Source organism: Mixophyes fleayi, chromosome 7 (assembly GCF_038048845.1).
Source record: "Mixophyes fleayi isolate aMixFle1 chromosome 7, aMixFle1.hap1, whole genome shotgun sequence".
NCBI lineage: Eukaryota > Metazoa > Chordata > Amphibia > Anura > Limnodynastidae > Mixophyes > Mixophyes fleayi.
The window spans coordinates 153,799,528-154,087,885 of record NC_134408.1 but is presented as its reverse complement, the minus strand read 5'-3'; the positions used below and the strand labels follow the sequence as shown (position 1 = coordinate 154,087,885).

Sequence of the window (288,358 nt, the reverse complement as noted above, 5' to 3'; positions counted from 1 at the left end):
AAAATACACTCATTTGTGCATATTCACATTGAGATTCAATCTCTCTGCCTCGTGCCTCGTGCCTCCTGACTTTCCATCTGTATCTTCACATGGAGTGTTGATTCCTGCTGTAAGATCCACCCTAATTGAACAATCAAATGTCTGACTTTCATTACTGTATTTATTAGGGATGAGCGCGCTCGGATTTCTGAAATCCGAGCCCACCCGAACGTTGCGGATCCGAGTCGGATCCGAGACAGATCCGGGTATTGGCGCCAAATTCAAAAGTGAAACTGAGGCTCTGACTCATAATCCCGTTGTCGGATCTCGCGATACTCGGATCCTATAAATTCCCCGCTAGTCGCCGCCATCTTCACTCGGGCATTGATCAGGGTAGAGGGAGGGTGTGTTAGGTGGTCCTCTGTGCTGTTTAGTTCTGTGCTGTTTAGTTCTGTGCTGTTTAGTTCTGTGCTGTTTAGTTCTGTGCTGTTTAGTGCTGTGCTGTGCTGTGCTGTGCTGTGCTGTGCTGTGCTGTGCTGTGTTCTGCAGTATCAGTCCAGTGGTGCTGTGTGCTGTGCTCTGTCCTTCTGAGGTCAGTGGTGCTGCTGGGTCCTGTGCTGTGTCCTGTTCAGTCCAGTGGTGCTGTGTCCTGTGCTCTGTGCTTCTAAGGGCATAGTTATTTCCCCAATATTCCCCTGTGTTTAAAAAAATAAAAAAAAGTTTTTTTTATAAAATACCAAAAACTACTTTAATATTTTTTAATTACCACAAAATTTTCACAACCAATCCTGCAGTATAAGCCCATTGGTACTGCAATATTACCAAGTTCACACATTCAGCAGTAAAAGTCCAGTGGTACTGCAATATTACAAAGTTTACACATTCTGCAGTATCAGTCCAGTGGTGCTGTGTCCTGTGCTCTGTCCTGCTGAGTTCCGTAGTGCTGCTGGGTCCTGTGCCGTGTCCTGTTCAGTCCAGTGGTGCTGTGTCCTGTGCTCTGTGCTTCTAAGGGCATAGTTATTTCCCCATTATTCCCAAGTTTGTAAAAAATAAAAAAAAAGTAAAAAAAAAAAAAAAATTAAAAAAAAAAAAAATATATAATAATTATAACCAAATTTGCAAAACCAATCCAGCATTATAAGTCCATTGGTACTGCAATATTACCAAGTTCACACATTCAGCAGTAAAAGTCCAGTGGTACTGCAATATTACAAAGTTTACACATTCTGCAGTATCAGTCCAGTGGTGCTGTGTCCTGTGCTCTGTCCTGCTGAGTTCCGTAGTGCTGCTGGGTCCTGTGCCGTGTCCTGTTCAGTCCAGTGGTGCTGTGTCCTGTGCTCTGTGCTTCTAAGGGCATAGTTATTTCCCCATTATTCCCAAGTTTGTAAAAAATAAAAAAAAAGTAAAAAAAAATAAAAAATTAAAAAAAAAAAAAAATATATAATAATTATAACCAAATTTGCAAAACCAATCCAGCATTATAAGTCCATTGGTACTGCAATATTACCAAGTTCACACATTCTGCAGTATCTTGTGCTACATATAATGGAGAGCAAAAATTTGGAGGATAAAGTAGGGAAAGATCAAGACCCACTTCCTCCTAATGCTGAAGCTGCTGCCACTAGTCATGACATAGACGATGAAATGCCATCAACGTCGTCTGGCAAGCACGATGCCCAATCTCCTAGTACAGGGCATGTAAAATCCAAAAAGCCCAAGTTCTCAAAAAACAGCAAAAAAAGAAACTTAAAATCATCTGAGGAGAAACATAAAGTTGGCAATATGCCAATTACGACAAGTAGTGGCAAGGAACGGCTTAGGCCCTGTCCCGTGTTCATGACTAGTGGTCCAACTTCACCCAAGGATCAAAGCCCTCCTCCCCCCCCCTACAAAAAATTTAAGAGAGTTATGCTGTCAGCAACAACAACAAAACAGCAAAGAACTCTGCCTTCTAAACAGATGACATCACAAATCCCCAAGGCGAGTCCAAGGGTGTTGTTGGTTGTGAACCCTGACCTTCCCATCACTGTACGGGAAGAGGTGACTCCATCCAGCATTTGCAGCACGCCCTCTGCATATGCTGGAAGGATCACCCACAGTCCAGTTACAGATTTGGCTAATGAAGGTGTGAATGTTGTGCACTGGGAGGAGGATATTGATGTAGCTGGCGCTGAGGAGGATGTTGATGATTATGATGCAGACAGATACCAAATTGCATTTCTCAATTTCTATTTATATTCTAGATTATATAACGGCTGAAAAGTTTTCTGTTTTACTCCTAGTGGAGAGGGGATCTGATGCAGACAGATACCAAACTGCCTTTGTCCATTTCTTTGTATATTTGAATTGCTAGTTCTACAGTCTATGCAGGCTGCTTTATTTATATTCAACTACAAGTGTAGGGCGGGGGGGGGGGGGGGCATAGATAGCCACCAAAGTAACGTGGTCCATTTAATTTCACTTTCTAGCTCCACAGTCTGTGCAGCCTGCTTTTTTTTATCTTCAAAGTATTTATATTTACAAGCCTTGCAATCTAAATTAACTAGAGGTAGTGACGTGGTAGAACTCCAAAAGGCAGTTTGGAAGCCCCTGTACAAACTGGCTCTATTTTTTAACTGAGTTGTCCCCCCTCCAGTGTGTACTCGGAAAGAGTTTTTAGTGCAGCGGGGAACCTGGTCAGTGAGCGGCGAAGGAGGTTGCTTCCTCACAACGTTGAAAAAATGATGTTTATAAAAATGAATAATCAATTCCTCAATGAAGTACAGCACTGCCCTCCAGACAGTACAGAGGGACTGTGGTTGTGGAGTCCAGCGGGGACGAATTGATAATGTGTGAGGAGGAGGAAGTACACACTGTAGGGGGAGAGGAATCAGAGGTTGAGGATAAGGACGACATCTTTCCTCAGTAGAGCCTGTTTAGTTTGTACAGGGAGAGATGAATTGTTTTATTGGTGTGGGGGCCCAAACAAACCAATCATTTCAGCCACAGTTGTTTGGTAGGCCCTGTCGCTGAAATGATTGGTTTGTTAAAGTGTGCATGTCCTATTTCAACAACATAAGGGTGGGTGGGAGGGCCCAAGGACAATTCCATCTTGCACCTTTTTTTTTGGCATTATGTGACCATTCAACAGTCGTTTGCCATGTTCAAAAAGTAAAAGAAAATGCCAACAAATTCAATAAATTAAATCAAAAGTTAAATGCCCTGTCATTATTTAAAACAAGAGGTTTTGACGTGCTAGAATTAGTGTAGTGTTAAGATGTTATAAACACTACACTTGGAAATTGGAGGAGGTAATGTGGCCCCGGTATCAAATTGGGTACCGGGGCCACCCCACTATGCAGTCCAGATACTTGTTTGGTGGAATTCCGACACGTGGAGGGTTTTTAAATTATATTGTGGCCTCGGTACCAAATTGTGTACCGGGGCCACCACACTACGCAGTCAAGATACTTGTTTGGTGGAATTCAGACCAGTTGAGGGTTTTATTATTATTAGAGATGGTCACTGACCCCCGTGTTTTGGTTTTGGATTCGGTTTTGGATCTGGATTACCGTCGTGTTTTGGTTTTGGTTTTGGTTTTGCAAAACCGCCATTGCGTGTTTTGGTTTTGGTTTTGGTTTTGTTTGGTTTTGTTTTGCTATTTTTTGGGAAAATCCATGTTTTTGGGCCTAAATTAACCCAATTTAGTGCTCCAACTGTTTTAGAGACAAGTAATCTAATTGTTGAGGTAATAAATCATCCAAAAAAACAGTTTAATTCTTCGTTGGTAGGCCTATTCTACACACAAAACAGATTGTCTTCCTCTCCATCTATGCATATTGGCAATGCAGCCATCGTCTTTGAATGTATATTACACCCTACACTTATAGTTAAATATGTAAAGAAATGGAAAAAGCCAGTTTGGTTTCTGTCTCTCAAGGCCCCCCTCCACTTGTATAAAATACCAAAATATTCAGCCATTATAGACTGTACAATATTAATTGACATGGAGAAAGCCAGTTTGGTTTCTGTCTCTCTAGGCCCCCCTCCACTTGTATAAAATACTAAAAAATTCAGCCATTATAGACTGTACAATATTAATTGACATGGAGAAAGACAGTTTGGGGTCACTCTGTCTCTCTAGGCCCCCCTCCACTTGTATAAAATACCAAAAAATTCAGCCATTATAGACTGTACAATATTAATTGACATGGAGAAAGCCAGTTTGGTTTCTGTCTCTCTAGGCCCCCCTCCACTTGTATAAAATACTAAAAAATTCAGCCATTATAGACTGTACAATATTAATTGACATGGAGAAAGACAGTTTGGGGTCACTCTGTCTCTCTAGGCCCCCCTCCACTTGTATAAAATACCAAAAAATTCAGCCATTATAGACTGTACAATATTAATTGACATGGAGAAAGCCAGTTTGGTTTCTGTCTCTCTAGGCCCCCCTCCACTTGTATAAAATACTAAAAAATTCAGCCATTATAGACTGTACAATATTAATTGACATGGAGAAAGACAGTTTGGGGTCACTCTGTCTCTCTAGGCCCCCCTCCACTTGTATAAAATACCAAAAAATTCAGCCATTATAGACTGTACAATATTAATTGACATGGAGAAAGCCAGTTTGGTTTCTGTCTCTCTAGGCCCCCCTCCACTTGTATAAAATACTAAAAAATTCAGCCATTATAGACTGTACAATATTATGAAAAATGGACAAAGCCAGTTTAGGGTCACTCTGTCTATGACACCCTACCCTTAAGGATAAATTGCCCTAACAGCAGCCTTTCAAGATGGTATGTGATATGGAAATGCCACAAGTCCCTTTCCTCTTTGGGGGTAGATTGCACCCTACACTTACATAGAAAGTTTTAAAAAGATGTTATCGGCATCATCTTCAGCTTCATCCTCACCCTCATCAGTGTGTACGTCATCATCACAGACTATCAATTCATCGCCGCTTGAATCCGCCATTAGAGAACAGTCAGTGCTTGGATGTCTTGGATGGTGAAGGCCTTCCTCGTGGAAGATGTAGTTCATTTTTATAAACATCATTTTCTCCACATTTTTGGGAAGTAACCTTCTACGGCGATCACTGACTAAGTTCCCTGCTGTGCTGAACACTCGTTCAGAGTACACACTGGAGGGTGGGCAGCTTAGGTATTGCAAAGCAAGTTTGTACATGGGTTTCCAAATGGCCTGCTTTTCTTCCCAGTAAGGAAAGGGACTGTCTGACATTTCCATATCAACTACCTCTTGAAAGTAATCCTCCACCATCCTTTGCATGTTTATACTCATATTGGATGGAGTTATGGGCAAAGTGACACATTTTTTTGAAAAATCCTTCAAACCAGCCCAGATGTTAAATTGTTCTCGTCTGCCCCCTGTGTCTTCCCTGCTTCTTTTTTGGAAATTTAATTTTTTACGAGCAACAGCTTGAGAAAGTGAAGGAGGACACGTCGTCAAGCCGAGGCCCAGTTCAGCGGCCAACTTGCTGAGCAATAGCTCCTTGCAAAAGTTCACATCTCGCTCATTTACAAGTAAAGACTCAATGTAGGTTTTAAACCTTGGATCAAGCACAGTGGCCAAAACGTACTGATCCGAGTTCAAGATCTTAATAACTCGAGGATCATTGTGAAGCGAATTAAGTACTTGATCGACAAGGCCAACATACTTTGCTGAATTGCTTGCTTTCAGCTCCTCCTTCATTTTCTCAAGCTGCTTTTCCAATAGTCTAATTAAAGGAATGACTTGGCTCAAACTAGCAGAGTCTGCACTGACCTCACATGTCACAACTTCAAATGGTTTCAGCACCTTGCACAGCACTGAAAGGATTCCCCACTGTGCAAGAGTGAAATACATCCCCCCTCCTTTCCCAATGTCATGACTTGTGCAATATGCTTGGATGGCTTTGCGCTGTTCCTCCATCCTCTGAAGCATGTACAGGGTGGAATTCCACCGAGTTACCACCTCTTGCTTAAGTTGGTGGCAGGGCAAGTTAAACTGCTCTTGGAGCTGCTGTAATCTCCTACATGCTGTGGCTGAATGCCTGAAATGGCCTGAAATTTTACGGGCCACCGAAAGCATCTCCTGCACCTCACGGTTATTTCGTAGGAAGCTCTGCACCACCAAGTTGATGGTGTGAGCAAAACAGGGAATATGTTGGAAATCACCCAGCTGTAATGCTCGCACTATATTGTTGGCGTTATCTGAAATGACATACCCTGGGGAGAGTCCGAGTGGTATAAGCCATGCATCAATCACATCTCTCAGTTTGCGTAACAAATTGTCAGCCGTATGCCTGTTAGTGAAGCCGGTGATACAAAGAGTGGCCTGCCTGTGACAAATGTTACGTAGTGGTGTACATGCTGCTGCTGTTCCTGCTGGTGAAGGTGAATGACCAACCCAGTGGGCTGTCACAGTCATATAGTCTTTGGTTTGGCCACTTCCACTTGTCCACATATCTGTGGTTAAGTGAACAGTGGGCAGAATGGCATTTTTCAGCGCAATCTCTACATTTTTACACACTTTTTGGTATAGTTGTGGAATAGCTTTACGGGAGAAATGGTGTCGCGATGGAATTCTGTAACGCGGACACAAAACCTCAATTAACTGTGAAAAACCAGCTGCGTTTATTGTAGAGATTGGACGCAGATCTAACACTAACATTGCAGCCATGGCGTCTGTGATTCGCTTGGCGACTGGGTGACTGCTGTCATATTTGCTTCCCCTCGCAAATGATTGTTTCACAGTTAATTGCTGAAATGTAGGACTGCTCATTTTATTCACCTGCCTCTGGGATGACGATTCACCCCCAGCAGCAGCAACAGCAGCAGCAGGACTAACGCTTTCTTCAGAGGAATCAATAATAGTGCCGGAGTCATCCAGCCTTAAGTGGGATGCCGGGCTAACTCCGAGCGCTACTGAGGATATTGATGAGGATGGTGTGGTGGGTGTATTTTGTAGCCGTCGGTATGTCGGTGAGCGGAGGGTCTTAGCTGATGAGGGAGTGCTTGTATTCTTTTGGGAAGAACTTTCAGCTTTTCCCAACACTTTGCCATGAACTCTCGTTAAATGGCGTAACATAGACGAGGTTCCAAGATGGTTAAGGTCCCTCCCTCGACTGACTGTGGCTTCACATACACTACAAATGGCTATACAATTGTTGTCTGGATTTGGGTAGAAATAATTCCACACATAAGAAGTGGATTTTTTTGTTTTATGCCCAGGCATGACAATGGCCTTTTTCTTGTCACGTGCCAGAACTGCTGCCACTGGTGCAGGACTTACACAAACAACCTCATCCTCATCAACATCCTCATTAGCGCCCTCGTCGCCTACACAAATCTCCCCCTCATCCTCTTCTAATTCCAAAGTGGCATCCTCAATTTGGGTATCACCGGCTACACTCGGGCTATTAAGGCACACATCAGCAGAATGCTCACGATTAGACATCCCACTGTTGGATGGACTCTCCACAGGGATTGTTGTCATTTGTGAATCAGAGCAAATATTCTCCTGTAATGCCTCACTGGTATCTTGCAGCTCAGCTTTGACGCGTAACAGTAGTTGTGCACCAATTGTAGCCTGGGTAACTTTTTGGGATCTGCCACTAATAGCCAAAGGTGAAGGCCTCATTCTCTCTTTGCCACTGCGTGTGTAGAATGGCATGCTTGCAATTTTTTTTTTATCGTCACTTAACTTTTGCTCAGTTACACTTCTTTTTCGCTTCAATACAGTAAATTTTTTTTTGGTTTTTGTTTTTTGCACTAATTTGAAAACACTCTGTTGTTTGACATCGCCTTGGCCAGATGACGTACTGGGAACACTAACATCAGGACTGGTGACAGAACCTGGTTGCTCATTTAGATCATATGTGGACTGCTTTGAATCCATTCTGAGCGCAAACCACTGGGGAGTGCTAAAAATTATTGAGTAGATACTGCTGACAGATATGACTTTTGACAGCCAGAAATATTAATGCACAATTAGGGAGGACACCCCAAAAACACTGAGGAGTGCTAAAAATTATTGAGTAGATACTGCTGACAGATATGACTTTTGACAGCCAGAAATATTAATGCACAATTAGGGAGGACACCCCAAAAACACTGAGGAGTGCTAAAAATTATTGAGTAGATACTGCTGACAGATATGACTTTTGACAGCCAGAAATATTAATGCACAATTAGGGAGGACACCCCAAAAACACTGAGGAGTGCTAAAAATTATTGAGTAGATACTGCTGACAGATATGACTTTTGACAGCCAGAAATATTAATGCACAATTAGGGAGGACACCCCAAAAACACTGAGGAGTGCTAAAAATTATTGAGTAGATACTGCTGACAGATATGACTTTTGACAGCCAGAAATATTAATGCACAATTAGGGAGGACACCCCAAAAACACTGAGGAGTGCTAAAAATTATTGAGTAGATACTGCTGACAGATATGACTTTTGACAGCCAGAAATATTAATGCACAATTAGGGAGGACACCCCAAAAACACTGAGGAGTGCTAAAAATTATTGAGTAGATACTGCTGACAGATATGACTTTTGACAGCCAGAAATATTAATGCACAATTAGGGAGGACACCCCAAAAACACTGAGGTGTGCTACAAATTATTTAGTAGATACTGCTGACAGATATGACTTTTGACAGCCAGAAATATTAATGCACAATTATGGGGGACACCCCAAAAGCGCTGGGGAGTGCCAAATATGAAGAAAAAATAATAAACCTCTATCCTCCTCTCTGCACTAGCGATTTTGGTTAGAGCAATTGCAAGAACAATATTGTATTCTCTGTCCCTGCTCTAATTAGCCTATGACTACACCCTGCTCTCTCCCTCTGTCAAATGGCGATGGATTGCTGTGGAGGCGTGTATTTATAAAGTTGAAGTATCGCGAGAACCGAGTCCCGAGATCCGACGACGTCACAATGACGTTCGGCCTCGATTTGGATTCAGAATGGGCGGGAGAGTACCGAGCTGCTCAGCTCGGTACTCGGATACCCAAAGTTCGGGTGGGTTCGGTTCTCGGAGAACCGGACCCGCCCATCTCTAATTATTATATTGTGTGGACCACTCTATCTATACCACACTACAACTCTATACCACTCTATTTCCTACTTTAATTCTATTTAATTCTATTTCCTACTTTAATTCTATTACTAATTAATTACCATAAAGAGGAACAAAAAAAACCAATTTTACCAAAAGTATAATATGACTTAGACTTACAAACACTACACTTGAAAGATCGTGCCTTTAAATGAAAAAGTCAGTCTTCATTGCACGACTATGTGCAAGTGCAACAGGGACATTTTTTTGGGTTTACAAAGTCAAACAATAACACTACGACCCTGTCTGTCTGGGGTCTGTCAATGACGAATTGTCTGGAGCATGTTTTGAGGAGGTATTGTGGCCCCGGTATCAAATTGGGTACCGGGGCCACCCCACTATGCAGTCCAGATACTTGTTTGGTGGAATTCCGACACGTGGAGGGTTTTTTAATTATATTGTGGCCTCGGTACCAAATTGTGTACCGGGGCCACCACACTACGCAGTCAAGATACTTGTTTGGTGGAATTCTGACACGTGGAGGGTGTATTTATTTTATTGTGGCCCCGGTATCAAGTTGGGTACCGGGGCCACCCCACTACGCAGTCCAGATACTTGTTTGGTGGAATTCTGACACGTGGAGGGTGTATTTATTTTATTGTGGCCCCGGTATCAAGTTGGGTACCGGGGCCACCCCACTACGCAGTCCAGATACTTGTTTGGTGGAATTCTGACACGTGGAGGGTGTATTTATTTTATTGTGGCCCCGGTATCAAGTTGGGTACCGGGGCCACCCCACTACGCAGTCCAGATACTTGTTTGGTGGAATTCTGACACGTGGAGGGTGTATTTATTTTATTGTGGCCCCGGTATCAAGTTGGGTACCGGGGCCACCCCACTACGCAGTCCAGATACTTGTTTGGTGGAATTCTGACACGTGGAGGGTTTTTTAATTATATTGTGGCCTCGGTACCAAATTGTGTACCGGGGCCACCACACTACGCAGTCAAGATAGATAGATGCGTATCATAGATAAAGTACATTCAGTGGTGTGGGGCAAATTGAAAAATATTCAAAATGCACTGACATTATCAAAAACAAGAGGTTGTCACACGCTAAAACTCCAACATGTATATGATGGAGAGGATGGAGGAGCAGCCGTATGTGTAGTGTAATGCAGACCTGTTGAAGGTTTTTTATATATTTTATTGTGGTGCCCAGTGCCCACTCCTCTACGCAGTCCAGGTACATTTATTGGTGCGAATCAAACAAGTTGATGGTTTTCTTATTATATATATTGTGGTGACCCACTCCTCTACGCAGTCCAGGTACATTTATTGGTGCGATTCATAAAAGTTCAGGGTTTTTAATATATTGTGGTGACCCACTCCTCTACGCAGTCCAGGTACATTTATTGGTGCGATTCATAAAAGTTCAGGGTTTTTAATATATTGTGGTGACCCACTCCTCTACGCAGTCCAGGTACATTTATTGGTGCGAATCAAACAAGTTGATGGTTTTCTTATTATATATATTGTGGTGACCCACTCCTCTACGCAGTCCAGGTACATTTATTGGTGCGATTCATAAAAGTTCAGGGTTTTTAATATATTGTGGTGACCCACTCCTCTACGCAGTCCAGGTACATTTATTGGTGCGATTCATAAAAGTTCAGGGTTTTTAATATATTGTGGTGACCCACTCCTCTACGCAGTCCAGGTACATTTATTGGTGCGATTCATAAAAGTTCAGGGTTTTTAATATATTGTGGTGACCCACTCCTCTACGCAGTCCAGGTACATTTATTGGTGCGATTCATAAAAGTTCAGGGTTTTTAATATATTGTGGTGACCCACTCCTCTACGCAGTCCAGGTACAATTATTGGTGCGAATCATAAAAGTTCAGGGTTTTTAATATATATTGTGGTGACCCACTCCTCTACGCAGTCCAGAAAGATACCTTGTTGCAACGTTTTGGACTAATAACTATATTGTGAGGTGTTCAGAATACACTGTAAATTAGTGGAAATGCTTGTTATTGAATGTTATTGAGGTTAATAATAGCCTAGGAGTGAAAATAAGCCCAAAAACTTGATTTTTAAACTTTTTATGTTTTTTTCAAAAAAAATCCGAATCCAATACCTTAAATCCGAACCGAGACCTTTCGTCAAGTGTTTTGCGAGACAAATCCGAACCTCAAAAATAACGAAAATCCGGATCCAAAACACAAAACACGAGACCTCAAAAGTCGCCGGTGCACATCCCTAGTATTTATCTTGTTTATCATAGACAGAGCATAAGGAAATGTCTTATATTCCTATATACAGTGCATTGTGATTAGGTGAAACACTTAACCTCCTTCATATAGCAGCAAAGGGATTCCAAATGCATTGAAATCTATTAATAAACTTAAAATGAGGTAAATACGGAGTATACTGTAGATAGAGAGAAATCAGCAACATTTTACTAAGTAGTATGATAGCAACGTCAGGTACTACTGGCATCAGGGTGGGGACAAAAGGCAGCTGCCTTTGATGTAATGTGATATATATCCGGATATTCTGGATTAAAACGGATTTCTGATACTACATTTGCTTTGCAAATCACTGAGTGCCTCTCTGTCTGGATATATTTACTGCAGGAGTTTTTGTTTGTTTGAGGTGAATACCAGGGGCTGTTTTTTCCTATCCCAATTTGAGTGGCAGGCCATGTATGTATGTATGTATGTAATTTTGTACGCATGTATGTATGTATGTATGTATATATGTATGCATGTATGTTTATAAGTATGTACGTACGTAGTATTATTATTATTATTATTATTATTATTATTATTATTAATTTTTATTTATAGGGCGCCACAAAGTATCCGTAGCGCCGTACAAGGACAAACAATGGCACAGTATAAGGTGAAACAGCACAGTACAAGTAACAGTAAGCACTATAACTCTGGGGGCTCAGGCACAGCATGAAAGAGAGGGAGGGAGGGGAAAAGTGAGTATAGGCAGGTAACTATGGCCCAAGAGGGTGGGCACAGATGACAGGTTGAGAGTCATTGAGGGGAGCGGAGAGAAGCGAGAGGAGACAGAGGGCAGAGGGACTGAGAGGAGGTGAGCTGAGTAGCTGGAGAGTGCAGTTAAAAGTGATGGAAACAGGAGGTAGGAGAGCCCTGCTCAAAGGAGCGAACAATCTAAAGGGAGGGGAAGACAGACAGACACATGGATGAGACGGAGAGATGGGAGAAACGGAGACGGAGTCGAGGAAGGGGGAGAAGGGAAGAAGGGATGAGAAAGAGAGGTAGCCGACCGGTGGGAGTTTAGGCATGAGACTAGAAGGCTTTAAGGAAAAGGTGGGTTTTTAATGTTTGTTTGAAAGAGGACAGATTAGGGGAAGTTCTGATGGAGCGGGGGAGCTTGTTCCAATGGAGGGGAGCGGCGCGGGAGAAGTCTTGGATACGTGTGTGAGAGGAGGTAATCAGAGGGGAAGAGAGGCGACGATCGTTGGACGATCGCAGTGAGCGGGAGGGAGTGTGAATAGAGATAAGGTTAGAGATGTAGGGAGCAGTGGAGTTGGCGAGGGCCTTGTAAGTCAGAGTGAGGAGCTTGAAAAAGATTCTGTAGGGGAAGGGGAGCCAGTGAAGGGCTCGGTAGAGTGGGGATACAGAGGTGGAACGGCGAGAGAGGAAAATAAGCCTAGCAGCGGCGTTAAGTGATCGTACTTAAGCAGGGCCTGATCAACCACTAGGCTGACCAGGCTGCAGCCTGGGGCGCTGGGTCCCGGGGGGCGCTGCCCTGTGGGTATTTTTAAAAAATATTTTTTTTTTCTTCATTCATTTTTTTTTCGGGGTGGGGGAGGGGGGGGTCGCCGCGGGGGGGTGGAGGGCTCGACAATCAAAAGCAATGGTGGTCAGTGGTTAGCAACACACAGCCAATCGCCAGGCTGCCTGTTGCTGTGCAGCAGACAGGAAGCAGGACGTCTTCACTTCCTATCTGCTGATCTGAGGAGAGGAGCGACGCTGGCACAACTACAGGTAATTGAAGGGGGGAACTGCCCTGCATATCTATAGGGAGGGGGGGGGAACTGCCCTGCATATCTATAGGGAGGGGGGGGGAACTGCCCTGCATATCAATAGGGAGGGGGGGGGAACTGCCCTGCATATCTATAGGGAGGGGGGGGGGAACTGCCCTGCATATCTATAGGGAGGGGGGGGGAACTGCCCTGCATATCAATAGGGAGGGGGGGGGGAACTGCCCTGCATATCTATAGGGAGGGGGGGGAACTGCCCTGCATATCTATAGGGAGGGGGGGGGACTGCCCTGCATATCTATAGGGAGGGGGGGGACTGCCCTGCATATCTTTAGGGAGGGGGGGGGAAACTGCCCTGCATATCTATAGGGAGGGGGGGCAACTGCCCTGCATATCTATAGGGAGGGGGGGGGACTGCCCTGCATATCTATAGGGAGGGGGGGAACTACCCTGCATATCTATAGGGAGGGGGGGACTACCCTGCATATCTATAGGGAGGGAGAGGGGGGACTGTCATGCATATGTATAGGGAGGGAGAGGGGGACTGTCATACAAATCTATAGGGGGGGAGGCTCCATGAAAATCTATAGGGAGGGAAAGAGGTTGATATGTATGAAGGAGGGCAGAGGAGGGGGGCTGATATATGTGACTGGGGGAGTTTTGATGTGACGGGGGGGGATAGCTAGCTAGCAGAGTGGAGGTAAGGAAAATAGCTGCAAGGGGGATGGATGCAGGATGGGAGGTAAAGAAAATGGCTGCAGCAGGGGTTAAGGAAAATGGCTGTGCGGGGGGGTTGTGGTTAAGGAAAATTGCTGTGGGGGGGGTTGTGGTTAAGGAAAATGGCTGCAGGGGGTATTTAAAAAATATAGCAGCTTTGGGGTGCAGAATCTCATGATTGTGTGGTGGTCACATGGGTGGTCTCAGCAATCACTAGAATACTAAATATTAGTGAGATGGGGCTGGTAGAGGTTTGTATTTGATTGACAACAAATATTCAGATATTGCTTATATATGCCTGTCCAATGGGGTACTTTTAGCTGGCCATAATGGAGGGTTTTGTTTTAACTAAAGGGCCTAATCATTCAGGGTTTGCATTATAATACATTTTTGCATTTTCAAAACAGGACGCCAACTTTCCAGAAGCCAGCGAGAGGATAACAAAGTTGCAAGAGAGAAGAGCAAGGACAGGTAAGAGACAATGGCACAATCTGTCTAAATTTGAATGCTGGAGAATACACCTGAACATTCATATTCAGGAGTGTTCCTATACACCTATATATTCGGAGGAGGGGGGGGGGGGGGGCGCTGCGGCCGTATTAGCCTAGGGCGGCCAGAACCCTTAATCAGGCCCTGTACTTAAGTGTACGTACGCATGTATATATGTATGTATGTACATATATATGTATGCCTGTATGTATGCATGTATGTATGTATGTATGTATGTATGTATGTATGTACATATATATGTATGCCTGTATGTATGTATGTATGTATGTATGTATGCATGTATGTATGTATGTATGTATGTATGCATGTATGTACATATATATGTATGCCTGTATGTATGCATGTATGTATGTATGTATGTATGTATGTATGTATGTATGCATGTATGTATGTATGTATGTATGTATGTATGTATGTATGTATATATCAGTTCACAGACTGATGTGACCGAGTCTGCCCAGCCTCACTCTACTCACTACATGTGATGGCATCAGAGAGGGCAGTTTGTATTCTCACCCGGGTAACCGACGGCCCCGGGTGTGCAGATTCTGGATCCATGATCCCGCCTGTTATCTCATTTTGAACACAACTTATACAGAGTACATTGTATTATCCTAAAACTCGGCTCACCCCTCATTCATACATTATATGACTGTTGTGGGACACCTGCAGTGTCTTTATTCCTAGGTGCCGTCTGGGTAATGTAACAATATACTGTACACACAGAAATGGGGGATACCTGTAATAAAGTCCCCAAACTGTGCCCCCCTTCCCAATCCCTCAGCCCCAGCACTACTGGTGGGATACAGACTCTGTAGTGAGCAGCACATGGTGACCCCATTGTGATTGCTGATCTTGGGGCGCATCCTGGCTGTAGTGAGAGGTTTTTGCATCAGAGACAAATGCTAGAACTGAGTTTTACTTGTGTGATGAGAGATGAGATAAATGCAGATTACAGTGAGGAGAACATTATGGGAAGGTGACCAGAGAAGCATCATCAGCCCTAATGGGTCATTACAGTCTCTGACAATCTATAAATCTCCTGTGTTAAGTACGTCAGGATGACAGATTGACAGATGATCATAGCCGTCTGTGTATAATGAGTATAGAGAACTCACTGCATAGAATGAACAGGACACCAGGATCTCACCCTCTCGTCTCTCAAACAACAACATCGATCAGAAGCGAAATAAAATGTCTACATGGAATTCCAGCTGTAAAGCGCTATGGAATGTGCTGGCGCTATATAAAAAAATGTTGATGATATTGACCACAAATAGAACGTGTCCTGTATGTGCGGAACCACATTCATATCTGGCTCTATTCAACTGACGCTCAGTCACTAATTGTCACATACATTAATGGGAACTGATCACAATGAGATAAACTTCTAATCAACAGAGAAGAAGTGCAAGAAAATCAGCCTGAATACAGAGAACCGGATCTATGTAAGAAAAACATACAGAGAAAGAAATAGCAAAGGTCACACATAAAGCTGACTTATTCCTATGGCTGACAAATATACTAATCCTGTGTGTGGATGTTCAGGTGACCTGACGATATTCCAGGACGGATATGTAGAGGACTTACCTGTCCGGGGCCGTCGTCATCCCTCGGGCGGCGGTCCACTCCGTTCAGCCGGGACGGTGAGCCAATCAGGGCTCACCTCCCGGCCATTTCAAAAAGAAGCATGGCAACGGACCAATCCGGGCCCGCCATGTCATCACGTGGCGTCGCGTCGACGCTACGTGATGACGCTAGCGCGGCGCCGACTATTTAAGTCGGCGCGCGCGCGCCACCATGTTCAGTTCGACGGCGGAGAGAGTCAGAAGAGGACGTGTCGCGGAGAGCTGCGGGATCAAGACCAGAAGACAAGCCAGCGGAGACCAGCAGTGGCGGCAGAGAGCCCTTGTTAGGGCTAAGAGCGCCTCTGCTGCCTGAAGACCGGCGGGATCAAGAACCGAAGACAGCGGAGACCAGCAGTGGCGGCAGAGAGCCCTTGTTAGGGCTAAGAGCGCCTCTGCTGCCTGAAGACCGGCGGGATCAAAAGCAGAAGCCGGCGGCAGAGCAGAGAAGCAGCGGCAGGCGGGGAAGGAGTCCAGGAGAAGCTCCCCGAAGACAGCCCCAGGTAAGGCCTTGCCAGGCAACTCCTCTCCCGGGCCCACGCCCGCAGTACATACAATAAAGTCGGGCACAAGGCCCGTTGGCACTCTATAGTAGGGGCACAAGGCCCAGGGACCTGGGCACTAGGCCCCAACGTGGTAGTGGGCCAGTAGGCCATTAGTATATCTATATAAAGGGGACAAGCCCCTGTTAGTTAGAGAGGGGGACTCTGAGCCCCAGGTACAAGGGCACAAGGCCCTTAGGTAGTTAGTGGCCTAGAGGCCATAGGAAGGCCATAGGGCCTAGTCAGGGGCTGGTAGCCCATCTCCTATTAAGGGCACAAGGCCCTCAGTTAGTAAGGAAGGCCACAGGCCTCAGGCAGGGGCTAGGACCCCTAGGTAGTAGGGCACAAGGCCCTAGTGAGTGGGCTCAGAGCCCTGGGTTAGAGAGGGGGCTGAGGCCCATTAGTCAGAGCAGAAGGCTCTGTGTGTAGCTGGGCAGAGACCCATGGTGTGTAGGGCATAAGGCCCTGGTGGTGTGAGGTAGAGGCGTGGGAGCCTCGTGAGAGTAGACGCGGTCCTGTGTGAGGTGAGCACACGTGGTTAGGAGGTACGGTCGAGCGTAGGCTCCCGTGGTGCTGTAGCAACCTGCTGGTTGGCTAGCAGCGGTGTGTTCGGGTAAGTAGCGGCAAAGTACTGTAGACTGTATCTATTTATTCTGTCTGTGTGGCGAGTGTAGTTTACATTACAGTATTTTGGTGTGCTTTCTAACTGTGTCCAGGGGCAAGACGTCAGGCCCCCATTAAAGGTAGGCTCTTGTTTCCTGTGGTTTTCCTGTGCTAACCCGTGCTGTGTGGGGACAAGTGTAAGTAACAGCATACACATAGTCAGGGGAGAACACATGTAGTTTCCCTGTCCCTTAGGTCCCCGGGGTCACACTGGTACCCAGAGGGGGGGTGGCTGAGTGAGTTGGTGGCAGTACAGCACACCTTGAGGCAGTTCCAGGGGCGGCCGTGGTTCTGATCAAGGGTCCTCAAGGCCGGTTCCGTGCAGGTGGACCTGTGGTTCCGGACGAAGGGACACGTGTGAGATACCCGAGTACAGGCAGTCGGGCGGTTCAGTTCGATCGGCTGTTCCGTGCGGCAGTCGGCCCGCGGGTTAGTGTGCTGTTTTACTGAGCCTCAGCCGGGCTTAAAGAACCCGTACTTAGGGCCTGTGTGTGACTCCATAGCAAGAAGGCAGCTTCTTGGTACGACCTGGGTGAGGGGGTTAGGAACCGCCCTCCGGTTTAGGCTGTGAACACCGGCTGGTGTTCCCCGTAGCGTGTAACTATTAGTTCCGTTAGTGCACCACATTTAGTAGTCCTAGTGTTTGACGTAGTTGCGTTGCCGACCATTAGAACCTTGTTAGGGTCGGGTCGCCGTTTGTAGTTAGTCCAGTTTGTGGGTGCCATCTTAGTTCACGGAGAGCGTAGAGGGAGGCTGTGTGTCTTGTCATCCGCAGGAGTCGGGAAGGTGCAGGAGAACCGGATCGGAAGTGGGAGTGTCCCGGTGAGTATCACGCTCGATTCCTCCTTTCGGTTAGGCCCTCACCGGCAGGTGTGTGAGGCACTTGAGGCGGGACTAGTCCTCGGATTAGTCTTGGCCTTCAGTGCCTGAAGTCCCCCGCGTCTTGGCAAGAACAAAGTGAGGAGGCGGCAAGGAGCTTGGACTGACCGTGTCTTCGTCCCTTGCCGTAGTCTCGGACAGCCCTTACTTGGTAGACTCGGTTTAACTGTGTGTTTCCCTCTTAGGCGTTACTTGCGGGCGTCCGGAGAAAACCCAAACCGGGACCGAGGTGGGATCCAGTCATCCACGCGGATCGTGGTAAATTCGGAGGTATTAGGAGGTAGTCGCCCTGTGAGGCACATCTCCTTTAGGGACCTTACATTTTGGCGTAGTCGGCAGGATCCGCGTTCGTGATGACGGATTCACGACCAACCACGCCTTCCCCCGAGCGCAACCCGCCTAATGTGATGGCTGTGGGTGCCGCATTGTCCCACCTGCCGAAGTTCGATGGAAAGAATCTTGCTTTCGCCGACTGGCAGGAACGGCTGCATGGCACTGCCCGGTTGTATCATATCACCGGTGCCATGAAGGTGGAGCTGGCTCTGAACGCCCTGGAAGGGGATGCCAGGAAGACGGTTCTTCTTCGACCCAAATCAGATAGGGACACCCTGGACGCCATCTTCAAAATCTTGGGAGGATTGTACGGTGACACCTCCTCTGCGGCAGTTCTGAGGAAGAGGTTCTTCGGGCGTGTGCAGAGAGAAGACGAGAGTCTAACCCAGTTTGGCAACGCTCTCCTAGAATTGGCGGGAGAACTCTGGCAGAGAGACCCACGGGGGTCGGCCGCCATGGGAGACTCGGATGTGCTACTGCGAGACCAATTTGCCCTGGGGCTCTGGAACGTGCCACTCCGGCACATTCTACTGGACAAGGTGCGGGACCAACCTCACCTGGCGTTCCAGGAAATACAAGCGGAGGCTGTGTCCCGGGACAGAGATGATCACTACGGGCCTTATGCGGTAGCGCCCCAGCAAGTCCTGCTCACCAGTAGCCCATCCGAAGCAGAGGCCCAACCGTTGGAGAGTTGTGTGAAAGATCTAAAGGAAGCTCTCTTAGCCATAAAGGAAGAAGTCGCCCAACTGCGGCAGGAAGTCCGTCGGCCGAGGGATCGCCGAAGTGAAGGGGGACCTATGGAGGAACGGCGAAGCGCCCCCAGGTCCCAGCAGGGCCCAAGACCGGGCGTTCGCTGCTGGAGATGTCAACGCGTGGGACATTATGCCCGAAACTGTCCCGAACCTCCAAACCAGGCACCGTTAAACTAGAGTCCCTCGCGGTGAAAGGGCCACCCGCGGGGGAGATGGGGGCAAACCCCAACTTCACCAACTCTGCTGATTTGGTGGGGGAGTGCCCTACCGTAGTAGCCACGTTAGGGGGTAAACCACAACAGTGTCTGCTGGATACGGGGTCTCAGGTGACCACTATGTCGGAGCGGTGTTTCCTGGAAAACTACGCTCACCTGCAGAAGAGCCGGGCCCAAACGTGGATTAAGCTGACCGCCGCCAACAATTTGCCCATCCCTGTCGTGGGAGTAGTCTGGTTGGAAATTGAAGTATGCGGACAGACCTTGGGAAAGAAGGGCATTCTGGTGGTTGGTGGAAAAGAGCTTCGTCATGGCCCGGTGATCCTGGGGATGAACGCCCTACAAAATTTGGATCAGGCCTTATTCCACGCCAAAGGGGCTCGATACTGGAGAGAGTTGGACGTACCCCGGCCCGTGCAGCAGGTTTTCCAGAGAATGGTACGACGGTATGATGAAGAACCGACTGAGTCGGGACTGGAGCTCCTTGGCTACCTACGGACCAACTATCGACAGACGGTCGAAGTACCCCCTGGTCAGGAGGTGCTGCAATATATGGAAGTGAGGACAAACCGGAGATTAGAGGGAAGAGTGGTGTTGGTGGAACCGATCAGTCCGGAACGAACGGCGGAAGGACCTCTTGTAGCCCGTGCGTTGGCCAGGGTACATCGAGGAAGGGTACCCGTGCGGTTATGTAATGTGCAGGACCATACTCAGACGATGGGGCCTGGTACGACTGTCGCTCGAGTTATCGCCGTAGAAGCAGAACAGATTGGAGATGACCGGCAGATACGTCTCAAACCCGCGTCAGGACAACAAGGGGGCCTGGCGGTCCAGGTGGAGGGTGACGATAGCCTGTCCCGCGAGTGGAACGGCAACACCATTTTGGAACAAATGGATGTTTCCTTGGAAGGGATCGAGCCTCGAGATGTTACCCGTTTACAGCAGATATTGTGGGCCAGACAGAAAGTGTTCTCCCGAAGTGAAGAGGATTTTGGGTACACGGAGGAACTGGAACATAATATCCGTACCGGAGACAGTCTGCCCATTAGGGAGAGATATCGGCCAATCCCGCCCAAGTTGTACCAAGAGGTCAAGCTGATGATTAGGCAGATGTTGGATAGCCACGTGATTACCGAAAGTAAGAGCCCGTGGGCAGCTCCTATCGTCTTAGTACGAAAAAAAGATGGCGCTATCAGGTTCTGTGTGGACTATCGGCGGTTGAATAGTTGTACTGTCCGCGACGCGTATCCATTGCCCAGGATTGAGGAGTCGCTAGCTGCGCTAGGAAAGGCGAGATATTTCTCCACTCTGGATCTTGCCAGCGGATACTGGCAAGTACCAGTGGCGGCAGAGGACCGGCCGAAGACGGCCTTCATCACACCAATGGGTCTGTTTGAGTTCTGTAGGATGCCGTTTGGGCTCACTAATGCTCCCGCCACCTTCCAACGGTTAATGGAGAGATGTCTGGGAAACCTGAACTTCGACGCTCTCCTGATCTATTTGGATGATATCATCATCTTCGCTCCCACGGTCAAGGAACATCTGGATCGTCTCGACGTCGTCCTACAGCGCTTGGAGAAGTTCGGCCTGAAGTTGAAGCCGCGAAAGTGTCATCTTCTGAAATCTCGGTTGGAATACCTGGGACATATTGTGTCCCGGGATGGGGTGAGCCCCACTCCGGATAAGGTTTCTGCGGTGTTGGACTGGAAGATCCCTCGAACGGTGACGGAACTGAGAGCATTTCTGGGGTTAGTGGGCTACTATCGGAGATTCATCAAAGACTTCGCGAAGGTGGCTGGCCCGCTACACGAATTATTGAGGGGCGTTGCCACTACGGCTAAGAATCAAGCCATAACCTGGGGAGACGCTCAGGAAAAGGCTTTCATGACGCTCAAAGAAGACCTGACGACGGCTCCAGTGCTGGCGTACGCTGACTTCGAAAAGCCCTTCGTTCTGTATACTGATGGAAGTCTCAAGGGCCTGGGGGCCGTGCTAGCACAAGTCCAAGACGGCAAAGAACGGGTCATTGCCTACGGAAGCCGGAGCCTGCGGGATTCAGAAAGAAACCCCGATAATTACAGTGCCTTTAAGCTGGAGTTGTTAGCAGTGGTTTGGGCAGTAACCGAAAAGTTCACGGAATACTTGACCGGCGCTGAGTTCGACATAGTGACCGATCACAATCCCTTGGCCTACTTGGGCACGGCCAAGTTAGGGGCGCTGGAACAGCGCTGGATGGCTCGGTTGGCCAAGTTCGGATATAAGATCCGGTATCGACCCGGAAAGGCTAATGGAAATGCGGATGCGTTGTCCCGTTATCCCCTGCAAGGGCCGGAGGGGCCTAGTGATGAGGACAGAGAAGGGGAGGAGATCCCGGATCTGACCCAGTTGACATCTCCTGTTTGTGCTCTGAGTGTGCCCAAGACGACCGTAGATTGGGCCGAACGGCAGGCTCAGGATGCTCCATTGCGGTGTGTCCGCCGATGGAAGCAACAGGGACATTGGCCCTCTAGTGAAGAACGGCGTCGACTGTCCATAGCCGGACGACGGCTATTGCACAGATGGGATCAACTGGCAGTGAGGGAAGGGGTGCTAGTTCGCCGAGCCTACCTGGAGCAAGAGCTCCGTCCTGTATGGCAGGTGGTGGTGCCTGAGTCCATGGCGCGGGACTTGGTACTGGAAGCCCATGAAAAAGGCGCTCATCTCGGGGCGGCCAAGACCCATCAATGGCTACGCAGACAGTACTGCGTACCTGGCGCCAAGGCGTTGGCGGAAGAGGTCTGCCGAGCCTGTCCACGATGTGGGGTAAGTAAGGCTGGAGAGCAGCATGCGCCCGTGCAAACCATTCAGACGGGGCGACCATTGGAGCTGCTTATGATTGATTACGTCCTGGTTGGGGAGTCAAGTAGTGGTCATAGCTACGCGTTGGTCATGACCGACCACTTTACAAAGTTCACCGTCGTTGTGCCCACACGAAATCAGACGGCGGAAGCAGCTACGCGCGCCATTGTGGAGCACTTCATTCGGAGGTATGGGTGCCCGGAGCGAATTCACTCGGATCAGGGAGCCTGTTTTCAGGGACGCCTCATGGAGGGTCTGTGTGACACTTATGGGGTACAGAAGTCCCGGACCACTCCTTATCACCCTCAAGGTAATGGCGCCTGTGAAAGGTTCAATCGGACCTTGCTGCAAATGCTCAGGGCTCTGGAGGCTGGGCAAAAGAACCGCTGGCCGGAGTACGTGCAGGACTTGGTGTGGGTATACAATAACCGGGTACATAGTACCACCGGTTATACCCCATACTTCCTTTTGTTTGGGCGGCCTGGAAGGGAGTGGCGTGATTTGGACTTGTCCGTCCCCGAAGAAGCGGACAGATGGACTCCCAGCGGCTGGGTGACCGAGCAGAAGAGGAAGCTGAAGATTGCCGGGGACGTGGTGAGGGGGCAGCTACGGTCCAAAGTCCATCACGGGCCAACCAACAGCACGGCTTCCCCCTTCGTAGTGGGTCAGCGGGTACTGGTAAGAGTTAAGAGGTTGGGAAATAAACTCAGCGATCGGTGGGAAGTGTTGCCACATGTAGTGCAACGGCGCATGGCTCCTGACCTTCCTTTGTATGAGGTGGTTCCTGCGGAGGGGACTGGAAGACCGCGGGTGCTACATCGGAATATGTTACGTCCCTGTGGTTTTCTGGATTTGCCTTCCGACGTCCAGGAGAGAAGTGAGCCAGATCCTATACCCGCCCCGACGGGGGTGGATTGGTGGGCACCAATGACCGCCGACGACGTTGTTACTCCAGATGCTACTCCAGTGGACCTGGACCTTCCGACACCGCCGCTTCAACCCAGAAGATCGCAGCGGCCAAACTTGGGCCAGCCTGGAGGACGTTATACTGACCCGGATTTCGTGTGGACCAGGGTTTTGTCGGCAGGGACTGCCGACATTAAAAACGGGGGAAATGTAGAGGACTTACCTGTCCGGGGCCGTCGTCATCCCTCGGGCGGCGGTCCACTCCGTTCAGCCGGGACGGTGAGCCAATCAGGGCTCACCTCCCGGCCATTTCAAAAAGAAGCATGGCAACGGACCAATCCGGGCCCGCCATGTCATCACGTGGCGTCGCGTCGACGCTACGTGATGACGCTAGCGCGGCGCCGACTATTTAAGTCGGCGCGCGCGCGCCACCATGTTCAGTTCGACGGCGGAGAGAGTCAGAAGAGGACGTGTCGCGGAGAGCTGCGGGATCAAGACCAGAAGACAAGCCAGCGGAGACCAGCAGTGGCGGCAGAGAGCCCTTGTTAGGGCTAAGAGCGCCTCTGCTGCCTGAAGACCGGCGGGATCAAGAACCGAAGACAGCGGAGACCAGCAGTGGCGGCAGAGAGCCCTTGTTAGGGCTAAGAGCGCCTCTGCTGCCTGAAGACCGGCGGGATCAAAAGCAGAAGCCGGCGGCAGAGCAGAGAAGCAGCGGCAGGCGGGGAAGGAGTCCAGGAGAAGCTCCCCGAAGACAGCCCCAGGTAAGGCCTTGCCAGGCAACTCCTCTCCCGGGCCCACGCCCGCAGTACATACAATAAAGTCGGGCACAAGGCCCGTTGGCACTCTATAGTAGGGGCACAAGGCCCAGGGACCTGGGCACTAGGCCCCAACGTGGTAGTGGGCCAGTAGGCCATTAGTATATCTATATAAAGGGGACAAGCCCCTGTTAGTTAGAGAGGGGGACTCTGAGCCCCAGGTACAAGGGCACAAGGCCCTTAGGTAGTTAGTGGCCTAGAGGCCATAGGAAGGCCATAGGGCCTAGTCAGGGGCTGGTAGCCCATCTCCTATTAAGGGCACAAGGCCCTCAGTTAGTAAGGAAGGCCACAGGCCTCAGGCAGGGGCTAGGACCCCTAGGTAGTAGGGCACAAGGCCCTAGTGAGTGGGCTCAGAGCCCTGGGTTAGAGAGGGGGCTGAGGCCCATTAGTCAGAGCAGAAGGCTCTGTGTGTAGCTGGGCAGAGACCCATGGTGTGTAGGGCATAAGGCCCTGGTGGTGTGAGGTAGAGGCGTGGGAGCCTCGTGAGAGTAGACGCGGTCCTGTGTGAGGTGAGCACACGTGGTTAGGAGGTACGGTCGAGCGTAGGCTCCCGTGGTGCTGTAGCAACCTGCTGGTTGGCTAGCAGCGGTGTGTTCGGGTAAGTAGCGGCAAAGTACTGTAGACTGTATCTATTTATTCTGTCTGTGTGGCGAGTGTAGTTTACATTACAGTATTTTGGTGTGCTTTCTAACTGTGTCCAGGGGCAAGACGTCAGGCCCCCATTAAAGGTAGGCTCTTGTTTCCTGTGGTTTTCCTGTGCTAACCCGTGCTGTGTGGGGACAAGTGTAAGTAACAGCATACACATAGTCAGGGGAGAACACATGTAGTTTCCCTGTCCCTTAGGTCCCCGGGGTCACACTGGTACCCAGAGGGGGGGTGGCTGAGTGAGTTGGTGGCAGTACAGCACACCTTGAGGCAGTTCCAGGGGCGGCCGTGGTTCTGATCAAGGGTCCTCAAGGCCGGTTCCGTGCAGGTGGACCTGTGGTTCCGGACGAAGGGACACGTGTGAGATACCCGAGTACAGGCAGTCGGGCGGTTCAGTTCGATCGGCTGTTCCGTGCGGCAGTCGGCCCGCGGGTTAGTGTGCTGTTTTACTGAGCCTCAGCCGGGCTTAAAGAACCCGTACTTAGGGCCTGTGTGTGACTCCATAGCAAGAAGGCAGCTTCTTGGTACGACCTGGGTGAGGGGGTTAGGAACCGCCCTCCGGTTTAGGCTGTGAACACCGGCTGGTGTTCCCCGTAGCGTGTAACTATTAGTTCCGTTAGTGCACCACATTTAGTAGTCCTAGTGTTTGACGTAGTTGCGTTGCCGACCATTAGAACCTTGTTAGGGTCGGGTCGCCGTTTGTAGTTAGTCCAGTTTGTGGGTGCCATCTTAGTTCACGGAGAGCGTAGAGGGAGGCTGTGTGTCTTGTCATCCGCAGGAGTCGGGAAGGTGCAGGAGAACCGGATCGGAAGTGGGAGTGTCCCGGTGAGTATCACGCTCGATTCCTCCTTTCGGTTAGGCCCTCACCGGCAGGTGTGTGAGGCACTTGAGGCGGGACTAGTCCTCGGATTAGTCTTGGCCTTCAGTGCCTGAAGTCCCCCGCGTCTTGGCAAGAACAAAGTGAGGAGGCGGCAAGGAGCTTGGACTGACCGTGTCTTCGTCCCTTGCCGTAGTCTCGGACAGCCCTTACTTGGTAGACTCGGTTTAACTGTGTGTTTCCCTCTTAGGCGTTACTTGCGGGCGTCCGGAGAAAACCCAAACCGGGACCGAGGTGGGATCCAGTCATCCACGCGGATCGTGGTAAATTCGGAGGTATTAGGAGGTAGTCGCCCTGTGAGGCACATCTCCTTTAGGGACCTTACAGATACATGGATGTAGCAGGCACCAAATCCTTCTGGAACACAGAGGCCACACGAGAGAGGAATTCTAAAGGAATGAACTGAAGGAAATGATGAGATATTAATGGTGACAATTCCCAAGAGCAGAAAGATGATGACACAAAAGAAACATCTTAGGCTGAAACCTTCCCCTGTATGTTCTTCAGACTGAGCTGTCTCTGCCGAGGGCTCAGCTTCTATAAAAGTCATATTGGGAAAACGATCTACTCATCAAAACAAACCTCCTCACAACAATGTTACCTACTGTATTTATTTAAATATAGTTGTTAATCTGTTAATCACTTAATATCACAAGTCCAATGGCTGAGTCATATCATCAGCACAACCAATTAAATGCAGCTTATAAACAAATCGTTAATAAACTGACAGGTAATGCCCTTAATACACCACAAATGAATCTTATTTGCTTATAAGGCATTTGTTTGGCTTAATGATAACCTTGAATTACTGAATCCTGTTAGACAGAACCTGTGTAACTAAGGTATAAAGGTGATCGCCCACTCTCCTAATCCACCTGACATTACTGATCTTCATTTCTCGGTGCTATAAAAGTTTAGGACAGGACTAGTAATGTAACTGTGGGTAATAATATCAAGTTTAACATATGAATTCATCCAATATTTACAAACCTATGAAAAATAAAGATAAAATGAATATATATGTATAACATCCTTTCAGGCTTATTATTCACACCTCCTGGTGACCGAAAGTGTGGCCCCGGTACTAGGACCCAGAGGAGATGCACCTGGAATGGTTGCTCAGCAACATACGGCTGGTATAAGCTGTTCAGAACCTGTGTGATGAGTGAGTGACAGCCTGGGACATGTGATGGAGTGAGTGACAGCCTGGGACACGTGATGGAGTGAGTGACAGCCTGGGACATGTGATGGAGTGAGTGACAGCCTGGGACATGTGATGGAGTGAGTGACAGCCTGGGACACGTGATGGAGTGAGTGACAGCCTGGGACACGTGATGGAGTGAGTGAGTGACAGCCTGGGACACGTGATGGAGTGAGTGAGTGACAGCCTGGGACACGTGATGGAGTGAGTGAGTGACAGCCTAGGACACATGATGGAGTGAGTGAGTGACAGCCTGGGACACGTGATGGAGTGAGTGACAGCCTGGGACACGTGATGGAGTGAGTGAGTGACAGCCTGGGACACGTGATGGAGTGAGTGAGTGACAGCCTGGGACACGTGATGGATGAAGTGAGTGACAGCCTGGGACACGTGATGGAGTGAGTGAGTGAGTGACAGCCTGGGACACGTGATGGATGAAGTGAGTGACAGCCTGGGACACATGATGGAGTGAGTGACAGCCTGGGACACGTGATGGATGAAGTGAGTGACAGCCTGGGACACGTGATGGATGAAGTGAGTGACAGCCTGGGACACATGATGGAGTGGAGGAAGTTCTGGATGGTACAACAAATAGGTTGAAATGAGTTTAAAAGAAGGAGTCCAACCATCTGGTCGCTGTTCTACATCCTGCTTCGTACAGTCTGACAAGGGGATACGGCTCCTGTTGGATTGGGCCAGGAATATGCTGAAGATTGGATCTGCTCAGCTTCCACAGAATTTGCTATTTTTTGGACCTGCAAAAAGCAGTAATACATTGAGCTTGGTACCTGCCCTGCTGGCAAAGGATTGAAAAGTGTGGTCAGTGGCCGGGACAGTGCTCCAGAGGAAAGGTGACTTTAAAGCAATGGGCATGGTGTATGGAACCAATGTTACAACCACTTAATCTAATCCATACCTGAACTGCAATTGTTAGCCATGTTGTTATCAGAGGAAGTATCAGTGATGGAACTATAACATCTCCTTGGAAAAGTACTTCAGGAGTTGAGAGAATTAAGCTATCATTGTTATTTCTGTTTGCTCCCTATTGTCCACTAGTGAGCTCTACAGACAGCCAGGAGCCGGACCCAGCAGGGGTCACCTGAGGGAAGATACCTGGGGAGGTAGGGGAGGGGGCATAGTGTAAGCATCCCACCAATCGAGCCCATTGCAACTCTTCTGGGCAGACAGTTCCCAAGGTGGGATTAGGAGGTGATAAAAGAGGCTGGGAGCTGGACATATGTGACTAACTTTTGGCCAAGAGGTGATGCTCTGCCAGAGATGTGCTGTGGAACCTATCCCACTGGATTTACTTGAACTGATTTCCTCACTTGTTGGACCTGCTATCCTTACGGGGCCGTGCTGTATTTAATCCTGTTCTGCAGAATAAATCATCCTTCTATTTTTCCTCTAATACTGTGTCCGAGTGATTTGGGAACCTCGTATCTTCACAGTGACTGTAGCTATTAGCATAGGGTAGAATAGCCGGCTGTCAGTGCAGTAAAACCCCTGGCTGATGTTAACTGTACCCTTTTTTCTGTGTGATTTTGTAAATACAAATATCTATTTTGTATATAAAATAAAGCTACATTTGTAATTTTCCTTTTGTGTTGCCTAAGTGATTCCGAACTCACGGAGGTACCAGGTACCCTCAGAAACAGACACAATTTGATGGCAGATAAGAACCACTTGGCCCATCTAGTTGGCCCATTTATTAATTAACCTCTGGTAACCTCAAACTCCATTTGATACTTAGCTCTTTATAAGGATATCCTTATGTCTATCCCAAGCATGCTCTACTGTATTAGCCTCTACCACCTCTGATGGGAGACTATTCCACTTATCCACTATCCTTTCAGTTTTAGTGCATGCACCTTGTTAAAAACTTTGGTAGATTTGAAAGTTTCTATCATGTCCCCACTTTCCCTTCTCTGCTCCAGACTATGCATATTAAGATCTTTAGTCTTTCCGGGTAAGTATTGTGCTGTAGGCCATGCACCATTTTAGTTGCCCTTCTTTGTACAGTCTCTAGTGTATTTCTATCCTTCTGGAGATATGGGGGTAAATGTATGAACATGCGGGTTCTTCAACACCCGCGTGTTCGGCGATTAAATTTCAAGCGGCGCTGCATTGTAAAGGGAAACTTCCCTTTACAATGCAGCGCAGCTTGAAATTTAATCGCCGAACACGCTGAACACGCGGGTGTTAAAGAACCCGCATGTTCATACATTTACCCCATGGCCTCCAGAACTAAACATTACTTACCTGCCTTTAAATCACCCGAAATATTGACTCCTCCATCCCTTTCCTCCTCAGTAGTTGTCATTATTATGCCATTAACAATATATTTGCCTTTGGGTTCTTGAGACCCAAGTGCATGATTTTGCATTTTTTGGCTTGAACTCTTGTTGCCACTCTTGACCATTCCTCTAGTCTACCTAGATCATCAACCATTTGTTTTACCCCTGGTGTGTCTACCCTGTTGCATATCTTTGTGTCATCTGCAGTAACACATACTTTCCCTTCAATACCATTTTCAATATCACCAATAAAGATATTAAGAAGCACTGGTCCAAGTACAGATCCCTGGGGTTCTCCACTGGTGACCTTTCCCTCCAGTGAATGTCTCCATTTACTATAACTCAAGTTACTTTAACAAGTTTATATAATAGTCTGTGATGTGGGACAGTGTCAAAAACCTTACTAAAATCTTGATAAGCTACATCTACGCCCCCCTTGATCTATAACTCCAGTCACCCAGTCAAAACAATCAGTAATATTTGTATGACATGATCTCCCCCAGTAGATCCTGCTGTTTGGGATCCTGTAAGTTACTGGATTTGAGATATTCTACAACTCTTTCTTTTAAGAGTGTTTCCACCAATCTCCTACTACTGATGTAAGACTCACTGGTCTGTAGTTGCCTCTTCCTTGCTTCCACTTTTGTGCAGTGGGACTACATTCACTCTTCTCCAGTCCTCTGGAATTACTCCTGTATCTAGTGACTGACTGAATAATTCTGTTAATTCTGTTAATGGTGTTACCAGCCCCCTTTAAGCTCTTTTAGTATCCTTCCTTGGATGTATCCCATCTGGCCCCATTGATTTGTCCACTTGAGAGCTCTGTTAGGACCTTCTCCTCTGTAATGTACTTGTATCTACCTCATGTTTATCAGTATACTTGTAACTTAACTGTGGCCCCTTCCCTGCTCTTTCTGTAGTGAACACCGAGCAAAAATAATTATTAAGATGATCTGTTATTACCTTGTATCCTCAACAAGACCATCACTCTCTGTATTTAGTCTTATTATTCCTCCTTTTGTTTTTCTCCTTTCACTTATATACCTAAAAAAAAGTTTTGCCCCCTTTCCCCACTGACTGGGCCACATTCTCTTCAGCTTGTGCACTTACACATCTGATCACCTTCTTAGCGACCTAACAAGATCCACCTCTTTACCTTCATTATTCTGAGTCTGCTTATATTTCCTAAAGGCCATCTGTTTATTTTCACAATACTCGCTACTTCTTTTGCAAACCACACTGGTTCCTTTTTTTAACCCTTCTGATACAAAGATCTGTTGCTTTTAGTATTGCACTTTTTATTTTTTCCCACCTCTTCAAGTTCTTCCACTCTGCCAAAGAGTCACTTACACACTTACACACATCTCTACAACGTCAGCCTTCCTAAAATCTAACACCTTTGTTTTTGTGTTGTATGAGTCGGTCTTTATCCTAAACCATACTGCTTGATGGTTCTCACCCATATTTACATCAAATATTCTGCCATCATTTGTAAGAATTAAGTCTTATATTACATCTTTACGTGTGGGCTTCCTCACCATGTGCTTGAGGGATGGTCCCTGCAATGAATTCAGAATGTCCCTACGTCTAGTGGAACTTGCAGAAGACCCCTCTCAGTTCCCATCAGGTAGATTGATGTCTCCCATGATTATCACCTTTCCTTGATGTCCTGCAATAAGTTCCTGTGCAGTTCCTCTTCTTGACCTGGTGTCTATAGATCACCCCAGTACGAAGAATAGCCTTGTCCCATTTCTATTCTTAGCTAGAGCATAAGGCAGCCAATTGTGAATCAGCTACCCTGGGTGGGCAAAAAATCTACATATAAGTCCGACATCCTCACAGAGGACAAGTAGACAGCACAGGTAGAAAACAATGAATGCATTCTCTCATTTAAAGATGCAAACAACGTCTTCATTATGAATTGCTTTTGATTATCTCCAGCATTTATATTTTTTGCATTTGCTCTACAACTGATTTAGCATCTTATTGATAACTTTGTAGCCTGAATGTCTTCTGTTTATCCTATTTTTAAGCAATATGTTTGTTATTATCAATATTTTATAATTTATAAAATTCTATTTTTCCTAACCATAGAGGCTTGTGTCCCGCCTCACACACAGTCACAGCGATAGTCATCATCTAATATTACATAAGATGTTGTTTAACCTGCTCATTACAGTCCTCCATGTACTACAACACACAGCACGTTTATACACCACAAAGTCCATGCTCCGATCCTCCTTACGGGCAGCATTAATATACTTTTTATCACACACTCAGACACAGAGACTGAGATCTTTTCCTCTTTATAAAAGGACATTTGCATGGCCGAGCCAGAAGAGACTACACAGCACAGCTAGAGGATATGATAATTAGACAGTGCAATTAGTGGAGATCACAATTAGACAGCACAGCTAGAGAACATAGCAGCACAGCTAAATGAGGGGATTAATAGAGAACACAACTAAAGGAGAGACAGCAAAACAATTTAGGAAGGACAGTTAGACTGCAGAGATAGAATTACAGGTCTGAAAAAAAGCAGCTACAAGGAAGAGACGGTGAGAGGACAATTAGACTGCATACTCCGGAGACAATCATTTAATGATATGTGTTTATAATATATTAAATGATGTCTCCTGGTGTCTTGTCATCCACTGACACAGAACATCCCTCCGGGCTGGAGCAATCACCCATAACAATGACTACAAATCACATTTTGTTTTGTGGTGCATTTGAATTGATGTCCCATTTAGTTTCCATTGCATCAGTTACAGAAACATTATGTAGAAGAGTAAAATATAACATAGGTGTCTGAACAAACATATTTAAGAATAATATTGGAGACTGCAGGAACGAGCTTTCAGCCTTGGCGGTTCCATCAGGTCACATTACTCAATTGCTAATAATTAACCCTGAAGAGAATGTACAACTGTGTGCGGCCGGAGCCCAGACCTCGCAATGGGTTCACCTCACAGAGGGGCACATTTATCAATATTCACATAAAGTGAAAAGTAGTTTTCAATCTTTATCGCAATGATAAGGATTTAACTATTTCTCTCATTTATGTACAGCCCTGGACTGGAGCAACTGCTGTTTCTGTGATGTAAAAAATCATACTTACCCCCCTCTTCCGAAGCGCTGTCTCCGGATCTTCTCCTCCTTCTTTTCATTCTTCAATTGTGCATGTCCAGTTCCAAGAACTGGACATGCGCACAAAGATCCCCTCTCTGTCTCTGCAACTATTGTTGCAGAGAGAGAGCGGTGAGTGACAGGGAGGGATCATGTGATCCCTCCACACATGCGCTGTCCAGCTCTGCTCTTCGGAGCAGAGCTGACAGCATTGGATTTCTTCAATTCTGATAATGTACGCCGGCTTCAGCTAACACAACAAGTTCCCGAAAAAAAGATTTTTTCGGGACTTGTTAGATTGCGGCCAGGAGCAGTCACCATACTGTTGTATGGTGACTGCTCGCAAAAACGATGAGGAGTGCAAAGCAGCAGATATCCGTGATATCTGCTGCGATGCACCTTTAATAAATTTGAGTATGAGACATCCTGGACTAATTTATACGGTAAGTGCACGATAGTGCACTACCGTTATTTCTTAAATATACCCCAGAGACCTTTCTAGTTCCATTTCTTCTCCTTTCCCCAAAGCAGAATTTCTGATTAGTAATGTGGGAAACTGGCAGAGCGATGAGTGGGTGTAACCGAGCCCAGAACGGATTTAATATTTTATTTTCACTATTCTTTCCCTTCCCTTTTATAACCAAAACTCTCAATAATTCAAACCCCCAAAGTTCCACTTATCGCAGCCAAGGTGTCGACAACTATTAAAGCGTCCCTCTGCCAGAAGATGAACAAAAACCAAAAGAGTTGGTGATGCTGGCGGAGGGGACGGTAAAGGAGACACTATGACCAGTCCTGGTGGAAGGACGTGAGGCTTGGAAGAGACGATGGAGCCGGACACTTTTAGAAGCCACGGAAAGACTTTATCAACATGTAAAATATAAAACATTAGGCCATATATAAAAATCAAATACTTTATCGATGTTATGCTGTTTTCTATGCACAGACTCTACAGGCCGATGCAACGATCCAAACTAATAGAAGGCAATTAGTTAATGGCAACCACTATGTATTACGGCACACAGGCTTCCTACCCTGTCTGATTCTTTGTCTTTCCCTTTCATTGATTTCATCCCAGTGGAAAACATCCCTCATAATCCCTTCACAGAATCTTCACCTGTAGAGAAACACCGACCTCCCCCGTCTAGTGCAACCTGTTACTTTTACAGACAGGACACATAAGAATACGATAGACAGCATGAAATGATTAAAGCACTTTGACAATTGTTTCTTCAACATGATTCACAAAATGCCACATCAGGGTACCCTGATTACCCAACAGTGCAACAAGAAACATCAATACCAACATAATTACCCAACACTGCTCAACATGTATGTGACTGGATCACTAACAAGTAACTTATGGTATAAATGCATTTAAAGGACATAGTGCAGCACACTTATTTATATAATTGCAAGTGCACTTATTTTTGATATTGTGTATATTTATTTCTGAGACCAGGGGAGATAATTCATTTTTTTATGTTTTAACCTTGCTAGAGGAAATGCATTATTTCTGATGTATGTATCTGATACACTAAGAAAATGCCTTGTTTGGGATTTGCAACGTTTCTTGGGGAATTCTTTACATTGGAGGAAATGTGTATTCTGCAACTGTTGGAAGAAAGCCCCCATGCTAATCTCATAGTCTTGACCCCATTTCACTCCGTCCCATTTCTCTCATCCCCTTTGCCTCCAAAATACTTGGGAGGCTTCTCTGCAACCGTCTCACCACTTACCTTTCTGAACACTCCCTCCTTGATCCTCTCCAATCTGACTTCCACCCCCTCCATTCCACTGAAACTGCCCTGGATAAAGTCAGCAATGATCTCCTCGCAGCTAAAGCCAGGGGCCATTACTCCCTTCTAATTCTCCTTGACCTTTTAACAGCATTCAATACTGTTGACCAACCCCTCCTGCTTCACACCCTCCAGTCCAATGGTCTCTCCAGCACCGTCCTCTCCTGGTTTACCTCCTACCTTGCTATCCACTCTTTCTTTGTTTCCACCTTTGGCTCCCTCTCTCCCCTACCTCTCTTCCAGTTGTGGTCCCACAGGGCTCTGTTCTTGGCCCTTTACTCTTTGCACTATCAACTTCCTCCCTGGGTGAACTCATTAGCTCCTTCGGCCTCTGGTAGCACCTTTATGCCAACAACACCCAACTCTACGTCTCATCTCCTGACCTTTCTCCATACCTCCTCTCTAGGGTGTCCGCCTGCCTCTCTCCCATCTCCTCCTGGATGTCCTCCAGATTTCTAAAACTTAACATAGCTGTGCGCTGAGCTACCTGAGTAATAGTGCTGCTTGTTTATTGTATGGTAATATTTACCTTGTACTGTCCTAATGTTTGTTCCTGTACGGAGCTGCGGACACTTTGTGGTGCCTTACAATAAAAATTAATAATAATAATAATAATAAAAATCAAAGCCTGACACAATTACTCAAAAGTGCTAACAAGTATCATCAATGCCCAACACTAAACTATAATAATCACCAATGTCCGACAGAGAGAGACAGAGGGACAGAGTAGAGAGAGGGAGGGTGAGTGGTCGAGGATAGAGGTTGATAGGGGAGACAGAGGGAGGCGGTTAAACAGAGGAGAAAAAGGGATAGATAATGGGAGAGGAAACATAGGGGAGAAAGAGGAAAGGGAGTGGGATGGGAGACATGAGTAGGGCGATACAAAGAGCAGACAGAGGGAGGGAGGGTGGAGAGAAAATACACGAGAGACAGAGGGCGAGAGGGGAGAGGAAACACAGGGGAGAAAGACATGTGCTACTTTATAATAGCGCTTATCAAAAATAGAGCATACAGATACCTTATAATGACACAAAAAAGAAATTGATTGACTAATTAAATGTGCACACACTATTATTTGTGACAAATACAAGTCGTACATTGGTTCACTTTAACCATATCTCCTCCTTTACATGAACTGTAAATTGTGAAAAAATTGGTAGCATAATGCTTTAAGCTGTTTATTGTTAAATATGATCTGCTCTTTTAGTATGATGTCCAAAGGATCTATTTTACATATCCACACCCTCTAATATACATACCCTCCCCCCTTGTTTTTAGGGTTTTCATTTAAACTGTTGCCTCTTAACTTATGGAATAATTTGCGCAGGATATCCCTGTAGACTGGGAGGGACAGAATTGTAGTGGGAGTAAGTGCTACAGGGCCCAACAGCTGGGGAGCCCACCTCCCTAACTTCCTGTCAATACCTCAATTTTCTTTTTTATTCAAGTCAACTCCCATAGAGCACATGTGCAAGGGAGGGTTGTAGGGGGTAACGGGAAGGAGCGACAGTACAGGTAGAAACTTTAGGGGCCTTTCAAAATGTCGAAGGGTCACTTACATGGCTCTTGCTCCTTGACCTCTCTCCTGCTTTTGACACAGTTGACCATCCTCTCCTTGACACTTTTCACTCACTTGGCCTTCACGGCACTCTCCTTTCCTGGTTTACCTTCTATCTCTCTGACCGTTCTTTCAGTGTCTCTTTCTCTGGTACTTGCTCCCCTCCTGTCCTTCTATCTGTTGGAGTTCACCAAGACTCTGCTCTTGTCCCATTTTTCTCTTTCACCTCTTTTCTTGGTCAATTCATCTGCTCCTTTGACCTCCAATATCACCTCTATCCCACCCTCCTCTCCCTTGTGTCTGACTGGCTCTCTGCCATCCCCACCTGGAATTCTGGATGCTACCTCAAGCTCAGCATATTCAAAACTGAGCTTTCCACCACCTAATGTCACATCCCCGCCTCTGATGTCTCTTAAGGTTGATGGTATTGTCCTCTCCCCTGCTCCTCATGCACACTACCTGGGGGTCATCATTCAGTCCTCCCTCAATTTAACTTCTCACATCCAGTCTCTTGCCCAAACATGCCTCCTCCACCTTTGCAATATTGCCAAGATTCACTCTTTTCTCTCCCTTTGCTCTCATCATCTTCTGCCTGCCAAATGTCTGTCCTTTCTGAACTTATCTTTCTCTCCCAACATTTCTCTTTCTCTAAGCTTCTCTGGAAAACCCTCCATTGGCTCCCCATTCCCTCCAGAATACAAATCAAGTGGCTTAGCCTCACTTATGAAGCCTTCTTTAATGCCTCCCCCTCCTAACTCTGCGACCTTATCAAGAAATGCTCCCCTACACGCCCACTATGTTCTGTCATTGACCTTCGCCTTTCCTCATCACCTATCACCACCTCACACTCCCGCCTTCAGGACTTTTCCTGTGCTGCTCTACACAATGGGAACTCCCTCCCCCCCTCCCCAATCAGATTTGTCCCCGAACTCAAATCTTTCAAAGGCTCCCTCAGAACTCACCTTTTCACAGTTGCCTATCTGGCACATACTGAGATAATTCCCTCCTCACGCTCCACCTGCTTTTTTCACTCCACCCTAATCCTCTTAATGTTACTCTCACAAGTTTGGCCTCTCTACCTCCTATCTCCTCATCCTATGTGTAATATTTACTTTGCTCTAGTTGTATCTTCTTATGTAGTTGCTTTCTCTATAGTCTCTTGACGTTTACTGATTATATGGTTTCTATGGTTATCTATATTTTTTCCAGTTTGTTTTGTTGTTGATTGTGTGGCACTGCAGATTCTGTGGTGCCACAAAGTAAAATAAGATGATGATTACATGCGGAATTATCTTGAGCATGCAATGAATTGAATAGGACTTTGTGCCCTATGCTTTGTATGTTGAAATAATATGGGCCACGGAAATTCCTTGTTTAGAGTCTGTAAGAGCAAAACATTAAAGGATAATTAAAACTGTCATTCATGAAACATTATAGACCTCCATGTCTGAATGAATCTTACATTATAATAATTATATATTACAGATAATTAGTTTAGTGGACTAGTAATTACACTGATCATAGTTTATTATGTTGGCAGATATACATCAGGAAAAAATAAATGATGAAAAAAGAAGCGGCCCTTTCTCCTCTCTTTCTGCCCACCTAAACCCAGCACGATCCACCCATTCACCAAATCCAGGTCTAACAGGTCCTAAATAGGAGATCCCCTAGATCCCTTCTTCTATTTGAGGGTTACAAGACAATCATTGTCTAATAAAAATACCAAATTCAACTGTGACATGATGGACCCCCTGATGCCACCCTGTCTGTTGCTGCTGGGAACCGGCTGGGCTTACTGTGCCACCATTCAATTTAGTTATCTCCAATGCACTCTCTAACCACAGTAGGAGGGGATTACTAATGCTGCCACCACTGGACTCCTTACCGGCATCCACTACCAGGTTTCTTCTGGGGGGTAACTGACTCTGCGAGTGTACCTTGTTGCTGATGTACCTGGGCTGGTACCCCTGACCTCTTTCTATGGATCAGGGTTGCTGTAGATGGATCCCCCCTGGTCTATCACACTGGCCAGAGCTACTGGGTAGCGGGCAGAGCGGTGGTACTGGATGCTGGGTCCAAACCTCAGAAACACCTGGGAACAGATTAGATTTTGATTCTAATATGTAGGTCACAGGGATAGAGAAGTTTCTAAGCAGTTTTTTGAACCAAGTGGTTTATTTGCTCACCTGGTTGAAGGTACCAGGAGCAGGTCAGATGAAGCAAGAAAAACAATTTTCAATACAAGACCGTGTTTTTTATACAGACTTGAACACAGCCTCACAGGGTAGCCAGCCCCCTGAGGTCTGAGCTATTTTTAGAATCAGGATGCAATTTGTTTACCCAAACAAGGGTTTACATGCAATGCAAAGTTAACAATATTTACACTTATCTGTGATATCCTAAAACTTGCTGTGATCTCCTGCATCTTGTTTTAGACGCAGGAAATCTAGTAGTAAGTCTAATTAAACCTTCCCGCACCTTCATGTGCTGGACCTTCACACATCAAAAGGTCTAATTAACATGAGCTTAACATGTGTCCTTTCTTCAGAAAGCTGCAGAATACACATTCCCAAAGAAAGTCACAAACCCCCAAACAAGTCATTTCCCTACTCCAAGATACACAGAAGACTTCCTCAACAAAGGCTTATTGTATCAGATATATAAATCAGAAATAATGCATTTCATCTAGCAAAGTTAAAACATCCTAAAATTGACCCCAGTACACTGTACAATTATATTACAACCTGCCCAATTCTGATCTTCCTCTGCAAGCTCTAAGAAACCCTCAAAGAGGTAATTTTGTACAAGAGTAAACTTAAAAAGAGAAACTTTCCTCTGGGTTTTGTATAATGGGATCTCAGCCCTGTGCTTATTACTATGTTATTAAAATCCTGCTCTGGACTTGTTTTAAGAAAGAACCATTATCAAGAGAAAAATACAGTCAATATTTCCGATTCACAACAATCAGATCAGATATTTGCTTTTACCAACAATAACAACATTCATTTTGTAGATGCGATGATACATTATCATTCAAAGTGTGCTGCAACTAATTGTAAATACACTGTATGCTTTATATAGTTATCACTAAGGTAAACTGTCCTTCACTATAAATCAGGTGTATTGGGGGGACCCTCCTCTGTACATTATCAGCTTATCTTAGGTCAGCTGTTCTATTCTCCCTTGTTCCTACTATTTATATTCTGAATTTTGCTTTATGGGATAAGAATGATATTTTAGATGTATCTTATTATTTCATTAAGAGCTTCTTAGTGAGTTGCTCTAGTGTAACATAATCTGTCGCTTTATGCATATTTTTGGGAAGTTTGAATAAAGCAACATTATTATTCTTCTGTGACTGATGCTTAGCATTGTAGTCAGTGTTTATTGTAGTCTTTTTCATTAGTCATTTGCTTTTCCCAGATTAATTGAAGAAATCAATAAAGAAAGAAGTCAAATACTATATTTATTTATAACAAACCTCCAAACGTCATCATCAATTATCATCAATCATCATCATCGTCGTCTTTGTCGTCCTAAAATCATCATCGTCGTCTTTGTCGTCCTAAAATCATCATCGTCACTGTCATAATAATCATCAACATTAATCACCATCATTGTCATCATCAGTTTATTTTATTTAAGTATCAGACATTTCTTATATGTTTCAACTTTTATCTTAGTTAATGTTGGTAAATAAACAATCCCCGGTGTCCCCCATCCCCACCATGAACCTCTGTAAAGACTGGGACATGTCACGGTCACTAAATCATTACTACATTAATGTTAATCAGCTGGTGCTCATATAAAGTAAGTTGTGGACCCCTCACACTGCCTCCATCCAGCAGGACTAGCAGGATAAATGCAGAGTGATCTCTGTCACCGCTGTAGGATGAAGACGGAGGGAAGTGATGACGGGTTATTTCTGTTATCTCAGTAAAATACAATGTAAATGTTTCCTGCATCAGCTCTGTCTGATGATCTCCCACTGCCACAACTAATATAGAAAGTGAACTCACAAGGAAAAGCTACAGGGATGATTGTCACAGATCAGGCAGTAAAATCAACTGTGATTGATGTGAGTGAAAAACAGCGAGAAAGGATCCAGGTTCCCAGTTACCTCTAAGCAGAAGATCAGGGAGGGTAACAGGGAAAACCTGGAGTTAGAGGAATAGGTGTGAGCAATGGGAGGAGCTGGAGTCTGATGTGGGCAGGAGGAAGGGAAAGGAACGGTGGTCGCAGAAGGAGAGCGAGGAATAAAGTGTGTGGTAAGGGAGATGGACAGGGACAGTGGTGCAGAGATGGATTGGGAGGCCTGGGGCGTTGGCTGAGGATGGAGATTGGAGTGGCAGAAGGAGGGCAACGTGCTGATCTAATAATATGTATCACATTAAATATCACATATAAGACTACTCAAGCCTGGGGTCCTTGGGGGTCCTTGGGGATCCTTGGGGGTCCTTGGGGATCCCTGCTTTATATTAAGGCCTTCATGACCTATTTATTCATTGCACACAAGACTAAGATCAGCCTCTCTTTGCAGGGTGCCAGTGATTTTCCACTTCCCGCGTGAGTAGGCCCCGCCCAGAGCCCAAAATGCTGCAAGTCCCAGCTGTGGGTTTTGTTGATCATGAATCCGCACATGTGAAGATCTCTCCCATCTCTTAGAGCCTCGTTTCTACCATTTTCTAGACACCCACTTCTACTACTGCCACATTACGGCCTATGGAAGAGAGCCACTGGCGATATATTCAGTCCGTTGTTCCATATTTTAAGAGCCCACCTGGTTTCCAGAACTGGTCAGTGACAAATGTGAGTAACCTGCTACATGCTGCACAGTTCTATATCCTACATGTGTAGAACAATTCAATGTCTGTCAGTTCTAGGTCTGACCTACGCTGCCAAGAATAGTCCTCTCATCTTCTGCACAGATTCTTATTCAGAGGTTATTATCTACATCATTGTCTACTTTCAATCACTAAATATTATAGCTGTCTACTACCCATGTACGATACTGGAGCACCCACGGGCTGTTTATCTTTGCCAACTGGTGGATTAGTCCTAACCCTAAACCCAGTAACACCACAGAGCAGAATCATATATATATATTTATACACTATAATTCCATGAGAAGTTAGTTACACACACAGTACGTAATGACAACGCTAAAGCGGAACTCAAGGATTTTATCACCGGAACTTCGAACGTCTCCCCAACAGCCTGGAAGTCGATTTGTTCCAAATTTCAAAGCAAACAAGAAATAGATTTAAAAAAAAAATCCCAGAATTTAAACAATGGCTATTATTCATGTATGTACGTAAATGACACTCAATGGTCTTAAAGGTTTTCTTGATACAAACTTTAAAATGAACCATGTACAGTCCACGTTGTCTCACACCACTAACCACGGAGAGCAGCCCAGGCCTTGCATAGCGGGAGGGTAAACTGTAGCTCACACTGAATCTCACTGCTCCCACACAGGGGAATATTTAAGAAGGACCACATTGTATGAAAGATAGTTTTCAGTCCTCTTCGCATGGATAAGGATTGAACTCTCTTTGATCTGTGTATCTGTGTGACAGGGAGGGGTCATGTGATCACTCCGCACACGCGCTTTGAAGCTCTGATCTTCAGAGCAGCGCTGAACAGAGCTGAAAACTATCAAATACAGTAATGTACGGCAGCCTGAGCTGGCGCACATTACCATATGTGTGAAAGCACTTTCAACACTTAAATTGCAGTACACAACAGTCCCCATAGACATCTAAGAGGACTGCTATGTATTTCTACAAAAATACAAAGCAGCAGATATCTATGATATCTGCCCTATGATACCGGCTCAATGCACTGTTGATAGATTTGTTAAATACTTAAATTTGGCCGTTTTCAGGGAATTAGCTTTAATTTACAGGCCCCACATGAGCTCCCATGAGAACACAGAGCCAGAGGTTCCCGAGAGGACGGTGGAGACATCAGGTGCGGAGGACTCATCATTGTACTGTGTACTTCCCATTGGCAATAAAAGGTTCCTTTCTAAATCTGTGTGGAGAACAACTGGCAATCTCATAAATGTACGAATTTGTGCACTTATGGTATCAGACACCCTGTTGTATTACTATACAGAGACTCCGACTTCAGAGCATGAAATGTGACCTTTGTACAGGGAGAGACAATCCCATAAAGATATTGCAGAATGAATTGATAATATAAGTGCTCTGTAGGTATTGGATGCAGATGACATCTACCCAGCAGACAGGGGCGAAGTCATTAAGAAATGGAGACACGTTTAACAGAACATACAATGTCGCTTACACGAGACTCAGTGACATTGGTCGCTGTACACAAGTAATACACTTAACCAAAGTAAATGACGTTTTCATGGTATTATACAGACAGCGCCTTTGCTTATAGGGCAAACATAATTTCACTTTTATTAAAAATATAATAACAAAAATTGATCAGAAATGTCTCCGTTGGAGATCTGGGGGTTACAGGTGGTCATAGTTTCAAAGTTCACACACGGAACTATTATTAGGTGTATATTGTTCAAATAAAGACTGGTAGACCCATATGACAGAGTTTTCTAGGATCATTACTGCCGGTCAAACAGTTAAAGAGCAAACACCAGTCCCCCTTCCCAAGTACCAAAATTTTACTGTGTCTAAGTGGAGTAAGATCCCTGCGGCTGTGTGACCTATCCTGTCTACTGACACAGTGCAGGGAGGAGAGAGAACTGTACAGAGCACAAACCAGGGAGGAGAAAGAACTGTACAGAGCACAAACCAGGGAGGAGAAAGAACTGTACAGAGCACAAACCAGGGAGGAGAGAGAACTGTACAGAGCACAAACCAGGGAGGAGAGAGAACTGTACAGAGCACAAACCAGGGAGGAGAGAGAACTGTACAGAGCACAAACCAGGGAGGAGAGAGAACTGTACAGAGCACAAACCAGGGAGGAGAGAGAACTGTACAGAGCACAAACCAGGGAGGAGAGAGAACTGTACAGAGCACAAACCAGGGAGGAGAGAGACTGTACGGAGCACAAACCAGGGAGGAGAGAGAACTGTACAGAGCACAAACCAGTTTCACTGCTATAAACCCTGACATTAGTGTGTAGTAAGTCATTTGTGTTATGAGCCTTTTAAATAAAAAGGAAATATATAAATAGCTAAATATGCATCAGTCCAGGGCATTTCACGTTGCACAAATGTGACTCATTGGTCGCCTTACTTCTTACGAGATGCTGATGTTCTGTCTTTTTCCATTATGTTGGTCGAACTGCACCTATAAATATGCTTTCTTGCGTGTATTTCTTCTGAAAGGTGTGAAACGCGTCACACTGAACCTAAAGCCTGAGACCTAGTTTCCATCATTTCTGATAACATAGGGAGAAAAATATAATGAGACCAATCAGAAATCAGGGAACCGCCTACATGAATCTTATTTAAGTATCTGATACTTCCAAACTAACCCTCAGAAATCTTATTGCATGTAGGACAGAACTACAACGGGGGCCGACCATGCAGCCACTATGGGGCCCAGAGATGTGTTATCTGCAGCACTAAGAATCCACAAGGGTCGCACATTGGAGTCCATTTGTGCCGTTTTGTTCCATGCTCAGAAAGGCAGGGCCTCCAGAGCAGTGATAGATTCTCTTTACAGCCCACCCAAAAAATGTTGCTGTGAGTACCGTGACTGCAATCTTTGTGGGCCTAAAATGAAGTGAAAAAGTGTTCACACCCTCATTCATTTATCACCACCCTAATTCACTACTCCCATGAAAAGCTCAATGTTACACCCCCAGGAGCCGCTTCCCCACATACGTGCAAGACTATCGTCACCGAGCAGCATTTGTGCCGCAGGTTCACAGCGTTCTCTATCTGGTACATATTAAGTCTAACGTGGAATCCTGGAGGCGGATTTCAGCTGTTGGAATCGTGACTGAGATTCTGTTTATATGTTCTAACATCTGAGTTTTCCATATAAATTATCCATATAAGCCCCTTTTGATCTATGAGGAGACCTTATATCAGTTATATGTGATGTTGAAGAAACATTTGAATTGTTCAATTTGCCGATAACACTGCCTGTCAGAGTGATGCTCTCTAGATGGTTACTATAGCAACTGAAAGAGCAGAGTGTATGGCAGACTATGAGAAGGATTGATGATCTACAGTTCTGCAGTGTTTCCATGGTGTCATGATTACCATGGCAACCACAATCACATGACACATGATGTAGTGAGCAGAGAGGATTTGGAGCACCCCTGTGTGCTGTGACCTCCTCCGTCTCCCCCTCTGTAGTCACATGACCTGCTGAGAGCTGTGACCCTGTGTCTATGTAGCAGACTGACAGTGTCTATGTCTGGCAGCCATTTTTGTTTGTCACCCAGAGAGATTTTGAAAAGGAAATAGTGGTTTGTAGAAGGAGCATGCCTAGAGCTTACTAATTTGCTATTTATAGAAAAGGGTACTTTCCTGTCATCTGGAGCCATTTGAAAAAAAAAAAATACAACCGACATTTAAAAATGAATTTATCCATTCTGCTTTCTACCGAAAGAGAGGCTGTGGTATTTTTGCAAAAGGAATACTGCCAGCTAGGATGCTGTGTCATAGAAATCATGAAATGAAGCTCTACTTTGGTTCATGTATTTCCTGGAATTGTAGAAAATCTTCTTGTCGAATGAAGGTCAACATCCGCCAGGGAAATTGGTTCACCGAGTCGTCTACCATTCGTGACAGCCGATCGCTTCTTCTGTTGCTGAGCCAAGGAATTGACATTGATCAAGTTGTGCAAAGAGGAATTGGGTATGAACAACAATGCAACCGTCGACTGGAACAACTACATGCGAGAAATCTGCGCCGAGTACCTCAATCGACAGCTAAAACAGAAGATCGGAGGTGAAGGATTAATCGTCAAAATCGTTGAGAGGTTGTTCACTAAGTGTAAGAACAATGCTGGCCAAGTGCTTCCTCAGCAGTGGATCTTCGGAGGACTCGGTCGGGTAATGCGCAAGTACTTTTTGGTAAAAGTGGATGATCGCAGTGCGGAAAAGTTACTGATGGTGATTTTGGACAATATCAAAAAAGGCTCTATAATTTACTCGGATAGTTGGCGCACCTACAAGACAAAAGAACTGGATAGGGCGGATTTCAACATTTCAAAGTAAATCAACGCTACAATTTTGTCGATCCTGACACTGATGTCCATACTCAGAGCCTCAAATGAATGTGGGGATTCGCTATATGGCGGAATAAACGACATAGAGGAACCGCGCGGGAGCATTTGAAGTCGTATTAAGCCGAGGTCGGAGAAGACAACGTATTCGAGTTACTTTTGGACGCAATTAAAGTTTTCTGGTCTCCAGAAAATAAATAAAAAAATGGATCCAGATAACAGGAAAGTACCAAAAATATCTTCTGTGTGGGATTGCTGTATAATGTGTTGCTGGGGGTTTGCTTCTACTGGTCTCATACAGCCGTGTACTGGTTAGTACAGGTACACTGAACACTTATTATTACACCTGTATGTATACAAAGGAGAAGGTGGTGCCTGTGAGTGTGAGTGGCTGCTCAAGCTCTGCAGAGACATTGTTGTTAGGACGATACTCCAGTTAGCTGTTGATACTAAATAACCTCATAGCATTTGATTGGTATCTCTGGATGGATACACTTTCATTGACTCTCAGCAATTGGTATAAGTGGCTTCAGATATCTTACACTGTAGACATGACACTGAAGTAAGAACTGAGATCTGCATAGGACCGAAGGATAATAAAAGCCTTGCTGTATCTTTAACTGAGCTATTCTCTGGAGTGTTAACAGTTAATCTTTTGTACGCCCATCTGGTGTCATAGGGGAGGGGTTTAGGACTATAAGTTGGATGGGCGGAGTTTGCTCAGTCCTTGGCAGTTTGGAAGTTGCCCGCCCACCCTCCCTGGTTACGTTTGATGAGAAGAGGACGCGACTGGATGCTCTGTTGATGGATATCAGCGTTGGCAACAGCATATCTCTCAGTGAAGACGGATGGAGTTGTGGCCGGAAAAGCAGTACAGTCGACGGCCAGTGGTTTGGGCCACATTACGGTATTGGGCATGGTGAACCCGCCTCCCTTCGAGTGAATCGGCTATTAGTCTCGGTTTCAGGCACCGTCCTTGTGGGCTGCCCTGTGGTTGCTTCCAGTATAGCCCAGAGGAGAGGCGGGATCGGTAGATTCAGGACGTGGTGCCCCGTCCAGGTAGATATGTGCGCCCGGGGTTTGATTGGTTGGTCCCCCACTTGAACCCAGGGGTTTGGTTGTTCCCCAGTTTGTAGTCCTAAGGATATGCTAGGACAGTTGGGTTTTGCCTGGCACACGTCGGACTGACTGCTTATTTCACCTCCACCATGTTTATGAATAAATCATTTATTTGTGCCCTATTTCAGGTCTCGTGTCATTAATTCAGGTTATAAGTGCTAAGATGAAGGAGGTAAAGAGGTTAAGGTATCAGGCATAAGACTTTTATTCCTTTATTTTGATTATTGTTTAATATTATGAGTATGGATCCTTTAACCATTTACTATTAGTTTTTAGATATTAATTTACGTTCTTTGGATTAGATTTATAATGAATGTGGAATTTATTTGAATTTACTTTTATATAGATTTATCTAATGAACAGTTTTGCACATACGTTGACTAGATGCAGCACAGGATGTGGTTTTGCATATCCAGTCTAGCGATACAATGATTGTTTTCTCTTTGTGGTGTCTACTTATCTCTAATATATTATCTTTGTCTATTTGTGTATTGCCACCATATTATGCAGCATTGTAAACTGCCACTCACATCAGTCCCTGCACCATTGGAGCTTACAGTCTAAATTCCCTACCACACACACACATGCATAGACTAGGGTAGGCCTGGTCAACCTGTGGCTCTCCAACTGTTGTGAAACTACAAGTCCCAGCACACTTTGCCAGCTATTGACTAGCTATCTGCTGGCAAAGCATGTTGGGGCTTGTGGTTTCACAACACCTCCAAAGCCAAAGGTTGGCCAGGACTAGACTAGAGTCTGTTTCGCCAGCAGCCAATTAACCTATCAGAATGCGTTTGGAGTGTGGGAGGAAACCAGAGCACCTGGAGGAAACCCACCCAAACACAGGGAGAACATACAAACTACACACAGAAAGGGTCCTGCTCGGGATTGAGTTTATGGTCCCAGCGCTGTGAGGCAGCAATGCTAACCATTGTGCCCCCATTCTGCTCCTAAACAATAGGTAAAGAGGATAATAATCCAAGTCATGGTCTCTGACTGCTGTCCGTGACCCCCCCCCCCCCCCCCATACGTTGCTCTGTATAGAGGACACAGTGCTGCGGATCCTAATCCCACCATTTGTTCAGCGTTTCAGTACATACCATGAATTGTCCTCTTCCATCTGTGATGGGATTAACCTGTCCTGGTTTCCATGGAAGGCGGCAGCAGGATGTCGGGTGAAGGATAATCCTGTTATGTTCCATTAGGTTGGTTTCCAAGTCTCTGACACAAGCATTAGCTGCATTTAGAAGCACTGAACTAAATTAATAAAATGATATCAGACTGTTTGTTCCAGACCTGTGACCTCTAACTGTGGGTTCACTCGTCGTTCCTCTGTTTTATAACCACAGACTTTGTATAAAAAGGATTAAAGGGAAAGACGAATAGATTTAATTAATTCTCCTGTAAGAACTTAAAGTGACATAACCTTAGATATAATAAACCCTCCATTGTTTACGCCCCCAGTGGAAAGAGTTACTCGCTTTTACTGTGTATCCCACATAAAACAATACTATTAAACGCACACTATGAAAAAAAAAATTAATTAAAGAAGGATTTGATCACTTTATTAATCTCCTAAATCCATGATGGGGATCCACTTTCTTTCAGATTTTAATTAATAAGAAATAACAATAAAAAAAACATATATTCAAATAACAGGCTGGGTGCCCAGACTTAACAAACCAAAATAGTGCAACTGTCTCTGATTGGTCAAACGGTAAGAAAGCTGCTCTGATTGGTTCATTCGAGTATCCCAGGAGCGGGCTGGTGTAATACTTCTCTCTAGGAGTATCCTAGGAGCTGGCTGGTGTAATACTTCTCTCTATGAGTATCCTAGGAGCGGGCTGGTGTAATACTTCTCTCTAGGAGTATCCTAGGAGCGGGCTGGTGTAATACTTCTCTCTAGGAGTATCCTAGGAGCGGGCTTGTGTAATACTTCTCTCTACGAGTGTCCTAGGAGCGGGCTGGTGTAATACTTCTCTCTACGAGTATCCTAGGAGCGGGCTGGTGTAATACTTCTCTCTACGAGTGTCCTAGGAGCGGGCTGGTGTAATACTTCTCTCTAGGAGTATCCTTGGAGCGGGCTGCTGTAATACTTCTCTCTACGAGTATCCTAGGAGCGGGCTGGTGTAATACTTCTCTCCAGGAGTGTCCTAGGAGCGGGCTGGTGTAATACTTCTCTCTAGGAGTATCCTAGGAGCGGGCTGGTGTAATACCTCTCTCTAGGAGTATCCTAGGAGCTGGCTGGTGTAATACTTCTCTCTAGGAGTATCCTAGGAGCGGGCTGGTGTAATACTTCTCTCTACGAGTATCCTAGGAGCGGGCTGGTGTAATACCTCTCTCCAGGAGTATCCTAGGAGCGGGCTGGTGTAATACTTCTCTCCAGGAGTATCCTAGGAGCGGGCTGGTGTAATACTTCTCTCTAGGAGTATCCTAGGAGCTGGCTGGTGTAATACCTCTCTCCAGGAGTATCCTAGGAGCGGGCTGGTGTAATACTTCTCTCCAGGAGTATCCTAGGAGCGGGCTGGTGTAATACTTCTCTCTAGGAGTATCCTAGGAGCTGGCTGGTGTAATACCTCTCTCCAGGAGTATCCTAGGAGCGGGCTGGTGTAATACCTCTCTCCAGGAGTGTCCTAGGAGCTGGCTGGTGTAATACTTCTCTCCAGGAGTATCCTAGGAGCTGGCTGGTGTAATACTTCTCTCTAGGAGTATCCTAGGAGCGGGCTGGTGTAATACTTCTCTCTAGGAGTATCCTAGGAGCTGGCTGGTGTAATACTTCTCTCTAGGAGTATCCTAGGAGCGGGCTGGTGTAATACTTCTCTCTAGGAGTATCCTAGGAGCTGGCTGGTGTAATACCTCTCCCCAGGAGTATCCTAGGAGCGGGCTGGTGTAATACTTCTCTCCAGGAGTATCCTAGGAGCGGGCTGGTGTAATACTTCTCTCTAGGAGTATCCTAGGAGCTGGCTGGTGTAATACCTCTCTCCAGGAGTATCCTAGGAGCAGGCTGGTGTAATACCTCTCTCCAGGAGTATCCTAGGAGCTGGCTGGTGTAATACTTCTCTCTAGGAGTATCCTAGGAGCGGGCTGGTGTAATACCTCTCTCCAGGAGTATCCTAGGAGCGGGCTGGTGTAATACTTCTCTCCAGGAGTATCCTAGGAGCGGGCTGGTGTAATACTTCTCTCTAGGAGTATCCTAGGAGCTGGCTGGTGTAATACCTCTCTCCAGGAGTATCCTAGGAGCGGGCTGGTGTAATACTTCTCTCCAGGAGTATCCTAGGAGCGGGCTGGTGTAATACTTCTCTCTAGGAGTATCCTAGGAGCTGGCTGGTGTAATACCTCTCTCCAGGAGTATCCTAGGAGCGGGCTGGTGTAATACCTCTCTCCAGGAGTATCCTAGGAGCAGGCTGGTGTAATACCTCTCTCCAGGAGTATCCTAGGAGCTGGCTGGTGTAATACTTCTCTCTAGGAGTATCCTAGGAGCGGGCTGGTGTAATACTTCTCTCCAGGAGTATCCTAGGAGCTGGCTGGTGTAATACTTCTCTCTACGAGTATCCTAGGAGCGGGCTGGTGTAATACTTCTCTCTACGAGTGTCCTAGGAGCTGGCTGGTGTAATACTTCTCTCTAGGAGTATCCTTGGAGCGGGCTGGTGTAATACCTCTCTCTACCAGTGTCCTAGGAGCTGGTTGGTGTAATACTTCTCTCTAGGAGTATCCTAGGAGCTGGCTGGTGTAATACTTCTCTCTAGCAGTATCCTAGGAGCGGGCTGGTGTAATACTTCTCTCCAGGAGTATCCTAGGAGCTGGCTGGTGTAATACCTCTCCCCAGGAGTATCCTAGGAGCTGGCTGGTGTAATACCTCTCTCCAGGAGTATCCTAGGAGCGGGCTGGTGTAATACTTCTCTCTAGGAGTATCCTAGGAGCTGGCTGGTGTAATACTTCTCTCTAGGAGTATCCTAGGAGCGGGCTGGTGTAATACTTCTCTCCAGGAGTATCCTAGGAGCTGGCTGGTGTAATACTTCTCTCCAGGAGTATCCTAGGAGCGGGCTGGTGTAATACTTCTCTCTAGGAGTATCCTAGGAGCTGGCTGGTGTAATACTTCTCTCTAGGAGTATCCTAGGAGCGGGCTGGTGTAATACTTCTCTCTAGGAGTATCCTAGGAGCTGGCTGGTGTAATACCTCTCCCCAGGAGTATCCTAGGAGCTGGCTGGTGTAATACCTCTCTCCAGGAGTATCCTAGGAGCTGGCTGGTGTAATACTTCTCTCCAGGAGTATCCTAGGAGCTGGCTGGTGTAATACTTCTCTCTAGGAGTATCCTAGGAGCGGGCTGCTGTAATACCTCTCTCTAGGAGTATCCTAGGAGCTGGCTGGTGTAATACTTCTCTCTAGGAGTATCCTAGGAGCTGGCTGGTGTAATACTTCTCTCTAGGAGTATCCTAGGAGCTGGCTGGTGTAATACTTCTCTCTAGGAGTATCCTAGGAGCTGGCTGGTGTAATACTTCTCTCTAGGAGTATCCTAGGAGCGGGCTGGTGTAATACTTCTCTCCAGGAGTATCCTAGGAGCGGGCTGGTGTAATACCTCTCTCTAGGAGTATCCTAGGAGCTGGCTGGTGTAATACTTCTCTCTAGGAGTATCCTAGGAGCTGGCTGGTGTAATACTTCTCTCTAGGAGTATCCTAGGAGCGGGCTGGTGTAATACTTCTCTCTAGGAGTGTCCTAGGAGCTGGCTGGTGTAATACTTCTCTCTAGGAGTATCCTAGGAGCTGGCTGGTGTAATACTTCTCTCTAGGAGTATCCTAGGAGCTGGCTGGTGTAATACTTCTCTCTAGGAGTATCCTAGGAGCTGGCTGCTGTAATACTTCTCTCCAGGAGTATCCTAGGAGCGGGCTGGTGTAATACTTCTCTCCAGGAGTATCCTAGGAGCGGGCTGGTGTAATACTTCTCTCTAGGAGTATCCTAGGAGCGGGCTGGTGTAATACTTCTCTCTAGGAGTATCCTAGGAGCGGGCTGGTGTAATACTTCTCTCTAGGAGTATCCTAGGAGCTGGCTGCTGTAATACTTCTCTCCAGGAGTATCCTAGGAGCGGGCTGGTGTAATACTTCTCTCCAGGAGTATCCTAGGAGCGGGCTGGTGTAATACTTCTCTCTAGGAGTATCCTAGGAGCTGGCTGGTGTAATACTTCTCTCTACGAGTGTCCTAGGAGCTGGCTGGTGTAATACTTCTCTCTAGGAGTATCCTAGGAGCTGGCTGCTGTAATACTTCTCTCTAGGAGTATCCTAGGAGCTGGCTGGTGTAATACTTCTCTCCAGGAGTATCCTAGGAGCTGGCTGGTGTAATACTTCTCTCTACGAGTGTCCTAGGAGCTGGCTGGTGTAATACTTCTCTCTAGGAGTATCCTAGGAGCGGGCTGGTGTAATACTTCTCTCTAGGAGTATCCTAGGAGCGGGCTGGTGTAATACTTCTCTCTAGGAGTATCCTAGGAGCGGGCTGGTGTAATACTTCTCTCTAGGAGTATCCTAGGAGCTGGCTGCTGTAATACTTCTCTCCAGGAGTATCCTAGGAGCGGGCTGGTGTAATACTTCTCTCCAGGAGTATCCTAGGAGCGGGCTGGTGTAATACTTCTCTCTAGGAGTATCCTAGGAGCTGGCTGGTGTAATACTTCTCTCTACGAGTGTCCTAGGAGCTGGCTGGTGTAATACTTCTCTCTAGGAGTATCCTAGGAGCTGGCTGGTGTAATACTTCTCTCCAGGAGTATCCTAGGAGCTGGCTGGTGTAATACTTCTCTCTACGAGAGTCCTAGGAGCTGGCTGGTGTAATACCTCTCTCTAGGAGTATCCTAGGAGCTGGCTGGTGTAATACTTCTCTCTAGGAGTATCCTAGGAGCGGGCTGGTGTAATACTTCTCTCTAGGAGTATCCTAGGAGCGGGCTGGTGTAATACTTCTCTCTAGGAGTATCCTAGGAGCGGGCTGGTGTAATACTTCTCTCTAGGAGTATCCTAGGAGCTGGCTGCTGTAATACTTCTCTCCAGGAGTATCCTAGGAGCGGGCTGGTGTAATACTTCTCTCCAGGAGTATCCTAGGAGCGGGCTGGTGTAATACTTCTCTCTAGGAGTATCCTAGGAGCTGGCTGGTGTAATACTTCTCTCTACGAGTGTCCTAGGAGCTGGCTGGTGTAATACTTCTCTCTAGGAGTATCCTAGGAGCTGGCTGCTGTAATACTTCTCTCTAGGAGTATCCTAGGAGCTGGCTGGTGTAATACTTCTCTCCAGGAGTATCCTAGGAGCGGGCTGGTGTAATACTTCTCTCCAGGAGTATCCTAGGAGCGGGCTGGTGTAATACTTCTCTCTAGGAGTATCCTAGGAGCGGGCTGGTGTAATACTTCTCTCTAGGAGTATCCTAGGAGCGGGCTGGTGTAATACTTCTCTCTAGGAGTATCCTAGGAGCTGGCTGCTGTAATACTTCTCTCCAGGAGTATCCTAGGAGCGGGCTGGTGTAATACTTCTCTCCAGGAGTATCCTAGGAGCGGGCTGGTGTAATACTTCTCTCTAGGAGTATCCTAGGAGCTGGCTGGTGTAATACTTCTCTCTACGAGTGTCCTAGGAGCTGGCTGGTGTAATACTTCTCTCTAGGAGTATCCTAGGAGCTGGCTGCTGTAATACTTCTCTCTAGGAGTATCCTAGGAGCTGGCTGCTGTAATACTTCTCTCCAGGAGTATCCTAGGAGCGGGCTGGTGTAATACTTCTCTCCAGGAGTATCCTAGGAGCGGGCTGGTGTAATACTTCTCTCTAGGAGTATCCTAGGAGCGGGCTGGTGTAATACTTCTCTCTAGGAGTATCCTAGGAGCGGGCTGGTGTAATACTTCTCTCTAGGAGTATCCTAGGAGCTGGCTGCTGTAATACTTCTCTCCAGGAGTATCCTAGGAGCGGGCTGGTGTAATACTTCTCTCCAGGAGTATCCTAGGAGCGGGCTGGTGTAATACTTCTCTCTAGGAGTATCCTAGGAGCTGGCTGGTGTAATACTTCTCTCTACGAGTGTCCTAGGAGCTGGCTGGTGTAATACTTCTCTCTAGGAGTATCCTAGGAGCTGGCTGCTGTAATACTTCTCTCTAGGAGTATCCTAGGAGCTGGCTGGTGTAATACTTCTCTCCAGGAGTATCCTAGGAGCTGGCTGGTGTAATACTTCTCTCTACGAGTGTCCTAGGAGCTGGCTGGTGTAATACTTCTCTCTACGAGTGTCCTAGGAGCTGGCTGGTGTAATACTTCTCTCTAGGAGTATCCTAGGAGCGGGCTGGTGTAATACTTCTCTCTAGGAGTATCCTAGGAGCGGGCTGGTGTAATACTTCTCTCTAGGAGTATCCTAGGAGCGGGCTGGTGTAATACTTCTCTCTAGGAGTATCCTAGGAGCTGGCTGCTGTAATACTTCTCTCCAGGAGTATCCTAGGAGCGGGCTGGTGTAATACTTCTCTCCAGGAGTATCCTAGGAGCGGGCTGGTGTAATACTTCTCTCTAGGAGTATCCTAGGAGCTGGCTGGTGTAATACTTCTCTCTACGAGTGTCCTAGGAGCTGGCTGGTGTAATACCTCTCTCTAGGAGTATCCTAGGAGCTGGCTGGTGTAATACTTCTCTCTAGGAGTATCCTAGGAGCGGGCTGGTGTAATACTTCTCTCTAGGAGTATCCTAGGAGCGGGCTGGTGTAATACTTCTCTCTAGGAGTATCCTAGGAGCGGGCTGGTGTAATACTTCTCTCTAGGAGTATCCTAGGAGCTGGCTGCTGTAATACTTCTCTCCAGGAGTATCCTAGGAGCGGGCTGGTGTAATACTTCTCTCCAGGAGTATCCTAGGAGCGGGCTGGTGTAATACTTCTCTCTAGGAGTATCCTAGGAGCTGGCTGGTGTAATACTTCTCTCTACGAGTGTCCTAGGAGCTGGCTGGTGTAATACTTCTCTCTAGGAGTATCCTAGGAGCTGGCTGCTGTAATACTTCTCTCTAGGAGTATCCTAGGAGCTGGCTGGTGTAATACTTCTCTCTAGGAGTATCCTAGGAGCAGGCTGGTGTAATACTTCTCTCCAGGAGTATCCTAGGAGCGGGCTGGTGTAATACTTCTCTCCAGGAGTATCCTAGGAGCGGGCTGGTGTAATACTTCTCTCCAGGAGTATCCTAGGAGCGGGCTGGTGTAATACTTCTCTCTAGGAGTATCCTAGGAGCTGGCTGGTGTAATACTTCTCTCTACGAGTGTCCTAGGAGCTGGCTGGTGTAATACTTCTCTCTAGGAGTGTCCTAGGAGCGGGCTGGTGTAATACTTCTCTCTAGGAGTATCCTAGGAGCTGGCTGCTGTAATACTTCTCTCTAGGAGTATCCTAGGAGCGGGCTGGTGTAATACTTCTCTCTAGGAGTATCCTAGGAGCGGGCTGGTGTAATACTTCTCTCTAGGAGTATCCTAGGAGCTGGCTGCTGTAATACTTCTCTCTAGGAGTATCCTAGGAGCTGGCTGGTGTAATACTTCTCTCTACGAGTATCCTAGGAGCGGGCTGGTGTAATACTTCTCTCTAGGAGTATCCTAGGAGCTGGCTGGTGTAATACCTCTCTCTAGGAGTATCCTAGGAGCGGGCTGCTGTGATACCTGCTCTGAAATTAATTCTGAACTCTTGCAGTATAAGTGTTGGCTCCAGGCACACAGGGGGTTATTATATTTTCCAGCAGCCCAGAATGAAAGGCCGGATGTATGTGCGGTTCTGTTCGTGCTGACAGGAATTCAGGTCATTAAACTTTTATGCAATACCAGCAATTAATGGAGTTTGAGAAGACGCCTTTTATCCAGGCGCCTGTGGGGTCTCTGGCTGGTTTATTAGATAGTTAGAGTACAGTGGTCTTAGCATACACCTTATGTATATCCTCTGAGACCTGAGTCTATGAGGCCCCTCTGTGTACAACATACCCTCTGGCTGGGGCAGTGTTACTTCCTGACCATATTCCCTATGTCCCCCGCACAAATGTAAAAGCAGAGAGGATAAAGCTTCATGTCTTCTATTGCAGATCTCCCAGGAATTCATCTCTGAAATATTACCATGTATTATGAATGAAAGCTTCTCTCATCACCATTATCTCAGGTCAGCACTGGACCGAGACAGACCGGAACATTTAAAGTATTCAGCTTCCCAAGAAACAGAGAGAATGTTTGATGTAGGAGATATGAGCTAAATAGCATCAATATTTAGTTTTCTGTCTTAGTTCAAATCAGCCGAGAGACACAAACATGATTAAACTGACAAATCTTCTATGCTGGGAGAGGCTGAGCTGCTGCATGTTCTGTGTGTACAGTGCGTATAATGCATGTGTTGTGTATGTACAGTATGTATAGCGTGTATTGTGTATGTAAAGTGTGTATTACACATGTGTTGTGTGTATGTACAGTGTGTATAATGAGTGTGTTCTGTATGTACAGTGCGTATAATGCATGTGTTGTGTATGTACAGTGTGTATAACACGTGTGTTGTGTATGTACAGTATGTATAGCGTGTATTGTGTATGTAAAGTGTGTATTACAGATGTGTTGTGTGTATGTACAGTGTGTATAATGAGTGTGTTCTGTATGTACAGTGTGTATAACACATGTGTTGTGTATGTACAGTATGTATAGTGTGTATTGTGTATGTACAGTGTATATAATTTGTTGTTTATGTACAGTGTGTATAACACATGTGTTGTGTATGTACAGTATGTATAGTGTGTATTGTGTATGTACAGTGTGTATAACACGTGTATTGTTACCTTGATCATCATACTATTCTCAGTCTGTGGATGACACATATTACATAGCGCTATACATTGGGGGGATTGTGATACAATGACATGAATCAGAAGGTAAAGATGTCCCAGGTGAGATGAGCTGACAATCACATCATGACAACAGAGGTGAGTCAGAATATGGCAGCAGGAGGTGAGCAATGTGTGAGACGTGGGGTGACGATGTTACCACCGCCCCTTTCATGTGTCTGAGTGACGTGCAGGTGACATAGAACAAAGAGAAAGAATGAAATAACCCGTCAGGAACTGGGAACAGGGGAGAAGAATCGCAGCTACTAAAAAGATATCAGACGATAAAATACAGGAAACATCCACAAAGCATTTGGAATTGGGCAGATTATGTTCAATAATTTACAGATTGTCAATGAGAAAAAAAAATCCTCCAGGAGAACGTGGGACGCTCGGGACAACCTGCAGAAATTCTTATTAAAGGGAAAGAAAAGAGAGATATTTAGAAAGTTTTAACATGAAAGATGGAAGAGATTACACGGCCCCGAGACGCCTCCTGTAGATGTGTTTTCTATTCTCCCTTGTTTTGTGCATTTCTGACCTCGGTGCAATGTAATAAATGAAGAGATGTCCTCACTGGATGTAGCACAATCCTCCTATGACACAACGTTCTCTGATGCTGGGGAAATAAGGGGAACCACTAGTGGGACACGTGGAGTCAGAACCTCTAGGTGAATAAACCTCATCAGGGAATTAGATCTGACACTTCTAACAGTCCCAGGTTACATCAATGTCCTCTATCCATCTACGTAGACAATGTTATGTGTCCGAGTTACAGTTACATCGCTGCTGTCTCCCATGAACTTCTCAATTACACTCTAAACTCAGAAAAGACTAATCTAATTTATTTTACTTTAGTGTTTTAATAGTTACATGGCTATAGGTGGGGGGTGTGGCTGTAGGCGTATGGCTGTCAGTACGGAGGAATGGCTGTAGGTACAGGGTGTGGCTGTAGGTGTATGGCTGTCAGTACAGAGGAATAGCTGTAGGTGGGGGTGTGGCTGTAGGTGTATGGCTGTCAGTATGGGGGAATAGCTGTAGGTGGGGTGTGGCTGTAGGCGTATGGCTGTCAGTACGGAGGAATGGCTGTAGGTGGGGTGTGGCTGTAGGTGTATGGCTGTCAGTACGGAGGAATAGCTGTAGATACAGGGTGTGGCTGTAGGTGTATGGCTGTCAGTACAGAGGAATAGTTGTAGGTGGGGTGTGGCTGTAGGCGTATGGCTGTCAGTACGGAGGAATGGCTGTAGGTACAGGGTGTGGCTGTAGGTGTATGGCTGTCAGTACAGAGGAATAGCTGTAGGTGGGGGTGTGGCTGTAGGTGTATGGCTGTCAGTATGGGGGAATAGCTGTAGGTGGGGTGTGGCTGTAGGCGTATGGCTGTCAGTACGGAGGAATGGCTGTAGGTGGGGTGTGGCTGTAGGCGTATGGCTGTCAGTACGGAGGAATGGCTGTAGGTGGGGGTGTGGCTGTAGGTGTATGGCTGTCAGTACGGAGGAATAGCTGTAGATACAGGGTGTGGCTGTAGGTGTATGGCTGTCAGTACAGAGGAATAGTTGTAGGTGGGGTGTGGCTGTAGGTGTATGGCTGTCAGTACAGAGGAATAGCTGTAGGTGGGGTGTGGCTGTAGGTGTATGGCTGTCAGTACAGAGGAATAGCTGTAGGTGGGGTGTGGCTGTAGGTGTATGGCTGTCAGTACAGAGGAATAGCTGTAGGTACAGGGTGTGGCTGTAGGTGTATGGCTGTCAGTACAGAGGAATAGCTGTAGGTACAGGGTGTGTCAGTAGGTGTATGGCTGCCAGTATGGAGGAATAGCTGTAGGTGGGGTGTGGCTGTAGGTGTATGGCTGTCAGTACAGAGGAATAGCTGTAGGTGGGGTGTGGCTGTAGGTGTATGGCTGTCAGTACAGAGGAATAGCTGTAGGTACAGGGTGTGGCTGTAGGTGTATGGCTGTCAGTACAGAGGAATAGCTGTAGGTACAGGGTGTGTCAGTAGGTGTATGGCTGCCAGTATGGAGGAATAGCTGTAGGTGGGGTGTGGCTGTAGGTGTATGGCTGTCAGTACAGAGGAATGGCTGTAGGTGGGGTGTGGCTGTAGGTGTATGGCTGTCAGTACAGAGGAATGGCTGTAGGTGGGGTGTGGCTGTAGGTGTATGGCTGTCAGTATGGAGGAATGGCTGTAGGTGGGGTGTGGCTGTAGGTGTATGGCTGTCAGTATGGAGGAATGGCTGTAGGTGGGGGGTGGCTGTAGGTGTATGGCTGTCAGTACAGAGGAATAGCTGTAGGTGGGGTGTGGCTGTAGGTGTATGGCTGTCAGTACGAAGGAATAGCTGTAGGTACAGGGTGTGGCAGTAGGTGTATGGCTGTCAGTATGGAGGAATAGCTGTAGGTGGGGTGTGGCTGTAGGTGTATGGCTGTCAGTACAGAGGAATAGCTGTAGGTGGGGTGTGGCTGTAGGTGTATGGCTGTCAGTATGGAGGAATGGCTGTAGGTACAGGGTGTGGCTGTAGGTGTATGGCTGTCAGTAGGGAGGAATGGCTGTAGGTGGGGGTGTGGCTGTAGGTGTATGGCTGTCAGTATTGAGGAATGGCTGTAGGTACGGGGGGTGGCTGTAGGTGTATGGCTGTCAGTACGGAGGAATGGCTGTAGGTGGGGGTGTGGCTGTAGGTGTATGGCTGTCAGTACAGAGGAATAGCTGTAGGTGGGGTGTGGCTGTAGGTGTATGGCTGTCAGTACGAAGGAATAGCTGTAGGTGGGGGGTGGCTGTAGGTGTATGGCTGTCAGTATGGAGGAATGGCTGTAGGTACGGGGGGTGGCTGTAGGTGTATGGCTGTCAGTACGGAGGAATGGCTGTAGGTGGGGGTGTGGCTGTAGGTGTATGGCTGTCAGTACAGAGGAATAGCTGTAGGTGGGGTGTGGCTGTAGGTGTATGGCTGTCAGTACAGAGGAATAGCTGTAGGTGGAGTGTGGCTGTAGGTGTATGGCTGTCAGTACAGAGGAATAGCTGTAGGTGGGGTGTGGCTGTAGGTGTATGGCTGTCAGTACAGAGGAATAGCTGTAGGTGGGGTATGGCTGTCAGTACAGAGGAATAGCTGTAGGTGGGGTGTGGCTGTAGGTGTATGGCTGTCAGTACGAAGGAATAGCTGTAGGTGGGGGGTGGCTGTAGGTGTATGGCTGTCAGTATGGAGGAATGGCTGTAGGTGCGGGGTGTGGCTGTAGGTGTATGGCTGTCAGTATAGAGGAATGGCTGTAGGTGGGGGGTGTGGCTGAAGGTGTATGGCTGTCAGTACAGAGGAATAGCTGTAGGTGGGGTGTGGCTGTAGGTGTATGGCTGTCAGTACGAAGGAATAGCTGTAGGGGGGGTGGCTGTAGGTGTATGGCTGTCAGTATGGAGGAATGGCTGTAGGTGGGGGGTGGCTGTAGGTGTATGGCTGTCAGTATGGAGGAATGGCTGTAGGTGGGGTGTGGCTGTAGGTGTATGGCTGTCAGTACGGAGGAATAGCTGTAGGTGGGGGGTGGCTGTAGGTGTATGGCTGTCAGTATGGAGGAATGGCTGTAGGTGCGGGGTGTGGCTGTAGGTGTATGGCTGTCAGTATAGAGGAATGGCTGTAGGTGGGGGGTGTGGCTGTAGGTGTATGGCTGTCAGTACAGAGGAATAGCTGTAGGTGGGGTGTGGCTGTAGGTGTATGGCTGTCAGTACGAAGGAATAGCTGTAGGTGGGGGGTGGCTGTAGGTGTATGGCTGTCAGTATGGAGGAATGGCTGTAGGTGGGGGGTGGCTGTAGGTGTATGGCTGTCAGTATGGAGGAATGGCTGTAGGTGGGGGGTGGCTGTAGGTGTATGGCTGTCAGTACGGAGGAATGGCTGTAGGTACAGGGTGTGGCTGTAGGTGTATGGCTGTCAGTACAGAGGAATAGCTGTAGGTGGGGTGTGGCAGTAGGTGTATGGCTGTCAGTACAGAGGAATGGCTGTAGGTACGGGGTGTGGCTGTAGGTGTATGGCTGTCAGTACGGAGGAATGGCTGTAGGTGGGGTGTGGCTGTAGGTGTATGGCTGTCAGTATGGAGGATCAGCTGTAGGTACAGGGTGTGGCAGTAGGTGTATGGCTGTCTGTACGGAGGAATAGCTGTAGGTGGGGGGTGGCTGTAGGTGTATGGCTATCAGTACAGAGGATCAGCTGTAGGTACAGGGTGTGGCAGTAGGTGTATGGCTGTCAGTACGGAGGAATAGCTGTAGGTGGGGTGTGGCAGTAGGTGTATGGCTGTCAGTACGGAGGAATAGCTGTAGGTGGGGTGTGGCTGTAGGTGTATGGCTGTCAGTACGGAGGAATGGCTGTAGGTTGGGGGTGGCTGTAGGTGTATGGCTGTCAGTACGGAGGAATAGCTGTAGGTGGGGGGTGGCTGTAGGTGTATGGCTGTCAGTATGGAGGAATGGCTGTAGGTGCGGGGTGTGGCTGTAGGTGTATGGCTGTCAGTACAGAGGAATGGCTGTAGGTGGGGGGTGTGGCTGTAGGTGTATGGCTGTCAGTACGGAGGAATAGCTGTAGGTGGGGGGTGGCTGTAGGTGTATGGCTGTCAGTACAGAGGAATGGCTGTAGGTACGGGGTGTGGCTGTAGGTGTATGGCTGTCAGTACGGAGGAATGGCTGTAGGTCGGGTGTGGCTGTAGGTGTATGGCTGTCAGTACAGAGGAATAGCTGTAGGTGGGGTGTGGCTGTAGGTGTATGGCTATCAGTACAGAGGATCAGCTGTAGGTACAGGGTGTGGCAGTAGGTGTATGGCTGTCAGTACGGAGGAATAGCTGTAGGTGGGGTGTGGCTGTAGGTGTATGGCTGTCAGTACGGAGGAATGGCTGTAGGTTGGGGGTGGCTGTAGGTGTATGGCTGTCAGTACGGAGGAATAGCTGTAGGTGGGGGGTGGCTGTAGGTGTATGGCTGTCAGTATGGAGGAATGGCTGTAGGTGCGGGGTGTGGCTGTAGGTGTATGGCTGTCAGTATGGAGGAATGGCTGTAGGTGCGGGGTGTGGCTGTAGGTGTATGGCTGTCAGTACAGAGGAATGGCTGTAGGTACGGGGTGTGGCTGTAGGTGTATGGCTGTCAGTACGGAGGAATGGCTGTAGGTCGGGTGTGGCTGTAGGTGTATGGCTGTCAGTACAGAGGAATAGCTGTAGGTGGGGTGTGGCTGTAGGTGTATGGCTATCAGTACAGAGGATCAGCTGTAGGTACAGGGTGTGGCAGTAGGTGTATGGCTGTCAGTACGGAGGAATAGCTGTAGGTGGGGTGTGGCTGTAGGTGTATGGCTGTCAGTACGGAGGAATGGCTGTAGGTTGGGGGTGGCTGTAGGTGTATGGCTGTCAGTACGGAGGAATAGCTGTAGGTGGGGGGTGGCTGTAGGTGTATGGCTGTCAGTATGGAGGAATGGCTGTAGGTGCGGGGTGTGGCTGTAGGTGTATGGCTGTCAGTACGGAGGAATGGCTGTAGGTTGGGGGTGGCTGTAGGTGTATGGCTGTCAGTACGGAGGAATAGCTGTAGGTGGGGGGTGGCTGTAGGTGTATGGCTGTCAGTATGGAGGAATGGCTGTAGGTGCGGGGTGTGGCTGTAGGTGTATGGCTGTCAGTATGGAGGAATGGCTGTAGGTACGGGGTGTGGCTGTAGGTGTATGGCTGTCAGTATGGAGGAATGGCTGTAGGTGGGGTGTGGCTGTAGGTGTATGGCTGTCAGTACGGAGGAATGGCTGTAGGTCGGGTGTGGCTGTAGGTGTATGGCTGTCAGTACAGAGGAATAGCTGTAGGTGGGGTGTGGCTGTAGGTGTATGGCTATCAGTACAGAGGATCAGCTGTAGGTACAGGGTGTGGCAGTAGGTGTATGGCTGTCAGTACGGAGGAATAGCTGTAGGTGGGGTGTGGCTGTAGGTGTATGGCTGTCAGTACGGAGGAATGGCTGTAGGTTGGGGGTGGCTGTAGGTGTATGGCTGTCAGTACGGAGGAATAGCTGTAGGTGGGGGGTGGCTGTAGGTGTATGGCTGTCAGTATGGAGGAATGGCTGTAGGTGCGGGGTGTGGCTGTAGGTGTATGGCTGTCAGTACGGAGGAATGGCTGTAGGTTGGGGGTGGCTGTAGGTGTATGGCTGTCAGTACGGAGGAATAGCTGTAGGTGGGGGGTGGCTGTAGGTGTATGGCTGTCAGTATGGAGGAATGGCTGTAGGTGCGGGGTGTGGCTGTAGGTGTATGGCTGTCAGTATGGAGGAATGGCTGTAGGTACGGGGTGTGGCTGTAGGTGTATGGCTGTCAGTATGGAGGAATGGCTGTAGGTGGGGTGTGGCTGTAGGTGTATGGCTGTCAGTACGGAGGAATAGCTGTAGGTGGGGGGTGGCTGTAGGTGTATGGCTGTCAGTATGGAGGAATGGCTGTAGGTGCGGGGTGTGGCTGTAGGTGTATGGCTGTCAGTATGGAGGAATGGCTGTAGGTACGGGGTGTGGCTGTAGGTGTATGGCTGTCAGTATGGAGGAATGGCTGTAGGTACGGGGTGTGGCTGTAGGTGTATGGCTGTCAGTACGGAGGAATGGCTGTAGGTCGGGTGTGGCTGTAGGTGTATGGCTGTCAGTACAGAGGAATAGCTGTAGGTGGGGTGTGGCTGTAGGTGTATGGCTATCAGTACAGAGGATCAGCTGTAGGTACAGGGTGTGGCAGTAGGTGTATGGCTGTCAGTACGGAGGAATAGCTGTAGGTGGGGTGTGGCTGTAGGTGTATGGCTGTCAGTACGGAGGAATGGCTGTAGGTTGGGGGTGGCTGTAGGTGTATGGCTGTCAGTACGGAGGAATAGCTGTAGGTGGGGGGTGGCTGTAGGTGTATGGCTGTCAGTATGGAGGAATGGCTGTAGGTGCGGGGTGTGGCTGTAGGTGTATGGCTGTCAGTACGGAGGAATGGCTGTAGGTTGGGGGTGGCTGTAGGTGTATGGCTGTCAGTACGGAGGAATAGCTGTAGGTGGGGGGTGGCTGTAGGTGTATGGCTGTCAGTATGGAGGAATGGCTGTAGGTGCGGGGTGTGGCTGTAGGTGTATGGCTGTCAGTATGGAGGAATGGCTGTAGGTACGGGGTGTGGCTGTAGGTGTATGGCTGTCAGTATGGAGGAATGGCTGTAGGTGGGGTGTGGCTGTAGGTGTATGGCTGTCAGTATAGAGGAATGGCTGTAGGTGGGGGGTGTGGCTGTAGGTGTATGGCTGTCAGTATGGAGGAATGGCTGTAGGTCGGGTGTGGCAGTAGGTGTATGGCTGTTAGTACTGAGGAATAGCTGTAGGTGGGGTGTGGCTGTAGGTGTATGGCTGTCAGTACAGAGGAATAGCTGTAGGTGGGTGTGACTGGATCACTGTTAAATCACTTTTGGTAAAAATGTATTTAAAGCAAATAGCGCAGGGCACTTATTTATGTAATTGCATTTGCACTTATTTTTTTATATTGTTTATATTGTGGGATAGGTGATCGTTATTTCTGAGACCAGGGAAGAAATTTGTCTTTTGTCTAACTTTGCTGTAGGAATTGTCTATTTCTGATGCATATATCTGACACAATGAGCCTGTGCTTACCAAGCCTTTGGTGTATTGTGGCTTGGGAAACTAGCTTGTTGTATGTCCCTTTTGTCGTTGTGTGAATATGAATTCTGAACGATCTGATGAAAGGACATGTGTTAATTACATCTTTTGATGTGTGAGGTTTAACTTGGAGACAGGAAGGTTTTAATTTAAAACGTGCTGCATCTCAAAGGTGCAGGAAATCGCAGCAAGGTTTTTAAGAATGTAAAAGCCAAGTAAAAATACTAGTGACTTTGCAATGTATGTAAACTTATGTTTGTATGAATAGAGTATATCCTGTTTCTAAAAATAGACTATATCTGAACTGTATAAAAGATGTGCTCTGTGAGCATGTAATCATTCTTCTGACTTCATCTGACCTGACCACTGATACCTTAAATCAGTGGGACTGTCCTTGTCAGGACACTTGAGCAATAAAACATCACTCTGCTTCAAAGAACTGCTTGAAAACATCTTCAATATTGCTGTTTCCGGTGATCTACAGATTAGACCCTAAAATCTAATCCGTTCTCCGGCTGTGTCTGCGGTTTGGACCCAAGCGCTTCCAGTACCATCGCCCGCCTGCTACCTGCAGCCCTGGTTAGTGTGATAGGCCAGGGGGGATCCATCCCCAGCATCCCTGATCCATAGTAAGAGGTCAGGAGGACCAGCCCAGGTACACCAGCAAGGACACGCTAGCAGCGTCAGTGACCCAGAAGGAACGTGGTTCTGAGTGCCATAGAAGGAGCTCAGTGGTGGCAGCAGCTTAAGCCCCTCCTACTGCGGCGAGAGGGCGCTTTTTGGATAGCGAAAGGGAACGGTGGCAAAGTAAGCCCAGCCGGATCCTCGCAACAACAGACAGGGTGGCATAGGCGGTCCATCCTGTCACAGTGGGGGTGGCTGTAGGGGAGGAGTAACTGTAGGCACGGCTACGGGTGTTGGACTGTATTGTGGAGATGTGGCTGTTGCTATAGGTGTAGTGAGCAGGGCCGGATTTACCGCTAGGCAACCTAGGCACCTGCCTAGGGCCTAGCGGCTCTCGGGGGGCACAGCTGGGGGGGACAGGAGTAATTTTTTAAAAAATGAAGAAAAAAAAAATTCGGCCCCTCCCCCGACTCGCGGCACCCCCCCCCCCCCCCCCCCCCCCCGCGACTTGTGCGGGGGGGGGGGTGCCATGAGTCGGGGGAGGGGGGGGGGTGCCGCGAATCGGGGGAGGGGGGGTCGGGTGCCGCGAATCGGGTCCCGGCAGCCTCTTCTCCTCTCAGTGTCTCAGTGATAGAGAGAGGAGGAGAGGCTGCCGGGACCCGACGAGCGATCACGTGACTCTTTCTTTCTTTTTTTTTTTTTTTCTTTTTTTCTTTACATCTGGACTGACGGAGGAGGAGCAGCGCGCAATAGAAAGGTAAGTAAAACAAGGGACATAAGTGGTGATGGTGAAGGGGCACAGAGGTAGTGAAGGGGCACAGAAGTGGTGATGGTGATTGGCACAGAAGTGGTGATGGTGAAGGGCACAGAGGTGGTGATGGTAAAGGGCACAGAGATGGTGATTGGCACAGAAGTGGTGATGGTGGTTGGCACAGAAGTGGTGATGGTGATTGGCACAGAAGTGGTGATGGGCACAGAGGTGGTGATGGTGAAGAGGCACAGAGGTGGTGATGGGCACAGAGGTGGTGATGGTGAAGGGCACAGAGGTGGTGATGGTGATTGGCACAGAAGTGGTGATGGTGAAGGGCACAGAGGTGGTGATGGTGATTGGCACAGAAGTGGTGATGGTGAAGGGCACAGAGGTGGTGATGGTGATTGGCACAGAAGTGGTGATGGTGAAGAGGCACAGAGGTGGTGAAGGGGCACAGAAGTGGTGATGGTGATTGGCACAGAAGTGGTGATGGTGAAGGGCACAGAGGTGGTAATGGGCACAGAGGTGGTGATGGTGATTGGCACAGAGGTGGTGGTGGTGATTGGCACAGAAGTGGTGATGGTGAAGGGCACAGGGGTGGTGATGGTGAAGAGGCACAGAGGTGGTGATGGTGATTGGCACAGAAGTGGTGATGGTGAAGGGCACAGAGGTGGTAATGGGCACAAAGGTGGTGATGGTGATTGGCACATTGGTGGTGATGGTGATTGGCACAGAGGTGGGGATGGTGATTGGCACAGAAGTGGTGATGGTGAAGGGCACAGAGGTGGTGATGGTGATTGGCACAGAAGTGGTGATGGTGAAGGGCACAGAGGTGGTGATGGTGAAGAGGCACAGAGGTGGTGAAGGGGCACAGAAGTGGTGATGGTGATTGGCACAGAAGTGGTAATGGGCACAGAGGTGGTGATGGTGATTGGCACATTGGTGGTGATGGTGATTGGCACAGAGGTGGGGATGGTGATTGGCACAGAGGTGATGGGGAAAGGGCACATGTGATATTGTGAAGGGGCAAAAGTGACAATGAAGGGGCACAGTGTGATGATAGAGGGACAAAAGTGACAAGAGCACATACTTGGATTTATGCGTATTATTTTTGCAAACAACTTAAGTAAGTATTTCTGCCCTGACTTCAATACTTATTATGTTGTTTTGACCCAACTACTTAAAAAAACGGGACTGCTTGGTAATTATTTAGGGGTGCCTTTTTCTGCAGCAGGGTGGCCTTGCTCTTTTCACATGTTAGGTACGCCCCCAAAGATGCAAGCCACGCCCTCACCTCCTTTGGCGGCGGCACATGCTTTCATATCTACTTAACTATAGGGGTATATGGTAGGCATGCGGCGGCACATGCTTTCACTTCTACGTAACTATAGGGGTATATGGTAGGCTGCAAAAATATAGTGCTATGGATTGTTTCAGGGAGGGGGCCCAAAAACAGTATCCTGCCTAGGGCCCTATGAGGTCTAAATCCGGCTCTGGTAGTGTGTGTCATAATTGGATGTACGTCACCATTTGGAGGATGTGTATGTTTTGGGGAAGACTGTTTCCATGTTCAGGGCATGGATTATACTTTTGCTTGTATTATAATTACAGAATGTCTTTCTAACATTTACAGTGGTCTAAGTGTTGGAGGGGGGGACACGGTGGTTTGCGCCACTTCTCTGACTGCTTTAATTGTAAAGTTATCAAATTGCATTTACATTTTCCATATTGCCACTTTGAAAGTTCATCTCTGACCGCTGAGTATTTATAAGTGTATTTTTCTGGAAACTTCAGTTACTTATTTGCCTGTTACGACATTGGAGCTAAGTAAAATATATCAGTCTGCGTTTAAATGAACTATATCCCATCAACCTTTCATGTTATTTTGTAACTTTCCCTGTACTTTAGTTATCGGGTGTCAGGAAAAACGCACAAAAGTTCTGAAGCCAAATTGTTTTCTACCTTTGCGGAGACACTTCAGGAAGCAATGATTACAATCACAGTTAATTGTGATTGGAGTGTGTAATCTGTATAAGATATTGTAATTAGCTAAGGCCAGAGTGCTGAAATTTAGCATAATTATGTCTGCAGATTACGGTGTAAAGGTGAGAAATGTATTGTGCTCAGGACATGTAGCTGAATCTTAATGTCTCCTCCTCACACTTATTAATCAGACAGAAAACATTTGTATGATAAACAATGACACATAGTAACGATGCTGAACGACAGGTTGACACGTGAAGAACATTGCAACATTCATTGTTTAATATCAAATAAAAGAAACATGAAGCACCAGGGACAGTGTATTCTGTAGCCACATTCACAAACGCTGGTAAAACAAAGGGGTTTTTTATATTTTCTTGTATTGCTTTTTGTATTGAGGTAGGAAAATGTTCTGTTTACAAAGACTGAGAACAAATACAATGTGTAATATAACACTTACCAGCTTCCTAGTTTTGCCCTCCGGGAGATCCTGGAGGGAGGTGAGTAGAGAGTGTGGAAGGGGTCGGTGTACAGTAAATTGCGTCACTTGGGACTTGCGACGCAATGGTGCTAAATGATTATTTTGCGTGGTAGCCAAAGTGACGCGATTCACCAAGAATTGCATCATTGAAGCTCCCATCCTGCCCAGTTCACTAGGAAATGGTCATAATGCGGAAGAACTGCCTGCTCTCCCGGGAGTCCAGGAGACCTACCCAGAATTAGGGAGTCTCTTGGACATTCTGGGGAGTGGGCAAGTATATGTTATATATCAGGTATAATGTTTCTGGGTTCTTTAAGTACCAATTTACCACTAGGGGGGGTCTATTCGCCATGAATATGTACCGATGCAGACCGCAGCGGTACAAACTGCCGCTATTTACAATGCCAGGACTACTCTGGGTGCCCCGGTGTGGACCCAACTCCTCCACAAAGTTATTTCCTTCTTCCCAGGAAGCCTAACGCATTGCGTTCACATAGCGCTTTCCCCGATGCGAGAGACCCAGCGAAGACGAAGAGGATTCTGTTGGATCCCACTGAAATAGACCAGTGACGCCATCCTGAGATGAATAAATGGCCCTAATGCTGCTGTCCCCACGGAGGTGTCTGGGATGGCGTTAAGCCCCTATAATTAGGTTCAGGGGCGGATTGGGCATAGGATTTACTGGAAAAATTCCCGGTGGGCCGGTGGCATAACAAGCCCGCCTCGTACATCACATTTTATTTCCAGGCGCTCGTGGGGGTGGGCGTATAATAGTGGCACAGGGGTGCCGCTGGGGGGGTGCAATCAAAAACAATAGTGGGCAGCGGACAGCAACAAGTAGCCAATCACTAGGCTGCCCATTGCTCTATGGGGTCCCACAGTGCTGTGCGGCAGACAGGAAGTCTCACTTCACTTCCTGTCTGCCTGACCTGCGGAGCGGCCGGCCAGAGCAGCTAAAGGTAAGTGAGCGGGGGTGGGGCTGCCTGTATTAAACTATAGGGAGGGGCTGCCAGGGGTGTAGGAATGGAAATTTTCATGTGGGGGCAAAAGGCCAAGGACCACTATAGGGCTTGGGGCCCCTATTTGTCCCACTTGGTGTCTTGATTTACGACAGTGACTGTAGATATACAAAGGCTCCTATGTTCATTTTTATCAGGGTTTCAGTGGTTTCTTTTACTACAAAATGTATTTATACATTATTAAATAAATAAACTAATAAATGAACTGTGGTTTATTTACCTATCTGCTATTGAAGTGGGGGTTGGATTATATCTGTCCACAAGGACTGAAGAGTCGGGGACAGACGTGTGGGCAGGTAAAGGTGCACAAAGTATTTGTTTAATCAGCATTTGAGCTTATACCACAATGTGATCCCTCTGGTGTTAAAGTTGTAGAACTACAAGTCCCAGGATTAAGCAAGGATACAAGCAGAGGATTTTACAGTTGTAGCTACAGGAAGGCTTCATACTGTGACCGTTGTACCTGACTGCAAGTGACTGAAAGACCCTAAAAGCTGCAAAATGGACACATGATGCTTCCAGCTAGCAGAGCTCTGCTCCATGTGTCTGAGTGCTGCCAGTGTGTGCGCCCGGCGGTATATTGTACAGATAGAAGTATATATATATATATATATATAATATAGATAATGTTGTACTCCATTCACAATCAGTAAGTCAAACCTTGGAAGCTGTGCACAGCTCATAATACAGAGAACAAGCAGGGCCGGTGCTAGGGTCCATGGCGCCCTAGGCATTTTTACAAAATCGGCGCCCTCCCCAAAAAAAATCGGCGCCCTCCTCCCTCCTCCCCCTCACCCCGTCTTTCCTTACCTTGTCTCACCACCGCCGCCTCTCTGCTCCGTCTCCTCCCCTCCACTCACTGACACTAGTGAGTGGAGGGGAGGAGACGGAGCAGAGAGGCGGCGGTGGTGAGCAATAGCCTCTTCCCCCCCTCCCCGTGCATCTGAATGCTGTGCGGCCGCCGTGACAGGTAGGGTCAGCGGTCGCCGCACAGTTTTTAAGTCATTTACCATTCTGTGGCGCCCTCCAGAGCCCGGCGCCCTAGGCAAGTGCCTAACTTTGCCTAATGGGAGCGCCGGGCCTGAGAACAAGATCCATAGTTGTTCAACAAATGAACAGACCAGCTCCAGGGTGTCAGTTGCTTCCATCAGGGGCAATGGCTCTATATTCCTGATCCCCTTAAATATCATTCAAGGGCTTCAATACTCAGCTGATCTAATCAAACGTTAACACAGGAAGATGCAACAGTGCGGTGAGGTCTCATATGCTGCTCAGGCAGACTGATCACATACAATTGTGCCAACATTCGTAATAGTTAAACTTATTAAACAAAGTCAGATATGTTTCTATGAAGGGAATATTGGAAGGATGTGAGCACAGAGGTATAAACCAGTCGCAGATCATGTAAAAGGATTCATGTATTTTTATAACACAGGACTGGCAGCTCTTTCCCTGCATTGCTTTAGAGGTGACCCACTGTGTATTATGTTATCATATCTAGGTTTTCCTAAATGTTACTACAACCAAATTCCAGTAATTCTAAATCCCGCCTACTTTTGTGTTGACCCCACCCACAGTTGATTTGTCCCTGTCCACATGAGGCCATTTCTCTCTCTTTTACTCCATACAAGACACAAATGTCATCTGTTATTGATTAAAGACAATTAATAATGTTATTAATAAACACATTTTCCACATTGAAGGATTTAGAAAATGAATTTTGGCATCATTGGTAACATTAACATTTCTGTATCGCAAATTCAGGAAAATTCCCCAAAAACTTTACCCTTTATCCTAGTAGTGGCCAACAAGAAGTATTATACATATAATATAAGCTACAAGCCGGATCCTAGAGTGATCACATAGATCCTATCGATCCTAGAGGGATCACATAGATCCTATAGATCCTAGAGTGATCACATAGATCCTATAGATCCTAGAGGGATCACATAGATCCTATAGATCCTAGAGTGATCACATAGATCCTATAGATCCTAGAGTGATCACATAGATCCTATAGATCCTAGAGTGATCACATAGATCCTATAGATCCTAGAGTGATCACATAGATCCTATAGATCCTAGAGTGATCACAAGCTACAATCAGCTTGTGCTCTTCCTGTTGTGAATCTTTCCCAGCCGGGGACGGAGAATCATCTTTATGAATGGCGTCTCCACATTGGAATAATGTTAGGACTCAATGAAGTGTCTCTTTTTGGCCAATGACCAGCATTTAATTAGACTTTGGATGTATTCTTTTATCACGGTCTCTTGTGAAACCCATTTCCTCTTCATTGCTGTATATTTGGAATGTATTTGTTATTTCTGTGGACTCTTGATAACCATCTATAATTGGGTTTTTCTTCTAGTATATTAGTCCCCATAAATCCCAGTTATAACTGGCTCTTTAACTAGTCGGCAGCAGCGCCGGACTCTGCTCTATCTCTCTCATCGTACGTTTGTTAGATATTCTTTTTCTCAATTTTTCTTCTAACCTTTGAGCCTAGTTACAGTCATTTTACAAAGTCAACGGCTTTGGTTCAATGAAGTCAAGATTCAAAGGAATTTTCCATTAAGGCCAGATGTGAATCACTGCATTGTATGATACAGATGACGGCTACGGACAGCTATGTATCATGTATGTGTAGGTGGATTAGGAGGATGACTCCGTGTTACACACTAGGGGCTCTGTCACTGTAACTGGCATAGTGAGAAGTTCTGATAATACATGTTACATGATGGTATGTGACGTAACATGATGGTATGTGAGGTAACATGATGGTATGTGAGGTAACATGATGGTATGTGAGGTAACATGATGGTATGTGAGGTAACATGATGGTATGTGAGGTAACATGATGTTATGTGAGGTAACATGATGGTATGTGAGGTAACATGATGGTATGTGAGGTAACATGATGGTATGTGAGGTAACATGATGGTATGTGAGGTAACATGATGGTATGTGAGGTAACATGATGGTATGTGAGGTAACATGATGGTATGTGAGGTAACATGATGGTATGTGAGGTAACATGATGGTATGTGAGATAACATGATGGTATGTGACGTAACATGATGGTATGTGAGGTAACATGATGGTATGTGAGGTAACATGATGGTATGTGAGATAACATGATGGTATGTGACGTAACATGATGGTATGTGAGGTAACATGATGGTATGTGAGGTAACATGATGGTATGTGAGGTAACATGATGGTATGTGAGGTAACATGATGGTATGTGAGGTAACATGATGGTATGTGAGGTAACATGATGGTATGTGAGGTAACATGATGGTATGTGAGGTAACATGATGGTATGTGACGTAACATGATGGTATGTGAGGTAACATGATGGTATGTGAGATAACATGATGGTATGTGACGTAACATGATGGTATGTGAGGTAACATGATGGTATGTGAGATAACATGATGGTATGTGAGGTAACATGATGGTATGTGAGGTAACATGATGGTATGTGAGGTAACATGATGGTATGTGACGTAACATGATGGTATGTGAGGTAACATGATGGTATGTGACGTAACATGATGGTATGTGAGGTAACATGATGGTATGTGAGATAACATGATGGTATGTGACGTAACATGATGGTATGTGAGGTAACATGATGGTATGTGAGATAACATGATGGTATGTGAGGTAACATGATGGTATGTGAGGTAACATGATGGTATGTGAGGTAACATGATGGTATGTGAGGTAACATGATGGTATGTGAGATAACATGATGGTATGTGACGTAACATGATGGTATGTGAGGTAACATGATGGTATGTGAGGTAACATGATGGTATGTGACGTAACATGATGGTATGTGAGGTAACATGATGGTATGTGAGGTAACATGATGGTATGTGACGTAACATGATGGTATGTGAGGTAACATGATGGTATGTGAGATAACATGATGGTATGTGAGGTAACATGATGGTATGTGAGGTAACATGATGGTATGTGAGGTAACATGATGGTATGTGAGGTAACATGATGGTATGTGAGGTAACATGATGGTATGTGAGGTAACATGATGGTATGTGAGGTAACATGATGGTATGTGAGGTAACATGATGGTATGTGAGGTAACATGATGGTATGTGAGGTAACATGATGGTATGTGAGGTAACATGATGGTATGTGAGGTAACATGATGGTATGTGAGGTAACATGATGGTATGTGAAGTAACATGATGGTATGTGAGGTAACATGATGGTATGTGAGATAACATGATGGTATGTGACGTAACATGATGGTATGTGAGGTAACATGATGGTATGTGAGGTAACAGGAACCGCCACCAGAACCCTACAGAACATGGAGGAGACGTAAAGGAGACTACGAAGACGCCTTCTGTCTATTCTGAATGAGACTGATGCTCTTGTGAGCGACATTCTCCACTCATGACGGTATATTTACTGAGGTGCAATCAGCCGTAGAAATGAAGAAAACAACAATCAATGCAGGAGAAATGATAGAATTCTGTTACCATAACCCATTTAATGTTTCTTAACGCAGACCCCTTATTTCAATATGGGGACTGTGAAGTTCTTCAATTTATTAAGCAAGGTAATGCCATAGCAGGATGTTACCTGTCATTGTCAGTTGGATCCAGCTAAAGCCTCTCGGCTTCGTTGGAGCTGTCACCCGTAGGGGAGCGATGCACAGTCACCGGCAGCGGGATGGAGGACGTGCTCTGGGAGGGGGGACTCCCGGAGCAGCCCTGACATTGGGAATTACAGCGATGCGCATTGATTGTCACTGTATGTTCTCTAGTACATAGACCCCAAAGAGCTCTCTCTGCCCAGGATGGTGCCTGTAATATAGGGACACCTAGCACTTTATGCCCCAGTTCCCAGTGGTTCTTTCCTCCGCCGATCTGTGGGGAGAACATGGCAGATGTCTTGGAATCGATTGAAACCTTTTCTCTCAGACATCAGACAACTTAGATGTATGAACATTAAACACAACGGAGAGAAAAGAGGTAGATTCAGCACATTCAGGGCATCTAGGGGCACATTTATCATTCATCGGCAGAAATGAGAAATAGTTATCAATCCTTATCGCATGGATAAGGATTGAACTATTTCTCAAATTTATTAAAAATGGATCACAGAACCAGCAGTTCCGAAAAACTGCTGTTTCTGTGATAAAAAAAAATCATACTTACCCTCCGCTTCGGGACGCACTGTCTCTAGGATCTCGTCCACGTCATCTTCATTCCTCTTCTTCTTTCCATTGCGCATGTGCAGTTCCACAAAGATCCCGGTCTGTCTGCAATTCTGCGAGCGGTGAGTGACAGGGAGGGATCATGTGATCAGTGACAGGGAGGGATCATGTGATCCCTCCACACATGCGCTGTCCTCCTCTGCTCTTCGGAGCAGAACTGACAGCATTGGGTTTTTTCATTTCTGATGATGTACGCCAGCTTCAGCTGGTACATTATCAAGACAAGTTTCCGAAAAAAATGTTTTTTCGGAACTTGTTAGATTGCAGCTGGGAGCAGTCACCATACTGTTGAATGGTGACTGCTCCCAAAAAAGAAGAGGAGTGCAAAGCAGCAGATATCCATGATATATGCGGCGATGCACCCTTAATAAATTTGCGGAGGACACGGAGGCACCTTAATTACCCGGTAAAAGCACTATCGTGCTTTCTTAAATATGCCCCTTAGTCCGGTTCAGATCATGGAAGTGCGAACACATCACTCATCATCATCATCACCATTTATTTATATAGCGCCACTAATTCCGCAGCGCTGTACAGAGAACTCACTCACATCAGTCCCTGCCCCATTGGAGCTTACAGTCTAAATTCCCTAACACACACAGACACAGACAGACAGAGAGACAGACAGACAGAGAGAGAGAAAGACAGACAGAGAGAGAGACAGACAGACAGAGAGACAGACAGACAGAGAGACAGACAGACAGAGAGAGAGACAGACAGAGAGAGAGACAGACAGAGAGAGAGACAGACAGAGAGACAGACAGACAGAGAGAGAGACAGACAGACAGAGAGAGAGACAGACAGAGAGACAGACAGAGAGAGAGACAGACAGAGAGAGAGACAGACAGAGAGACAGACAGACAGAGAGAGAGACAGACAGACAGAGAGAGAGACAGACAGAGAGAAAGACAGACAGAGAGAGAGACAGACAGAGAGAGAGACAGAGAGACAGACAGACAGAGAGACAGACAGAGAGAGAGACAGACAGACAGACAGACTAGTTGACGCAGTTTCCTGGGCAGAGCAGCCATATGCCAAGTTGGATCAGAAAACTCAATACAACAGAACACCTCCTAAAACAACAGTAAACCAGGTCACATATGCGAGCTGCAAAGCCTGGCCCCAGCTAAGCGATTATAAATAGACCTATATATCATTTTATTTGCTGCAGAATTGAAAGTTCTTATCTCTGGAGTTTGGCCAATGCAGACAGACATTTAGGTTACATCAGCTGTTTGGTGACATTATTGGTGCTGCGATATAAGATTGTTATGTACGGGGCTCCCGGAGGAGTTAGGGGAGGAATGGAGTTCATTTAGGTTATTATGGGCACACTCTCTCCCTCGTTTTACCTTTTATGTTGGGGAACCAGCCCTTGTTTAGTATTTGTAGATGTTTATAACCTAGAGAGCTTCTCACACAGTCTCCTTCATACATGGCTCCCATTATGATCAGGGAAAAGTGGGGCAAACACAGGATATAATCCGGGTGACTATAATCACTGCAGTTCAGAGAGGAAAAAATAAATAAGGAAAATGAATAACTAACAAGAGGCGGCAGAAACAGCGACAGGTACTCGGGGGCAGAGAGGATGACAATAGGCTGCTTGGGGTGAACCTTGTGGATTTCCTGAAGCCAAACGATAGACACTATAATATCTGTAATTGTGCAGGACAGTTCCCTCCAGGGTGCATTTTACATGATGAGACCATTGGGTATATTTACTAAATTGCGGGTTTGAAAAAGTGTAGATGTTGCCTATAGCAACCAATCAGATTCTAGCTGTCATTGTGTAGAATGTACTAAATAAATGAGAACTAGAATCTGATTGGTTGCTATAGGCAACATCTCCAATTGTCTAACCCGCAGTTTAGTAAATCTAGCCCAATATCTGTAATCTGTGCTTCCCCAAGTCTCTGTAACATCCATACGCTGCAGACATCTCCTCTGTATAAGTCCAAGGCTGACAAGTTCACACTCCCGTGTATATGTCCTTCTTCTAGGCTGTCGTCCTGGTTAATTGTTCTGGTGCGGTTCCGCTGGACCCCTGACTACGTCTGAGCTTTCTTCATCAGCCAGTCTTGACTAACAATGGACTCTGTATATCGGCTGTAACTTACCAGCCTTTGTATGTGTATTGTCTGTCTGGTCTACCAGGGAGCTCCTAGGACTATGTGTTTAAGACCTGGGGGCTACATTTATGGCCATACTGGTCCTAAGAGAAAGATGTCTGGTTAATGATGACGACCACACTAGGCCGGGGGTGGCAGGTGTGTCAGAATAGGACATGTATGACACATGTCACATCTTGACCGATTTTGTCAGATATATGCACTGAAATTATAAACAGTATTTCATGAAGTTTACGGTTATTGATACATTTAGCATTTTTTAATCTGAGATTTATCTGAACTTTTAGGGAATTAGTACAACAAAATTCAACGGATCCCACAGCTGGATATATTCCCTGATCCATCTCCTCCATATAATAACAGTGACATCGTCTGCAAGTCTTTGCATGTGTCCCGATACCTGGACGTGACTCAGCAGGTAGAGCCCCCGCCTATCGTACATCCTGTACAGATACTTAGTGACTGGATAGTGGGATCTACAGCCAGATGTGGTGACAGCAGCGTTAATATATCAGTGGAATATTATTGAAGAATGGGCTTGATAAGCGCTAATGATCCCAGTTTCTCTATGCCTGCGATCCAGCATCCACACTGTTACTTTGTGACTATGGTTCAGGTGAGGTCATTACTCCTTGTTGCTCCTTCTGATAACTCTTTTAGCTCCTCTATAATAGCAGCAGCTCAATACAAATGTCATCAATATCTGCTGCGGGGTTTAGTGACTGAACAATAGAATTGTGACTGAGCTGAACTCTGATCTTTATTAGCCCAACGCAGACAGATCTGCCATTGTCTGAAAACACAATTATTATATTCATGTGAATAGAGACCGAAGGCTTCTAATGTGTTCTGTTGTAGCCATTGAATTTATTGTATGAAGCTAACGGAGCACTTATCTTTTATATTGACGCAGGTAATCAGGAGACCGCAGGGGGCTGATGATCAAAGGACAGAAACATTTTTAGATTTTTATTCTTTGATTGACGTTTGATGTTTTCTTGCTGGTGTCCCCAGCGTGTCGCACTCACAGAACTCACAGCTCAACAACGGCAATTTTTGTGCTGCCAAAATAGCAAACATTATAAAATGGGGGAAGAACATGGGAGGGGAATTTCTATGCAACAATATTTTGTGTTGTCACATTAGCTGGTCACTAGTTAGTACATTTATTTATCACACATTAATATGCTCTATATGGAAAATACTTGTCTGACACAGACTCACTAACAGTCCCAGGACAGAAGTTTAGAGTAGACGTCTAGGACACAGATTGTTCCAGAAATATGGACATAGGACAGATTGGTGGTCCCAGCATAGGTGCTGAATGAGTACATATTAAGTGCTCTGGTACCCCAATACCTACCATCGCCCCTATTGTGTTACCATTATTATATCCTACTAAGTGCTCTGGTACCCCAATACCTACCATCGCCCCTATTGTGTTACCATTATTATATCCTACTAAGTGCTCTGGTACCCCAATACCTACCATCGCCCCTATTGTGTTACCATTATTATATCCTACTAAGTGCTCTGGTACCCCAATACTTCCCACCATTGCAGCTTACCCACCAAGACACATAGAAGCAGAAGTAGACATGTAACCTGTCACTCACATGCAGAACCTGTATGTACATTTACAATGATAATCAGCATCTAGATGTCATTACTGGCTGCTCAGACATTATCAGCCAGAGAAGCAGTTTCCAGTTACTGTCACCAGCAATTTATGGAGAATAAATTAATAGATCCTATTTACAGCCCTGAAAATGATCTGTAATCTCTCAGATTACGGCGAATGAAGGGAAAAGCCTAAAAGACACAGGAGGAAATTGTTGTTCCTGTATTAAGTATAATGGACACTCTGTAAACCCGACAATGTGGAATAACAGGATGTGTTCATATGGAGATAGAAGAGATAATGTCAGCATGGATCTGGGAATCAGAGATACAGCGAATAATGATGGGTACAGAGGAAACTGCTGCAGAAATGTCTATATTTCTAGTACTGATCTAGGACCTTGGAGCCTACTTTACTCTGGTCCAATCTGACCTTCTCCGGTTCCGTACATCGGTTTTCATGGCTGAGCTCGGTGATCCCACCTTTACTAATTAATGCTCAGCTGCTCTGGGTTCTCTCATTGCTATCGGGGATCACGTTCAGTGCGATTTGAATCATTTTGTCACATTTTTACTTCCTAAAAACACTGCATGAATAATTACCTGCGTTGGATAGGAGCGGAACGTTCTCACATGAAACATGTAACATTTTCTTTGGAACATAAGGGGCTTGGTCCATCACGGCACACATACTAAGGGTAACCTGGGATTGGTTTATAATGTATTGCACAGGCCCAATTCATTCAAGCACAGATCTCGAAATACCTGCGCTGTTGTATTGAGGAGCAGGTTTGCTGCGATCTACTAAACAATACACTGTGTTTCACATGAAATACATTTATTAGGATGTTATGAATGTCTACTGAACAGAAAATACATTGTTTCAGCTGCCCCTGTTTGTACACACGTTATAGCTGTATACAGCCGTCATCACTGCTGATCAGCGTATGGATCAGTACTCAGACTAGACCTATGCAGCAGTAAATCCCAGACGACACCTGTTTTTAATAAATGAGTGTTGTCCATTGCTTGAGTCCTTTATGGTCTCATATCAGGTCTTGTGTGGTTCCGCATTGTTCCACAGCCCAGAACCCAGCTATCTTGTAGCTATTTAGAGATTGAGTCCTTGGTTTCCTGATCTCACCTTTAATGATTTGTCTGTCTTGCCTGTGACCCCTGACCCTGACCAGCTGCTTCCCTATGAGGACCTGATGACCTGGTTCAGGAGTCCTGCTCCAACAATCCATCCCAGCTCAATAACTCCTCTCTTGGGTCAGTCCAGTGCCTGATGTTAGTGACATCAGTAATCTGCCATGACTTTATCTATGGTAGATATTGGTTATAAGTGAGGTCTATACGAGTGCTGCGGGGGCACTCCTGGTGGATATTGGATGAGCTCTCACACTATTCAACCCTCTTCAGTTCCAGTCTCCTGCCTTCCAGGAACCCCTACGTGTACCCGGTATGAGGCTGTTTTATTACATGGACACTTGGTTACAGATGTTATATAAGTATTGAGCGCCCACCGTTATCTGATTAGTTAAGAAAATGGAAGTAGACAAAATGCAAGTTGGCTGAGGAACCATAAATTAGTATAAGGATAATGGTGGATAGAGGGCTGGAAATTAATGTCCACTAAGATATCTGTAATGATGGAAACTGGATGTAAGACTCAAGGAGTTGAGGCTGGTTTTGAGCTCTCCAGGACCATTCATGGTCACCATACGATTCACCAAGAATGAGCAGACGGTCATCTGGAATCCCTTTATATAGACAGTAATGGAGAAACAGATGGAGCTGAGTTTGGTACTGGTAGAGCAGTCATTATTGAAGCATTTAGCTCACCTGGCTCATTTACAGACAGTAAAATATAAAGGTGTACATTGCTGTATTTATCCACCTCACCCACAGCAAGGACAGAGCCCACATTGTAGGAACAGCTGCCAGAAAATCAGTTTGAGTCTATGTTTACCTCTACCTAGCCCTTCACTGGCTCCCCTTCCCCTACAGAATCCTGTTCAAGCTCCTCTCTCTCACATACAAGGCCTTCGCCAACTCCACTGCTCCCTACATCTCGAACCTCATCTCTATTCACGCTCCATCCCGCTCTCTCCGTTCTGCCTCTGATCGTCGCCTCTCCTCCCCTCTGATCACCTCCTCCCATGCGCGTGTCCAAGACTTCTCCCGCGCTGCCCCCCTCCACTGGAACAAGCTCCCTCCCTCCATCAGAACATCCCCTAATCTGTCCAGTTTCAAACGGGCTCTAAAAACCCACCTCTTTCTCAAAGCCTTCCAGTCTCCCACTTAACTTCCTACCTTTTTCTGCTCTCCCCCCTCTTCCCCCTCCCCTGACTCTGCCCCCGTTCCCCCTTCTCTCCCTCTCACCCCTGTGTCTCTCTGTCTGTCCACCCCTCCCCTTAGATTGTACGCTCCCTTGAGCAGGGCCATCTCTCCTCCTGTTTCCTACACTTCTAACTCTGCTCTCCAGCTACCTTTCCCCCCACCCCTCTGGGGGTCTCCCCGTCATCCGCGCCCTTCCTCTTGGGCTCCAGCGCTTGCTGGTCTTCCCTCCCCCTCTCTCTAGCTGTGCTTTGAGCTTACTGAGTTACTGTGCTTATTGTTTACTGTACTGTGCTGTCCCACCTTGTATTGTACTTGTTTGTCCCTGTACGGCGCTACGGACACTTTGTGGCGCCCTATAAATAAAAATTAATAATAATAATAATAATAATGTTTGTGGGTCCGGCTGGAAACATCCATGAGACAGAAGCAGAAAGAACAGGACTTACAAACGCTGCCTGTAAAACCATCATATAATACGGTGACCCTACCACACGTGGGCGGAGTCTCAGCTCAGATTCCTCTGATTCACCAGCACCCCAGCAGGATCATGGGAATTCCCACGACCCCCGTTTTACATGGTGTTGGGCCCTTTAGATAGTGCAGTAACCCTGGTATATTATACTAATAATCCTGGTAGATGTGGCCAAAGCACCAAGTTCTAGGTCCAATTCACAAAAACAGAAAGTAGAGCTTTAACCCTTACTTATCCGGTCACATATGTATTTCCACAGTTTACAGGAGAACTTCAGCTACGAATAGGACTCACAGGATGAAGATTATAATCCACATGGTTCACTGAGCCGCAGACTCCAATCTCTATCAGTCAGCCCTGAAACTGTATAGTCAGCAATATATATATATATATCAATATAGTCTGGCAGACCCCCGAGGGATCATATCAGACAAATCAGACACTTGCAGCCCACACATGACACCATTATACCCGTAACAATTGGTGCATTTGTGCAAAAACAAACACATGACGTGATAAAGTGTCCTTTGTTCTCCAGGCCTATAGGGCATTAGCACCTGACAAATGGGATTATACTACAAATTACACTTATTACACTGATACAAATTACTTTTCACGTTTCACCATCCAGAGTGACGAGTTACAAATCGCTCCTGAGCCCCCCATACGGCTCTACTGAGCGCACACAGGGGCCCCCCATACGGCTCTACTGAGCGCACACAGGGGCCCCCCATACGGCTCTACTGAGTACACACAGGGGCCCCCCATACGGCTCTACTGAGCGCACACAAAGGCCCCCCATATGGCTCTACTGAGCACACACAGGGGCCCCCCATACGGCTCTACTGAGCGCACACAGGGGCCCCCCATACGGCTCTACTGAGCGCACACAGGGGCCCCCCATACGGCTCTACTGAGCGCACACAGGGGCCCCCCATACGGCTCTACTGAGCGCACACAGGGGCCCCCCATACGGCTCTACTGAGCACACACAGGGGCCCCCCATACGGCTCTACTGAGCACACACAGGGGCCCTCCTTACAGCTCTTATGAGCACACACAGGGGCCCCCAATACGGCTCTACTGAGCACACACAGGGGCCCCTCTCGGACGTAATGCTGGAGGCCTGGACTGAGCTTACAGTTCCACGGTTAATACAAAAAAATAATAATAATAATTAAACGTTTAAAAAAAAAAAAAAAAAAGAAATAACAAACTGACATATATAACATATAGTAGTAGGTTTATCTTATATTATATAGTAGTAGGTATATCTTATATAGTAGTAGGTATATCTTATATTATATCTATCTTTTAGAATTATTTCCTGGGGTGGAGCAAAATCCCTATTTGTTTAAAACATTTCTACTAAAAAAATGATTAATTTAATCAATAAACATTTGTTGCAGTGGTTTGTTCTGTAAACAGAATGGGTGCGTCGGTACCTACAGGGTGCCCGTGCCAAAGCCTTTCTGGAGAGAGACAGCGATTCCTAGCGCCAGCTAAGTTATTACCGGTGGTAACACCTTAATACATAGCGAGAGGGAGAAGGAGAGCATCACGTCTGCTGGCATCAGGGCTTCTTGTAGTGTGATAAAAACAGCCTCAAAGACTTTGAATTATTTGATTATAGCCCCTGTTATGGTGTTGTATAGAAAGACGTTGGTCACCCAGATCCAGCAGACACAGAAGACAACCGGTAGATCTCTCTGTAAAGATACCGGGTTTACCCACTTCACACTGGCCGGCCACCCAGGGAAGTATTACTCTACCAGGGGATATACCCAGCACCGTCTAGGGATCCTATAATCTCTCAGCAAGTGCTGTTATCAAGCACACTTTTATTGTAATATTATTCAATACATGATAATATAACTACTGTTTAAACAAATGCCAGGCAGGGTAACACACACCCTGTCCCTTACCCCTCTCTAGCCCAGAGGACTGCCATCACCTTCTCTCCCGATTCCTTGTGTCCCGGCTGTTTGGCCCAATATTCTCCCTCTCTACCAGTGTGGAAGGAACCTGATACAAAGACCCCCCGGCTCCAGCAGGAACACCGAGCTACCAGACTCACTGGGGATACGCTGAGGACATGTGAGCGAGCACTAGTCCAGCAGAAGCCAAAAACTCCAACACGTGGACCCTCCAAAAAAGCACCTCTGCACCCTGTTTTTTTCTCTCCACCCCACTTCCCAGGGCTGGATCCCTCCTTGTAAATAGCTACATTTCCCACGCTCCAGGGACTAGCCCACGGGGTAGGCTTAGATATACCACCCCTCAGGAATTTGGCATAAGGGGCTATTACAGGGCTGTACATTTTCATACCAATACATACTCTGGCCCCCTGCTGGTTTGACTCCAAGGTGTCTAGCTGGCCACAACCTGAGACAATGGGGACATATTCAGGTAAATAAAGGGTCAAGGCCAAGATGATTAAGTGACACTGCTAGAATTAACCCCTTACAAGCTTTTTCAGCCAGAACTACCTGCCAGCTTATCAGGACTTTATTTAGAGACTGGAGGGGGGAAGGAATGCAGCTGCAGCCCCCTCACTTGTGTCCTGGAACTTACCCATAACCCACTTGGCCACCTTTAAGAAAACACATAAACTTTTAAACATTGTAGCAATGCTATGGCATTACCATATATATTTACAGAGCAAAGCACAGTTGTTATAAGCACTGTGTAAAGTTACCCCCAAATAACGAGACACTGCCCCCCACCCCTGCACCCTCTGGATCTGAGCAACAGTAAAGGGCCAGAAAAGAACACGTTATAGTCCACATATTGTGAGGTTCAAGCCGGTTAGGGTGAAATCAAACCCCCGATTTGTCACATTCTCACTACAACAAATCTGTGTCTTCATCGTGACTGAATATTAAGCAGCAATTTACAATATCCCTCCAGCAATTAAGCAGGAGAATCTGTTGGCACCGGGGCTGCTACAGAGAGAGGACATTTAAGAAGTAATAGAGGGTTCAAGACCCGCAATAAATCTTAACATCGAGGTCTTAGTGGATCTGTGTGCACAGCGAATTCTCAGACTCTCACAGACAAGTTTATTATGTGACTTAATTACTATCTTAAAATGATTAACAGTAAGATGAAGGGCAGGCACGTGTACGTGTGTGTGTGTGTGTGTGTGTGTGTGTGTGTATATATATATATATATAATTATATTACTCAGACCACCACATCCCCCTCACACCCACTGCCAGGAAGGAGGAAGACATGGGAGCGATCATTCATTACTGCAGACTTATCAGCTGGTTCACTTCCACCCAATTAAATAGAAAGGTGACAGGATGACAACTGCACAACACTTATTAAGCAGTTAATTAAAGCCGGATAGTGGTCATAGAGTCATACGTCTCTTTCACAAGTGGAGTTAACAGACAGATCTCTCCCGAAGGCACTTACACCTCATTATATATAAATGTTTGCCAGGCTGTCAGTCACTCTGAGTCTGCTCTGTTAGTGAAAAACCCCTCCCACCTAACATGGCCACCTGTTACAGAGGGCTGAGAAAGAAAATGTTGCTGTGGCAATCACCATACCTCCCCTATACCTCCGGGTGCTGTGGTGCTCACCGTGCCTCCCCTGTACCACTGGCTGCTGTGATGCTCACCGTGCCTCCCCTGTACCACTGGCTACTGTGGTGCTCAACGTGCCTCCCCTGTACCTCTGGCTAGTGTGGTGCTCACCGTGCCTCCCCTGTACCTCCGGCTAGTGTGGTGCTCACCGTGCCTCCCCTGTACCACTGGCTGCTGTGATGCTCACTGTATCTCCCCTGTACCTCTGGCTAGTGTGGTGCTCACCGTGCCTCCCCTGTACCTCCGGCTAGTGTGGTGCTCACCGTACCTCCCCTGTACCTCCGGCTAGTGTGGTGCTCACCGTACCTCCCCTGTACCACTGGCTACTGTGGTGCTCAACGTGCCTCCCCTGTACCTCCGGCTAGTGTGGTGCTCACCGTGCCTCCCCTGTACCTCCGGCTAGTGTGGTGCTCACCGTACCTCCCCTGTACCTCCAGCTTCTGTGCTGCTCACCGTGCCTCCCCTGTACCTCCAGCTTCTGTGCTGCTCACCGTGCCTCCCCTGTACCACTGGCTAGTGTGGTGCTCACCGTGCCTCCCCTGTACCTCCGGCTAGTGTGGTGTTCACCATGCCTCCCCTGTACCACTGGCTAGTGTGGTGTTCACCATGCCTCCCCTGTACCTCCGGCTAGTGTGGTGCTCACCGTGCCTCCCCTGTACCTCCGGCTAGTGTGGTGCTCACCGTGCCTCCCCTGTACCTCCAGCTTCTGTGCTGCTCACCGTGCCTCCCCTGTACCACTGGCTAGTGTGGTGCTCACCGTGCCTCCCCTGTACCTCCGGCTAGTGTGGTGTTCACCATGCCTCCCCTGTACCACTGGCTAGTGTGGTGTTCACCATGCCTCCCCTGTACCTCCGGCTAGTGTGGTGCTCACCATGCCTCCCCTGTACCTCCGGCTAGTGTGGTGCTCACCGTGCCTCCCCTGTACCTCCGGCTAGTGTGGTGCTCACCGTACCTCCCCTGTACCTCCAGCTTCTGTGCTGCTCACCGTGCCTCCCCTGTACCTCCAGCTTCTGTGCTGCTCACCGTGCCTCCCCTGTACCACTGGCTAGTGTGGTGCTCACCGTGCCTCCCCTGTACCTCTGGCTAGTGTGGTGCTCACCGTGCCTCCCCTGTACCTCCGGCTAGTGTGGTGCTCACCGTGCCTCCCCTGTACCTCCGGCTAGTGTGGTGCTCACCGTGCCTCCCCTGTACCTCCAGCTTCTGTGCTGCTCACCGTGCCTCCCCTGTACCTCCAGCTTCTGTGCTGCTCACCGTGTCTCCCCTGTACCTCCGGCTAGTGTGGTGCTCACCGTGCCTCCCCTGTACCTCTGGCTAGTGTGGTGCTCACCGTGCCTCCCCTGTACCTCCGGCTTCTGTGCTGCTCACCGTATCTCCCCTGTACCACTGGCTGCTGTGGTGTTCACCGTACCTCCCCTGAACCTCCGGCTTCTGTGCTGCTCACCGTGCCTCCCCTGTACCTCTGGCTAGTGTGGTGCTCACCGTGTCTCCCCTGTACCTCCGGCTAGTGTGGTGCTCACCGTGCCTCCCCTGTACCTCTGGCTAGTGTGGTGCTCACCGTGCCTCCCCTGTACCTCCGGCTAGTGTGGTGCTCACCGTGCCTCCCCTGTACCTCCGGCTAGTGTGGTGCTCACCGTACCTCCCCTGTACCTCCGGCTAGTGTGGTGCTCACCGTACCTCCCCTGTACCTCCGGCTAGTGTGGTGCTCACCGTGCCTCCCCTGTACCTCCGGCTAGTGTGGTGCTCACCGTGCCTCCCCTGTACCTCCAGCTTCTGTGCTGCTCACTGTGCCTCCCCTGTACCTCCGGCTAGTGTGGTGCTCACCATGCCTCCCCTGTACCACTGGCTGCTGTGGTGTTCACCGTACCTCCCCTGTACCTCCGGCTTCTGTGCTGCTCACTGTGTCTCCCCTGTACCTCCGGCTAGTGTGGTGCTCACCGTGCCTCCCCTGTACCTCCGGCTAGTGTGGTGCTCACCGTGCCTCCCCTGTACCTCCAGCTTCTGTGCTGCTCACTGTGCCTCCCCTGTACCTCCGGCTAGTGTGGTGCTCACCATGCCTCCCCTGTACCACTGGCTGCTGTGGTGTTCACCGTACCTCCCCTGTACCTCCGGCTTCTGTGCTGCTCACCGTGTCTCCCCTGTACCTCCGCCTAGTGTGGTGCTCACCGTGCCTCCCCTGTACCACTGGCTGCTGTGGTGTTCACCGTGCCTCCCCTGTACCTCCGGCTTCTGTGCTGCTCACTGTGTCTCCCCTGTACCTCCGGCTAGTGTGGTGCTCACCGTGCCTCCCCTGTACCTCTGGCTAGTGTGGTGCTCACCGTGCCTCCCCTGTACCTCCGGCTAGTGTGGTGCTTACCGTGCCTCCCCTGTACCTCCGGCTAGTGTGGTGCTCACCGTGCCTCCCCTGTACCTCTGGCTAGTGTGGTGCTCACCGTGCCTCCCCTGTACCTCCGGCTAGTGTGGTGCTTACCGTGCCTCCCCTGTACCTCCGCCTAGTGTGGTGCTCACCGTGCCTCCCCTGTACCACTGGCTGCTGTGGTGTTCACCGTGCCTCCCCTGTACCTCCGGCTTCTGTGCTGCTCACTGTGTCTCCCCTGTACCTCCGGCTAGTGTGGTGCTCACCGTGCCTCCCCTGTACCTCTGGCTAGTGTGGTGCTCACCGTACCTCCCCTGTACCTCCGGCTAGTGTGGTGCTCACCGTGCCTCCCCTGTACCTCCGGCTAGTGTGGTGCTCACCGTGCCTCCCCTGTACCTCCGGCTAGTGTGGTGCTCACCGTACCTCCCCTGTACCTCCGGCTTCTGTGCTGCTCACCGTGCCTCCCCTGTACCTCCGGCTAGTGTGGTGCTCACCGTGCCTCCCCTGTACCTCTGGCTAGTGTGGTGGTCACCGTACCTCCCCTGTACCACTGGCTGCCTCTAGACTGATAGCTCTCAGGAGCAGGACCCTCTGTCTCACGCCTGCGCCTCCTATGTCTACCTCGTATGTACGGTTATGTTTTATGATGCAGTTTGTGGCCCCTTAGAAATAAGTTATGGTTGTACAGTGATTATTACAATATTCTTCTAAGTGATGTCAAGTTATTTACATATAACACAGGATGAAAATATAAGTTAATATTTGTAGAGGTCGTTGTTCCTCTCTGAACCGTTGACTCAGTAACTCAGAGCGGTCCCGTCAGGAGTGGACTCTTCCAGCTTTACAATGGTGCTTTATGTCTTGGTTCTCTTCTAGTAAGCTGTATATTTACCAGTATGAATGGATGTTGCTTCCTATCACCACACAGCCCATTGATTACAGCAACGCTGCTCTGATGATCCTGGATCCTGATGACAGTATTCTCCATAGGTATCTCTCATTCTCAGCGCTGTCTGATCCTAATCCCACACTGCAGCCTGGGATACTCTGCATATACATAATAATGTCTTCTCTAGTTACTCAGATGCTTGAAGTGATCCAGAATGATGCCAAGGTCATCTTCCGGTGGCGGGGGATTATGTGATGCATTATTCATAGGGAAGACTTTACTGGTTGTACAGCTGAAGTAGTGAGGCCGCTGTGTGAGGCCCCCGCATACACTGGTACATACAGAGGAGACTAAAGGACGGGATAAAACATTCATTTATTTATGGGTTTATTTACTCTACGGGCTGAGAATTCATAGAGGTGAAGCATCGTACTTGTAGGATGTGCTCTAGATCAGCCAACCTGTGCTTCTCTCACCGCTCTCTATACTACCAGTCCCAGCATGCACTGCCACTCAGCTCTTGTCTGACATATAAGAATTTCCTGCTCTGTTAATGTACATTTCTCAGTAACTGTTGGTGGACACTGAGTTATTATAATGTTATTTGACATCTTTTATTACATATAAATTTCTCCATAAGTGCAAATAAAATTATTTATATTTCATGAGTACATTTTTCTACCTGAAATATAACCACAATTGTTGGTTTGATGAGCAATGATTGGTTAACTTCCTGAGAAGTGACCTATTGTGTATTGAACTGACCGACCGTGAACTAACGTTCCTCTGCCAACCTCTGCGCTGTCCGGCGTTGTGAGTTACTGTTCCTGGGATGTCACTGGTCTCTGTACGGTGTTCTATCTGATACGTAGCCCCCCCAAGGATCTCACAATGCAGTATAGCGGGATACGTAAGGAGGTCCTGGGCTAGAGGGACGGTCCTGTAACAATATAATTACAGAAACAGAATCCTATCTAAATCACAATAATTGAAGCAGTTTTCTGATTATGCCTATGTTATGGATTATTATTATTATTACTATTATTAACGTTAATTGTTAAAGTGCTACAGTGCTGGGTTCTGGGAATAACAGGACATATATAAAACAGGGACAAACAAGCTAGACTTGTATTCTAAGTGGAGAAGGGTGCAGCTGAACAAGAGGAGCGAGTGTGACCCAGAGTGCAGATTGGGGCAGTTGTGAGGGTGTATTAGTGTGAGAAGTACAGATGGGAGTAGTCAGGTGCACTCTTAACAAACCCCACCATCCAGGGCTCATTATCAGGCTGTTCCCTCCCACGGGATCAGCCACAGATCTACAGATCCACTCTGTATCTCCCGTACACAGCGTGTGTCCCGTCCCCTCTTTGTGGGGTGGGCAGGATGTCATAGTGCAGGAAATAAGGACATAGACGTGTGCAGTCTCATCAGAGAGGCAGACAGAAGCAGCGGCGCATGGAGGATATGCAGCAGCTCCGTTTCGCCAGCGCTGTCCTATACGGCAGCCGCGGCGCTGTCTAAGATATATTTGTGTATATAATTAGCGCTGCGGCTGCTGTATAGGACAGTGGCCACTTAGTTAGCGCAGGGGGGGTTTCTAGATACTCAAAAACCCCCCCTGCGTGCGCCACTGAGAAGAGTCTGCCCCTGGATCTACAGAGCCGGATGGTAAGAGGTAAGTGGGGGGTCAGTGTAATAGGGGCAGAGGCTGGGTATTATTTAATGCTGTGGGTGGGTTACAATCAGTTCAAAGTGGGTGGGATATATTCATTTATTAGTAGGGGCAATTTATTTGCTGATGGGGACTAGTTGATTTACTAATTGCTAGTAATTGAAGGTGGTGTTACAGCATTACAAACTATTCATTTAGTGTAGGGCTGAGCTTAGGGTTAAGGAGGGATATTTATTAATTGTCAATACCAATTATTTTATATTGAAGCAATTTGGGGCACATAGGTATATCTATTAATTCTGACAGCTATTAATTTAATGTAGGGGCTAATTGTGGGGAACTATGTCTATTTATGAATGCTATAAATGTAATGAATGCTCTTAATGTAATGTTGGGGCTGGTTTCAGGTAGAGAGGCCTAATTACTAAATGTACTATGTGCTGTTGACATAATGTTGGGGTTGTTTGAAAGGAGAGAAACCTAAATGGATTCACTCACTGCTGGACTTTCCATGTGTAATGTATCTCCCTTCTTTCCAAACAAGGCCCCAACAAGACGCCAGCGGCATCAGGTAGTGAGAGCCGAAATAACATGTAGGAGAATGCAGAGCAGTCTGCCAACTATCTGGATTCAGGTGGGGTAGTCCTAATTTTGAGTGACTGTCCCACTCAGCCAGGACTTTGTAATGGTTGTTGTGATGTATGTCCTGACTACATTGTGCTGCTCCTTAAGTGCAAGCTGCATGCACTACAGTTAGACACAAGCACAACAGTTGGATAACACTGTCCATGTCTTTAAAGGGGATAAGAAGAGTTGGAGAGCAGCCTAGCACTGTCTGAAATGATAGCCAATTGCATACACTCTTGTGAGTAGTATAGGTGGGAGTGGGGTAGGTGTGAGGGTGTACCTGTGTAAGTAGTATAGGTGGGAGTGGGGTAGGTGTGAGGGTGTATCAGTGTGAGTGGTATAGGTGACAGTAAGGTAGGTATGAGGGTGTACCAGTGTGAGTAGTATAGGTGGGAGTAGGGTAGGTATGAGGGTGTACCAGTGTGAGTAGTATAGGTGGGAGTAGGGTAGGTGTGAGGGTGTATCAGTGTGAGTGGTATAGGTGACAGTAGGGTAGGTATGAGGGTGTACCAGTGTGAGTAGTATAGGTGGGAGTAGGGTAGGTATGAGGGTGTACCAGTGTGAGTAGTATAGGTGGGAGTAGGGTAGGTGTGAGGGTGTACCTGTGTAAGTAGTATAGGTGGGAGTGGGGTAGGTGTGAGGGTGTACCAGTGTGAGTGGTATAGGTTGGAGTAAGGTAGGTGTGAGGGTGTACCAGTATGAGTAGTATAGGTGGGAGTAGGGTAGGTGTGAGGGTGTACCAGTGGAGTAGTATAGGTGGGGGTAGGGTAGGTGTGAGGATGTACCAGTGTGAGTGGTATAGGTGACAGTAGGGTAGGTGTGAGGATGTACCAGTGTGAGTAGTATAGGTGGGAGTAGGGTAGGTGTGAGGATGTACCAGTGTGAGTGATATAGGTGGGAGTAGGGTAGGTGTGGAGGTGTACCAGTGTGAGTAGTATAGGTGGGAGTAGGGTAGGTGTGAGGATGTACCAGTGTGAGTAGTATAGGTGGGAGTAGGGTAGGTGTGAGGATGTATCAGTGTGAGTGGTATAGGTGGGAGTAGGGTAGGTGTGAGGGTGTACCAGTGTGAGTGGTATAGGTGGGAGTAGGGTAGGTGTGGAGGTGTACCAGTGTGAGTAGTATAGGTGGGAGTAGGGTAGGTGTGAGGATGTACCAGTGTGAGTAGTATAGGTGGGAGTAGGGTAGGTGTGAGGATGTATCAGTGTGAGTGGTATAGGTGGGAGTAGGGTAGGTGTGAGGGTGTACCAGTGTGAGCAGTATAGGTAGGAGTGGGGTAGGTGTGAGGATGTACCAGAGTGAGTGATATAGGTAGGAGTAGGGTAGGTGTGAGGGTGTACCAGTATGAGTAGTATAGGTTGGAGTAGGGTAGGTGTGAGGATGTATCAGTGTGAGTGGTATAGGTGGGAGTAGGGTAGGTATGAGGGTGTACCAGTGTGAGTGGTATAGGTGGGAGTAGGGTAGGTGTGAGGGTGTACCAGTGTGAGTAGTATAGGTGGGAGTAGGGTAGATGTTAGGATGTACCTGTATGAGTGGTATAGGTGGGAGTAGGGTAGGTATGAGGGTGTACCAGTGTGAGTGATATAGGTAGGAGTAGGGTAGGTGTGAGGGTGTACCAGTATGAGTAGTATAGGTTGGAGTAGGGTAGGTGTGAGGGTGTACCAGTGTGAGTGGTATAGGTGACAGTAGGGTAGGTATGAGGGTGTACCAGTGTGAGTGGTATAGGTGGGAGTAGGGTAGGTGTGAGGGTGTACCAGTGTGAGTAGTATAGGTGGGAGTAGGGTAGATGTGAGGGTGTACCAGAGTGAGTGATATAGGTAGGAGTAGGGTAGGTGTGAGGGTGTACCAGTATGAGTAGTATAGGTTGGAGTAGGGTAGGTGTGAGGGTGTACCAGAGTGAGTGATATAGGTAGGAGTAGGGTAGGTGTGAGGGTGTACCAGTATGAGTAGTATAGGTTGGAGTAGGGTAGGTGTGAGGGTGTACCAGTGTGAGTGGTATAGGTGACAGTAGGGTAGGTATGAGGGTGTACCAGTGTGAGTGGTATAGGTGGGAGTAGGGTAGGTGTGAGGGTGTACCAGTGTGAGTAGTATAGGTGGGAGTAGGGTAGATGTTAGGATGTACCTGTATGAGTGGTATAGGTGGGAGTAGGGTAGGTATGAGGGTGTACCAGTGTGAGTAGTATAGGTGGGAGCAGGGTAGGTGTGAGGATGTACCAGAGTGAGTGATATAGGTAGGAGTAGGGTAGGTGTGAGGATGTACCAGAGTGAGTGATATAGGTGGGAGTAGGGTAGGTGTGAGGGTGTACCAGTGTGAGTGGTATAGGTGGAGTAGGGTAGGTGTGAGGGTGTACCAGTGTGAGTGGTATAGGTGGGAGTAGGGTAGGTGTGAGGGTGTATCAGTGTGAGTAGTATAGGTGGGAGTAGGGTAGGTGTGAGGATGTACCAGTGTGAGTGATATAGGTGGGAGTAGGGTAGGTGTGGAGGTGTACCAGTGTGAGTAGTATAGGTGGGAGTAGGGTAGGTATGAGGGTGTACCAGTGTGAGTAGTATAGGTGGGAGTAGGGTAGGTGTGAGGGTGTATCAGTGTGAGTAGTATAGGTGGGAGTAGGGTAGGTATGAGGGTGTACAAGTGTGAGTAGTATAGGTGGGAGTAGGGTAGGGGTGAGGGTGTACCAATGTGAGTAGTATAGGTGGGAGTAGGGTAGGTGTGAGGGTGTACTAGTGTGAGTAGTATAGGTGGGAGTAGGGTAGGTGTGAGGGTGTACTAGTGTGAGTAGTATAGGTGGGAGTAGGGTAGGTGTGAGGGTGTACCAATGTGAGTAGTATAGGTGGGAGCAGGGTAGGTGTGAGGGTGTACTAGTGTGAGTAGTATAGGTGACAGTAGGGTAGGTGTGAGGGTGTACCAGTGTGAGTGGTATAGGTGGGAGTAGGGTAGGTGTGAGGGTGTACCAGTGTGAGTGGTATAGGTGGGAGTAGGGTAGGTGTGAGGGTGTACCAGTGTGAGTAGTATAGGTGGGAGTAGGGTAGGTGTGAGGGTGTACCAGTGTGAGTAGTATAGGTGGGAGTAGGGTAGGTGTGAGGATGTACCAGAGTGAGTGATATAGGTGGGAGTAGGGTAGGTGTGAGGGTGTATCAGTGTGAGTAGTATAGGTGGGAGTAGGGTAGGTATGAGGGTGTACCAGTGTGAGTAGTATAGGTGGGAGTAGGGTAGGTGTGAGGGTGTACCAGTGTGAGTAGTATAGGTGGGAGTAGGGTAGGTGTGAGGGTGAACCAGAGTGAGTGATATAGGTAGGAGTAGGGTAGGTGTGAGGGTGTATCAGTGTGAGTAGTATAGGTGGGAGTAGGGTAGGTGTGAGGGTGTACCAGTGTGGGTAGTACAGGGGAGTAGGGTAGGTGTGAGGGTGTATCAGTGTGAGTAGTATAGGTGGGAGTAGGGTAGGTGTGAGGGTGCACCAGAGTGAGTGATATAGGTAGGAGTAGGGTAGGTGTTAGGGTGTACCAGTGTGAGTGGTATAGGTGGGAGTAGGGTAGGTGTGAGGGTGTACCAGTGTGAGTAGTATAGGTGGGAGTAGGGTAGGTGTGAGGGTGTACCAGTGTGAGTGGTATAGGTGGGAGTAAGGTAGGTGTGAGGTTCTAACAGTAGGAGTAGTAAAGGTAAATGATTATAAAAGTGGTTTATGATGTTCAATGGAGTTGGTATGATGATGCTGGAGAGTTAATGATTTTGAGGAGGGGTAATTAATAATGAGGGAATGATATTGTGTGGTGGTAAACAAATGGTCATTGTTTTATATGTTGGTCACAAGGATTCTATGTGTATTGTATGGCGGTCATAAGAATTCTATGCAATGTATATTGTATGGCGATCATCTGTGGTTGTATCAGATACTGCCGGGGTAATATCTGTGGTTGTATCAGATACTGCCGGGGTAATATCTGTGGTTGTATCAGATACTACCGGGGTAATATCTGTGGTTGTATCAGATACTGCCGGGGTAATATCTGTGGTTGTATCAGATACTGCCGGGGTAATATCTGTGGTGGTATCAGATACTGCCGGGGTAATATCTGTGGTTGTATCAGATACTGCCGGGGTAATATCTGTGGTTGTATCAGATACTGCCGGGGTAATATCTGTGGTTGTATCACACACTGCCGGGGTAATATCTGTGGTTGTATCAGACACTGCCGGGGTAATATCTGTGGTTGTATCAGATACTGCCGGGGTAATATCTGTGGTTGTATCAGATACTGCCGGGGTAATATCTGTGGTTGTATCAGACACTGCCGGGGTAATATCTGTGGTTGTATCAGACACTGCCGGGGTAATATCTGTGGTTGTATCAGACACTGCCGGGGTAATATCTGTGGTTGTATCAGACACTGCCGGGGTAATATCTGTGGTTGTATCAGATACTGCCGGGGTAATATCTGTGGTTGTATCAGACACTGCCGGGGTAATATCTGTGGTTGTATCAGACACTGCCGGGGTAATATCTGTGGTTGTATCAGACACTGCCGGGGTAATATCTGTGGTTGTATCAGATACTGCCGGGGTAATATCTGTGGTTGTATCAGATACTGCCGGGGTAATATCTGTGGTTGTATCAGACACTGCCGGGGTAATATCTGTGGTTGTATCAGACACTGCCGGGGTAATATCTGTGGTTGTATCAGACACTGCCGGGGTAATATCTGTGGTTGTATCAGACACTGCCGGGGTAATATCTGTGGTTGTATCAGACACTGCCGGGGTAATATCTGTGGTTGTATCAGACACTGCCGGGGTAATATCTGTGGTTGTATCAGACACTGCCGGGGTAATATCTGTGGTTGTATCAGACACTGCCGGGGTAATATCTGTGGTTGTATCAGACACTGCCGGGGTAATATCTTAGGTTGTATCAGATACTGCCGGGGTAATATCTGTGGTTGTATCAGATACTGCCGGGGTAATATCTGTGGTTGTATCAGATACTGCCGGGGTAATATCTGTGGTTGTATCAGACACTGCCGGGGTAATATCTGTGGTTGTATCAGACACTGCCGGGGTAATATCTGTGGTGGTATCAGACACTGCCGGGGTAATATCTGTGGTTGTATCAGACACTGCCGGGGTAATATCTGTGGTTGTATCAGACACTCGCCGGGGTAATATCTGTGGTTGTATCAGATACTGCCGGGGTAATATCTGTGGTTGTATCAGATACTGCCGGGGTAATATCTGTGGTTGTATCAGACACTGCCGGGGTAATATCTGTGGTTGTATCAGACACTGCCGGGGTAATATCTGTGTTATACCCTTGAGCTGTCTTCCTTGTATTTTACAATTAATAATTGATGACAGGTTTTCTCCCATGATTGGAGGTCATGGACCCAGGACTTACATAGACACTTGTACGGTGGATACATTGTAACTCAGATACCTGTATCTGGATTGGATATAAAACAAAACCACTTTAGATTGAAACATCTTGTGAACACCGGTTAATTTAGAGCTACTGTATGTAAATCAGGTAATTAGTGATAAGAATAAACTGACAGCTGAAATTCTTCAACAGCAACAATTATTATCCATGGACATTAATGTGAGAGATCTCTGTGAGTCACCAGCTCCCTCTAATGGTCAGTTGTGGTATATGCAGATTTATTTCGATATCACCGAATTTGCCTTTTTACCCCTCTTACATTTATATAGATGGCACATTCTGCCCCCATACTTACATATGCACTTACATCTGTGGAAATGCAGATCTAGCTGGAGAGAGATGTATTCACAATGTTCCGCATTACAGTAAGATTTTTTTCTCCTTAAATAGTCCTTATTCACATAGACACAAATCAAGGCACATTAAGGTCCCCATCTCCTTCCACCATAAGATGTGTCCTGTTCATCTCCGCACAGATGCTGCAAATCCATTCACTGTATAGATGGACACGACACAGCGCTGGAACATAATTCATCCGTCTTCTCAGGTTTGTATGAAGTCTGCAGATCTGTACAATCCGGACTTCAGGATGACTGAGTGTAACAATAAATAATTGTTATTGTGCTTTATTTTAGGCCAGGTGCTCACCCCAGTCCTCAACAGCTACCAACAGGTCATGTTTTCAGGATTTCTGTCTGTAGAAACAGGTGGGAAAATGAATGACCCAGATTAATATCGAGAGAAGCAGCAGCCACAGGGTTAATAGGAGTCATAGAGACTTTGGGCCTGATGCTGAGTTGAATTTATGCCAGTTTGTGTAGCATAAATTGTGCAAATCATACTTCACATGTTCACCAAGAGAATGGAGGTTTATACATGGAAATATCTGCATTACAATCAGATAGGTGGGACGGGGGGAACAGTAAGGACGTGTACCTGCAGACCTGCAGCCTCACACATATAGCCTATTGGGAGCTGTATTTTAGCAGAGGATGAGATCTCTACGGCTCACATGTCTCCGCTGTGGGGCCGGGCACATTACGAGATGTGTCTGACCTTGTATGTGGGAAGTAATATGCGGTGTATGTACACTTTTATAGTAGTAATTTACACACATTTTGAGACGATCCCAGCGTCAGCCCCTTTGAGCGCATTTGCGGGCATGCTGGGACTGGTAGTGTGTCATGTCTGGGAAAAGCCTTTTCTTACCCTGGATGTAAACTCTCATCCACTCAATGTGTCCTCAGCGCTGCTGCCCAACTCATTTATCTCTCACGGCTCTACCTCTGCCGTCCTCTCTGCCAGTCGCTACACTTGCTCCCTCTCCCAACTCACACTCCTTACTGTCACCTACAAAGTCTTCAACCACTTCCCTCCGCCCGCATCCATCCTCAACACACACTCCCTCCCGCCCACTGCGCTCAGCCAGTGATAGCCCCCTCACCACCTCACTGCTCCCCCCTCCCACCTTCAGGAACTCTCCCGCACTGCTCCCAATCTCTGCAACACACTTCCACACCCAATTAGAATATGCACCAGTATCCAAGCCTCATTCTAGCCCACCAGCCCTCCCCCGAGCTCTCCACACCCCCAACCTCAGCTCTAATACTCAGTTTCACCCTGGCTGTGTCTGCCCCTCCCTCAGGAGCTGGATCCTCTCTCCTACTGTCCTTATGTGATTATGAAGGATGTATTTATATCATTTTCTCACTTTTGTATTTATGTTACTTTGTTGTATGTTCTAACCACCTATGTAACCTTCTGTCCCTTTATAAATAAAGATAATAATAATATATCAGCTCACGGTACAAGTAAAGTGTAATCCATACTTGCCAACATTTCTTTTTCTTTTTCCGGGAGATGCCGGCTGGGACGTGGGCGTGCAGGGGGCGGGGCGGCGAAATCGCGTCATTTTGGCCAAACGCAGCGATTCCGGGTGAATCGCGGCGTTTAAACTGAATTTTTTCCCCCTTCCTATCAGGGAGATTGCCACACTCGTCCGGGAGACTCTCGCAAAATGCGGGAGTCTCCCGGACAATCCGGGAGAGTTGGCAATTATGGTGTAACCTCAGCAAATACATGGGACTACTGACATGTGAGTGAGACAACACCCTAAATGGCTGGATGGGGAGATAATACAGAGAATAGGACCCAGGAGCGGGATAGTATGGAGTGTCAGCTCTTGTGAAACAGCACATTGTGATATTGTAATTTATAAGTGTGAGCACTGTGTAGATTGTAGGAGAGAGGGTCTGATGCCCAAAATTCTACCAACTATCTGCGTTGTTGATGTCCCAACTTTCATTTGCTTCAAACTTGTATATAGAAGGACCCACTCTGAGCGACTGTCACACAAGGACTCATAGAGCCTGAGATCCCCAAAGGGGCAGCGATACAGACTGATGTGTAAGGGGAGCAGTGATGCTGTGAGATGTGCGCATACTTGCCAACTCTCCCGGAATGTCCGGGAGACTCCCGCATTTTGCGAGAGTCTCCCGGACTCCCGGGCGAGTGTGGCAATCTCCCGAATTCTGCCCACTTCACTAGGAAGTGCCCACTTCCTAGTGAAGTGGGCAGAATTAGATCCCAAACGCCGCGATTCCCGATGAATCGCGGCGTTTAGCCCCGCCCCCCGCTGTCAAATGACGCAATTTGCGTCATGACGTCACAGGGGGCGGGGCCGAAATGACGCGATTTTGGCCGCCCCGCCCCCTCACGCCCCCCTCCACTGGCTGGCTCCCGGAAGAGAGCTGAAGAAAGTAGGTAAGTATGGATGTGCGCTGTCAGTAATACACCACACCGATACATCCCATGGTGAAACCAGGCTACCGAAGCATGCTGCTACTTGTAGTGCCACAAGTATGTACTTTAAATGGTGTCCCCATCTGGAATTATTAAGTGTTGCCTCTATAATATGATAAAATATGGACAACACGGTGGCTCAGTGGTTAGCACTTCTGCCTCACAGCACTGGGGTCATGAGTTCAATTCCCGACCATGGCCTTATCTGTGTGGAGTTTGTATGTTCTCCCTGTGTTTGCGTGGGTTTCCTCCGGGTGCTCTGGTTTCCTCCCACACTCCAAAAACATACTGGTAGGTTAATTGGCTGTTATCAAAATTGAACCTAGTCTCTCTCTCTGTCTATGTGTGTGTATGTTGGGGAATTTAGATTGTAAGCTCCAATGGGGCAGGGACTTATGTGAATGAGTTCTCTGTACAGCTCTGCGGAATTAGTGGCGCTATATAAATAAATGGTGATGATGATGATGATGATGAAAATAAAAAACATTTCCCTTACATATAATTATTAATTAAATTTGGCCCACTAATTTATTCATAAAATAATTAGGCCCCTGTAAGATAATTAATAAATCTTTTTGCCCCTCTAAACAAGAATCAGGATTACCCTTATAATTAAAACTTGTACTGTGCTCCTGCTATGGTAAGAACGGGCAGATCACTCTAACAACATGATTATATTTGTGTCATATCTCCGGCGACTTTGACTAAACCCCTGGCGGGATTGTTTTAAAATCATCACACATCACCGGAGATTGGATTTCAGAATGTCAAATCACAGGTTAATACATAGTGAGACATTGCGCATAAAATCACGATGATCTCAAGTGATTTGAAATAGCTGAAAAACTCGCAGCTTGATACATTTATCACATGGAGTTCTTATACAGACGTGGACTAATGTGCAAGGACCCCTGGGGGGAATTTATCAAGCTGCGGGTTTGAAAAAGTGGAGATGTTGCCTATAGCAACCAATCACCTTCTAGCTGTCATTTTGTAGAATGTACTAAATAAATGAGAACTAGAATTTGATTGGTGCTAAAGGCAACATCTCCACTTTTTCAAACCCGCAGCTTGATACATTTACCCCCTGGAACTTATACACACATGGACTAATCAACATCATCGTCATTTACTTATATATTACATATAGATTTATTTTTTTTGCCATTCGCAGTCCCTGCCCCATTGGAACTTACAGTCTAAATTCCCTAACACAGACACAGACCAGGGTTAAATTTGATAGAAGCGAATTAACCTACCAGTATGTTTTTGGAGTGTGGGAGGAAACCGGAGCACCCGCAGGAAACCCACGCAAACACGGGGAGAAATCCTTGAACATTTCTCTGCCTGACTCCTATCTTCCATAGAACCATCTTGTGGGATTTCAACATCCCAATTAATAATCCACATTCTACTTCTGCCTCCTAAATACTCTCTCTGTATCCTCCTCTTGGACTCACCTGGACTCTCCCTGCACCACTCTAACCTCTAACTCAACCAAACCTCCGCACACCCACAGGAATCTCCTTTTTATTTTCCAGCCCTGATCTGGCAGTTTCACATCTCAGTCAGACAATCAGCCCTTACTTGGGATATGAGCTGCTTTCAAAATCTCCCCATCAAAGTACAAAGCCATCAGCAAAGTGTCAAACTCTGTGAACACTGTCAAACAAATATCTCTCATCTCCGCTCAGATTTATAGTCCCAAATATTTTCCTAGTGAAGTGGGCAGAATTGGGTCCAAAACGCCACGATTCACCAGGAATTGCGGCGTTTGGCCCCCACTGTAAAATGGCGCATTTTGCGTCATTACATCGCGGGGCGGGGCCAAAATGACGCGATTTTCGGAGCCGCGCACCTTCCCCAGCAGGCTCCGGGATCATACTTGCCATAAGTTGGCAAGTATGGTCTTATATGCTTTAAACCCTAGGTAGATTGCTGTGTTTGTTTTCGGATGTAGTTAGAGCAGGTGTGAAGGTCCCTGGGGTTATGAATGAAGAGAGGAGGCCGGACTCCATTTATTATGCCCATTCTAGGGCTTCTAACAGACACTCTGATGGTCATCAGGTGAAGATTAAAGTCTGTGAGACTGTTCCCTCAGTCTCTCACTAGAGGACTGCTGACAGACTCTGCCCTTATTACTGTAAGTTCTGTTGTTTTGTGTGTGTGTGGGACATCAGGTCTCCACCTTAGAAAGGGAATTCTCTTTATTGTATTAGCTAGAGCCGGACAGGCTAGGATTTATATATGTATTGTTTATATTACACTGCTAAATAAAGCTACTGCAGCTACTTGTACTGCGCCGCTGCACTGGTGTGATGCATATGAAGTACAGCCGTTTACCCCAGGAGACGGCACCACTAACCCCAACCTGTGTCTATATATATATATATATATATATACCCTACCATCTGCACATTTACCTTATGTGCGGTGAATGCTGTGAGAGGCAGCCTCCTCTTCCCCCATCCCATGATAAAAATGTGTTTAAAAAAGGGGGACAAATTTGACAAAAAAGACCAAAGAAACAGGTGGTGTTGGCGGATGGATGGGGCCCTATTGCTCTGGGCCCCAGGCGGTTCCCCCATCTGTCCTTATTACAATCTGCCACTGCTTTTATGTTTGAGGGGACGAGGTCTAAGGGACATTAGTTATACAGCAGTTTAGTGCACAGCCGCAAACAGTGAATGTTCCTGTACTATGTAGTCCATGATAATGGTGATCGTTTGTTGATGATTCAGACATCTAATGGTATCAGCCCCTTACTGCAGCGAATGACGTTCGTTCCAATATTCTGCTACATTCTAGGGGATCGAGGCAGCAGATTGACGAGGCTTTGTCTGTACTTCATTACTTGCCAATCATCTGCTCTGAGGTTTAGTATGTCTTCCCCTGTTATATGTATAACACAGAATATGGGGTCTGTCTGTCAGACTCATGTGGAGGGAAAATGTCACCTCACAGAGGATTAGCAGGACAACAACTTCACATTATAAAGTATCTTTAAAAGAAATTGCTTTCCATATTTTAATTTCTGCATTTCCCTCAGGGCTGGCATATCTCTATCGCTCAGTTATCCAATTAAAATTTGAATCCAGAGCTCTGTCCTTAAGGCGAGGACAGCTGCTTAGTTTTAGAAACTCTTTAATCTTTTCTATAAATATTTAACTAGAATTGCTCAATACACCAGATGAACTGAGGTAATACATAAAAGAATGAAACACTCTACAAACAACCAGAAGTATCTGCAACACGTCTCACAATGTGCAACTCTGTGATTATAAAGAAAACACTGTATTTGAGGAGAAGTCTATAATTCATATTGTTGTATACAAGCCGAGTAAGAATTCCCTGGACGACCTTCAACAAACACAGAGCCGCAGAAATTCCTGGTGCAGCAAGGTGTAAAAACTGCAACCAGCTTAAAACTAGAATTGAGATTCCACTCTTGTAGCCTGGAAGATAAAGCTGCCACAAAAATCATTTATCTAGAAAATTGCAAAGAGAAATATTCCTGGAAATGAAGTTCTGAGGGTGGATTGAAATGGTCAATACCAGACTGGTCTAAGCTCCTGGTCAGTCCCATGTACAATGAGTATATCTGTGTGCACATGTAGTATGACAAGGGATGATCTGTGCTGGGTGGTGTCAGGTTAAACAGGCATGTGACAAGATCAGACGTACAAGCCTTGGTCAGATCAAGCAAACACCTTGAATTAAGTAAGTAGTTACCCAGGAGAATGATGAACAGATGCATCTGCCAGGGAAGTTACTCAATCTGGCTAAAGGATAAGAAAGAGGAACAATCTACAGTGAACAGGTTGAATCAGGTGCACGATCTGGTCAGTCAGGTACCAGATGCAGGAATACAGCCCTTGTCTTCAGCAATGAGAGAACTTTTACACCTGTGGTACTGACTGTGTGTATTAGTCAGGAGGAATCTCTGTGTATGTGTGAGATGCAGTCCCATAGATTGTAAGCTGGCGAGCAGGTGCCTCTCACCTCTCTGTCTGTGTTACCCACTATTGTTTTATTAATGTTTGATCATAATTGTACAGCGCTACGGAATTTGCTGACACTATATAAATAAATGATGATGATGATCTTTGTATATATGAAAGGCCAGAGGAATCTGTGCATGGGCAGCACGGTGGCTCAGTGGTTGGCACTTCTGCCTCACAGCACTGGGGTCATGAGTTCAATTCCCGACCATGGTCTTATCTGTGTGGAGTTTGTATGTTCTCCCCGTGTTTGCGTGGGTTTCCTCCAGGTGCTCTGGTTTCCTCTCACACTCCAAAAATATACTAGTAGGTTAATTGGCTGCTATCAAAATTGACTCTTTTCTCTGTCTGTGTGTCTGTGTGTGTGTGTGTGTGTGTGTGTGTACATTAGGGAATTTAGACTGTAAGCTCCAATGGGGCAAGGACTGATGTGAGTGAGTTCTCTGTACAGCGCTGTGGAATTAGTGGCGCTATATAAATAAATGATGATGATGATGATGATGTGTGTGTGTGAGAAGCAGGAGGAATATCTGTGATCTGTGTATGAGGAAAATAATCTTTGTAAAGGATATAAATAGAAATTATTTAGCCCACAGCACAACTTGGGCCCATCTCACTCACTCTACATCTCCTCAATGTAATACCTGATCTGCCCACTAATCTGCTTCATGCTACACTACAACTCACTAATTACATTACCACCAATCAGAGGCAGAGGTTTGAGCTGTATACACATCATTAATGAGACGAAAGTGGTCCATACAGGGGTTAGTTCTGAACCCTGTCTGCCAGGCCGCATATCATGTCCAGCAATTGTAAAACTCCTATTAGTCCACAGAAAAACTGAGAAGTGTGGGGGAGAAGTAGAGATTGGTGTGTACGTGTGTATGTGGAGATTGGTGTGTATCTATGTGCTGAATAATGAATAGGCCTGTGTGTCTCATAGCCTCGTCTAACGAAAGGTACAGAGGACAAAGGGGCACTAACAATGTCTTGTCGTTACATAAATATGTCTATGATTCGGCAGCTCCTGTCCATCTATGACGGTGGGTCCCAGTCCCACATAATCTCTTATATTTAACCTGTAAAACAATGTAGCTGCGGAACTTCTGGAACCTTATAAATAATAATGTTTAGAAATGATCAAATCTCCTTCTCACTTGAGTTAGGGTCAGGCCCATAATCCCCAATCAAACCATCAATAAGGATCGAGGTCACAAGGAGAAATCAGACACTAGAAAGTGAATTATTGAGACCAGAGAGAAATGTTGTTTAGAATAATGATGTAATCAGCGCAGAGAGAGCTTCTGATAATGCTGTAATGAGAAGTTGAAGTGTATACTGGGAATACGGAGGGTCACCCATAGCTCACACACACAATGTTTTTATCTGAACAACTAACAATGCTATTAATTGCTTGCAGTTTAATTCCATTAATTGGATGAATACAGAAGCAGAGACACAGCTGGGAATTATTGGAAAGTAGCAGTCGGCTTGTGATATATCTTCAACCCTAACCCTAGGGCGTGGGATGATTGTGTGTGGGTTGTTGACGTTTCTATAGGTGCGGTTGTCTGTGGGTTGTAAGTTTGGCTATACATCTGGTTGGGGTGGGTTGTACAGTCATGGCCAAAAGTTTTGAGAATGATACAAATATTATTTTTCACAAAGTCTGTTGCCTCAGTTTTGTTATGTCAATTTGATAATACTTCAGAATGTCATGAAGAGTGATCAGATGAATTGCAATTAATTTCAAAGTCCCTCTTTGCCATGACAATGAACGTTGTCCCAAACAGAACATTTCCACTGCATTTCAGCCCTGCCACAAAAGGACCAGCTGACATCAGGTCAGTGATTCTCTCGTTAACACAGGTGAGAGTGTTGACGAGGACAAGGCTGGAGATCACTCTGTCATGAAGATTGAGTTAGAATAACAGACTGGAAGCTTTAAAAAGGAGGCTGGCGCTTGAAATCATTGTTCTTCCTCTGTTGACCATGGTTACCTGCAAGGAAACACGTGCAGTCATCATTGCTTTGCACAAAAAGGGCTTCACAGGCAAGGATATTTGTGCTAGTAAAATTGCACGTAAATGAACCATTTATCGGATCATCAAGAACTTCAAGGAGAGGTTCAATAGTTGAGAAGAAGGCTTCAGGGCGCCCAAGAATGTCCAGCAAGTGCCAGGATGATCTCCTAAAGTTGATTCAGCTGCGGGATCAAGGCACCACTAGTGCAGAGCTTGCTCAGGAATGGCAGCAGGCAGGTGTGACTGCATCTGCACGCACAGTAAGACAAAGACTTTTGGAGGATGGCCTGGTGTCAAGAAGGCCAGCAAAGAATCCGCTTCTCTCCAGGAAAAACATCAGGGACAGACTGATATTCTGCAAAAGGTACAGGGATTGGACTGCTGAGGACTGGGGTAAAGTCATTTTCTCTGATGAATCCCCTTTCAGATTGTTTGGGGCATCTGGAAAAACTCTTGTCCGGAGAAGGAAAGGTGAGTGCTACCATCAGTCCTGTGTCATGCCAACAGTAAAGCATCCTGAGACCATTCATGTGTGGGGCTGCTTCTCAGCCAAGGGAGTGGGCTCACTCACAATTTTGTATAAGAACACAGCGATGAATAAAGAATGGTACCAAAACATCTTCCAGAAGCAACTTCTCCCAACCATCCAAGAACAGTTTGGTGATGAACAATGTCTTTTCCAGCATGATGAAGCACCTTGTCATAAGGCAAAAGTGATAACTAAGTGGCTCTGGGATCAATACATTGAAATTTTGGGTCCATGGCCAGGAAACTCCCCAGACCTTAATCCCATTGAGAACTTGTGGTCAATCCTCAAGAGACGGATGGACAAACAGAAACCCACAAATTTTACAAACTCCACACATTGATTAGACAAGAATGGGCGGCCATCAGTCAGTATGTGGCCCAGAAGTTGGTTGACAGCTGCCAGGGCGAATTTCAGAGGTCTTCAAAAAGAAGGGAAAACACTGCAAATATTGACTCTTTGCCTAAACTTATTGTAATTTTCAATAAAAGCCTTTGACACTTATGAAATGTTTGTAATGTTACATCAGTATAACATAGAAACATCTGACAAAAAGGTCTAAAAACCCTGAAACAGCAAACTGTGAAAACCAATACTTGTGTCATTCTCAGAACTTTTGGCCATGACTGTAGACTTACCTGTGTAGAAGCTAAAGGTGCTGGATAACAATGGCATTTATCAACTAAAGGTTCAGGGAATTCATTAAGCACTGAACTGCAAATTAAAGGTAAAGAGCTGACACTCTAATATTGATAGAAAAATTCAGAGACTGTGAGCCTGATTCATTAATGAAGTTAAGCAAAAAATTGAGTAAGTTTTCTTACACAAGTTATCTAGACAAAACCATCTTACAATGCAAGGGGTGCAAATTAGTGTATTATTTTGCACATAAGGAAAATACTGGCTGTTTTTTCATGTAGCACACAAATACTTGATAGCTTACTTGTACATAAAAAATTAAAGTTGATCTAGGACATGCCCTACCCCAGATATAAATCTACCATCACATTTTAAATTTACCTCCCCCTCCAATGCAACATGGTTTTGCCTTACTTACTTACTTACTTACTTACTTAACTTTGCTTAATGAATCAGGCTCTATCACATTTCCTGGCATCTACCAGCATCGCTGTAATAGAGACCCCACATCCAGCGAAGACGAAGTCTCAAGTCTTCATTACTATCTCTTCCTCAATGCTGTTTTTAATCTCCTGGAAAGCTCTCTTGTGATCTTCAATTAATTAGTTAATTAGCATTCTAACCTCCTAAGTAACCTTCCTGTGTGCTAAACACACGAACACTCACCCGGGCTTTGATATTATCAGAATGTTTTATTGACGGATGTGAAATGAAGGCACATAGTACAGCAAGGAGATACAAAGAGCAATTGTGGAATTAGATGAAGGAAATGACAGAGATCACAGAAACATTACAGAAGTATTGGATACGATTAATATTTTGCCCACAACTTTTAGGAGCAAATATTATGGTCACCTGAAATCTGTCTTCAGGATCTTTTGTTTTAAAATATAATAGGTTGCATAAAAATTCAGTAACATCTGTAGGTGTGTAACACCTATAAATCCTGTCCTTAGAGTGAGGGGACACCGGGACTGTCTGTATTACATGTGTCCTGAGAGTGAGGGGACACCGGGATTGTCTGTATTACATGTGTCCTGAGAGTGAGGGGACATCGGGACTGTCTGTATTACATGTGTCCTGAGAGTGAGGGGACACTGGGACTGTCTGTATTACATGTGTCCTGAGAGTGAGGGGACACTGGGACTGTCTGTATTACATGTGTCCTGAGAGTGAGGGGACACCGGGATTGTCTGTATTACATGTGTCCTGAGAGTGAGAGGACATCGGAACTGTCTATATTACATGTGTCCTGAGAGTGAGGGGACACCGGGACTGTCTGTATTACACGTGTCCTGGGAGTGAGGGGACACCGGGATTGTCTGTATTACATGTGTCCTGAGAGTGAGAGGACACCGGGACTGTCTGTATTACATGTGTCCTGAGAGTGAGAGGACATCGGAACTGTCTATATTACATGTGTCCTGAGAGTGAGGGGACACCAGGACTGTCTGTATTACACGTGTCCTGAGAGTGAGAGGACACCGGGACTGTCTGTATTACATGTGTCCTGAGAGTGCGGGGACTCTGGTACTGTCTGTATTACATGTGTTCTGAGAGAGAGGGGGCATCGGGACTGATGCTGGCTGCCGGGGGGTGAAGGATCCAGGTCTGCTCCTGCAGCTCCCACCTATTGCCAGAGACCAGGTGAGTGTATTTCTTTCATTTAATATACATTTTAATTTAAGCAGTTAAACATTTTACACATATTTACACTCTACATACACATAGCTACAAATTGGTCAAAAGTTTTAAATGGAGTACCTCAAGGTTCCGTGATGGGGCCACTCCTTTTTAATATATTCATTAATGACCTTGGTGATGGTTTAGAGAGTAAAGTTTCTATTTTTGCAGATGACACTAAACTCTGTAAGGTAATAAAATCAGAGCAAGATGTAGCTTCTCTACAGAGGGACTTAAATAAACTGGAGGATTGGGCGGCCAAATGGAATATGAGGTTTAACACAGATAAATGTAAGGTTATCTATTTAGGGATCGAACACAAGAACGCAATCTATAAATTAAATGAGTTTCATTTATGAGAATCTATCATGGAAAAGGATTTGGGAGTGCTCGTAGACAGTAGACTTAGCTATAGTGCTCAATGTCAAGCAGCTGCTGCAAGGGCAAACAAAGTATTGGCATGCATAAAAAGGGGCATAGATGCAAGGGAAGACAGTGTAATTTTGCCACTATATAAAAAGTTGGTAAGACCTCATCTTGATGGAGTACAGTTCTGGGCACCACTCTATAAAGAAGATAATTTGGAACTAGAAAGGGTTCAGAGAAGGGCGACAAAATTGATAAAGGGTATGGAGTCATTAAGTTATGAGGAAAGGTTAGCCAGTTTAGGCAGGTTTACTTTAGAAAAGAGGCGTCTAAGGGGAGATATGATTACTATGTACAAATGCATTAAGGGTCAATACAGAGAACTTTCATGGGAACTTTTTACCCCAAGGACTATACACAGGACACGTGGTCATCCCCTAAGGTTAGAGGAGAGGAAATTTCACAACCAGCAAAGGAAGGGGTTCTTTACAGTAAGGGCAGTCAAGATATGGAATTCACTGCCAGGGAAGGTTGTGAGGTTATATTCAATTGATATGTTTAAGAAAGGGTTAGACAAAATTTTAGTGGAAAAGTGTATCCAGGGATACGACACTTAATTAAAATGAAGAGAAATAGGAATTAAATATTGGTTCAGGAGAGATTTTTACCATATACCTTTATACACTCCGCTGCAGCTGTTACCTGGTCTGCCCTATGCAGTAGAATTGTGGCAATTACTCCTCTTTGTCACAATATATATATATATATATATACAAGTTAACCCGTGCATGATACTCATGCATTCTAGTCAAATCAAGCTACTCAAGGTGTTAAAAAGGTTCTTGTCATGCATTTGGGCCTAGCCCAGGCCTCCTCAGGGGAAGAGCGCCCTTTTTTAACGTGGTTTTGTCCACATGTCACCACCTCATCAGTTTTCTCCATCACCTCATCCTTCATCTTCATCGCCACATCCTTCATCAAGCTACTTAAGGTGTTAAAAACTCCCCACTGTCACCCCCGGCAACCACCAACCACTCCCAACTGTCACTTCTCCTTCAAGAAATATATAGGTCAGTGTATAACTTTGCCCAGCAGGTGGCACTGCAGCTTGTTTTTTTTTTTTCACACACGCCACTAGGCATTTATATAGTAGATATACACACACACACACACACATATATGACACTATGGGGTAAATGTATTAATCTCCGGATTCTTGAACTCCTGCGAGTTCGGCGTCTTCGGTGCCTAAATTTAAAGTGGCACGCCGAACTCGCGGGAGTTCAAGAATCCGGAGATTAATACATTTACCCCATAGTGTTCTTCAAATTCTAGATTTCACACATATAAATGTTTATGATATTTTGTCTGCAAGTCGAGATGGTAACTTCAAATCCATCCCAGAGATGCATCTCTGCATATGAAGCGTTTGCATCGCCTGTTACTAGCAGTATATACACTGGGGTCATCCCGTACATTTGCTATAAAGGCAAGTTCACCTCTAGCATTAACAAGGGTCATGTAAAGTACAATGATATAAGATATTCAGAACAGTAAAGACAAAAAGTAGATTAAAAAAAATTGGACAAACACAAATTAAAATGCAAATGCTCAGCGCACATTGAGGAATACAAAATGTCATGTGATGGGCCAATGCTAGAACCACTGATCCGGAACCATCTCTAGAACTGACCGTTCCATGTGGTATGGTATTGTGTGCGTCATTGGATGCCCAGAGTGTGGGGAACAGTTGCCCCAACTTCTCTGTATTGAAAACAGTGGGGACTCTCTGCTCACTATGTAGCCTTCAACCCTCACATCCAAGTACTGGGCCTGAGGCGAAACATAGATCTGTGGCCGTCACAGCCAATGAAATATACATTCATGGGCAACGTCTGGATTCTTCCACAGAGCCCTCAACCTCCCTGCAGTAAATGATCAATCACATGAGAGCCTGGGGCCAGTGGTACATGGAGATAATGGGGCCCGCTGCACAGGGAACTAGCTAGCTGTGGGCCCCGGTTTCCTGCACCGGGGCCACAGCTTGCTAAGTCCACTTCTGCATGGGGCTGTATTTATTACCTGTTATATATTTTGACTTTGCTTTTATTTCATGAGTATTTTTGCACTTTTTAGCTTAGAAAGTGAATCTGGATAGTGTAAAAGGAAGCAGCTAAAAGTATTTTAAGACTCCTGATTGCTGAGACCTTCAGACTACCCATAAAAAATAAGGTCATTTAGTGGAGGAAAAAGGCTTTGTGAACGAGAGATCTACAAATGAGACCCGGGATGGAGAACTGTCATAAACCTGTCCCACTGGAGGTCCGCTTGGAGACCCTGTAATTAGATCACGCAGAGGAGGGGGTCACTTGGCAGAAATACCAACTCTTGACCAAGGATCTTGTTCCAGGAAGACAAGTGGTGATGGACCATTACCTGGTCAAAGCAGAAGACACTGTAGTTGAAGGAAGGATAGAGGTTCATAACATGGCGATATAATACAGGTAGCCACAACAACGCTGGAGCCCAAACTCCGCTCCCACAAAGCTTGGATGTGAGTGACAGGTAAATAAGTGCTGCAATTAGGTGTCGCTCTTCAGAAATATGTAGAGATGTGCCAAGGAGCTCCAGATCCGGTGCCCGCGAAGAGGGCGAAGATGGAGGCTGCCGCTGTGCCCCAGAAGAGGCTGAAGATGGCCCTGGCTGCTGTGCCCATCAAGAGGGCAAAGAAAGAAGAGAAGTACTTACCGTTCCTGCGATCCAGCGTTGGTGAGTATTTCTTTCTTCCTGCAGGGGTTGACAGCGGAGGGAGGCTGAGTCAATCAGGGCTCACCTCCGGCCGTTCAAAAGATTGGCGCCACGGCAAGCCAATGAGCCCTCGCGGTGGCGCCCAGTGATGACATTGCACTGGCGGTTATATAAGCCGCCGGGCGGCGCCATTACTTCCATAGTTCGTCGGCGGACCCTGCCACTAATAATCACCACCGGAGACGTCGGCGGAGGGCCCTTGTCAGGGCTAAGAGTGCCCCCGCCCAGAAGAAAAGAAGAGGGCCGCGCCAGAGACACTGACGGAGAGCACTGGTAAGGGCTGAGAGCGCCCCCGCCCTTAGAGCTACTGGAAGACCCGCGCTGAACCGGAGAAGAGGCGCCGCCAGCTGGAGGGTCTGGAAGACCCCAAGAAAGAAGACTGCTGGTCAAGCTGAGTTTCCTGCACAGAGCAGGTAAGTATATCCAGCATTAATTCAGGCACAAGGCCCAGGATAAACTGGGCATAAAGCCCTATTAGAAAGCCAGATGTTCCCCGCAGGCGTTACATTTACACAGATGTGATCGGGTAAATGCCGAAATTGCTGAACTGCCGGAACACCGTAATGAGTCCGCTTCCTGCAGCACCGTCTGCTGCTCAGTGTCTTGAGTGAACCTTGCTATGTGTTCTATGTTCTATCCTATAGTAGTACTACAAGTGCCAGCATACACATGGCTGCCAGGGCATGTCAGATAGAATGGATGGTTAATATACACAAAACCTTATTCCGGCTGCCTGAAAGGATGGAGAACGGATCTGTGAAGACACCAAGCAGCAGAGGGCGCTGCGGGAGCCAAATCATTTCAGTAATTCCGGGTTTCACCCATGCAGTCAGTCCAGTTTGCTAAAACCTCCTGTTTCTGTAAATGAGAGACCTGTGATTAATAAAATGGTGAATGAACTGTGTAACTGGCTGAGAGTATTATTCTAGGAAACACAGTTACTGTAAAAATGGAATCTGTGTTCTTGGACTTATAGTATCACAAGTGGTGAATTACAACCAGCAAAGAGAGTGGTTTATCTCTCTGCCTGTCCCTACTGGTGTTACTGCAGCTACTGTGTCCATAATACACACAGACATTCTGTATGAACTTATAGAGAGTTCTTATTAGATGCAGAAACTCCACAGACCCCGGGACAGCGGATCCTCCTCCCACACTCCCCAATTCCTCATCACAAGAAGGAGGAGAAGAGTCTCTGGTCTGATGCTGCCGCTTACTGCAGGAATAATGACCTGAAACTGGGAACATGGGGGGCTCTGCTGGGACCACTACACTGCTGGTGTACTGTGAGTAACTGTGTGTGGTGACACTATACTGAGACACTGTATACAGGGTGTGATGTGGTGACACTATACTGAGACACTGTATACAGGGTGTGATGTGGTGACACTATACTGAGACACTGTATACAGGGTGTGATGTGGTGACACTGTACTGAGACACTGTATACAGGGTGTGATGTGGTGACACTATACTGAGACACTGTATACAGAGTGTGATGTGGTGACACTGTACTGAGACACTGTATACAGAGTGTGATGTGGTGACACTGTACTGAGACACTGTATACAGGGTGTGATGTGGTGACACTATACTGAGACACTGTATACAGGGTGTGATGTGGTGACACTGTACTGAGACACTGTATACAGGGTGTGATGTGGTGACACTATACTGAGACACTGTATACAGAGTGTGATGTGGTGACACTGTACTGAGACACTGTATACAGAGTGTGATGTGGTGACACTGTACTGAGACACTGTATACAGGGTGTGATGTGGTGACACTGTACTGAGACACTGTATACAGGGTGTGATGTGGTCACACTGTACTGACACACTGTATACAGGGTGTTATGTGGTGACACTGTACTGAGACACTGTATACAGGGTGTGATGTGGTGATGCTGTACTGAGACACTGTATACAGGGTGTGATGTGGTGACACTGTACTGAGACACTGTATACAGGGTGTGATGTGGTCACACTGTACTGAGACACTGTATACAGGGTGTGATGTGGTCACACTGTACTGACACACTGTATACAGGGTGTGATGTGTTCACACTATACTGAGACACTGTATACAGGGTGTGATGTGGTGACACTGTACTGAGACACTGTATACAGGGTGTGATGTGGTGACACTGTACTGAGACACTGTATACAGGGTGTGATGTGTTCACACTATACTGAGACACTGTATACAGGGTGTGATGTGGTGACACTATACTGAGACACTGTATACAGGGTGTGATGTGGTGACACTATACTGAGACACTGTATACAGGGTGTGATGTGGTGACACTGTACTGAGACACTGTATACAGGGTGTGATGTGTTCACACTATACTGAGACACTGTATACAGGGTGTGATGTGGTGACACTGTACTGAGACACTGTATACAGGGTGTGATGTGTTCACACTATACTGAGACACTGTATACAGGGTGTGATGTGGTGACGCTGTACTGAGACACTGTATACAGGGTGTGATGTGGTCACACTGTACTGAGACACTGTATACAGGGTGTGATGTGGTGACGCTGTACTGAGACACTGTATACAGGGTGTGATGTGGTCACACTGTACTGAGACACTGTATACAGGGTGTGATGTGGTGACACTGTACTGAGACACTGTATACAGGGTGTGATGTGGTGACACTGTACTGAGACACTGTATACAGGGTGTGATGTGTTCACACTATACTGAGACACTGTATACAGGGTGTGATGTGGTGACACTGTACTGAGACACTGTATACAGGGTGTGATGTGGTGACACTGTACTGAGACACTGTATACAGGGTGTGATGTGGTCACACTGTACTGACACACTGTATACAGGGTGTGATGTGGTCACACTGTACTGAGACACTGTATACAGGGTGTGATGTGGTCACACTGTACTGAGACACTGTATACAGGGTGTGATGTGGTCACACTGTACTGAAACACTGTATACAGGGTGTGATGTGGTGACACTGTACTGAGACACTGTATACAGGGTGTGATGTGTTCACACTATACTGAGACACTGTATACAGGGTGTGATGTGGTGACACTGTACTGAGACACTGTATACAGGGTGTGATGTGGTGACACTGTACTGAGACACTGTATACAGGGTGTGATGTGGTGACACTGTACTGAGACACTGTATACAGGGTGTGATGTGGTCACACTGTACTGAGACACTGTATACAGGGTGTGATGTGGTCACACTGTACTGAGACACTGTATACAGGGTGTGATGTGGTCACACTGTACTGAGACACTGTATACAGGGTGTGATGTGGTGACACTGTACTGAGACACTGTATACAGGGTGTGATGTGGTGACACTGTACTGAGACACTGTATACAGAGTGTGATGTGGTGACACTGTACTGAGACACTGTATACAGGGTGTGATGTGGTGACACTGTACTGAGACACTGTATACAGGGTGTGATGTGGTGACACTGTACTGAGACACTGTATACAGGGTGTGATGTGGTGACACTATACTGAGACACTGTATACAGGGTGTGATGTGGTGACACTGTACTGAGACACTGTATACAGAGTGTGATGTGGTGACACTGTACTGAGACACTGTATACAGAGTGTGATGTGGTGACACTGTACTGAGACACTGTATACAGGGTGTGATGTGGTGACACTGTACTGAGACACTGTATACAGGGTGTGATGTGTTCACACTATACTGAGACACTGTATACAGGGTGTGATGTGGTGACACTATACTGAGACACTGTATACAGGGTGTGATGTGGTGACACTGTACTGAGACACTGTATACAGAGTGTGATGTGGTGACACTGTACTGAGACACTGTATACAGGGTGTGATGTGGTGACACTGTACTGAGACACTGTATACAGGGTGTGATGTGGTCACACTGTACTGAGACACTGTATACAGGGTGTGATGTGGTGACACTGTACTGACACACTGTATACAGGGTGTGATGTGGTGACACTGTACTGAGACACTGTATACAGGGTGTGATGTGGTGACACTGTACTGAGACACTGTATACAGGGTGTGATGTGGTGACACTGTACTGAGACACTGTATACAGGGTGTGATGTTGTGACACTGTACTGAGACACTGTATACAGGGTGTGATGTGGTCACACTGTACTGAGACACTGTATACAGGGTGTGATGTGGTGACACTGTACTGAGACACTGTATACAGAGTGTGATGTGGTGACACTGTACTGAGACACTGTATACAGGGTGTGATGTGGTGACACTGTACTGAGACACTGTATACAGGGTGTGATGTGGTGACACTGTACTGAGACACTGTATACAGGGTGTGATGTGGTGACACTGTACTGAGACACTGTATACAGGGTGTGATGTGGTGACACTGTACTGAGACACTGTATACAGGGTGTGATGTGGTGACACTGTACTGAGACACTGTATACAGGGTGTGATGTGGTCACACTATACTGAGACACTGTATACAGGGTGTGATGTGGTGACACTGTACTGAGACACTGTATACAGGGTGTGATGTGGTGACACTGTACTGAGACTGTATACAGGGTGTAATGTGGTGACACTGTACTGAGACACTGTATACAGGGTGTGATGTGGTGACGCTGTACTGAGACACTGTATACAGGGTGTGATGTGGTGACACTGTACTGAGACACTGTATACAGGGTGTGATGTGGTGACGCTGTACTGAGACACTGTATACAGGGTGTGATGTGGTGACACTATACTGAGACACTGTATACAGGGTGTGATGTGGTCACACTATACTGAGACACTGTATACAGGGTGTGATGTGGTGACACTGTACTGAGACACTGTATACAGGGTGTGATGTGGTGACGCTGTACTGAGACACTGTATACAGGGTGTGATGTGGTGACACTGTACTGAGACACTGTATACAGGGTGTGATGTGGTGACACTGTACTGAGACACTGTATACAGGGTGTGATGTGGTGACACTGTACTGAGACACTGTATACAGGGTGTGATGTGGTGACACTGTACTGAGACACTGTATACAGGGTGTGATGTGGTCACACTGTACTGAGACACTGTATACAGGGTGTGATGTGGTCACACTATACTGAGACACTGTATACAGGGTGTGATGTGGTGACACTGTACTGAGACACTGTATACAGAGTGTGATGTGGTGACACTGTACTGAGACACTGTATACAGGGTGTGATGTGGTGACACTGTACTGAGACACTGTATACAGGGTGTGATGTGGTCACACTATACTGAGACACTGTATACAGGGTGTGATGTGGTGACACTGTACTGAGACACTGTATACAGGGTGTGATGTGGTGACACTATACTAAGACACTGTATACAGGGTGTGATGTGGTGACACTGTACTGAGACACTGTATACAGGGTTTGATGTGGTGACACTGTACTGAGACACTGTATACAGGGTGTGATGTGGTCACACTGTACTGACACACTGTATACAGGGTGTGATGTGGTGACACTGCACTGATACACTGTATACAGGGTGTGATGTGGTGACACTGTACTGAGACACTCTATAAAGGGTGTGATGTGGTCACACTGTACTGACACACTGTATACAGGGTGTGATGTGGTGACACTGTACTGATACACTGTATACAGGGTGTGATGTGGTGACACTGTACTGAGACACTGTATACAGGGTGTGATGTGGTCACACTATACTGAGACACTGTATACAGGGTGTGATGTGGTGACACTGTACTGAGACACTGTATACAGGGTGTGATGTGGTGACACTGTACTGAGACACTGTATACAGGGTGTGATGTGGTGACACTGTACTGAGACACTGTATACAGGGTGTGATGTGGTGACACTGTACTGAGACACTGTATACAGGGTGTGATGTGGTGACACTGTACTGAGACACTGTATACAGGGTGTGATGTGGTGACACTGTACTGAGACACTGTATACAGGGTGTGATGTGGTCACACTGTACTGAGACACTGTATACAGGGTGTGATGTGGTCACACTGTACTGAGACACTGTATACAGGGTGTGATGTGGTGACACTGTACTGAGACACTGTATACAGGGTGTGATGTGGTGACACTGTACTGAGACACTGTATATAGGGTGTAATGTGGTCACACTGTACTGAGACACTGTATACAGGGTGTGATGTGGTGACACTGTACTGAGACACTGTATACAGGGTGTGATGTGGTGACACTGTACTGAGACACTGTATACAGGGTGTGATGTGGTGACACTATACTGAGACACTGTATATAGGGTGTAATGTGGTCACACTGTACTGAGACACTGTATACAGGGTGTGATGTGGTGACACTGTACTGAGACACTGTATACAGGGTGTGATGTGGTGACGCTGTACTGAGACACTGTATACAGGGTGTGATGTGGTGACGCTGTACTGAGACACTGTATACAGGGTGTGATGTGGTGACACTGTACTGAGACACTGTATACAGGGTGTGATGTGGTCACACTGTACTGAGACACTGTATACAGGGTGTGATGTGGTCACACTGTACTGAGACACTGTATACAGGGTGTGATGTGGTGACACTGTACTGAGACACTGTATACAGAGTGTGATGTGGTGACACTGTACTGAGACACTCTATAAAGGGTGTGATGTGGTCACACTGTACTGACACACTGTATACAGGGTGTGATGTGGTGACGCTGTACTGAGACACTGTATACAGGGTGTGATGTGGTGACGCTGTACTGAGACACTGTATACAGGGTGTGATGTGGTGACACTGTACTGAGACACTGTATACAGGGTGTGATGTGGTCACACTGTACTGAGACACTGTATACAGGGTGTGATGTGGTCACACTGTACTGAGACACTGTATACAGGGTGTGATGTGGTGACGCTGTACTGAGACACTGTATACAGGGTGTGATGTGGTGACACTGTACTGACACACTGTATACAGGGTGTGATGTGGTGACGCTGTACTGAGACACTGTATACAGGGTGTGATGTGGTGACACTGTACTGAGACACTGTATACAGGGTGTGATGTGGTCACACTGTACTGAGACACTGTATACAGGGTGTGATGTGGTCACACTGTACTGAGACACTGTATACAGGGTGTGATGTGGTGACACTGTACTGAGACACTGTATACAGGGTGTGATGTGGTGACGCTGTACTGAGACACTGTATACAGGGTGTGATGTGGTGACGCTGTACTGAGACACTGTATACAGGGTGTGATGTGGTGACACTATACTGAGACATTATATACAGGGTGTGATGTGGTCACACTGTACTGAGACACTGTATACAGGGTGTGATGTGGTGACACTGTACTGAGACACTGTATACAGGGTGTGATGTGGTCACACTGTACTGACACACTGTATACAGGGTGTGATGTGGTGACACTGTACTGAGACACTGTATACAGGGTGTGATGTGGTGACACTGTACTGAGACACTGTATACAGAGTGTGATGTGGTGACACTGTACTGAGACACTCTATAAAGGGTGTGATGTGGTGACACTGTACTGACACACTGTATACAGGGTGTGATGTGGTGACGCTGTACTGATACACTGTATACAGGGTGTGATGTGGTGACACTGTACTGAGACACTGTATACAGGGTGTGATGTGGTGACACTGTACTGAGACACTGTATACAGGGTGTGATGTGGTGACACTGTACTGACACACTGTATACAGGGTGTGATGTGGTGACACTGTACTGAGACACTGTATACAGGGTGTGATGTGGTGACACTGTACTGAGACATTATATACAGGGTGTGATGTGGTGACACTGTATACAGGGTGTGATGTGGTGACACTGTACTGAGACACTGTATACAGGGTGTGATGTGGTCACACTGTACTGAGACACTGTATACAGGGTGTGATGAGATCATTATTATGATTATTGTTCCAGTGATGATAGCAGAGGCAGCAGTGTTGTTGTGGAAGGGTTAATAGAAGTTTATAAGCTGCATCCTCATCAGTGCAGTAATTAAACCCAGCTGAACACTCTTCCATATTAATATCCCAGAGTTGTATGATCCAGATGTTACTGAAGCAAATGCTGAAAATCAAAACACACGAACATCAAACGAACAAAATATGTTTCAAAAAAAGAGACTGGAACTAACTGTAAACTAATTAAATATGAAAAATGATTTGAAAGTGCTGAATGGGGTCAGAACGAGGTGTCTGGAGCAGATCACAGAGATGCAGCTTCTGTATCTGAGCCACATCATGGTTCATACACCCCAACATCGGGGAAACCAGGGGGGTCAAAGTATAGAACGAACACTCTGTCCCCCAATTTCTGAGTCATCAAACCACAATGCCTAACGAATGTTGAATCATGGCAGATGGCTTCCACCTAATAGTGCCACCTCTGGTGGTACCACGTGAGTACGGGTACCAGATCATCCATGTAGATGAAGTAAGTGACATAATTCTACCACCTGCGGATCTGTTACAATGTGTCAGTTAGTAATGATTACACCTGTGCTCCAACAAGGAGATAGGGAAAACATGGACTGTTAGGGATCCCTGAGAACCAGATTTGGGAAACATTGTAAACTATGCGGATTCATTTCTGACCCTTATAGAGAACCGTGTACTTTACTTTATGTTCCCTACAGTAATATTATACTTATTGTCCAGTCATTGGTCATCTGAATGACTGTGTAGGACTATTATTAGGATAGCTTCTAGCCAGTTGCTCACCATTGTTCTCTTTCCCCCTATCAGTGACGCTGAGCGCTGCGCACCGCAACACAAGGACCAATGTGTGTAAGTGGTGTAATTACTCGCAGCCCATTTGTGAGGGGGGCACCTGCTTCAGCAACTGCAACCTGAGCTCCTACTGTGAGACTTCGGAGGAGATCTGTGTCAGTCTCTGGTGAGGATTCCTGTCACATTACCCGATATGGGGGGACTGTCCTCCTTATTATCAGTGTTCTCCCCAGAATCCTGTTCCTGCATAGAACTCTCTACACAACCTGTTCTATACATTTATCTCTCTTCCCTAAAACATCAATCATTGTGTTACTGAGACTGCTCTATAACATCTCTTATTACGCCATATATCCGCCACATCGCCTGAATATATCCTCTATATATAGCTGCAGCAATACCCCTATAATGTGCCCTGTATTGTAGATATCACACAAACATTGTATTACTGTATATTCTATTGTCCGACCTCCTCTTGTCCGTACAGTTGTGATCACAGTGTAACAATACTAGTGTTACATGTGTATTTACCACATACGTGATTATCGCCCTTATATCTGTTGTCTGTTCCTGGCGACTCTGCTGGAACTGAAATGACTCCTTTCCATCCTTTATACAAAGTAACACAAACATTTGTCTATGAGTTGTGTAACATCATTAGATCTACCTACCAGTTAATATCACTAATTTAAATGCTTGAACCAAGAACATTGGCATAATGCAAATAATATGATATTGTCCTCTCAAGGCGGAGATAACAGATTAAAATCATTAAAAAAAATAAAGTTGAATAAAGTTTTCTTTGATATGTAGATAGTTATAAATATCTTTTACATTTTTTAAGTCATATTTATCTATTTTTTATTTAGTTAATCGAATCTTATATTTCGGTTCCTCCATATAGTCCATATATAATAAACCAGAAACTACTGTCAGACTTACAGGTCTTTTAAGTAGAGATCCAAATGTTTATCCCTTATGCTGAGTGTACAGAACCAATAGGTTACAGATGTCATTATCTGACCCGGTGTTAATTTATCTGAGGTCTTTTTGGTCCCACTCGTGCTGTGATTATCATCCAGGTGAATCTAGAACAGTCTAATTAGCCCTGAAATCGCAGCATATAACGTCTTCTGGGTTGTCTGACTCACACAATTACAAATGAGGTCAGGGACCGAATTTAAAGAATTCATCCAACCCCAAGTTTTTACAAAACCCCAAATGTCAATTGGATGAAGTGAAATCATTGTTATTATTCTGCTCTTACGCCCATATTTGTAGCTGACACACCTTGTGCTTGGAGATTCATGTCAAGGGCCTGTCCCCCTAAAAAATGCATCTAATTTTGATTTTCATGCATCGATAAGATTAAACCATATAAGTACAACAGGATTATCTCATTAGATGTCTACATGGTTCAGCAATCCAATTAGCATGAAAGAAATTCAGTAAAATAGTGTAGTATGTTGATATATCAAATAGTGGCTGAAATAAACCAGTCATAAAGGTAGGGGCGTAACAGGTAAGAACATGTAATAAATTATACCAAAGGCTGATATAAGAAAAAGGTCTCAATGATTAAACCATCAGACAGGTTCTCCTGTCGAAATTAGATGTTCTCCGTAAAGTAAGTGGTTTCTTGGAACAGGCGCGTTTCACCCTGTATGGACTTACTCTCGGGATATTCATTATACAACTTCATTGTCACCAGTTGAAAATTATTAACAATGATTTGCAAATTATTTTATTATCAGTTGAGGGATTTGAGTAAAAAAATGTGTGTAATTATTTCAACCCCAGCACCTCTTAAACCTTAGGGTATAATTACTAAACTGTGGGTTTGAAAAAGTGGAGATGTTGCCTATAGCAACCAATCAGATTCTAGTTATCATTTAGTACAGTCTACAAAATGATAACTAGAACCTGATTGGTTGCTATAGGCAACATCTCCACTTTTTCAAACCCGCAGTTTAGTAAATATATCCTCTGGTCTTCTCTTCTGCTCTCTACACAGCTCCAGCTCTCTCCTTAATTTAACAATAATAATAGTAATAATCCAGCTGGGACAGTTTATCCCAAGGACACTGAAACTAACACTAAACCTGACACCAGCCAAGGAAGAGATGGGTGTTATGGTTATCTCGGTCTCACCAGCTGGATTCCGACTTTCTGAGAGGATCTGGGGCTGCCCAATGTCATATTTGCCTTGTTCCCACAAATGTCTTAGAGCAGCTCAGCCACCCGACCACAGGTCACCTTCCTGCATCTAGAAGATCACCAGGGCCCCGGGCAGGGATTAATCTTGTATATAAAGGTTCACATACAGCTCCCACTAGGGCAGTATAATGATCCAGAGACCAACCTGGACATGTATTAATCTCTGTGTGATCTGCAGGAAGCAGGACAATGACAGTGTCCAGGTTATTACTCTCTGCCACCACCCTCAGTATCCTCTGGAGAACGTCCTGGTGCCCAGTTATAACTCTGTAAGATGTGTAATGGAAGCAGTGCCCACCCGAACCGGCCGGCTGTATATTTGTGGCTGTGTGGATGAGCAAGAATGTAACGACAAACTCATCTTCTACAACGACATTGACGGTAAGAAAGGGGCTGGTGGCCTATTATCTGTGGTGAAGACACCGGCAGCTTCCTGCTCTGTCTGTATGAGCTGTACTCTATGGTACCAATGTGTCCACATCCAGTACACACCGACTCCTGAGCCCTGTGACATACTCACCAGAAGCCCCTATCTAGTTACACCATACTTTCCAACTCTCCCGGAATGTCCAGGAGACTCCCCCATTTTGCATGAGTCTCACGGACTCCCGGAAGGTTGTGACAATCTCCCGGATCTGCCCACTTCCTAGTGAAGTGGGCAGAATTAGCTCCAAAACGCTTTGGCCCCGTCCCCTGCTGTAAAATGATGCATTTGCGTCATTACGTCACGGGGGCAGGTCCAAAATGATGCGAATTTTGGAGCCCCGGCCCACCATCACGCCCACCTCCCCCGGAAGGCTCCCGGAAGCCAACTTTAGAAAGTTGGTAGGTATGAGTTACAAAATGAGTCCACTTCAGACCCAGGGTCACTTCTGATCATTTAGACTAGGCCTGGCCAACCCGCAGCTCTCTAGGTGTTGTGAAACTACAAGCCCCAGCATGCTTTGCCAGTAGATAACCAGCTGATAGCTGACAGGGCATGCTGGGACTTGTAGTTTCACAAGCACCTGCAGAGAGAAAGGCTGCCCAGGCCACAATAATCATGTGTCCACTACACAGCAAATCTGTGGGACTTAGACTGTGATCTGCTGAGTTCTGAGGGCCCTAAATGTAACAGGGCTGGAAAAACAGGGACTGCTCATTGCTGCAGAATGACCAGCACACACGCAGGTCTCCCGTATTTAGTGCTGGACCGACACCCCATAATGTCCAGGGGAACACTGGGTATTTTCAGTCATATAGACAAGATAATCTATAGTGAAGACTTTTGGTGGATTTAAATGAACACTGTACAATATACATCAGAGGCAAGAAACTGCTTATCCTCTGTTTGTGGGGAACTACAGATCTCAGCATGTCCTGATTGACCTTGGTAGACCATTGCTCTATACAAGTCCCAGCATAATCTGTGTCCTTCCAGTGAGTCCTGCAAACTTTAGTAAAGTGCCAGCTTGTGGTGAACAATGCTGCAGTGTTGTCCTGCTGGGATTTGTAGTTCCCCAGCACCTGGAGATCCGCAGTATATTACATTTTTGAAGCTAAGACAGGTGAATATATAATAGAGGGAGATGGGTGGTGGTCTAAGTATCGGGGCAGCATCAGGCAGACCCGAGGCCGGTGAGAACTCTGTACCTTATTCATGTCTTTATCTCCTCTGTAATTAGTCTGACATTTCTTCTGCTTTTCTCCTCCAGGTTATTCCCTACTTCATAGCAGAGAGGTTGTCCCTGTAGCTGTCATCAGTTTACTGCCCCCCCTCCTGCTGGCAATCACCGTCACTGTCCTATTCTACCTGTACCGTACCCAGAGACTCAGGAAGAGGTCCAAGGCGTGGCAGGAGAAGCCGGGAGATTACTCCTATAGGTTGTCCCTGACCAGCAGCTCTCAGTGTAACATAAGTATAGCCTGTGCCAACAGCATCAACCACAACACAGAGCTGCTCCCTATCGAGCTGGAGCAACGCGTTGGGAAGGGCCGGATTGCTGAGGTCTGGAGAGCCAAGCTGAAACACAGTGAGACTGTGGCGGTCAAGATCTTCCCTTTCCAAGGATACTCTTCCTGGAAAAACGAGATCTGTATTTTCACCGACGCCAACGTGAAGCATGAGAACGTGCTGCAGTTTCTCACGGCCGAAGAGCGGGTGAGCAGCCTGCAGAAGCAATATTGGATCATCACTGCTTATCACGCCAGAGGCAATCTAAAGGACTATCTGACCAGTCATGTTCTGAGCTGGACATCATTCCTAAAGATGGCCGGCTCTGTAGTAAATGGCCTGGCCCATCTGCACAGTGATTACACCCCGTGCGGCACCCCGAAGATCGCCATAGCTCACCGGGACATCAAGAGCACCAACATTCTGGTGAAGAGCGAGTCCGAGTGTGTTCTGTGTGACTTCGGCATAACGCTGCGGCTGGACCCTTCACTTACAGTAGATGCCTTCGCCAACAGTGGACAGGTGAGACTTCAAAGGACATAACTGAGATTCAGAGCAGGCAACCTTTGGCGGATGTGGAACTATAAGTCCCAGCATGTGGTGGCAGGGTATTCTGGCTCTTGTAGTTCCTATAGAGTTGGAGAACATTGGTTTGTCTACATAAGACAGGGATAGTAGTGACTTAAACATATCCACAGTGATATCAACTATTTCCTCCGCCAGACAAATCTTTTATTTATTTCCCTTTTACTCACAGGGAAGCAGTAAAAAAAAATCCAAATACTGGGATTTATTTTAGGGGTGAATATTTCACTAAGGCCGTGTCAGCTTTTACTATGATCACATTAGGTCCAGTGGAGCGGGTTCCCGGGTATTGCAGGTAAGACCCCCCCTAAATTAGTGCTTACGTCCCACTCTCAAACCCATCTGTTGCAGCGTTTATTTTGGCTGACTTAAGACAGAAATTGGTGACCTGCTCCTAGAGCATGCTGGGACTTGTAGTTTGATGACAGGTAGAGAGAGCACCTGAGCTGAATTGAAAGGACTACTAAAAACAAATATGTTTAATAAATAAAGCATAAAACTAATATACACTGTTCAGCCTTATACTGACTTCTTACTAGTAGTATAAGCGAATATTTCCACCCCTCTCCTTAACAAACTCAAAAAGACACATCCCAGTTGTTGAGTAATTGGCATCTGATACAGGGCAAAAAGCATAAGTGCCAGGCACTGGTAGTTATGTACTGTCCTCACTGTCCCTAAGTGTTTGTTACCTAGAAGACTGCAAGTCCCACTCTGCAATGTCCTAAAGTTATTCAAGACCGATCCCATGTAAGATGGCTACCTGCAGTAAAGAGATGGGTTAGGAAAGCATGTGGACTCAACAATCTGCTTTGACCAGCAATACTGGTACATAGTGGGTATGTTCTGTTTAAGACAATATGGGGCATATTCAATTAGCTTTTTGATTCGCGGTAACGCGCATTGCCGCGAAAAGTGCGCGTTCTTGCGGGTATTACGGTACCGCATTAACGCGGATTTTCGTTCGCAACCCTATGGGCTGCGAACGAAAATCCACGTTATTGCGGTACCGTGTATTACGTTTCGCGGCTGTTCCGGCGCGTTACCGCGAATCCAAAAGCTAATTGAATATGCCCCTATGTTTGTTTATGTCCTTTACTTAAAAAACATCCACATTTTAACTGATTAACAACCAGCTTTAGAAGGATACAAGTCATGGCTTATTATTATATTAACAGACATTTCTGAAAACTGCTTTACAAGTAGGAAGTGTTGCTCATAGCAACCAATCAGATCCTAGTTCTGGGTTCTCTGATACAAACAATGTCTGGTTGCTATGGGCAACACCTTTTCTTACTTCTGCAACAGATAACCTATTATATTCAATGTATTCCACAGGTGGGAACAGCACGGTACATGGCTCCTGAAGTTCTGGAATCCAGGGTTAACCTGGAGGATTTAGAGTCCTTCAAACAGATGGATGTTTACTCACTGGCGCTGGTGTTATGGGAGATGGGCTCCAGGTGTGAGGCCGTCGGAGGTGAGGACTCCATAATTATACTTACAATATACTACTGCGTATATTCCGTAGCGCTGTGAGGTACTAACAGGATGTGCGGTTGGTGATGGGCAGAAGTCTGGACAATCCGGCCAGAGAGTGGATCCAGCCACAATGTGATGAGTAAATCAGGGTCTTAGTGTTTGATGAGGGCCTTTGCCTGGGGCCTGGCGCAGAGTGGACACCCCAATACTGCGATCCTGGGGTTTGTGGGTGATGCTGGGACTGTTATCATTCAGGATTTCTGGGGCATTAAGAGGAGACAAAAGAAAAGATTATATTCATGTAGTGCCGGGGAGGGGGTAATGTGAGCTTATAGGGGAACGCGATGAAGCGAGAGTGACAGAAGACCAGATACACACAGAGACGAGGGACTATAAGCTATCAGGAGAATGAGCAGCCTCCAACGTCACTCTTCTATAGTAATATAATTCATTCTACTGCAGAGGTGAAGACCTATGAGCTGCCCTTTGGGTCCATGATGCAGGAGGAGCCCTGTATAGAATCCATAAGAGACTTGGTGCTAAACCGAAAGGAGCGACCAGACATTCCACTGACCTGGAGGAGGCACCCGGTGAGCTGCCATAAGACACTAGAAAATGCCGTAGAATATTACTGTATGTAAGAAGCATCAGCAAATGATTATTATACACATTAGAACGCTACAAAACATTGTAAAGAAAAATAAACTTAATAAAACGGTATAAAGATGGTCCGAAGAGCAGAGTCCTTTATGTAGAGACATTTGTCACACAATGCGCCTGGCACAGGTCCTACCACTGGGCGGAGCTACTGAGCTGGCGCAATTGTGAAGACAGGTTAGTGACAGTATAGGTTTGGCTGTGCGCAAGTGCGGTACATGGCTGTACCTGGGCACACGCAAGGTACATGGCTGTACCTGGGCACACGCATGGTACATGAGTGTTACCTGGGCACACGCATTGTACATGGGTGTTACCTGGGCACACGCATTGTACATGGGTGTTACCTGGGCACACGCATTGTACATGGGTGTTACCTGGGCACACGCATTGTACATGGGTGTTACCTGGGCACACGCATAGTACATGGCTGTACCTGGGCACACGCATAGTACATGGCTGTACCTGGGCACACGCATAGTACATGGCTGTACCTGGGCACACGCATAGTACATGGCTGTACCTGGGCACACGCATAGTACATGGCTGTACCTGGGCACACGCATAGTACATGGCTGTACCTGGGCACACGCATAGTACATGGCTGTACCTGGGCACACGCATAGTACATGGCTGTACCTGGGCACACGCATAGTACATGGCTGTACCTGGGCACACGCAAAGTACATGGCTGTACCTGGGCACACGCAAAGTACATGGCTGTACCTGGGCACACGCAAAGTACATGGCTGTACCTGGCACACGCATAGTACATGGCTGTACCTGGGCACACGCATAGTACATGGCTGTACCTGGGCACACGCAAAGTACATGGCTGTACCTGGGCACACGCAAAGTACATGGCTGTACCTGGGCACACGCAAAGTACATGGCTGTACCTGGGCACACGCAAAGTACATGGCTGTACCTGGGCACACGCAAAGTACATGGCTGTAACTGGGCACACGCAAAGTACATGGCTGTAACTGGGCACACGCAAAGTACATGGCTGTAACTGGGCACACGCAAAGTACATGGCTGTACCTGGGGACACGCAAAGTACATGGCTGTACCTGGGCACACGCAAAGTACATGGCTGTACCTGGGCACACGCAAAGTACATGGCTGTACCTGGGCACACGCAAAGTACATGGCTGTACCTGGGCACACGCAAAGTACATGGCTGTACCTGGGCACACGCATAGTACATGGCTGTACCTGGGCACACACATAGTACATGGCTGTACCTGGGCACACGCAAAGTCCATGGCGGTTACCTGGGCACACGTATAGTACATGGCTGTACCTAGGCACACATATAGTACATGGCGGTTACCTGGGCACACATATAGTACATGGCGGTTACCTGGGCACACGCAAAGTACATGGCTGTACCTGGGCACACACATAGTACATGGCTGTACCTGGGCACACGCAAAGTACATGGCTGTACCTGAGCACACACATAGTACATGGCGGTTACCTGGGCACACATATAGTACATGGCTGTACCTGGGCACACATATAGTACATGGCTGTACCTGGGCACCCGCATTGTACATGGCTGTTACCTGGGCACCCGCATTGTACATGGCTGTTACCTGGGCACCCGCATAGTACATGGCTGTACCTGGGCACACATATAGTACATGGCTGTACCTGGGCACACATATAGTACATGGCTGTACCTGGGCACACATATAGTACATGGCTGTACCTGGGCACACGCATAGTACATGGCTGTTACCTGGGCACACATATAGTACATGGCTGTACCTGGGCACACACATAGTACATGGCTGTACCTGGGCACACATATAGTACATGGCTGTACCTGGGCACACATATAGTACATGGCTGTACCTGGGCACACGCATATTACATGGCTGTACCTGGGCACACGCATAGTACATGGCTGTTACCTGGGCACACGCATATTACATGGCTGTACCTGGGCACACGCATAGTACATGGCTGTACCTGGGCACACACATAGTACATGGCTGTTACCTGGGCACACGCATAGTACATGGCTGTTACCTGGGCACACGCATAGTACATGGCTGTACCTGGGCGCACACATAGTACATGGCTGTACCTGGGCACACGTATAGTACATGGCGGTTACCAGGGCACACGTATAGTACATGGCGGTTACCTGGGCACACGTATAGTACATGGCTGTACCTGGGCACACGTATAGTACATGGCTGTACCTGGGCACACGTATAGTACATGGCTGTACCTGGGCACACGTATAGTACATGGCTGTACCTGGGCACACACATAATACATTGTAGGGAAGTGTTGTTTACAGGATACATGACAGATTAAACCCTTATTGTTTTGTTATTGTGAGACTGCGACATTTAATCATGTGAATTCTTTTCAGACCTTTACTTTAGTTTTGTTACAAGTCCTTTAAGACTTTAATAATTTGGGACCTTCCGACTCCTTCCAGGGTATGGACGTCCTGTGCGACACGATCATGGAGTGTTGGGACCACGACCCGGAGGCTCGTCTAACGGCGCCTTGTGTGGCAGAACGCTTCAGCTTGATGGAGCAGATGGACGCTGTCAGTACATACAGCTCGGGTTACTACTGATCCACGTATCCGGCAGATTCAGCTGCATCCTGATGTTCTGACAGTTTCAGAGGCGCATTCAGACATGAATGGACCATATACGTGGTTTATTATTCAGACATGAATGGACCATATCGTACTACGTGGTTTATTATTCAGAAAACATTTCCATTCTAGTATGGAAGACGCCATTTCTGTTTACTAAATTTGTATTATTTAGAAGAAAAAAAAAGGGGTAAATCACCAAACTAACCTCTGCAGAATGAAACATTATTGACCTAATCCCGAGTTGGACGTAGATCCACGTGCACAGCGTATAATCTGCCCAGAATGTGTGAGCTGGTAGCGTTGCACCACATTCGCCTCCTTCCAGCTGGAGAGGCCGCGTACAGTCCGGGCGCGGCGGCTGCGGCAGCCCAGCATGTCAGGAGCCGGATCTAGATGGGGTGTAAACACCCGCAGATGATGGGCACCAGGGTCAGCTCTTCCATGCTGCAGTTTTCTGCATTCATCCTGTAGGTATTATAGGAGTTTGTGGCTGTATTTAGATTTTTCTTTCTACTTTCATTTGTACGTGAGAAGGAATATTATATCTGCGGCTTATATCAGTCTATCAACACAAATATTACCCAACGCTCCCTGTGCCCGGGTGTGATGTGGGGTGGAGATACGCGCAGAGCTGGGCTACATACATTACACCCACCGTTCATCCTACCACCCATCTGGCCCAGTGATTATTATATAATTACAAAAATACAGTATTATATTTTGGTCTCATTCTTACGTCCATCCTATTCAGCGTGCATGAGTTTCATTAATATATTAAAGCAATGGGCCGGACTGGAAAAGATTGATGTTTCTACAGTTTGTCGCTAATACTCTATGTCCACAGTCCCAGGTTGGGTGTCTATACCGAGCCCTGACACTTGAGGGAGCCGCTGAGTAAAGGGAATGGATGTAGTAATCACATGACACAGGCGGGTCACATGATAACTGGCACCTCCCATAATCTTTGTGAATATTTGTGACTGCAACTCTTGTAGGAAGCATTTTCTTTTGCTTCTTTCATTTATTCTTCCTTTATCACAGGGAGTCCATGATAATAAGTTATTCTGGACAAGTCCACTAAGAAGAAGTTCCTGTAATAAACAGGCTTCATGCTACAAAGAGAACAGCGCTAACGAGCTGCGGGCGAGGTGCCAGTTATTACAGTTACCAGAGGGCCACACGTTGGTGCATATGTGGTGCTATAATTGCCAGCATTCAAGAACAGATGTGGGCAGTGCATGCTGGCGCTTGCAGTATCACAAGAGCTTGCACTCTATTTGGACTGTTTACCCTGGTACTCAAATGCAAGGAGTACCTGGAGTGTCCAGATCTATCAGTGTAAGGTACCACCACATCCTGTTACTGGGAGACATCGACTATAAAACTGCCCCCACCCTCCCTGTAAGAACTACATTAGGGATTATTTATATTAGCTGGGGGTGTGGTCTGTCCTGTGACACTGAGCCCATGTGATCAGTCAGAGCCAATGAACTGCAAGCTGGCAGTGATGTCATAGGTTTCTCAGGAGCGCAGTGAGCTTGCTCCCGCCAGTACCTGGGCTGTTCTCACTCTCATTAATACTCATGAATATTCATAGCTGTCCAAAAGATGGATAACTTCACAGAGACAGGAGAAGACCGTACACGGCTGTAACATGTTTAGTGACATGTTGTCTGTTCATGCATCGGTTTAACCTGCAGTTATGTCCAGAAACAGCTCTAATACCGGCCTGGCCAACCTCTGGCTCTCCAGGTGTTCGGAAACTACAAGTCCCAGCATGCTCTGCCAGCCGAGAACCAGAGGAAGGTTGGCAGGGTATGCTGGGATGTGTAGTGTGACCATAGACATTAATAACACGGGAACGTCCGCTGCTGCCTCATCAGTCTAAGCAGGGGTCTCACAAGATGTTTGTGTTATTTCTCTCCTCCAGGGATACAGTGACTATTGTGATCTGCTTCTATTTAAATGAATTTAATACTCTGACATATTGTAAGGACATCAGAATAAAGTGCTCCACAGAACTTTATATAACTTCCATTGTCGTTCCTGCTCCATTTTAGACCAGCAAAGGCCTGAACAGCAGCTCAGTGTAGACAATACAATAGCAGTAAAACACTGAATAACGACTCCAATATTATAGAGCGCTCTGTACACAACGCTTCACTGCGCAAGAAGGACGAGCGATTGTCTCCAGCTCCTGGAGTGCTCGTGTGAAACCAGCGTTCAGTAAATTCAGAGGAGTTATTACCAGTTATGGGATCCTGGTGCTTGTGCCCTAATACAGGGATACACGAAGCAGAGACGTTTCTGTACTTATAATGTACAACCTAACACTGTGCTGGTCCTTCTCCTCTATAATACACCATTCCTAGCACAGCCACAAGGACCTGCTCCCGCCTCCCAGAAACAACACAATCTGGTGACAATTTACATTTTATTCTCCATTCTCCCAGCACACAGGTTGTCTGTCAGCGCGTAGAACAGACACGCCGGCGCCCGGCCTTGCAGCGTCGCACACACACGCCAGAGAGAGAGCGCTGCAGGCAGAGCGTTATCACACAGCTCAGTATTACACACACTGATTGGAAGACGACATTCAGAAGAGAATAAGGCACCACGCCCACAACGCACATTGTCCGCATCGCCAGCAATCCTGAACTGTTACTGCAGGAACGGCAATAAGAGGGGGTCAGTGTCTACCTGAATATATAACGTCTGACTGCGTCAGCAGCTGGCACTGAGCTTGTTACGGTAGATTGAGGCCTGTTCCAGCTTCAGGGCAAATGTAACTACTTTTTTTTTTCCCTTTTCTTTGCAAAGAAAATAAATATTGTTGAGGGTAACGCTAGAGCGAAAATGGGGTTATGGTAGAAGAGAGTTAATGGTACTGTGTCGTGGCGAATCCACCAACAGCCGGGGCCGCGAGCCGAGGAACTGCGGCCTGGTACAGATAACAGCGTACGGAGGTCTCTAACGCACAGCAAATTAGTTATATACACTTTAAAGACAAAAAAAATAAATTGTTTGTTCGGTTTATACACATTCCACAAGCAGCCCCTTCCCCTAGTGGGGGGTCCAGAGATCATGTGTGCAGGGAAAGGGTTAAGCCTATCGTGAGATATTTATCAAATCAACCCAAAACAAAAGCAGATTTTGTGTTCCATCCTGTGCGGCACAGACGCCCAACCACAGATGTGACCCATTTCCTGATCCACGGAGAGGCCAAGAAGCTGGAAACACTGAAGGCCGATGTCTTTCATCCACCCTCCAGCAGCCCAGAGACTGGGAAAATGAAAACAGGCAAATTAATACTGCATGGAGCGCTGCACGGGTTCACGGGAGGTCAGTTGTGGAACAGAGAAGACGTCTCCACCGAGGGAATCCTGAGTGTCCGAGTGGAGAAGACCAGAGCAAGAGATGATAGAACAGATTAACACTGAGCCATGGTTCCTCCTCCCTGGGTGTAGGTCATCTGTCCCCCCCCTTAGTCCCGTCATCCCAGGTGGTCTCTCTGCACCCGCTGAGTCCAGCCGTGGGGGCATCTTGTCCGCTCAGAGTCTCTCAGGTTATAGTTACAGCGCAGAATTCAAGCTCTTCCACAAAGGTTTGTTATAGACCCATCCGTCGCCCTGTAAGAGTGAGAACAGGTACGTCTTTACTAAGGAGATTCTGTTTCTACAAACATCTGGTAGATGGAACGTACCGAATTGTAACTTCATTCATTACCTTGTCCAACACTGTAACCGCACCTGAAATATCCTCTCTCAGCTCTATTAGTGACAGTAACTGTAAATACAATGTATCAAACCTGCTCTACACGTAAATCAGGGACAGTGACATGATGTGAGGAGGGGAATGGAGGCAGCAGGAAGCCACAGACTGAGAGTTATATAGTGGAAGGAGCAGGGTCCCCCAGCAGCACACAGTATATCAGGAGATGAGTGATGTGTTAGTGAGGACAGGGCTGCATGGGACAGGGGCAGTGACATGATGTGAGGAGGGGAATGGAGGCAGCAGGAAGCCACAGACTGAGAGTTATATAGTGGAAGGAGCAGGGTCCCCAGCAGCACAGAGTATATCAGGAGATGAGTGATGTGTTAGTGAGGATAGGGCTGCATGTGACATGATGTGAGGAGGGGAATGGAGGCAGCAGGAAGCCACAGAATGAGAGTTATATAGTGGGAGGAGCAGGGTCCCCAGCAGCACAGAGTATATCAGGAGATGAGTGATGTGTTAGTGAGGACAGGGCTGCATGGGACAGGGGCAGTGACATGATGTGAGGAGGGGAATGGAGGCAGCAGGAAGCCACAGAATGAGAGTTATATAGTGGAAGGAGCAGGGTCCCCAGCAGCACAGAGTATATCAGGAGATGAGTGATGTGTTGGTGAGGACAGGGCTGCATGTGACAGGGGTAGTGACATGATGTGAGGAGGGGAATGGAGGCAGCAGGAAGCCACAGACTGAGAGTTATATAGTGGAAGGAGCAGGGTCCCCAGCAGCACAGAGTATATCAGGAGATGAGTGATGTGTTAGTGAGGATAGGGCTGCATGTGACATGATGTGAGGAGGGGAATGGAGGCAGCAGGAAGCCACAGAATGAGAGTTATATAGTGGGAGGAGCAGGGTCCCCAGCAGCACAGAGTATATCAGGAGATGAGTGATGTGTTAGTGAGGACAGAGCTGCATGTGACAGGGGCAGTGACATGATGTGAGGAGGGGAATGGAGGCAGCAGGAAGCCACAGACTGAGAGTTATATAGTGGAAGGAGCAGGGTCCCCAGCAGCACAGAGTATATCAGGAGATGAGTGATGTGTTAGTGAGAACAGGGCTGCATGTGACAGGGGCAGTGACATGATGTAAGGAGAGTAATGGAGGCAGCAGGAAGCCACAGACTGAGAGTTATATAGTGGAAGGAGCAGGGTCCCCAGCAGCACAGTGTAGTACTGAGAGGCTCCTGTCACACCGTTGTGATTCCACTTGTTACAGTACAGTAGAAAATCAAAGCATACATCTGATTGGTTGCTAACACTTCCACGTCTCTCTTTTAGAATCTTTAGTAAATCTACCCCTAGGTCTGTTGATGTCTCAGATGATGGATGGAGCACTACAGAACCCAGGGAAAAAAACAGTAACCCCCCCCCCCCCCCCCATATAAAACTCCGATCCCTCCCTGAGTGATAAATATAACATCCTCTGTGAAACAAATTACGGGAAATTGATTAATCTTCACAACACACGAGACCAAGGAAATACCTCTTTTGAAAAGTACTTGGTTTCCCACGGTGCCTCGGTCTCCGCCCGGTGCCTCTCCTCGGCTCTCTGACGTTCCTCTAGTGTCCTTTTGTGCTCTGTCGCCTTCTCAATATTTTTTGCTGTCAGTGCTTCTGTCACATGAGCCCACAGCCTCCTGGAGACACAAGAAACACAGATTTATAATTACTCTTCAATGTAGGGATCATATCATGTAACTGCAAAATGTAAGAGAGCGAGAAACTCCAGCTCTGTAATACGTGGGCTCCGGTATAGCGGTGTTGATGGGAGCCATACGGTGCATTTATATCTCACTAAATGTCGCGCTGAATCCACAGAGGTTTATATACTGCTGCTGAGGGCGGCGCTTCCCTATCTGGCATCACTTCATCCATCTCTGCAATTGGTTACAATTGTACTGAAAATAATCTGCATACAATGTAACCTTGTGTGACACAGTGACAACAACTGTTATAATACATTGCGTACAGTATATCAGAGATTACAAGTCCCTCTGCACCTAGAACTCTGCCTTTTACATCACAAGTTCAATAGTCTCCATAACTGGCCGCTCCGGGAACTGAGCGCAGTTCCACAGATGCACAAGAGCACTCACCTGGACTCGAACAGCCCCTGCTTCTCCACCGGCCGCACCCTCTTCTTCGTCACCGGGAGTTTAGTCAGATCCACAGATCGGGTCTCCCCGTTGCTATAGGAGAACTCCATGATACTGTTCCACTCGCCCTGAATCTTACACACCAGGGTGTTTGTTGGGTTGTGCTTCACCTCGCCGGTCACCCTAAATAAACACAGAAAACATATCACCTTGTGTACAAATCATTTATTACATTTATTCTGAACCAGCACAAAACATGTTTTCTTGACGCTTATATCTGAGAATGTTATTTGTGAAGACAGAAGATCTACAGCCATTACCATAACAAGTCAGCGGGGGCTGTTCATCCAACATGGCAGCTCCCACTCATCGCAAGAAATGTAATTACAGTGAGAAGTGCGCTTTTATCTGGAGGCGATGGAAACGGAGAGTGCTGAGCGGACACTACGGCTGGCAGAGCAGAGGGAGAGGATACGCACTGGAACGCAGATCATTGTGGTATTACCTGTGTAACTTGCCTCCATAGAACGGTTTAGTGTGAAAGGTGATGGCTGAGGAGTATCCAGACTTGACGCAGTTCACGTTCACCTTTCCCCCCAGTTCCACCCAGGGCACGGTCAGGATGGAGCGGGCATACGCACAGGGCAGGGTGAAGGAATATTCCTCATCGTGCTCCAAGAGATACAGGATACCTGGGAAGGTAAGTGAGAATCAGGCACACGCTCCCCATACGGCTCTATGGGTTAGAAGCTCAGGTCTGTCCTGTCTCTGGGAAATCTGAGGCCTTTACATACAATAAATACTGACTGGAAGATGAAGGGAAACAATCAGGGTAATGAGCGAGGAATGAAGCTGATAGGGGCAGACTGACACAAGTCTAAGAGCCTATTACTAAGGTTACTATTCGCACATTGCCAAGTGCGCTGCACTATTTACATTATCATGCGGCGCTGCTATCAATCACCTTCTCCAATCATCGTCACGCCAATGGACATCCCCATGAACTTGCTCTTGGTCCACACGTGTGTGTTGACGCACATTTTTTTCTCCGGACACTCTGCGTAGAACCCAGATACGGGAGGGTGGTGAGAAACCTGCTCAGCCACAAACCTGACCGCGTAGAAGTCCTTTTCCTCTGTTCCGGCCTCTTCTTGAAGCGAGGTCTGATCCTGTAGGTCCACAAGTGTCTCTGAAGATTTCGGGGTTTCAACTGAATCCTTGGGGACCTTCCAGGAGCAATGAAAGGATTCCCCGATGATGGGGTTGTACGGCTTCTTGGCCAAAGCCCCCTTGCGTCCCTCGTGGAATGAGGTCAGATAATACTCCACGAACCTCACCATGCGTTCTTCTGGGGTGAGTCCCCCACTGATGGACAGGAAAAGGTCTGGGTGGGACAGGAAGTCTGCGTACATCTCCAGCAAGGAACGCTTCTCCAGGATAAAGGTGGGAAGAACAACCTGAAACAGAGAAGACAACGTCTGACCACGGCCATAGGCGTATCTCAAGAATAAATCAGTGACATTAATGGCTGATACACGGGGATCCACTACAACACTCTCCATAAGAGGATAATTGTCAAGCTGAAATAAGTCTATAAAGAATATACTTTGCTTGGTGTGCTCCAAGATGACCACATACAAACATCTTGCGTCCAAGCGTAAGTGAGAACACTAATCTCAAGTTTTATTCCTTTAATTGTGTCTAGTACAAAACATATCTTTATAAAACCTCATTATAATACTCCTCTGTGCAGACAAGGCTATGAGCTTTGTATATTTCCCTTTTTGCCTCATCTCGGGCAATCTTGGACCATCAGGACCATGTTCATACCCCTAATTACATCACCAATCCTCCATGATGCCATGCCCAGTCCCGCCATAGAGATGTGGATTATCATACGTGAATAAGATGGTGAGGGATAAGGACAGAGACGAGAATGATGGCACTCTAGTGAATCATTGGCTCTGTCAGCGGGTTAAACACTGCAATTATATACTCCCCCAATAATCATAATCATAATAATACACAAAGGGTTAGTGTGAGAGGAAGAGACAGTCACAAATTTGTTTCAGACAGACGGAGATGGGGGTCTCTCAGAAATCCGCAAAGGAGGGGGGGTCTCACCCGTGTCAGATCCATGCCCAGTTTGAGTTGGGATAAGAGGTGCAGGATAACGCTGCGCTGTTCCTCCACAGCGCCCAGATCATCCTCTGTCAGGTCACACGAATCCTCCACCTCGTCCTCTGGGTTTATGTCTTCAGGTTCCTGCGGAAACAGAACAACTGTGGAACATGTGGCTTCTCCAATCACCAGTCATGTCTATCACCCCAAATACCCCAATCACCAGTCATGTCTATCACCCCAAATACCCCAATCACCAGTCAGACATGTCTATCACCCCAAATACCCCAATCACCAGTCATGTCTATCACCCCAAATACCCCAATCACCAGTCATGTCTATCACCCCAAATACCCCAATCACCAGTCATGTCTATCACCCCAAATACCCCAATCACCAGTCAGACATGTCTATCACCCCAAATACCACAATCACCAGTCATGTCTATCACCCCAAATACCCCAATCACCAGTCATGTCTATCACCCCAAATACCCCAATCACCAGTCATGTCTATCACCCCAAGTACCCCAATCACCAGTCATGTCTATCACCCCAAGTACCCCAATCACCAGTCAGTCATGTCTATCACCCCAAATACCCCAATCACCAGTCATGTTTATCACTCCAAATACCCCAATCACCAGTCATGTCTATCACCCCAAGTACCCCAATCACCAGTCAGTCATGTCTATCACCCCAAATACCCCAATCACCAGTCATGTCTATCACCCCAAATACCCCAATCACCAGTCATGTCTATCACCCCAAATACCCCAATCACCAGTCATGTCTATCACTCCAAATACCCCAATCACCAGTCATGTCTATCACCCCAAATACCCCAATCACCAGTCATGTCTATCACTCCAAATACCCCAATCACCAGTCATGTCTATCACCCCAAGTACCCCAATCACCAGTCAGTCATGTCTATCACCCCAAATACCCCAATCACCAGTCATGTCTATCACCCCAAATACCCCAATCACCAGTCATGTCTATCACCCCAAATACCCCAATCACCAGTCATGTCTATCACTCCAAATACCCCAATCACCAGTCAGACATGTCTATCACCCCAAATACCCCAATCACCAGTCAGACATGTCTATCACCCCAAATACCCCAATCACCAGTCAGACATGTCTATCACCCCAAATACCCCAATCACCAGTCAGAGTATTACACTATTACACCGAGTATACTGCTCATACACTGATATTTTATCATTAGTTGAATATTCTGCTATAATGCTGAGAAGGAGAGAAAGGAACGGACAGAATGGGGGGATCACATGTAGGGCAGAGGAATCTAATGAATAATCCACATTATTACTAGATGTAATGAACTCTAACACATGAAAACTAATGCAGGTTGATCCCGTGACAGTGGTAGCGGAGTACAACTTACATTCATTCACAAACGGCATCAGGCGTTAAATCACACAATCTGTGATCTGTAAAACCTCACAAATCCCAGTCACCATGGAACAGACAAGCTCTAAACTCAACACCCCAACAATACGTCTCCCCCAGTTATAGACAGAAGGATCGAGGCGATGGTAAATTCCCACTGTACAATTACTTATTCAGCAGCCAGTGGCCACATGCTGGTCACTCCCCTGATCTCAATCTGATGACCTCTATTTAAGTGAATATCTACTTATTATCTGATATTTAATAACAGTCACAGATGTTTTCATTTATCAGTAGAAATGAAAGTACATAAACAGCAGAGATTTCCCTGTAAATACTGATTTCCCGACACTGATCCCGGGCGTGACGACAGCTCACAGCTATAGATAGACGGACGGAGTGTCCGCAGCCGCACCTTGACCTGAAGTCATCGTACATAGCGCTTGTGACATAACACCAGCCATGTAGACTGGCTGCCAATAACTGACCTCTGCCGCAACATTAACTCCTTCAGCACTAGTGACTACATCACTGAATCTAAACACTTTCAGTAACTGTAGTAATCATGGCAGGAACGGGAGATTACAAGTATGATACATTGTAACAATCCACAGTCAGGACATATATAACTGTAACTATCGTTAGTCTTATTAGTAATAAAACGCTGAATGCACAAATCCACTGTAACCCGTACCAGCCAATGAGAGGCCAGCTTTCATTTGTTTAAGTGCATGACATAAATGAGGCAATCTGATTGGTTGGTATGGGTTCCAGGACATCAGCCCTCCATATACTGATAGGGTGTACATATTACTCTGCTTCTGATACATTGTTTCCTGTCTGCGGCAGTATTGTATAGACAGCATAACATTGGACCCCAAGGTTACCCGACAGGTAGCTGCCGACTGCGCCCCTGGAGGGTGGCTGATTCAACGCAGGACCTATAGAGAAAGTTGTCTCAATCGGAACCCCGAAACAATTACAAGGACCAAGATTGATGTCAGGAGAGGTCACATACCATAATCCAGCAGCGTCATCTCCCCGCACACCGGAGCTCACAGACACGCAGTCTAATTAATCAGCCGTTCAGACACGTTTCTGGTGCTGCAGGTTATAGAGGAACCAGACGCCCGTGGGGCACACAGGATCTTACCCTGCTCAGCTGGGTGGTCTCAGGCTCCCCCGGAGTCTCATTCAGCAAGTCCTGCTCTTTGCTCTCCTCTGCTCGGAAGTCGGGGTCTTCTCCATTCTCCAGGTGGTTGGACAGGAGGATCTTTGGTTCCAACCAATTGATCGTCATCCCTGAAGCAAAAGGAATTTCGCACTGAAAGTTGCTCATATTCCAGATGGAGCAGAGAGAGGGGATCGGCCCTCTGCCGTATAATCATCATTCAGGAACAACATAGAAGAGGCCACAGCTCTCTGGAGTTTATAATCCAGAGCAGCACAGGAGGAAGAGCCGCTTCTCTGAGCTCGGCAGCTGCACCTTTCTCAGGATAGAACCCTCCCAGTAATTAGCATATCACACGTCATTGGCGGGGGTGTTAGAGAACTACCTGGTACTGAGAGGTGTAATGTAACACCGGAGGCCGCAGCAAATTATGTTCTGCAAACAGGAGAGAGAAATATGTTCTAGTTCATGACTGCTGGACACATGGCTCAGGGACCCTGGTAACACACACACCTGCCGGGCACAGGTAACACACACACACACACCTGCCGGGCACAGGTAACACACACACCTGCCGGGCACAGGTAACACACACACCTGCCGGGCACAGGTAACACACACACACACACACACCTGCCGGGCACAGGTAACACACACACCTGCCGGGCACAGGTAACACACACACCTGCCGGGCACAGGTAACACACACACACACACACCTGCCGGGCACAGGTAACACACACACACACACCTGCCGGGCACAGGTAACACACACACACCTGCCGGGCACAGGTAACAAACACACACACACCTGCCGGGCACAGGTAACAAACACACACACACCTGCCGGGCACAGGTAACACACACACACACACCTGCCGGGCACAGGTAACACACACACCTGCCGGGCACAGGTAACACACACACCTGCCGGGCACAGGTAACACACACACACACCTGCCGGGCACAGGTAACACACACACACACCTGCCGGGCACAGGTAACACACACACACACCTGCAGAGTACAGGTAACACACACACACACACCTGCCGGGCACAGGTAACACACACACACACACACCTGCCGGGCACAGGTAACACACAGACACAGACACACACCTGCCGGGCACAGGTAACACACACACCTGCCGGGCACAGGTAACACACACACACAAACACACACACACCTGCAGAGTACAGGTAACACACAGACACACACCTGCCGGGCACAGGTAACACACAGACACACACCTGCCCGGCACAGGTAACACACAGACACAGACACACACCTGCCGGGCACAGGTAACACACAGACACACACCTGCCGGGCACAGGTAACACACAGACACAGACACACACCTGCCGGGCACAGGTAACACACAGACACACACCTGCCGGGCACAGGTAACACACAGACACACACCTGCCGAGTACAGGTAACACACAGACACACACCTGCCGAGTACAGGTAACACACACACCTGCCGGGCACAGGTAACACACACACACCTGCCGGGCACAGGTAACACACACACATCTGCCGGGCACAGGTAACACACACACATCTGCCGGGCACAGGTAACACACACACATCTGCCGGGCACAGGTAACACACACATCTGCCGGGCACAGGTAACACACACACACACACACACCTGCCGAGTACAGGTAACACACAGACACACACCTGCCGAGTACAGGTAACACACAGACACACACCTGCCGAGTACAGGTAACACACAGACACACACCTGCCGGGCACAGGTAACACTACCACAGACATACCTGCTGGACACATGACTCAGGGACCCTGGTAACACACACACCTGCCGGGCACAGGTAACACACAGACACACACCTGCCGGGCACAGGTAACACACAGACACAGGCACACACCTGCCGGGCACAGGTAACACACAGACACATACACACACCTGCCGGGCACAGGTAACACACAGACACATACACACACCTGCCGGGCACAGGTAACACACAGACACACACCTGCCGGGCACAGGTAACACACAGACACATACACACACCTGCCGGGCACAGGTAACACACAGACACATACACACACCTGCCGGGCACAGGTAACACACAGACACATACACACACCTGCCGGGCACAGGTAACACACAGACACAGACACACACCTGCCGGGCACAGGTAACACACAGACACAGGCACACACTTGCCGGGCACAGGTAACACACAGACACAGGCACACACCTGCCGGGCACAGGTAACACACAGACACAGGCACACACCTGCCGGGCACAGGTAACACACAGACACACACTGCCGGGCACAGGTAACACACAGACACATACACACACCTGCCGGGCACAGGTAACACACAGACACATACACACACCTGCCGGGCACAGGTAACACACAGACACATACACACACCTGCCGGGCACAGGTAACACACAGACACATACACACACCTGCCGGGCACAGGTAACACACAGACACATACACACACCTGCCGGGCACAGGTAACACACAGACACAGACCTGCCGGGCACAGGTAACACACAGACACAGACCTGCCGGGCACAGGTAACACACAGACACACACCTGCCGGGCACAGGTAACACACAGACACACACCTGCCGGGCACAGGTAACACACAGACACACACCTGCCGTGCACAGGTAACACACAGACCTGCCGGGCACAGATAACACACAGACACAGACCTGCCGGGCACAGGTAACACACAGACACAGACCTGCCGGGCACAGGTAACACACAGACACAGACCTGCCGGGCACAGGTAACACACACCTGCCGGGCACAGGTAACACACACCTGCCGGGCACAGGTAACACACACCTGCCGGGCACAGGTAACACACACCTGCCGGGCACAGGTAACACACACCTGCCGGGCACAGGTAACACACAGACACAGACCTGCCGGGCACAGGTAACACACAGACACACACCTGCCGTGCACAGGTAACACACAGACACACAGCTGCCGTGCACAGGTAACACACAGACACAGCTGCCGTGCACAGGTAACACACAGACACACACCTGCCGGGCACAGGTAACACACAGACACACACCTGCCGGGCACAGCTAACACACAGACACACACCTGCCGGGCACAGGTAACACACAGACACACACCTGCCGGGCACAGGTAACACACAGACACACACCTGCCGGGCACAGGTAACACACAGACACACACCTGCCATGCACAGGTAACACACAGACACACACCTGCCGTGCACAGGTAACACACAGACACAGACCTGCCGGGCACAGGTAACACACAGACACAGACCTGCCGGGCACAGGTAACACACAGACACAGACCTGCCGGGCACAGGTAACACACACCTGCCGGGCACAGGTAACACACAGACACACACCTGCCGGGCACAGGTAACACACAGACACACACCTGCCGTGCACAGGTAACACACAGACCTGCCGGGCACAGATAACACACAGACACAGACCTGCCGGGCACAGGTAACACACAGACACAGACCTGCCGGGCACAGGTAACACACAGACACAGACCTGCCGGGCACAGGTAACACACACCTGCCGGGCACAGGTAACACACACCTGCCGGGCACAGGTAACACACACCTGCCGGGCACAGGTAACACACACCTGCCGGGCACAGGTAACACACAGACACAGACCTGCCGGGCACAGGTAACACACAGACACACACCTGCCGTGCACAGGTAACACACAGACACACAGCTGCCATGCACAGGTAACACACAGACACAGCTGCCGTGCACAGGTAACACACAGACACACACCTGCCGGGCACAGGTAACTAACAGACACACACCTGCCGGGCACAGGTAACACACAGACACACACCTGCCGGGCACAGGTAACACACAGACACACACCTGCCGGGCACAGGTAACACACAGACACACACCTGCCGGGCACAGGTAACACACAGACACACACCTGCCGGGCACAGGTAACACACAGACACACACCTGCCGGGCACAGGTAACACACAGACACACACCTGCCGTGCACAGGTAACACACAGACACAGACCTGCCGGGCACAGGTAACACACAGACACAGACCTGCCGGGCACAGGTAACACACAGACACAGACCTGCCGGGCACAGGTAACACACAGACACAGACCTGCCGGGCACAGGTAACACACACCTGCCGGGCACAGGTAACACACAGACACAGACCTGCCGAGCACAGGTAACACACAGACACAGACCTGCCGGGCACAGGTAACACACAGACACACACCTGCCGGGCACAGGTAACACACAGACACACACCTGCCGAGTACAGGTAACACACAGACACACACCTGCCGGACACAGGTAACACACACACACCTGCCGGACACAGGTAACACACACACACCTGCCGGACACAGGTAACACACACACACACCTGCCGGACACAGGTAACACACACCTGCCGGACACAGGTAACACACACACACACCTGCCGGACACAGGTATAACACACACACCTGCCGGACACAGGTATAACACACACACACCTGCCGGGCACAGGTAACACACAGACACACACCTGCCGTGCACAGGTAACACACAGACACACACCTGCCGTGCACAGGTAACACACAGACACACACCTGCCGTGCACAGGTAACACACAGACACACACCTGCCGTGCACAGGTAACACACAGACACACACCTGCCGGACACAGGTAACACACAGACACACACCTGCCGTGCACAGGTAACACACACACACACCTGCCGTGCACAGGTAACACACACACACACCTGCCGTGCACAGGTAACACACACACACACCTGCCGTGCACAGGTAACACACAGACACACACCTGCCGTGCACAGGTAACACACACACACACCTGCCGGACACAGGTATAACACACACACACCTGCCGGGCACAGGTATAACACACACACCTGCCGGACACAGGTAACACACACACACACCTGCCGGACACAGGTAACACACACACACACCTGCCGGGCACATTACTCAGGGACACAGGTAACACACAGACACAATATATGGAGACACAGCACAGGTAAGAGTCTTCCAGAACACTTCCCCTTCAGCTGTGACCTCTTCTCACACAGGAATCTGGTTTCACCACAACTAAAGCAGCCGGGCGGCTGTGACCTCTCTCACTAAATTATTCACACATTCCATTCTTATGTCGAAGGCCTCCGAGCTGGAGTCTAAATGTGACAGTTCCTGTTACAAGTAAGGATGGGAGCTTGCTGCAAACTCAACTGCTACCTCTAATCATCATCAGCTATTTATATAAGAGGCCGGAGAGACTGTGCAAAGACTGTGGATGTCCGACAGCGCTCAGCGCTCTCAGAGAAGCTGTAATATAAACAATAGTGACGTCTATAGAGTGCGTTATACATGTTCTGTCACACACTATACATCCTGCATGTTCTCCAGTGAGGACGTTGTACAGCTCACCTACGTCATTTATACAGACAGGTTACAGGGATTATCCTGTGTATGTCACTATGCTCTCCAGCCACAGATCATGACACACCTACATGAAGGATTAGCCAGGGAGAGATAATACAATACATTCCTAACATGTTCCAGTAGAGCAGGTCTGCAGCACACGCATGTGGGGTGTAACCTAGTTATTCTGATGTGTGTGCAACATACGGACAAGTAGGAGATGAAGTGGGTGAAATTAGAACAACCTGCAGCCAATTAGAGCATTAACATCAGCACAGAGTATTTCAGCTCACTTCTGTGTGTCCACGTGCAGACAAGTGTGAAGTGGGCGGGGTTATGGCAACATACAGCCAATCCGAGCAGCAAGTAGTGATGTCAGGCTCCCGTTATGCTAATGCAGGATGATTGGGGTGTGTGTACAGTTACCTATTCACACCCTACACTGGGCGCTGTGTCACCTGGACACGTAAATACCCCAAAATACTGTCTGGAAAGGAAAAATCTCTGTATGAGGGCGACAGCCCGCGCTGAGAGGAACAGAAGGAGGCAGCAAACCGAGGAACGGATTCAGGATCAGCCACATAAGGATGTCATCAAACCTATCTACACGTCCAGCTCAGGGTTAACATACAAAACAGATTTCTTCCAGTAACTTCATGAGGCGTCAGCCAGTGTCACAACCTCAGGGGCCGTACTCACCGGCGGGCAGGATGTTCTTCTGTAAGGCCGTGTGCTGCTGGTACAACATGTAGAAACAGTCATTCAGACAGTTCAGAGTCGCCATAGACGTCGCTTTCAGCATCAGGAGGTCCTGGTCCAGGGAGCTGAAGTGACCACTAGGGGGCAGACCTTCAATGCTGCGCATGAGCTCCCTCTGCTGGCACTCTGCCTGAGTCATCATCTAAAGACAGAGAGAGGGTGGAGCTGCATTAAGGGGAGGAGCCGCAGCAATGAGGGGGAGGAGCCGCAGCAGTGAGAGGGAGGAGCCGCAGCAGCGAGGGGGAGGAGTCACAGTGTGCATCACATGATGTAACCAGAAAGAAGCACTTCAAGTCACAGAAAATATACGAATGTTAGTATGTGTCTCCTCTCATAGACTGTAAGCTCTGCGGGTTAGGTATTTTTCCTGATGTGAAGTCTTACACGTTTAGCTATATAAATGTAACACGTGTACAGTGAAACATTGATGCTGAGACACTTTGCCCAGCGAGGTTGTTGGATTCATCTACTAGAAATGGAAGTGAATATCTCTGACCCCTACAGTATACTAAATAATGTTTATTTGTGTTTGTTAGATGGCAAAACCCTAAGACTTGGAGAATAAAGTGATTAATGAACCAGGTTTAATGTGAGTACAAACACGAGCCGCAGTTACTGAGCGGTTATCACGTCCTGACCCCCGGCAGCCGCCACAAGCAGCGGATTAATCCTGCGATATCAGAGATAGAAGGACCGATCTCATGAGGTAACAGCCAACGCTGAATGTAACACTCACGGGGTTTAATCCGTTACTTCTGCCTTACAGAACATCCTGCGTCAGATGCTTCTATACAAACAACTCAGCGATGGGAGATATGAATCTGTCTAATTGTGATTCTTGTCTAACCCCGAAAATCTAAACCGAAAACAAGAGCGAGACTTTGGATCTATTCATAATACTGATCTCCCTCTGACCGTGTATGAATGTACTTTATTTTTAATACTTCATTTAGATTGGTGTTAGGTTGTTTTTCAAATTTAATGGCAGAAGAATAATATACAGACAATATATAAACGTGCGCAATATGTTTTTCTATATTTGATAAGCGCAATATTCTCTGTTCCAATGTTACATATTAATAATTGCGATGTTCTATTTTATTCTGAAAAAGCAAATAAGAAGATGTAACAAATAAACGGTCATAAGACTGTGAATAACGGGCTGTACAATCCTCTGTGCGCCGTCCGCCTGCAGGTCGCACTAGGACTCTGAGCTGGGTGCTGCGGTGGCTCCCTCACCCCCCGGTACCTTGTGGTGACATATTTCTAGGTCAGTATTGCCGAGTGTCCATTTACAGGATCACTCAATACGTCCCCGGCCAATCAGCACCATCGCGTCTACATTTCACATTTTCCATACACTGTAAAGTATCCTGGAGGTGAGATAATGTGACCGCACTTTGGGTAACACAGGAGAGAGAAGAGAACACGTCCCGTATTGCATCTGCATAACTGATAAGTGGCTTCACATAACTGACATGATATGCTTTATTATTTAAATTTTTTGTCCTATATTAATGCAATGTTATTATTATTATTATTACAGCTGTGTTGGTGGTTCAGCGGCTTTTCATGCAGAGAGGGGATATGGCGTTAAAAAGCAAAAAAGGTTAAAGAGACTTCATGCTTCAAATAGTTTTTACATATCTGCCACAGTTGCCCTTTAAAGAAATGTGCTAATTATAACCTCACGTTGGAGAGGTTTAGGTAACAATTCAGGAATATAATTCAGCAAAACAGAATACATTTAGATTGATCTATTTATTTATTTCAGGAACTTATGGGGACCAAAGGTGGGACTGTGGGGAGTTCTTTCCTCTACGCACAGCAGACTTCCTGTCTAAGTTTGCTGAAGGACACAGAAAGCTCCCACTTAGTGGGAATGGCTGATAACAGAGAACAATAGCTTGCACTATCCTGTCCTGGTATGGGGGGACTGTCACATACCTACTTGTGAGTGTGACTTGTGTTTTACAGCCAGTGACCCCGTCTTGTTCCTGACAACTTACTGACCTCTCGCACGTCTCCCAGGTGATCCGCGGGTAACATCTGGGTTCTCCTGTTCGGGGGCATTGCGCGGTGATGACCGAGGTTGAAGAAAGCTGCGGCATTCTGGCTGGTGCGGCGCTGAGAACCGGGAGAGTTGCCGCTACCCTGAGAAGCCAGCGAAAAACTGCGCGACTTCAGCGGGGGGTTGTTCTGTAAATAAAGAGGAAGGTGGACTGAAGGGCGAACAGAGGACAAAGAACGGGACTGTCTACTGGGTAATGGCCTCACCTTCCCGATGGCCTCTGTATGGTGCTGGGCACAGATCTGCAGCCGGCTTACCCAGTGCTGTCGCTCTTTGGCATCGGTCGCTGAGAGGGAGAGAAAAGTGTCACAGCCAATAACCTATATTCAGATCAGTAGTGTCAGGCTGACAGATATGGTATCACGCACTGAACAACCCGTACACGATGTAATAACCTGTGACTAACCATCTACAGCTTTCTACTGATAGAGTCAGCAGCAATATTATACTTATGTGACTGGTGTCTTATATTATGATTCCCCAAGACTGGCAGAATCTGCAGAGTATAATGATTATTAGTTATCTAATTACAAAGCTTAATGGAACAGATAGGGGGGGTCTCCGGGCAGGAGAGGAGGGGGCTCTGATGTTGTCTTTTCCTCAACCTTTCTGACCTGTCTTATTTATACAGTCATTTCCTTCTAGGACATCAAAGCAGCATTATATATATATATTATATTATATTATATGAGAGATGCAGAGTATAACGTGTGCAATGTTTAATAATAGTGAATAATCTTAGTATCATCCTTCATGATTAATCCGCCCAGATGTTGCCCCTATGTCCCGCACAGATACCCCACCTCTCAGCTTGTACAGTTCTCCGCTGGCAGCGTTTACTGTAAACGTGTGAGAATCTTCATCACTGGGGGAGATAACTGCCCCAGCCAGCTGCACTGTGCCCCGCGGCTTCTGGTTCTTCAACTGCTCGTTTACAAAATATTCCAGCAATCCGGCTTCATTATTCAAGACAAAGAACCTGGTAACGGGGACGAAAGCCGAGGTTATATGTGAGAAACAACAAGAAACACGGCCCTCATGTCTACAGACCTGTGCAATCAGGGCAGCGGTATAGCACCCTCTGGTGGCAGCATGTACTCATTACCACTTTGTGTATTATCACTTTGTTTTGCAATGAACAACTCCACGAAGCACATAAGGGTAATAAGGAGGGGTGTAGGGGCAGTCAGCTGGGCTGAGGGGTACACAGGCTCCTAATACTGCATTCTGATTCTTACAATAGGATGATACAACAATGATAACTGGTATTTATTCTTCTCATATCAATGAAATGTTACTATAAGCCCATGAAATTATTCACCTCATCCATCAGATCCAACACATAATACAATCTACCACTATGTTGTCCAACAACCTACCGGAACTGCCATCCTGTCACCAGGTTTGTGTACTTGGACAGGTACCCACAGATGTTCTCCATGTGGTCGCTGTTGGAGACAAGAGGTGAGCTGATTATTTGGGAGAGCGACATGGTGACATTTTCACATCAGTTTATCACGTCACATTTACATATCTCCCATCTTTATGAAGATTAAGGTGTGGAGCAAACATCAACAATGTGGAAACTGCATGTACCAAAGTCCAGTACAATACGTGCAGGTGTCTCAGATGGTCATCTGTCCATCCACAGACTCTCTGACCTATAGAGTGATAAGACGCTGAGGTTGGAGGAGTAGAAGAGTGTTTAAAGGACCACTGACCCCCAAATACATTTCTGTGATATGAAAGTAAGATACACTGTTCAGTGTTACCCTCTAGTACACAGACAGCCGCCACCACAGAGTTAGGACAGTGGACCCGATGGGTTCTCATACAGGTCAAAAAGTTGAGCCTGTATTCATTTGAGTTGCTGACATCACTGACCCCCTACCCTGTGTACGCACCCAATCCACAGCGTGCATTTCTACAACGTAAGCACTGCTGGGTAGCGGGCACAGCGTTGGCACAGACACTGGGTTCAACACAGCATAGCCGGGGAATGGATTACAGTGTAAGCTCTTATCTGTTGGTCACAGAATACAGCAGGTAATAGGTGTATGCAGAATCTTCAAGCAATGATGTTTATGTGCTCAAGAGTCCTTACAAGGACTATTACACACTAGTTAGAAGTACTAGTGATCATCCAGAAGTACAGAGGGCATAATACATTACATGGTCAGACAGAGCTCTTTATATACTGTTTCTGACACACGTATTGGCAGGGGGTAACCAGCCCCCTTTCCTACCTGACACCACAAAGTCTGAGATATTACATTCAATGATTAGCATAAGGATGTAATATGTTCTCTAAACTTAAGTTTACATTGCATTTAAATCCAACAAAATTACATCAATCTGTGATTCCCTAAATGTCTCGCTGTTAGGTTTTCTATCTCTCTAAGACACAGGATGAAAGTCTAACGACCCCTCCTGTGCATTCAGGCTAAAAGAGGTCTTGGTCACTCACTAATTAAAAGGCCTAATTGGCATGGGATTTCCTTTCTTACAAAAACATATTTCCTCCAACATACACCTACTGCATCAGAAAGCAATACATTCCTAATACAAGAATGAGTACATCTGCAAAGATCAATGATGTATATCTGCGCACTACAGGTGTATTAGAAGTATTTGTGTAAGTGTTATACAGTTATCTATATCATAAACATATTGGTAGGTTAATTGGCTGCTATCAAAATTGACCCTAGTTTCTCCCTCTCTGTCTGTGTGTGTATATTTGGGAATTTAGACTGTAAGCTACAATGTGGCAGGGACTGATGTGAATGAGTTCTCTGTACAGCGCTGCGGAATTAGTAGCACTATATAAATGATGATTATAATAAATAAATATATATATATATTGATGTGGAAGCCAACCTGATCGACACAATATTTACTCTTTATGGTTAATATTGTATCAATTAAGCAATACAATATTCTTATATTTTATGTGTCCAATTCTGTTCTTTTCAGAATCCAGCTGGAAGGGGTCAGAGGCTGACATGGTCTCAGCAGATGTATTCTTAGTGCAGAAGGACAATCTTATTTACCTACAGGTTTAAAGAACAATGAGAAAGGTCAAACTGAATAAAGTGACGTGAGATTTGCGATCCCAACAGTTATAACAATGTTGGTTTATGTGGTTTCTTTATCTCAAGGGAGACAATGTTTAATAGAAACTTCTTTACCATATTAGCAAACTGTAAATAAGATTATAGATCATCACATTGTGTAACAGATGCTGTTAAATATATAAAAGCTGGTACTTGTCTACACAAGGACACTTCTCTCTGCTTGAGAGGCGACCACATCTGATGTGAGGGCAATAAAGACTTTATACTTACTTCAGAAGACTTTGAAAATACTTTTTGCAAAATATATATATATATATATATATATATACACCCCCATGGTCTTCTTATGGTAGGTTGCCTATATTTCAGGTTTACTGTCCGTTTAGTAGATCAGTGTATCCCGACACATCAGTGACTCTCTCTCTGGGGTCTCTCGGGGTCTCCTATGGCTGTTACTGGCATCTAGTTATCCCAGCTTCCCACGGCTGCAGTAGTCTCTATGGCTCTGAGTCCTTGTTCTGTCAGTGCAGTCTAATAATTCACATGAAGAAGAGCTGCACATATATCTCAATCGTTTTTTTAAGTAGTTGGGTCAAAATGACGTAAGATGTATTTAGGCCCCTTCACCATCACATTGTGCCCCTTTATCATATCACAGCGCCCCTTCAACATATTACTCTGCCCCCCTCTTCACCATCTCACAATCTTCAGTGTCTGTCCCCCCCTTCAGCGTCTCTCTGTGTCCCCTTTCAGTGTGTCTCTCTGTGTCCCCCTTCATTGTCTCTCTGTCCCCCCCTTCAGCGTGTCTCTGTGTCCCTTCTTCAGTGTCTCTCTGTGCCCCCCTTCTTCAGTGTCTCTCTGTGTCCCCCTTCAGTGTGTCTCTGTGTCCCCCTTCAGTGTGTCTGTCCCCCCTTCAGTGTGTCTCTCTGTGTCCCTTCTTCAGTGTGTCTCTCTGTGTCCCCCTTCAGTGTGTCTCTCTGTGTCCCCCTTCAGTGTGTCTCTCTGTGTCCCCCTTCAGTGTCTCTGTGTCCCCCTTCAGTGTCTCTCTGTGTCCCCCTTCAGTGTCTCTGTCCCCCCTTCAGCGTGTCTCTGTCCCCCTTCAGTGTGTCTCTCTGTGTCCCCCTTCAGTGTGTCTGTCCCCCTTCAGTGTGTCTCTCTGTGTCCCTTCTTCAGTGTGTCTCTCTGTGTCCCTTCTTCAGTGTGTCTCTCTGTGTCCCTTCTTCAGTGTGTCTCTCTGTGTCCCCCTTCAGTGTCTCTGTCCCCCCTTCAGTGTCTCTGTCCCCCCTTCAGTGTCTCTCTGTGTCCCTTCTTCAGTGTGTCTCTCTGTGTCCCCCTTCAGTGTCTCTCTGTGTCCCCCCTTCAGTGTCTCTCTGTGTCCCCCCTTCAGTGTGTCTCTGTGTCCCCCTTCAGTGTCTCTGTGTCCCCCCTTCAGTGTCTCTCTGTGTCCCCCTTCAGTGTCTCTGTGTCCCCCCTTCAGTGTGTCTCTGTGTCCCCCTTCAGTGTCTCTGTGTCCCCCCTTCAGTGTGTCTCTCTGTGTCCCCCTTCAGTGTGTCTCTGTGCCCCCCTTCAGTGTCTCTGTCCCCCCTTCAGTGTGTCTCTCTGTGTCCCTTCTTCAGTGTCTCTCTGTGTCCCCCTTCAGTGTCTCTCTGTGTCCCCCCTTCAGTGTGTCTGTGTCCCCCTTCAGTGTCTCTCTGTGTCCCTTCTTCAGTGTCTCTGTCCCCCCCTTCAGCGTGTCTCTCTGTGTCCCCCTTCACTTCCTTTACTTACCTTCTTTCCTGACGACCTCTCTCTGCTGCAGCTCCTCACTGTGGCTGACGGACGTGATGACGTCACGCCCGGCAGTCAGTGAGGAGGAGGATCCGGCGCTGGATGATTGGTAAGTTTGTTTGTTATTTACTTCTTTTTATTGCTAGGGATCGCGGCACCCCTGCAACAGCGCCGCGGCACCCCAGGGAGCCGCGGCGCACACTTTGGGAACCGCCGGATCAATCAGTAATTAGTGCTGCCTCCTTCTCAGCCCTGGAGTATAGTTTATATCACACTGTATCTCATATGTGTTATCTCTGCTGCATCGTCTGACATACAGCTAAGGATAGTACTGAGCTTACAGAAGAGTGAATGGAGATATATATATATATAAAACGCTGCACTATGACACACAGGGCGGACTCCCCACAACCACAGTGCGCTGCTGTCACAGGAAACAACTGTCCCTTTATAAATTCAGATCCTCTCCCCCCCTGGAATCATGTGATATAAGAGGAACTACAGACACTGGAACACATCCTGTCCAGCATGTAATTATATATATATATATATATATATATATATATATATATATATTATATATATATATATATTATATACACTGTTATAGCAGGAGAGTGCCTGCACTAGCTATAATTATCTGGGATACCAGGATAAATGCTGGTAGACTCCCACTAGAGCACAATATATATTACATATAAACCTTCTTTAAACTAGGAGTCTCTTATACTTAAATAGAAGACACCTGAGCGGACCTGGAACAGGTGAACTAACTTATACGTCTGTGTGTTATTTTCCACAGGACATGTCACCCCGCAGCGTGCCGCTAGGACGACAGCCCGTCAACCCGCAGGGTGCCGCTAGGATGACGCCCCGTCACCCCGCAGATACATTGTAACAGCCCTGGGTTAACTGATCCTTTCCCTGACAGTCCAGACAACCAGTTATTTTATTACCATATAAGATAGTTATGTGTGTAAATTGTACCACAAAATAAAACCAAAACAAACATAATTTGCAGCTTTATATATGGCTTATTCTTTATTTGGTGACTGTGAAGGGGTTTGTCCAGAGCTCACAGCTTCATATAAGCAGCATCCTCAGATACAGACACAAAGTTTCCATGTTAAACCAGATTTCCTGTCAGTATCACAGTAACATCGTCACAACCTCCACTAAGACGTTACATAATGTGTTAAACATTAACTGGGACTGGTCTAGTGCGGCAGACAGAGGCCACAATCTCTTCTGTACACAACCTACCTCACACCTCATTCCACAACACAGAAGACAATACTATAAATCCTCAGGTATCCTGAGCAGTGCATGTTTTCTAGATGCCCTCAACCAGTCACAGATGATAGAACAAGTGAGGAGAGTTGATCACTATATTTATACGTCTCCCTTATATAACTTGTCCCTGATTAACGTTTATCATCACTACAGTAAGACTGGAAGTACAGTTATTATGAGCAATCTGCAGTTAGATTAGATATTTGGACACTGCTGGGAGAACCATAACTACAGGTCTCTTCATGCCGCTGTATATCTCCTGCGGCTGATCACTTATAGGTAACTTATTGTATACATTTATTTCAATTAGTTTGCAGGGTGCCAATGTATATTAGTGCAAATGTACTGAGTTCTCCATTGGAGATGTATTGATTTCTGCACGCCATGCAGGAGGAAATGTGCTTTTGTAACTTCTGAAGGCAGGAACTCCCATGATAATCACATGCTAATGACATGCTAATTAAGTATTCATCTCAGTATCTTTTTAGTATGAACACACTGTAGGTTGTAGATACATTTCTATCCTGTGTAGTTTTTCATCCTGTGTCTTAGAACCAGTCTGAATAATGGAACAGCAAGTGATTTGGGAAATCACAGATTGATATCAATTTTGTTAAATTTTAAAATTGCTCTAACTCCAAGTTTAGAGAATATTACATCCCGAGGGTCAAACATCGGATGTAATATCTCAGACTTTTTGGTGCCAGCTAGGATCAGGGGCTGTGATACCTTGTGCTAACATGTGTGTCAGAAACTGTATAAAAAGAGCCCTGTTTGACTATGTTATATATTATTCCATCTGTAACTTCTGGAGATCACTAGTCTCAATAACTAGCATGTATCAATCCTTATAAGGACTACTTGAGCTACTAAATATCACGACTTCAAGATCCTGCTTTGACGCCTACTTACCTGCTGTAATTCCTGTGACCTACAGTTTAGACCACACTAATCCGTTATCTGGCTGTTCTGAGCTTGGGACCCTGCATCTAGTACCAACGCTCTGCCTGTTACCTGTCCAGTGTGATAGGCCAGGGGGGATACATCCACAGCAACCCTGATCTGAAGGCAAGAGGTCAGGGGTACCAGCCCAGGTGCCCAGCGAGGGGGTACACTAGCAATGAGAGTTACCCAGAAGGAAGTGATTCCAGGTGCCGGTGAAGGAGCCTAGTGGTGGCAGCAGAGCCCCTCCTTCTACATTTAGAGGGGCACAATTGGAATAAATAAAGGGGATGGTGGCAAGGCAAGCCCAGCCGATCCGCAGCAACACAAGATGGCATGTCCAATCTCATAATGGATATTGGGTGTCCGGGGTCTTCCTGAGTGTGGTGTACACTTCTATTGTACATACTAACCTCCTAACACTGCACATGACTATAGAGGGGGATAAGAAGGGCAGGAAATCCAACTCTTATCTGCACCTAACCATCAACCACCTCCAATACTTCTCCCCTGCTGCTACCCAGTGATGGAACAGAGTCTGACCAGACTCTCCCCGAACCTTCAGTCTCTCTCAGAACCCACCTCATCACTATAGCCTATCCCCAACCTGATAATACTCCCTCTACAGGTTCTACCAGCCCATCCGAGCCCCATCATATCCTACTGTCTCAGCATCACCCTGTAGATTGTAAGCTCACATGGTCAGGGCCCTCTCTACCTTCTGTCTCCAATCTGCACCTCCTCCCAATCTGTAGTTGTTCTGTGCTTTGTATGATCTGTACTTTATATGATCTGACTGTCCTGAGAACAGCATGTCACACGCCTAACATTTCACTGCACATATACATATATATATATATATATATATATATATATATATATATATATATACACACACACACACACAGACACACACACACCCCGATTACAGGAATATTAAGGTATAATTATAGTCCCAGGCCTTAATGGACACATAATGATCCCTACATATATATGGACACGCGTTGGTAACATCTTCTGGAGAGAAATCAGAGCATCATCTACCTGGGGGACAGAACCCTGTAAGTAATATACCCGTGCTTTATAAATAACGGTTATAATGTGACGTCTCTGACGTATCTCAGAGCACAGCATTACAGAGGTCTCACTCCCACACACTGAGTGCATGTTAGCAGCTCTTACCTGTACTGCCAGGACTTATTGCTCACTCCCCTGGGGGCAACGCGATGGTTGTGGGGGCTGGGGGCAGGTTCCAGTTTGTTATCAGTGTCACAGACCTTCATGGCTGGAGGGTCACCCTGCATCCTGGGGGTCAGCAGGGCTCCCTGTCTTGTGGTGGTCTCTTGTTCTGCCGTCACTCCTATCATGTGCAGTCTAGCAGATGCAAAGGATGTCTCTCCTGCGTGTGACACAAGAGCTGACTCTCTAATCTCTCTGGTGTTGTGTATGGGGATCGGGGATGTCTCTCCAGCGTGTGACACAAGAGCTGACTCTCTAATCTCTCTGGAGCTGTGTATGGGGCTCAGGGATGTCTCTCCCCTGTGTGACACAAGAGCTTACTCTCTGATCTCTCTGGAGCTGTGTATGGGGCTCAGGGATGTCTCTCCCCTGTGTGACACAAGAGCTGACTCTCTAATCTCTCTGGATCTGTGTATGGGGCTCAGGGATGTCTCTCCCCTGTGTGACACAAGAGCTGACTCTCTAATCTCTCTGGATCTGTGTATGGGGCTCAGGGATGTCTCTCCCCTGTGTGACACAAGAGCTGACTCTCTAATCTCTCTGGATCTGTGTATGGGGCTCAGGGATGTCTCTCCCCTGTGTGACACAAGAGATGACTCTCTAATCTCTCTGGAGCTGTGTATGGGGCTCAGGGATGTCTCTCCCCTGTGTGACACAAGAGCTGACTCTCTAATCTCTCTGGAGCTGTGTATGGGGCTCAGGGATGTCTCTCCCCTGTGTGACACAAGAGATGACTCTCTAATCTCTCTGGATCTGTGTATGGGGCTCAGGGATGTCTCTCCTGCGTGTGACACAAGAGCTGACTCTCTAATCTCTCTGGATCTGTGTATGGGGCTCAGGGATGTCTCTCCCCTGTGTGACACAAGAGATGACTCTCTAATCTCTCTGGAGCTGTGTATGGGGCTCAGGGATGTCTCTCCCCTGTGTGACACAAGAGCTTACTCTCTAATCTCTCTGGATCTGTGTATGGGGCTCAGGGATGTCTCTCCCTGTGTGACACAAGAGCTGACTCTCTAATCTCTCTGGATCTGTGTATGGGGCTCAGGGATGTCTCTCCCCTGTGTGACACAAGAGCTGACTCTCTAATCTCTCGGGGAAGGGGTCTCTATACCAGTTTAGCCCGTCTCGGAGTCGTCTCTCCCGTTCATGTCGCCTCCGCAGCCTACCCGGGCAGGGAGATCAGCCGGCCGTCACTTCCGGGTCATGTGATGGTACGCCGACGTCATGACGCACAGCGCCGCGCGCCGCCATCTTTCTTACTGGCAGGAGGATCCCTCTGCATGTAACATGAGTCATGGTATATAGTAATATATCACATAGTCACACTGTAGATAGAGATCATACATAACATACTGTGATATACATATATATAATCAGCAGGGAGCCTATAATGAGACAGGCAAGATGTGTATATAGCTATATATATATATATATATATATATATATATATATATATATATATATATATATATATCATATACACACTTATATCTTAAAGTTGAGTTATATATAATAATTAGCAAAGGAAAAACTACAACTAGGCGCACTCTTATTATAACAATGTGGGGGCCTCAAATATAATTCAGGTTTTCCCTGTACCCCCATTAGTTACACAATATATACAAAATAAATTCACATACATAGGCGATACAATCTCTTACATCACAAAAACAAATATGAGTTCAAATACCAAAGCACTAAATAAGTTCTAGTGATTCCTCAAACAGACGTAATACGTTGACATTTATTCCACATGTAGGAAACTCCATAGATATGTGAAATATAAACAAAGGAAACATATATAGTGTAGTAGATTTAAACAATAATTGTTTAAAACTTAGATACCCAAAGTGTGTCAAATATATTATCAAAAGTAATAAAGGGTGTATCCAAACCCCACACCCCATGTGCTTACATTAGATAAGAAGAATTTAAGATTTCCACTACCAAAGTGATTTTGGCTTTTCTTGGAGGAAGTCCCCCTATCCCCAACAATGGTTTTCCGCAGATGTATTACGTTCCCAAAGCTCTAATATTCTTACAAGTATTTATGTATAAATAAAATGAAATAGAAGAGACATATTTGCATTACCTCTTATTTCTTCATAAAATACAAAAAACATAAACTTAAAAAAGAAATCTTATTATGAACAGGTATCATTATAAGTATTAATCAGTGAGTCTACCTGAGCGTGCAGATGTCACAGTGTAAAGTCAGAGTAGACAGGAGAGAGACCCAATGCGCACCCAACGCGTTTCAATCACAGATTGGTCTTTCCCAAGGGTGTCTAAATTTAAACAATTATTATTTAAATCTACTACACTATATATGTTTTTCTTTGTTTATATTTCACACATCTATGGAATTTCCTATTTAATGCAAAAGAAATTTCAACATATTATGTCTGTTTGATGAATCACTAACTTTTAGGACTCAATCACTTATTTAGTGCTTTGGTATTTGGACTCATATTTTGTTTTTGTGATTTTAGAGATTGTTGCGCCTATAGATGTGAATCTATTTTGTATATATATAATAATTAGACTATATAATAACTTGGTGTATTGAGGAATATAGGAGTAAGTGGCAAGATCAGAGGATTTAAAATGGTAATGTCCAATCCCATTGCGTGTTTTGTGACTGTCAGGGATAGTTAGTTGAACATAACCACGTTGCAGAAGTCTGTCAGAGTAAAACTGTCAGAGTTTAGTCCAAATTCCAGCCCCTCATGACAGTTCTGCCCCTGTCCATATCTCTTTCGTGGGACATTCCTGATTCCATGAAAGTTGGGAGAAGTGGCCACTAACAGGTGCCCCTTCACCATTCCTCTCAACATTTATAAAGACAAATAAAATAAGTTCTGTTCCTGATTCGCCCAAACTCCACACCACATCCATCCAAAGATGCCCCCTTTTCACTAAGTCACACCTACCTTTGGCGGAGCTCTGTGCACTTCACTACAAACTCCATCCCTTTCGAGGTCCACAAATCAGGACTGTCCCCCCTAAATGGGAACAGATAGGAGATATGCCTTCAATGCCAGGCATACCAGCAGCAGATGTGTGCAGCATTGAAGTGTCTATAGAGGAGAAGAAGCCATTAGGGAATGGCGCAGTACTTTGGAAGCGATGGACATGCGCCCAGGGGGATGTGACAGACCCCATAGTGCGGTGATCACACCTCCTTGTATGTGCCACTGCTAGAAGGTAGATCTGATATCAGACTGCAGGTACTGACCCGAAGACTGACATTGCAGATAGAGGGGGAGCTGCAGGCGAGAGATACGTAGGGGAGAGTGGGAGACACTGAGGACCATGCAGAGCTGCAGAGACATCAAGTACTCTTACGGGCTTGCTGAGACTGATAGTGCACCGAGCCTGAGCATAAGAATGGAGCCCATGTCTAGAGAGAGAGGGACACCCCAGTGATGGAACAACCAGGAGAGTCGCTACGGAGGACAGTGTAGAGGTCAAGATTGATTATTCACCCGAGTTAAAGAGTGTTAGCTCTTGTGTAACATTTGTAGGGCACTATAAATACTATCCCAGTATGTGCTGGAGGTGTTCAGTGAAGGACTGGACTTTATCCAGAGATGGTCTGAGATGTGAGCTGAATTGTTACACCTGTGACGTCCAATAATTCACTTGGTTTTCAAGATACATGTACAGAAGGGCGTGCAGTAAGGGTGTGCAGTAGGGGCATACGTGCAGTAAGGGCGTGCAGTTGGGTGTGCAGTAAGGGCGTACGTGCAGTAAAGGCGTGCAGTAGGTTGTTTAGTAAGGGCGTACGTACAGTAAGGGCGTGTAGTAAGGGCGTACAGTAAGGGCGTGCAGTAGGGCGTGCAGTAGGGTGTGCAGTAAGGGTGTGCATTGAGGGCGTGCAGTAGGGATGTAAAGTAAGGGCAAGAAGTAAGCGCGTACAGTAAGGGCGTGCAGTAGGGCGTGCAGTAGGGTGTGCAGTAAGGGTGTGCATTGAGGGCGTGCAGTAGGGATGTAAGTAAGGGTAAGAAGTAAGCGCGTACAGTAAGGGCGTGCAGTAGGGGTGTACAGTAAGGGTGAGAAGTAAGCGCGTACAGTAAGGGCGTGCAGTAGGGGTGTACAGTAAGGGTGAGAAGTAAGCGCGTACAGTAAGGGCGTGCAGTAGGGGTGTACAGTAAGGGTGAGAAGTAAGCGCGTACAGTAAGGGTGTGCATTGAGGGCGTGCAGTAGGGATGTAAGTAAGGGTAAGAAGTAAGCGCGTACAGTAAGGGCGTGCAGTAAGCGCGTACAGTAAGGGCGTGCAGTAAGGGCGTGCAGTAAGGGTGTGCATTGAGGGCGTGCAGTAGGGGTGTACAGTAAGGATGAGAAGTAAGCGCGTACAGTAAGGGCGTACAGTAAAGGCGTGCAGATAGGGTTTACACACAGTAAGGGCGTGCAGTAGGGCGTGTAGTTAGGGTTTACACACAGTAAGGGCGTGCAGTAGGGCGTGTAGATAGGGCGTACACGCAGTAAGGGCGTGCAGTAGGGCGTGTAGATAGGGCGTACACGCAGTAAGGGCGTGCAGTAGGGCGTGTAGATAGGGCGTACACGCAGTAAGGGCGTGCAGTAGGGCGTGTAGATAGGGCGTACACGCAGTAAGGGCGTGCAGTAGGGCATACATACTCTGGGTGTCACGAGCCGCGGCGGTACTCACAGCCGCCACGGCTCGCATCCTGTCGGTCCCAGCGTCCCGGCCGTCGCTATGACGACCGGAACGTCACTTCCTTCCAGCTCCCGACCGTTGCCAAGGCAACGGCCGGGCAGCGTCGCTGCAGCCAGGCGCGCCTGCGCATTAGGGGCTAATAGTTAGATTCAGCCTGTGGCTGAATGGGCAGTCTTTAGCCTGCAGGTGTGAGATTCAGGGCTAAGCCCTGATTGGCCTTTTAGTATCTGGCAATTAGTCTGCAACTGTGGCTCTGTTTGTGATTGGCTCTTGGCTGCATTTAAGGCAATGAGGGCTGATGCCTCATTGCCGGTTATAGCGTTCTGTCCTCAGTCCTGCTGCCTGCTTGCACTATCCGGTTAGGTTCCTGCTACCTTAGATTTGACCACCCGTGTTTGACCCCTGCTTGTTATTGGACCTTTGACCCTTCTCTTCTGACCTTGACCTTTTGCCTGGAATTCGGATTTCGCTTCTCTGCCTGTGAGTTTGACCCTTCGCTTGCCCTTGGATATTGCTTCTGTGCCTGTGACCTTTTGACCTTGGATTTCTCTTATACTACAGTCCACCAATCACTCCACCTTTGGGAAACTCCTTTAAGTCAGTATACACTACTCGACCCTCGGTCGGCCCGCAGCCCAGTCTGTCCCCACCACTAGGGGCTCCAGCGAACACCGGGCCTTCTGAGTAGTTCCCGAGTTTCACTGTACTGACTTGGGAGTTCCTAACACTGGGCATGTCAAAGATACGTGTTTCCCCGTCGTATCACATGCATCAGCCACAGATCTGGTGTAAGTGGCGATTACTAGCGACGTATGCGATGCAGATACGTTCATTGTGCGTGCCTTAATGAATCAGGCCCTCAGTGTTTAAGTTATTAGCAGCAGTAATAGGGGAGTGGGGGGGGGGGGGGGGGTAGCATGCACCCCTATAAGGAGGGGAGACTACTCCTTTTCTCGCCCCTTCCTGACGCCGCCCACAATTTACTGACTGACTATAGATGTTCTTACAGTTCACAATGTCTCCTAAACTAGTTCTACAGTTCTTACTGCAATGTAACTGGAACTAGTTTCTTACAGAAACGTTATCCCTGTTCTTCCTCACTCTGCTGCTACCAGGATGTGGGTTTATATTAGTTGTATCGGTCAGGACCCAGCACTCAGCTCCTCGCGGTGGTTACAGTTATGTACATATTATGTGATTATATATTGCGCAAACCATGGACACAAACAGTTTTTCTGTCTGTGAGATATTTCATGTTGAAACTGGAATTACACAGTGATCTCATGTGACCCTGCGGCAGCCACACCCCAAGACTGTTATACTGTATCCAGCCGGTGATATACTCAGTGATAGACACATGGAACTAGAAGTGTCTGAGCTGCCGCAGTACACTCTTATCTTCCTAATGCACCTTCAGCGTCATACAGGGATATATGTAGAACTGTCCTATAAATTATTATTATTATATCATTTTAAGTGCACCATCAACAGTGTTGGAGAAAAGTATAACAAGCAGGACAGAGTGCGCCCCCTGGTCACACTATGCTGAGACTTTACCGCATCACATCCAGTTGTATCATAACCCCCTCATATCCCTTATAAACACCCCCTGGCAAGTGCACACACCACCGCTTGCAGCGGCCAATGGGATACATAAGTCCCAGCACTTGGGACAAAAGTCCTGACTGTTAGGTCAGTCCCTTCAAACTGGGACAGTTGGGAGGTAAGTGGTAACTAGAGGCCCCATGGGCACTGATTCAAATTCTAAGTCTGACCCTCCCCCTATCCCACCTGCACCATCACCCTTGGCCGGTATATATTATATACTGGACAATGCAAGTTGTATTGCACAGACTCCCCCTTTACACAGGGAGAGCGCCCACCCCCTCTAATACCACATCTGGAGGTCTAGGTCCCTGCAGATGAATGAGCATCTCTGGTCTTACTACAGTGACCTAGGTGCCGGAATGTGCCTCATATTGCAATATACAAAACATAGATATGTTAGCGCACAACAAGGTATCAAGTTAATTTCTGGGGGTTATTACTGGTGTAAGTAGACTTTTTGGGGTCCATTGCTTGTAGTTAGACGTTTGGGTTTCAGTGGCTGGTGCAACATCAATATGAGGCTTCTTTAGACTTTTAGGAATCACTGGATAGTGAGACATCATGTTTGGGGTCCTCACCTTGTGTATGTTAGAGCATTGGGGATCACTATATAATGAGACATCATGTCAGGGTCACTTACTGGTTTATGTAATCTTTTGGAGATCATTGGACTGTGAGACATTGTGTGGGTAGTCTTCTCTGGTGTTTATAGAGTTTTGGGGATCACTGGATGGTGATACCTCATGCTGGGTGGTGATCCCTTGAGTATGATGACTTTTGAGGATCACTGGATGGTGATACATCATGCTGGGGGTCCTTCCCTGGTGTATGATGACTTTTGAGGATCACTGGATGGTGATACATCCTGCTGGGGGTTCTTCCCTGGTGTATGATGACTTTTGAGGAACACTGGATGGTGATGCATCCTGCTGGGGGTCCTTCCCTGGTGTATGATGACTTTTGAGGATCACTGGATGGTGATACATCATGCTGGGGGTCCTTCCCTGGTGTATGATGACTTTTGAGGATCACTGGATGGTGATACATCCTGCTGGGGGTCCTTCCCTGATGTATGATGACTTTTGAGGATCATTGGATGGTGATACATCATGCTGGGGGTCCTTCCCCGCTGTAAGATGACTTTTGAGGGACACTGGATGGTGATACATCCTGCTGGGGGTCCTTCCCTGATGTATGATGACTTTTGAGGATCACTGGATGGTGATACATCATGCTGGGGGTCCTTCCCTGGTGTATGATAACTTTTGAGCATCATTGGATGGTGAGACATCATGTTGGGGGTCCTTCCCTGGTGTATGATGACTTTTGGGGATCATTGGATGGTGATACATTATGTTGGGGGTCCTTCCCTGGTGTATAATGACTTTTGGGGATCATTGGATGGAGAGACATCATGTTGGGGTCCTTCCCTGATGTATGATGACTTTTGGGGATTATTGGATGGTGAGACATCTTGCTGGGGGTCCTTCCCTGGTGTATGATGACTTTTAGGGATTATTGGATGGTGATACATCCTGCTGGGGGTCCTTTCCTGGTGTATGATGACTTTCAAGGATCACTGGATGGTGATACATCATGCTGGGGGTCCTTCCCTGGTGTATGATGACTTTTGAGGATCACTGGATGGTGATACATCCTGCTGGGGGTTCTTCCCTGGTGTATGATGACTTTTGAGGATCATTGGATGGTGATACATCCTGCTGGGGGTCCTTCCCTGGTGTATGATGACTTTTGAGGATCATTGGATGGTGATACATCCTGCTGGGGGTCCTTCCCTGGTGTATGATGACTTTTGAGGATCACTGGATGGTGATACATCATGCTGGGGGTCCTTCCCTGGTGTATGATAACTTTTGAGCATCATTGGATGGTGAGACATCATGTTGGGGGTCCTTCCCTGGTGTATGATGACTTTTGGGGATCACTGGATGGTGATACATTATGTTGGGGGTCTTTCCCTGGTGTATAATGACTTTTGGGGATCATTGGATGGAGAAACATCATGTTGGGGTCCTTCCCTGATGTATGATGACTTTTGGGGATTATTGGATGGTGAGACATCATGTTGGGATCCTTCCCTGGTGTATGATGACTTTTGAGGATCACTGGATGGTGATACATTATGCTGGTGGTCCTTCCCTGGGTTATGATGACTTTTGGGGATCACTGGATGGTGATACATCATGTTGGGGTCATTCCCTGGTGTATGATGACTTTTGGGGATCACTGGATGATGAGACATCATGTTGGGGGTCCTTCCCTGGTGTATGATTACTTGTGGGGATCACTGGATGGTGATACATTATGTTGGGGGTCCTTCCCTGGTGTATGATGACTTGTGGGGATCACTGGATGGTGATACTTTATGTTGGGGTCTTTCCCTTGTGTATGATGACTTTTGGGGATTATTGGATGGTGATACATCATGTTGGGGTCATTCCCTGGTGTATGATTACTTGTGGGGATCACTGGATGGTGATACATTATGTTGGGGGTCCTTCCCTGGTGTATGATGACTTGTGGGGATCACTGGATGGTGATACATTATGTTGGGGTCTTTCCCTTGTGTATGATGACTTTTGGGGATTATTGGATGGTGAGACATCATGTTGGGGGTCTTTCCCTGGTGTATGATGACTTTTGGGAATCATTGGATGGTGATACATCATGTTGGGGTCATTCCCTGGTGTATGATGACTTTTGGGGATCACTGGATGGTGAGACATCATGTTGGGGTCCTTCCCTGATGTATGATGACTTTGGGGGATTATTGGATGGTGAGACATCATGTTGGGGTCCTTCCCTGGTGTATGATGACTTTTGAGGATCACTGGATGGTGATACATCATGCTGGGGGTCCTTCCCTGGTGTATGATGACTTTTGGGGATCACTGGATGGCGAGACATCATGTTGGGGTCCTTCCCTGATGTATGATGACTTTTGGGGATCACTGGATGGTGATACATTATGTTGGGGGTCATTCCCTGGTGTATGATGACTTTTGGGGATCACTGGATGATGAGACATCATGTTGGGGGTCCTTCCCTGGTGTATGATTACTTGTGGGGATCACTGGATGGTGATACATTATGTTGGGGGTCCTTCCCTGGTGTATGATGACTTTTGGGGATTATTGGATGGTGGGACATCATGCTGGGGGTCCTTTCCTGGTGTATGATGACTTTTAAGGATCACTGGATGGTGATACATCATGCTGGGGGTCCTTCCCTGGTGTATGATGACTTTTGAGGAACACTGGATGGTGATACATCCTGCTGGGGGTCCTTCCCTGGTGTATGATGACTTTTGAGGATCACTGGATGGTGATACATCCTGCTGGGGGTCCTTCCCTGGTGTATGATGAATTTTGAGGATCATTGGATGGTGATGCATCCTGCTGGGGGTCCTTCCCTGGTGTATGATGACTTTTGAGGATCACTGGATGGTGATACATCATGCTGGGGGTCCTTCCCTGGTGTATGATAACTTTTGAGCATCATTGGATGGTGAGACATCATGTTGGGGGTTCTTCCCTGGTGTATGATGACTTTTGGGGATCACTGGATGGTGATACATTATGTTGGGGGTCCTTCCCTGGTGTATAATGACTTTTGGGGATCATTGGATGGTGATACTTCATGTTGGGGTTATTCCCTGGTGTATGATGACTTTTGGGGATCACTGGATGATGAGACATCATGTTGGGGGTCCTTCCCTGGTGTATGATTACTTGTGGGGATCACTGGATGGTGATACATTATGTTGGGGGTCCTTCCCTGGTGTATGATGACTTTTGGGGATTATTGGATGGTGGGACATCATGCTGGGGGTCCTTTCCTGGTGTATGATGACTTTTAAGGATCACTGGATGGTGATACATCATGCTGGGGGTCCTTCCCTGGTGTATGATGACTTTTGAGGAACACTGGATGGTGATACATCCTGCTGGGGGTCCTTCCCTGGTGTATGATGACTTTTGAGGATCACTGGATGGTGATACATCCTGCTGGGGGTCCTTCCCTGGTGTATGATGAATTTTGAGGATCATTGGATGGTGATGCATCCTGCTGGGGGTCCTTCCCTGGTGTATGATGACTTTTGAGGATCACTGGATGGTGATACATCATGCTGGGGGTCCTTCCCTGGTGTATGATAACTTTTGAGCATCATTGGATGGTGAGACATCATGTTGGGGGTTCTTCCCTGGTGTATGATGACTTTTGGGGATCACTGGATGGTGATACATTATGTTGGGGGTCCTTCCCTGGTGTATAATGACTTTTGGGGATCATTGGATGGTGATACTTCATGTTGGGGTCATTCCCTGGTGTATGATGACTTTTGGGGATCACTGGATGATGAGACATCATGTTGGGGGTCCTTCCCTGGTGTATGATTACTTGTGGGGATCACTGGATGGTGATACATTATGTTGGGGGTCCTTCCCTGGTGTATGATGACTTTTGGGGATTATTGGATGGTGGGACATCATGCTGGGGGTCCTTTCCTGGTGTATGATGACTTTTAAGGATCACTGGATGGTGATACATCATGCTGGGGGTCCTTCCCTGGTGTATGATGACTTTTGAGGAACACTGGATGGTGATACATCCTGCTGGGGGTCCTTCCCTGGTGTATGATGACTTTTGAGGATCACTGGATGGTGATACATCCTGCTGGGGGTCCTTCCCTGGTGTATGATGACTTTTGAGGATCATTGGATGGTGATACATCCTGCTGGGGGTCCTTCCCTGGTGTATGATGACTTTTGAGGATCACTGGATGGTGATACATCCTGCTGGGGGTCCTTCCCTGGTGTATGATGACTTTTGAGGATCATTGGATGGTGAGACATCATGTTGGGGGTTCTTCCCTGGTGTATGATGACTTTTGGGGATCACTGGATGGTGATACATTATGTTGGGGGTCCTTCCCTGGTGTATAATGACTTTTGGGGATCATTGGATGGTGATACATCATGTTGGGGTCATTCCCTGGTGTATGATGACTTTTGGGGATCACTGGATGGTGAGACATCATGTTGGGGTCCTTCCCTGATGTATGATGACTTTTGGGGATCACTGGATGGCGAGACATCATGTTGGGGGTCCTTCCCTGGTGTATAATGACTTTTGGGGATCATTGGATGGTGATACATCATGTTGGGGTCATTCCCTGGTGTATGATGACTTTTGGGGATCACTGGATGGTGAGACATCATGTTGGGGTCCTTCCCTGATGTATGATAACTTGTGGGGATCACTGGATGGTGATACATTGTTTTGGGGGTCCTTCCCTGGTGTATGATGACTTTTGAGGAACACTGGATGGTGATACATCCTGCTGGGGGTCCTTCCCTGGTGTATGATAACTTTTGAGCATCATTGGATGGTGAGACATCATGTTGGGGGTTCTTCCCTGGTGTATGATGACTTTTGGGGATCACTGGATGGTGATACATTATGTTGGGGGTCCTTCCCTGGTGTATAATGACTTTTGGGGATCATTGGATGGTGATACATCATGTTGGGGTCATTCCCTGGTGTATGATGACTTTTGGGGATCACTGGATGGTGAGACATCATGTTGGGGTCCTTCCTTGATGTATGATGACTTTTGGGGATCACTGGATGGTGATACATTATGTTGGGGGTCCTTCCCTGGTGTATGATGAATTTTGAGGATCATTGGATGGTGATACATCATGTTGGGGTCCTTCCCTGGTGTATAATGACTTTTGGGGATCATTGGATGGTGATACATCATGTTGGGGTCCTTCCCTGGTGTATGATAACTTGTGGGGATCACTGGATGGTGATACATTGTTTTGGGGGTCCTTCCCTGGTGTATGATGACTTTTGAGGAACACTGGATGGTGATACATCCTGCTGGGGGTCCTTCCCTGGTGTATGCAGTGCTATAGGGATCACTGGATGGTGATATATAATATTATAGTTACATATTTGGTAAATATTTGAGGTTCTCAGACTGGGACACACCCGAGCCCTCTGATTGGACGCTGCAAGCAGAGTTCCGCCCTCACACACCTTCAGCCAATGACAGGTCTGGATCTGCTCACAGCGGGGAGAATGATCACCTGACAGCTGAACGGGCAGAGCCGAGCACAACACCCGGAATACACCCGTCCCAGGGCGCAGCACCCGGAACACACCCGTCCCAGGGCGCAGCACCCGGAACACACCCGTCCCAGGGCGCAGCACCCGGAACACACCCGTCCCAGGGCGCAGCACCCGGAATACACCCGGCACAGGGCAGAGCTCGGACATAGGATCTTCCATCAGCACCGCGGACAGAGACTGGAAATGGCCCCGCTCAGAGTGAGCATAATCGGCTCCGGCAACTGGTGAGAGCCCCTGTATTATATTATATTATATATTATCAGTATAAGGACTTGTACTATAAACGTCCCTGGATGTTATATTTCTGGTTATGGCTCAGTCTTAATTATCATATAATCTCATTTTAGAGCAACTGGCAACAAATTAAAGGATTAGACTGTTAACAGCAGCACAGAGTATTTCAGTTCGACCAATTCCTTTATATATGGGCACCCCTGAAGTGGGAGGAGTTAGACCACTGATGGGCCCTAAGAACAGGGCCACCCCATCAGCACGTCTATCCTCTAGCTGGTAGTCACAGAACCCGTCCTGTTACCGCGGTCTCAGCACATTACAAACATACTTCTAGTATAAACCAATCAGGCGATCAGCCTCCGTGGCCCAGGCTATGGGCATGTCGTAGTGTAGAAGAGATTAGTTACGTGGAAGCGGGTTGGGTACCATATGCAGACGGTGAATGTGCCGACGCTGATAATGTCCCCATCACAATGGTGACAGTGTAAATGGCGACATATTCATTCTGTCTACATGTTTAAAATGGGGACATTGTGACTATGAACAGTGATAATGTCGACATTCAAAGGGCAATGCCAGCGTAAGCCAGCAGCCTGCTGGCAATACCACCGGCGGGTCCGGCACAAAATAGTTGATATAAAAAAACAAAACACAAACATGAGCTGCGAACTGAAATCCAGCAAGAAAAGTTCCGTAATAACGGTATTTGCGCGCGCGCCGCGTTACTTTATGCAGTAACACCAACAATTGAATATGCCCCAAATAATGAAAATAAACTATTTTAGCTAAGATCATTTTGAAAATCATAAAGCACAATGCGATAAACTGTCTGTGGCATCACAGGTGGTGCTGCCAACTCACTGCCCACATCTAGCACTCGCCCGCAGAGAACAGGAAGAATGATTGGGGGGAGAAGGGGGCAGCAGAGTGATATATTCATGGGGTGCACCCAGAAATCTGATGCTATAACAGACTGTGATAAATATAAATGTAACAGATTCACGACAGTAGAAGACACAGAGTCACAAGAGAACCGCGGATGTAGTGGAGCTCTGCCATATACAGAGGTGCTGTACACACCCATAATTACACAGAAGATGAGTTTTTCCTCCAAATACAGAAATTAATTGTCATTACTTTTATATTTTTGAGGAAATAGCAGAAATGTAACAACATAATTCATATTAAGCCAATAAGTTGTACATTACCTATAATGCATCAGGGTTAGCTGACCTGAGAATGAGCAGACTCTCCCTGAAGCCGTCCTGTAGACTGTGAGGGTTACACATGAATTAATAATAGATGATCATTTACCATGTATGTGGGATTGTGTTACAGGGGATCCGCTATCTCTAAGATCATTGGTAACAACACCAAGAGGTCCAACCGCTTCCATCCAGTGGTGAACATGTGGGTGTTCGAGGAGATGATCGATGGACGGAAGTTAACAGAGATTATCAATCAGGATCACGAGAACGTCAAGTACCTCCCTGGTCACCGACTGCCCCGGAATGTTGTAAGTGTTTCTTTTCTCTTGTCAGGATCTGTTATATCAGGATAACACCCCAATTACCCTCTACCTCTGGCAGCCAGCACCACAACACCACAACACCACAACACCAGGACAACACAGGTTTACACTGATAAAAGTTCAGTCTTTAACTAGAATAGAAGATCCAATCCCAGCTCCTTTCATAATAAAGATCAGAACTGCAGCAAAGTAGAAGAAGTTCAACATTGACACAAAGAACCGGAACAAGAGACACAAAGGGAGAAGCTGAGGAGCTGTAACGTAGTACACGGCGGAGACTGTATCCGGACACACAGTAACGACCATGGAGTCAGGACGGAGCCGCCACTCGCGTCTCCTTAATACCACGCATGGCTCAGCGGGTACAGGTGACACAGGTACAGGAGACTTAGTGTGACAGCAGGTGAACCAGACACAACCAGTGCAGGACAGGGCATAGTTCAGTAAATATAGACTTCAGCCTTAGTCAGTACACACAGGTACAACCCCAGCACAGCAGTGTGTAGCAGCAGTACACACAGATACAACACCAACACAGCAGTGTGTAGCAGCGATACAGTACACACAGGTACAACCCCAGCACAGCAGTGTGTAGCAGCAGTACACACAGATACAACACCAACACAACAGTGTGTAGCAGCGATACAGTACACACAGGTACAACACCAACACAGCAGTGTGTAGCAGCGATACAGTACACACAGGTACAACGCCAACACAGCAGTGTGTAGCAGCGATACAGTACACACAGGTACAACACCAACACAGTAGTGTGTAGCAGCGATACAGTACACACAGGTACAACGCCAACACAGCAGTGTGTAGCAGCGATACAGTACACACAGGTACAACGCCAACACAGCAGTGTGTAGCAGCGATACAGTACACACAGGTACAACGCCAACACAGCAGTGTGTAGCAGCGATACAGTACACACAGGTACAACCCCAACACAGTAGTGTGTAGCAGCGATACAGTGCACACAGGTACAACGCCAACACAGCAGTGTGTAGCAGCGATACAGTACACACAGGTACAACACCAACACAGCAGTGTGTAGCAGCGATACAGTACACACAGGTACAACCCCAACACAGCAGTGTGTAGCAGCAGTACACACAGGTACAACCCCAGCACAGCGGTGTGTAGCAGCGATACAGTACACACAGATACAACACCAACACAGCAGTGTGTAGCAGCGATACAGTACACACAGGTACAGCACCAACACAGGAGTGTGTAGCAGCAGTACACACAGGTACAACACCAACACAGGAGTGTGTAGCAGCAGTACACACAGGTACAACACCAACACAGCAGTGTGTAGCAGCGATACAGTGCACACAAGTACAACGCCAACACAGTAGTGTGTAGCAGCGATACAGTACACACAGGTACAACACCAACACAGTAGTGTGTAGCAGCGATACAGTGCACACAGGTACAACACCAGCACAGTAGTGTGTAGCAGCGATACAGTACACACAGGTACAGCACCAACACAGTAGTGTGTAGCAGCGATACAGTACACACAGGTACAACACCAACACAGCAGTGTGTAGCAGCGATACAGTACACACAGGTACAGCACCAACACAGTAGTGTGTAGCAGCGATACAGTACACACAGGTACAGCACCAACACAGCAGTGTGTAGCAGCGATACAGTACACACAGGTACAGCACCAACACAGTAGTGTGTGGCAGCGATACAGTACACACAGGTACAGCACCAACACAGCAGTGTGTAGCAGCGATACAGTACACACAGGTACAGCACCAACACAGCAGTGTGTAGCAGCGATACAGTACACACAGGTACAGCACCAACACAGCAGTGTGTAGCAGCGATACAGTACACACAGGTACAGCACCAACACAGCAGTGTGTAGTAGCGATACAGTACACACAGGTACAACACCAACACAGCAGTGTGTAGCAGCGATACAGTACACACAGGTACAGCACCAACACAGTAGTGTGTAGCAGCGATACAGTACACACAGGTACAGCACCAACACAGTAGTGTGTAGCAGCGATACAGTACACACAGGTACAGCACCAACACAGTAGTGTGTAGCAGCGATACAGTACACACAGGTACAGCACCAACACAGTAGTGTGTAGCAGCGATACAGTACACACAGGTACAGCACCAACACAGTAGTGTGTAGCAGCGATACAGTACACACAGGTACAGCACCAACACAGTAGTGTGTAGCAGCGATACAGTACACACAGGTACAGCGCCAACACAGCAGTGTGTAGCAGCGATACAGTACACACAGGTACAACGCCAACACAGCAGTGTGTAGCAGCGATACAGTACACACAGGTACAACACCAACACAGCAGTGTGTAGCAGCGATACAGTGCACACAGGTACAACACCAACACAGCAGTGTGTAGCAGCGATACAGTGCACACAGGTACAACCCCAGCACAGCAGTGTGTAGCAGCAGTACACACAGATACAACACCAACACAGCAGTGTGTAGCAGCAGTACACACAGGTACAACACCAACACAGCAGTGTGTAGCAGCGATACAGTGCACACAGGTACAACGCCAGCACAGCAGTGTGTAGCAGCGATACAGTGCACACAGGTACAACCCCAGCACAGTAGTGTGTAGCAGCGATACAGTACACACAGGTACAACGCCAACACAGCAGTGTGTAGCAGCGATACAGTACACACAGGTACAACGCCAACACAGCAGTGTGTAGCAGCGATACAGTGCACACAGGTACAACCCCAGGACAGTAGTGTGTAGCAGCGATACAGTACACACAGGTACAACCCCAGCACAGCAGTGTGCAGCAGCGATACAGTACACACAGGTACAACGCCAACACAGCAGTGTGTAGCAGCGATACAGTACACACAGGTACAACGCCAACACAGCAGTGTGTAGCAGCGATACAGTACACACAGGTACAACGCCAACACAGCAGTGTGTAGCAGCGATACAGTACACACAGGTACAACGCCAACACAGCAGTGTGTAGCAGCGATACAGTACACACAGGTACAACGCCAACACATCAGTGTGTAGCAGCGATACAGTACACACAGGTACAACGCCAGCACAGCAGTGTGTAGCAGCGATACAGTACACACAGGTACAACGCCAGCACAGCAGTGTGTAGCAGCGATACAGTACACACAGGTACAACGCCAGCACAGCAGTGTGTAGCAGCGATACAGTACACACAGGTACAACGCCAGCACAGCAGTGTGTAGCAGCGATACAGTACACACAGGTACAACGCCAGCACAGGAGTGTGTAGCAGCGATACAGTACACACAGGTACAACGCCAGCACAGCAGTGTGTAGCAGCGATACAGTACACACAGGTACAACGCCAGCACAGCAGTGTGTAGCAGCGATACAGTACACACAGGTACAACGCCAGCACAGCAGTGTGTAGCAGCGATACAGTACACACAGGTACAACGCCAGCACAGCAGTGTGTAGCAGCGATACAGTACACACAGGTACAACGCCAACACAGCAGTGTGTAGCAGCGATACAGTGCACACAGGTACAACCCCAGCACAGTAGTGTGTAGCAGCGATACAGTACACACAGGTACAACACCAACACAGCAGTGTGTAGCAGCGATACAGTACACACAGGTACAACACCAACACAGCAGTGTGTAGCAGCGATACAATACACACAGGTACAACACCAACACAGCAGTGTGTAGCAGCGATACAGTGCACACAGGTACAACCCCAGGACAGTAGTGTGTAGCAGCGATACAGTACACACAGGTACAACCCCAGCACAGCAGTGTGCAGCAGCGATACAGTACACACAGGTACAACGCCAACACAGCAGTGTGTAGCAGCGATACAGTACACACAGGTACAACGCCAACACAGCAGTGTGTAGCAGCGATACAGTACACACAGGTACAACGCCAACACAGCAGTGTGTAGCAGCGATACAGTACACACAGGTACAACGCCAACACAGCAGTGTGTAGCAGCGATACAGTACACACACGTACAACGCCAACACATCAGTGTGTAGCAGCGATACAGTACACACAGGTACAACGCCAGCACAGCAGTGTGTAGCAGCGATACAGTACACACAGGTACAACGCCAGCACAGCAGTGTGTAGCAGCGATACAGTACACACAGGTACAACGCCAGCACAGCAGTGTGTAGCAGCGATACAGTACACACAGGTACAACGCCAGCACAGCAGTGTGTAGCAGCGATACAGTACACACAGGTACAACGCCAGCACAGGAGTGTGTAGCAGCGATACAGTACACACAGGTACAACGCCAGCACAGCAGTGTGTAGCAGCGATACAGTACACACAGGTACAACGCCAGCACAGCAGTGTGTAGCAGCGATACAGTACACACAGGTACAACGCCAGCACAGCAGTGTGTAGCAGCGATACAGTACACACAGGTACAACGCCAGCACAGCAGTGTGTAGCAGCGATACAGTACACACAGGTACAACGCCAACACAGCAGTGTGTAGCAGCGATACAGTGCACACAGGTACAACCCCAGCACAGTAGTGTGTAGCAGCGATACAGTACACACAGGTACAACACCAACACAGCAGTGTGTAGCAGCGATACAGTACACACAGGTACAACACCAACACAGCAGTGTGTAGCAGCGATACAATACACACAGGTACAACACCAACACAGCAGTGTGTAGCAGCGATACAGTGCACACAGGTACAACGCCAGCACAGTAGTGTGTAGCAGCGATACAGTACACACAGGTACAACGCCAACACAGCAGTGTGTAGCAGCGATACAGTACACACAGGTACAACGCCAACACAGCAGTGTGCAGCAGCGATACAGTACACACAGGTACAACGCCAACACAGCAGTGTGTAGCAGCGATACAGTACACACAGGTACAGCGCCAACACAGCAGTGTGTAGCAGCGATACAGTACACACAGGTACAACGCCAACACAGCAGTGTGTAGCAGCGATACAGTACACACACGTACAACGCCAACACATCAGTGTGTAGCAGCGATACAGTACACACAGGTACAACGCCAGCACAGCAGTGTGTAGCAGCGATACAGTACACACAGGTACAACGCCAGCACAGCAGTGTGTAGCAGCGATACAGTACACACAGGTACAACGCCAGCACAGCAGTGTGTAGCAGCGATACAGTACACACAGGTACAACGCCAGCACAGCAGTGTGTAGCAGCGATACAGTACACACAGGTACAACGCCAACACAGCAGTGTGTAGCAGCGATACAGTACACACAGGTACAACGCCAACACAGCAGTGTGTAGCAGCGATACAGTACACACAGGTACAACGCCAACACAGCAGTGTGTAGCAGCGATACAGTACACACAGGTACAACGCCAACACAGCAGTGTGTAGCAGCGATACAGTACACACAGGTACAACGCCAACACATCAGTGTGTAGCAGCGATACAGTACACACAGGTACAACGCCAGCACAGCAGTGTGTAGCAGCGATACAGTACACACAGGTACAACGCCAGCACAGCAGTGTGTAGCAGCGATACAGTACACACAGGTACAACGCCAGCACAGCAGTGTGTAGCAGCGATACAGTGCACACAGGTACAACGCCAGCACAACAGTGTGTAGCAGCGATACAGTGCACACAGGTACAACGCCAGCACAGCAGTGTGTAGCAGCGATACAGTACACACAGGTACAACGCCAACACAGCAGTGTGTAGCAGCGATACAGTACACACAGGTACAACGCCAACACATCAGTGTGTAGCAGCGATACAGTACACACAGGTACAACGCCAGCACAGCAGTGTGTAGCAGCGATACAGTACACACAGGTACAACGCCAGCACAGCAGTGTGTAGCAGCGATACAGTACACACAGGTACAACGCCAGCACAGCAGTGTGTAGCAGCGATACAGTACACACAGGTACAACGCCAGCACAGCAGTGTGTAGCAGCGATACAGTACACACAGGTACAACGCCAGCACAGCAGTGTGTAGCAGCGATACAGTACACACAGGTACAACGCCAGCACAGCAGTGTGTAGCAGCGATACAGTACACACAGGTACAACGCCAACACAGCAGTGTGTAGCAGCGATACAGTACACACAGGTACAACGCCCACACAGCAGTGTGTAGCAGCGATACAGTACACACAGGTACAACGCCAACACATCAGTGTGTAGCAGCGATACAGTACACACAGGTACAACGCCAACACATCAGTGTGTAGCAGCGATACAGTACACACAGGTACAACGCCAGCACAGCAGTGTGTAGCAGCGATACAGTACACACAGGTACAACGCCAGCACAGCAGTGTGTAGCAGCGATACAGTACACACAGGTACAACGCCAGCACAGCGGTGTGTAGCAGCGATACAGTACACACAGGTACAACGCCAACACAGCAGTGTGTAGCAGCGATACAGTGCACACAGGTACAACGCCAACACATCAGTGTGTAGCAGCGATACAGTGCACACAGGTACAACGCCAGCACAGCAGTGTGTAGCAGCGATACAGTGCACACAGGTACAACGCCAACACAGCAGTGTGTAGCAGCGATACAGTGCACACAGGTACAACGCCAACACAGCAGTGTGTAGCAGCGATACAGTGCACACAGGTACAACACCAACACAGCAGTGTGTAGCAGCGATACAGTGCACACAGGTACAGCACCAGCACAGCAGTGTGTAGCAGCGATACAGTACACACAGGTACAGCACCAACACAACAGTGTGTAGCAGCGATACAGTACACACAGGTACAACGCCAACACAGCAGTGTGTAGCAGCGATACAGTACACACAGGTACAACGCCAACACATCAGTGTGTAGCAGCGATACAGTACACACAGGTACAACGCCAGCACAGCAGTGTGTAGCAGCGATACAGTACACACAGGTACAACGCCAGCACAGCAGTGTGTAGCAGCGATACAGTACACACAGGTACAACGCCAGCACAGCGGTGTGTAGCAGCGATACAGTACACACAGGTACAACGCCAACACAGCAGTGTGTAGCAGCGATACAGTGCACACAGGTACAACGCCAACACATCAGTGTGTAGCAGCGATACAGTGCACACAGGTACAACGCCAGCACAGCAGTGTGTAGCAGCGATACAGTGCACACAGGTACAACGCCAACACAGCAGTGTGTAGCAGCGATACAGTGCACACAGGTACAACGCCAACACAGCAGTGTGTAGCAGCGATACAGTGCACACAGGTACAACACCAACACAGCAGTGTGTAGCAGCGATACAGTGCACACAGGTACAGCACCAGCACAGCAGTGTGTAGCAGCGATACAGTACACACAGGTACAGCACCAACACAACAGTGTGTAGCAGCGATACAGTACACACAGGTACAACGCCAACACAGCAGTGTGTAGCAGCGATACAGTACACACAGGTACAACGCCAACACAGCACTGTGTAGCAGCAGTACACACAGGTACAACACCAACACAGCAGTGTGTAGCAGCGATACAGTACACACAGGTACAACGCCAGCACAGCAGTGTGTAGCAGCGATACAGTACACACAGGTACAGCGCCAGCACAGCAGTGTGTAGCAGCGATACAGTGCACACAGGTACAACACCAACACAACAGTGTGTAGCAGCGATACAGTACACACAGGTACAGCGCCAGCACAACAGTGTGTAGCAGCGATACAGTACACACAGGTACAACGCCAACACAGCAGTGTGTAGCAGCGATACAGTACACACAGGTACAGCGCCAGCACAACAGTGTGTAGCAGCGATACAGTACACACAGGTACAACGCCAACACAGCAGTGTGTAGCAGCGATACAGTACACACAGGTACAACGCCAACACAGCAGTGTGTAGCAGCGATACAGTACACACAGGTACAGCACCAACACAGCAGTGTGTAGCAGCGATACAGTACACACAGGTACAACACCAACACAACAGTGTGTAGCAGCGATACAGTGCACACAGACTACAGACGAAGGTGAGACTGTCAGGCAGCCAGAGCAGTACTCGGCACAGAGCAGGGTGCAGGTAATTGCTGAGAGGATCCATCAGCTGACTAGGGATCCTGTACTGACTGGATCCTATATAAGTACAGCTATTCCCTCCAACACCCGTACAGCACCAGATTAACCCTTACTGGGTTTCTTGAGAGCCAAACAGCTGACAATCTGATAAAGGTCCGTGAATCATAATTCCTAGTAAGTCCCATGTATTGCACTTTCTGTATATCAAACATTACTGAAGGCCTCTGATGACAGCAAGGCTAGAGCAGCTTGTAACACTTGTGTGATCAGTTACACAGTTATACAGTTATGATGCATCATTCCTCAGCGGGGGGGCAGCCAAATTTTAGCCCTGGGGCCAAGACTCGACTCAGCAGCCCATTACCTCTTAAAGGTAAAAAACTGCAGGTGACCCAGCCCCAGGTGGCCGTTATGGGACCAGCCTGGGGGGCAGATGCCCCCAGCCCGGCCGGCCCCTGGTCCTCAGACTGTTCTGATAATTCCTTCTGCCAAATCATCTGTTCATTCCCAGAATCCAGACAATACAATAACATTGGTCCCTACACTGTCGCCCTCTGTGCATCGGAGAGCTGAGCCCTGTCCTCACCAACTGATCCTCGTTTAATCTGCCCACATTACATTAGTGATACCACAGTGGTATGAAGCCCCCCAGAAGAGGACCTCAAGGACTATAAAACAGAGACACATATTTACACTAATGAGCAGAGAACTGCTGGGACCAGTAGTACACCCAAGTGGGCTCTTTGCAATACGTCTGTATTAAGTGAACACAGTATCCTGCACTAACCTGCGTATTCAATCAGAACAGAGCGCGTTTACCTATAACACACGTGTGTAAATAACCCCCACATGCCCCGATAGCAGCTTCTCTCTCTATATAAGAGCTGAGATACCAGTATCTTGGGTGGGAATTTGTTTTTGCATTATAAAATGAGTGCTTACATGTGTATAATTACTGCAAGTAGTGGCAGCTCACCTCAGCACACTGCTCTATATTATATCTGGTTATACACGTACATTCAGCCATACAGGGTATAGTGTAAGAGCCTGGCAGAGAGATGAGCTGAGGAATGAAGCTCTCGCTCCATAGTCGTATCCTTTTCTACTATATATTATCCCAGCAGAAACCTCACATGTGAACAAGTCCTAAAGATTGATGGTTATATTCAGTAATTGTCCCAATATCGCAGCGTCGGGGGGGCTTAACGTAACCGATGCAAGATAATCTAAACCCACATAAACTGGGTGATTACCAGACATGTAGGAACATGGGGTCTGAAGGTGAGTGCTATCGGTCTGTGGGGGGTCTTCTGTGGACCAGACACAGGCGGTGTAATCTGCAAGTCTTCCGACCCCCACGTCTGCCCACCTTAAAGCTGCGGACCCAAGGGAAGGTCGTTACACAAGGGATGGACACATTGGACAAATCCGCCCATTAGACTCTGAGTCTGGTTGACGGTCGTCCACAGAGGGAGATTCTGGTCGTCTCCCCCTGAATCCAGTTCACCTCCAGTGGATTTTGATGGATCTGCTGCTTGTTTGGGGCTCAGTATACAGTGATTTCCAGACTTAAAATGAAGCAGAATATTTTATTAATGAACCTTTCTGTACAAATCACTTATTACTTATAAACATTTATATGATTTTCACCTTTAAATGATCATTTAAGTAGCTGTTAAACTGTTATGTTGTCCGTATTATCTCCTTGTACTGTACAACGCTGCAGAACATACTCGTACTGTATGAGTTAAGAATAATAGATATGTAACATAGATTATAAGCTCCTATGGGTAGGATTCTGTTACCGGGGCACATGTGTTGGTCATGTTATCCAGCAATATATACTGTACAGCGCTGCAGAATGTTGGCGACTTAGTAATCGATGTAGAAGAGGATTAAACTGTGCAGCAATGTGGAGGGCACTAAATAAAGCAAACGCAGCACCTCCCCCCCCCCCCAGGAGAACCCAAAAGGGCGTTTGCGATGGATGTGCCGCAGTTTACCAGCTGATGTTTTCTTGTCATCCTAATAACTATGTGTTATTAATAAGTATAATACTCTCCTGCAGCTGGCGGTGCCGGAGCTGGCGGAGGCCGTGTCTGGCACAGATATCCTGGTGTTTGTGGTGCCCCACCAGTTTATCAGCAGAATCTGTGACCAGCTCATTGGCCACCTGAAGTGTGGAGCCTTCGGGATCTCTCTGATCAAGGTGAGGATGATGATGGGGGTACCAGACCTGAGACGTGAGGTTTTAGGGACCCTTAATGTATTCCAGCCATAAGAGGTAAATCGTGATGGAACAGCGGTCACAGAACAGTCATCTGGGTCAGAGCTGAACAATCAGTTTATTGGCCAAGATAAAATAAGTCAGAGAAAGTGATTTACTAACATCACTGAAAGGTGTAAAGCACAGCAACCAATCAGAGCTTGGCTTTCTGTGTCTAGCATGCACCAGACATAAAAGCTAAATACTGATTGGCTGTTTTTGGGTTACTGCACATTTGTGTCTCTGAGCAATGCTATGAAACCATCCTAATAAAGGGGGAGTTCCCAGCAACCCCCTCTCCTGCCAGGCCCAGGCAGCTTGAGATTGGCTGGTGGTTAAGGGGGATTTTGGGGCTCCCTGCTTTGATCCCATGTCAGTAGGGATTAATTGAATCTCTACTTATGTGGGGGGAAAAACAGCCAATTAAAAGTGCCGTGTAACGCACACGTGGGAAACCTCATTGAAATGAATGAGAAAGCGATGAGATCTTTAAAACATCACTGATTTTTTATTTATTTTTTTAACCGACGATAATCACATTGGAAAGAAAGCTGACGTCTGACAGGGTAGAAAGTTGGAGCAAAAAATTCTCTCTTTTTTTTTCCAAATGTAAGAAATTGACCATAATTAGATTCTCCCCATATACTTAGACAGAATAGCGCCCTCTAGTGGCCACATCATGGACACTTGTAGAATACTGGTTGAGGGTCACTAAACATGATTCCCTCTAAGGGTGAAAGTTGTCAGTGGAACTGTCCATGTAGCGGATAATTCATATCTCCTCACCTACAATTCACATCTTCCAGCCAGGCCTCCAGCATTCTGGGAACCTCTAGGTTAGGACAGTCAGTGGCGCCATCATTATCTAGAACAAACATGTCATGAAAGACCCTTCGTCTCCCATGATCATGTGTTGAACTGCGTAGAACCAGTGTCAGGAGCTGGGTGAGAGCGCCCTCTGCTGGGGACTTGTCATGTTGTCACATAATCTTCTTGGTCCCTGCAGGGAGTGGACGAGGGGCCCGATGGATTGAAGCTGATCTCGGATATTATACGTGAGAAACTGGGCATAGAAGTCAGTGTCCTGATGGGTGCAAACATTGCCAGCGAGGTGGCGGAGGAGAAGTTCTGTGAGACCACAATCGGTGATAATAATAATAACGACTTCATTTATGTGACGGATGATTCACTTGTGTCCTAATGTGGACAGTAATGAAGATTATAGTAATGTAGATTATAGTAATGTAGATTATAGTAATGTAGATTATAGTAATGTAGATTAAGTGCTAATAGCAGATTTTACATTTATCTACATTTTGCAAACAAACCTAGGACGTGCGCACGTTTTGTATATAACGAGCGCAGAGACAAAAAGAGGAAGAAATCACATCTGTCAGTGGTACAAATATGGAGGAGCAGAGTTCCTGTAGGAAATTATTTCCAGGAAGGGAGTTACCTTTAGAAGAAATATTCCAGAAGAAAGGAATCAACGCTCTGCAGAATATAACTCCATGCATTGGTCAAGGGGTTCAGTTAGCAATGTTCTGCAGATCTCTAGAGTCATCTCCCATGATGCTCTCTTGTCCACCAGACCTGAAGGCTGCCTATGACATAACTAGTAAAGGACACAGTGTAACATTGTATCAGTGGAGTTATTGTGAAACCTGATTAGTGTAATACAGATTTTGCATTATTAATTCTCAGCGCCTGGGGGCTTATTCCATATCCCAGTACAACACGTTCCTTCCAGGTGACTCACACTGAATAACAAGCTCTATCTATGCCCTGGCAGCTTCCAGCCAGTTCCTGGATATAATATTCACTGACTCACTGAGTGAGCGGTGTCTGGTACAGGGCGACAATACTGACTGCTTCTCTCTCTCCCCAGGATGTAAAAACCAGAAACACGGGCAAATCTTCAAAGAACTGTTGCAGACACCAAACTTCCGTATCACCGTGGTGGAGGACTGCGACACCGTGGAAATCTGTGGGGCGCTGAAGGTAAAGTCTGTCCCACACTGAGGTGTAACCATCGGCCCAGAGTACAGATAAGCTGGAGGGCACACAGCATGACAGAGATAGAACATGCAATGCAGACGAAGATGCGATTGTACAATGTGATTGTACAATGAATGTAAAAATCTAAGTATTTGTTTTTGTTCTTGCTACATGGACAACTTCATACTGCTGCTTCTGTAGCACTTTTACATTCTCTATTGTATCGTAGCCTTGGGTGGCAGAGTGATGAAAAGGGGGCGTGGCTTGACATTTGGCAGGGGGTACAGAATTACATAAGGATGTGCCCGGGGTGAGAAGAACAATTGTCATCTCTGTATTAAGAGTCACATTGTGTAAATGTCACTGTTTGATATGTAGCACTGAATTAGGTGTCATATTCTGACATCTCCCAACATTTGGATCTTGGAAGCTGGGACACACTCCTACAGCATCGCGGGTCATGAAGATGCGAGGCCGACGCCTAGCGCCCCGCCTGTAATGATGTCCAGACAAGCAATATAGCTCCCAACAATTTTGACAAAGTTCTGACCGGTAGGACAGTGGCCTAGGAGCAGGGAAGGTGTGGTACTCGGTGATATCACCAAATATCCCAATGTGCCACCTGAGGACACAGAATGACAGCTTCAATACAGGATAGTTTCACTTTAGGTCATTTTTAGTAAAATATCATGTCATATAAATCATGTATGGAGTATGACATGTATGTACTGTGTCTGGCCTGTGTTTTATTGTTCTCCTCTCCATCAGAACATAGTGGCGGTGGGAGCCGGTTTTTGCGATGGTCTAGACTTCGGTGATAACACGAAGGCCGCGGTGATCCGGCTCGGGCTGATGGAGATGATCGCGTTCGCTCGGCTGTTCTGTAAAGGCTCCGTAGCCACCAGCACCTTCCTGGAGAGCTGCGGCGTAGCCGACCTCATCACCACCTGTTACGGGGGCAGGAACCGCAAGGTGGCGGAAGCCTTCGCCAAGACCGGGAAAGTGAGTGAGACGGAGACCACTGTGCTCTTATGATGGTTAATGCATCTTATTTAGGCTGCAGCTCCAGGGGTAGATGGATATGTCCCTCCTCTGTGTATCTGTCTAGTAATAAGGCCAACAAGCTTACATAAAAGTATATACAGATCACTACCCCCCACGTGATATTCAGTCTGTCACATACATGGTAGAAGATCCATCTATTTCTGTCATATTGTTTCAGTCCATCGAGGAGCTGGAGAAAGAGATGCTGAACGGACAGAAGCTGCAGGGTCCACAGGCCTCAGCCGAGATCTACAAGATCCTCAAACAAAAGGACATGATTGACAAGTAAGATCAACCTCATCCATACATTATAATCTATTGTTATAGATCCTAAATCTCCGTCCCACCTCTTTGCTTTCTTACCGCTCTATTAAATGACATCTCAGCAGGGGAGGGAGGCACAACCCGACTCCGCAGTCTATTTTAAAGGCAGTAAGATGCAGGTGACCCACCCAAGGTATCGCACTACGGGACTGGCCCGGGGGAGCAGATGCCCCCGAGGGTGTAACAGTCACCCACACGCTGGCGGCAGCCGCTGTGTGTCACTATATACATCCGAGTGTGTAACAGTCACCCACACTCTGGCGGCAGCCGCTGTGTGTCACTATATACATCCGAGGGTGTAACAGTCACCCACACGCTGGCGGCAGCCGCTGTGTCACTATATACATCCGAGTGTGTAACAGTCACCCACACTCTGGCGGCAGCCGCTGTGTATCACTATATACATCCGGGTGTGTAACAGTCACCCACACGCTGGCGGCAGCCGCTGTGTGTCACTATATACATCCGAGGGTGTAACAGTCACCCACACGCTGGCGGCAGCCGCTGTGTGTCACTATATACATCCGAGTGTGTAACAGTCACCCACACGCTGGTGGCAGCCGCTGTGTGTCACTATATACATCCGAGTGTGTAACAGTCACCCACACGCTGGCGGCAGCCGCTGTGTATCACTATATACATCCGAGTGTGTAACAGTCACCCACACGCTGGCGGCAGCCGCTGTGTATCACTATATACATCCGAGTGTGTAACAGTCACCCACACGCTGGCGGCAGCCGCTGTGTATCACTATATACATCCGGGTGTGTAACAGTCACCCACACGCTGGCGGCAGCCGCTGTGTGTCACTATATACATCCGGGTGTGTAACAGTCACCCACACGCTGGCGGCAGCCGCTGTGTATCACTATATACATCCGGGTGTGTAACAGTCACCCACACGCTGGCGGCAGCCGCTGTGTATCACTATATACATCCGGGTGTGTAACAGTCACCCACACGCTGGCGGCAGCCGCTGTGTCACTATATACATCCGGGTGTGTAACAGTCACCCACACGCTGGCGGCAGCCGCTGTGTATCACTATATACATCCGGGTGTGTAACAGTCACCCACACGCTGGCGGCAGCCGCTGTGTGTCACTATATACATCCGGGTGTGTAACAGTCACCCACACGCTGGCGGCAGCCGCTGTGTGTCACTATATACATCCGAGTGTGTAACAGTCACCCACACTCTGGCGGCAGCCACTGTGTGTCACTATATACATCCGGGTGTGTAACAGTCACCCACACGCTGGCGGCAGCCGCTGTGTGTCACTATATACATCCGAGTGTGTAACAGTCACCCACACGCTGGCGGCAGCCGCTGTGTCACTATATACATCCGGGTGTGTAACAGTCACCCACACGCTGGCGGCAGCCGCTGTGTGTCACTATATACATCCGGGTGTGTAACAGTCACCCACACGCTGGCGGCAGCCGCTGTGTCACTATATACATCCGAGGGTGTGTAACAGTCACCCACACTCTGGCGGCAGCCGCTGTGTGTCACTATATACATCCGGGTGTGTAACAGTCACCCACACTCTGGCGGCAGCCGCTGTGTGTCACTATATACATCCGGGTGTGTAACAGTCACCCACACTCTGGCGGCAGCCGCTGTGTATCACTATATACATCCGAGTGTGTAACAGTCACCCACACGCTGGCGGCAGCCGCTGTGTGTCACTATATACATCCGAGTGTGTAACAGTCACCCACACGCTGGCGGCAGCCGCTGTGTGTCACTATATACATCCGAGTGTGTAACAGTCACCCACACTCTGGCGGCAGCCGCTGTGTGTCACTATATACATCCGAGTGTGTAACAGTCACCCACACGCTGGCGGCAGCCGCTGTGTGTCACTATATACATCCGAGTGTGTAACAGTCACCCACACGCTGGTGGCAGCCGCTGTGTATCACTATATACATCCGAGTGTGTAACAGTCACCCACACGCTGGCGGCAGCCGCTGTGTATCACTATATACATCCGGGTGTGTAACAGTCACCCACACGCTGGCGGCAGCCGCTGTGTCACTATATACATCCGGGTGTGTAACAGTCACCCACACGCTGGCGGCAGCCGCTGTGTGTCACTATATACATCCGAGTGTGTAACAGTCACCCACACGCTGGTGGCAGCCGTTGTGTGTCACTATATACATCCGGGTGTGTAACAGTCACCCACACGCTGGCGGCAGCCGCTGTGTGTCACTATATACATCCGAGTGTGTAACAGTCACCCACACGCTGGCGGCAGCCGCTGTGTATCACTATATACATCCGAGGGTGTAACAGTCACCCACACGCTGGCGGCAGCCGCTGTGTATCACTATATACATCCGGGTGTGTAACAGTCACCCACACGCTGGCGGCAGCCGCTGTGTGTCACTATATACATCCGAGGGTGTAACAGTCACCCACACTCTGGCGGCAGCCGCTGTGTGTCACTATATACATCCGGGTGTGTAACAGTCACCCACACGCTGGCGGCAGCCGCTGTGTATCACTATATACATCCGAGTGTGTAACAGTCACCCACACGCTGGCGGCAGCCGCTGTGTGTCACTATATACATCCGAGTGTGTAACAGTCACCCACACGCTGGTGGCAGCCGCTGTGTGTCACTATATACATCCGGGTGTGTAACAGTCACCCACACGCTGGTGGCAGCCGCTGTGTATCACTATATACATCCGAGTGTGTAACAGTCACCCACACGCTGGCGGCAGCCGCTGTGTCACTATATACATCCGGGTGTGTAACAGTCACCCACACGCTGGTGGCAGCCGCTGTGTGTCACTATATACATCCGAGTGTGTAACAGTCACCCACACGCTGGCGGCAGCCGCTGTGTGTCACTATATACATCCGAGTGTGTAACAGTCACCCACACGCTGGCGGCAGCCGCTGTGTATCACTATATACATCCGAGTGTGTAACAGTCACCCACATGCTGGCGGCAGCCGCTGTGTGTCACTATATACATCCGGGTGTGTAACAGTCACCCACACGCTGGCGGCAGCCGCTGTGTGTCACTATATACATCCGAGTGTGTAACAGTCACCCACACGCTGGCGGCAGCCGCTGTGTATCACTATATACATCCGGGTGTGTAACAGTCACCCACACGCTGGCGGCAGCCGCTGTGTATCACTATATACATCCGAGTGTGTAACAGTCACCCACACGCTGGTGGCAGCCGCTGTGTATCACTATATACATCCGAGTGTGTAACAGTCACCCACACGCTGGCGGCAGCCGCTGTGTGTCACTATATACATCCGGGTGTGTAACAGTCACCCACACGCTGGCGGCAGCCGCTGTGTCACTATATACATCCGAGTGTGTAACAGTCACCCACACGCTGGCGGCAGCCGCTGTGTATCACTATATACATCCGAGTGTGTAACAGTCACCCACACGCTGGCGGCAGCCGCTGTGTGTCACTATATACATCCGGGTGTGTAACAGTCACCCACACGCTGGCGGCAGCCGCTGTGTATCACTATATACATCCGAGTGTGTAACAGTCACCCACACGCTGGCGGCAGCCGCTGTGTGTCACTATATACATCCGGGTGTGTAACAGTCACCCACACTCTGGCGGCAGCCGCTGTGTGTCACTATATACATCCGAGTGTGTAACAGTCACCCACACGCTGGCGGCAGCCGCTGTGTGTCACTATATACATCAGAGTGTGTAACAGTCACCCACACGCTGGCGGCAGCCGCTGTGTGTCACTATATACATCCGAGTGTGTAACAGTCACCCACACGCTGGCGGCAGCCGCTGTGTGTCACTATATACATCCGAGTGTGTAACAGTCACCCACACGCTGGCGGCAGCCGCTGTGTGTCACTATATACATCCGGGTGTGTAACAGTCACCCACACTCTGGCGGCAGCCGCTGTGTGTCACTATATACATCCGAGTGTGTAACAGTCACCCACACGCTGGCGGCAGCCGCTGTGTATCACTATATACATCCGAGTGTGTAACAGTCACCCACACGCTGGCGGCAGCCGCTGTGTGTCACTATATACATCCGAGTGTGTAACAGTCACCCACACTCTGGCGGCAGCCGCTGTGTATCACTATATACATCCGAGTGTGTAACAGTCACCCACACGCTGGCGGCAGCCGCTGTGTGTCACTATATACATCCGGGTGTGTAACAGTCACCCACACGCTGGCGGCAGCCGTTGTGTGTCACTATATAATCTAATTGCGATTTCTGTAAACTGGAATAAAGTGATGTGAAAATATCTTTCTCCTCCACCGGTGACTGTGACTCTGTGGAAATGTGAATATGTAAAATGAACAGATTTGCTCACTGAATAATATAATAAACCTTTGAGCTCCTTATTTTCAGACAAATTCTCCGTCTCGGTTGCAGGTTCCCCCTGTTCGTGGCTGTGTATAAGATCTGCTATGAAGGACGGCCGGTCCTGGAGTTTATCTCCTGTCTGCAGAACCACCCTGAGCATTATTAGCACAGAGGATTGTGGGTGAAGCGGTATCTTCCATTGTCCAGGATATACACCTATATAAACGTCTGAATAAAATGCTGGTACCCGCACAATGAGTTATACACCATTTCTTCACTTGTAATCCAGACACTGCGTACGAACTGTGTTACATTATGTGTATAACCACATACAGCCATATACACAAAAGGGTGATTATTATTGGAATAATGATGGTATTACAACCCATTCATGTAAGATAAGATTAGTGGTGGTAAATTGTTGTCAGTTGTGACTGCAAAGATCTTTCTGGAATTTGGTGGAGTAATTGTGGATTTTAGGGGAGATTGAGTTGCTGGTTACGTGCGGCGCAGACGGGAGGAATCTGCGCACCTTTAGGGGGTGTGAGGAGTGCTATAACGTTACGCTGCCTCTTCCTGGACGTTCCGGAGACACATTGCTCTGACTTGAATCTCTCGCTTAGAATGGGCAAATGTTAAACAAATTCACCAACTCATTTTAATCAGAACATAATCATGTTAAAAACTATTTTTTTAGCCATATAAATGAAAGAACCAATTGGAAAGGCAGAAGGAAATAAAGTCAGGTAATACATCAATGTATTAAAATATAGGAATATAAGAGAATGGAATAATTATATATCAGGTTGTTATATGCTTAGTCTATTATATTCCTAATCACTTCTCACCGGGACACTGGGCGTCTCCCATCCTCATATATGGAGCCACCAGGTTATAAAAAACAATGTACATGTAACAGAGAAAAAGTTTGGGAAAATAACTTACGTTAAAGTTGCACTTTGGCAGTAATTATAGGTGAATTAGGTGGAGGGGAAAAGAACTTTGAAACTTTCTGCTATTTTCTTGCCTATAGATCAAAATGTAATAATTGTATTTCAGTTACCGTGATGCTGACGATTGCTGTGTTACATACATACCGCATGCCTTGGATATAGACCTTCTTTGTCTCAGTTTGTTAATTTACTTTTATTAATGAATCTACTTATTGAAAAGAACGTCTGAGTTTTATTATTTATCTACATTATTACAGTATTTTGTGCAAGATGCAGATTTATCCGTCCTGTTAAATCCCACTTTCTGGCAGCCTGTACTGTCCGTGCAATGCCTGGGTCTACCTGCAGGTGTCACCAGAGGAGGCAGGACAGACCAAGAACTGAAGCTCCTCCCCCTCTATAAAGAGCCCCCTCCAGGACTCAGACTCCCATTTAACAGAGCTGTAGAGGTGTAAACAGATAGGAAATAGAGGAAACCTCTTATAAGAAAGAGGGCAAAACCATCCATGTCCTGGAAAAATCAAAGGGGCACAAAGTGCACTGAGAGTACCGGCTATAATAAATCTACCGACCCTGCGTCCAGTGCAATGTGTGGGACATACCAAAACCTGCCCTGCAAAATATTGGGTGGGAAAACCAAAAAGGCATTATAAACAGAAATGACCATGACTACTTACCAACCAAAAACCAGAGGATACCCACGTGGTTCTACCTACCCAAAATCCACCAAATACCACAGCAACCATGTATGCAATTCAATCTCTTTTACAATCCAATCAAAAGTACTTTGATCAGTTTCTACTGTAGTTAAAAAAAAAAACAGTTGCCTACAAGACACAAGTTCTAAGCCAACCTGGTAAAATAGACTGGCAGGACACCTTCCCATTAGCAACTTGTAACAATCATCATACACGCCACAAATCAGGATGCACACGTGTCCACCAATACTTGCACACAACTGAACAGAAGACTTCATGGCAGCAAACATTACATTATTTCAGAGACATCTTTAAAACAAATACGGGGACAGCTATGGGGATCCAATTCACACCTACCTATGCCAACTTTTTTATGGGAAGAAGGCACTAGAACAAAATGCCCACTCCAGACACACAATAACAGACAAAACTATTTATACAACAACCTATCACTAATCTGTAGATGGTTCTCCAGGAATGTAGTCGTTGCCAACACCCTAACTGGCTAGACAACATTCTCTGCCACCACTTCAAAGGCTTAAACAAGAACAGCATTAACCAGGTAACTTACACACAGCAAGAAAGCACCTTAAAAATACATCTCCAACCACAAATACAATCCATATGCAAACATTAACTTACATCAAGAAACCAAGAAAATTACAAATAATTTTACTATCCAAGATAACCAATCATATAAAGTAGTTGAAACAACACTGGCCTATACATAAAGGGATAACTACCAATAACACCTAAAGTAATATATATCAAAGCACCAGATGTAGAAAACAAACTAGTATCTGGCTACCTCCCACTGTGATAAAATGGCAAGACGGAGATAGACAACAAGATGATGGTTTCTCGCACTGTGGAAGTTGCAACAAGTAAAAAGTCACCCAACCAATAAAACAAATAATCTCCAGATCCAAAATTAGTGCACAAAAAAAATGTTTTAATTAATTTATATGTTGTATACACAAGTGGCCTACACTACATAGGACACCACAAGGAAAAATAACTAGAGTTGCAGAACACATTGGAAACATAAAGAGTCACTAAACATGATAAAGATCCTTCTAAACGGTTATTCACAAAATTAAAACTGGTCAGTAAATTCAGGAGAGAGGGAACTTGACATCACAAATATCACAAGAATTACTAAGAATGAAGACACCACATTGAGTTTGACCGTATCTCCCAACCGTCCCGATATGGGGTCTCTGTCCCACCAACACGATCTGGACAGCTTTTTTGGTAGGTGTTCTGTTCACTGCTGCTCCTGATGAGCTTCATCTACCTCCACTGGTGCCACCTAGAGGTGAACCCAGACATTGCACTGACAGCTAGGACTGGCAGATAAATATTCAGTTTATCGGACATATCCCCCCATCGCTCCCACAAACCCCCTGCTCCTGAATCTTGGGATCCAGCAGAGATGAATGATAGCACATGCAACAATATAGAACATATTCCACACAAATTAATTTTGTTCAGTCTTTATTGACACATTGTTACCAGATATAAAATAGCTGAACAGCTTCAGGTTACAATGTAATAAATCACATTAAAAAAAGGTCTGCGAATAACAAATGTCTTTTATCCTGGCTGTCACCTAGAGGACATTTACATGGCAGAAACGTGGTATTGTCCTTAAGACAGATCCCTACATTTGTGGTTGTAGTTTGCCAGCTTGGTAGCAGACATATATTTGTACAGATCACCTTCCAAAATACTATTATTACCTAAAGCAAAAATACATTTCCCTGGTCAACCCAGAATAACGCAAAACCTACACATGTGGCAAGAACGGTATAATGTGTTATTGTTGGGGTATCCGTGGGGAGGAGGTGGAAAGGATCACAACAGAACTACAACAGGTCCTTGATTCTGCCATGCGCTGTTCCCTCCCCTTCCGTACCCAGTGCCCCTAATACTATAATAATACTGTGACAGGGATACGGACTCACATTCCTGGCACATAGAGGATTCAGACTACACAATCTTACAATTATTTCATTAACATTAGAGGTAGTAATTCATCACATACATACAGGACACTGAGCAGCTAATAATGCCGTGGTCTTCATATAATCACAGACACGTCAGTCATAATATCGAGACTATACCCAACATGATCCTACGCCACTTCTGTTCCCAGCGTTCAGAGCACCGTCACATTAATGGCGTCTTCTGGCCCCTGAGTCAGATAAATTATACGTCACACGGAAACGATCACCGTGGTCTGTAACACAACGGTCCGTCTGCCAGTTATATCTATGTAATATGTGGGCAGTAGACCAGCCCTATACGCAGGGGACATAGAGCCATTTCCACGACAATAAAACGCTTTTTACAGACCAGAAATGACAAATAAATAGTAGTGACAGTTAATGCAGTTTATATAGTAATATCTGCACAAGGGCACACAGCATACATAGGTTGTAAGCTGGCGAGCGGGGCCCTCTTACCTCTCCGTCTGTCTGTATTACCCAGTAAGGTCTTATTAATGTTTGTTCCCAATTGTAAAGCGCTACGGAATTTGCTTGCGCTATATAAACGTTGATGATGATGATACATAAAGGTGGACGACCCCAATAAACTAACAAGTGCTGTAAGATCTGTATGAGAACATGGTGACCCTTACATAGAATGGATATAAATGTTAGATATATTGCAGTAACATCCCATATCATGTGTGTTATGTGAGACGGGACGCAAGTGGGCGGGGCCATACATATACAGACAGCGCCCCCTTACTGCCCTGTACACATAATGACCATCGCAGACCTCCTGCCCAGCCCTACGCTCGGCTCCACATTACTTCTGTGCTACAGTTTAGGGATTGTGCGCTTTCATTTCTCCATACGTTATCCCCTATTGCGCCATCTGTAGATCTCGTCTCACCAACAATATGCTCTACATCCTGGGAACTGAGCAGTCGGCGATGGAACGGGCTCCTTAGAAATCGTTCACTCTAAACTTCATTAACGAATCAGCGAGGGCTCTCAGGACGTCACAGGGAACTGAAACCAGCAACAAAGGTGCTAAACTCCGTCCTCAACAGCTACCAACAGGGGAGGGCAAGACTCAACCCAGCAGACTACTTGGAACATTTAACGGAGTAAATGCAGGTAGCCCACTATGGGACCAGCCCGGGGGGGCAGATGTCCCCATCCACGACTACCAACAGGACATGTTTTCAGGATTTCTTTAATCATGCACATGTGAGGTAATCTATTTGGCTGGGTCAATAATTATCCAATTTGTTTTTACAGACAGAAATCCTGAAAACATGACCTGTTGGGAGCTCTTGAGGACTGGGTTTGGCACCTCTGAACTAAAGTATGCCACCCAAAATCTACTCAATGCCCCCCAGCAAAATTTACTGGAGCAGCGAGAACCACAATGGCATCAACTAGTTCAGGTTACGTTTACCTCTGTACCAGCGACAGTGGTCTGATTAAATTCTACAGACACATGGATTTTAAACAACAAAATAAAAAGTGCATTCTGACAATCAATGTAATCTCTGCGTTCCCCACACTCACCTCTGTATAATTAGCATTTTGGCACTTGTCATTCCAGATTAAAAAATTGTGCATCTCACTTTAATATGTGCGTTACACAAATGTATAAAACTGGGCTAAATCCAGGTGAAGGTTCTCGTCTTCCTAATTACAATACATAGAACAATTCCATTCACATCCAAAAACTGTTTAACTTACACCTATAGAGAGCACGAATTTACCCCTCAGATCTCGCAAATACAACCTCCCTAAATCTAGACATATTCCAGACCAGCGCTGTACCCGGGAGCCTGCGGTCTGTATACGTCCTGCAATAAATACCTCTGTGTATATTATATCCTCACACTGCAGACACGACAGATCCATACGGTGCGACAGACTGCAGCATTCTGCTACACGGTTTAAAGGACTTTCACCTGCAAACTTTAAATAAATCAAATACTGTTTCTGTTTTGACAACACATTAAATAATGATAAATGTGCCAACTTACAGGAGGAAAATCTCCAAATAATATAATCATCATTTTTACACTTTACTCAATTATATAATCTGTTATAATCATAAATTACAGTAACAAAATACCACAAATAATTTAATGAACATATTATAATAATAAATAAAACTTGTCCACAACCACTTCCATGTGCATGAATCAGGTTCCTCGTACAACACATTACAGTACTTTTGTTCACACAAAGAAACATACATAACTTACACAACAAAAGGGGACCGCCCTGTATAACTACACAGGAGTGGCGCGGGGGGGACCGCCCTGTATAGTCATACACAGGAGTGGCGCGGGGGGACCGCACTGTATAACCACACAGGTGGCGTGGGGGGACCGCCCTGTATAACTACACAGGCAGGGGGCAGGGCGCGGGACCGCCCTGTATAACCACACAGGAGTGGCGCGGGGGGACCGCCATGTATAGTCATACACAGGAGTGGTGCGGGGGGATCGCCCTGTATAACCACACAGGTGGCGTGGGGGGACCGCCCTGTATAACTACACAGGCAGGGGGCAGGGCGCGGGACCGCCCTGTATAACCACACAGGAGTGGCGCAGGGGGATCGCCCTGTATAACCACACAGGTGGCGTGGGGGGACCGCCCTGTATAACTACACAGGCAGGGCACAGGGGGACCGCCCTGTATAACCACACAGGAGTGGCGCAGGGGGATCGCCCTGTATAACCACACAGGTGGCGTGGGGGGACCGCCCTGTATAACTACACAGGCAGGGCACAGGGGGACCGCCCTGTATAACCACACAGGAGTGGCGCAGGGGGACCGCCCTATATAGTTATACACAGGAGTCTGAGGAAGGGAACCACTTACAGAAACACACCGGCGCTGCGGGCACTGCGCGGGCGCGCCTTGTCTGCTCCTAATGGCGTAAACCTTTTGCTAAATTCCAGAACACAGAAATTCAAGTACAGTATGTCAGAAAGTACAGCATCCGCCCCATGTACACCTGTAATACCCCTCCCCAAAGTCAGACAAGCAGTACCCGAGTCTACCACACGGGGGCGCACACGGTCTGTACACATAAAGTGCAGGTTGTGTCACCAAGACACGAAGAGACTCTGATCCAGAGTGAGATGAACGTTACGGAGCTTCTCCGTTATTTATACACGCAGAGGAAGAACCCGGCCAGCAGGGGGAGTAAGTTCAGCATTAGAAGCCACAGGGTGACCACCAGGTTGGATGACCGAGAACACAGATCTGTAATAGAAGAGATGAGGTTACAAGCTGGGGTCTTACAGACCTTATAGTCCTCTGCTGGAGTGAAACAGCCCCAATTGTCCACCCCCCCCCCCCCTTCCCACTACTGTATCTCAGTCCCAGCTTCCTATAGTTCCTCTCTTCCCGAGTATACAAGTCTACCTCTATGTATGATACAGGCTTATTCTGTAGCCATAGCAGGGACTAATATAAACTAACCTACATGTATTACAGACAAGTCAAAATTTCTGGTTTTAGATGAAGATACATTCACCCCGGGTGAGGGGATATTATACATTGTACAGTTAGCGCCCACACCTCGCCCACCTGCTGTGATATTACAGCTGCTATCAGGTAATTGCCTCCATATTGCAGCATCTGGGGCTAGAAATGGCCGTAATGCCAAATAAAGGGTAATCCTAAAATCACGAGGACACTTATCAGACATGAAGGAGAACGCGGTCAGTCCGTGCGCAGTCACCTTCCGATGGCACGAACAGGCTGCAATAGAGCCAGAAGTGATTTGGGCGATTGGTCGAGGGGTCTCAGTACAATACATCATTATAACGATATGTCTGTATACGACGTCTCACACTGTAAGGTTACTATGTGTGCACCTGTGTACTGCGCGGACCTGCAGGATATACACATTATTTACATTCTCCCCATAATGACAATCTGACCTCGGGTATCTTTGTGTCCAATTTAGCGGTTGGTTTGTCGGCCATATATACACATAGAACTTACCTAAAGGGGTGGATCTGGTTCTGTTGTCTAGAGGGGGCTCTCGCTCCGGTGGGCAGACGTCACAGAAGTCCCAGCATGACGGACATATTAGGTTCCCCTCATAAAACCACCCATTGATCTGGGCACTGACAGGAAGAATCTGCCCTGCCCGGGTGCACAGGTAGGGGTAGTCTTCCACCCAGACCTGCAGGCCTTCCGGGACACAGCTGACCTGTAGGGTAACACAGAGAGGATAATGTTATTACTGTGTGCACCCACGTTCCTGAGCTGTATCCCTGGCACAGAGACGGCACCATCAGATCACCAGCGTCTAGCTACTGGGTACCCCCATAATATGCCTCCGCTGACCTTGATATCTCAGCTAAACACAGGTGACCGTTTGTTTCCATGTTACCAGTAACAGTCTCATGCATATAAACAACGGGGTCAGTTATTGGTTCTCTCATCAGACAAGTCTATGGATAATAATATCAATGATGTAAAATGTTTTATGAGAAAAGGACTCTTGCGTCTATCTACACTGTGGCTGTGAGTTCAGCCATTTCTGGGAATACACAATTAGGATAACACACAATTTACCCATTGACGATAAGATAAAATAATGACAGCGAAGTACCTGGTAACAGCCGCTCCCCCAGTCAGGATAACTCATTCGTTTTGTGCATTTATCCATAACAAATGGCGATTGCTGCTCCAGACAAGCCGAGTCCGGCCCGTAGCGCTCCGCACCGTAGTTCCTGGAGGAGGCTGGAAAACACAGTTCTGGTGTCTCAGGGAACCAAGGAATTATCACCAATAAACAGAGAACATCAGCATAGAAAATATATAGTAAAACGGACAAGAACATCCGGCCAGCTGATCCCTACAGAATATACACAGAGAACAGACCTGTCACTGGTAATTACATCATCTCCTCCATGGTTCCTATCACGGCATCAGTGACGACCTTGAATATTTTGGGGCGTATGTCTGGTTTTATTTTTCTGTACAGAGCATGTGCACCAAACACATGTACACACATGACTATGTGCATGTTTGCACACTGTTGACTTGTGTCTCCCGTAGCACAGGGCAGATAAACGCAGGTTGCGTTCATGTCAGTACAACACAACCAGAAATGGTCATATCAGCAGATACTATTCTGTGTACACTTCATTACATTATTATACTGTGTACACATCGGGAAATGTGACGCTAACAGGTAATAGTAAATTCTAGAATCACATTTCCCTATTTGTACACAATATCCAGTTCTCCCAGATGTGACGTCTCCTGACCGCTGTTGTCAGGTGTCCTATGGGATTTACATCTGGACATTGCTGCCACATCAGAACAGTCCAGCGTCTTGTCTTGGCCCATTCCTGGGGGCTTTCAGTGTTTGGGGGATTGTCTGCTGGAAGACTGATGACCTTAGACAGAGGCCCAACCTTCTGACACCGGGTGTACACTGTGCTCCAACACGGCCTGGTAGTCTCCAGATGTCATGATGCCACGCACACGTTCAGGTGCAGCACAGTAACCCCAAAACGTCACTGCCCCCCTCCATGTGTAACTGTAATGAAGGCCTTCTTTCCATTTTCCTTTCTGTAAACATGATGTCATTTACCTAAAAGCTGTAATTTGGTCTCATCTGTCCACAGGACACTCACAGGAATTTGGATTGTTTAGGTGTTTTCAAGTCGCGTGTCTCATTTCTCGAGCAGTGAGGCTCTCCTGGGCCTCCTCCCCTTCGAGTTGGTGATGACATTGCGAGCTGAAATGGACGTACTATGTATCTGAAAGTCAGCTACAATCTATTTGGCAGTAGATGGATTAGCTTCCTCCACCATTCAAAGCTGGCACTGCAATGTTCCATCAAGTCTTCTCGATCAGGGAGGTTTGCTTCACTGCCATGGGCCCTAAACGTCCTGATAACATTATGTGTGGTGGAAACAGGAACATCGCAGTCTCTGGATATTGATTTGCAGCCAAGCATGGACAATCTTCTGTCTGACCTCCCAGACAATTCTCTGGCTTTCCTTTGTCCATGTTCATTGTAGAACGCACAGTGACGCAAAACAGAATGCGTCCTCCTCTCTATTCAAGCTTGTTTAAGGCGTGATGTTTATATTACAGACACCTGCTACTCACCACAGGTGAGTTCTGTTCCAAAGTGAAGGAGAATCACCTGTTTCAAATCTTATTGTAACTTCTCAGCCCAATCTGGTTGCCAGCTAGTCTTAAGGCTGACTGAAGCAAGCAGTAGCAGCAGCTACGTATCTTGTACAAAAAGAGGATTTTTATACTTCCGATAAATCCGTTTCTCTGATTCCATCTGGGGGACACGGCTACCGTGGGTTGTGAGAGTGGAGGTGGAGTTGGCACTTAACAGGTTAACTTTGTTAATGTATCAATGCTGGCAATCTCCTCCCCGCTGCAACCCCTGTAGCCTCTTCAGTCCAAGTATAAGACCCCAAGGAAGGGGAGACAACCAACCAGAGACCACACAGCAGAAAAGCAGAAGGGAGGGAACACAGTGTCCCCCAGATGGGTTCAGAGAAACGGATTTATCGCAAGTATAAAAATCCTCTTTTCTCTTTCATCCTATCTGGGGGACACTGCTACCATGGGGACGTTCTAAAGCAGCCCCCTTAAGGGAGGGACCGCTCTGACAGCCCGGCACGTAGAGCACTACTGCCACACGTGGCTGCTCTGTACAACTGATCCGCTGAGGCCCCATTCCGTGCAGCCCAGGACGCCCCCACTGAACGGGTAGAACGGGCTATAATACGATCTGGCACAGGTCTGTTAGCACTGACATAAGCCTGCTTAATAGTACAAGTAAGCCACCTAGCAATCGATTGCTTAGAGGCTGGCCATCCTCGTTTAGAGGAGTCAAACAAAACAAATAACAAATTAGTGTGGAGAATCTAAGATGTCCCGCTGACATAAATTCTTAGAGCCCTGACCACATCCAGAGACTCCATGGAACCTGTCCTTGAAGACTTTGGGCCACTCCTAAAAACCGGAACCACTATTTCTTGGATCACATGAAAGCTGGACACCACCTTTGGTAGGAAAGCGGGAACTGTTCTGAGAATCGCCCTATCATTGTGAAAGATAAGATATGGTTCACGATATAAGAGAGCACCCAATTCTGAAACTCTACGAGCTGATGCAACAGCTAGTAGAAATACAACCTTCATAGTCAAGAACCTTAATTCTACGGTACGTAATGGTTCGAAAGGAGGCCCTTGAAGCATTTTTAGCACCAGATTAAGATCATAGAGGGCCGCTGTAGGAACACACGGAGGCTGGATATGTAGGACTCCTTGCAAGAAGGTCCTGACATCCGGAATATCTGCCAGTCACATGTGAAAATATACCGAAAGGGCAGATATCTGTACTTTCAGAGCCTAGATGAAGGCCCACATCCAAGCCATCGTGGAGAAAATCCGGAACCCGTGGAAGACGAAAGGCAGCCGTTTGGCATGTTCGGTTTTCACACCATCTGATGTAGGTTTTCCAGATGCGGTGCTAAATACGTGCCGAAACTGGTTTTCTAGTTCACTACTCGTGGAGAGAACCCTTTGGACCTCCACAGGCTGGCCTCAACAGCCATGCCGTTAAATTGAGCCAAGGCAATTCCTGATGTGTGAAAGGTCCTTGCTGAAGAAGGTCTTCTCGAAGAGGTAATTTCACACCCTGACCTACCGCTAGCCCCAGAATTTTTGCGTACCAAACACTCCATTGCCAAACGGGAGCCACTAGAATGACTGGGCATCCCCCATGCTTCACTCATCGAAGAACTCTGGGAATCATAGGGATGGGAAGAAACAGGTATCCCAACCTGAAGTCCTATGGCATCGTCATTATGTCGATGGCCACCGCCAAAGGGTCTCTTGCTCGAGAGCAAAACTGAGGCACCTTCCTGTTGTGACGTGATGCCATTTAGTCCAGGTCCGGAATCCCCCATCGTAGGACCAGAGACTGAAAGACCTCTGGATGGAGTGACCATTCTCCCGGCAATATTGCATGTCGGTTGAGAAAGTCTGCTTCCCAATTTTGGATTCCTGGGATAGATTGCTAATATAGCGGGGACGTGACTCTCTGCCTAGGTCAATATCTGAGCAGCCACCCTCATTGCCCCGGCGCTCTTCGTTCCCCCGCCTGTTGACAAAAGACACTGCCGTCGCATTATCGGGCTGCAAACGGACTAGGCGTCCGTGAAGTATCGCCTGGGCGCTCTGTAAGGCCATTAGCATGGCTTTTAGCTCCATAATGTTGACAGGGAGCAAAGCATCCCAAACGGTCCAGAGACCCTGGAGCCGTAACTAAAGAACCACAGCCCCTCATCCTGTCAGACTGGCATTTGTGGTTACCAAGATCCAGGACCATGGGGCAAAGGACCTCCCCCCTGTCAGATTGTCCTGGACTGTCCACCATCTGAGGGAAGCCTTCGCCTCTGGTGACAATTATATCAGCTGTCTATTCAATCCTAGGTGGGACCCTGACCACTTCCTCAAGAGGTCCCATTGGAAGCAGCGCGAGTGCAGCTGAGCATAAGGAATGGTCTCGAAAGGCGATAGCTTTTTTGCTAACAGACGCATGCACAAGTGGACCGACGGCCTGCGGCAGGTCATAACCCGAGCTGTCAGGTTCCTCAGTGATTGAGAATTGTCCTCCGGAAAAAAAAACTTTTCTCTGTTGATGTCCATGATTAGTTCCAGAAAAGTCATTTTCTGGCACGGAATCGTGACTTTTCTCGATTTATGAGTCATCCATGCATCTCCAGGGTCCTGATAGTGAAGACCAGGTGCCGATTCAGCTGGAGAGCTGAGGAGGCTTTATGAGCAGATCGTCCAGATAGGGCACTACTTGCACTACTCTGGAATGAAGACAGGCTGCCATTACTTTTGTAAACACCATTGGTGCTGTCGAAAGGCCAAATGGGAGAACTCTGAATTGGTAATGAGATGGTCCCACTAAATTTGAGAAGAGCCTGATGAGCCTTCCAGATAGGAATGTGAAGGTAGGCATCTTTGATGTTTATAGACGTGGTTCCATTGAAGGACTGACCTGAGGGATTCCATTCAAAACTTGACCACCCGTAGGTGCCTGTTTAACTGCTTTAGGTTTAGCACAGGCCGGAACGAGCTGTTCGGCTTTGGGACCAAAAAGAGATTGGAGTAGAACCCCTGTCTCTTTTGGTGTTCAGGAACCTGGCAGATGACTCCTGCGAAAAGAAGAGAGGCAACACATATAAGCATCGCCTCTTTCTTTCGATGGTCGCGGGGTAAGCCGATTGCGAAGAACCAACAGATCCATCATGTATCCTTTCGTCATGAGTCCCCGAATCCAACAGTCTACTGAGGACGCTGCCCACTGATCTCTGAACAGTAGCAGATGTCCACCCACTCCCGCAAGGAGGGGAGGGGGACCGTCAAACTGACTGCTTTTCTGAAAGCTTGGGAGATGGACGTTTCGTGGAGGTAGGCACATGCCTACCTCTAAACGATTGTCCTCTGGAGGCCGAAGTTCTCGGTCTATGTGTTTGTCCCCGGCCAGTGAAGCCACCACGAAATTACTGCCAAAATTACCCAAATCTCTGTGTCTTAGGTTTGGGAACATTTACAGGGAGGAAGCTGCTTTTGCCTCCTGTTGCCTGGCAAGTTATGCTGTAATCTAAAATAAGCCCAACTCCCTTGGACACTTAACTAAGACTGAAGAGGCTACAGGGGGTTACAGAGGGGAGGGGGTTTGTCAGCATTGATACATTAACAAAGTTAACCTGTTAAGTGCCAACTCCACCTCCACTCTCACAACCCATGGTAGCAGTGTCCCCCCCAGATAGGATGAAAGAGAAAGACTATTTTACCTTTTAAAGTGCCAACTTCCTAAAGGAACCTCTACACTCCACGGTTTAGTGTTCCCAAAGAGGATGAAAGAGAATCACTCAATAGACTCCAAGGGGTTGTGGTGTAATTATTTACATCAGAAGCTCTGGCCCCAAACAATATACTGTAGAACCCCAAGAGATACTACGCCAATGACACCCCCATCTTAGAAGAGCCAGTCACTCATGATCAGTATCCCACACCCTGCAGTCCTGCCCAAGTACATTGTAACCACAGCAACACATCACATTAATAATACAGATACAATAATAAATGCCTTACCCAGCATACCATAGGTAAATCATACCCCACATACTGAGACCAGTGCAGTACGTAACATAGGTAAATCATACCCCACATACTGAGACCAGTGCAGTACGTAACATAGGTAAATCATACCCCACATACTGAGACCAGTGCAGTATGTAACATAGCTAAATCATACCCCACATACTGAGACCAGTGCAGTATGTAACATAGGTAAATCATACCCCACATACTGAGACCAGTGCAGTATGTAACATAGGTAAATCATACCCCACATACTGAGACCAGTGCAGTACGTAACATAGGTAAATCATGTCCCACATACTGAGACCAGTGCAGTATGTAACATAGGTAAAACGTATCCCACATACTGAGACCAGTGCAGTATGTAACATAGGTAAAACGTATCCCACATACTGAGACCAATACAGTACGTAACATAGGTAAAACGTATCCCACATACTGAGACCAGTGCAGTATGTAACATAGGTAAAACGTACCCCACATACTGAGACCAGTGCAGTATGTAACATAGGTAAAACGTACCTCACATACTGAGACCAATACAGTACGTAACATAGGTAAATCATACCCCACATACTGAGACCAATGTAGTACGTAACATAGGTAAATCATACCCCACATACTGAGACCAGTGCAGTATGTAACATAGGTAAAACGTATCCCACATACTGAGACCAGTGCAGTATGTAACATAGGTAAAACGTATCCCACATACTGAGACCAATGCAGTATGTAACATAGGTAAATCATACCCCACATACTGAGACCAGTGCAGTATGTAACATAGGTAAAACGTATCCCACATACTGAGACCAATGCAGTATGTAACATAGGTAAATCATACCCCACATACTGAGACCAATGCAGTATGTAACATAGGTAAAACGTATCCCACATACTGAGACCAGTGCAGTATGTAACATAGGTAAAACGTACCTCACATACTGAGACCAGTGCAGTATGTAACATAGGTAAAACGTATCCCACATACTGAGACCAGTCCAGTATGTAACATAGGTAAATCATACCCCACATACTGAGACCAGTGCAGTACGTAACATAGGTAAAGAGATACTTTATAAGACTGATCATTGCTAAATAAGGAAATAGATAAAAGATGAGTGATCAGTCTGGACAGACCTGGCTGATTCTGGGACATCGTGCAGTCCGAGCTTCTCTGGTACTCGCCACTCAGATGCCAACTGAACTCCTGGGTGAACGGACAAAAGTCTGCGATCTCCACTGCTCCGCCATAGTAAGGAAGATCCGGTACCGGGACCCCGGGAATTTCATCAAAGTACTGTAAAATATAAAATAATTGCTACACAAATATGAAAAATTGTATTTAGTGCCATTTATTTCCATTTATGTACCCCTATCTGTACAAACTGTTTTGTGAATAACAATATACTATATAATATATATATAAATAAAATAATAAAGTGAGCTGTAGGCACCAAGGTATTAGATGTTTGAACCGTATCTCGTACAGGGGGCATCTGACAATCTTCCTGCATCAGCATGGAAGATCCCCGACATCTGCACTGTGCTGTCAGTGACGTCACACGCTCGGATTGGCTGTGTGTTGGCCTGGCACCTCCCACTTTAGATTTGACTGCACACGGTTTGGCTGATCTGAAACAATCTGAGTAGCTGGTAACATTCTAATGCAGTGATTGGCTACAGATTGCTTTAGCCCTGCCCACTTCATGTCTAGCAGCTGTGTGAATATAGCATACATACAAATAGGAGCTCTGATCTATGCACATAAACCTAAAATGACTCGCTGAGTAGGGAGCAGCTCACTTACTATTACCTGATACTCTGGAGGGAGGCTCTTGGGGAACTTCTGTAAGTTACATATAGCCACAGCCCTCTGGTCCTGCCGGCAGGTCAGTTTTAAAGGGTTAGTCCTGAGCGTGTTACAGAACGGGCTGACACTCTGCTTCCTGCAAACAAGAGAACAGTTCACACCTCATCGGAGACACACAGAGACGGCACAGTACACAATGCACGTGTATGCCCTTCTTACTTCCTGGTCTGCTGGTTAATCCAGAACTTGCAGCTCTTCATCACAAAGTCACAGCCTTTCCCACGTCCCCAGTCCAGTCTCTGGGCCATGCTATAATTGGCTCTGTACCAACTAAAATAACAAATGTCAGTTCTCATCTCACTCCAGGGACTGAAACGGAGCAGATCTAATACAATCATCTGAACTTCTAGTCATCTCTGACATCGTCCGTCCTCGACCTGCTGTGTCCAGCCAGATACCCGGCTTCCTGGACACACAAACACAGCATTCAACATGCTCAATATTAAGGGGAAATCCTGTGATGACAAAGCTCAGGGATTTCCTTGTCTGAGGACCCTGTGTCACCTGGCATCTCAACAGCTGTTAGATCCAGGTTATACTGAATCTATAAACACTTGTAAGGAAGACAGATCAGTCTTCCATTATAAAAATAAAAAGATACAATTTAAACCTCTGTTTTAGGGACCTATAAAAAACAGTCAAATCTCTATAAAGTATACATATTCGGTAATCCCAGGGAGCCAATTAATTCTGGGACTACAATGGTTGGGTAAAAGTAACAGTAGCATACTAATAAAGCCTTGTTTATTCTGAATAAAACAATCCACTTTGATGCACAAATTCAGCTAATAGGTATCACCTAATATGGATAGAGGTCAGTGCTCACCCTGTATCCTCCATCAGAGCCAGGGTGATCCTGGAGAACACTCTGTTCTGTGTGTGGGAGCCGGTCATAGCTTCATTCTGTGGAGACAGGAACACGGAGTATAGGAAGGAACCAACCCCATGGCCGGGAAATGAGAGGATAAATTACAGACCTCTAGCAGCCTCTTCTCCCAGTGATTCAGCTCCGTTCCCATCCCACCCTGGTTCTCAAGCTCCATCCCCTCCAGAATCGGGCAGTTGAAATGTTTCCGCACCTCCTCCTGCGCCCGGAATGTAAAATAAACACAGCAATGTATGACGTAACTAAGGACATGTGCAGGGAAGTTATATTATAAATTATTCTACAATACTATGCAGGACACTTCTAGAGACGCTGGGCCTGCTTCATTGAAGAACTTAGGCAAGAATTTGAGTAAGTTTTCTGGACAAAACCATGTTGCAATACAAGTGATGCAAATTATTTTTCTATTTTGCACATAACTTAAATGGCTGTTTTTTCATGTAGCAAACAAATATTAACTTTAAATTTCAGTGTACAAATAAGTTATTAAGTATTTGTGTGCTACATGAAAAAACAGGCAGTATTTAAAATATGTGCAAAATAGAAAACTAATTTGCACCCTTTGTACTGCAACATGGTTATGTCCAGAAAACTTAAGTAAGAAAACTTACTCAAATTCTTGCCTAAGTTCTTTAATAAATCAGGCCCAGTGTCTCTGAAAGTCCCAGAGACACAATCTTACTATAACTTTATAGAGCTGTGTTATATTACACGTATACTGTTATATTATACTGTTTTATATTACACGTATACTGTTATATTATACTGTGTTATATTACACGTATACTGTTATATTATACTGTGTTATATTACACGTATACTGTTATATTATACTGTGTTATATTACACGTATACTGTTATATTATACTGTGTTATATTACACGTATACTGTTATATTATACTGTGTTATATTACACGTATACTGTTATATTATATTGTGTTATATTACATGTATACTGTTATATTTTACTGTGTTATATTAAATGTATACTGTTATATTTTACTGTGTTATATTAAATGTATACTGTTATATTATACTGTGTTATATTACATGTATACTGTTATATTGTACTGTGTTATATTACATGTATACTGTTATATTATATTGTGTTTTATTACACGTATACTGTTATATTATACTGTGTTATATTACATGTATACTGTTATATTATATTGTGTTATATTACATGTATACTGTTATATTATACTGTGTTATATTACATGTATACTGTTATATTATACTGTGTTATATTACATGTATACTGTTATATTATACTGTGTTATATTACATGTATACTGTTATATTATATTGTGTTATATTACATGTATACTGTTATATTATACTGTGTTATATTACATGTATACTGTTATATTGTACTGTGTTATATTACATGTATACTGTTATATTATACTGTGTTATATTACATGTATACTGTTATATTACATGTATACTGTTATATTATACTGTGTTATATTACATGTATACTGTTATATTATACTGTGTTATATTACATGTATACTGTTATATTGTACTGTGTTATATTACATGTATACTGTTATATTATACTGTGTTATATTACATGTATACTGTTATATTATACTGTGTTATATTACATGTATACTGTTATATTACATGTATACTGTTATATTATACTGTGTTATATTACATGTATACTGTTATATTACATGTATACTGTTATATTATACTGTGTTATATTACATGTATACTGTTATATTATATGTATACTGTTATATTATACTGTGTTATATTACATGTATACTGTTATATTATACTGTGTTATATTACATGTATACTGTTATATTATACTGTGTTATATTACATGTATACTGTTATATTATACTGTGTTATATTACATGTATACTGTTATATTATACTGTGTTATATTACATGTATACTGTTATATTATACTGTGTTATATTACATGTATACTGTTATATTATACTGTGTTATATTACATGTATACTGTTATATTACATGTATACTGTTATATTATATTGTGTTATATTACATGTATACTGTTATATTATACTGTGTTATATTACATGTATACTGTTATATTATACGTATACTGTGTACGATGGACACTCACTGTGACTCTCGGGGTGACCAGCAGGAACACGTTGTGTTGAACCATTTTGGGGCCTCTGACGTCCCAGTTCCTGGTCACACTGCGAACAACTCTATCGCTCCACTGATAGACCCCGAGGCTGTAACGAGAGAGCGGAGCCGTGGTGTCGTGTCGCTCTGTGATGTCTGGAGGGGAAAGTGACGGTAACTCACCTCTCATTGAAGACTGGGAGACCATTCATGTACCTCGGTGTCAGCGGCTCTCCATTATCATCATAATATAATGCAAAGAGTCCGGCAGAAAATCCCTACAACAAACCACATGGTCAAACCCAAGCCTTCATGTACCATATACAATGTTATAGTGTCATATATATCACTCCTAATCTCATACATTGTATCTTGTGTCCTCCTGTAACATATACAATGTTACAGTGTCATATATATCACTCCTAATCTCATACATTGTATCTTGTGTCCTCCTGTAACATATACAATGTTATAGTGTTGTATATATCACTCCTAATCTCATACATTGTATCTTGTGTCCTCCTGTAACATATACAATGTTATAGTGTCATATATATCACTCCTAATCTCATACATTGTATCTTGTGTCCTCCTGTAACATATACAATGTTATAGTGTCGTATATATCACTCCTAATCTCATACATTGTATCTTGTGTCCTCCTGTAACATATACAATGTTATAGTGCCATATATATCACTCCTAATCTCATACATTGTATCTTGTGTCCTCCTGTAACATATACAATGTTATAGTGTCATATATATCACTCCTAATCTCATACATTGTATCTTGTGTCCTCCTGTAACATATACAATGTTATAGTGTTGTATATATCACTCCTAATCTCATACATTGTATCTTGTGTCCTCCTGTAACATATACAATGTTATAGTGTCATATATATCACTCCTAATCTCATACATTGTATCTTGTGTCCTCCTGTAACATATACAATGTTATAGTGTCATATATATCACTCCTAATCTCATACATTGTATCTTGTGTCCTCCTGTAACATATACAATGTTATAGTGTTGTATATATCACTCCTAATCTCATACATTGTATCTTGTGTCCTCCTGTAACATATACAATGTTATAGTGTTGTATATATCACTCCTAATCTCATACATTGTATCTTGTGTCCTCCTGTAACATATACAATGTTATAGTGTTGTATATATCACTCCTAATCTCATACATTGTATCTTGTGTCCTCCTGTAACATATACAATGTTACAGTGTCATATATATCACTCCTAATCTCATACATTGTATCTTGTGTCCTCCTGTAACATATACAATGTTATAGTGTTGTATATAACACTCCTCATACAATTATCTACAGTCGCAGGGTGTCCTTCTGAAGAATGGGACATGTAATGTAGTGGTCGGCAGACTCAGCACAAGTCACATGAACCCATTCAAGACTTATTTCTGAAGACGCTCAATGCCCGGCGGACTGGCACATTTGTATGTATGGCCCTATCTTCAGTCGATTCCCCTCTGACCGATCTAACATTATAATAAAGCCCACAGTAAGAGGCTTAAGGTGAGATTAAACTGAAAAATTAACTAATTAAAAAAAAAAAATAGTTGTCGGCACACGGATATTCCCGGGCAAAACCAAGTATTCCAGCATGTCCCGCCAGGTCCCACTTACCAGCGCATGAATAATTTCATGTTTCACGGTAGACAACATGCCAGCAAATTCCTGAGGCTGCGTAGAAATCATGTTTGGACACAGGTTGGCGTATCCCGCTATTGGCCTAACAGAAGAAAATAACATTGTTTTAAGAGACTTATAACAGAGGTGAACATACAATGATGGTTACATAAAGGTTGTATTACTTTGTTTGATATTGTGGCGCCTTCCTTATTATTACCATTTATTAGAATAGCTACACCGCAGACTCGTAGCCTCCATATCGATGTAAACTCACAACCTGACACAGGAATATATTGCTGCTGACGGCCCCTCTAGTTTGTGAAATGTAAGAAGACAACTGGTGGCGGCAGCCGGACAATCGCGGCAATAAGAACAAGACGCGATAAACAGAAAATCAGCAGCTGCTCATGATGTGGAGCTCACGGATTGTCTACTTTCCCTTTGCAGGACCTTAGTGTGTCGGAGTAATGTACATACATTTTGCCAGGGTCCTTCACTTATAGTTTCTCTTTTAAAAACCTTATTTTCTGGTTGTTACTCTATGCTTGTTCGGTTGTGTATAGTTCTTTAGAAGTTTGTATAGTGCTGGCAACACTGGATGTTGGTTCTGTTCTGAGAGCTGTAAAGTCTTCAGTTTATGTTAGATTGTGGCAGTATATATATAGATTGGGATATTCAGTAAGTGGTCAATATCAACTTCAAGAAATCATTCATTTTATGCTTTATTCTCTAGAACTATTTATTCTGATTATTATCTAATTTCTTATTCCACATACACACAAGGCTGGTCAGATCATATTTTTAAATAAATTTCCAATTAATAAAAATATCCACATTAAATAGATCATTTTATTTCCATTTATTTATACTTCTATTATTGATTTATATAACTGAGAGGTTTTTGGTCAGTTACACTGAACAGATTTTAATTTCTTTAATTCATAATTATTACCTTCTCTATGTAAAGAGATATTCCTACATGTGTGGTCAGTAGTGTTATTATCAATCATTATATATAGGAGAATGGTTTATATTCTGAGGTCTTTGTCCTATACTCACTGATACAAATATATAATTGTGATCTTATAGCCCCACAGGAAATCAAATTATGTTCCATTGACTTTCATGTGGTCATCACAACACATTATATATACTGTATATAGATTTCTTATTTGATTGTGGCTTATTAGGGTAATTAGGGATATTTCTCTGGCAAAACTGAAACAAGTAAAACAAAGAATCAGAATGTTGCTTCTTCTTTTTACGATATATACAATAAAGGTTACATTTTAATTACATGTTAATCATAACAATAAGTGAATATGATGTGTGATTAAAGTGATACAACAGACAGCAGAGAGGAGGACACTAAGGGATAAATATACTGTGTTGAAGTGAATCACTGACAATATGATGTATTCAATCCTTGGTTTTCCTACCTGTCCATTTCGGCTTCCAGCTGACAATACGCTGCGTAAGCGACAATATTCTCCTGGCTGCATCTCTCCGTGGTGATGGCGCTTACGTATAGAACAAAGTCCACATCACGAATTCCTCCACTGTCCGTGGGCCCCGAAGGGCCACAATACTTTTCTGTGTCACTGCACATCAGGCATTGCTGAGTATGGAGCAGACAACACATTGTGACATTCCTGACACTTACACACTAGCTCCAGCCAGAAGATATAAACACCCCCGAATCTTCTATCCTCAGTACACCCACATATACCATGGACTGGACACAGTTATGGGAGAATGTACCATGGGACACTGCTTAGAAACAAGATTTAGATGGTTTTCTTCTAACAAACTGGGTGACAAAGGGACCACGGGTGTAACCGGTGGATATTAAATAGTTAGGGAGACTCCAGCCCTCCCAGGTTACCAATCACCCCCCTTGCTGTTGGGTTAGGACAGAAGACATGTAACCAGTGAACCAAAGGTAAAATTATAAAAATATAGCAATGTCTCAGAGCAACACAGGACATTAATACAATATAAGAAGGATATTCCAGCACATATAACAATCCCGTTCCCTCTCATAGGAGACAGGACAACAGAAGAATGAGAGTACATTTCTTGTTACACTACAGCCTTCAGTCCCCATATCCACCAATGACAGTGACTGGCCAAAGTGTAAAGAGGCGGGAAACGATGAGTAAACAAAAGCCCAAAAATTGCTCACTGTGCGAGTGGAGTATCCCAGAGCAGCTTACTGTCTGGAATAAATAGGATATAGTCGGGAAGGTCAAATTCAACAACCAATAGTAACCATGGTTACTGTTCTAACAAATGACAAGAGGGGCAGGTTCCGTACAATTGGAAAGGGGCGAAGCCACACCATAGGAGGGGCGGGACCACACCATAGGAGGGGCGGAGCCACACCACAGGAGGGGCGGAGCCACACCACAGGAGGGGCGGAGCCACACCATAGGAGGGGCACACTCCAAGTGACGCTGGGTTAGAGAGAAAGGAAAACAATCTGATTAGTGGTCCAAGCAACCAAGAACAAATGAATGTCAGAGCAAGGACAAATATTTCCTGGACAGAAGAGCAGATACAAGCACTGGCTGGAGCTGGGCACTATGGATGACAGAAGGTGGGTACCTGTAGGTGTTCCTCCGGGACGATGACAGGACCACATCTTGTGTGCTGAGCGCAGGCTCTATGGCAGTATCTGTGAGTGTCCGAAGTGTCCGACTTTCTCCGCAGATATTGATTGTTTGCACATTGTCTTCATCATACAGAGGAAAGTGTGAGAAAATGAGCTGTGTAGACTATAAAGAGCAGCTTCTGACCCCTGTAACACTCTATACAACGGTAACACAATACAGATGTCAGCACTTACCTGCTCAGTAAAATTGAGCTACTCGGTCTGCGCACCTGAAAGGTCTTTTGTAAATATGAAATTGCTTGTGGAAAGAGCTTGTTCTGTAAGACAGAATAGGGGATGTACAGCTGTAGCACACTGTACCCACCTGTGTACACCAAGTAATATAAGCAACTTTCCTCATCTGTCAGTAACTATTCTTCCTAATAACTGTCCCTGGTGGTCCGTCGCTCGATGGTCTGACCTTACGGGACTCTACATCAGTATATAACATTACAGCCAAGGACAAACATAGGTGAGCAGTCACCTACCTCATAGACTGGACACTAGCTCTAGAGATCAGGTAACGTCAGACAAGTCCTGGTGGTGTCTCTTACATTTACCATTTACACTTTGTTTATAGTGGTTTTATCATTTATAGCCCAAACCATTACCACCAGCCTGTATGCTCTGATCCCCCCCATACACTCTATGCAACAGGCATGTCTGTGCTGCCCTTAACACCTCCTGAAACACACAGAGCTCTAGAATACTCCAGTCATTCACAACAAACCCTGCACCAAAGGAGATCACTTACTCTGACAAGTCTCTTCTTCACCGGAACCAGGCTAGAAAATACAAAGAATATAGCAACGTTAATTCAGCATCAATCCTTAAATATGTTTAAATATCTTAAGCAAGAATTGTAGGTAAACTGTGGATCAACAGCAGTCTTATTCTACAACTGCAGATATACTTGGTTGTTTAATAGCTGGGTACAGTTTAGCATAACCTTATTTATACAAGATTTTCACGGAGATCACATGCCATACAGCTTGCATGCTGTCTTATGTTATGTACTGGCAGCTGTCTAATGACACACGGGAACGTCTCACATTTATTTACAACAGGTTAGAGACAGAAACCTTTTCACCTGCTATGAAATTACTGTGGTCGATGCTGAGAAACCCTGCACATTTCATTCACAAGTTAAGGTACAAGAACTTTCCTATTTCAATACTCACTCGTCAATGCTCCCATCATACACAATCTGCACCCGCAGCTGCTGATCAGCATGTCTTTTTAATACATGATTTGTTCTTTGGTGAACTTTGTAAATAACCTGGCAAAAGAAACACTTCACTAGCCAAACGGTGATTCACAAAGGTGTTTGGTGGCTTAAGAACGTATTTATATGGCCAACAAACCCCAGAATTCTATAAATCACATGCCTAAGAATTTAATGCTAGGGCCCAACTGGTAGGTAGTCACTATTTTCACAATATGAGCCATTATCCCTGGATATAAACACATTATACAATGCAAGTATCACCAAGTTACACCCCTTAATCTATTATAAATCCCTCTCTAATAACTAATGTACCATTAATGAATATACTGTGTATCATTGAGTAAAAATTGGGAGAGACATTAAGGGGTGGGCTATACTGTCTATCACCAAAGGACATAGAGGCGTTGGGGGATAAAATTAGAGACATAAAAGGCGTGAGGAGGTGGGCATACTGTGTGTCAATGAGTATGTGCGAGGGGGGGGGTTTACTAAGGGACACCAAGGCAGGATACTGTAAGTCACTGATGGAGGGGGCTGTGAGGAGGGGGTGGGGGGATACTGTGAGCTATTGAAGATGAGCTGGGTATACTGCCCCGTGTGTCACTGTGAGGGGGATACTAGGCGGCAGTGAGGAGGGGAGGGGGGATACCAGGGGACAGTGGGGAGGGGGTTGTGTGTTACAGAGGGGGGATACTAGGTGGCACTGAGGGGGGGGGGGATACTGTGTGTCACTGGGAGGGGGGATACTGTGTGTCACTGGGAGGGGGGATACCAGGGAGCAGTGAGGGGGGGGGGGGGAATACTGTGTGTCACTGAGAGGTGGGATACCAGGATACCAGCGGACAGTGAGGGGGGGGGGGGGAGATACTGTGTGTCACTGGGAGGGGGGATACTGTGTGTCACTGGGAGGGGGGATACCAGGGAGCAGTGAGGGGGGGGGGGGGGGAATACTGTGTGTCACTGAGAGGTGGGATACCAGGATACCAGCGGACAGTGAGGGGGGGGGATACTGTGTGTCACTGAGAGGGGGGATACCAGGGGACAGTGAGAGGGGGGGGGGGGGATACTGTGTGTCACTGGGAGGGGGGATACCAGGGAGCAGTGAGGGGGGGGGATACTGTGTGTCACTGGGAGGGGGGATACCAGGATACCAGCGGACAGTGAGGGGGGGGGATACCAGGATACCAGGGGACAGTGAGGGGGGGGGGGGATACTGTGTGTCACTGGGAGGGGGGATACCAGGGGACAGTGAGGGGGGGGGGATACTGTGTGTCATTGGGAGGGGGGATACCAGGGGACAGTGAGGGGGGGGGGATACTGTGTGTCACTGGGAGGGGGGATACCAGGGAGCAGTGAGGGGGGGGGGGGGGATACTGTGTGTCACTGGGAGGGGGGATACCAGCGGACAGTGAGGGGGGGGGGATACCAGGGGACAGTGAGGGGGGGGGATACTGTGTCACTCTCTGATAGGGGCGCCCCCACAGCCCTCTCACCTCCTCGGGCCCCGGAGCTCGGTGTCTGCATGTGCTGGACGGATAACAGGACAGGATGAATACGGCCCCGAAGGTGAGCAGAGAAGCCGAGGAACCTCTGGGCTTAGCAGCCATATTACCCCATCCGTTACCCAGGCGACGTGACGTCACTAGGGTGGAATAAGCATTGAAGAGTGACACAGGAAGTGTCTCTTAGCGGCCATGTTGTCGGAGTCCAGCTCTGTTCCCTGGTTGTCTATAGAGCTGTGTAATATGTGTCTGGTCCCTGGAAATGTCCCAGTGTCTCAGTGCTGACCATCTGCACAGTAACACTTCTTTTATGCCCCTTAGATGCAATTCTTACCACATGTTCTACTTCTCAGGGCTGTATCAGAGCTGTATGAGCCATAGCCCTGACTTCTAATACCTGGCCCAGCACTGGCCTCAGAGGTGCCAGCGGGTGAGGCTGGTGGTGGCACATATAACATATTACACATCATACCTCCCAACATGTGGACATTCTTCGTTGGGCCCGTACACGAGGAAGTGGCTCCGCCTCACAGGGTATATCACGTCCCCTCAGGAGCACGTTTGCCACCAGCCCCCTTCCTCACCCCAATAATACCCATTTACGCGGCATTGAAGGGGCGTCACTTAGGGGAACATATCTTCCAACTGTCCCCGAATTGGTACAAAAGTCCTATTAACAATTCCATCAATTCAGGACTATTCTGCCTAAATCAGGACAGTTGGGCAGAGAACATATTACTACCCCCACTACCTGGCCAGGTAAGACACCAACCACCTCCGCACCTAACATACCTACTTAACCGATCGCCTAAATGGTGGGAGATTATTATCCGAGCCTCAGCCTCGGTAATAATAGATCTACACTATTATTATTTTACACAGTTTATGCTGTATTGTATGTAGCTGCCAGCTTTATTATTTTGCATTGTAGCAGATTTCTGTGCAGTTTGTAGTTTTGCATTTGTTGCTTTTTCTTGTTTTTTTTACTTATTTGTTATTCTGAAGTATGTGAAGACACTTAGGGCTAGATTTACTAAGCTGCGGGTTTGAAAAAGTGGGGATGTTGCCTATAGCAACCAATCAGATTTTAGCTGTCATTTTGTAGAAAGTACTAAATAAATGAAAGCTAGAATCTGATTGGTTGCTATAGGCAACATCCCCACTTTTTCAAACCCGCAGCTTAGTAAATCTAGCCCTTAGTCAGAAAAGGTATTTTGCCCAAAAAGCTAGAAAATGGACTAATAATGTAGGTTTGCCTATAATCCTCCATAGTAATGATGAACAAGCATTGGGTGATATAGAATAATTGTTAGTAGAGTCAACCGGATCAGTCATCAACTACAATTGAGGTATATGATAATAATAATTCTGCTCCATCAAAGATTCTAAAGAACAAGTCTAATTTGTATCTTTTACAGTTAAAAGGCCTCTTCATAGAAAGCTTTTAATAAAGTAAGATGAAAGATTTATAAACTCTTAGAGAGAAAGTTAATAGGAAACCATTAAGAGTTAATTTGACTATAAATGAAAGGAGTGTCCTTACAAGTACATTTATATATATATATATATATATATATATATATATATATATATATATATATATCTGAGATCCTTATTGGATGAAGCCCTCACCGATAAGCGATTATATAATTATTATTATTATAATCACTTAAGATACTTTTAATTGCATCCGGTAATACCAACCTATTACCAGTTGTCAAAGATTCATAAGTCACTTATTGCACCTCCCGGGAAATCAATTATTTCAGGTGTGAGCAATTTATCTTTTTTTGTGGATTGACACTTCCAAAGTTATGTTTCTTTATTAAAATCAGACATTAAGAATACCACAATTTTTCTACATTTCATTAATACTGTAGATTGGAAAGATTCTTATTGTTTTTTAACCTGTGACGTTCTCCCAGTAAATTACTACCTGCGTAAAGATGGATACCAAATTGTGTGATTTTATTTTATTGTCCATTAAATTTTATTTTAGAACACAATTATTTAGAACTGCCATGGGAACCAGGTTCGCCCTGAGCTTTGCAAACCTCTATATTGATCTGTTCAAGCAGAGATACATATGGGGTTCGGCATTCGGGGTGAACCTAATTGTCTATGGCAGATATATAGATGACTTATTTTTTAATTGGGATGGTGATGGGGCTTCTATATTATCATGTTTATCTCACTTGAATCACAATGAGTTTGGTACTAAGTTTACAGGCATTCAGAGTAATTTAATTTATTTATTTATTTGGATGTTACGTGGGTGTGGGATGATCAAATTGTCATTGAGACATTTACGAAGGATGTTGATACAACTATCTGCATTATAAAAATAGTCATACAAAGAAGTGGAAGAATAACATTCCTAAGGGCTAATTCCTTCGTATTCAAAGAAATTGCTCTTTGAGTAGTGATTTTAGGCTAATATTTTATATCATTTTTGTTTTGGAACAGGGATATCCTAGACCATTATTAGATAAGGTATTAAAGGAGGTGAAATTGTTGGATCAGTTATCTCCTGATCCAGAAGATCAAATGGGAAAAAGAAATAGACAAAATGTTGGTGTTTGCTAATCAATATAATGCTTGTGCTACAAATATTAAGAAAATTATTAACCAAGCCAGTCCTGCGACACCCTGCACACGCTTGAGAAGGCATGCTGGCTGCGGCACGTGAACTGGAACTGCAAGGCAGGACTTCCATCTGCACAGTAAATCTGGACTTCCAGTTCCAGATTCTATCAAAACTTATTAGTAGAAAAATGGAAAAAATTGAAAAAAAATAATAAAAAACAAACTGAAAAAAACGTAATTTTAATAATAAAGCATTTTTTCCTGTGGGCACCCCTGGCTAACGACATCCTGAGAGGGCGTTGGCAATCCTCATGCTTTGGTAAATAGGGAGAAGTTCTAAATCATTCACAAAAAATCCTTTTTCATCTCCCCTTAATGAATAGACCGCAGGATCTTCACTGCCACCATGGAAATATTTATGTTTCTAAACTTGAAACAGATAAACTTGTTCAGGCAATTATCTAAAACGTTTAGTAATTAGTTGCAGGAATTCTGCATTTATGCTGATATTATGGGGAAAAAACAACCCTTCTTCAAATCCTGTATTTAGAAGTAATTCTGAAGGCTTAGCGGTCATGGCCTATGTGTTGGCTCGGGTTATGGGATTTGTGTAGTGACACTGGGTGTATAATGATGGCAGCCATAGCAGTATAAGTGGAACATTGCAGTCAGCATCAAACACTGATCTTTTCAAAAGGTTCAGACATCGGTAATATTAATCTCAAGACTGAGATTTTGCCGTTCGGGTTTCCCTAGTGGGTATTCTAGATGTTTGGTTGGATATTATCAGGGATCTAACTTGTCCAGCTTCAAACGGGCCTTAAAAACCCACCTCTTCCTTAAAGCCCTTCCATCCCCCACCCATTGACCTCCTCCCAGTCTCCCCCTACCCCCCTCCCTCTCCTGTCCCCCTCCCACTTCCCTCCTTTTCATTCTCCTCTCCCCCCCTCTCCGTCTCTGCCTCCGTTCTCCCCATTCCCTCCTCCTACCATTGTGTCTCTGTCCGTCCTACCTTCCCCTTAGATTGTACGCTCCTCAGAGCAGGGCCTCCTCTCCTTCTGTTCTCCACCACCTTAACTCTGCTCTCCAGCTCCTTGTCTCCTCCGTGAGGTCCTCCGGCCCCTGTCTCTACCCCGCTGGGGGCTCTCACCTCTAATCTAGCTGTTCATTGAGCTTCTGAGTTACTGTGATTTCTGTTAACTGTACCGTGCTGTCTCACCCTGTATCGTGTTTCTGTCTGTCCCTGTACGGCGCTACGGATACCTAGTGGCGCCCTATAAATAAAAATTAATAGTAATAATAATAATAATTATTACAAACCAAGAATGACATGTTTGTTTGTCAAAGGAAATTAAAAATGATTTAAGAGTCTGAGTTAGATTTTTGGTAGAGCAATGTGGCAAAATTAAGATCTCTCTCCCTGGTTTGATTACAGACACAGCTGATCTCAGGGTTACCTACTCATGGGGTGGTTCGCTGTGGGCATAACTAAGATTATGCGTAAAGTTATTCCCTGGCATTGTTGCGGCAGAGCCATAACTTAAAATGTTAGCGTCTGGGGCAAGAAGGAAAACGGACAAATCCTAGTCCTAAATTGTAACCAAATTACCCCAAAATATTCCTAATCATGTATTCCCTTTAAACTTAGCGCAATGGGCGGTCCCCTACTTACGGCCGTGTGTTGCGGTAGTTATGTGGACAGATGAATTCAGAAATAGAAGAGTGCTTTATCATTGTGATAATATGGGTGTTGCCAATGCAAAAAGTGATAGGTTGGCCATTTGTAATGAGGTGTTATCTTTTGTTAATGGCATCAGTATAATTCTATCTACAAGTTAATATTCAGTGCAGGACAAAGTACATTCCTGTGTTCTCCAGACCTATAAGACATAGCAGACTTACCTTCTCCAGACCTATAAGACATAGCAGACTTACCTTCTCTGGCTTCAGTTTATATTTCTTACTGGATTTGTCCATACACAGCTTTTAGAATCGTGGAAGAAGTTCTTGATTAAGTAAATGTTAAGAGGTTTCAACAGAAAAAAAAAAGACAGAAACCTTGGAAATCTTACAAAGTTTATTCAAAGTCTTACAAATAATTTGTTATTCATCAAGCTACTTTGTTTAAAACAGCATTTAGGATATCTGGCTTAGTGTCCAGTAATAAGGCTTCACCATAAGAAGAAAAACATTTTTTTTAATCATCAGGATTGGTCGATTCTTTATAAGTTAAAAAAAAGGAGCAGTAAGGTAGATGGATCCTGCTGAGTAAATATGGGGAGAATGACTTAAGTAAGACTAGTGTATGGACCGTCCATTCCAGTAAGACTAGTGTATGGACCCTCCATTCCAGTAAGACTAGTGTATGGACCATACATTCCAGTAAGACTAGTGTATGGACCATCCATTCCAGTAAGACTAGTGTATGGACCATCCATTCCAGTAAGACTAGTGTATGGGCCATCCATTCCAGTAAGACTAGTGTATGGACCATCCATTCCAGTAAGACTAGTGTATGGACCATCCATTCCAGTAAGACTAGTTTATGGACCATCCATTCCAGTAAGACTAGTGTATGGACCATCCATTCCAGTAAGACTAGTGTATGGACCATCCATTCCAGTAAGACTAGTGTATGGACCATCCATTCCAGTAAGACTAGTGTATGGACCATCCATTCCAGTAAGACTAGTGTATGGACCATCCATTCCAGTAAGACTAGTGTATGGACCATCCATTCAGATCCTATTGTGAACCATCAGAATGGATCACCTCTAACCCACGGTCAGTTCACTAAACCATTTAGTGCATTTTCTGAAGTGGGGTTATATAGTGTAATAATGGTTTGCAGTGTACGGTGGAGAGAACAGCTTTTATGGTGGAATGTTATTCTTATTGATGTTTTAAAACGCTGAGTGAGGTTTTAAGGGTCACTGTGATCTGTGTGTGGCTGGCTAAGGCCGAACAATGGTTTAATGTTTGGATCATTTTTACATCATATGTTTATCACTATTGTTATCATACTACATGTGGACAGATATGAGGATCATGCCATTCAAGACACTTACAACTGTAATTTAATGTCACTATATGGGTCTTGACTGTCGGTAACAAAGGAGATCAGTAACACCAGATATATTAAGGGGGGTCTCTGTTTCTGGGGTCCTGTACTCTGACTTATAAACATTCAGCTTTGTATTACATGACATTGTGTCCACTTTAATGTAAAATCTCTGCTGTCTACAGAAGCAAAATTAGCTACAGATGAAGAGAGACGTATCCGACTCTTCACTAACAGACATAGACCGGGGAGTGTGAGCAGGAGACAGGCCGATCATTTACTGAAGGTGATGAGATATTCGGGATAAGCCTGGATATCATGGAATATCACATACATTGAAGGCTTCGCTGGGTTATCAGTTACACTATCGTACAGGTCAGTGGGGTTTGCTGCGTTTTTGGGTGGGGGTGCGACCATTCCACTTTTTCCAGCACACGACACCCCAATGAGTACACGAGCCAGGTACATGGATTTGTGTCCATTAGCGTCTGGTTTGGAATAATGATCATCTGCAGAATAATTGGAGTCTACGGCAAAGTATGTTCCATTCCCATAACAGGCCGCTGTGCGTTAAAAGAAAGAAAAGTAAAAGAGTTGTATGTTTGGGATGATACATAACAAATCATTTCAGATGGTTTCAGTGTAAGATGGTAATAATTAGAGAATGAATTATAGGAGCTACATATTAATGCAACAATGTATAGTGATTGAACAGGTTACGTGGTTATGGGAGACCGGGCCCCTGACACTGATGTTCTCCTCCCTGGTCACGGGAGACCGGGCCCCTGACACTGATGTTCTCCTCCCTGGTTACGGGAGACCAGGCCCCTGACACTGATGTTTCCCTCCCTGGTTACAGGAGACCGGGCCCCTGACACTGATGTTTCCCTCCCTGGTTACAGGAGACCGGCCCCCTGACACTGATGTTTCCCTCCCTGGTTACAGGAGACCGGGCCCCTGACACTGATGTTCTCCTCCCTGGTTACGGGAGACCGGGCCCCTGACACTGATGTTTCCCTCCCTGGTTATGGGAGACCAGGCCCCTGACACTGATGTTTCCCTCCCTGGTTACAGGAGACCGGGCCCCTGACACTGATGTTCTCCTCCCTGGTTACGGGAGACCGGGCCCCTGACACTGATGTTTCCGTCCCTGGTTACGGGAGACCGGGCCCCTGACACTGATGTTTCCGTCCCTGGTTATGGGAGACCAGGCCCCTGACACTGATGTTTCCCTCCCTGGTTACAGGAGACCGGGCCCCTGACACTGATGTTTCCCTCCCTGGTTACGGGAGACTGGGCCCCTGACACTGATGTTCTCCTCCCTGGTTACGGGAGACCAGGCCCCTGACACTGATGTTTCCCTCCCTGGTTACAGGAGACCGGGCCCCTGACACTGATGTTTCCCTCCCTGGTTACGGGAGACCGGGCCCCTGACACTGATGTTCTCCTCCCTGGTTACGGGAGACCGGCCCCCTGACACTGATGTTTCCCTCCCTGGTTACAGGAGACCGGGCCCCTGACACTGATGTTTCCCTCCCTGGTTACGGGAGACCGGGCCCCTGACACTGATGTTCTCCTCCCTGGTTACGGGAGACCGGCCCCCTGACACTGATGTTTCCCTCCCTGGTTACAGGAGACCGGCCCCCTGACACTGATGTTTCCCTCCCTGGTTACGGGAGACCGGGCCCCTGACACTGATGTTTCCCTCCCTGGTTATGGGAGACCAGGCCCCTGACACTGATGTTTCCCTCCCTGGTTACGGGAGACCGGGCCCCTGACACTGATGTTTCCTTCCCTGGTTACGGGAGACCCTTCACTATGGCCACTCACCGTTCTTTCCAGCGTAGCTCCTGTTGAATCCATTGTGGTTTACAGTGGTTATAGTGCTGGAGTCCGTCCCGTGGAATAGCTGCTTCTCATTGGTTGTGGATGCAGTTTTGGTGTCGATACTCTGCTTCTTTATCTGGTAGTTTATCCAGAGATGCTGGTTCTGTATCCTCTCAATCTGCAGAGACAGGAAACATGGTAATTATGGGCGTGATCTTTATACAGTTTATTCCACAATATAAAGTTATGAAATAAAATTATATTTATTCCTATGTATATAAAGAAGTAAAGAATAACCGTCAGCTAGTTAATTTGCTAACAGGGCCCGATTTAATAAATGCCCACTGCAGAGTCTGGCCAATCACTGTTCAGTGACCACAAGGAAGCCAATCAGCAAGCATCACCAAATGTCACATGTCTATAGTCTTATCAAAGGAGCTTACAGCCCCTCAGACACTCATCCATTTGTATTGTGTGACTATTAGTAGCCCAGTCTATTGTACAATTGTGTGGGCATTATACCCTGCACAGCTGTGTAACACTACGGCATCATACCCTGCACAGCTGTGTAACACTACGGCATCATATCCTGCACAACTGTGTAACACTACGGCATCATACCCTGCACAGCTGTGTAACACTAGGGCATTATACCCTGCACAGCTGTGTAACACTACGGCATTATACTCTGCACAGCTGTGTAACACTACGGCATTATACTCTGCACAGCTGTGTAACACTACATCATACCCTGCACAGCTGTGTAACACTACATCACACCCTGCACAGCTGTGTAACACTACGGCATCATACCCTGCACAGCTGTGTAACACTACGGCATTATACCCTGCACAGCTGTGTAACACTACGACATCATACCCTGCACAGCTGTGTAACACTACGGCATCATATCCTGCACAGCTGTGTAACACTACGGCATCATACCCTGCACAGCTGTGTAACACTACGGCATCATACCCTGCACAGCTGTGTAACACTACGGCATCATACCCTGCACAGCTGTGTAACACTACGGCATCATACCCTGCACAGCTGTGTAACACTACGGCATCATATCCTGCACAGCTGTGTAACACTACGGCATTATACCCTGCACAGCTGTGTAACACTACGGCATCATATCCTGCACAGCTGTGTAACACTACGGCATCATACCCTGCACAGCTGTGTAACACTACGGCATCATATCCTGCACAGCTGTGTAACACTACGGCATCATACCCTGCACAGCTGTGTAACACTACGGCATCATACCCTGCACAGCTATGTAACACTACGGCATCATATCCTGCACAGCTGTGTAACACTACGGCATCATATCCTGCACAGCTGTGTAACACTACGGCATCATACCCTGCACAGCTATGTAACACTACGGCATCATATCCTGCACAGCTGTGTAACACTACGGCATCATACCCTGCACAGCTGTGTAACACTACGGCATCATACCCTGCACAGCTGTGTAACACTACGGCATCATACCCTGCACAGCTGTGTAACACTACGGTATCATATCCTGCACAGCTGTGTAACACTACAGCATCATACCCTGCACAGCTGTGTAACACTACGACATCATATCCTGCACAGCTGTGTAACACTACGGCATCATATCCTGCACAGCTGTGTAACACTACGGCATCATACCCTGCACAGCTGTGTAACACTACGGCATCATACCCTGCACAGCTGTGTAACACTACGGCATATCCTGCACAGCTGTGTAACACTACATCATACCCTGCACAGCTGTGTAACACTACGGCATCATACCCTGCACAGCTGTGTAACACTACGGCATCATATCCTGCACAGCTGTGTAACACTACGGCATCATACCCTGCACAGCTGTGTAACACTACGGCATCATACCCTGCACAGCTGTGTAACACTACGGCATCATACCCTGCACAGCTGTGTAACACTACATCATACCCTGCACAGCTGTGTAACACTACATCATACCCTGCACAGCTGTGTAACACTACGGCATCATATCCTGCACAGCTGTGTAACACTACGGCATCATACCCTGCACAGCTGTGTAACACCATGGCATCATATCCTGCACAGCTGTGTAACACTACGGCATTATACCCTGCACAGCTGTGTAACACTACGGCATCATACCCTGCACAGCTGTGTAACACTACGACATCATATCCTGCACAGCTGTGTAACACTACGGCATTATACCCTGCACAGCTGTGTAACACTTCGGCATCATACCCTGCACAGCTGTGTAACACTACGGCATCATACCCTGCACAGCTGTGTAACACTACATCATACCCTGCACAGCTGTGTAACACTACGGCATTATACCCTGCACAGCTGTGTAACACTACGGCATCATACCCTGCACAGCTGTGTAACACTACATCATATCCTGCACAGCTGTGTAACACTACATCATATCCTGCACAGCTGTGTAACACTACGACATCATACCCTGCACAGCTGTGTAACACTACGACATCATACCCTGCACAGCTGTGTAACACTACGACATCATACCCTGCACAGCTGTGTAACACTACATCATACCCTGCACAGCTGTGTAACACTACATCATACCCTGCACAGCTGTGTAACACTACATCATACCCTGCACAGCTGTGTAACACTACGGCATCATACCCTGCACAGCTGTGTAACACTACGGCATCATACCCTGCACAGCTGTGTAACACTACATCATACCCTGCACAGCTGTGTAACACTACGACATCATATCCTGCACAGCTGTGTAACACTACGGCATCATACCCTGCACAGCTGTGTAACACTACGACATCATATCCTGCACAGCTGTGTAACACTACGGCATTATACCCTGCACAGCTGTGTAACACTACATCATACCCTGCACAGCTGTGTAACACTACGGCATCATACCCTGCACAGCTGTGTAACACTACATCATACCCTGCACAGCTGTGTAACACTACGACATCATACCCTGCACAGCTGTGTAACACTACATCATACCCTGCACAGCTGTGTAACACTACGGCATCATACCCTGCACAGCTGTGTAACACTACGGCATCATACCCTGCACAGCTGTGTAACACTACATCATACCCTGCACAGCTGTGTAACACTACGACATCACACCCTGCACAGCTGTGTAACACTACAACATCATACCCTGCACAGCTGTGTAACACTACGGCATCATACCCTGCACAGCTGTGTAACACTACGGCATTATACCCTGCACAGCTGTGTAACACTACGACATCATACCTGGCACAGCTGTGTAACACTACGGCATCATACCTGGCACAGCTGTGTAACACTACGACATCATATCCTGCACAGCTGTGTAACACTACGGTATCATACCCTGCACAGCTGTGTAACACTACGACATCACACCCTGCACAGCTGTGTAACACTACGGCATCATACCCTGCACAGCTGTGTAACACTACATCATACCCTGCACAGCTGTGTAACACTACGGCATTATACCCTGCACAGCTGTGTAACACTACGGCATCATACCCTGCACAGCTATGTAACACTACGGCATCATATCCTGCACAGCTGTGTAACACTACGGCATCATACCCTGCACAGCTGTGTAACACTACGGCATTATACCCTGCACAGCTGTGTAACACTACGGCATCATACCCTGCACAGCTATGTAACACTACGGCATCATATCCTGCACAGCTGTGTAACACTACGGCATCATACCCTGCACAGCTGTGTAACACTACGGCATCATACCCTGCACAGCTGTGTAACACTACGACATCATATCCTGCACAGCTGTGTAACACTACGGCATCATACCCTGCACAGCTGTGTAACACTACGGCATCATACCCTGCACAGCTGTGTAACACTACGGCATCATACCCTGCACAGCTGTGTAACACTTCGGCATCATATCCTGCACAGCTGTGTAACACTACGGCATCATACCCTGCACAGCTGTGTAACACTACGGCATCATACCCTGCACAGCTGTGTAACACTACATCATACCCTGCACAGCTGTGTAACACTACGGCATCATATCCTGCACAGCTGTGTAACACTACGGCATCATACCCTGCACAGCTGTGTAACACTACGGCATCATACCCTGCACAGCTGTGTAACACTACGGCATCATACCCTGCACAGCTGTGTAACACTACGGCATCATACCCTGCACAGCTGTGTAACACTACGGCATCATATCCTGCACAGCTGTGTAACACTACGGCATTATACCCTGCACAGCTGTGTAACACTTCGGCATCATATCCTGCACAGCTGTGTAACACTACGGCATCATACCCTGCACAGCTGTGTAACACTACGGCATCATACCCTGCACAGCTGTGTAACACTACATCATACCCTGCACAGCTGTGTAACACTACGGCATCATACCCTGCACAGCTGTGTAACACTACGGCATCATACCCTGCACAGCTGTGTAACACTTCGGCATCATATCCTGCACAGCTGTGTAACACTACGGCATCATACCCTGCACAGCTGTGTAACACTACGGCATCATACCCTGCACAGCTGTGTAACACTACGGCATCATATCCTGCACAGCTGTGTAACACTACGGCATCATACCCTGCACAGCTGTGTAACACTACGGCATCATACCCTGCACAGCTGTGTAACACTACGGCATCATACCCTGCACAGCTGTGTAACACTACGGCATCATATCCTGCACAGCTGTGTAACACTACGGCATCATACCCTGCACAGCTGTGTAACACTTCGGCATCATATCCTGCACAGCTGTGTAACACTACGGCATCATACCCTGCACAGCTGTGTAACACTACGGCATCATATCCTGCACAGCTGTGTAACACTACGGCATTATACCCTGCACAGCTGTGTAACACTACGGCATCATACCCTGCACAGCTGTGTAACACTACGGCATCATACCCTGCACAGCTGTGTAACACTACGACATTATACCCTGCACAGCTGTGTAACACTACGGCATCATATCCTGCACAGCTGTGTAACACTACGGCATCATATCCTGCACAGCTGTGTAACACTACGGCATCATATCCTGCACAGCTGTGTAACACTACGGCATCATACCCTGCACAGCTGTGTAACACTACATCATACCCTGCACAGCTGTGTAACACTACGACATCATATCCTGCACAGCTGTGTAACACTACGGCATTATACCCTGCACAGCTGTGTAACACTACGCCATCATACCCTGCACAGCTGTGTAACACTACATCATACCCTGCACAGCTGTGTAACACTACATCATACCCTGCACAGCTGTGTGACACTACATCATACCCTGCACAGCTGTGTAACACTACGGCATTATACCCTGCACAGCTGTGTAACAGTCCTTGTAAGAGCTATAAAACATCACTGCTTAAGGAACCCGCTTTGACGACTACTTACCTGCTGGAATTCCTTTGACCACAAATTAGACCCTATCTGATCTGTTATCTGGTTGTTCTGAGGTTGGACCCATCATCCAGGACCAACGCTCTGCCCTCTACCTGCAGCTCTGGCCAGTGTGATAGACCAGGGGGATCTATCCACAGCACTCTGATCTGAAGGTAGAGGTCAGGGGTACCAGCCCAGGTGCCCAGAAATGTTCCCTCCTTATTCTAACTGACAGATTATTGGTCAGATAAAAGGGGATTACCTTGATTATTTTCATCTGACACGTCTTCCTGAACTGCGTCTCAACATCGGTGTATTCCGGAGTTCCAGGATTTATTGGAACCACTTTTACATTGTCGCTGTTCATCGGTGCCCAGTCTCCAGGTAATGTAAATTGTTCTGTAATATAAACACTTATTAAGCATTGTTCCATCAGAGTAACTCGCCCAATACACAGCACAGCCCTCCGCATCCGTACTGGTCACACGGTGGAAGAGAAAGTTTCCATTTATCTTATTATTAACCTTTATATAGTGCCAGCATATTATGCATTTAATCACCCACATCAGTGCTTTGGCTGCAGTCTACGTTCTCTATCACACACACACATATTACGGATCATTTTTCCCCTTATCACTCTTTTCTAAGGCCGGGCCATCACTGGTAGAAGTCTCCATCATCGAGTCCTGAGCTGGGCTGCATTTTCTGAGCCGTAAAAATAATTCCAGTCACCCCAGAAGAGATAACCTCTGGGCCAAGAGAAGATCAGCTTATGTCATTGTGAGACAGTGATTTCCCCCACTCATTGGGGGCTCGGCTAAGTGGAGGTTGCCCTGGTCCCATCTGGAAGTCACTGGTGGGAGTGGGGGAATATCTACAGACCGTCCCATTTCTGAGTCACCCACTTCAAACAGGTTCAACCACCAGCTTCATCCTTATTCCGGCCCTGATCTCTCCTTGTGTCAGTTAATTAGTAAATGAGGAGCTGCCTCCTGCAGATAAACTAAGATGGATAATAACACAGTAATGAGGAGACCTTGTGAGGGTACATTCACTATCACCTGCACACAATAGATGGGTATTAATTGGTAATATGTATTAATATAGATATTTATATTCTCCTGTTTCACTTCTACAATCTGAGTTTTGGGTGCCATGATGATCTATCTCAGATAGTGAAAAGCACTGTATCAATTGCAGGAAAATTCTGTAATCACGATCACCATTCCCTCTTTTATTGTCTGTCTTCTTATCCACATTATACATGTCAGGGGACACGTTTTCCACTTCCATGTTATACTTCATGGGGATGGGGAAGTGGATGTAAACCTTAGAATGCAATGTAACCCCTACTTCAAAATATAAGGCTACAAGTTACCTCATTGTTCCATGTCCTGTAGATAAACACCACACCACAAACTTGTGCTTCTATATGTGCACGGAAGTCCTCTAACCCAGGGATCTCTCTCCCGTGTCTCCCAGCTGCTGCCCACCCTATTACACAGCAGTGTCTGAGCTGAGTTTCTCTTATTGCTGATGTCACCAGTGCACATGATGTAAATCTGCTGTGTCTATTGACACTGCACTCTATGCACTATGACCTTGGCCGGCTGGACTACTCTCTCCTGTTTGCTGATCATCATCATCATCAACATTTATTTATATAGCGCCAGCAACTTCTGTAGCACTTTACAATTGGAAACAAACATTAATAAAACAATACTGGGTAATACATACAGACAGAGAGGTAAGAGAACTCTGCTCACAAGCTTACAATGACTACTCTCCCCTGCTTGCTGATTCGGTGCTCTGCTTTCCTCGCCTACCACCTTGTCGCACCAGGGGGAAGCTCTGGGGGCTACGACCTGCGGGCTTCCTACAGAGAAGCCCCAACCTATCTGTGGTGTTGCCTGGTGAATACCAGGAGGTCATTTAGACTCAGTGCTTCAGTCCTGCCAGCACTAACCTTGGTTGGCAACAGGGACTTAATGACAATTTCACAGCAAGGGCTATATTAGCCCATATATTAATATAGGTAATATAACTACTCGGTTGCCCAAGGTGAAGATCCTTTACATACATGGGACGACTGAGGAATATAAGACAACTCTTCTGCCAATCACACTTAAAAACTAAACCATTTCAGTGTTGGCTGCGATAGTGCCTAAGCTCCCACTTAAAGAGGTCCTCAGTGAGCAAGTCCGGCCGGACACATCGGTAACTGATTCGGTCTGAAGCCCGAATCTATTAGGGGTGCTTGGCTTGCGAACCAGAGACAGTTCCCCTGTGGAATATAAAGTCATAACTTGAGAACTCTTGTTGATTTTTACACATTTGGGAATTCCTGGGGAAATTCTGACAGACCAGGGCCATTCATGTCCAAGTTGATGAAGGACATGTCAGATATTAGGGTGACAGCTCTTCACACCTCTGCGTGTCATTCACAAACGGACGGCTTGGTGGAGCACTATAACAGCACATTATAGCACATGCCGATGAAAGGAGAAAAAAAATTGGGACACTCTTATCCTATATTTGAGGTTTGTCATCCGTGTGATACCTCAAGTCTCAATAGGGTTTAGTCCTTTTGAGGTCTTGTTCGGGAAACCGCCAAGGGGTATCTTGGATATGCTGAAGGAAGGGTGGGAGCAGCAAGGCCTGAGAGAGCCAAATCTGATACAATTTGTGGCCCAAATGTATGAAAGGTTGGGAAAGATAGGGCCCATTGTACAACAACATGTAAAAGAGGCTCAATCTTTCAATCCTAGTGCTGGTCCCAACCCAGGAAAGCAAACTTTTCGCCCACTGGCGATCAAATATATCACATCAATGCCCTTAAATCTTTGTGTGCACCCCTCTCCTCGGTTACTGGGTATAGTTATTGAAGAGTCTGGAGTTCCCATAGAGCCAGGTTTATCAGTTAGGTCGGCGGTTCCCAAACTGTGCGCCGCGGCTCCCTGGGGTGCCGTGGCGCTATCACAGGGGTGCCGCGATCACCATAGTAAAAAAAAGAAAAAAAATGAAAAAAAAAACTTACCCATCATCCAGCGCCGGATCCTCCTCCTCACTGACTCCCGGGCGTGACGTCATCCCGTCCGTCAGCCTCAGTGAGGAGCAGCAGTAGAGAGGACGTCAGGAAAAGGTAATTAAAGGAGAGTGAAGGGGGGCACTGAGAGACACTGGAGGGAGACCCAGAGAGAGACACTGAAGGGGGTCACAGAGAGACACTGAAGGGGGCACAGAGAGACACTGAAGGGGGACAGAGAGAGATACTGAAGGGGGACAGAGAGACACTGAAGGGGGGCACAGAGAGACACTGAAGAGGGGCACAGAGAGACTCTGAAGGGGGGCACAGAGAGACAGGCTGAAGGGGGACACAGAGAGACAGGCTAAAGGGGGACACAGAGAGACAGGCTAAAGGGGGACACAGAGAGACAGGCTGAAGGGGGACACAGAGAGACAGGCTGAAGGGGGACACAGAGAGACAGGCTGAAGGAGGGGGACAGAGAGAGACGCTGAAGGAGGGGGACAGAGAGAGACGCTGAAGGAGGGGGACAGAGAGAGACCCTGAAGGAGGGGGGCAGAGAGAGACACTGAAGGAGGGGGACAGAGAGAGACACTGAAGGGGGCACAGAGAGAGACACTGAAGGGGGGCACAGAGAGAGACACTGAAGGGGGGCACAGAGAGAGACACTGAAGGGGGGCACAGAGAGAGACACTGAAGGGGGGCACAGAGAGACACTGAAGGGGGGCACAGAGAGACACTGAAGGGGGACACAGAGACAGGCTGAAGGGGGGCACAGAGAGAGAGACACTGAAGGGGGGCACAGAGAGACACTGAAGGGGGGCACAGAGAGACAGGCTGAAGGGGGACACAGAGAGACAGCCTGAAGGGGGACACAGAGACAGGCTGAAGGGGGGCACAGAGAGAGAGACACTGAAGGGGGGCACAGAGAGACACTGAAGGGGGGCACAGAGAGACACTGAAGGGGGGCACAGAGAGACAGGCTGAAGGGGGACACAGAGAGACAGGCTGAAGGGGGACACAGAGAGACAGGCTGAAGGGGGACACAGACAGGCTGAAGGAGGGGGACAGAGAGAGACACTGAAGGAGGGGGACAGAGAGAGACACTGAAGGAGGGGGACAGAGAGAGACGCCTAAGGAGGGGGACAGAGAGAGACGCTGAAGGAGGGGGACAGAGAGAGACACTGAAGGAGGGGGACAGAGAGAGACACTGAAGGAGGGGGACAGAGAGAGACGCTGAAGGAGGGGGACAGAGAGAGACGCTGAAGGAGGGGGGCAGAGAGAGACGCTGAAGGAGGGGGACAGAGAGAGACTCCTAAGGAGGGGGACAGAGAGAGACGCTGAAGGAGGGGGACAGAGAAAGACACTGAAGGAGGGGGACAGAGAGAGACGCTGAAGGAGGGGGACAGAGAGAGACGCTGAAGGAGGGGGACAGAGAGAGACGCTGAAGGAGGGGGACAGAGAGAGACGCCTAAGGAGGTTGACAGAGAGAGACGCTGAAGGAGGGGGACAGAGAGAGACACTGAAGGAGGGGGACAGAGAGAGACACTGAAGGAGGGGGACAGAGAGAGACACTGAAGGAGGGGGACAGAGAGAGACACACTGAAGCAGGAGGGCAGAGAGAGACACTGAAGCAGGAGGGCAGAAAGAGACACTAAAGGAGGGGGATAGAGAGATACTGAAGGAGGGGAACAGAGAGAGATGCTGAAGGGGGATCAGAGTGTGAGCTGATGAAGAGGGACACAGTGTGAGATGGCGAAGGGGATACAGAGTGAAATGGTGAAGGGGCGCAGTGATATGATAAAGGGGCACAATGTGATGGTGAAGGGGTCTAAATACATCTTACGTCATTTTTGACCCAACTACTTAAAAAACGGGACTACCCGGTAATTATTTTTGCTTAGGGGTGCCTTGAAAAAATTATGGTGACCCTAAGGGTGCCTCGAGCTGAGAAAGTTTGGGAACCACTGAGTTAGGTCAAAGCAGCAGACTGATGAATGATACGCCAGAAGAGCGATGTCTCCTCTCCCATTCCTGGGCGCACTACTTTAGTTGAATGTGACATTGTCATTCTGCTGGGGATTGTCGTGAAGCAGAAACCGTACTGCATTCCTGAAGCCAGGCGCGGTGAGAAAGGTGTTCTCTGCAGGTGTTCTGTTTGATTGCTCTAAATGCATACACAGCCTGTCAGCTTGCCGTAAGATACACACACACCAAATACACTTATTTCATATCAAAGACTGAAAGATAAACATGTGAAATGTGTATATACATCTATGCTACACACAGTTTATTTGTATATATTGTTCTTGACCCATGATTGCTAGAAAAGAATAATTACCGTGTTTAGGAATTCGTTCAAGTTCCAATGTGTTTCCTCTGGGATCTCTTGCAGACTTCAGTTCCATTATCACTGTGTACTTTATACCGGCGATATCAATGATTAAAGTTTGTTTATTCTCGTTCTTGGCCTTTTCCAGCTCCATGTTTGTCAAATGATCAAAAGGAACAGATTTGGTTCCATCGTGGTATCTCCACTCCACCAGGTTACTGCACAGTTCTGCCTCTCGCTCTCTGGTCTTCTTATCTCTCACATTCTTTATCATCTCTTGGAGTTTATTGCTCATTTCCAGAACGTCCCTGGTCAGACCTGATATTTTAATTATGGAACCTGGAGACTTAAAAGAAACAGAAACTCCAAGTTTCTTCTGATGCTCAGACAAGGTCTGATGGTCCTTGTCATCGAAGTCCTGGATCCATTCATCTGTGATAATGTTCTCATGCTGCTCCTTCAATATGAGGTCTCGGAGCCAGGATGAAGCCGCTTCCACAATCTCCGCGCTCTCTGCGCACAGGTGGAAAACAGCCGGCTCTATGTTCTCTCTGAACTCAAAGTCTCTGGTTTCTTCCACTTCTCCGTTTGTTGTGAAATAACTCATAAAAGCTGTGTAGAAGTAAGATAAAGTTATCTGTAGGTATCAATTAAACATAATAAATTGCATTTTGTTTCTTTAATAACTGGGACATTCTGGGGATTCTTCTTTGTGTTATTGTTTTTTCTGCATAGTTGCTGATATGTAACTTAACAAGGGTGCCAGGCACAATGGATTTTTTATATGTAACGAATGACTATTAAATATAATATTAAGCATAAAACCATGTTGTGCTGTGTGGTTTAGAGAAGGGAAGAGGCGCGTCGTAACTGGACCCTAAACCATGTTTGTCTACTTTAGGTCCAAGGGGCAAGTGTGGGGGCCGTGACGACATAACTTGCGCTATCGTGGCTCGCCCCTGCTGCGCACTGCCATGATAATGAGATTTGTAGTGAATGACATCATAGAGCTCCGCCCACCTCACTAAGGATCCGAGAGGGCGAATTACACTCCCACAATGTGGGAGAGAAGGCTGCTGTAAACCGTATCTACTAAGATGCCCAGTATTTGTGTGCTATCTGCATCACAACATCACAACATGGTTTGTGTAAGTGAAGTGTTGCACCCTTTAGCTGGACTTTTCACTTAACTCTAAATGAGGCCCAATATGTTTAACATATTTTATAATTATTATCATTTATTTATATGGCGCCAGCATAGTCCCTAGCGCTTTACAATTATCATCACAGTAACAATACAAGACAGTAATAACTAACAGACGAAGAGCTGACAATCTATAGAACAGTGGGAGTGTTATTCATATTACATATTTGTCCAGTCAGATTAAAATGGGATAATTGGCTTACTGCGTCACTACATGGTTGGCTCGCTCGCGCGGCGTAGGGTGTTATTACAGGAAAAACTCTCAGCTTGATACATTTACCCCAAAGTGTCTGAACGTGATCCTACTGCTGCATGATGGGCGAGAACTGAGGCAACTGCAATATATAAAGTGATTCTATTCTGTCCATGTTACATATTTCCCAGTGTTTCCTTCTTATCCTCGGCTGTCCAAACGGATGTGAAATATTCCACATTACTCAGATATAGTTGGAGAGTACTCACATGATGCTAATTTGGAAAGAAATGAGGTTTGTTTGGGCAGGTCGATTCCTTCCTTCTTCTTCATACTGCTATAGAAGTCATTTAACATTTGCTGCTGGAATATAACAACTTTCACTGTCTGAATACCCCGGGATGACTTGGATTTGGCTAAATCTGCCACAGCTTCTAGTATAATATCAGCCACCACAGCAGAGGAGACACTGGCCAAACCTGGGACATAAACAGGGATAGTACGGGTTTAATTGTAGCAATGCTTTACCTCAATCCATATATTTATATTTAGTACATGAAGAGTGATAAGTGTGACAGTAATATAGTTATATGGTAACACAGACTTAAAGGCATGCTGATATAATTATTGTACAGAGTTCACGCATGAGACAGCATCAAGAACAGTGAGACACCAGATACGAGAATGGTGAACTTAGAGAACATCGAGACAGTAGAGAGGACAGAGACAGTACTGAGCACAGTGAGACCGAAGAGAGGGCAGTGAGACCAGAGTGAGACAGAAGAGAGGGCAGCGAGACCAGAGTGAGACAGCAGAGAGGACAGAGACAGTACTGAGCACAGTGAGACCGAAGAGAGGGCAGTGAGACCAGAGTGAGACAGCAGAGAAGGCAGCGAGACAGCAGAGAGGGCAGCGAGACCAGAGTGAGACAGCAGAGAGGGCAGCGAGACCAGAGTGAGACAGCAGAGAGGACAGAGACAGTACTGAGCACAGTGAGACAGAAGAGAGGGCAGTGAGACCAGAGTGAGACAGAAGAGAGGGCAGCGAGACCAGAGTGAGACAGCAGAGAGGACAGAGACAGTACTGAGCACAGTGAGACCGAAGAGAGGGCAGTGAGACCAGAGTGAGACAGCAGAGAAGGCAGCGAGACAGCAGAGAGGGCAGCGAGACCAGAGTGAGACAGCAGAGAGGGCAGCGAGACCAGAGTGAGACAGCAGAGAGGACAGAGACAGTACTGAGCACAGTGAGACAGAAGAGAGGGCAGTGAGACCAGAGTGAGACAGAAGAGAGGGCAGCGAGACCAGAGTGAGACAGCAGAGAGGACAGAGACAGTACTGAGCACAGTGAGACTGAAGAGAGGGCAGTGAGACCAGAGTGAGACAGAAGAGAGGGCAGCGAGACCAGAGTGAGACAGCAGAGAGGACAGAGACAGTACTGAGCACAGTGAGACCAAAGAGAGGGCAGTGAGACCAGAGTGAGACAGCAGAGAAGGCAGCGAGACAGCAGAGAGGGCAGCGAGACCAGAGTGAGACAGCAGAGAGGGCAGCGAGACCAGAGTGAGACAGCAGAGAGGACAGAGACAGTACTGAGCACAGTGAGACAGAAGAGACGGCAGTGAGACAGCAGAGAGGGCAGCGAGACCAGAGTGAGACAGCAGAGAGGGCAGCGAGACCAGAGTGAGACAGCAGAGAGGGCAGCGAGACCAGAGTGAGACAGCAGAGAGGGCAGCGAGACAAGAGTGAGACAGCAGAGAGGACAGAGACAGTACTGAGCACAGTGAGACAGAAGAGACGGCAGTGAGACAGCAGAGAAGGCAGCGAGACAGCAGAGAGGGCAGCGAGACCAGAGTGAGACAGCAGAGAGGGCACAGCAGAGAGGGCAGCGAGACCAGAGTGAGACAGCAGAGAGGACAGAGACAGTACTGAGCACAGTGAGACAGAAGAGACGGCAGTGAGACAGCAGAGAGGGCAGCGAGACCAGAGTGAGACAGCAGAGAGGGCAGCGAGACCAGAGTGAGACAGCAGAGAGGACAGAGACAGTACTGAGCACAGTGAGACAACTGAGAAGACAGTGAGACAGATAGAGGACGTCAGACCTGTTCCTATGGCCGGGAAAGCGACTGATGAAGCCTGTAGTTTAACACACTCATTGAGAGCTTCAGTAACAAACTCTTTGATGCCTTCAGCTGAATTCCTCCCAGCAACATGAAGGATTTGTTTGCAGCGGAGATTTCCATTCTTAGTAATAATATGACTCGTTTTAGCCTGAGATCCTTGGGCCAAAAATAAATCCCACAAACAGTTAGAGAACAATTTGTATAAGTGGCATCATCCAAGAAGTCATTCAACATCATTGTACATAACCCGATATATGAGGACCTTCATTGTACAAGCAGGATTAGACAAAACATACTGGACTTCATTCATGACATGCGCAAAAGACTTTGGTTTTACTTTCAATCGAATAGATGGTCTTCCATGCGCACATCAAGGTGCCGCCTGTTCTCCGCTCTCGTAGGAGACGCCTCTGCAACCTGCTAGTGTTCACTCTCTGCCACTCCATTAAATACAGATGTGTTTCTCCTAACACACTGCTTGGTTTGGCTTTATTTATGTTGTATTAATCATGAAAGTGAGGGGACATCAGGGCTGTCTATATTATATTCCATTCTCCACCAAAGTGCAACTAGAATTGCAACCAGGAATTCACAGGAATATGAGGTGATGGAATTTATAGCAATTCACCGCATATAATGATGATCTGAGCACAAGCACACTTGATATTGCAGTAATAAAAATAGACGGGTTCTGAGAACCTGGATGGTTGAGTCACAGCCAAAAACAGTGCAGGAATATAACACAATCTTTGTGGCAATGCAGAAATATAACACAATCTTTGTGGCAATGCAGAAATATAAAATCCTTTTTGGCAATGCAGTAATATAACACAGTAATTACTGAGAATGCCCCGCAGAGTGAGCAATGATTGCTGCAGTCCATGCCTAAGGATTCTCTGTAGGGCTATATGAATAGCATGCAAAGCCAGATATCAGGAACCAAGAGAGAGCTGAACTGGCAAGGTTAGAAACACACAGGGTACAGATACAGGAACCAGGAAGCTAGCATGTAACACTATCAGTGGTGATGAGTGCAGGACATGTGCACTCAGAGGGGGACACACCTAAACTGTATAGCAGATCTAAGTAACCAAAGCAGATGAAAACCTAACAAAAATTATAGGACAAGACCCTATTTCCGTCAGCTCTGAGTTAGTGCAAACATCAAGTGGGCGTGAATTATCTCCCACTATCTCGATTTTGGCAGGATAGTACTGAATTGCGTACCTCAACGTGGACATAACTGGGCGGAGTTTCTAACAAAAGTGTGTTATACAGGATCTGGGCAGGTTTATTATGTCCCGATTTTGCATGTCTCAGTGTTGTGAGATATGTGTATGTGCTACAAACACGGACACAGATCGTCTCCGTGCACATATAAAGCAGACTGAGGAAGTGTGGAGGGCGTACGTGTGGCAGATAAGTAGAATACGCTGCGCTTCTGTATTTTTTCCAGTTTGGAAATGTTTATTTAAATTAGATTTAGTTTTGTGTCCAAATCTTTCATAAAAGATGTAATTTTTATATGCTGAATCAGCTTCCTAAGAATACAGCCGGGTAACAGCGCGGAGATATCAGACACAAAGCATTGGTCAACTCACTAATGGAGTCGTAGGATGAATATTGGCTTAGCCCAAAAAATGGCCACAAATGTGTTTAGGTGACGGGACCAATGTTATCATCTGAGAAGAAGCCACAAGACAATTCATACATCCCAGATTATCGTTCCCCTTTAACAACAAATAACAGAAATACATTCTTACCTAGTAGGGTGCATTCATCGAGTACACTCTGCCCTGCGGCATCCAGGATGGCTTTAGAGACACCTGAAAAAGTAAACACATGTATATTAAGGGAGACTGTACATTATATAAGGGGGGAGGGGAGGGTCTGAGGGTCCATCGCTATGTTGCAAATCACACAGTGTGATTTCAGGAACACAAAGATAATACACTGTTACATTAGAGCGTCATACACAGCTGTATAATGTTACATTGCAGAGGATGCTACAATGACAGTAATAATTTATCTGGCTGCTGTAGATGTCCTGGAAATAACAGGTGAACGTACATCTGGCTATGAGGATATATACTGTATAAAGCAGATTCTATGGGGTGACTGGAGCCTATGCTCCCACTCCCAGGAGTGTTTATATTTAGATATTGACCTTAATCCTGTTGACCCCCCCCTACATAGTGTTTTGTTGAGACCCAATGGGTGGAGTTATTTAATTCAAGTCTCCAGTTCCAGCCTATTCCCTGCCTTACAAAGAGGAGAGACTGTGGCCTACAGCATGATGGGTGTACAGAGGGGAGAACGGACAATGGTGCTTTGTCTCCAATGCCCAGGACAACTGGTCCTAATTGCTTATGTGGGCAGAGTTCTCACAAAACAACCTGGTACAGAACTCCAACCCTATTTGATCTTTATTTCTTTGTAAGGATATCCTTATGTGTATCTCAAGCATGTTTAAATTGCTCTACTGTATTATCCTCTACCACCTCTGATGGGAGGCTATTCCACTTATCCACTACCCTTTCTGTGATGTAATTTCCTCTGAACCTACTTCCCCCCAGTGTCAGTACATGTCCTCGTTTTCTAATACTTCTCTTCCCCCCAGTGTCAGTACATGTCCTCGTGTTCTAATACTTCTCTTCCCCCCAGTGTCAGTACATGTCCTCGTTTTCTAATACTTCTCTTCCCCCCAGTGTCAGTACATGTCCTCGTGTTCTAATACTTCTCTTCCCTCCAGTGTCAGTACATGTCCTCGTGTTCTAATACTTCTCTTCCCCCCCAGTGTCAGTACATGTCCTCGTGTTCTAATACTTCTCTTCCCCCCAGTGTCAGTACATGTCCTCGTGTTCTAATACTTCTCTTCCTTTGTAGAATGTTTCCCTCCTGCACCTTGTTATAACCCTGGATATATATGAAAGTTTCTATCATGTCCCCCCTTTCCCTTCTCTGCTCCAAACTATACATAATAAGATCTTTAGTCTTTCCAGGTAAGTTTTGTGCTGTAGGCATTTTAGTTGCCCTTCTTTGTACAGTCTGTAATGTGTTTATATCCTTCTGGATTTATGGCCTCCAGAACTGAACACAGTATTCTAGATGAGGCCGTACCAATGACCTATACAGTGATATTATTACTTTTTTAAAGTTTTATTTTGACCTGGTCAAACAACGAAGTACAACCAACATTGCAAGCACGAAACTATAAGCATAATAATCATACAGTAACCAGGACCAGCTTTGTCACAAGATCACTCAATGCATAGGTGACATCAATACTTAAGAAAAAAAGGTTGACCAAGGATTTTATAATAAAGAACAGAAAGATAGAGAAGAAAGGAGAAAAAAGTATAGACAGGGATAAGAACGAAAAGAGAAAGAGAAGAAGAGTGGTTAATGTCCAAGGTAGCGATCAGGGTAAATGGGAGGACGAGGCAGGAATACGGAGAGTGCAGAATCAGGTGAGGTCACAAGTAAGGAGAGCAGGCTTGTAAATAAGAGAGCCATGGGCTCCAGACTTTGGTGAAGACTCTCAAAGAATTGTGAATAAATCTGGTCATATATTACATGCGTTGGGTCAGCCAAACTCTATTAATAATGGCCTGGAGGGGTGGTAGGGCCTGTGGTCACCAGTCCACAGTGATTTGGCAGGTAGCTGCTGAGATGATGTGTCGAGTTAACTTGTTCTGATGACGGATCGCTGAGGGTGCTCCCAAAGTTAGAAGAAAAAAATTGAGCTCCAGAGGGATGTCAATCTGAAGGACCGACTGAATCAATTGCTTAACCTCAGTCCAAAAGCGAGTAAGCTTTGGGAACCCCCACCAGATATGGAGGAAGGTGCCTTCCTGGGAGTAACCCCGCCAACACCAGTCAGAAGAGTCTGGGAGGATCTTATGGAGACGCGACGGCACATAGTGCCACCGGTACATCACCTTATAAACATTTACAGATCGAACAGGAGGCCGCGTGTTCATAAATTTCAGACCATTCTTCGTCTAGTAAAGTTTCACCAAGGTCTCTTTCCCAAGCAAGTTCGTGAGATTCCCTAAGGCCTGGAGTGGTCGGGGCAAGTTTGTGAAATATTGTAGAAATTAGACCTTTTGTAGAGGTATGAGATAGGGAAAGGTTCTCATAGGTGGTGAGAGAGCGGAAGGAAAGGCGTGTTTTGATACTATTATGGTAGTGGCGTATCTGTAAATATTGATAGAAATACTTTGAGGGGATGTGGAGGTGAGAATATCAGAAAATTGAGGGAATGTTATAGTGGAGGTGAGGTCAATGAGATATCTGACACCCTGCAAGAGCCATGGTTGAAACACTTTAGGAGTGAGCCCAGGAGAAAAGTCACTTAAATAATGGCAACATTGGGGTGGGGTGAGGAGAGAGGCCAAATTTTTGGGATGAGGAGTTCCAAATTGACAGGGAATGTGAGATGACTGGGTGAAGAAGGGAGCGTTTTCGTCGCCAAGCCCTTGGGAGCCAAGGGAGAGAAGAGGGTTAAAGCACTCTGGTAGAATTATTACTTCTTTATCTCTGCCACTGATTCCTACAACCAAGCATCTGACTTGCCTTCCTTATTGCTTTGTTGCATTGCTTACCTGCCTTTAAGTCATATGAAATAGTGACTCTTTCCTCCTCAGTAGTTTCCATTATTATGTCATCATTATATTCTGCCTTTGGGTATTTAACACCTACATGATTTTGCATTTTTTGGCATTAAAATGTATTTGCCACTCTCTTGACCATTCCTCTAGTCTACCTAGACCATCAATCATTTGTTTTACCCCTCCTGGTGGGTCTACCCTGTTGCATATTTTTGTGTCATCTGCAAAAAGGCATACTATCCCTTCAATACCATTTGCAATGTCTCCAATAAAGATATTAAGAAGCACTGGTCCATGTACAGATCCGTGGGGTTCTCCACTGGTAACCTTTCCCTCCAGTGAATGTACTCCATTTACTATAACTCTGTTTTCCATCCTGCAGTCAAGATCTTTTCCATTTAACCATCTTAGAATCCAATCTCAAGCTTTCAAGTTTATTTAACAGTCTGCGATATGGTTCTACATTAACCACCGTTTCCATCTGCTGGTCGTCCCATCTCCCCACCCCCTTCTGGAGTTTCTCCTGCAGACAAACATATGTAGGATCACCAGGGACTGTGAAATAGGCTGCAGCTCTCAAACCTCTGGTAGCTAACCCAAAAAAGGTTTGCGGACCAGAGGTGGCAGGATGGGCCAGTGTGATTCTCCCATGCAACATCGCCCTGAAGATGCCCTCATTCCAACCGGGTCCTAAGTCTGTTAACTCGTGCTCAATCATAGGCCTCCAGACTCACGCAATCTGAGGTGCAGATGAAGGAGACTGCTGGTGGCAGCGATTATTCTACATCTTGGGGCATACACAGTTGGTAATACACAGGTAATTAGTACATAGGTCATTAATACTTGTTAATACACAGGTAATTAGTACATAGGTCATTAATACTTGGTAATACACAGGTAATTAGTACATAGGTCATTAATAGTTGGTAATACACAGGTAATTAGTGCATAGGTCATTAATACTTGGTAATACACAGGTAATTAGTACATATGTCAGTAATACACAGCTACGAAGGGAACAAGGTTTTGCTGTAACAGGACCCAGCCTTCCAGAGACAGATTTACAGAACAGGTTTCTAGGCTGATGGTCCTGTATATAGGACTGAGAATGAATACAGGGACAACTGTCTCCTCTGGGGTACAGCACTATGGGGCAGATACAGGTTACACAGTTACCCCTGTCCCCCACCAGCAGATGGGGCAGATACATACCTGATCTGAGAGTAAACGTTGGGTCGGTTGAATTGACAATGACGTCGGTGTCTTCCTTGGTTATATCTCCAGTCTTTACCTGATACGTGATAGATCCGATCTTCATCTCATGGACGCCCAGTGTCAGGGTTTGCACTAACCCAAAGAAAGCTGCAAGAAACCATCAACATGTTACTATACAAGTGTGCAGAAAGTAGCGTTCTTATTACAAGAGCCATGTTTTACGCTATAAATTCAATTAAGACCATTCTTAAATAATAGCTGCTTTTTATATAACATTTTACATTAGTATAAAATGTGGAGGTTTCACCTCCCACCTCCTCATTGTCATTCCCCTTGGAATTGGTTGGTTATGTGAGTGTCCTTCACCACCATGATCACGTACTAGTAATCATGTTCCTCTATGTCTGATGAATTATCTCAATATCCGTTCCTTCTCAGGATAATACAGGAAATTCTCATTTTGACAACATTATGGGGTATATTTACTAAACTGCAGGTTTAAAAAGTAGAGATGTTGCCTATAGCAACCAATCATATTCTAGCTGTCATTATGTAGAATGTACTAAATAAATGATAACTAGAATCTGATTGGTTGCTATAGGCAACATCTCCATTTTTTCAAACCCACAGTTTAGTAAATCTACCCCTAAGACTGCTGTTCTGGATAACCTGCTCCATGAGCTGGTGTTTTATATTTAGCAGAGGTTATATGTATTATATAAGTACTTTTGTATCCACATTATTACTTGCTGTAGATGAATATCACTGTAGCGAATGTAAACTTTATGGTCGGTCTGTATTTCTGCCAGTACGCCTCATTATAAGTCAGATACTCGCACTTATAAGAACTGCCATTATTAAGTGTTACATAAGTGTCAAAACTCTAATCTTCCATACAGCAGGAATAATACTATATTCCCAAGCTTTTTCATTATGCTATGGTTGCTAAATAATACAAATTAGAAACGTGAGTGTAATATGTATGAATGAGTTCTTACGATCTTGTGATCACTCTGTCAGTTTTAAAGATTGATTGTGTGTTATTTCTTTACATTATGCAAATTTAATTCCTTTATTATATTTTGTTACTAATCATCTCTGTGAATCGATAAAGTGGCATATTCATGAATGATTGCATTGAGATTTACAACTATTAACCTTTACCTCTCCGGAACAGTAGGCATGTGAGTATCACTAAGTTTTATATATATAAAAATGATAAAATACAGCCATGGGAAATAAGCCTTACTAATAAATAGATTGTGAATTTCTGATCCCTCTGAAGCAGTCGTGATTTCATACGTCAAAATGCGTTAGCGCATTATACATTGCTGGTCTGTCCGCAGTTTCAGTCTCTCATGTGACTGATTCATGGTTCCTGAGGATTCCATGTAGGATATCTGCCTATTAGCACAGCAGAGACCGAGGTCTTAGGTAAGCTGCTGGAGGCAGTGGACATCTTACAATAATTGCTGTCCTATCGCGTTACTTTAGCTGCATTTCATCACTAGTATGTTTTATTGTTCATACAGTTACTAAGGTTTCTTACTGCCAGTCGGACTTTGTTCCTCTTAGAGCTACAACTACGTCAGTTATTGAGACTTTGTATTTTGCTATGACTGTGGCTTTGCACACGTTCTAATAACTGCTTTTGTTCTTTATGACATTAGACTGGAGGTTATAGTGTCAAAATATATCCCAAGTTTTGATATTTTGTTTTTATTTCTATATTTTTATATGTGTGGTAGAGATATTATTGTGGTTTTGTGCATAGATCCCATAGGGTACTCCTGGTGAGTACCGGGGGTACGTTAGACTCTGCGCCTCTCTGTTCAGTTGTACCAATACCGGCTAGTGGCCACCTCTGCTAATTCCGTGACACCTCTCTGTTTGTCTGTATCACCCAGTATTGTTTTATTACTGTCTGTCTTCAATTATAGAGCGCTACGGAATTTTCCTGGCGCTATATCGATAAATGTTGATGATGATTTATTGATGGATATGATTTTATTAAATTTAATATTGGATTTTGAACAATGACCTGTAGCAATTTTGTTGAAGCCTCCATTAACAGCAGCTGAAGTTCATGTATTTATTCAAGTGCCTGTTTAAGGGAGTTTCTTTGTTATTTGCATTTATATGTAATAATGCACCTGGCACAAATGCATTGACTGTTATTATGTATTGTGATTAAGGGAGAGCAATTAGCTATTTCACTGACAGTCTGCAGACATTACAACACTTATACAGCAGTGTACCTAGCTGAAAGATAAACAGGCGGAGGACATAGGTGTGACAAAATAATAGTAGAGTGTGATGTAACATGTTTTGAAATGGTTTGAAAGTGTCTTTTTTCCACAGCTAACAGCAAGTTGATGGGGTATATCTGCAATGAGGTCTGCACCTGCAGAGAGCTCCCTTTACAGACAAGATGGGCATGTCACTTGTCCATCAAGCTAGGACTGTGGGAGGGTCTCAAACATAAAAACCTGTATTGTACGTATTTGCAGGGCGACAGTTGCCGGTGTCTAGACAGGAGGACTATGTCTACTTAGGGTTAGTTTTCCAGGTGTCATCCTGCCGGGAGTGTATTATTATTATTATCATTTATTTGTTAGGCGCCACAGGGTTTCTGCAGCGCCTTACATAATACGAACAGTAGACCATACAGGGGAAAACATTACAGAACAATAAACACTAAGTACCAATGCTTCGGAAACTCCGGGCAGACATATGGAGTGAGGGCGGAGCAGCAGAGTCGGTATGAAGACAGGAGGGGAGAGGGGCCCTGCTCATACGAGCTTACATCCTAAGGGAGGGAGGACAAAACAGGCACGGAGGGAGGCAGTGATGCAATGGAGAAAAAGGGACCAGGGGAGAGGAGGGAGAACGAGCGGAGTAGATGAGGGGTTAAGTGGATGGTTGATAGGCTTTCAGGAACAGGTGAGTTTTGAGAGCCCGTTTGAAGGAGCACAGATTGGGAGCGAGACGGATGGAGCGAGGGAGGTCATTCCAGTGCAGGGGGGCAGCTAGGGAAAAGTCTTGGACTCGGGAGTGGGAAGAGGTGATGAGAGTGGAGGAGAGGTGACGGTCATTTGCTGAGCGCAGGGAGCGAGCGGGAGTATGAATGGTAAGGAAGTTAGAGATGTAGGGAGCAGTAGACTGGGAGAGAGCTTTGTAAGTGGTAGTAAGGAGTTTAAAGAGGATTCTGTAAGGGAAAGGGAGCCAGTGTAAGGCCTGGTAGAGAGGGGAGGCAGAGGAGGAGCGACGTGAGAGAAAGATAAGTCTGGCAGCTGCATTGAGTACAGATCGGAGAGGGGCGAGATGGGAGAGAGGGAGGCAGTGAGGAGAAGGTTGCAGTAGTCCAGGCGGGAGATGATGAGTGCATGGATGATGGTTTTGGTGGCGTCTTGTGAGAGGAAGGGTCGGATGCGGGCGATGTTGCGCAGTTGGAAGCGACAGGCCTGAGCAAGGGATTGGGCGTGGGGGGCAAAAGAGAGAGAGGAGTCAAGGGTGACACCCAGGCAACGGAGTTGGGTGACAGATGAGATGGTAGTGTTGTTAACAACGATTGAGAGGTTGTGGTGAGAGGGGAGTCTGGAAGGAGGAAAGACTATGAGTTCCGTTTTGGAGATGTTAATTTTGAGAAAGCGTGAGGACATCCAGGAGGAGATGGCAGAGAGGCAGTCAGATACACGAGAGAGGAGAGTGGGAGAGAGGTCAGGAGAAGAGATGTAGAGTTGAATGTCGTCAGCATAAAGGTGATACTGAAGACCAAAGGAGGAGATGAGCACACCAAGGGAGGAAGTGTAGAGTGAAAAGAGAAGGGGGCCGAGAACAGAGCCCTGGGGGACTCCTACTTGGAGGGGCGTGGGGGCAGTGTATGCTGTTTATTGTGATGGAACAATGAAAGCACTGTTATCAGCAAGAAGTTGTTTGTGTGAGCATCACAAGAAGGGTTCTCGTGCCACAATACATAGTGTATGGACAGGAAATGTAACTCAAATCTTAAAAATGTGCAAAGCTGTGCTATAGAGAAACATTTCCTCCTTACATGACTGGTTTGTGTGTCCTAAACCCAGCCATGGGCATTGCAGCCCTTGTGTAATAGAACTAACATCACTCACCTGGACCTGCTCCTGGACCGGCTCCTGAAGCGGCCCCTGCAACGGCCCCTGCAGCGGCTCCTGCACCTGCTCCTGGACCGGCTCCTGCACCGGCTCCTGCACCTTCTTGTGCTCTCTGACTGGTCGCTGGGACATTTTTGTTCTTTTGGTTATGTTCTTTCTTTTTCTCTTTATGATATCTGTCTTTTGTTTTAGTTAATTCTCTGGAAAAGTCCTAAATATAAAAGCATAATAATAATCAGTGTGCTCACATTATATTATATTACGTCATCATATTAGGAGAGAAACTATAATAGGCGATGTTTACATTGTTGTATATAGGAAGAGTCAGTGCGCTCTTATCAACTGTAAAATGAAATAACAGAGGTTGAGCATCAACAGTTTTTATGAAATATTTTACAAAATTAAGGGGTATAGGAAACAAAAAGGGGGCGGAGAGGAGTAGAAGGAGGCGGTATTAACATTTGTTAAACTATACTGATATATAGCGCATTATATTCGTATTGAGTGTTATGACACATCCAGCTGTTCAGTGAGAGATCGGTTGAGTTCTGTGTCTGGCGAGCTGAAGACTTTCTCCTTCTCTCATATATTCATGAGAGAGGAGGAGGCAGCAGAGGAATAGGGGGCACCTAGAGTTCCTATCTCCAAACTATATAGCATTTTGGCAAAAAACTTAGTTATGTTTGTGGGTGATGTGTTTTTCCATTGCTGGACGATTAATGCCCTTGTTACTATAAGTATGTGACCCAGGAGGGTCATGTGTAAGTCTTTGGGGTGGATAGAAGTCTAATAGTGCCTGGGCAATCCCAAATGACGTGTCACATGTCCCCCAGCAAAACATCTATTCAGTAGGTCACATTTGGTGCAGTCTAGTTAGAAATAATTTGTTTGGAATCTAATCAACATCTCTGTAATATGTGTTCCCATTGTTCTGCTGAAATAAACACATGTAAGATCTTCTTACCTCTTAAGCTGGGTTCACACTGCAGGTTTTTCAACCAATTATCACGCCAATCATAAGATAAACGACTGTTAGGTCAGATATCACATGAGTGTGTACGCTCCCACGGTCATGTTTTATCAGACCAAAGCACATTGTATCATTTGACCCCTTTACCAGCTCCTTTTGTAAGTTTTGTGAATAATAGGGTAGGGGGTAGCCGTAAGGTCAGGGGCGGGCCGGGGGGCCCCTGGGCCGCTCAGAGTGACCACTGTTCGGGCCGGCCGCCCCCCCCCATGGATGCAATATTACCTCAATACTGCATCCACGGACACATGATGCAGCCGCATCACCGCACAGGCGGCCGCATCACATGGCACGCGCCCCCCGGGCTGCATGTTGCCAGCCCGCGCCTGCGTAAGGTATTACATTGTTTGATTAGTTCAGTAATCCAGTGTCTTATTTGTAAATATTTATAGAATTCTCTACAGGAAATGGGAAATTGGTCTTGTGATCAAAGTGGTTTTAATCATATACTTGATAAGTGTGTGCTGATAATTTCTATATTTATGGATAAGTGTAGCAATGACCACGCTGTGCACTATTACTTGGCTCAGCTCTGATACTTAAGTGAAAGACCAGTTTGATTCCTTTATTTCTTTGTTTGTGTTTGTTCTATTATACCTTTGCTCCTTGCATCCAGCTTGATCCTCAGCAGACACATCCATACAGTATAGCTCTGTTAGTGTGTGTGAGGGACTTGCAGGCACCTTACCTCTCATTGGTCATGACTAACGAGCTATAGGCTGATGCACAATCAGCGCCCAGCCAGGTGCATGGATATTGCAGGAAGTGAGCTGAATGGACGCACTGCGTATTGATGGACCCCAGTGTCCGCACTCCTTCCTCTGCCATTTATGTTCTCCTAGCGTTGATTCAGCTGTTTGTCTGGTTGTATCTCAGCACCCTGACCATTAGATCAGTCTCCCGTCCATGATTGTTCACCTCCTCTTCTGGACCTGCTCCTCTGCATCTCACAAAGCCCAGATACTTCTGTGAGTGTGAGAGGTGTTGGGGCTCCCCGACCTGTCTAATACCTGGCTTTATGATACATTAGGACACTAACCTGATTAGATAAGAGGTATCTCCAGAACAGAGGTACTCACAGACACACTGAGTGCTAGTATTTACTATTATGTTATTTTGAATAATCTTGTAAATAATAACATTTTTTACCTTAATAGTTTCCGTATCTTTCGGGTGCAGCATGAAATTCACTTCTTGAATATTCTGGATTTTATTTTTCCTACTGAATTTGAGAATCTCTTCAAGTAATAAAGCAGCCGCAACGTCTCTGGGAAATCCCAGAATACCTGTCCCAATGGCCGGGAACGTTATGGATGTCAGTTGTCTCCTCTCTGCAGTACTCAGGCAGTTGTTTACTATTGCTCTAAAGATCTAAAATGAAAGACATTTTTTTTTTTAAATCAGGTAAAATTTTATTGCATTTTTTTTTTCCTTTTCTTAACATTTAAACAACAAAAAAGCCCAAAACATTAGGCTAATCCCCCAACTATACCCCATACAGTGATACAAGTATTGTCAAGTATTCATACACCATGCGATCAGAAAAAGCAAAAAACATTGACATTCACATTTCCAAGCAAAGATTTGCATATTTTCAAGATATAATGAGATAATGGTACAACTTTGATAATACAAAATACAATCGTTGACCTTAATTACATAATAGGCGGCTGGATGTCTGCCCCGAGCTTTATATTAGGAGAGCTCCACCTCCCTCAATCCCTCCGTAACATATGGGGATATCCTCCACCTATACCATATTCTTTCATACTTATCCACTAGGTTCCTGCTGGTGTACATGAACCTTTCATGGCCGACTGTATCATTAACAAGGTCGATCCAGCTATTCAAAGTCGGACCTTTTGGTGCCATCCACTTCCTAGCTATCACCACCTTTGCCAACATAAGTAACGTGTTGATAAGCAATCTAATAAGTCTACGTTTTTTTTTGTTCAAGCCTAAACCGAATATACAGAGTTTTGGAGTCAAGGTCACCACTCCCACCTCCAATCTTTTAATACAATCCTCCACCTCTCCCTAAAAGGATGAAACCAATGGACACTCCCAGAGCATATGCCAAAAGTCCCCTTTCTCACTCCTACACTTGGGACACAGCACCCTCTGACCACCACTCATCTTAGAAAGCCGAAGAGGGGTGAGATACGCCCTGTGCAACAGAAAAAATTGAACTTGGCGAAATCTAACTGATGCGGTGACCTCCTTTGGGCTACATAACACCATACCCCATGCCTTATCACTAAGACACCCCAGATCACCCTCCCACCTGCATCGCAGCTCCGGCAAGCCCCCTTCACCAGATTCTTCCACCAATATTGAATACGAAAATGAAATTTGCCGTCTTTGTCCCAACCTTGACCGTTGCACCCTCAAGGAATCTGCACTAAAGCTCGGGGCAGCTCCCGAAACTGCGAGGCCAGAGCATGTCTCAGCTGCAAATATCTATAAAAGTAACCCCTAGGTAGTTCATGTAATCTCTGAAGTTGCTCAAATGAATATAATGCCCCATTCTCATACAGTTGTCCAATATGTGTTATATTGTAGTTTCGCCAGGCTCCAGCTCCCTCCATCTTAGTCAGTTCTCCAAAATCCAAATGTGCACGGATCCAGATCCAATCCACCTCCAATCTGGGATGACAATCTCCAAACCTTCATGGCCTGTATTAATAAAGGGGGGTCCCTCCCAACATTTCTTCCGACCAGAAGAAACTGCACACGTGTATGACTAGATCCTGTCTCAGAGACCAAAAAATCATGCAAGTCTAGACCCGAGCGCGACCGGAACCATACCTCAATATGTGCTAACTGGAAGGCAAAATAATAAAGCCGTAGATTCGGATTCGGCAAAGCCAAACCCCCCGACCCTTGAGAACGATATCAAGTAGTAAGCTTAACTCTTGCCCTCCTGCCTGCCCACACCAAAAAAGCCATGAGATGTTCAATGTAACGCAATGTACTATGGGGGATATAGACCGGCGACTGCTGCAAAACATACAAAAACTTTGGTTGAACTATCATTTTGACCAGATTAATTCTACCTGTGACCGACAATGGCAGCTGCTTCCACACCCCAATCCGGCTCCTAAGGTAATCAATCTGAGGCTGGACATTACGCTGGATATATTGACCCATATCACTAGAAATCCAGATACCAAGTTATTTAAATACCGGAGTCCATTTAAGAGGAGTCTGCAGAACTTGGCCCGTAGGTCAGGTTCCCCTAATAGGAGTTACACTGGATTTATCCCAGTTAATCAAAAGTCCCGAGTATCTACCAAACACCGAGATCACATGAAGTAAGTTTGGCAACGATTTATCAGGATATGACAAAAAAAGCAGCATATCATCTGCATAAAGGGCAATCTTGTCCGTCCTGCACCCCATCCTTAACCCAGTAATATCTGACTGCATTCTTACCACACATGCCAATGGCTCTATGGCAAGGGCAAATAGAGTGGGGGACAAAGGGCATCCCTGTCTGGTACCTCTGCCCATAACAAACTGACGGGACACAAAGCCATTTACACAGACTCTAGCTGTAGGGCAAGAGTACAAAAGTCTGATCCACTGAATAAAAACCGGTCCAAACCCAAATTTCAACAGCACCGCCCATAGGTACCTCCACTCCACAGAGTCAAAGGCCCTAGCAGCATCTAAAGACACCACCACCGCCTCCTCCTCCGCAGGGTGGGGCAACTGCAGATGGCAAAAAAGCCTACGCAGATTTATAGCCGTAGATTTTCCCGGCATAAAACCAGTTTGATCATGATGCACAATCTCACTGATCACCCGGTTCAACCGTGTCGTCAAAATTTTTGCTAAAATCTTAATATCCGTTGCCAGTAACGATATCGGTCTGTATGATTCTGGAAGCAAGGGATCCTTTCCTGTGTTAGGGATAAGAACTATAAGGGCTTCAGACATAGACGGAGATACACACCCCTGATCTCTAAAGCTTGTAAACATGTCCTTCAGGCGAGGCAAAAAGAACTCCAGATGCTTCTTATACAGCTCTATGGGTATCCCATCTATGCCCGGAGCCCTGCCATTTGGAAACGAGGATATCGCAGCTACAATCTCCTCATCAGTGACTGACCGGTCCAAACTTTCTCTACCATCTATGCTCAATTCAGGTATGGAAACAGCTGCCAGATACGTGTCTAAATCAAAATCTGAGTACTCAGCTCTTGACGCATAAGCATCTTTGAAATATATATAGAAAACATCACTAATCTCTTCAGTCAAGGTATGCACAACACCCAAATTATCTGTAATCCCCGCCACTACAGCCGCCACCCTTTCAGACCTAGCTTAATAAGCCAAAAACCTACCACACTTATCCGCTTCAAAGTATTGAGTGTGCCTAGCAAATAGCAATTTACGCCTTGATTTATCTAGCAAATAATCCGACCATTCTCTCTGTACTGTTAACCAAGCCATCCTATCAGAAGCCACGCAAGAGGAGAGAGATACTTCCTCCAACCTCACAACCTCTTTTTCCAATCTATCACCTTTCAACCTAGACTCTCTCTTGAAACAGTTAATGCTTCTAATTAAGGAGCCTCTTAAAAAAGCTTTAAATGAATCCCAGACGAGAGGCGGAGCTGCCGTATCCACATTAGTAGCAAAGTACTCTTCCCATTGGGATTCTAAAGTATTTCCATCCTGTAATATTGTCAACCAAAAGGGGTTAAGCCTCCAGAATGCTTGACCTCGAGAAACATTAAGTTCAACTGTTAATATCAATGGAGAATGATTTGAAATCCCCCTTGGCAAATATGCAACATCAGAGACAGCCGGCAGTAGCTCCCTCGATACAAGTCCTAGATCAATTCGGGAGAAAGCATTATATGAAGTGGAAAAACAGGAGAAACAAACCTCTGCCGGATGCCTCAGACGCCACACATCTCTTAGGATGTGTAATGTCCCCACCTCCCTCCACCTATCAATATTAGAATCCAACACATTATTGAAATCCCCACAGCAGATCACTGGAGTATCAGGAGACAGAGAGATAAAATAACTGCACTTTTTTAGGACCTCACCACTATAGTGGGGGAACATAAACTGACAGTAGGTTTATACATTTAGAATAAAAAATGCCCCTCACAAAAACATAACGACCTAATGGGTCCGACTCCACCACTTCCACAATAAAATTTACTTTCTTACGTATAAGGAGAGATACCCCTCTAGAATGACCCGTATGAGTAGCATGGTATGCCCACCCAACCCACGGTTTCTTAAGGGCCAACACTTTACCTCCCACTAAATGGGTTTCAGTTAAACATATAACATCTGCCTCATACTTTTTCATTTGGGATATGACCAAAGACTGTTTAATTTTATCATTTAGGCCACGAACATTCCAAGTCAGGATTTTAATAGACCCCCTATTTATGTTCCTAGTTGCCATAACACAAGGGAATACACATAAGACATTTCCACATAAAGATCAATCCCCTCCAGCCCAGGCAGACACCCAGCCACCAGCCAACCAAATTAGTATATAGCAAAATAGTCAATCTCATCTTCCGGAAGTATTTGCATAAAGATAAAGTACCACACCTATCGCTGTATTGAGAAACCCTACCCCTCCCTACCCTATTTAACCAACCCCCCTCCCCGTATATCCACCCCCAACTTAGACATACCAGGATCCCCTTATGACTATCCCACATCCCCCTAAACAGCGCACACACCTATCCCCACACAGTTATGGAAATACCCGTATGCACTGAAAAAAAGGCGAGGGAGACCGCAACCCTTGAAGCAAGGGGAGCTCCCCAGCCCACAAATTCACCCTAATATTCCTCTAACCCTTCATACCCAACCAATCGATTAGCACCAACCATAAGATCCAGTAGTTTCTAATCATATCACATTATAGCTAACCTTATCATAAGCAACCAAATGCCTACAGTATTAATCACAGCATTTCAGTTATATATAAACATAAATCAGGTGATATACATTAACGGAGCAAGTTTCCAACATTATAACTATCAAAGGCACACAGTCTTTAATAGCGTCATCTCAATTCACGGAGCGCGTCTCAGACATTTTAACTATTTGGGACATACAAATTCTAACATCATCATTTCAGTCCAGGAGATCAATACGTCACCAAAGGTATCTTCAATCCGGACGGGGGCCTCCAGGAGCTCTCCTATCCAACCAGATAGTCGCCTCTGACGGAGATCCAAAGAAATGAGTGGTCCCATCTGCAACCACACGCAATCCAGCGGGGAAAAGCATAGCATACGGCAACTGCATCTCACGTAGGCGACGCTTCACCTGTATAAACTGAGCTCTGCTCTTTTGTGCATCCACCGAGAAGTCAGGAAATACAGCCACTCTTTGATTTTGATACATTAAGGGGCCCTTGGTCCGGGCCAGGCGTAGAATAGCATCCCGGTCTTTATAGTGTAGCATTTTAGCCGGAGGCGGCCTCTGAGCTGGAATCCAATGCGCCCTCTCCACCGCAAACTGGGCCGTAAACTCCTCTTTACCGAATGCCTGGATCGTCCAATTCTCCAGAAATGTCTCCGGGGTGTCACCTTCTGCCTTCTCAGGGAGACCCACCAGCCGCACATTACTGTGCCTGAGGCGGCCCTCCATATCTGACATTTTTTGTCTAACCGACAAAGGAACTGTAGTATCCTCTAATATGGAGATGCGTGCCTCTGTCTCCGACACTCGCTCACGGATCTTTTGAAAATCCTGCCGCATCAATGACAGATCAACCTGCACCTCTCCAATTTTATCCATTACCTTCTTTTCAGAGGCAGCAATGGCTTTCAGGACTTCCTGAAGAGTAGAATCAGCAGGCGTCTCTGCATCTTTGGGAGACTGGGGTGCCTGCACTTCAGACGCAGAAGCTCCTCCCGCAGCTGTAGCAGAGTTAGAACGTGCATACTTTTCCAGCAGAAACATTTGTAGAGTGTTTACCCATAATGACACCCCTCTTATGAATAGCAATGGGTGTAGTATAGGGCTGTATACAGGTTACTGGGTCAACCGAAGTGTATATATTCAGAATTCAGCAGCCCACTGTACTCTCTCTACTTCATCAAATCATGCACTCCGTACTCCCTCACCAGCAGGCTCTAGTACTTAGCAAATTTCAGGCACTCACAACTGCAGCAGCAGGGAGTCATACAAAAGCCCTCTCTCCGGACATGCACCTTCCCAAGATGGCGCCGCGGGGCGTACAATGGCGGGTATACTCGCTTCTGTATGTCTCCTTCACCACCAGCCTCCAGATGTCCGCTACTTCCCCACTCCAATGACCGCCTCAGTGGACCAGCCAGATGCCACACTCTCCGTTGCAGACATCTCCGACACTGACCCCGCCATGCACTGACCCCACCAAGCACTTGCAGTCGCCGCACTCCCGCTCTCAGTACAGCTCCGGTCACTGCAGCGGCCCTGACCCGCCACCAACTCTTCAGCCTGGATCGGAAGAAGCAGAGGGGGATTCTGCACAGGACCAGGTAAGTTAAACTCAGCTGTCACCGCTGGAGGATATTTAGTTTGGATATTTGGGCTGAGGAGCTCAGACACACGCATCCTACTCCATTGCTCACCAGGCCATGCCCCCCAAAAATGAAAGACATTTACCATAAAAACAGTGCTGATTCCCAGATGTCTGAACACCAAGAACTACATTGTGTCTGAATATCCCGGTGTAGTTGTCATCTGTTGAAAATATTTTGGTAACAATTAAGAACATTGGTTGCCATCATTTTTGGACTGGAACTTGCCATATGAAAATATATCTAAAAAAATATTTAGCACAGATTATGTAATTAGAGACGCGGGTTAAGGCAGTGACTGGTATTTCCTGGTAAGGTGTCCACTCAATAATCTCTAATTATAATAACAATGGTTTTTTTCTACTGTCAGACAAATATTTTGCTTATTTTGTTACAGAATAACTAAATGTTTTCACATTTGTCAGCAAATAACCACCAGATTTATGACCACTATTTACCTAGAGTTGGACACATTTTGCAAATGTAGGTGTGAAAATATCTTTTACAAAAGAGAATGAAATCCTGACTGTGTTAGCAATAGATACGAATGTCACATTTTATATTTAAAACGTCATGAAACACAAACACCCACATCCATTGTTTACCACTTTATAAATCAATGGCAATATTTTTTTCTGGCAGTAATCCAAATGGAAATGATGGACATAATTTGACATAATATAGCTGTGACACTAACAAATAAAGTACTATCAGGAGGGATCAATACACAAACAGTAGCGGCCAGTTCTGCTAGTATCATCATTATCATAACCACCGCGTGTCTATAAACCAGATCTCCAGTACCCTCAAAATAACCTCTTCCGAAGACGCACATCTGAAGGTGTGTCCGTCTCATTAGGTCATATCTCCAGGGGACTCTGCTAGATATACTTCCTGCCCCCATTCCACCACTTCAGCCGTAAAGGTTCGTAAGTTTGAAATACGGACAAATCCAAAAATGAAAGCATTTGTCTGCCCCACAAATGGACTTATAAATGAGGCCCAGATGATGGACACATACCTCCAGATATCTGTCCACTATATACCAAGAGAATCGAGTGTGGAGACATACTACTAGATATCTGACCACTATATATCTAGAGAATAGTGTGTGGAGACATACTACTAGATATCTGACCACTATATATCTAGAGAATAGTGTGTGGAGACATACTACCAGACATCTGACCACTATATACCAAGAGAATAGAGTGTGGAGACATACTACCAGATATCTGACCACTATATATCTAGAGAATAGAGTGTGGAGACATACTACCAGACATCTGACCACTATATATCTAGAGAATAGTGTGTGGAGACATACTACTAGATATCTGACCACTATATACCAAGAGAATAGAGTGTGGAGACATACTACCAGATATCTGACCACTATATATCTAGAGAATAGAGTGTGGAGACATACTACCAGACATCTGACCACTATATACCAAGAGAATAGAGTGTGGAGACATACTACCATATATCTGACCACTATATATCTAGAGAATAGAGTGTGGAGACATACTACCAGACATCTGACCACTATATACCAAGAGAATAGAGTGTGGAGACATACTACTAGATATCTGACCACTATATATCTACAGAATAGAGTGTGGAGACATACTACCATATATCTGACCACTATATATCTACAGAATAGAGTGTGGAGACATACTACCAGATATCTGACCACTATATATCTACAGAATAGAGTGTGGAGACATACTACCAGATATCTGACCACTATATACCTAGAGAATAGAGTGTGGAGACATACTACCATATATCTGACCACTATATATCTAGAGAATAGAGTGTGGAGACATACTACCATATATCTGACCACTATATATCTAGAGAATAGAGTGTGGAGACATACTACCAGACATCTGACCACTATATATCTACAGAATAGTGTGTGGAGACATACTACTAGATATCTGACCACTATATATCTAGAGAATAGAGTGTGGAGACATACTACCAGATATCTGACCACTATATATCTAGAGAATAGAGTGTGGAGACATACTACCAGACATCTGACCACTATATATCTAGAGAATAGTGTGTGGAGACATACTACTAGATATCTGACCACTATATACCAAGAGAATAGAGTGTGGAGACATACTACCATATATCTGACCACTATATATCTAGAGAATAGAGTGTGGAGACATACTACCAGACATCTGACCACTATATATCTACAGAATAGTGTGTGGAGACATACTACTAGATATCTGACCACTATATATCTAGAGAATAGAGTGTGGAGACATACTACCAGATATCTGACCACTATATATCTAGAGAATAGAGTGTGGAGACATACTACCAGACATCTGACCACTATATATCTAGAGAATAGTGTGTGGAGACATACTACTAGATATCTGACCACTATATACCAAGAGAATAGAGTGTGGAGACATACTACCATATATCTGACCACTATATATCTAGAGAATAGAGTGTGGAGACATACTACCAGACATCTGACCACTATATATCTAGAGAATAGTGTGTGGAGACATACTACTAGATATCTGACCACTATATACCTAGAGAATAGAGTGTGGAGACATACTACCAGATATCTGACCACTGTATATCTAGAGAATAGAGTGTGGAGACATACTACCAGATATCTGACCACTATATACCTAGAGAAAAGACTGTGGAGACATACTACCAGATATCTGACCACTATATACCTAGAGAATAGAGTGTGGAGACATACTACCAGATATCTGACCACTATATACCTAGAGACTAGAGTGTGGAGACATACTACCAGATATCTGACCACTGTATACCTAGAGAATAGAGTGTGGAGACATACTACCAGATATCTGACCACTATATATCTAGAGAATAGAGTGTGGAGACATACTACCAGATATCTGACCACTATATATCTAGAGAATAGAGTGTGGAGACATAATACCAGATATCTGACCACTGTATATCTACAGAATAGAGTGTGGAGACATACTACCAGATATCTGACCACTATATATCTACAGAATAGAGTGTGGAGACATACTACCAGACATCTGACCACTATATACCGAGAGAATAGAGTTTGGAGACATACTACCAGATATCTGACCACTATATACCTAGAGAATAGAGCGTGGAGACATACTACCAGATATCTGACCACTATATACCTAGAGAATAGAGTGTGGAGACATACTACCAGATATCTGACCACTATATATCTAGAGAATAGAGTGTGGAGACATACTACCAGATATCTGATCACTGTATACCTAGAGATTAGAGTGTGGAGACATACTACCAGATATCTGACCACTATATATCTAGAGATTAGAGTGTGGAGACATACTACCAGATATCTGACCACTATATATCTAGAGAATAGAGTGTGGAGACATACTACCAGATATCTGACCACTGTATACCTAGAGAATAGAGTGTGGAGACATACTACCAGATATCTGACCACTATATATCTAGAGATTAGAGTGTGGAGACATACTACCAGATATCTGACCACTATATACCTAGAGAATAGAGTGTGGAGACATACTACCAGATATCTGACCACTATATACCTAGAGAATAGAGTGTGGAGACATACTACCAGATATCTGACCACTATATACCTAGAGAATAGAGTGTGGAGACATATTACCAGATATCTGACCACTATATACCTAGAGAATAGTGTGTGGAGACATACTACCAGACATCTGACCACTATATACCAAGAGAATAGAGTGTGGAGACATACTACTAGATATCTGACCACTATATATCTAGAGAATAGTGTGTGGAGACATACTACCAGACATCTGACCACTATATACCAAGAGAATAGAGTGTGGAGACATACTACCATATAACTGACCACTATATATCTAGAGAATAGAGTGTGGAGACATACTACCAGACATCTGACCACTATATATCTAGAGAATAGTGTGTGGAGACATACTACTAGATATCTGACCACTATATACCTAGAGAATAGAGTGTGGAGACATACTACCAGATATCTGACCACTATATATCTAGAGAATAGAGTGTGGAGACATACTACCAGATATCTGACCACTATATACCTAGAGAATAGACTGTGGAGACATACTACCAGACATCTGACCACTGTATATCTACAGAATAGAGTGTGGAGACATACTACCAGATATCTGACCACTATATACCTAGAGAATAGAGCGTGGAGACATACTACCAGATATCTGACCACTATATACCTAGAGAATAGAGTGTGGAGACATACTACCAGACATCTGACCACTGTATACCTAGAGATTAGAGTGTGGAGACATACTACCAGATATCTGACCACTGTATACCTAGAGATTAGAGTGTGGAGACATACTACCAGATATCTGACCACTATATATCTAGAGATTAGAGTGTGGAGACATACTACCAGATATCTGACCACTGTATACCTAGAGATTAGAGTGTGGAGACATACTACCAGATATCTGACCACTATATATCTAGAGATTAGAGTGTGGAGACATACTACCAGATATCTGACCACTATATATCTAGAGATTAGAGTGTGGAGACATACTACCAGACATCTGACCACTGTATATCTACAGAATAGAGTGTGGAGACATACTACCAGACATCTGACCACTGTATACCTATAGAATAGAGTGTGGAGACATACTACCAGACATCTGACCACTGTATATCTACAGAATAGAGTGTGGAGACATACTACCAGACATCTGACCACTGTATACCTAGAGAATAGAGTGTGGAGACATACTACCAGATATCTGACCACTATATACCTAGAGAATAGAGTGTGGAGACATACTACCAGATATCTGACCACTGTATACCTAGAGAATAGAGTGTGGAGACATACTACCAGACATCTGACCACTGTATATCTACAGAATAGAGTGTGGAGACATACTACCAGACATCTGACCACTGTATACCTATAGAATAGAGTGTGGAGACATACTACCAGATATCTGACCACTGTATACCTAGAGAATAGAGTGTGGAGACATACTACCATATATCTGACCACTATATATCTAGAGAATAGAGTGTGGAGACATACTACCAGACATCTGACCACTGTATATCTAGAGAATAGAGTGTGGAGACATACTACCAGATATCTGACCACTGTATACCTAGAGAATAGAGTGTGGAGACATACTACCAGATATCTGACCACTATATACCTAGAGAATAGAGTGTGGAGACATACTACCAGATATCTGACCACTATATACCTAGAGAATAGAGTGTGGAGACATACTACCAGATATCTGACCACTATATACCTAGAGAATAGAGTGTGGAGACATACTACCAGATATCTGACCACTATATACCTAGAGAATAGAGTGTGGAGACATACTACCAGATATCTGACCACTATATACCAAGAGAATAGAGTGTGGAGACATACTACCATATAACTGACCCATATATACCTAGAGAATAGAGTGTGGAGACATACTACCAGATATCTGACCACTATATACCATGAGGATGTGGAGAAACCACCATATATTTGATGACTGTTGAATTACAGAGTGTTGTGTGGATGAGACACTATTATATGTAATTAGGAAACAAGCAGGGATGAATAAGTGAAATTGATCATTACCAGTCATTAATAGAGAACACATTACAGATATGTATTGTTAATGCTCAAGTTTATTTATTCTCTTAAATTTGAAATGATGGATCATTTACGTGTGATGCACAGTTTAATAACACATTTCCCTTTTGCCCAAAACACAACAACTGAAGTTCGTCTTAAAAGACTAATTACCTTCTCTGATGAGCCTTTTCCACCATCCCATGCTGGAACCACAACATGAATAACGATGTTACAGGACAAGTTACATCCTTCAGTTACAAACACAGAACCATCTTCCACCTGGGATCCAGAACTCGCTTTCAATAGGTGATGTTGCAGATTTTTTCCAGCCCTATCGGACAGAGCTTTCGATGCTCCTCCACTGTCAAGATGAAGGTCTTTGCCAACACTGTTTACAATCACATCTGTCTGATTAGAGAAATATTATTAACCTATAGTTATACAATGAGCAAACATATTATTACATTTTCCAAAATAACCTTATAACAAAGTATAGGGCACTCACTTATTCTTTAATATTGTTAAATATGTTATAACACATTCCAAACTGCTCATTTTTTAAATGTTTCTTATTAGCTGAAGTACCTAAAAAAGTCCCACTCACCCCACCCACTTTCTCCTTCACTCTCCAATCCATCATCAGTTCTCTCCAGTAACAAAGATCAAAATCTCACTACTCATCTCATTATGTCAACCCACAAACCTGCCTCCTCGGCCCTATGACCTCCCGACTTCTCTGCTCCCTCTCCCCCACTGAATGCCAACTCTATCTCACCTGTTCAACCCGTCTCTCTTCACTGGTACATTTCCATCCTCCTTTAAATTCACGCTGCTATCACCAGTTCTGAAGATGTACAGTCACCTGTCTCACTCCCTTCTTGACACTCTGCAATCAGGCTTCTGACTCTCTTCTCCCTGCACTATTTAAGGAAGACTCTGGCACATTAGAATGCCAGAGTACTAGGTCTAACCCTGTCTCCAGGCACTTATGTTATTGCACTCCTTTTGGTCTGACTGCACGGTTCCTGACACGGCTTGTTTGATTCTCCTTCTGGATTCTCAACTTGCAAGACCTCTCTGCTATTTGACCTTGGCCTGTTTGACGACCCTTTTGGCTCCTCCTTGTGTACTGCACAGTCCGCACTGCTTGACTTTGGCTTCCCTGACTATCCGTTCACCTTCATCTTACTGATAGCCCTCCTGGAGAACCGTGACCTGCAGCTACACCCAAACTCCCTTTCGGGGATCCCTGGTGAAGACCAGAGACACCTTAGACTTCACGCCTCCAGATAGAGCTGTGGTAATATCAGCAGAATGCTTTGGTAACCGGACACTCGTAAGCGGGCTGCCTAATTGGCCTATGCTCATCAGTTTCCACATAGTGCATTACCAAAGAGATTCTCCTTAGTGTATAATGAACTGTGCCTAAGAGAGTGGCACTGAGCTTTTAACCCCAGAAAACCTGCTCTAAACCACCTTCACCTTTGGTATCCAAGAGGAGGTCGATCGGGTAGTGGGTTGGTATCTGGAACCTTCATCAGTAAACTGAGGCCATCAACGCCACACTCTCTCCATATGTTTATATGGTAGGTGGGTTGTGATCTACAATCTCTATCAAATGACAACTGCATAATTGTCACTCAGATGTTTTGAAATCAAGCATAGTCCATCCTAGGCAGCCTGGTGCTTGTTATAATGTGTGGGCATCAAAACCAGCACTTTCTGCTCTTCCTCAAAGGTTCTAGCACACGCCCATCATACCAACTCTTATGCTTGGTCTCTGCTTCTGCAAGGTTAGCATCTCTAACATATGGGAAGCACTGTGGTTAGCACTGCTACTTCACAGTGCTGGGGCCATCGGTACTACTCTGACCAGGGCCCTATCTGTGTGGATTTTGTACGTTCTCCCATGTCTGTGTGGGTTTCCTCTGGGTGCTCCTGTATCCTTCATCCACATACAGCTCACTAGGTTAATTGGCTTCTGACAAATATGGATCATATTGTGTGCTAGAGAGTTTAGATTGTAAGCTCCAGTGAGGCAGGGACTGATGCTCTGAAATACACTGCATATTATGGTAACATCATTCAAATAAACAATAATAAATAACTTCCTTGTTACAAATTTTCATAGTACTTAGCATCTTCAGAATCCCTCTGAAGTGGGCAGAGGGTGGTCCTGAATCCCATAGAATATGGCTCCTGAGGGAATAGTGCTACTACTTCACTCCACACTGTTACCTGCAGACACTGGACAAGTTCATGAAATGTGTCAGGATCTTGCTGGGGAATTTTACTATGTTAAATATACCCAGCAGCAGTAGTCACCCTGTACAAAGTGGCATAGTATGTACCGCCTGCCCGACTAACTTGCTGGACTGTTGGATACTAGAAGCACCTGGACGTGTGGCATAGTATGTACCGCCTGCCCGACTAACTTGCTGGACTGGTTGGATACTAGAAGCACCTGGACGTGTGGCTTGGTGCTTGGAGAGGGCAGTAACCTCCATTCGAGGACAGTGCAGCTTTACTGGAGATACAAAGTCATCCTGCAGTCTCTCCAGTGACGTTGCACCGTCTTCAAGTAGAGGGGTCCTAGCTTCCTGTTCCAGTTACAGGGGGTCAGGGTGAGAGGGAGCTGGGCATTGGGGGCTTCTTGGGTCTCACTTTGGTCATTGTTGCTGTCCTTCTTCCTCTCCTCTGGCAGGCTCCTGTTCTCCCAGCTCATTAGTATCATCCGTATCTCCTTGGCAGTTGCTGGGTTCTCAATGATCTCAATGCCTTCAGCTTGGCAGAGGATCTCGAGATCCACTTTGCAAATTTCACTGTAGTTAGACATCTTATATGTCTCCCTGTTACTTCTTTCCTGGATAACTTGGCTCTTTCAAACTGGGTTTTGGACAACTGCCTGGAATTATCCCACTGCTTGCCACCACTTGTGACAGGATGGACTTATTCTGCCATCCTGTTGGGTAACTGGTATATATGGGGTACTTGCCATGACTGACCACGCCTACTGGAACCACTTAGCCAAAGCAGCCAATCACCAACTGTAAGTATCAACTGCACAGTGACTTGATGGAGGGGTTTTACTGCTCCTCCACCAGCACCTGGAACGCTTACGCTGTAAAGCTGCAGCATCACCTCTGGTTACTCCGGCTAATACTTCCTGACCGCTTAGGACTGCTGGGTAACTAGCGCAGATGCAGGAACACCGGGAAATGGATGAATCTGTTAGCTCTATTCTTTTGGTCACAGGAACAACGCAGCAACTTAGCAGATGTTTATTGCTCAATGGCTCTTATAAAATATGTTACACACACAAGACCATTTAAAGTAGCGTTATTGTGCAAACATATTAGCTTTCCCGTCTGTCTTTTATACAGTTTTACACAACACGGTGGCAGGGGGTAATTCAGCCGCCTGTCCCTTTAACCAGTCCCAAATGATTCTTTAATTTATCACAAGAATTAGTTTTTTAATCTATCATAAAGATCAGTTGGGCTTATGCTTTTTACTGTAATATTAATGATATTATATGTTCGTACCACTGCCAGGGGCTCCTTCAATGCTGCCCTCTTATACCCCATATGGAATTATGTAGTAGCCCAAACACTGATGGACCATTTTATAAAATACAGTTAAACCAAATAAATACATTATATAGGATTCCATAGTGCATGTGTTGCAAATAAAACATTTCCCTCAAGCTGTGCAGGAAGAAGGAGGAGGGCCTGGCCACAAGAATCAGGAATCAGGAATCAGAATCTAGATATTTTGGATGGGAATTAAATTTCACTGTTGTGAAAGGATGTGTGCAAGTAATGTTATGCTAAATGTGGCCAAGATGTAGTACAATATCATCTATCAATCAATGATCAGTGTAAATAATACATACTGTTGCATCTTGGATAAATCCTTCTTCAACTTTGATGACTACATTTTCGCTGGTTGTCATCTGACATGAAGTTGCGCTTGCTCTGGAATCCCTCTCTTTAGGTGCCTTCATCTCAGGTCTTTCCACTCTGTGCTTTGGGGAGAAATCAAAGTTCTGATCTCCAAACTTTTCTTTCAAACTGTTAGTGAAGGCTCTAATTGTCTGATCATTAGTGTCCACCAAACAAATGTTTTTCAAGGAGCTTTCTTCATGTTTGCTTTCCATGTATTGCTTGATGGATTCTACAATATTTTGTACACAACTATGTATGGGGAAACCAAAAATGCCAGAGCTGACAGCTGGTATTGCAATGGACTTATGACCGTTCTTGTCAGCCAGCTCTAAACTGCTGGTTATAGCTCTCCGTAAAAGGCGCTCACATCTCGTTGGCGAACTATAGTCCCATCTTGGCCCAACTGTATGTATAACCTGCTTACACGGCAAATTACCAGCATCTGTAATGACTGAATCACCAGCTGATAACTGACCCTGATTTCTGACAATAAGATCACAATCATGTTGGAGTTTGGGTCCAGCCGCTTTCAGTATGGCCAGTGCCAGACCCCCAATATGCTTCAAATCCTCATTGGATGCATTAACGATAACATCTACATTGTGATAACACAGGTCATCGTTATATACAGAGATTGTCACCCCATTTGGCAGCTTTATTTGGAATTGGGAATCAACCAAACTGGTTTCATGAGCTGTAATATCCTCTTCTCCATCCTTCTGCAAATATATCAGACATTTGAATTTATTTTTTGCTATTGTAACATAGATGTCTTCATTTTTCATACAAAACTTCTTAGATCCTGGTTTATCAATGTACAAGGTGTCAGAACAGACAGAAGACAGGGCCCTTTGTAGAAGGGAAGCTGCCTGCTCCACATACAGCTTTGTACCTGTCAGGAGTATGTTTTTTTTTATTATGGCAATCTTCACATTAATTCTATTCAAGTCATCCCAAATGTGTTTCCTTTCCTCCTTGATGAACTGCAGGACTGCCAGCGACTTAACCTGGATGGTCTTCTGCATCGGAGAGTTTTTTTCCAGAAAATCATGGATTATTTGGTAACTCTTCTGTGCAGATGTAGAGAGACCTGTGATAACCACGTCATTCTCCGCTCCGACAGGGAATTCCTCTATCAGAACTGTGCTTCTCTCGCCATTAAATGACTCAGACAAGTGAGAATGAAGACTTCTCCACTCTGGAATTCGTAGGATACTCTTCTCTTCTACAGGAATTTGCCTACAAACTAATTCTTGCTTAATTTGTCCTTCTGCCTCTGTCAAATCTTTCAGTGAGTGGCCAATCAGTTTAACAGCATTGTCTTCAACCTCAAACAGTGCGTTAATATTGTGACGTACAAAGAGGAGACAGGACAGTTCTTCACTATCAGCGAACATGAGGAACTGGATGATGTGTGGGTTCATCTGGATGGATTTTGATTTCAACTGTTGCCTAACATTGAGTATTTCACATTTGGCAGAAAGAACCTCTTCTCGCAGTCCAATGAGCCTGATATTCTTTGCTGATATGTCATAGTCCATCTTCAGCTCAGGGACATCCTCCAATATCTTTCTCTCCAGACCAATGTTACGCATAATGTGATAAAGGGCCGGGGACACTGGTACAGGCATGGACGAGCTTTGGTTTTTTCTTTCAACCTGTTTTGTCGTTGCTTCTACCAGTTTTCTGAATGTCGGCTCAATCTTCTTAACATCCTTCAACGTGCCGGCCAGGAAGACCTTCTCCTCAGCAAAGTCTGGTTTGATCAATACTCCTTCATACGTGGAGCTGCAGACATGTTCTGTGATGGCTTCCCAGACTGAGGCATTCATTTTACAGTCTATAACTTTGTACTTTGAAATAATAAGTGAGAACTCAGCAGAGACCTCGTCATTCCATGTCCGAACGACCTTCGCCATGGTCCTGAGATGTGTGGATAGGGAGCTGGGAAAACACAATGTGATGGCAGGGTTTGGGCAGTTCGGATCTGGCCATGTGATCTCACAGTTCTTAGCCCCCATATTTTTGTCCAAGCTGTGTCTTAAATTAGAATTGCTCAAGATAAACTCCAATATGTACGGACTTATAGGGAACTTCAGGGGCTGCGGTTTTTCTATACAAGGTCTTTGCTTCCCATATAGTGCTATACCGTATGAGGGGTAATATGGATAAACAGATATCGTCCTCTTACCAAAGGTGTGTTTCTTTGTCAATATCACTTTGGCAGCTGCAACACAAATATTTTTAGTCACAAATAGACAGGATAATCCATCAGGAGAATCACGTACAGCAGTTTTATTTATTTTGGTTTAATGAATGACTAGAAATGGTTATTGTGAAAATCATTTATTTAATCTAATCTGTCTTCACTATTCCTTTAGACTATATAACAGTGTCTATAAGGAATAGATACCATATGTAGAGGGCAGTAATTGGAAGAGCAGTTTGTTGTAAATAGACTCGTTACAATAACAATTAATCTAGAATAAAGGGAGATAACACTTTAAATAAATGATATAATGGACAGTCATAGTAATTTTGACTTTTTTAATATAACAAGTAAACAAATTTTTTACACTTTTTTTTCTATGTGTAATAATACATTCCACTGTTCATATTAAGTTCTGGACCAGGGGGCGGAACCCCCCCAGCACGGGTGCCAGACGCCGGTCACTTTAGTCTGCCATGCCGAGCTTCAGTGCCGTTTAGCTAAAGCTGTCGAAGATGAACGAAACGGAGCTACCATGTAGCAGGAACTGGGGGCACAGCTATGAGGGAGAAGAGGAACTGGGGGCACAGCTATGAGGGAGAAGAGGAACTGGGGGCACAGCTATGAGGGAGAAGAGGAACTGGGGGCACAGCTATGAGGGGAGAAGAGGAACTGGGGCACAGCTATGAGGGAGAAGAGGAACTGGGGCACAGCTATGAGGGAGAAGAGGAACTGGGGGCACAGCTATGAGGGAGAAGAGGAACTGGGGGCACAGCTATGAGGGAGAAGAGGAACTGGGGGCACAGCTATGAGGGAGAAAAGGAACTGGGGGCACAGCTATGAGGGAGAAGAGGAACTGGGGGCACAGCTATGAGGGGAGAAGAGGAACTGGGGCACAGCTATGAGGGAGAAGAGGAACTGGGGCACAGCTATGAGGGAGAAGAGGAACTGGGGGCACAGCTATGAGGGAGAAGAGGAACTGGGGGCACAGCTATGAGGGAGAAGAGGAACTGGGGGCACAGCTATGAGGGAGAAGAGGAACTGGGGGCACAGCTATGAGGGAGAAGAGGAACTGGGGGCACAGCTATGAGGGGAGAAGAGGAACTGGGGCACAGCTATGAGGGAGAAGAGGAACTGGGGCACAGCTATGAGGGAGAAGAGGAACTGGGGGCACAGCTATGAGGGAGAAGAGGAACTGGGGGCACAGCTATGAGGGAGAAGAGGAACTGGGGGCACAGCTATGAGGGAGAAAAGGAACTGGGGGCACAGCTATGAGGGAGAAGAGGAACTGGGGGCACAGCTATGAGGGAGAAGAGGAACTGGGGGCACAGCTATGAGGGAGAAGAGGAACTGGGGCACAGCTATGAGGGAGAAGAGGAACTGGGGGCACAGCTATGAGGGAGAAGAGGAACTGGGGGCACAGCTAACTCAGGGCACTATTGTGTGGCATAGCATAAACGTTTATTTGTTGGTCCCATTACTATTAATATTATTATGATATTAATGTGATAAAATAAAAAAATTAAACACATATATACACACAGTGGTCAAAGTGGAAATGTAGAAGTGGCGGCTTGGAAAATGTAGGTGAATAAGATTTCATAGTTTTACAATCAAAGAAATGGTAGTATGGGATGCCAGCGTATACCAGCACACTTCGATACATATATATATATATGTATGTATGTATGTATGTATGTATGTATGTATAATATATATGTGTGTGTGTGTGTGTGTGTGTGTGTGTGTGTGTATGTATAATATATATATATATGTATGTATGTATGTATGTATGTATGTATAATATACATACATACATACTGTCTCCACACCTGTTCTTCTGCTCCGTCTCTACTGTATCTGCCTGCCTGGAGTTTCTGAATTTCTGGTACTTTGTGTTTATTGTCCTGTACTGTTATACCCTGTATAGTCTACTGTATGTACCATGTACGGCGCTGCGGAAACCTTGTGGGGCCTAACAAATAAACGATAACAATAATAATAATAATATATATATGTGTGTGTGTGTGTGTATGTATGTATGTATGTATGATATATATATATGTGTGTGTGTGTATGTATGTATGTATGTATGTATGTATGATATATATATATATATATGTGGTTGTGTATGTATGTATGTAATATGATATATATATATATGTGTGTGTGTATGTATGTATGATATATATATATATATATGTGTGTGTGTATGTATGTATGATATATATATATATATATATATGTGTGTGTGTGTATGTATGTATGTATGTATGTATGTATGTATGATATATATATATATATATATGTGTGTGTGTATGTATGTATGATATATATATATATATATATATGTGTGTGTGTATGTATGTATGATATATATATATATATGTGTGTATGTATGTATGTATGATATATATATATATATGTGTGTGTGTATGTATGTATGATATATATATATATGTGTGTGTGTATGTATGTATGTATGATATATATATATATGTGTTTGTGTATGTATGTATGATATATATATATATGTGTGTGTGTGTATGTATGTATGATATATATATATATATATATGTGTGTGTGTGTATGTATGTATGTATGATATATATATATATATGTGTGTGTATGTATGTATGTATGATATATATATATATATATGTGTGTGTGTATGTATGTATGTATGATATATATATATATGTGGTTGTGTATGTATGTATGTATGATATATATATATATGTGTGTGTGTATGTATGTATGTATGTATGATATATATATATATATATATGTGTGTGTGTGTATGTATGTATGTATGTATGATATATATATATATGTGTGTGTGTGTGTATGTATGTATGATATATATATATATGTGTGTGTGTGTGTATGTATGTATGATATATATATATATGTGTGTGTGTGTATGTATGTATGTATGTATGATATATATATATATATATATGTGTGTGTGTGTATGTATGTATGATATATATATATATGTGTGTGTGTGTATGTATGTATGTATGTTATATATATATATGTGTGTGTGTGTATGTATGTATGTATGTTATATATATATATGTGTGTGTGTGTATGTATGTATGTATGATATATATATATATGTGTGTGTGTGTATGACACACCTGGGCTTGAAGGGATTTTTGCCGGCGCACCGATAGAAAAAGGGTGCAGATCCCTGGTCTACACTGTAGTTTAGCCAGTGAGTGGAGACATTTGGGGGAGGATCTGGGTGGTCTGAGCGGAATGTGGGGGAGTTTTAGAGTTCATGTAGGATCTGAGTGCTTTTGGGGTCTGAGACCATGCATGTGAGGACATTTTATGGCAAGTTGGAGGTGTGAGTGATGTGGTGGCATTTTGGGATGAGTGATGTAGGAGTGTCGAAGTCGTCTTGGGGTAGTTTTTTCATTTTCACATTTAAGGGTAACGCGCGGCCCTTCTGAAGGTTGGAGGGTTTGTTTCTTTTTCCACCCATGTTCTGTAAATTTAGCTTTGTACCAGTATGCAGAAATGTTAGCATCATGTCACTCACTTTGTACATCAATGAATGTAACCAACGCAGCTTCTTCCTCGGACAACACCACCGTCTCTTGTACTTTACCACCTCCGTACTTTGAGCTCTCAAAATAAATAATAATGTGGTCCTCAGATGTGTTGGGGGGTAACCCCTCAGCCCTGATACTTCTGGTTTCTTCTAGAAGCGATGCCGTCAGTTTGAGCTGTTTCACTCTGTGGTTGTTGCTGAATTTTTGGATAAAGCTGAAGATATCTGATTAAAGAAAATTCAATGACCTTGGTTCAGTGTTCAGTGTAGATTAATAGGATTGTGGAGCATTATAGACCAAAATGTTGTTACTACTATAGTAAAAGATAAATTTATCATGAAACTACATATAAAATTGAACATATGCACAATCTACAGAAAAGAAAATTTTGACCATAATATACATTTATTTATGAGTGTCAGATCATTCACCTACTTGTTACATTTGGCAAATACTGTATTTTGTGTCACAAAGCTTCATTGTGTCACATTGTAACATACCGTAAAACAAATACTGGCCTCAGGTCAGTGTTACATTAAGAAAAAGCAGCGTCCCGGGATGTTAGTGGCAACAGAAAAATAGAAAGTAATGAGGCTACAAAATACCCTTTAATAATGGGAGCTAAAACCAGGAAAGTTTGGGCATCGTTTGTTTGTGGGATTTTAAAACGTTATTCAGCAGAATTAACTACATATCACCAAAGACTTTCCAACAGAACATAGGGGGGCACTTATAGTAAAACTTATAACCCCAAGAAATCATTCACACTAATGGTGCTCAGTAGAGCACTATATTTCTTTTGTAGGGTATCCAGCACATCCACAGATTGCAAAAAAAGGGGCAGAGCTATGTCTGGTAAGGGGTGGGGCTATGTCTGGAAAGGGGTGGGGCTTACAAGCAGAACCAGCGGCACAACATTTACTGATGGTACGTATATAACTAAGAAAGTGGTCTCGTTAAAGCTACTTCAGTGATAGAAATAGTTTGGTCCAAGCAATCCAGTGTTACTACACACTGATAAATGTGATTTAATGCAACTCTGGGAATATAATTTTAGAAAAGTGGAGTTCAAACAAAGGTAAAGTTGGGTCTCGGCATCAGCTCCCTGCAGTTTATTAGATCCCTTGTACAGCTTACAGTCTTATTGCGATAAAAGAAACTCACTGCTGCTGCATTTGATGCTGAGAATGTGTTTAGCTGGGTACCAGGAGAGGACACTATGCTGCTACTTTTCATCTGATAGTTAATGACAGATGAATAGCACAGATCTGGAGGTAATCGAGTGTAGTGTGTATGCATTGTATCGTCATGCTGATCGGGACTTTTTTTTTTTGTTTTTTTTGTCGTTAGCTAAATTGGTAAAATATCGTATCATTAGAATTTTGTAGTAGTGTGTACCTAGCTTTATGCAATATCTGGCCGAGCAGTCGTTTATCGGGTGATTGGCCCGATAGTTGGCTGAAAAAACTGCAGTGTGTACCCAGCTTAAGTCATCTGATTTACACCAGATCAGATATAGAAAAGCTCATTGCACAAACTGGAAATTAGGAGATATTTATAAATACTCTCAGTAAAGTTTTTAACTAATTTGAATATGATTATCATTAATATATTAATAGTATATTAAACAAATGTTTCTTTGTTACGTTTTGCTTTATCTGATTCTATAAAACGTCTTTATCCTCACCGATGTCACACGTGAAGGTGATAGCGGCAGAGCGGATCTCAGGTATTAACTCCACATAGAATTCTCTGTCCTCGTTCTTCTCACTGATATTCTCCATCAAGAGGTTTAACATCTCAGAGGAGCAGGTGTCCTGGACGTTCTCGATCAGAACCAGATTAGAGGGGGGTTCCTGTGTCACATATTCTATATCGTTGCGTGGTTCTTTTGCAGCTGTTAAATTGAAAACAATGAAGTTAAAATCCACATTTCTCCTGCATCCATTGGGGGCACTGGGTACATTGGGGTATAGTGTAGGGGATCTAGGTGTTCGAGCATTTTAAGAATCCTACTAGCTGTCCATAGCTTCTCCCTATCTATACCCCTTGCCTGTTGGGCCTTCAGTTTAGTTTAGTGCCCCAGCATGGCAGGACATGTTTTTTGGTTTGGGGTCGCTGGGCAGCCATTTTTATTCATTTTAATCTATTTTGATAGTTTTGCCTCAGAGGACGGAGCCGTATCATCACAGCTGTCAGTACGGATGGTTGTGCGCTGCTAGGGGCAGGGGTTCGGAGGCTCAGAGACGGTGCCTCCGCTGCTGCCCACACTGGTTCCACCGCAGGGCTCCTCTGGAGGGACTGGCCACAGCCACTGCAGGCTGCGCCTCGCATTCCTAGGCAAAGGCTGCAGGACAGCGGCCTGCGCCTCACCGCAAAATGGAGGCGTGGCAGATGGTGAGTATAACCCTTTTCCAGCACAATGCTTGGGAAGCCATGGTGGGCCCCATGGATAGCTTTCTCTGTTAGTGTGGACAGCCATTAGGGTTCTTAGGGGGCTGGGTCAGGTGGGGGTTACTATTTTAGTGTAAACCTCTGCTAGGCACTACATTGTTGAAGGGGGCTGTACTTCAGGACAGTTTCCAATCCAGTTCTGACCCCTGGGGGGAGGTGCTTCTTCCCTCTCACTGCACTTCCTTCCTGGTGGTCTCTCCATGTGTGCAGACACCAGGGCAGCAGTCATATTGGAGCTCCAGCACTCCCGTTCTCTGTCCTTCCATCTGTAAGGTGTCAGGTTGTGGTTAGTCCCTCAGATTGACTGGGCTCTGGGGCCGTATTGCAGGCTCACTATCTATTCCCTGATTGTGCTCTGCTTCTGTCTTTTATTGTGTCTTTTTTTCTTAGTACACAGCCATGGTGACCAGCGTATTACACAGCCATGGTGACCAGCTTAGTACACAGCCATGGTGACCAGCATATTACACAGCCATGATGACCAGCATATTACACAGCCATGGTGAACACCGTATTACACAGCCATGGTGACCAGCATATTACACAGCCATGGTGACCAGCATATTACACAGCCATGGTGAACACCGTATTACACAGCCATGGTGACCAGCATATTACACAGCCATGGTGACCAGCATATTACACAGCCATGGTGAACAGTGTATTACACAGCCATGGTGAACAGCGTATTACACAGCCATGGGGAACAGCGTATTACACAGCCATGGTGACCAGCGTATTACACAGCCATGGTGAACAGCGTATTACACAGCCATGGTGACCAACGTATTACACAGCCATGGTGAATAACGTATTAAACAGTTTTGGCGAACAGCATATTACACAGCCATGATGACCAGCGTATTACACAGCCATAGTGACCAGCTTAGTACACAGCCATGATGACCAGCATATTACACAGCCATGGTGAACAGCATATTACACAGCCAAGATGGACAGCATATTACACAGCCATGGTGACCAGCGTATTACACAGCCATGGTGAACAGCATATTACACAGCCATGATGGCCAGCATATTACACAGCCATGGTGGCCAGCATATTACACAGCCATGATGACCAGCGTATTACACAGCCATGGTGACCAGCATATTACACAGCCATGGTGACCAGCATATTACACATCCATGGTGAACAGCATATTACACAGCCATGATGACCAGCATATTACACAGCCATGGTGAACAGTGTATTACACAGCCATGGTGAACAGCGTATTACACAGCCATGGGGAACAGCGTATTACACAGCCATGGTGACCAGCATATTACACAGCCATGGTGAACAGCGTATTACACAGCCATGGGGAACAGCGTATTACACAGCCATGGTGACCAGCGTATTACACAGCCATGGTGAACAGCGTATTACACAGCCATGGTGAATAACGTATTAAACAGCCATGGCGAACAGCATATTACACAGCCATGATGACAAGCGTATTACACAGCCACGGTGAATAGCATATAACACACAGTGATCAGCGTATTACACAGCCATGGTGACCAGCATATTACACAGCCATGATGACCAGCGTATTACACAGCCATGGTGACCAGCATATTACACAGCCATGGTGAATAGCATATTACACAGCCATGGTGACCAGCATATTACACATCCATGGTGAACAGCATATTACACAGCCATGATGACCAGCATATTACACAGCCATGGTGACCAGCATATTACACATCCATGGTGAACAGCATATTACACAGCCATGATGACCAGCATATTACACAGCCATGGTGACCAGCATATTACACAGCCATGGTGAACAGCATATTACACAGCCATGATGGCCAGCATATTACACAGCCATGGTGGCCAGCATATTACACAGCCATGATGACCAGCATATTACACAGCCATGGTAACCAGCATATTACACAGCCATGATGACCAGCATATTACACAGCCATGATGACCAGCATATTACACAGCCATGGTGACCAGCGTATTACACAGCCATGGTGACCAGCGTATTACACAGCCATGGTGACCAGCATATTACACAGCCATGGTGACCAGCGTATTACACAGCCACGGTGACCAGCGTATTACACAGCCACGGTGACCAGCATATTACACAGCCACGGTGACCAGCGTATTACACAGCCACGGTGACCAGCGTATTACACAGCCATGATGACCAGCGTATTACACAGCCACGGTGACCAGCGTATTACACAGCCACGGTGAATAGCATATTACACAGCTACGATGAATAGCATATTACACAGCCACGGTGAATAGCATATAACACACAGTGACCAGCGTATTACACAGCCACGGTGAATAGCATATAACACACAGTGATCAGCGTATTACACAGCCATGGTGACCAGCATATTACACAGCCATGATGACCAGCGTATTACACAGCCATGGTGACCAGCATATTACACAGCCATGGTGAATAGCATATTACACAGCCATGATGACCAGCATATTACACAGCCACGGTGACCAGCATATTACACAGCCATGGTGACCAGCTTAGTACACACCACGGTGACCAGCATATTACACAGCCACGGTGAATAGCATATAACACACAGTGACCAGCATATTACACAGCCATGATGACCAGCGTATTACACAGCCATGATGACCAGCGTATTACACAGCCATGATGACCAGCGTATTACACAGCCATGATGAACAGCATATTACACAGCCATGGTGAATAGCATATTACACAACCATGGTGACCAGTATATAACACACAGTGACCAGCATATAACACACAGTGACCAGCATATAACACACAGTGACCAGCATGTGATCCAACATGAACAGAACTAATCGCCCCTGAGTGCTGACACTCTGAAGCTATCATGGATGAAGCCACATGCTTGGTGTGTAGTTATAGTAACCACTGGTAAATGTGCTGTAGGTGATACATGTTTCTCCTTCAGTGATACACACTATTGGGGATTATGAAGATACAGAGTGAGAATAACATCACGTTTATGTACAAATTAATAGAGAAAGAGCATTCACACCATTCACACCAGCATACTGTATATTCATCCTCTGTGCTGTAACTATACATTTTGGTGCCCTGGGCGAGACAGGGCAGCGGCGCCCCCCATCTAAGGAGGGGGGAGGGGTAGGAGGAGAGAGAGAGTGAGAGAGAGAGATTTGGCATTTGGAACGCCCCCTTGGCTTTGCGCCCTGGGTGACGGCACCGCCCGCACCACCCTCGTTACGGCCCTGTTCATTATACAAGGTACAGGACCCCCCCCCCCCCTTCCCACTTTAACACATGGTACATGCACAAGAGACACTAAGATTTTGCAGAGAAAACATTTCCCTTATTGGTGCCATTGTTTCTGGTTGTTACAAGTCTCTTATATCAGGAGATAAAACTTAACCATCTCACAGACCTTCTTCTTGAACACTGTTAGTCACATACAGAAATCCATTTATATAGCATAACATAGCTCCAAAATATAAATAATTCATATATTTTTATAATAATTACCTGGGGGCTGCATCACATCATTCATTCTGGAAGTCTGCAAAAATGAGTAAAAGCTAATAAGACAAATGGTATTAATGAAATACTCATATTTAATGTAAATAATTCAGGGCATGAGCTGATCATACAGTGTTTTCCCTTTGCAAACACTCTAAGGCAGGGGTAGGCAACCTGCGGCTCTCCAGGTGTTGTGAAACTACAAATCCCAGCATGCCTTGCCACCTATCTGCTGGTTATCTACTGGCAAAGCATGCTGGGACTTGTAGTTTCACAACACCTGGAGAGCCGCAGGTTGCCTACCCCTGCTCTAAGGGATATATTTACAAAAGTGCGATTTTGCAACAAAGAAAACTTCTTAGAAATTGTATGTGCGCTTTAGAAAACGTGAGATTTACTAAAATGAAAGAAGCATATTTTGAAACCGCCATCCTGATATTTTTTAAATGGAGGTATACAAAATGCATGATTCATGAATGTGCCCTGGGCCCCTTCTGCTACCCCTAGCCAGTGGGTGTCATGGTTAATATCTTAAAATATAGTCGCAACTCTTGTGGTACTACAAGTGACAGCATGCACTGTTGCGCCAGTGCATACACACTTGTAGTATACCAAGAGCAAGCACTACAAGTGTTGGCTTGCTGATTGGCTGCTGTTTAGGGCACATTTTCTAGTTAATAAATGAGACATATTTGAATATCTGTTGATATATTAGAGGTTTGTATTCATAGGGTGTATGTTAGGCTTCGTTGTGGAACTATAAGTCCCAGCATTCCCTGAGTGATATAGGAATGCCAGCTATTGTGGCAACACAATTCTTAGCGCACCCCAGTGGCTGGTACCACACAGGCTGAAGAGCTGTCTACCTCCGTTATAGGGAAATAAATCTAATCACTGAACGTTATCTATGCTCTGTAACCCGGGTGTCAATTCCCAGCGTTTTATTGCTGTGATATTATAATGTACAGTGATTCTCCTGTATTATACCTTGTTATAATATATAACCGCGCCCTGGGTGACACTTACCGCTGTGATATTATAATGTACAGTGATTCTCCTGTATTACACCTTGTTATAATATATAACCACACCCTGGGTGACACTTATTGCTGTGATATTATAATGTACAGTGATTCTCCTGTATTACACCTTGTTATAATATATAACCACACCCTGGGTGACACTTATTGCTGTGATATTATAATGTACAGTGATTCTCCTGTATTACACCTTGTTATAATATATAACCGCGCCCTGGGTGACACTTACCGCTGGCACTGTCCTGGCTCCGCTTCCTGCATTATCTGCTGATCTTACATCCAGCTTCATCGTCTTTCCCCCGGGCAGGGTCAGCTCGTGGGTCTCTTTCTGAAGAACCTGGTCCCGAACTGAAATATAGAGATATAAACCTGTCAGAGAAGCTGATGATCTGTTACTAGGATAACACAGACAGTAACGTCCCCTCCAACACCCCAGCTTCCTACTTCTACATAACATTTTATAAACATTTGTTCTCATAGGGAAAACCACATTTTGCTATTAGGCTCCATATAAAACAGCAGCTGTACCCGTCTCGTGTACGAGTTAAACACTAAATCCTAACAGATTCGTATGATGAATGGAGACAGCACCAGAAGCGTCAGAGGGAACCACAACCAGCCAATTAGTGCCTGAGATCTCATCATCATCAGCGTATGTGCCCGAGCCCCCAGGTTGGTGCAGTAAAAGGTGTATCTGTGCCCACAATCTGAGCACACGCCCGTACTGCACTCAGGATACATTACAATGCCCCCACAAGTGTGGCTGTGTGCGACTCTGCGCAGGAGGAGGAGCTTGTGGGTTCCTTTGTGGGCAAAATGGAGCATTTTACAATACGCTCAAATCTGCATCAGGCCCTTTATGTCTTTTTATTGTGTAAGAGCCCGTAGTCTGCTGTACTGTGTTACCCTGAGCCTGCCGGGACTATCTCCAACATCAACATACATTGCAATGGTGGATTGATACCATGTCAGGGGCATCTTACGTTCACTAGTAGTGCGCCCCTCTCCTTATATCAGTGGCACCATCTACCTGTTCACGGTACCGGTTACCTGTTATGCTACATACTGGGTACGTACAGGACCAATATATCACTATTCTACAAAGTAACAAAGTATTTACATGAAGTATTAGGGGTGGATTTCTGGAACTGGGTCTCATCATAAGTAGGTACCAATAAAACCTGCTGCTGTGTTATTAACCCTGCCGAAGCCCCCCACTCCTCCTGTATGGGGGTCCCCAGTACTCACCCCCCCTGTATGGGGGCCCCAGCACTCACCCCCCCCCCCCCATCCCTGTATGGGGGCCCCAGCACTCACCCCCCTGTATGAGGGCCACAGCACTCACCCCCCCCCCTGTATGGGGGCCCCAGCACTCACCCCCCCCCCCCCTGTATGAGGGCCCCAGCACTCACCCCCCTGTATGGGGGCCCCAGCACTCACCCCCCTGTATGGGGGCCCCAGCACTCACCCCCCCTGTATGAGGGCCCCAGTACTCACCCCCCTGTATGGGGGCCCCAGCACTACACACCCCCCCCTGTATGGGGGCCCCAGCACTCACCCCCCTGTATGAGGGCCCCAGCACTCACCCCCCTGTATGGGGGCCCCAGCACTCACCCGTCTGCTCCCTGAAGTGGATGAGGACGTGCCCCTGGCTGCACTCCGTGCCCCGGATCTCACACTCTCCTCCATTAGACTTTCTCCTACTCTGGAAATACAGCAGAAGTTTGTTCTTCATTTCCTTCAGTCTCTCTGGCCCCTCTTCCCACCTGAGGGCCACAGGGTACTGGTAGTTGCTGTCCCCCATGCTGGGGCAGTGTCTGGAGTGTGAGTGTGAGGGAGGCTGTGGACACTCAGGATTGTGGTGTGTGTGAGTGGAGTGTCGGGGAATAATGGAGTCTGTGTTGTTTCTCTGCTAGTTGTGAAGTTTCACTTTCATTTCTCACAGACATCCTGCTCTTCTCATCAGACCCTCCCTACATTCCACCCAGATCAATGTACAGAGCTCAGATCTGCAAGTGGGCGAGGGGCAAAATCAAAATGTGTGAAAGATTTAGATGTGGGAGAAGGTGCACCCTCCACCACAGGGTACAGATAAAGCTGCCGGTATCTTTATGTTACTGGGGAGAGCAGACAGTATTTTCCCTGCATAGAAAAACACATTCCCCCCCCTCCCCCTGTGTTGTGCCCAGGAGCTAATTTGCACTTCTTGCTGGATGTCCCCAGATATACTGACATGTTACATATATGAGCCTCAGTTAGAGCTGCATGTATGACAGTTTGTGTAATATATGTGTATGTCAGTACTGCACATGGTCAGGGTGTCAGTGTGTAGATTATTCCGTCACCCACCGTATACCTGGAGCAGCGGAACACGACTGGGCAGGGAACAGTTAGGGCGTATTCACATAACTGCGACATAATCCCCAGATACACCTATTAGGATACACGGTGACGATGTAACTGCTGATATTACTTCATTCATTACATTATAAGTAGCTCACGTCTATTCCTATGGTTTATTTGACGAATCCCATTGGATTATAAAGAGTAAACAACATATGCGGTGTTTGTATTTTATCACATTTTACATGAAAAATGTGACTTTTACATATATTCTCCCTTCTTATATGACACTTCATTACCGTATTTGTACACAGCATAACACTATAATGTGACTTAGCATTTACTATAACACTGTCAGCCACATCTATACACTGTGTTTGTACTGTTGTGTGTTGTATGTAATGACAGGATATGTTACTACCTTTATAATACATAGTAACATTAATATATGTATAGTTTATGCACCAATGGCATCACCTGGATGTTCACTAAGAACAGGTCAGAGCTGTAAAAGGGGCAACTCCCGAATCCAAGATGTCTCCCGTGCTGCCCCCAACGCTGGAACCATCTCCCTCGGTCTATCGCACTATCCGCTAGGCTGCAACGCTTCAAAACGCCCTTGAAAACCCACCTCATTACTTACACCTTCTGCTCACCTTCTGCGCCCCTCTTCCCTGGGATCTCTGTCCCTGACTCCACTCCTCTATCAGTGGCTCTGTCCTGTTAGTCGCGCCCACGCTAATGGGCACAGGTTTCAGGTTTGCGCTGACCCCTTGCAACTCATTGCCCATTTAGGCTATTATTAGCTGTGTTGAGAGTTGTATTGTTATTTTACTGTACTGTCCTGTAATACTGTGTACTGTTTTGTTGTTTGCCCTCTGTATGGCGGTGCGGACTATTTGTGGTGCCCTATAGAGGACACTAATAACTGGGGTGTGTGAGGAAGCGGGGTCCCACTGGACTGAGAACTTTTTATTCATCACACATTTCTCACAGTTTAATGTACTTTTTAATCCTTGGCCCAGTCTAAGTATATACACCAGAGCATCAGTGTAGTATGTGTATTGTTATTTCATGTTGTTCGGTACATTTTGCCCCTGCTATTACCTGCAATTTTGTATGTAGTCAGTGTTATGGCTTGCAGAAAATACCATAAACTTGTAGAACAGGCAGGAGAGGTCTTCAGCTCTAGCAGCCGCCTTTCCCGTAGAGCTGAACGCCCTCACAGGTACTCAGATGCCCCCAGGTCTTTAACTCAGAGTAGTACAAGTTTTTAGTATTACTGTAGCGCAGGCGAGGGCCTGATGGTAGAAGGTAGCGTAGTCCAGAAACAGGCCAAGGTCATTCCCCTATCAGCCATAGGAGGATGTGCTCACACACCCCTGCACGTATGCGCCCGGCTGTTTGATATCCGGGCGAGCGCGGCGACAGGGAGAACTAAGCGTTGCTGTTGTTGCCTAGGCAACCGGGATGAAGAGGGATGAAGTGACATCCCGGAAGCAGTGGAGCCGTGGCTCATGACAGTCAGAGGCAAACGCAGGCTTTGAGGAGAAGGGGTTCCATACCACGCCCCCAGTGGGAGTGACCAGCATACTTGGGGGTGTGGCTATTTAAAGACTAAAAAATGCCCTTGGCGCCTAAACGAGCTTCTCCTCCAAAATACATATTGTAGGGACCAACTGACTGCTGCATTAGATGACTATATATCTGACAATGTTACTCCAGACGTCTCGAGAATTACTATCTGGGAGGCGCATAAATGCGTTATCAGAGGGAAACTTATCGAGTTAGGCTCCCGTATGAAGAAAGAAAACATCGCATATCGAGATCACTTACTTCAGCAGATTAGGGACTTAGAGACGACACATAAATCCAACATGTCTAGGGACCTGTTGAACAAGCTGACGGAGACGAGGGCGGCACTTAACAAATTACTTTATGATAAAGTGAAGCTTGACTTCCAGAGGTGTCGCCATCGCTTCTTTCGCTGGGGGAACAGGCCGGGAACAATGTTAGCTAGGGCTCTACGTAAACAGCGAGCCAAGGCCTACATTGCCATGATTAAGGACAACAATGATCGGGAGTGCAAATTAACCGGTGACATAGCTGATGCATTCCACACATACTACACCAAATTATATAATCTCGAAACTCAAGAACTTGACCCTATAGATGCTACACGCTCAGCTCAGATTGCGGCATATTTAAAGGAGATCAGTTTTCCCACTCTCTCAAGATCAGATAGGGATAAACTGGAACAACCTTTCACTGAAGGGGAATTGAGGGAGGCAATTAAATCAACACCTTCGGGCAAAAGTCCGGGCCCTGATGGCTTTTCCATTGCATACTATAAGACCTTTAAGGATGAGTTGATACCCCTGATGGTGCCGGCCTTTAATGCGATCTCCAGCGACTTTGCTTTCTCCCCACAGAGTTTGGAAGCCCATATAACGGTGATCCCCAAAGAAGGAAAGGACCCCTCTCAATGTGCAAGCTATAGGCCTATTTCCTTGCTGAACGTGGATGTTAAGCTGTACGCAAAACTTATCGCAAATAGATTAAATACCTACTTCCAGACATGATTCACTCAGATCAGGTGGGCTTTGTTCCGGATCGCGAGGCACGGGACAACACCACCAAGGTGATAGATTTGATTTATACAGCTTCACGCTCAACAACGGCTTCAATGCTCTTGTCTACAGATGCAGAAAAGGCCTTTGACCGTGTGAGTTGGCCGTTTATGAGAGGGCTCCTGGAACATCTTGGATTAGGCCCGTTGGGACTTCATAGAATCTTAGCACTTTATCGACAACCCAGGACTATAATTAAAATTAATGGCGATCTGTCGGAACCGGTGATGATAAATGGCACTAGGCAGGGGTGTCCGCTGTCGCCGCTCATATTTGTGTTGTGCATGGTGGCATTGGCAAGAGCAATCAGGGCCAATCCGAATATATCTGGTGTCCGGGTGGGAGAGAGGGAACATAAACTTGCTTTATTCGCGGACGACCTTTTGGCCGTTATTACCAACCCGGTTGTTTCCTTACCCAACTTGGTTAAAGAATTTCGAAGGTTTGGTTTACTAGTTTGGTAGACCCTGCTGCCTCCAAACTTCTCTCCCTCTCCTCCTCACTTGGTCTCTCTCAATGGACCTCCTCTCCCTCCCACTCAATAGATCTGTTTTTTTCACAACTCGGTACTGTCTCTGACCTCATTAATTCACCTTTTCCTCTCTCGGACCACCATCTCTTCTCTTTTAGCATCTCTCCACCCCTCTCATCATCCCCATCCCCCAAGGTTACTCTCACCAGGCGTAATCTGGGCACAGTTGATCCTACCAGTTTCTCCTCCTCCCTGGGCTCGCTCCTCTCCCCCATCACCACTCTTTCTTGCCCCGATAATGCTGTCTCTTTTTACAATCGCACTCTTTCCGCTGCACTTGACTCTGTCGCCCCGGTTGTCACCGTCAAGCTTCACCGGTCACCGCCGCAACCGTGGCACACTAAACTTACCCGCTATCTTCAAAAATGCTCCCGCAGTGCAGAACGGCTTTGGAGAAAGTCACGCACTCATGCTGACTTCCTCCACTTCAAGTTCATGCTTGCCTCTCACAGTTCAGCCCTATCCCTCTCTAAACAATCTTTCTTTAAAGCTCTCATTTCTTCCCAATCCTCCAACCCCCGTCGGCTTTTTGCCACCTTCAACTCCCTCCTCTCCCCTCCCCTCTCCCACTCCCACCCCCCCAACGCTCTCTGCTGTCGACTTTGCTACCCCCTTCACCTCCAAGATTGAGTCTATATGTCATGACATCTCCCAGCAGTCCCTTCTTACCCCACCCTCTCCCCTCTCCATGCCCCTTCTCACCCTCCTCTGCTGCTGCTATCTTCTTTCTCCCCTCCCCTGCTGCTAGCTTACCCTCCTTCTCTTCCTTCACTCCGGTAGCTGCAGATGAAGTCCATACCCTTCTCTCTTCCTCTCCCCCCTCCACTTGCACACAGGACCCAATCCTCTCCCACCTTCTCCGCTCCCTCTCTCTCAAAGCCTGCTCCCACCTTGCACACATCCTCAACCTCTCCCTTCTCCTCTGGAATCTTCCCCTCCTCGTTTAAACATGCTGTCTCCCCCATACTCAAAAAAACGTCCCTTGATCCCGCCTCTCTCTCTAATTACTGCCCTATTTCGCTTCTTCCTTTTGCCTCCAAACTCCTTGAACGGGTTGTCTATGAACTCGCCTCCTTTCTTTCCTCTCACTCACTCCTTGACCCGCTCCAATCTGGTTTTCGCCCCCTCCACTCCACTGAAACTGCCCTCACTAAGGTCACTAATGACCTTCTCCTCGCTAAATCCACTACTCCCTTCTTATCCTTCTTGACCTCTCTGCTGCCTTCGATACCGTTGACCACGCACTCCTTCTGCAAATTCTCAAATCTATAGGCCTATGTAACACTGCCCTCTCCTGGTTTTCCTCTTACCTCACCAACCGCTCCTTCTCAGTCTTTACTCATGATTCTACATCACCCCCTCTTCCCCTACCTGTTGGTGTTCCTCAAGGCTCCGTTCTTGGCCCCCTGCTTTTCTCCCTCTACACCTCATCCCTTGGTGTCCTCATCAGCATTTTTGGCCTCCAGTACCACCTCTATGTTTATCTTTCATCCCCTGACCTCTCCCCTTCCCTTCTGTCTCGTGTCTCCTCCTGTCTCTCGGCCATCTCATATTGGATGTCCCAACGCTTCCTTAAAGTCAATATTTCCAAGACCCAGCTTATAGTCTTCCCCCCCTGCTAGGATTCTCCCACCCCCCCTCCCCCTATTTCTATTAATAACACTACCCTCGTTTCTGTCCCCCAAGTCCAATGCCTTTGGGTCATCCTTGATTCCTCCCTCTCATTTAAGCCTCACTTTCTGTCCCTCTCAAAATCCTGCTACTTCCACCTTCAGAATATATCTAAGATATGTCCCTTTCTAACAACGGAAGCCACGAAAACCCTTGTTCACTCGCTTGCTATCTCTCGCATTGACTACTGTAACCTTCTTCTCTCTGGCCTACCTGATTCTCACCTTGACCCTCTTAAGTCTATCCTCAATGCTGCTGCCCGCCTCATTTTTCTCTCCTGCCGCTCTGTCTCTGCAGTCTCCCTCCAACAGTCACTACATTGGCTCCCCATACCCTACAGAATTAAATTTAAACTCCTCACCCTCACTTTTAAAGCTCTTAGTCAATTTTCACCTCTCTACATCTCCAATCTCATCTCTACCTACACTCCTACCCGCCCACTCCGCTCTGCCTGTGACCGCTGCCTCACTACTTCACTGATCACCTCCTCTCACTCTCGTCTTCAGGACTTTGCCCGGGCTGCTCCCCTGCTGTGGAACGATCTTCCACATTCCATCAGGTTAGCATCTACTCAAAGCCTTTAAGCGTGCCCTTAAGACTCATTTCTTTATTCAAGTCTATCAGCCTCCTCCTAACTGCCTTGTCCTGGCTCTCTCCCCCCAGTTAGTACCACCCTATTTGTGTCTCCCCCCTTCCCTTTAGGTTGTTAGCTCTCATGAGCAGGGCCCTCTTTCCTTGTGTGCTCCTTCTACTATTCCATCACCCCCTGTACCTCTTGGCTGCTTCGCAAGCCCTGTTTTCTCTGTTTTCTTAAGCTTTGCCCTTCTTCTCGCTGATTTCTACCATCCCTTTCACTATCTGTCAGATATAATCTGATTTACTTTACCCGGTCACCTGTGTTTGTATATATTTTTGTATCCTGTTTGTGTCTTGGTTCTGTTTTCTGTATATGTAATGTACGGCGCTGCGGACCCTTTGTGGTGCCTTATAAGTCAAAGATAATAATAAATAATGTGTAGACAACTAAATGCTTTGGGCACATACCTGTACCGTTATAATAACCAAAATGGCGCCTGTTTTCCAGAATATATGGAGGTTAAGCCGCTATTATTGCGAATGTGCCAGTGGGACCACAACATAAACTGATCTCGAGCAGTGTGCAAGGTGAGAAAATGAGAGTATTTCTGGTGTTGGATATGAATTACAGATATAGAAGTTTAATTCATTTTTTATTTCCTTGTTTCGTAGGTAAAGAAATGAAAGGGAATAGAAATTCAAGCGACATCAAGAAAAAAATTAAAAACCTTGAGAAAAATTTTGTTGAAATGTGTCTGCTGTTTGGAACTGTTCTGCCACAAACCAGTAGCACCTTTAAAGTGTAATACTATTTTTTTTCACTTGTCATATTCTGCAATAAAACTTTTTGTACTTTTTCCTGCAATAAAACTGTTGCATTAACACTGTGGTTTATTCTGGGTATTTTACAAATATTAGTTAATACAGGTTAAAAGACTTTATAAGTTTAATAGTTTATAAAGATATAAGTTTATAAAGGGTAAATATGAATAGGTTCCCAATATAGATGCAAAGCGTTACATAACACACGTGCTTTATACAAGTGTAATGGTCTGCAGCCAGACAGGTGCAATATACATCTATACAAAACACAAGTCAGTGATGTGCGGATAACGCACCACGTGGGACTGGTACAGGCATCACAAATTTACATACACACGCCCCTCAGGTCGAGGAAGTATCGGAGGATTGTCGTGGATCGGTCGGAAGTTTATACACACTACACAGCGGAAAGGAGATTGGAACGAAAATATTAAACGGTACGACCAACCAAATGAGGCGACAATCGTCCATTTGGGCAGACTTTCGACCATCGTGTCACTGCACACACTGACCCGACTTTTGAACAAGTGGTCGTATTTTAACTGGTTTAGCCGATTATTGGACGAAAACTGTGGAGATCCTCTGGGTTTTGCCGGGGGTTCATGTTCCTGGTGATTCTCATACTTTTTGTTGTGTTGCCTTTACTACCAGTGGTGCAGGTAGCGGGCTTCTTGTGGCTCTGTTTTGGCTACACCAACCATGGTTCTCTGACTTGTAGGTGGCCATCGGGCTGCCTTGTGGTTACTTCCTTGTCTTTGGTACTGCTTGTTTGTCATCTGCTTGACGACGGGACTCCTGATACCGTGATTCTACAGGTCAAGGGTTTCTTACAATAAGCTCGTGCAGGTTGTGATTACGGTGCGGTTATTTTCCTCTCCAATATTACTGTGTGTGGATTGCATATATTCCATGGTGTGCGGATCTCTCAGGTTGCCTTCTTTGGAGCGGTTCCTTTTTGTTCTACCACTTACTCTTTTCTTCGGTATGGTGGACACAAGCATGGGTGGCCAGCACATGCATTCTCTTCTGGCTGGATACCTTCCTGGTTGACTTCACTTGTAGGGCTAGACAGGTACTGGGTGATTTTCTTCTTTACCTGGGGCAGTTGGTGCCTCCTCACTTGTTCCGGTCCCTGATGTGGTCGTCTGTCCACGCCTTTCCGGTGTTTCTGGTGGTTTGCCAGGTGTTTGCATCTCGGGATGCGTGCTTGGGCTGCATGGTCCTGTGCACGGTGGTTTCAGAGCAATCCCTCCCTTGGAGCAGCTTTAGTATGACCCCAATGTATTCCAGTGTCCCCAATGACATGACAGAGAAAAGAGGATTTATGTACTCACCGTAAAATCCGTTCCTCTTAGTCCATTATAGGACACTGCGCTCCCTCTCTTTGCTCTGACTGTTGATGGATTATGTTCTAGGTCTCTTGTTGTTAGGCCTAGTTAGGCTCTTCTGGGCTTTGTTATAAAACTGAAGATGGCTCCAGATGGGAGGGGCGTAGTAGGGGAGGAGCTGTCCTTTAGTTTAAGATTTAAAGTGCCCTAGCACCAATTCCAGCTACTACACCCCAATGTATCACAGTGTTCCCCAAGGGACTAAGAGAAACGGATTTTACAAAAATCCACTTTTTGAAGCTGGGCGCATCTTGAAGTGCATTTGAGCAAACATATGGACGTAAATGCGCTTTTTCAAGTGCAACATTTTGCTGCACATGTTCAGGGTACAAAGGTGTCCACCTCTAGTGTAAATATAGTAATGGATTATTGTGCTACCTGGTCATATTAGTATTTACACCCTGGTTCCAGCGTCTGTGTTTCTGTACTGTAAAATTACAACAAACAGGTCTGATTTTGTACAATATTTTATTTACACCCATATTGTTACATTGTATCAGCTGACCAGTAAGATAATACCTGAGTATTTCAGTGTGTGTAGAATATATTATAACATGGCACCTGTAATTATAGCAAATATCCTGAGGTTTCCTCTTATTTTCTAAACTGTCCTAAAAGAATGACACAATCTGATTGGTTTCTATTAATAAATATTTGCTTCAAATAAATCACTAAGGCACTGGCGGTTTAGCGATGGTTTCTATATCGGATGTATGGAAAGATTATTATAGTTCATCATCATACTATCATCATCATTTATTTATATAGCGCCACTAATTCCGCAGCGCTGTACAGAGAACTCACTCACATAAGTCCCTGCCCCATTGGAGCTTACAGTCTAAATCCCCCCTCACACACACACACACAGACAGACACACACACAGACACAGACACAGACAGACCGAGAAAGACTAAAGGCAATTTAATATCAGACAATTAACCTACCAGTATGTTTTTAGGGAAGGAAACCGGAGCACCTGGAGGAAACCCACGCAAACACAGGGAGAACATACAAACTCCTCACAGATAAGGCCATGGTTGGGAATTGGACTCAGGACCCCAGTGCTGTGAGGCAGAAGTGCTAACCACTGATGTGTGATTATTTGTATTATTATTAGTACACTGATTATTTACCAAAGATTATTTTCTGATCCCAACTCAGTCCAATGTGTTTTCCTGTGTAACAGTTATATGGATGGTTTATTATATTACGTGACTGTATCAGGCAATATGTGTTAATTACCAATGACTGAATGATGACTGTGTGGTAATAATACAGATATTATAGTCTAACGGTGCCGTACACACGGCGATCTCTGTGAGGTTTTACCATACACATTTGTAGATCATTCTGACAGATCCGACCACTGGGCACCGATGCCCAGATCCTAGAAGGCACAGACAGCAGAGAGGGAGGATGTCCACATACACTGTCATGGCCGGATGTACCAGCTCTACCATCCGAGCTACAATCTGCTTCCAGTTAGGGCCACAACAACCGGATAACATTGCAGTACGTATGGGGACCTTCAGGCATTCAGTCTGAAACGCTGTTTGGTGTCAGGAGTTGGACTTTCTAAGTTCATGTCGCACGTTTCATTTTGAGATCTGATGAAGGATGGACACTAAAACTTTATATATTGTACAGAGACACCTGAAGGACTGATGGAGTATTATCTCGGAGCCTCTCCTCTCCCTATTGTATTGTGCCTCATTCTCCACATCTGTGGCTCCACTTCTCTGCATATTATATAACATGATCTGACAGCAATTCAATTCTATAACGATATATATAAAATCTGTGTGTGGGATATAATAATCATTATGACATTATACTATAATCACTGATTCCTTTTTACAGATTACTTGGCAGTTAGTTGTAGTTAAATAGCAGATTGTTAACAAAAAGTGATGTGATAATCAGGATAGGCCTGAATGTCGTTAAATATCACAAACATTGAAGGACTGGCTGGGTTATCGGTTACACTGTCGTACAGGTCAGTGGGGTTGGCTGGATTCTTGGGTGGAGGTGCGACCATTCCACTGTGTCCACGACAGAAGACCCCAGTAAGGACGCGGGCCAGGTACATGTGTTTGTGTCCACTTGTGTCTGGTTTGGAGTAGGTGCTGGCGGCAGAGTAACTCGCATTTACCGCAAAGTATGTTCCATTTCCAAAGGCTGCAGCTGTGTGACAGAAACATGGAGTATATTAGATGTGTGTAAAGCCAACACAATGAGCAGACAGTGACAGTACGTATTGTGATAAGCTGTCCTCTAACCTAAGACCTGCACACGTAGAATCACTGTATATATCCAGTATGTACTAGGAAGAGGGTGATGGGAATGTTTATATAATGTTGTTCAGCAGACAGAGAGCAGAATACAGCTCTCCCGATACCCTTTATAATCTCTATGTACCACATATCACTGTACATCGGATACACATACGTAGAGCAGTGAAATAGGAGATAAGTAGACGCTGTATTCATTACAGACTGAGTCTCACCGTTTCGTCCCGCGTAGCTCCTGTTGAACCCATTATGAATAACATTTTGTATTGAGTTAGAGTCGGTCCCGTGGAAGAGCTGACGCTCGTTGTTTGTGGAACCGTTCTTAGTGTCGATACTCTTCTTCTTTATCTCATAATTCATCCACAGGTCCTTGTTCTGTATCCTCTCAATCTGTGAAGAGAGAAATAAAAAGACTGGTCTCTCTTCCCAATGTTTACCTCTTATAATTCAGAATCCACTGGAATCCACTGGAACAAGCTCCCTCCCTCCATCAGAACTTCCCCTAATCTGTCCAGTTTTAAACGGGCTTTAAAAACCCACCTTTTTCTTAAAGCCTTCCAGTCTCCCACTTAATTGCCTACCTTTTCTTCTGCCTCTTTCCCTTCATTCCCCTTCCCCTATCCTCCATTCCTCCCTCTCTCCCCCGTGTCTCTCTGTCTGTCTACCACATCCCTTAGATTGTACGCTCCTTTGAGCAGGGTCACCTCTCCTTCTGTCTCACAACTGTTAACTCTGCTCTCCAGCAACCTTGTCGTCCTCCTCGAGGACCCTCTTCCCCCCGTCCCCTCCTGCTCCCTCCTCTCCCCCCCTTTGGGT

At 46.1% G+C, this 288,358-nt stretch overlaps 6 protein-coding genes across 8 annotated transcripts in view; 2 read left to right on the top strand and 4 right to left on the bottom strand.

The window, feature by feature from the left end:
• The first annotated feature begins 110,127 nt into the window (after positions 1-110,127).
• LOC142098411 (TGF-beta receptor type-2-like) lies at positions 110,128-129,431 on the top strand. Its single transcript, XM_075181253.1, has 7 exons — positions 110,128-110,421; positions 117,916-118,066; positions 120,296-120,498; positions 121,812-122,572; positions 123,974-124,115; positions 124,580-124,707; positions 127,236-129,431. Exons 1-7 carry the CDS (start codon positions 110,382-110,384, stop codon positions 127,377-127,379), a joined length of 1,569 nt encoding a protein of 522 aa, XP_075037354.1. The 5' UTR covers positions 110,128-110,381; the 3' UTR covers positions 127,380-129,431.
• A 395-nt stretch (positions 129,432-129,826) lies between these two features.
• On the bottom strand, positions 129,827-168,679 carry OSBPL11 (oxysterol binding protein like 11). 3 transcript variants are annotated; one of them, XM_075181252.1, is made up of 13 exons: positions 168,593-168,679; positions 147,658-147,726; positions 147,082-147,257; positions 146,485-146,564; positions 146,221-146,406; positions 144,148-144,349; positions 137,964-138,112; positions 135,397-135,537; positions 134,237-134,729; positions 133,778-133,964; positions 133,273-133,455; positions 132,660-132,813; positions 129,827-131,035 (listed from the first exon to the last, which is right to left on the bottom strand). In XM_075181252.1, the coding sequence occupies exons 2-13, from the start codon at positions 147,717-147,719 to the stop codon at positions 130,979-130,981; spliced, it is 2,070 nt and encodes a 689-aa protein (XP_075037353.1). In that variant the 5' UTR covers positions 147,720-147,726; positions 168,593-168,679; the 3' UTR covers positions 129,827-130,978. The 3 variants fall into 3 exon arrangements, with proteins under 3 accessions (XP_075037353.1, XP_075037352.1, XP_075037351.1); XM_075181251.1 differs by having other exon boundaries at positions 168,512-168,599; XM_075181250.1 differs by lacking the exon at positions 168,593-168,679 and adding an exon at positions 154,537-155,804.
• Positions 167,013-188,017, top strand: LOC142098412 (glycerol-3-phosphate dehydrogenase 1-like protein). Its single transcript, XM_075181254.1, has 8 exons — positions 167,013-167,268; positions 168,617-168,794; positions 178,943-179,083; positions 180,147-180,285; positions 181,029-181,141; positions 181,907-182,140; positions 182,361-182,467; positions 186,912-188,017. Exons 1-8 carry the CDS (start codon positions 167,228-167,230, stop codon positions 187,006-187,008), a joined length of 1,050 nt encoding a protein of 349 aa, XP_075037355.1. The 5' UTR covers positions 167,013-167,227; the 3' UTR covers positions 187,009-188,017.
• A 4,815-nt stretch (positions 188,018-192,832) lies between these two features.
• LMLN (leishmanolysin like peptidase) lies at positions 192,833-212,742 on the bottom strand. The gene is made up of 17 exons (XM_075181249.1): positions 212,584-212,742; positions 211,044-211,141; positions 210,617-210,647; positions 210,058-210,140; positions 209,817-209,943; positions 208,649-208,827; positions 207,204-207,309; positions 205,721-205,815; positions 205,530-205,647; positions 203,510-203,617; positions 203,359-203,435; positions 202,692-202,802; positions 202,476-202,608; positions 201,800-201,959; positions 195,109-195,239; positions 194,493-194,703; positions 192,833-193,745 (listed from the first exon to the last, which is right to left on the bottom strand). The coding sequence occupies exons 1-17, from the start codon at positions 212,695-212,697 to the stop codon at positions 193,645-193,647; spliced, it is 1,983 nt and encodes a 660-aa protein (XP_075037350.1). The 5' UTR covers positions 212,698-212,742; the 3' UTR covers positions 192,833-193,644.
• Positions 212,743-217,237: 4,495 nt separating this feature from the next.
• LOC142098408 (protein mono-ADP-ribosyltransferase PARP14-like) lies at positions 217,238-277,217 on the bottom strand. The gene is made up of 17 exons (XM_075181247.1): positions 276,903-277,217; positions 275,518-275,636; positions 274,255-274,288; positions 269,973-270,182; positions 268,273-268,509; positions 262,462-264,740; positions 258,738-258,974; positions 246,504-246,725; positions 244,325-244,538; positions 240,195-240,344; positions 236,133-236,195; positions 234,349-234,525; positions 232,523-232,732; positions 230,866-231,468; positions 225,762-225,898; positions 220,070-220,244; positions 217,238-218,802 (listed from the first exon to the last, which is right to left on the bottom strand). The coding sequence occupies exons 1-17, from the start codon at positions 277,090-277,092 to the stop codon at positions 218,513-218,515; spliced, it is 5,547 nt and encodes a 1,848-aa protein (XP_075037348.1). The 5' UTR covers positions 277,093-277,217; the 3' UTR covers positions 217,238-218,512.
• Positions 277,218-285,701: 8,484 nt separating this feature from the next.
• Positions 285,702-288,358, bottom strand: part of LOC142098407 (protein mono-ADP-ribosyltransferase PARP14-like) — a 45,690-nt gene continuing 43,033 nt past the window's right edge. The window contains 2 exon segments of the mRNA XM_075181246.1: positions 285,702-287,435; positions 287,758-287,932. Coding sequence (XP_075037347.1) covers positions 287,149-287,435; positions 287,758-287,932 — 462 coding nt within the window. The 3' untranslated portion in view covers positions 285,702-287,148.

Excerpts from the sequence above, each read along its gene's own strand:
- LMLN (XM_075181249.1), bottom strand. The coding sequence starts at position 212,697 with ATGGCTGCTAAGCCCAGAGGTTCCTCGGCTTCTCTGCTCACCTTCGGG. Across the intron at positions 209,944-210,057 it reads AGCTCAATTTTACTGAGCAG|ACAATGTGCAAACAATCAAT; the intron begins GTAAGTGCTGAC and ends TGTATGATGAAG. Across the intron at positions 207,310-208,648 it reads CTGGAAGCCGAAATGGACAG|GCCAATAGCGGGATACGCCA; the intron begins GTAGGAAAACCA and ends TTCTTCTGTTAG.
- LOC142098411 (XM_075181253.1), top strand. The coding sequence starts at position 110,382 with ATGGGGGGCTCTGCTGGGACCACTACACTGCTGGTGTACT. Across the intron at positions 124,116-124,579 it reads CAGGTGTGAGGCCGTCGGAG|AGGTGAAGACCTATGAGCTG; the intron begins GTGAGGACTCCA and ends ATTCTACTGCAG. Across the intron at positions 124,708-127,235 it reads TGACCTGGAGGAGGCACCCG|GGTATGGACGTCCTGTGCGA; the intron begins GTGAGCTGCCAT and ends GACTCCTTCCAG.
- LOC142098412 (XM_075181254.1), top strand. The coding sequence starts at position 167,228 with ATGGCCCCGCTCAGAGTGAGCATAATCGGCTCCGGCAACTG. Across the intron at positions 179,084-180,146 it reads TCGGGATCTCTCTGATCAAG|GGAGTGGACGAGGGGCCCGA; the intron begins GTGAGGATGATG and ends TGGTCCCTGCAG. Across the intron at positions 180,286-181,028 it reads GTTCTGTGAGACCACAATCG|GATGTAAAAACCAGAAACAC; the intron begins GTGATAATAATA and ends CTCTCTCCCCAG.
- OSBPL11 (XM_075181250.1), bottom strand. The coding sequence starts at position 154,721 with ATGATAGGAGTGACGGCAGAACAAGAGACCACCACAAGACAGGGAGCC. Across the intron at positions 135,538-137,963 it reads AGACCACCCAGCTGAGCAGG|GAACCTGAAGACATAAACCC; the intron begins GTAAGATCCTGT and ends CTGTTTCCGCAG. Across the intron at positions 134,730-135,396 it reads TGGGCATGGATCTGACACGG|GTTGTTCTTCCCACCTTTAT; the intron begins GTGAGACCCCCC and ends TCTCTGTTTCAG.
- LOC142098408 (XM_075181247.1), bottom strand. The coding sequence starts at position 277,092 with ATGGGGGACAGCAACTACCAGTACCCTGTGGCCCTCAGGTGGGAAGAG. Across the intron at positions 240,345-244,324 it reads CGGTCCAGGAGCAGGTCCAG|CTTTCTTTGGGTTAGTGCAA; the intron begins GTGAGTGATGTT and ends GGTTTCTTGCAG. Across the intron at positions 220,245-225,761 it reads GTCAGATGAAAATAATCAAG|ATTGAGAGGATACAGAACCA; the intron begins GTAATCCCCTTT and ends CTGTCTCTGCAG.